The sequence below is a fragment of the Hylaeus volcanicus genome, chromosome 5, assembly GCF_026283585.1.
Source record: "Hylaeus volcanicus isolate JK05 chromosome 5, UHH_iyHylVolc1.0_haploid, whole genome shotgun sequence".
NCBI lineage: Eukaryota > Metazoa > Arthropoda > Insecta > Hymenoptera > Colletidae > Hylaeus > Hylaeus volcanicus.
Genome location: NC_071980.1, coordinates 19,190,556 through 19,478,913, shown reverse-complemented (window position 1 = coordinate 19,478,913; position 288,358 = coordinate 19,190,556). Strand labels below are relative to the sequence as shown.

General features: G+C 41.0%; 5 protein-coding genes and 1 pseudogene across 8 annotated transcripts in view; 3 read left to right on the top strand and 3 right to left on the bottom strand.

The window, feature by feature from the left end:
• The window catches only part of LOC128876184 (polypeptide N-acetylgalactosaminyltransferase 2), a 284,435-nt gene extending 281,966 nt beyond the window's left edge, over nt 1-2,469 (top strand). For all 4 annotated transcript variants that reach the window (XM_054122326.1, XM_054122325.1, XM_054122327.1 and 1 more), the window contains one exon: nt 1-2,469. This exon is cut by the window's left edge and continues 3,177 nt beyond it. The gene's annotated coding sequence lies outside the window, so the exon portion shown is untranslated.
• Nucleotides 2,470-2,608: 139 nt separating this feature from the next.
• LOC128876185 (KRR1 small subunit processome component homolog) lies at nt 2,609-4,321 on the bottom strand. The gene has a single exon (XM_054122330.1). The coding sequence runs from the start codon at nt 4,022-4,024 to the stop codon at nt 3,002-3,004; it is 1,023 nt and encodes a 340-aa protein (XP_053978305.1). The 5' UTR covers nt 4,025-4,321; the 3' UTR covers nt 2,609-3,001.
• A 744-nt stretch (nt 4,322-5,065) lies between these two features.
• Nucleotides 5,066-6,015, top strand: LOC128876182 (ejaculatory bulb-specific protein 3-like). Its single transcript, XM_054122324.1, has 2 exons — nt 5,066-5,292; nt 5,527-6,015. Exons 1-2 carry the CDS (start codon nt 5,103-5,105, stop codon nt 5,694-5,696), a joined length of 360 nt encoding a protein of 119 aa, XP_053978299.1. The 5' UTR covers nt 5,066-5,102; the 3' UTR covers nt 5,697-6,015.
• Nucleotides 6,016-7,836: 1,821 nt separating this feature from the next.
• LOC128876565 (POU domain, class 2, transcription factor 1-like) lies at nt 7,837-65,761 on the bottom strand. Its single transcript, XM_054123034.1, has 7 exons — nt 65,636-65,761; nt 48,552-48,608; nt 22,891-23,027; nt 20,737-21,084; nt 15,627-15,943; nt 14,518-14,814; nt 7,837-13,836 (listed from the first exon to the last, which is right to left on the bottom strand). The coding sequence occupies exons 1-7, from the start codon at nt 65,706-65,708 to the stop codon at nt 13,584-13,586; spliced, it is 1,482 nt and encodes a 493-aa protein (XP_053979009.1). The 5' UTR covers nt 65,709-65,761; the 3' UTR covers nt 7,837-13,583.
• A 31,391-nt stretch (nt 65,762-97,152) lies between these two features.
• On the bottom strand, nt 97,153-208,245 carry LOC128877478 (uncharacterized). Its single transcript, XM_054124802.1, has 4 exons — nt 206,674-208,245; nt 160,539-160,571; nt 97,249-97,464; nt 97,153-97,187 (listed from the first exon to the last, which is right to left on the bottom strand). Exons 1-4 carry the CDS (start codon nt 207,224-207,226, stop codon nt 97,153-97,155), a joined length of 837 nt encoding a protein of 278 aa, XP_053980777.1. The 5' UTR covers nt 207,227-208,245.
• On the top strand, nt 208,131-268,929 carry LOC128877477 (uncharacterized; annotated as a pseudogene).
• Nucleotides 268,930-288,358: the final 19,429 nt, after the last annotated feature.

Genomic DNA, 288,358 nt, shown 5'->3' with positions numbered 1-288,358 from the left:
TGTGCGACTAAATGCAGCAATACGTAGCGAAGAACGATCTTTTGGACACCAACAGTTTCCCGACGACAGTGATTCAATGCTGTCATTTCGCATTGATACTACATACGTATATAGATATAGCATTTTGTATGATAATATTATACGAACGCGCTCTAATTGCTTCTGCATTCGCAGCTCTGTAAATGTAAGGAATTGATCGAAGGATTGTTTTTACTCGGAAGTCGGATCGTCTGTGTTGTACTATAGTGATTGAGACCACGCGCAATCCAGAAATACAGATTCGACGTGGAATTATTAAGAATTTACGTTGCCAGAATTGGAGCGCTGTACATATATAATCGGCGACAGTCGTGATGCAGATATAAGTGGTATATTTATTTACATTAAACATTTTCACGGGCCCTTGGATTATAAGGTGCTCCTCGATTTTGGAGAACACTGGGACGTAGAAATTTTACACCTCATCTGCCCCACGATTACCGTCGCAGTCTTTGTATAAGTTTTTTAACTTAGATTCTATACCTCGATTATTGTGAAACGGTTTAGGAAAATATTCAATTTTATTTGAACCTTTCGACCTACATTTTTTTAAACAATTATTGCGCACGACGACACATTCATTTAATACTTAAGTTTTATTTAACTCCTCGAAAGTCTCCCAAAGCTATGGACAACGCATGAGAAGAGCATGTAGAACGAAAAGAAATAAATACACGCGTATGAGCTACAGTTGCGTCAAAATCGATTGGTCGTTCAAGATCACTTCTCATGGTATGAATTAAAACCCAAACACGATTCCTACTCTTACACCATGTCTGTAGGTTTGCTCGAAATGATGAAAGATGGCGGTGACAACATCTCATAGTGGGGTAGCTCCTCCTTCACCTTGAGTAACCAATCGATTCCGACACGATCACTACGGTTTCTTTCGCTATCTAACCGCGCGACTTACGAACCTGTAAAACATCTGTTACGAAGCTGTAAATACTTTTACGTATTCGATTTTAATCGTCGAACGGCGAAAGTTAGACAAACAGAGCGCAAGGCGGAGCCGGGTTATTCTGGGCCCATGGTAATTCTTTACCCACATTCCAAACATAAGCTCACTAATCGAATTCTTATCTCAATACCTCATCCTACATTTTTCAACCATTTAATACGATTCTCTTTAAAAAAAAAAAAGAAAAGTAGTATCAGCGACTAACGATTGAGATTAAGTGAAAACACGATTACGAAATACGTTAACTTCAACGCGAATACTTTGCTGTTCACTGCTTTCGTCGCGCGCTTCGCGAGTCACGAGACATTAATCGCATAATGACTGTAAATAATGTGTCTACGATATAAGCATAAGGTAACGAAACGTCGTACTTCCATGAATCTGTAAGCTGTAAGATAACGAGCGATTCAAACCTAACATTAAGGTAGCAAAGTAATCCAGTCGGTGTGCGAGGCGTGTCCGAGAGACGAGACGAATTTTCCGCTCGACGCGAATAAAATAAGAAATGCACTGTACATTAAAACGAACATTTCCAGTCTCTCTCGTACGACGCGTTCGACTATTTGTTAATTTTCTATTCGTTAAGACGAGGCCTCGTGTTCGAAAACGCCATGTTCTTAAGATGAGGCACGTATATACGTGATTCAAACATGGAGTCCAAAAATTTACGGTATTTCACTATATTGGAATCAACTCTCTATAACCAAATGTGACTTTAAGGTACTTTGTACCGTAATTTTTCGAAGCCTGATTTCACCTTCTTTTTAGTATGCCTCGGTGCCTGTAAAGCAATAGCATGGCCACCCTACAAAGCAATCAATCAGTTGATACAAATAAAAAAACTTATTTAGTTTATAGAGAGTTAAGAAAATGGCACAACTTCGAAAGTCTGAGATGTGTAAAATATATTTGTAAATTTTCGGACACCACATTTGAATCGCCCTGTATAGCAGAGTTTCTCAAACTTCTCTCCATATACCCCTGCAATAAAGAACAATATTTGGCGCACTCCCTGGACTAGTACCACATTTGTTTTATATATATATTTTTTAAAACTACCTTTAAAAAAGATGTATTTCTTTCTTAAATGTTTTAATTGAATTTGTATAATTTTATACTTCTTAATTTAAACTTTTTGTATATTCTTTACTAAAGCAATCCATAACAAATAATATAAAAAAACAAATGAGTGCACGCACATAGGTATTTTTAATACTACTTAATGTATTAATGTTCTTCATTAAATAGTATTAAAAAATCCCTATTATTTTCCCTATTACTTGGTCCCAGAAGAAAATCAATAAAGTTAATAACGAAGATAAATAACGAATAAAAAATGTCATTCAAATGGATGTTTATAATAGAAGTAAAATACTACAAGAATGTTCTGTATGCTGATGTATACATATATATTACTGAGAGTTTGCAAACCCCCATTTGAGGAACACTGCTGTGTAACATGTTACACAGGCATTGTAATCTTAAGAAACGTGTTTTGAAAACGAAGCAAAGTGATATTAAATATTGACATTAAACATTTTCCGTTTAATGCCAATTATTTTCAACTTATTTTCAACAAGGGATTATATTAATACATTGCAAACTTGGTATGAAGAACTGATTGTTTATTGTTTTTTTTTTTATGTTGAACTATACTGAAATTGTAATGAATTTACAATTTCCATTAATAAAACGATCCTAAGAAATACACGGACGTTCGTTTTGGAGTCCAAATACCTATCTTCAAAGCGAACACATTGAATTTCTATCCATTTATCTATATTTACAGATTTATGTTAAGAATGCAATATTATAGTACTTATAGGAACAATGTTTTCTAATAAAACAATGGAATTACCCCATCCACTTATATGCCAGCTTTCTCCACAAAAATATCCATAAACAAACAAATAGCTTACTTTATTAAAAAACATGTATAAAGATTTTAGTCACCAAGTCTGTTTTGGCACAAATGATGGTCTTATGATTTGAAACCAAGTTCTAGGATTTTGTACTCCTTTTCTTCAGTCCTTTCTTAACCTTCTTTTTAAATTCATTTAAATTTATATCATTTTTCTGTTCTTTGCTTTCTTTAGGTTTTTCTTCTGGTGGTATAAAGGCCTGTGCCCTGCGCTCCTGCCTCTTCTTCTCAGCCTCTTCGTGCTTGATATCTTGTTCCCTCTTCCTCTTAGCCCTCTTTTGTTCCTCCTTCAGGAAGTATTCACCTGATGCTATCATTTTGTCTATCTTACTCTCCTGCTGCGGTGGTGGGAATGGAGTATATGGTTTCTTCTCCTTCTTCTTCCTAGGTTGTTTCCGTTTGCTGATGTTCTTGCTGTTAAATTTGGGAAGGAACCTCTCCCAATTTTCATTCTTCAATTTTGGATCCTTTGCCAGCTCTCTCTTGATCATTAATGCTTTAACATTATAAATTGGATGTATGTTCTTCATAGTATCTTCAACTATACGTCTAACTTGTTGAAGTCCTTTATAAGGACCCAATGCAGCCACTGTTTGTCCTTGCACAAGTACATAACAATTTGTAAGCAGTTCTATAGACTTCAAGGTACATCCATTGGGACCAATGAGCCGCTGACGCCGTTTGACAAACTTTTCCTTATTTCTAACTAATGAAGATATTTTTATAATATCTGAACCAATGTCATCTTGCAGTACTCTGGTAGCTTGTTCGAATGGAACTGATCGAGACAGGAGCTTAATCATATCGCGTGCTTTGACGATAATGTAAGGATCCCATGTTTTCCTTGTGGTTTTCACTGTCATGCTACCTTCAATGAGATCCAATTCTGCTTTGACAGCATACTCGTTTAAAGCTTTCTGAATCAGTGGCCAGTGTTCTTTTAGATATTGTTCTCTGTATTTCGGGAATAAGGTCGCGAACGAACTTTCTTCCAACAGACGATGGGGATTGTCCTTGGGCTCGAAGGCTGGGATTTTCATCGACCACGCATTATCCACGGGTCCAGTTTTCTTTGGCCCGTCTTCTTTATCAGAATCACTCATCTTTCACGCTTGATCTCTTTACTTTTCGATCATTACACTTAATACTTAAGTCACGAAAGACACGTGTAGAGAAATGTTTGTTAGGTTATGCTCACGTCGCGAAAGTGGAATTACTGTACCTTGATTCGATGGTAGCGTTGTTCGTCAATGTTTGAAGTTAAACTTTCACAAACTGTTTCACGATAATTGCACGTGGATCATTAAGAGTTTTAAGTTCAAATGTATGTTACATTATTGATTATTACACACAACGAACGAAGTAGAGTACAGCTTACCATAGAGTACAGTGGTACACGAATCGAGAACTCTGGAGCCATCTAACGTTATCGTGTCAAGCTAAATCTTATCGACGTGAATGGAATAAGATTGAAGCGCCGTTAGTATTAAAAAAAGGAATTAATAAGAGCGACAGTTTTTGAATTCAAAAAATGCACAATGCACAATGAAATATTTTCTCAGGTTCTTTTAATACGTAAAGAAACTCCTAAAGCTAATAATATTAATGAAGTACAAAATATTTCCTCAGATTTTAAGCTCAAAAATATTTAACAGATTATAATTGATTATATATTAATAATAAAATCGAATTATAAAATGCAAATATGGAAACATGTGTCTCATGTAACATAGGAAAGCTACAAAGGCATCCAGATACATATTTTACAGGTGTATACATATTAATATGAGCGTGGTATACATTGTTGCTACGTATAAATAATTTTCGTAACACAATTTCGTTGGATATTTAAACATAGAGAATGCAATCTCGGAATAACTAGCGTTATTTAAAATGCATTTATAAAACACGTAAAATAAATTTAATTTAAAATTCACGACAATATCATCATGAATAAAAGAAATGGTTATCGTTTCAGTAGAACATTCCATGTTCGCGTGCTCTAATTTTTCCAGATTAGTTTTTTATCGTCTTGTCAATGTAGTAGACAGTAACTCAAGATACATATTTATTCATAGGCATTGTCATGCGCGTATGTTTGCATAACATTTGCACCAAACGGCGTATATAAATGGTCCCCAGAATTCGTTTGAAAGGATTCGATTTGTGAAAGTAAACACCATGCGTTGCTACATTGTGCTGCTGACGCTCTCTGTTCTGGCGTGTACGTACGCTCAGGACCGTTATTCAGATAGATATGATAACATCGACATATTAAGCCTTCTGGGGAACGAGCAACAGCGAAATGAATACTACAACTGCTTGATGGGAATGGGACCTTGTGTGACCGAAGCACAGAATTACTTTAAAGGTATGTTTGATACTAAATGTCTGATATGAATATTGCGTATATAAAATAAAAGTGCAATAACAGTTTCAACAAAACTTTTGTCAATTTTCATAAAAATATGTCAATCTGTCTAGAAAATATAAACGCCCCTGTAATGCTTTTGAATTTCTCTGCCAAAATAATAACAATGACTCCTATACTCAACGTTTTGTAACTTTTACTACTTTATTAATGTGACTTCCATTTTTTGTTCAGGAATTTTTCCCGAAATGATCACAACGAATTGCAGAAAATGCACCCCCAGGCAGAATGTATACCTCCTTATGGTTCAAAACTGGTATCAGAGAAATCAACCGGAAAGATGGACCGCTTTGGTGAATAGAATGAACTCCATCCAACAACAGAGCCAGCCGTCAGGCACATAAACAATAAACTCTGACAATACTTACGTTTTAATGGATGTAAACCATCATAGCATCAACATCAGGCATTACTTGCCAATTTTTATAAAATTTGCTAGCACACTGATCATCCATCTCCATATGCGATGACAAAAGTTCTCTTCATTCTATCTAAAAATTGATTGCCATTAGATCTAATCGTTACTTTCACAGATTTTCTGATGCATATTTGTTATTCGTAAAACATCTAAGATATGTAAATAAATCTTAACAGGAATTAAATTTTACATAAAGACTTTAAATAAAGTTTAGTGTCATATTCTCTGACGAGGATGAAAGTAAATCTTGTCTTCTTTCATTTTCAATTATGTTGTATCCATCATTATTATTTTCCACGTTTCCTTTCCTCATTTTCAGTTAATTAAGAATCTTGTCTTTTCAATAACAAAATAAGCTTGCCAACGTGGTTGTGATGAACCTAAACGTCGTCTTTCACGTTTATCCAGTTCCAAGGAATTGGTATTTGCTTTCTTACCTCATTATTCCTAATGAAACTACAATTTAAACATTTTTAAAAGGGCAATACAAGACATGAGTATTTTGTCGATATAGAACAATACTTACCGATGATTCCAGAACGGCTCGAGACAGGGCACCGAATAATCGACACGGGGGTATCTATGACGCAGTTTATTATACAATTACAATATTCTTACTAATCATATTTGTGGTAATGATCGTAGTAATAGTGTATCCTAGATAACATGAACTATTCCAGATTGATATGACTTTATTTATACACCGCCACATGCACACACGCGCGCACGCAATCCCTCTCACTTGCTCCCTCGCGCTCCAGCATCCGGTTCGATACCCAAACGAAGGATCGACGCCGAACATCGAGGGGCGGACGTCAGAAATCGTCGCAATTAATTATTCCTAATCGTAACACCGTGAAATCGGTTCATCGGCCGCTGATGAACCCTTAAAAAGATCGCGGTTTTCCCGAAATCTCTAATTCTTGGTACAAAATAATTTAGACGACTTTGTCATAGAACGAGGTCATCCCCCCTCGTCGTAGCGACTCTCTTATCAATAATTATTCATCGTTTACTCTTTTAAGAACTGTCATACCGTGCTCTCATTTTTCGCCCCCCCACTTTCTCTTCTGCTAATCACCGTCTTCGTACTTTTTTTTTTTTATAATAGTTTATCGTTAAGGGTATTCCATTCTTAATGTAGTTAAACGTTATTCCTACGCGTCGAATCGAACGACGTCCGTCGTTATTTACCAGTTACACATCGAATCGTTAGTAGGCTCCTATAGTAACGCTAGACTCCTCTCAGAAGACAATTATACGTTTCTACTGATTGATTAGTCGACTAAACTCGGTACACCCAGTTGGGTTTCGCTTGCGCTCTCGTCGCCATCTTTAAATGTGGCCGTTGGGCATCTTCTTGTGACGGGGTTTCTGCGTCATTCGCAGACGTATTTACAGAAAGAACGCGATCGGGACGGTAGGAGCATAATATCGCGTGTTTCGGCATCGCGAGGAATGGCTGGTGGAAAAATTAAAACAAGGAAACGTTAACTATTGAATGTTCGAAGAATTTGGTTAACACGTTCGACGCAGTACAGGAGTGAAAGTTTGCAAAAGAAGTTAAAAAATTCGTGTAATTGATCTGCATTGCTCTTGTAACCGTCTAATCAATGACTTTTTATATTTCATTCTTACATGATTTTCAAGCTATTTGATTGGTACCTTGTCATTGTATAAAGTAACAATTTCGTTTCAATATTTATACCAAGCATAAAGGAAATGTGATATGCAATGTCTACAGAATATAACAAAATCGCAGTATTTGAACTTTCTGGTGGCGTCACTGTTATAATCAATCCTGAAAATGTTTATTACAAAAGGAATGATAAAGTAATTGCTCCCCAATTCAGGTTCTAGGTAAACGTGTGCATTAATTAATGAAATTTTACCGTTTAAAAGAATACAGTTGGCTAGGCTTCACCCTAACAACTTGAAGATTAAACATGTATACCAATAATTCATAATCCAAAATATTCGATACATTCAAGAAATGAAGCATTCAAAAAGGGAAACAAAGGATCATCGGTGCACGAAAAAAAATCAAATGAACCAAAATGACTAAAGTCTGTCTAGCACTTTTATTTTTAATTAATAAAAGTTAAAATATAATGAAATAATAATAATATAATAATAATTAATAATAATAATAATAATAATAATAATAATAATAATAATAATAATAATCACTGTAATTAATGTGTCTATTCGCACGCGGAATGCGCCGGCTCGTCGAGGCTCGCAAGAAAAAAAAAATGAACCAATGACACGTCGATCAGAGGGAGGGGGTTAGGGGGCGAGTTATCGATTCTAATTTTTCTCATTTTATCTACAACGTTACACACCTCCGACGAACGAGAAGAAAACAAAAAAAAGAAAAACGAAATGAAAGGGAAGATTAGGAAAACGCAGAATTGTCCCTTTATCGCTATCACTCACTCTCGCTTCGTTTTCAAATCATGTTCTCCGCTCTAACGATTTCTCTCGCATCTATCGTCTCCCACCCGTTCACCATTAAATTTATAAAACGTCTAACGCACTCGAAACGGGTGCTCTAGGAACTCTTTCTTGTATATCGTATTTCTTTTCGTCGTCAAATTTCTCTCTCGCGTTTTCTCTCACTCTCTCACTTGATCACATTCGCACTTTTGTTTCACTACAGCTTGGTCCACGACTCTGGAAGTTAATGGTTAGAAATCAAACGATGTACGTTGCATGAGAGGACGATGGACTGGATTCAGTTGGCGGCAGTAGGATCGGGAAACTCGAGGGAGAGGGGATGATAACGCTTGTGGGTGATTAAGAACGAAAGGACGCGCGTGATCGATACGAGATCTCGTCTCGTACGCGTTTACATACATACATACATACATACATGTATTATATTATATATAATCGCGCGAGCAGAATATATTAAAATATCGCAAAATATATTGTAATATATCATGTCGCGTCGACGTCACTCCCGTAGAAAATTACATATAATATAATATCAATAATATATATATATATATATATATATATACATACGTTGGCAGATGTGCATACACTTGTGATTAACGTTCGACGCCATATATATGTGTATATACAATTTAAAAAACGAATTTCGCAACAAATATACACGGCTGAGATGCGCTGACGTTGTCGATAACGAGATCGAAGGGCTGGAAAGCCAAATGGAGCATTTTTACACATTATAAAAAAATACATTATGAGCGAAATTAGCATGGAAGAATTGAATAATAATAATAATAAACTATTATTTAATGTACGTGTAAGTTTCGACTGTTTCTGTTTTAATCATATTCAAAACTTATGAATGTTACCATCAAACCTACTAAATAAACATGTAAGAAAAGAATTTGCGAAATTATTACACAAAATGATGTAACTATATCTTGTAATATATTTCTCATGATACCTTTAGTAAATTCTTTTTTATGTATTAATTCAAAAAATTTAATTGTAGCATTTATCATCCTGCAGTTCGTCCATAAACATTCTCAAATATTAAAAATCCCTTTTGTTTTCAATAATACATTTTTGTTTACTTGATAAATACAATTGTGAAATAAATATATATCTACTAGCTTGTTTGAAATTTCAAAATTATCATCCTTTACTGTGAATATTAGTAAAAATTTAGCTGTCTCTGAGTCTCAAAATGAAAAAGCGATTATTCGTTCGGCATCCCCAACCCTTCGACTTCCATATCTCGACACGTCTGCAACGCTCACTGATTCCTACGATTAAGGGTACTTAATAATAACTGACGTCATAATAAGAAACGAATCGCTACGATGAATAAATCCGCCGCGGTTTCCGCTAATCGCCGCTCCCTATCGATTCTCCCATATTATTTACACCGCGTTTACTTTATACATTTATGTATAGTATGTATATTTATACATGCATATGTATAACCCGACGCACGTGCTCACATCTCGCGCTTCTTCTTCCGTGTACGCGCATACGCACATGTATATATATAATATAATATATTTATAGGTATATCCACGACTTAGCATACGGCGATTACGATATAATTTTTATGTGTACGGCCCTTAGTGAACGTCTCTTCTCTGTCATTCGACGTTTCTCGTCCAAAAATCATAGCCCTAATCATAATTAGTCACCGGGTGTTCACCAACCTCGAGGCAGTCGATTTTTGCGCGCCGGAACGAGAGTTCTCACCTCGAGCGCGCGTCTTCGGCCTCTCGATATCAAAAATTCACAATGAGAAACGAATGTGTCATTAAAAAATAGCGGGGAGGGCGCGAACTCTCGAACCACGAGCGCGTTCAATCGACTCGAGTAAACGTATACGCGCCAATATGTATGTATAATTATTTGGGTGTAGCGGGTGTACACTGGGTGAACAGTGAAACTTGATAGAATTTTTTCTTGATAATCGGAATCAAAGTGACTCTCAAGCTTCTAAAGTCAACTTGATTTTCTAACAATGCACAGCGACTACAATAGAATTGGAACTCTGTTCTAACAATGTTTCTGTAACATTCGAGGTAATGAAACGAAAATGTTAGTTTTGGAATGGATATACCTTCATACTTTTTCTCTCAGAATTAATTTCTCTGTCACAAAAAAAATAGCCACCCGTTAAAGACAGAAGAAGTTGACCTTGAAAACTTGAAGAAGATAAGTTACAAAAAATGTACTATACATAGTTTCTAAGTCTCTCTGAACCGAAGTTTCAGAAATAGAAGTGATTTGATTATTTCCAATAGTTGCAGAAATGATTAAGATGATAAAATTCTGTTCACCCGGTACGTACCATAGGCATATGCACATACAGGTATCTACAAGACCCTCGTGTCGGACCAATGACATCCGCCAAGAATACGAACGCTAACTCGTTCACCTAAACGAAATCACTTCTGAACACTATGAGCGTGACTATGCGACTCAACCACGCATTGAAATCACCCGAACATCGTATCACTATTGCATTCGCGATTTTACTTCGCGAAAACTACCCACGCTATTAATCTGAAAATTTGCACCTGCGATTCAAGGTGTTCCACAAGTATACGTCGAAATTTTGAGTCATCTAACTTAAAAATTGGCAGAGATAAAATTGTTGGAAGTTTATTGTTACCGAGTTAGCATGTTAGTCGCGCAGCGTTTGACTCGTAATGTTTACGGTCTAAGTTTTGTTCATTTCTTTTGTATTAACGTTTCTAGGTGACGATACTTTTATTTGGAACCGATAAATGAGAATTTTTGGGAAGATCGCGATTTTGAGTTGATGCCTAGAAAAAACTCAGCTGTGTATTCCTCTGCTATATTGAGTTATAATTGCTCGTAGAATCATTTCTTATATTAAACAAAGAGTGTGGATCAATTGTTTGTTTTTTAATTCACTAAGATTCTCAGATCTTCGAACGTCAAGCGATCATGGATTAGGAAGAACGAGTCAACCGTCGCATTCTTGTAAATTTCACCAAATTTACGCTCGTACAATTTAAATATATACAGACTCGGGGCACGGATATGTATGACGCTGCGACAGACACGCAAACGTATGCGTAATTATGTACAAAACGTATTGTCGGACCTCGCCGCATTTTTTCACCACCGACGAGGCAGCGTTGCTTGTATTTTGAAAATCGGAAGCTCGTCCGCAACATTCAATCTCGAAAAGAAAACTGGATGATTCGATAATCCCAAGAGTCTCTGGCAAAATGTAACCGTCAATTTCCACCCAAAATGTCAAACAAAAATGTTAAATATCGGAGTACTCAACATAGACGTTTCGTGTTCTTCGTGGCAGTGAATGGTCAAGCTTCGATAAATTCGCCCGCGTGTTTCTACCAAAAATCAACCAGTACAATCTCGCAGTGACCTTCTGTCAGAAATAAACAAAATTTCATTTGAATAATACGTAACGTTTATTGGATCGAATAGTTCAATCTTCATATGGTCCTTGCGAAATATTTAATTCGATAATTCGAACAACGAACAAAAAAAAAACAGCGTTATCCTTCATTCATCGTCCCAAATTTTGTTTGGACGCAAACTCTGCCCATCTCAGCTTCAGCAGAGGGCGAGCTCTCGATCTTGAAATAGCGAACGCTTCCTCGCAAGTCGTACGTAAACCCTGCTTACCACGGAGAGAGTCGAGTAACCTCGAAGAGTCCAACATCCTCTCGATCGCGACACGATGAATATTCTCGTCGGTCGCGTTGGCTCGAGGTGTTCGTGCTTCCCTGCGACTCGTTCGAACACGAACGCGAACGGTTAAGAATTCTTATCCGTACTCCCTTCAAAGTTCCTTCCTCAACGATTTCGAAGTTCGCGGTCACCAACGCCGAGGAGGATTACTCGAGATCGCTTTGGGTCGTTTAAAATTTAATACGGTTCGATGTGGAAGTCGTTTCGACGGGCAAAAGGAGAAGCAAAACGACTCGGGAGGGAAACCAGTCGATAATTACATGTGTATCGTCGAACGGTTCCCCTCTTGATAAATATTTCATGATAATTCAAATGATAACTCGGGGAAGCCGATCGAGGGCCTTGTTTTATGGCGGACCGTGGCCGGCTGCATTCGTGTTGTTAATTGCTCCTTGTAGGTAAACGGTGTACAACGTGTACGCGAGAACAAAGCCTCCAAAGTCTCTTTTAGCTACAAAGTCAACTCAGGAACTCCACCGTTGTTGGAAACGTTCGTAAACGGAAGACGCTTGAAACGAAGTTAGCCGCTTCGGTCTCAAAACGGAGCTTCGATCCCTGTAATTATACCACACGATAGTAATACTTATAAGGGGACTCGCAATACGATAATCGACAAGGTTAATGGGGATCACTCGCAACAATTATAATTGTGCCAAACGATTACAATAACAAGGACAGTGAGTCGCTGTACCTTGATGTTTCTCATGTAATTCAAATCGCTCAAGGTCTCTTTCAACGACTTCCAACGATCTCGTTAGCAATCTTTTCTTCTCCGTTGATACAACGGAAAGAACCAATCATTCAACGATCGGTGCAAATATTAAATTCAAAGGAAACAGAAAGTTGCGAACTTGGGAACTAGAGCCTCGAACCGGCGGCCGACTTTGAAAGCTTCGTTTCGAGTGCACGAGAAGACGACTCGCGACGTCCTACGATTCAAGTCAACGTTAACAACCGAAGAAACGCATAATACTGAGAAAAAACCGTGAAACTTAACGAAATACCGACAATCTATGTTCTCTAGACGCGTCTTTGGGCCGCAGTTCGCGATACCGAATTTCCTAAGTCGAAACAAGCAATTGTCTAAAAGTCTTTCGTCGACGTTCAGCATCCCCGCGTGCTTCGTATACTCCGAGGTTACGCCTCGCTCCGAACAACGCAGAAGACAGCCCACGATATCGTTCCTTCAGCGTTCTCTCTCATCGAGGACCGATCGGTGCCTCGTTCCATCGTCAAGTCCTTTCGAAGCGAGACCTCGTCGCCAGGATATGTGTGTCGTATCGTATCGCGATCGTGCCGTTAGGTACGGCGTCTTCGTCGTCTCTTCCACTCCCAAAAAGCTGACTATTGCTTTATCCCCTTCCGCGACGATCATCCGCGTTCGTCCGTTTCGCGCCAAATTCCATTCGGCGGATTCGATGATCCCGATCCCCTCGAATCGTTGACGCTGTGTGACCACCAGTGACACGTCATTGCCATCCGCAGACAGACCACCTGGCGGTGATTAGTGATAGAACTCAGGTAGATTGCACAAACGTCGTTGCTGCTGTTGCTGCTGATGCGGTTGCTGGTGATGATGCTGATGAAATAGAGCCTCCCCGGGATGGGTCGGCTGCTGGTGTCACTCGTGGGACTTGCCGCTCAACGGATGGTAGTTTCCACCTGCCGATGCCACCAGGGCCAAAGGTAACGGCGAGCCGAGGGGCGCGGGGTGAGAATGGGGGTGGCCCATCCCCGAGGAATGCGTCGTCAATGCAAGAGGACTGCCAGACATCGAACTCGCCAGGGATGCGAACACCGACGGGGCAGGAGACGCCATCGTCGGGCTGCCCATCGCCGCTGTCGGCGGATTGATCCTCTTCTCTTTCTGCCGTCTGCAAGAGGAAAACCGCCTTCGTTAAGTTTTTGGATGAAAACTTGTATCGTTAAATTCGATGCGATTGGAGAGGCGATTTTAGGAGTCCCGCGAGTCTTTGCTTTGTGCGTTTCAGAAATGGTTGAGTGAAATATTAAATCATCCCCTAAGTAAAGCTTACGTTTATTTTAATTATAGACGTATGAACGATCCCATTTCTGTAACCTTTTTTGAGTTGATAGATTCATCTAGTGATGATTTTACGTGTTCAATAATGTTGAATTTTGTCTAGTTGGAAAATATTGTAGTGGTCAAAATAGATGGTAATCACTTGGTGCTAGGTCCAAAATGTATGGTGGTGTGATAAAAAATTCTATTTATATATTTTTTTGTATTGTTATCCTTGTTATGTGTAGTCTAGAAATAGATGTCTTTTTACGTAAGAGACGACGTAGACAACCCAGTTCTAATAGATAAGGTTAGATTATTCGAGACATGCGAGCAAGAATTACGGAACGTTTTCCATGCAATGTAACGGTTACCTTCGCTCACTCAAATTCCATCTTTCACGATTCATTCATTTCATTTTTCAAGAAGATTCAAAGACTCGCGGAGCAACCCAATGCTTCCCAGCTTTGCTGTTCGACAAAGCCGAAGAAGCCAAGAGGAGGGAGCACAAGTGCGGAGATTTGAAGCTCACCTATTGCAAAACCACACCCGAACGACTTCCTTCTCCATCGCCAGGCTGTCGGCCAATATGGTGATTTCCTCCGAGGTGGGTTTCGGGTTTTGCACGAACGCCTTCTCCAGCGCCACTCTGACGCTGGTCTCTATCGAGGTCCTCTTCTTCCGCCGCCTGCCGATGGCTTCCGGCGTGGTGAGTGGGTTTGAAAGGGAATTTGGGTTATTCAGGGAATTATCGGCGTCCTCCAGCCATTTCTGCAGAAGGGGCTTCAGTTTGCACATGTTCTTGAAGGAAAGGTTCAGCGCCTCGAACCTGTGGAATAAAAAAGAGGCATTGAAAACGATAAACTTTAAACTGCGTCGCTTCTAGACGTAGAAACTAACCAACAGGGTCGAATTGCAATTTTTTAGGCTGCTAAGATACTGAGAGTATAACGAGACATACAGTCCGCTAACTATTCGTATCCTCGAGCTATATTGTACACATTTGTCTAAATTAAATGGTAAGCTTAATATTTCCAAATAAATGTTTCGTTATGAATATGTACATGAATAAACTTTACGCGTGTATATACTTGTAATAACAAATTGATACGGAAACATCAAACCTATCATTTAATTTGAACAAACTTTTTTAATAAACATAGAGGATACGAATACTTATGGGACTGACTGTTCACACTATGCCTCTCTTTTTACTATTAGGTTGTCTGGAAAGTTCATGCCGATTTTTTAGGGGTGGTGCAGGTCTGAATATATCGGAAAGGTTGAAAATAAATAACATGTACACATCCCTTCATTAAATTTACCAGATAAACACACGTAAAATAAAAATTTTCAACGTTTCAATACAAAAACATACATTAAGAAAATTCTTTCTCATTTTTCAATTTATTAAACTCAACACAACTAAACTCACATTTATAGTGAAGATGACTCTAAACTTCGACTCTAAAACAAAGGGTCGAAACGTAGAAATAAAATAAATAAAGTATGTGTATTCATCGTTCTTAAACTTGTACACATACTTGTCTACGAAAGTAAATCTGGAGACCCTTCATCTTCAACAGACTTTAAATAACAATTCGACTCTGCCCAATAGTTCCAAGTGGCCAAGTAGCTTACCTGGAGATCGTCGTCTGGGAGAAGTCGTTGCCGTAGAGTTTCCCCATAGCGAGGCCAACGTCGCCTTGAGTGAATCCAAGCTTGATCCGCCTCTGCTTGAAGGTCTTGGCGAACTGCTCGAGTTCCTCGAGGTCCGTCGTCTCTTCTGGCGAAGGTTCCAGTCTGGTGGGCGGTTGTTTCACTGCTGGCGGCGTGCCAGGAGGCGGTGGCGACCTTTGTTGCGCTAAACTTCGACCGACGAGACCTCCACCGCCCTGAAGAGCCTGCTGCTTCTGCAGGGCTTGCAATTGCTGAGCTGCCTGTGCCACTGCTTGCACCTGATAACAGAGAAAACTCCGTGTCATCCTCGTCGAGCGTTCTCTCGTTTTATGATCAACTGTTGCTTGGAAACGTCTGAGATCCAAGGTCTTTAGACGGAAAGAAAACATTTCGTTTCGCCTCAGACGTAACGCAAGCGAAGGATGAACAATCCCTATCGTAGGACAGTACCTGCATGGACTGTGAGCGCGGATGACTGGGTCTTGAGGCGTAGCCACCGCTCTGCAACAGCCCCTGCAAGACGTTCACGACCATTGATACGTTGACAACGGTCTCGTTCATTTTTTACAACGCTACAGGTCATACTTTTCGAGGTTTCTCACGTTTCGCCAGCTCTGCAGCTTCGAAGGACATGGTCTGCTCGCAAGGATGGAGCATCACGTATTTTCAAACACTTGTAAACTAATGGCAAGTAAGGTAATGCGGTTAAACAATTTTGGTTTATAGAAAACGCTTATAGAGAGCGCTTCGGAGGAGTCTAAGGACTAAGATCGAAGCGCGTTCTCGGGTCTATTTCAAGTCTGCAGCACTGGCGAATAGTCTAAAACAAAAGGACACGGTTGACATGTGGAATCCTCGAATAGTAACAACCGCAAGAACCTGGACCATGCAGTATCGAAGATCTCAAGACTTATTGTAATGCACAAGTGATATAATTTCGATGTTAAGTTTATCTCAAGATCTGCCACGGTGTATCGAACTTGATGATTTCAAAGGGTGATATAACGGGAGAATTGAGAGATTTTCATTGGAGGCATCGAAGAGTGACACGTGTTGCGCCCGTGGACAGGTATGGAATTGCTCGAGGGGCGCCCCGACCGATCGATTATCTTCACCCTTTTCTTAACCAGATGCTCGATTAGGAGAATAAGGGGCTCGTGCAAAACGCTCGGTGCCCGCAGAGGAAAAGGGTTTTCGGGACGGGTCGCGTGTCGTTCTCGGGCCACGAGAACTTATTTACGTTTATTGTTGCCCGCGAAGACACCCTGCGCGTGGCTGTTTTGAATACGGCCACGTGCCGGAGCAGGTTGCGAAGAATTATGGATCACCTGTGCACCCTTTCCTATTCAAACGATCTACAGCAAAGAAATCTATTTCAATGTTCCCTACGATGCTTGTTTTCAAACCTAGACATAGTTTACGCAAATGTAGTGTTAATTGCAGTGGTCTAAGTGGTGTAATGTAAGTTGTGTCAATTAAATTTAAAGTAATGATAAATTAAGGAAGAGATGTTTGTGTTATACAGTCAGTCCCATAAGTATATCCTCTATATCTATTGAAGAAATTTGTTTAATTTAAATGATAGTCTTCATGTTTCCAAATCAATTTTCCATTATAAGTATGTACATGAATAAACTTCACATATGTACATATTTACAATTACAAATTTATTTAGAAACATGAAGCATTCATTTAAATTAAACAAGCTTCAATAATTATAGAGGGTACGAATACTTATGGGACTGACTGTAAACGTTTTTATCTTTAGAAATTGTTGCAATTTACCATCTCTCCATACCTGAAGAGGTCTCAACCCCTACCGAAAAAATTATCATTATTACTATTCTTACAATTTTTAATACAAATCACCGACTCTAATATTCCCTGTATTTACCTAATTCACGAAAACTGTAATTTCATAGCGATTGAAAGGTTAACGATTCGACAGTCCTCTAACCTTGAACCAACTCACTCTGGACATTCATATCTAATACTCAATTCCTAGTAACGCAAACTGATCGAACAATTTAAAATCGAAGCTAAAAGAATAAAATATTTCAAGTGTCCCACAACGAAACCCCTTGAAAGGTACAAAGCCATTTTATTACGAAAGCACCCCTTTACCGCAAGGTCCTTTGAAGTTGAGACGTCACCGTCGCGTGACGAAATTAAATATCTGTTATGCAAGCCTCGGAAACTCTTATGTCACGCGTGTAACGTTTTGAAAAGGGTTCGTGGGGGCAGGTTGCGACTCACTCGAGAAAGGGTTGCGCGACGCAGAGGTCGTGTGCCCTAATCCCCGATGGAGCGTTCTGAAAAGAACCAAGAGGGTGTTTCCCGGAGGAAAAGCTGAAGAAACCGAGAACAGGGGGAGGGTATCGAGGGTAGAGATACACGAAGGTAAGAAAGAAACAGCCCAGGCCACGTGTGAGGGAACAAAAGGTGCCCCCGTGGCAAGGTGCCTGAAGGATCCCTCCTCGTTGCACCTTTCAAACGACACACGGAGAACCCCAGCTTCGATGCTCGCAGATACGTGCGTACAGTTGGACACGAGAGCCGCCATTAAATCTGCTCAAGTTCGAAGTCGTTTTGTTAGTTTTTCCAGAAGGTTGAGACGGCGAATGCACGCGCTCCTCGCGATGGAATCTATAGAAACTTTTTGGTAAACGCGCAGACCTGGGGCCCATTCAGCAGCCCGCTGGTATGGTGAAAGCTTGGAGGAAGGGACGGGGGGTGGAGGCTGGAATCGTATCCAGGAAGGAGGATCGTTTTTCATCCCCGGATATATCGTGAATCGAATTTTTCCCATTTCGATCCGCTGGATCACGTGGAAACGAAACGATTTGGAGGATTGTGCAAGCCTATTTGCGTGATGAACGATGGATACCTGCGTTCTGGAGATCTATTAGGATCCACAGAGGTGATGATTTAATGTAGGATCAGTCGTACACGGTGCAACGATAGTGTTGTGCTGATAGACAATAGTTCCTTGTAATTTGGAATTGTAGCTGGAAGTAACGAATGGGCTCGATGCCAGCATGAGCTAGTTAAGACTTCCCTCGTAAGTCTAAAGCATTTTGTGTACATATACCGCTAGAGAATCGCTGATGTTGGTTTTTGTTAGAGTTGTTAACAATAGGACGTAGCGCTTAGAAGTTAAAATCGAATAGATCATAACTTCTTAACTAAGGTACTTCTAGAGGTGTACTTCTAGGTGTGAGTCGAGACGTATTGCCAGTCAATACTTTTACAATTGTTGCACTTAACCTTTTTGGTATTTCTACTGTGGAATAATTTCTCAACAGTCCTCTCAACAATAATTGTGGTCTGTCCATTTTACAATTGTAGGGTGGACGTACCAAAGGGATTGGATGTCTGAACTAGCAAGATGAGGATTTTTTAACCCATTCGCTGCCATGCAAATTTAAAGCGCCCTGGGCCCTAAGATTTAATACAGATGATATTAAATTTGTCGTTTTAAAAAGAAAATTTACGATCTTCTTTTGCAATAATTCCTGAGGTTATAAACTTATCTCTTGAGTAATTGCAATCAATTTTAACTTATAGTTGGCAATGAATGGGTTAACAATTTTGAGACACCCAACACAAACATATTACAAGGAAACAAATAACACTGCTCTTTTCTACAATTCTTCGACCATGACACCTACAATTATGAATGTCCTACCTACTCTGTTCACTCGTTTAACAAACACTCCGATCAGTAGTTTGTACAAAGGAATGTAATTTATACAAAGAAATCCTCTGATCCCTAGACCTCTGTAAATTATATCGTCGTAATTCTCTGAGATCTAACAACTCAAAATACTATTTGAAACCCCAATGGACAGCAACGTTATTCGAAAAACAGCCAATGTCCGCCCTTATCGACTGTTTCGCGCGCAGCACGTCCTCCGAAGACACGTCAGCTAGAGAAAACGCGAGAACAAGTAGAAACTCCTGTCCCCTTTGTGACATCGTCCTGGCAGTTATCTGGTCGTCAAATCGAGCGAGCCGTCTCCGAAGAATAAGATGTCTGCTTCTTTTGGGCGGCCGATCAGATACCGGGAGGAACGTCGTCTTTGGATTCTCGCTGATCCAACCCACCCCACCTCGTCGCGACTCGAATCGAATTCGTATCGAGTAGGTAATTCGGTGGAGTACCCGAGCGCTGGGAGAACAATGACAGGAATTCGAGTGCACGGGGAGCGTTTGTTGAGAATAATTCCTTTTCCAGCGATACGGAACGCGTCAGAGTCTTTTGTGTCTTACGCGAAAGAGAAGATTCCGTCGCTGGGTATTCCATTCGAACGACACTCGAGGACTTCTCAGTTTAATGCTATTTCTGGCAAGTGTGACTCGATCCTCGATTGGAATGAAATAGACGTTCGTTCGGAAACTGAAGTAGTGGGATCATGTCGAGTGCTTCTAAAGAACGCAATCGCTTGAAGCACGTCTTGTTAATAAAATCAATCTATTTGTTATGATTGGAAGTACCAGTACCAACGTAAGTGGCGCAAGAAAATATACTGATTTTTCGACAATTACATGCTAAACTCAGATGAATTCTCACAAAGTTTCATTTTGAAAATGGATTAATGTATTAGCAGGGTGCACAACATTACTTGTTCGTTTTAAAACAGGAACTTGAATGAAAGATTTTTTTCCCAGAGATGTATTAATTCATTATGAGACCAGACACTTGAGACTCAACCCATTTACTAAATAAATAACAGTAATTTGATCGTTCGCTATCCAGAAGGAACAATGCATTACATCAGAGATCACTGCTTCTTAAATGAACAAATAAAAAAATAAAAAAGAATCATACTATTAAGAACGTCTATATTTAATATTCAAGTCCACATCTCTGCATCAATTCAACCAATCGAAACACCACTTCAGAATCTCAAACAACACCCTACCAATTCGAAATCATTTTAACAAGACCTCCATCTCTTCCTAAGAGAAGAAGAATAAGACTTCTTTCTCCAGAAGAGTTTTCAACCCAACAGAACCTTCTTTTCAAACTAGCCTAGAGTACTGAAACGATAAAAAATGTTTCACGAACCTGATTCTGCAGGAAGAACTGTGCCTGACCTGCCGCGGCGGGATTGGCCTGCTGAAACATGGCCAACTGCTGCAAGTGTTGCTGCAGCGATTGTTGCTGCGGCTGGAGCATCGAGGCCAGAGCTTGGATCTCTTGGGGCCCCAGAGCGCCCAACGAGCCGTGCATCAGCAACTGCTGGCCAACCAGTTGTGCAGCCAACGCCGCTTGCGAGCTGTTGCTGTTCTGCTGGCTGGCCGTGTGTTGCTGTTGCTGGTGGCTACCTGTTATTTGGCTGCTCACCCCGGAACTGGGCGACGAGGCGCTGCCGCTGGTACCGCTGCTGCTGTTGCGATGCGACACGTCTGTGACCTGTGGAGCAGATTTAACTGTGTTGGTCCATGTTTGAGTTGATTCGGAGACCGGAAAAATTACTGACACGGTTCACTGGGAATGTTTGTAAAGGGGTTTGCTAAAGGGGATGCAGGATTTTGTTTTTTCTTTGAATGTAAATTTTGTGGAATGTACTTAATAAACTAATGTAATAAATACATGCTAAGCATAACCAAAAGGTGTGTATCTAAAACGAAATAACAATATTATTATATTAATTGTAGAATATATTCAACATAGATTATGTATGCGAACCGTTCACTGCACAAATCGATTACCTCCACCAGTCACATAAAAATTGTAACATTACTGAGGATTATTTCTTCGCTATCTTTCTTATTAATTTTATATACCGTTACATGAAAACTACATCTGTATTTATACATTCTACAATATTCATTTGAATTTATATTATAAAGGGAATTTTAAAACAGAATGTACATTATTTCGTCGCTTTTCTTTACTATTTGTTTTATGAAGTTAATTGATTTCTGCCATGAACGGCTCATATATTACATATTTTTCGTATGTTTCCTACATTTCTATATAAATACATAAATTTCGTAATCTAGTTATAGTAATTTATATTTGTATTAATATGTCAACCACAACTACACGACCCCTTGAAAAATCCTTTTTAATACAAATTTGAATCAGTAGCAGTTGAAGTGTGAAGACTCAAACTAAGTACTTTTCCTCATTAGCGAATGTCTTAACTAATGACCTTATAATTAATTTTACAGTTTCATCAAGTTGTTCTCTTCGTCTATGTACTAATGGATTAATATTGTGTGCTTTTTAGTGTCGCTGATGTAAGTTTAGCAGACTTTTCCAGATGTACTCTCGGCGATTACATCCATTCGCGGGGATTTAGGAAAAAAAATCAATTTCCATAGAATCTGGGATACAAGCGTCACGCTATAACGTGGGACCAGGAACACGAAGAATCGAAGGAACTACGCGAGGGCCACCCTCCCTAATATTACAGAGTAAACGGCGCCGAACAAAGCCGTGTTTACACTCGGCCAGGTCAGGATATTGGTCACTACGGTCCATCCTATGCTTTTGTGTTTTATAAAATCCCCACACCCCTCCCCCGTCTCTTCCTGTCGTTCATCTCACTAGTGGCTTCCTTTATTTATTTGCCAAATATTGAACAGCAGTGCTTTTCCTGTGCTCCGAGAGCAAATGTAAAAAAAACTGAATCCTAATACGGAAATTGGGGTGAAAATTCCACCGGAAGTTGGCTCGAACATTACCTGAGACATGCTTGTCGAATAAAAGATGGAGGCAATCGTACGAAGGACTTGTTTCGTGGATATACGATAAATAAATTAAAAATGATAATATTATTGTAGGTAACATCAATATATGCCTCACTTGGTAGTTTCAAAGATGTTTTTACGTGTCTCCACCAGAAAAAGATAGTAATGTAGATTATATGACCTATGATTACATCAGTGTTTTTCAAACTGTGACGCACAGACACTAAGGGATGTATACGCAATACTGTTATGATGATTTACGCGTATTTTTTGCCTAACACAAATTTATTTAGAATTCTTGTATTCCTGAAAGATAAGTTACATTCACATATTATAGAGAGTAGATCCGAATAAAAATCAATGATTTTATAAATCTATAAAAATAAATCTAAAAATCTAAAATAGAAAACAAGAAAATTCTTCTACGCGATAGTAATAAAATTTGAAGGAACTTCCATTTAAACTCGAGGCAATTACACAAGGAATAATTCGTCAGGGGTCGGTATAAAATTCCACTAACCAGATTGAGGGCTTCCCTGTCCGAGTCCATGGAGTCATGGTCAAGGTTCGCCTCGGTGGCATCGTGGATGTCACTGGCGATGCTTCTGTCATCCCCGCTGAGTTCTGGCCCATCCACCTCGCCATGGAGATCCGCGTCTGCAAAAATCAAAATCACGAAACGACTCAATCACAGTTTCCTAAAAATCCCAATCGCGAGACTCGAAATTTGAAAGCTTCGAAGGATAAATAGTTCGATAATGGAAATTGTGCTAGAGCTCGTACAGTCATTGTTATTCTGAGGCCTGTATTTCTGATGGTGGTGGTAACGCGTGGGGGTGGAAGTAGGCGTGCTGGTCGCATGGAGTCGCATATCCGCAAAAATCATCCTCGGGTCCTCGAGGAAGACCATCTTAGCCTCGTTCGTTCGCGAGGATCCCCGTGGCCCGTCGCTCGTGGTCACATCGGGGTGGTTTCCAAGGTCCAGCACGGCGGTCAGGAACCGATAGAAACTACCCTCGAGGATCGACGAACTTCCGGAGGCCCCTCGAGCTCTCGTCTCGCATCGCGAGGGAACGAGCACGGGCACTGTTCGCAGTTTTACTTTCGTTTCGAAAGACGCGGATGAATCCAATGAAAGAAAAGAAACAACGATGAAAAGATCAATTTACTCTACGTGGAACACGTGGGCGTATTCTCAATCGTCCAGTCACGAATGTGATGGAAAGAAATAGATTCTATTTGATAATAGAATGTCGATTTTATCAATGATAAAATGGAGCAAGGAACGCCTACGCATTTCGGCTGATTCTTTTACTCCTCAGAGTGGTTGAAATACAGTATAAAGAATAGAAATTTGTGTAAAAATTAATTCCCTTTTTCTGGATTATGTAAGTGTAAATTAGTTTAGTTTCTTTTCGAGAATCGCAACGGATTGTAATGAAATTAAAGAAAACTTGATAAAGAGATTGATAAATTGGAACTATATTTAAGGATGCCAATGTTGTTCATTTACTCTCTAGAATCGTGAATGAATCCAACAAGAAACAGAAATCAATATCAACGATGGATTCGATCAAAGAACAGATATAAATCAATATAAATCGATCCAAGAAATAATTCACTTTCTGTGGAACACGAGGAAGCAGATCTGTTTACTACCATTTCAAAGATCACGAATACATCGAATAAACTTTACGTAAAACTAATAAAGCCACTTTCCGCAGAACACGCGGAAATGTTCTTACTTTCGATCCGAGAAGCACCGTCGAATCCACGCAAGAGAAAATTTAAAAAAGAAATTAATAAATCCACTCTTTGCAGAACACGAGGACGCAGGTTTCCCTGCTTTCGTTCGGAGGATCCAAATAAAAGAAAGGAAAAATCGACAAGAGAGATTAATTCACTGGAGAACACGAGGATGCAAATGTCTAACGCTCATGAATAATTAGAGCCGCGCACTCTCGGAGTCGAATATTCAAAGGGAGCAACTTTCGAGGAAAGAGGCACTCTGGGAGCTCGAGAGGTCGCGCGGAACCAGCGGTCCTCGTCGAAGGACGGATACAGAACGAATGTCAGAATGACGCAACGAAATTGTGCCCCTAAGCACGAGACGGCCCTCCCCACCATCCCGCCGTGGAGAGGAAGGGCCGTGACGATTGGTCGCGGGCACACGAAGTTCGCGCGCTATTGGCCATCGAAGGGAACCCTTTGGCCCTTTGCGTGCGCCCCCCCCCCCTCCTCTCTCTCTGGGCCGCGAAACAACCCTTCGTGCATCCATCATCGTATCTTATGACTGGCCTCCCTCGCCACCCTTTCCTTCGTCTTTCGCCGATGCTGTTCCGTACCCCCTCCGCCCTAAAAAGGGGTACGGATAATGGCACGGAACCGATTCGTTGGGTTCGAGAAAACGAGCTTACGCGTCGCTGTTACGCCATTCGAGCCACAACGGTTTTTAATAATAATTACTTCGATACGCCTGGGCGGGATAGCCCTTTTTGGATCGGGGGATTTGCGGAATGGCGGCTGGCGTACCAAACTTTTACGAATGAAACTTCTCGACGTTGGTATAGGAGCGAGGTTTCTAGATTTTTTATTTTGGATGGGATGATCGTACCGGCTGGTTCTGTCGTTGGATTACTGCGTTTTTAATAAAAATAATATTTGAAATGTTATAAGGACTTGAGAGATGTGTTGGTAGATAATGATTCCTCCTGGTAATTCGAAAGGGGTTGTTTTTTGGTAAATAAATGCTTTCAATGTGGTTACGATTATCTTTTCATTAAAGCTATATGGTATCTAGACAAAATTATATACTAAAATTGTATACAAATTCTAAATTGAAACCTTATGGTTCATACAATACGATAATTAAATCAGAAATGTAATTAATATAATATGGAGCAGCACAGAATATTATAAACGTGACTATTAGATACCATAAACGTTATAATATAAACGCGAGGAAAGAACAGGATAATATACAAATATATATTATGACTACAAGCTTGAAATTGTTTTATTCTATTACATTAATAACCAAATACTAATAAGTATTCATAGCATCATTCTTCTTCATTAAATTTTCTTATATTCGGATTCTATTGCATTTAATTATTCTTCTCAAAATTTTAACAAATGACCCAAGATCTCCTCGCAATTTTCGCACCTGAAGTGTGAAGTACCAAACCGCGGAGGGCGCGAGAATGGGCAAGGGTCAGCGACCTACGTCGAGGAAGAAAGGAAGTTCCTCGGCCACTCGGACTCGAACTTTCCCATCGAGACGCGGCAAACGGGACAAAAGCGTTGAACGAAGATAAACGCTCGCGAAACGCTCGTAAAAAGGCCGTGTCGCAGGTGAGGTTACTGTGGGACTGATCGTAGGGACCGAAAAAAAATTTCAAAATCCTGTGAATCCTGTGAATTCGACGCAACGTTCTCCCAGCATGCCCCGATTTTCGCTCCTCCGCATCTGTGCCTCCCCTTCGTACCTGACGTGGATTCCCCCGAAAACGCCGGAAAAAAAAGCGTAGAAAGAGACGCGACAGGTCAGGTAGAACAGCCTCAGGACAACGACGGGGCAGCATCGGTATTGGTGGATTCCCTATAAAATTTCAGTTGCGCCATCGCGTCGTTCGCTGCACGATTACACCCTGTGTGTGCCTTCCACCCCTCGTACGCGGCTAAAAAGCAGGTACCCGCGCACTCACACACGACGGTTTCCCCTGAATTTGCATCGTCGTTCCCCTCTTTCCATCGAAAATTACGCTTTTTTCAGCCGTGAGAAGCTCCTAGGTCGCCTCTGCCACAGAAGAAACCCCCGAGGGAGGGGAGAAAGGATTTTTGGGGCGAATTCCGTCGGTTCCTGTTTTTCCACCCTTTTCGCCGGGCGCACTCACACGCGAAACACTCGCGTTCGACGAAGAAATAACGTTTATCGTCGCAAACCGCCAGGTGCGAGCACCTCGACCAACGACCTAACTTAGATAAGGCCAACGTCAACCGTTTTTTCGCTCGTTTTCCTCCCAGCTATCGCGACCCGCGCGATTGGTGCGTTCACGTCTCGAGTCGGGAGAGATTTTCCTGGTGTGGCTCGTCGGTTTGAAAAAAAAAGTGCAACGGACGTCTGGTGACGCTTCCGATGGAACGAAGATGAAACTCTCCAGACGAGGAGGGATGATACCGCCGGATGAAACGTTTAGATCAACGGTTTTTTAACGGACTTTGGCGGAAAGAATGTTCGCGAACGGAGGTCGGGTACGTGTTGTATCGCGGGGAACGGTTTGCAACTTTGTGGCTTCGTTTTTTAAATTTTACGGAGGTTTGTATTCGATAGGCAGGAGTTTTCTGGTATTTTTAGAATGTATGTGTACAATTTTAATGTATATGTTAATGTGTACATAGGTAAAATTGTGTATGAGTTCAGGTAATCACGTGTCTATTAGTAGGTACACGAATTTGTTCAAGAGAAATGTCCGTTCGATGAATTTAAACCATCTCAAAAGTGATTTTGCCCTGAGCAAGTAAAAATCTAAACAACCAACACAAACACACAATTTTCCATCCGTATTCTCAAGTCTTGCACTTTCTGACTCGTGATACCTCGTAACATTAATAGATACAAAAGACCATTGAAGAAAGTCAGATTTTGCTCATTTGCAACACTTCTGCTTGCTTTCGAGCCCCAAGAATTATGTTTTATTAATATTTAATAATAAGTCGATCCCCACGGATCAGAAGACGAGAAATCAAAACTAATTCATCAGCCTGTCGGCGTCGAGGACAATTAAATCATCTCCCATTCGATCCAGCTGCAAAACAGGCCAGGATCCCGGTCATCCGGAACAAGATCGTATCTCACGGCGCATCTTCGTCGTCTCTTTGTCCCGCATCTGCATACACCGACGCGGCTAGGTGCCATTATAAATGGTCCGCGCACAATGCCGCTGCCCATGCAATTTCCAACCATTCAAGCCCCGTTTAACGTTTGCACGAGTGACACGGTAACCGTCTATCCATCACCCACCCACATTTCCACGCTGATCGGCCCTGCACACGCACACGCAACAGGGACCATTCTGCGACACGAGGGCCCTTGCAGCTGGACGTTGCAGTCTCTCCTCTTCGTCCGCGACACTTCGTAACCGTTCTCTCTCGCTCTTCTTTCGCAGGTCGAGGGAAAACTGGGCGATGACCTGACCTTCCCAAAGGCCAGCCCCAGAATCCGAGGAAACGTCGTGCGTGTCACGTACGTATGTCAGGTGATAAAACGGGACAACGGGACACCTGAGCTGGCCACCGCGACGTTTGGTCTTTTGGGGACGACGAACCTCGGGGACTTGGTCCACGAACGGAGGGTTGAATTTGTGGGGCTCTTACAGCTACTCGTGGTTTGAGATAGTTCTAGTCTTCGAGTTACTTGGTACTCTTCTTTGAGGATCGTGGACTTGTTCTATATTAGTTTCTGCAACTTTTGGAAATGAAATTGGTAGGCTCCGTGGAGCAAAGGGTAGGGGAACTTGACGGTATAAAGGGTGGCTCGAGATGGTTGAGTTGAGATGCTTGAATGAGATACGTAGAAAATTTACTTGTTTTCTTAATGGATGTTGAAGGTTCGACTGTATAGTGGTCTCCTTCAGATACCAAGAATTACTTCAAGTTGCCTCACGTTATTGTTTCGAGCGTGATGTGATTACTATCTTAATTTCAGAATCTTTTACTTTTTCTTTACTGATTAGAGTTTTATAGATTCTCAGGAAGCAAAACAAAATATGTAACCATCAAGACTGTTATAACTAATGCTTGTAGTACTAAAGTAAACTTCTCGAGACACCTAGCCAGACGACACATCCTTTTATCGTTCATATTTAACGAGTATGTTAATGTTTGATGTTAAATACAACACTCCTTTACTTTAAATTGAAGTACGAGAATGCGATCGCTTCTTTCAAATAAAGAATCTCTTAGTCCCTGCCTCGCAGGATGACTAACCAGCCTTCCTTAAATTCCAATCAGTAGCAACTCAGGTGCAAGGATCGTCACGCGGTTAAAATGGCCTCGGTCCATTGACGTGTCGATGAATATTTCTATCTAAATCAACGGAATGTGGCGCGTGAATAGCCATCGGCAGCTTTCTCCGCGACGCAACAATCTCCAACGAAGAAGCTCCATTTTCTGGATGAATTCTGCCGTGCAACAAAAGCCCTACCGCCATTTCATCCTTCTCACTCTCGCACCTCTTCTCTCGGCCCTCCTTGTTCCGGTTGCGTGGGATCAGCCGATGTTTTTGTTCGTTTCGGCGAGAATAGCCACCGACGACGATGGGCCGCGTTGCCCTTTTCTCGCGATCTACATAAAATATCGATTCCATCGGCTTTCAAGGAAAATATCGACGAGTCACGAATGCCCGCGTGCTCCTCATCCCTCTCGATCCTTCGTTCATCGCTATTTATCTCTCCGTCGCGCCTTAGCATTCGTGAAACCGGCTCTTCTCGGTTTAACGAACGGCACCACAAAGGAGAAATCGTTATTTTCACGGCTACGGCCGATTTCGCGGTTGCATCCCTCGTTCCCTTTACACTCCCTCCCCCTCCCTCCCTCAGCTCCGCCCTCGAGTTGCCCCTCGTCGGTTCGCGGTCTTTCCTTTTGCTCAATTTACTCGCCGCTCGCTCATCCTACGCTCTGTCTTCTCTCCGCTTCTTATTTTCCAACGTCTTTGCCCGCGCTCGCTCGCTTCCTGCCGATCGATCTCGTAATTCGCAATACAGTCTTCTGGACGGTGGACAAAGTAATGGTCCTCGCGATTACGGTTGTTCCTCGTCTCCGCGAATTACGAGAAACGACGAAGAACGTCCTCACAGCGTCTTCAATTCCGATGGAAACTTTGCTGAAGCGTATGCTTCTTTCCTTTTTTAATTGAGTTAAGGGGGATGAAATTTTCTTCCAAGGATTAGGTCCTCTCGTGCTGCTTTGCAGCTTCTTGGATCGAACAATGAAAGAGGGATGATTTGTGTGAAAAAAAGTCGTGATTTTGCACTGATATCGCTATGATAATGAATAATAACATAAAATGGGTAATTGTAGAAGTATCTTTAAGTGATGATGTGAAGAATGTTTTCAAAGGAGTCTTTGATTTTGTTATTGATTCTTTTTGTAATTTTCCTTTTCGCAGACTTCGTACCACATATGATAGTTCTGAAGACATGAAGAAGTAAACTGTGATCATTCCATAACCCTCGCCCTTTTAGCTTGCTTGACATACTTCTGTATCTTTCCCTTTAGCTAACAAAGTAGTTAAACAAAAATAACAATTAAATTGAATATAGTGCACCTTCATATACAAACAATAATATCCTTCCTGTATACATACAGAAGTCTACTAGAAATCACATTGCACTACTTAGATTTACAAATTCCTGAAACCTCGCCGTCTTTCTTAACAAAAAAGAATAATAGCAACATCTGTCTCAACACTTTTCCGACTGGTAGCCTATTAATCGGCTTGTTTGCTAAGGTAACCATTACTTTATCATCTATGACTGAGATAACATTTAATGCTTCCACTATTATATGAATATCATCTACGTTTCTAGTAGAAAAAATAAATATTGCGTAATACTGATGTTATAAAAATGAGGAATATTACTGAATTTTAATATATGTCCAAGTGCTACCAGTCAGTAAATTGTTAACAATCTCTAATGTTAAATTCAAAGAATTGAATCATGTTCTTACAAAAATTTTAATGTCCACCTTCCGTGTACCCAACACGTCCGCGCAGAAGTGAAACGTTTCGTCTAAATTCTGTTCTGAGTTTACCTGAGTCTCAGGCGACTGAGTTCTCCGTAAGATCGCATTAAGACTCTTCCCTGCGCGTTTTCTCGGTGTATCAAGGCGGCAGAATGATCTAAACAGCATCTGCCTCCGCGTCGTTTCTTCGTCGCTATTCTTACGTAAGGGAACGACAATGCCTTCAACCCCCGTTCGTACGGGGGAGGAATGTCTGAGCCATTATTCCGGTCCGTGTGCACCGCCTGTCAACCGACTTACGATTTTATTAGGGCCTTGCGTCATTCGATTATGCTTTCTGGGTCCGTTTTCATGCGTGGAAGGGCCCGGGCGGACGTCATCGGGAAAACGATGGATCGGAGTCCTACCGCGAACGCTTGCTTTCGAATATTTGATGCAGAGCACTCGAGGACGGGGTACATTCTACCCTTTGCACCGCGTAGGTACACGTCTCTGATTCATTCTACCGAAATGACGAGTCAGATTCGTGGTAGGACACGAGTGTGTCGTGGATTTGTGAGTCCAAGTTTGCATCTACGAGTTGTTCTATGTCTGATAATGAATATTTTTGTGGAGTCTCTATATTAATGTAGAGATTTCGATTATATTTTAGATCTGCTCTAGTCTTCTGCATGTTTTGTTTTTTCAAGGTCTGTGTAAGCGTTGAGGCTTCTGTGAGAGGATTGATTATACAAGATTCCTATGTGTACTTTTACCAGCTTTCAAGATACTACTACTGACTCGCATAATAATTAACGTTACTACCATGATGAAATTCATGAAAACTCCATCATCTGGAGACCACCCCAAAGGCAAAATCCTCCCAGAGGTAGCTCCAAAAATTTGTTCTCCAGATCTTTCCACCCAGAAGCCAGAATTTTAGGTCTTCTTGGACCGTTAACGGGAGAGAAAAAAAGGCAAAAGTATTGTCCTTGGGGCAGGATCGAAAGCAGCTAAGGCGAATCTGACTATAGCCGTGGATGCTGTCGAAAGGGGAAGACACGAGGGGGATAGATCCACGAGCCAATAGAATAACAGTTTCCTCCGGCGTGTTTTGAAGCAGCGGTGGCGGGAAGGGTGACGAGAGAAGGGGTGGACTGGTTTTCGAGCAGCGTGTGGGGTGAGCCTAAAACCGTTAGGTTGGTCGCGTGCTACCAGAGGCACGTGGCCTTCCTCCCATCACCTTCTCGCTCTTTCTATCGCGTCTACGCACGCGCACGCTTCGCGCGTGTACCTTCGCCACGATCTTCTGTACGCATGGGTTCGGAGCCGTTTACGACCCGCAATCTTGCTACCACTTTGCGATCTTTAGCGATGTTCAAGGCCACAAGGAAAATTCATCAGACATATTTTTTATTTCATTTGTTATGGCTCGTACAAGCTTCGGAAACGCGATGCTTTCGACTCTCCTTGTTGGGGCCTCTTCAGCTAATTACATATATTATAGTAGTAATAGTTCGGGGTTATCATGCATAGAGGAAGAGAAGCTAATGAATGTTCGATAAAAAATTGTCAGATAATTGTTAATATTGGCATGCTAACTATGTTCAATGAAATTTAAGTTGGCAGTTGAAAGGAACCTAATAAAGGGGTGCGAAGTAGTTATCCTAGCAAAGCTTCTATGGACTGTGATAAGTATAACAATTTTATGAAATAAACGTGGACAAATGATATCTGCTTTTATTTTAATTTTATATTTTACTCAACATCTCTATTGCAGTGATGCGTAAAACAGACGAGGTTCTATGCTAAAGTGTTTTCTTTGCCCAACATAAATTCATGTCCAACATTCTTCTTTCGATTGAATTCTAAAATATAAACTAATAACTTCGTGCACAAAATAAAGAATGTAAGAAGATGGTCAGTCTTGGTACCAGCTTGCAGTCTTCAGCCATGACACGTTGAGATTCTTCCTTGGGTTACATTCTAGGTAGGAATAAATAGATTCACTCAACTGGTGTTTTGTGCTGGTTCTTTTACAAGACTGCACACGGATTAACATGTTTGGCCTTTTCGAGACTGTTGACCACGGTTAATACTCGTCTAGTGCTCGATAAGGACAGTACAGCTCATGGCTAATTGGACTTGCTCGCATCTTTGTTAATCCTTTTTTATGTTGGAATTGGGATAAATGCAATTTTATGAAGGAAAAATGTATTACGCACATCAAACTATTACTCCTTTCGTTGTATAACTTAATGATAACATAGCTTGTAAATCTTATCATTCATTACTCTTACATTTCATATATACTAGACTAACTAATAATCTTGTTAGTCTTGGATACTTTGGACTTGGACTCTTGGATTCTTTCTGTCATCCATACAAAAAGGATACAATTTCCGTAAATAAATAACAAAGAGCAGAGCAAGAAACGAAACAAGCCATCGCAGCCTCAGCATTCAAGACTGTCTCGATTCGATGCAGTCAATGATTGGTATTTGTGATATCTAAGGAATCGACGAAGTATCAGTTTTATCGACTATCAAAGAACTTCGAGCGAATTGAAACACGGTGCTTCGCGCCGAAAGTTTCAAAGAACACACTCGACAGGTGTTTCCGATTCTACCCATAACGAACGACAAGGACAAGCACAATTTCACAAAAATTATGGAAAAGTTGAGTTGCTCAACAGAACGAAGATTACACTAATTTCTACAACAATAACGTCAATGTTCCTAGGCCCACATCAGCGGGATACAAAGCATCTGTCAAAGGCTCTCTTTCCACACTCAAACCGAAATTTCCTATCGCAAGGGATTACGTAAAATTATGTGGAAAAGAGTCCCCTAATTAGACGGAACATTATGGCGTCCAATTTATTCCGCCCCAGGCATAACAAAGGAAAAAGCCCTTGGTCAGAGGCTATCGATCTCGGGAATTCGATGATCGTTCTAACCCGAAATTAAGCGCCAGGTAAGCGACAAGATTCTCTCTGGACACACATGGTGCCATTAGCCGCGGTTGCACCGGTGAAAACGAGATATTCCAGGACGGCGTGGGTCGGGACAGATGCAGGATCGGCAAATAGTCGTGTGGATAACAGTCCCCTCCTGGCCCGTCGTGATCGTCATCGTCGCCATCGACGTTTACCGTTATAATGAAACCGTACGTACGCGAGAAACCCTTTGGCACGTGCTTCTGGAACAAACATGGGAGTCTGTTCACGGATGCATATACGTGTAGGTCCGCGCGGTGCATAACGGTGCAGGAAGGTGCAGCCTGGAGTTGCAGATGGCTCGAGACTACGAAGAAACCCGCGATCGACTTTCGGGGCAAACAAAGGTGGATCGACGGAAGCGACATTACCATTTTCCAAATTTCACGGGTACCGCTTCGAGCAAAATTTATAATAACTCTGCTCTGGTAGAATCGTTTCTACTGATGTCGCATTTTTCGAATACCGATACAATTTCTTGGCTTGCTTTTTACGCAGATGGGTAAGTGGAAGTATTAGTAGAAGTATTTACGATTATATCAATTTGTAAATAAAATTGTAAAGTCATCGAATTGTAAAATCATAGAAGGGTTAATCTCTGTTGCCTATATATTTCACAATTTACCTACATTTTTAGAAAATAATATCATAATTATGTTCACGCGCGTGTTACTTAGTTACACTGGTGAAATTTTATTAATTCTTCCCGGATATTTGGAAGATCATCATCTTACATCTAAGGAACCTGCAATACAATCGTCGTATAAAAAGCTGCTCTTTGAAAACCCTGCCAAGTTCAGATTTCAAGTCTGTTATTTCTGAAGAGGACCGTCAAATAAAATATTCAATTTGCTAGTCGAGGCTACGTATATATTTCATTTATAATTGAATAGTACATCTAATAGTATATCTTAATGAAGGTCAGGAAGTAACTGGAAGAGGGATGCAATGAGGGGGAGGGAATGTAAGCGGAGTAACCGCGAAGAAGGGTCACGAAGTTCTCGATAAGCTACGAAAAGCAATTAAGTGCTCGAAAACTCCATCGCGTTCGTCGAGTCGATGAGAAAAATGGTCATGGAAGAGGAGCGAAGACACGTTCACCGTAAATTTCCGATAAGGAAATGAGACTATGCATATAAAAGAGGGGGTTTCCGCGAGAGAGTTCCACATTGGCACTGCGGGTCCATTTGCTCCCGGCACCCCTGCTGTTAGCTGGCAGTGATGTATGGTATGGCGGACCTGGACGCTGACCACTATCGACAATCTTCTACGTTTCTTCGTTTTCGACTTCGTTCTAGCCGATTCCCAACCCCCTACCCAATACTTCTTTCATTTTTTGAGATAATAGTTTAATTTTGCACTATACATTCGATGGAAGAGGAATTTTTCTTTTAGTTGCCTTACCTGATTACTTATACATACATTAAATTAATTTAAATATTACATGCTCAATAATCTCTGAAAAAGTTTGCTTTTGTACCAAAAAAACTATTACTTTCGATCGCATATTTTGGAATTAGATACTGTATTAAAGTGTGACAGTATATTTGTACGTTAAAATCAATTTACAGATAAAAATTGCTTTGGTTTGTGTGTATTCAATTGCAATAAATTAATTCACTCTGCAATTTATAATCTGCATACCTACATCAATGGTTACATAATAGACTGATGTATAATATCTCATGATAAAAATAATTCGTGTGCTACGCTAATTTATAATATTAGGGTTTCATTAAACATTACAAGTACACATGAAATATTTTAGTAATCTATTAGAGACCTACCAAGCGTATCGAATATTATAAAACCGCATTGAATTTCCCCACCCATACTATAGAACATATTCCCAATGCTATTACCTAATTCCTCGTCGAATATTCGCAAACAAATCGACCAACTTTCCTAACAGCTTTCCCAGAAATGTTTTCTTTTTTTACTATTCTATGTCCTAACCGGTCACGAACTCTCGCAACGACCACGCACAGGGGGTGGGAGTTAAGAAAGTGACCGCCGCCAGGAAGGGAAACAGGGAGTGAGGGATGGAAGTGGCGAGATTATTTGAATATCCCATATTTAAGATTCGTCCAGCGTAGTTCGAAGCAGTGATTGCCGACTTGGCAAACTGGTCACGTGGCCGGCACGTCATACACGTCAAACCAACCCCCCTCCAGATGGAAACCGCCCCTATTGCGCCTAAGGCCGCCTGCCGGTCCTGCGAACGCTTTACATTCTATTTTCACGCTGTACTGACCCCGATGTATGCGACTTTCTTAACATATTCGCCAGATATTGGCTCCTGGCATGTGATCGATATATTCATTCCCGAAGCGGGGACCCTGATTTTCGATAGGACTTAACACGTTGACGACAGAGGAACGATTGCATTAGTTTCATTGCATTGAGATTCATTTTGTTCGTTCTTGGTCGTTGACAGGAATTTGTTAAGAAATTAGTATTTCTGAAGAGTTGTAAGAACGAAAGATTTTTCTTTATATTTAGATTATTGTGTTAGCCTTGTGCAAGCAAAACACTTGAAACAATGGGAATTAGCAGTGGGATAGTCAAATTGCAGAGATTAAACTGAGGCTATAATGAAGTGAAAGTAACATCTTTTTCGTTCTCTCTAGATATTTATATATTCAATAGGAAGAAAGAAACATCGTTTGTATAAAATAAAATGGAACCATATAAAAAGAAAATGTCCGAAGAATCACCACGGTCAACACCCAAGGGCCTAATTTAATTTATGCCTTGACTCACGCCCCCACAGCTCGAATTGCAAGTGGTTAAACTGTGAATTAGTCCGTCGACAACGCAGTTAGCGGCTCGACCAACCCTCCGCTGGTCATGCAAAGCTTCCCTTCGAAGGTTATGACGAGCACCTGACGCAGTAAATGGCATTGGCTTCTCTTTTATGCGTGTCACCGCCCCCACAGTGTTTTCACGGGACGACGAGCACCCCTGGATTTTTCCTGGGGCTCCTCTCGCGAGGCCAGCGAAGGGGAGGACACCTAACGGAGTTAAATAACGCTACATTAGCGTCCTTCGACGATACAAGGGCTGTCCGAGTGTGAAATACCCTCAGGCTTATCAGGCAGCCGCAGAGCTTTTTTTATTAGCTTTTGGCCGATCTTTCTTCAACCATAGCTCTCCTTTCGGCCCAACGCTTCTGCGGAAAGGAAACTCTGCGGGATATGGACAACCATACTTTCCGGGAGGACACGTTTAATCGAGTTTGGGATTCGAGGTCGATCAATGTGCATCTGCGTACCTCTGGCATCCTTTACAGCCTTCGATATTCTATGTCGGTCGACGAAAGAAAATGCAGTTAAGTCTTTACCGAATAAGTGTCGTGCTTTTATATTAGGATTAAACTGAACAATTTAGTTGACTGCTAGGTTACTTAATTATTTCAAATAGTTCTCCTCAAATTTTCCGAAATCTTTTTTCCTTTATATTTCGATTATATTAAATTGCATTAGTTCTACAATTTCGTTTCTTTCAAGAATAACATAAGCTAATTAATTTTTATTTACCTGATTATGACCAGGTAGAACACGTTTTATATGCAAACATGGTAATTCACTCTTCCGTTTCTAATTGACCGAAATAAAAGAAGTATACAAAAGTGTCTTTTTTAATTTACTTCGCCCTCAGCACCGTTGAAGATTTACATATCGAGTCAATTAGTAACTGCGACCACTAGCCAGCTGAAGCAAACAAAGAGGAACAAAATTACCGATAAATTTCATCACATTCCAGGACGATTCAGGTGGAGTCCTGTAATAGATTTAATTACTCCCTTGGAGGAGCCGTACCTTTGCCATTCGCTACCACGCAACTCCGTGGTAGCGGTGAGCACGTAACGGCGCCGTTTACCTGGCCGCGTCGTCCTTTGTCCTTTTGCCACAATTACCGTCGTCTAGACGCGGCCTCCGTTTCTACGAGAAATGACAATTACATAGCGCCAGGGATCGTCTTGTCGACTGTTTCTTCCCTCCAAACGACCAGCTCCTTTCTACTGAGGAACGCCTCTGCCGAAAGCTCTTTTTCCTCCCCTATCGTTCCATAACTAGATACTAGCAGATAGGGAAAGAAGAAGAAATTTGTATATTTTCCAATATGCTAATTGCGTATGAAACCTCTAGGAAAGCTGAATATTTATTCTGAAAGCCGAGACGTCCATTTTTAGTGATCTTTGACGCGTTGACTGTAAGAGACTCACTTTCCTTCCCTATCGTTCTCAAAGTAGATACTAGCAGATAGGGAAAGGAGAAGGAACTTTTATATTTTCCCATAGGTTAGTTGCATATTAATTTTCTAGGAAAGCTGAATATGTATTCTGAGAGCCTAGAAATCAATTTCAATTGATCCTTGACGCGTTGACATGAGAAAGCTTTAATTCCTCCCTTTTTTCTTGTGCTTCTATCGGCCTTATTTTATTCTCTACACAGAATGAGACTCGTGCATCATACATTTCCATAACAATAACGTGGATGTTCCTATATCCACATCAGCAGGATTTCAAAACTCTGTCAAAAACCCTCCTTCCTCCGCCAACAAGATAGCAAAACTTTGATATTTTCGAATAGGCTAATTGCACATAAAGCCTCCAAGTACGTCCCGAAGCGATCCCATTGAGAGAATATCCGCTCCATTGTTCTCGGAATGGAAGCTCGAGGGATCAACGAGTTCATAGTGTTCTTCCACAGTTATGATCTTTGACTGCGAAGGGCGTATATCCGTCTCCGAATATTAGGCTCAGTGAAATGTTCAAAATCCAATTTTTACAAAATATTATATTATAGAGAATGACAAGAGTAAACTAAAAATCGTCACGCAGTCAAGGGGTTAAAGAACTTTCGCCCAGATTGAAAAAGCTAACGACCCGTAGATGCTCGCGAAAGATGGTCTACGAGCCGAAAGAAGTCGAGTTCTTTCTTCCTCCCTCTACTGTGAACCCTATGAGTGGTGGCACGCTCTTTCTTGGCGTGTGCAGGAGAGATCCTCTCTGTTCATTGTTGTATACTGGTGCTCTCGCCCTTTTGCCCACCCTTTCACAGCTCTGGCTTAATGGCTGACGCGGCTATCGGGTTTCTGCAGAAACGCGAAAGATCAGCGAGGAAGACCACGAAGAGATGATGCAACTGACTTTCCTCCTTCCTCATCCAGAAGCATCTTTCGCTGGTATATTTTATTTTACACGATCCTATATCGAAAAATAAAGGAAGTAACCGAAAGTGGACAAATTTGGCATCTATGTAACTCATGGTATTGTAAGAGGGTGACATAATATAAACGAGACTGATTTTTATCAATTTGTGGGATGAACATTTTCGCAAGGATTATTTTCATGTACGGTATTTGTTAGTTTATATGCTGTTTTTAAACTATGGTGCAAAAATTGATACTTTTACACACAAGTGGATGGCTCAATTATAAAAAAATACATCGGTCAGTTTCCGAAGATCCATCGCTAAATTTGTTCACAATATGCAACTTACTCAGTTTATCGTACGTAGGAACTAAAATAAAGCTTGAAACTTCCACATGAAGAATTCAAACATTGATAGAATATTATGATGCACTCAATGTCAGTTTTTAAAGAAACTAAACCTGTCCATTTTTCTTAACGAAATGTTTGTATGGTTTATACGAGCCAAAAGCGATGAAATATGTGAATCGTCGTGATCGAGGCTAAAGGGAGGGTGCAAGGATAAAAAAGTCCTGGGATCTGACTACTCATCAGCCTGTTGCGGGGCCACCCTCTCGGAACCGGTGTGGGCTGGTGTATAAAAAATCAGGAGGGTTGGACCCTTAGAACGCGGCGTTTCGTCGATGGCAGATAACTGGTCGCTAATTGATTATAATAAGTGATCAGGAAACGGGACCGGAAGCGGGGTGGAAGTCGGCTCGACGTGACTAGGGGTTGTCGAATGCCGTTCAAAAGATTGCGCGATTGGACAGTTTCCTGATGTGACGAAACAAGACTTCTTTGGATAAAAAGTTATATGTAAAGAAACGCATTTTTTATTATCCGATATTAAAATATTTGGCGACTATGAGATCACAGGTAACCTAACTTGGGTTTTCATGGATAATTAGGTCTGTGGTGTACTGCAGTCTTACTTTTCGTACTTAGAATCACGTGGTGTTTATGTGAATTAACTTTCTGTTATAGTAGGAGATAATGCAAATTGTTTATAGCTAGTAGAACTATTTTTGAAACGGAGGTAGTAAGATTCTTGATTAGACACCGATTAATGGTGATTGCAGAAGAAGGTGAATGGGGAGGAGAATAATTAGAAAAAGTACAGTTGTTAAATGATATTTTTTTATACTACATTATTGTACTACATTACAATAAAGAATTGTTAATTCTTTAAAGAGCATACTTTCTTAAACATTTACTTTTTGTTTATACAAAAATGTATTCATCTTCTTCAAAGACGAATAAATAAGCAAGCAAAATGATAAATTAAAATACCCTGCATCTTCTTGAAAACAAAAATCACAATCATTGTGAGTTTGTTAAGAAACATTTTATTCAAAAGAAGATTGTTTTCTACATTTTTTCGTTCATTCAACACCAGCGTACTGTGTCTAATTACTTCCTTTTTCATTCATCTACATCTGTTCCCAGCATATGTCTAATTATCCATAATTATTATCATCATCTCAAATATCATTGAATCGATCTAGCAGGTAAATCGGTTTCAAAGGCGCCAAGAAAATAAAAATAAAATTGCAGACGACACGAATTGACCACGAGGGAGAGCGAGATAGGAGAAAACAAAGGGAACGAGGGGAAGCACGAGACACACGGGTACCGACAGCGGGGGCGTTCGACAATTTATCGTCTTCATTCGGCCACGTCCATATTTATTGCGTCGTTACGAACAATATGGCGCCTATTAAGCGAAATACGGGCCCCACCGTGGACGCGGAATCGAATTAATACCGGGCTTGCGCCGTGGCCGCCGCCGTGTCCGATAATAAGCTTAATAAATATTGATTGTTTAATTAATGTATAATCGACGCGTGGGACACACCGCGCACTATCGGCAGTCCATTGGACCGCCCACTCGCTGCCACGAATTTATTAGCGAGTTCGCTTCCAGCGCGGTTCAGAGGCCGAGCACACGTTTTTACGCTGAACTTTCGACGTTTTTAATTGCCTGCCGGAACCAGGGCCCTTCCTCGATCCAGCCAAACACGCGTGGGCGCGTGCTTTCTTTCTTTCCTTCGATTGGTGGACAGTTATAAATTTCCTGTCTCAACGAACCCCAGTTTTACTCGGTATCAGGGCCAGCACAAAGAAATTAATAAATATTAGGCGAAGAAATTAATTCTGTGCATTTATAGGTATTCGATCGTTTACAAGTGTAGCTTAGGTACAAATATTTACTCGCCATTTTTCTACATCGAAGTATCAACCTTTATATTTAGTAACGAAACACCCAGATTTTTTCGATATGTAGTTTTACAGCTATAGGTACGTGGGAAAAGTGGTATGTTTTTTTCTTTATAATTAAGTGGTTTACCTTAGAAAACCACAGAATTAATTTCGACACCTACGACATAAAATATGAATGTACATTATTCTCTCTCATTTGAAAGATTTTCTTTCAATTATTAATTCTGTTTATTTAACGAAGAGACCTCGAAACTCGGAATGGAAAACGTTTGATGCTCGCCCAGCCCGATTATAAATCGTAATTATTATAAAGCAAGCCGTCGACGTAATCTTGAACTAATTACAGTTCCCGAAGCAATTGTAGAAGAACATTGAAGATAACGTTCGTCGTCTGTGGGAACGTCCGTCCCATTAATGGAATCACCAATTGCAGACTTATTGGTTTAATTGCTAATTGCTAGTCTCTTTATCTCTCATCCCCACTCCAAGCGTCGCGAAACGAGGAACAATGGCGCCGACACCCACCACTCGATGGATGCCATTTTCATAAACGATTCCTCCCCCCATCGTCGTCGCGTATCTTCGGGGCGAGTGGACCGGCTTCAATTTTCGTGGGCGAGGGAATTAATCTCTCTCGATCGAAAAGGCTCGATATCTCGTCGTCCTCCCGCCGAAGACGTCTTCCCTTTCTTTCAGGAGCGGCGCGCAAGAAAGAAGAACGGAAGTCGTCCAAGGGGAGGCCCCGTGAGAAATATGTCGAAGAAAGAAAACGTCTTCGAGCGAGTTCCCCTCGTTCGTTGCTCGATTCTCCTTTTCTTGGGCCGCTCGAGTTCCCCGTCGTTCCGAGAAACGGTCACTATACTCGTTTTCATTTCCCCTTACGCGATTTGCGGACCGAGGCGCGCAACTAGCTCGCGTGCAAACCGGAGGACGCGGTTTCGTTCACTCTGCTTGCTGCAGAGAGCCCCAGTCTCTATAGAAAAATGTAACCCTTGCAAATTAAAGATTCTGTTTTACATAGGAGAAACAAGTGTCTTTGATTTTTTGATGAATTTTTAAGGTGTGTAAGATTGATGGGGATGAATTCCATTTGCGCTATTCATGAGTTTCCCCTAACGAGATCGGTTAATTATCGATGCTACTATCACTAAGAGAATCAGGCTTGACCTGCTCAAAAAGTTTCATCTACATTGAAAAAAAAATGACACCTCTAATAATAACTAGTACAATAATGAAAAGTGTATATGTATTCCAAAATCTGTCAAGGATGAAGGTTCCTTGATATCTATACCAATAGCAATCATAGAAACTTATTATGAAAAGTAATACGTGAAAACATGTATCTGTTCGATTTTGCTACGATTTTGTTAAACATTCTAATATTATTGTATAATTTATGTATTTGGTTTTAAAGTCTCTATTATAGTATCCTATGATGTTCTTGGTACTATTATTTATTTAAAATCTGCAAAAATGTCAACTTCGCAATCGCCGAAAGAATTCGACCATTCGAGATCGTTAAATGAACGATGGAAAGAGAAGGAGGGATGACCAGAGGGGCGGAAATGCAAAGGGGGAAAACCACGGTCAGCACTCGTGGCGCATCAGCATATTCCGTTTACGGGACGCTCGTTCGGCGGAGGTCGACGATAAAAATCTGAAAATCCTGTGGAAAGCCGCGCCACGGAATTTGAATTTGCTCTGGTCCTGCCAGGACTACGGGGCGTGAATCCCTCGGAAGCAGGAGGGGCGACGGGGGCTCGTCAGCATTCGAAACGAGTCCGCGTTGTCACCCTCGATCCGAATAACAAAGTGAGGCTGCTCCTGGTGGAAACGCTCGTTAACAGGCTGCGAACGCTCCTGTTCCCGTTCACGTAAACCCTTTTTACCAGCTGGTCGCTCGAGCAGGCTGATTGACGTTCTGGGAAACGAACTTCGATGAAAATTAGCAAGGAAAATGGTTTCAGTGATTCCTGACGCAGATGAACAATATTTTGTGAGATAGTTGTAATATAAATAAGCTTTGTTCTCTATTTGAAATATAAATAATGGACTGAAAGGTTTTTGTGAAACACACTAGATGTTAACTAGACTTCAACGCTATAAAAATATTCAACTAAATAGGGAACATGAATGAATTAGGTTGTGGATAATTCATTCGTGTATATCCACCCTCTTTTCTCTTTTAAAATTTGTATACTTCTAAATTGTCGACCTTTGTCAAAATATACCTAAATAATTTCTTTTAATACTTGGTCCAGTATTTTTATATTCTAGAGGACTAGAAGCATCGTTAATCAGAAAGTATAGTACCGTATATATTTGGAACTTGCATAATCCTTTCTTGGGAATGATATAGATGTAAATATGGAGCATTAATTCAAACACACACGAATTAAAAAATTCATGGATACCTAAACACAGCCTTATTCTAAATTTCACCCCATTTCCATCTCCTTTTTCCACAGATACGTCACGCAACTATTACCTAGATTCTCTAAAGTTCACTGTCGACCATCATGGCGTGGAGAGTTGTTTGCGCAAGCAGCAGATTAGCGCGAACGTATACGTAATGCAGCTCTTCGTTTCTCGTTTCTCGTATTCGAGCGGACGCAAGATCGACGTTTAAGCTTAACGGGAATCGAACGATACGAGGTAAGGCTTTTTGCGACTAAGCGAGCGGCTTCTCCAGGGACGGCGCTACAAGAACCGGACGTTCTGGATTGCCAGGCGTGAATGGAAGTCCTCGGGGGAGGGTTCGGGGGAACCGTTTCGGCATTCAATAGCGGTTTTCCACGGTCACACTCGGGTCCTCCCGTCGATTTAAATAACAAAATCACCAGGAAGACGTATTATCGTCCCGCGGCCGTGCGACCGTGGCTACTTCGTGCGAGTTTATCGCGCGAGTCGTTTGCATTCCAAGCGAAACCGATTCCCCGTTTGCGACGTTCAACATTTCCATCCACGTCGATCTCGTCCTTCGTCGGGATTCCGAATCTCTTTCCCAGGTATCGTCGAGCAAAAACCACCCAAGTTGCTCCAATTCGTGGAGACGGGTACGCGTTCGCGACGGTTCAGCGCGATTTGCGTGCTCGTTTGCACTGGCGCAGAAATTACGCTTGTGCCTGACAATTCTGTCGATTCTCCCTTGGAATAAAGTTTTATGAATCTGGAATACTAGCTTCGAAACACCAATTACATAATATTATACTTCAAACGAATATTCGCAGCACTAGAATCTAAATACACAAAATAACCGTAAGTCCTTCTGCGAATGCATAAAAGTCAAATCTCCAACGCTTCTCATAATTCAATAAAGTAGGTCTCTCGCGACGGTATCAAACGAAACAATAGCGATATCGACGAGGCCTGATAGCCATCGACAGGTGAAGGAGAGTTCAACCGTAATTTACACACCGCCGACACGGAGAATCGAACCCAAACGGATCTCGGATAGATATCAATGGCCGACACCAGGTCCGTCTTCGCCAGAGCATAGGAGCGCACGATTTTTCGCTTATCGTTCCCCTGGCTCGTCGTTAACCGAGCTAAAAGAAAAAAAAGCAGGACAAAGAACGAAGAAAATCTCGTCGAGAGTTCGCATTACAAAGTATGATAAGGGACTTGGCCGTTCTCCGTTCGAGAGATCTCCATGAAACGAGCGTTAAAAGAATCTCTGGTCTGACCATATCGGTCGAACAGGTGTGCCTGTACGTCGCAGGAATAAACGATTAGCGATTCGATTAGCATCCGTGGATCATATCGATCGCGGCTGCTTGCATTCCAAACGACGCGGACCCTCGTTCTTTCAGAAACGATTTCGTAACCGGCATCGACGATTTACGAACCGCGTCCGCGACGCGTCACGGCGCGATCGCGCCTGCACGACTCGAGTTAATTACCGGCAATTCGTTACCGAGTGCGCAGGGAGTTAATTAACGACGGATATCTTGGCGTCGCGCGCCCGCCCAACGTTGGCACTGGCGCGGAAAATTTGTTCCTCTCGTTCCACCTTGCGATCGGGGGCGGGCGCAATTCTGGTCCGATGTCAGGTGATGGATAACGTAGAAATTTATTTTGGGGCGTTTGTATTCGATTGAACGGCTGAATTTTTACTTGTTCGTCGTGGAACGTTCTTAGAGCATGGTTCTAGGGTACAGAATTGGATGGAGATTTAATCTATTGAAATTAACTTTGTGGTTTTTGTACTTTTTAAGTTGTAAGAAAGGTATCGTAATCGAGGAAATTTCTCTGACCACGTTTTCATCGTTCTCTTTTGAATGTGATATTTTATAGAGTAGGTATCAAAGAATTAGCCCTTTGCACTCTGCACTATCTCGTTGCAGAATTGCATTACATAAGATAGTCTAACTTTGGAAACGTGTCTTTCTATTATTAGACTTGATTATAAATTTTTATAGCTTTCTTGAAGCGTTGACATGATTGCAAATATAAATCCTTTATGTTATAGATATCCTTTATGTCACTAACAAAATTTGATAGACTCACGATGGTCACTTCATAGGGCACATCCGAGTGCAAAGGGTTAAATGATGAATTTTTAAAATTGTTCACAACTTTTTTCAAGAATGCTCTAACAGTCACGCTTTCCTTGGAGTAATATTCGACAATAACAATTATTACACACCACAAATATCCACACTGTCCGTACCTCCTTCCTTCGACAACCTGTCACCCCTTGCTGTGCACCCCTTTCCCTATGGACCTCTGCCACCTGTTCGAAAAGGCACGAACATCGCGTTGCGCGACTTCTTGTACCTGCGGTTCCATGGCCCCACAGGCCGACGAAGGCGAAATCGGCGAAAAGGCCAAAGGGAAAAGAGGATCGAGCTATCGAAGGAAAAGGGGAGCGAAAAGGATAGAAAAGATCGAGGCGGTGGAAAGGAAACGAAATGGAGCGGGTGGCGGTGGTGGCGCTAGGCGATCGGAAGTGTGTCAAATTACAGAGGTCCGTGATATTAACGACTCCTAATGACATGCCCCCTTCCCCCTCCCCCATTCGTGGGCCCGTTCTCCCACCTGACTCGAATCCCCACCGATTCATCGCCTGATTTTCTCCTACCGGCTTCCCTCGAACTCACCAAGGTTGGACCCCTTCTCGTCAGTCCTTGGTGGGGCCCAACCGCCGCTGCATCGGGCCCGATTCACGGAATCGGCATTAAAAACACAATTACTAATTGACGGAGGCTAATAGCAATAAGACAAACAATGGGGCTAAATGCTATAAAGTAAAACACAGGTCTACGATGATATTTCGTCTCCTTCGCGCTTTGGGCCCTATTCAGGGGTTCTCTCCTCCCCTTTCAGCGTCGATCGTTCGCTCCTTCTCGGTTTCGCCCCCTAGCTCACGGTCATAGGGACAAATACACGTCTAACTCGTGGCAACGTTCGTCGGAGGATCCTCGGAGTCTTTCTCGAGTTACGACCGGTTCAGGATTTCCGAGACTCCGGTCCCATCGTCGATTTTTTGCGTCCACCCGAGCTTTGTTAGCATCCCGTCGATCGCGATGCTCATTTTTCATCCTGGGGACGCGATTTAGACGCTCGAGATCGAGCAATCGTGAACCGGACATTTTTGGATAGCCTGTTGAATTTTCGTGCGCGATATAAAAGTTTTCGAGTCGTTGGTTTGAGATGGGAATTGATTTAAAAAATGCAACTCATGTTTCAGATGGTATGATACATAATTTGGGTACATGTATAGGACTAAATACGATTGTTATAAGCGGAAGCGTTATGAGGGTTGAAACGTGGGTGTAAATTCATTGTGAACCGAATATGTTCTGAATTTTTTAATAAAAATTATCCACACTCGAGATATTGATGATATCGTTAGCAATAGGTAGTTTTAAGTTGATTGAATCTTATAAACAACTATTGTGAAGTAAATTGAGAAAATTGTTCACAGCTTGTACATGGTGCTTTCATATATGAATACTCATAGCTCTGATAGGTAAAATAAAATTTACTAAAAGCATTGTCAAAATTACGATTCAACGCCTTGAAAATTATTCCAACCTGAAGACTGACGTTTTACAAGTACCTAGTTCCTCAAGATCGCTCGTATATGCTACAAATTGAAAGCCAAAATTGAGAGCGAGAGATTCCCTATTGGAGTATCATGAAGATGACATCAGGAAGAAGAGAGACCAGACCAGAGATCTCTTCTAAACTTAACATCAATGATGGAGTGTCGAACGTGTCGCTGATCCACTAGTTAAAGTCCATCGTGTCCATCATTACACAGTCTCCAGGATCCTCGTTACACTTTGCGACACGTGACAGTCCCCAGAAGTGCGTTAGCACTTTCCAGACAACGGGAACGGTCAGCAGAATAACACACACACACTCGCACACAGAAGGTAGGTTGTTCTCACGCGAGCCTAAATTATCAGAATCCTCCACGACCTGTCGCTCTTCCGTCTGCTGTCGCGTGAGAAGTCTCAAAAGTCTCGAGACCAACCTCGGCCGTCGATTCTTACTCCGCCAGGTGATAAAATCCACTGAAATTTTTCTCGATTGGCGGGTACGGAGGTTTTTGGCGAAAAAACATGGCGCAGCCTCGGGGTTCGACGACGTCGAGGGAGGACTGCATACCCTTTTACGACTCCGACGGAAAGTCTCTCGAGTCTGGACTTAGCGAGCGGATGATGCCTCGGCTCGAAAGGCTGGTTATACGCGGAGAATTCTTCGAGGCAAATGACAAACCGCCACCGACCCCAGTGTCGGCGGCGTTCGTCGAGAGTAATTGGTTTTATGACATATTTTACGTGGAAAGAGATTAGCGGAAGGGGGACCCTTTCGGGCGACCTTCTGCTCGGGCGTACTTTGGGTTGGAATGCTTTGGCGTCTTCTCGTGCGAATTTTTTCTGTGGGAAGCTTCTGCATCGAGGTTGCAAATGATGAGTTATATTGGTTGGCGAAGGTAAAGTTAAGTGGGGAGTTTAGGGGTAAAGGTTTGACGAAGAGGCTACTGTGCAGAGTGGTTCGTTACGTTTTGGAGCTCATGCAGTTTAGAAGATGTTTCTTGAATTTGTTGGACTGATGACACAGGTTAGGAAGGAAAAACTCGCACCTTTTAGATCATAAATAGAATTGGCACCACTTATTTATGATAGAGATTTGAATTAAATCAAAGAAAATGTAATTTATTACGATAAGATGATTTAGCAGCCATATTCGTAACGTATTTTTATATTCTATGAACTGTTAAATGGTGCAATTACTATGGCTACCACTCTCCCCACCTTGGTTAGAATGTCCTAACCGAGCCATTTAATTAAAGCATAAGTCCAAAATCTTGTATACCCTGTTATGAAACTAAAATAATAAATTCTAAAATAAGTTACTATTGAATTACTGAATATTCATATATATGTCTCATTTTATATTAAATAAATGTCAGGAGTACCCATGGATATAAAAGTTAATGTGACAGTCAACATGTTAACGATCAATGGTACACTATACTAATACTCTGACATACATCAACAATAAAATAAGCCTAAAATACTTTAATTTTGACAGGACCACGTCATTACTCCCGTGCAACGTCCATCGATCGACTCGAGCAGAGAACAAACTCCATCCCCACCCGATTAATAAGATCCTCCTCGTCCAGCAGCACTTCTTTGCGGTCTGAAAATTTCTCAATCAGTCCGCTCCTTTCCCGGCGATTTTCTGCGTTCGCGTCACAACGCGGTCTCATCGTTGCAATTAAAGGTTGCCCCGTTGCACCGGGGGCAAAAAAAGAGGCTAAGAAATAACGACGCGGATTTATAATGCCGATACTTCGCCTTTCGCTCAGTCCGCCGCGTGTCGTATTATTCGTTTGTGAAATTTATGTTCCTGCCATCGGCGAAGGTTAAGCCCTTCGGTGCGTTAATCGTATCGCGGCTGTTGGACAGAGACAGACGGAGAGAAAGAGGTCGATTCAAAGAGAGCCAGGGAAAGGGAGAAGGAGCGAGGAAGAAAGGAACGAACGACAGACGGACGATGAAACTCTGTGCAAACTCACCTTGTATGGATTCTGGCGAGGCTGGCTCCTTATCGATTCGGCCGAGCGCGTCGCTGGCTGCAACAAAAAGCGCAACGGGGCCTCGTTAGTGACGTCGCGTTGTAAAATCGACCGGGAAACTCGGTCTTTCTCTTGTAAAAATGATCAACGAGACTGCGAAAAGAATTTCCCTCGGTATGACCCTCGCGAAAACTATAAAGGTGATCAAATTGACCACATGCACTTCAAACTCTTTCTTAAAATCACTCAATTGTTGTATCGAGGATTTATTCGCTGTAATTTTTAGGAGACAATTTTTTAATAGACAAATTAGTATATTTAGAAATTCATTGCTTCCTCTATCCCTAGATAAAAAGATATAGTTGAACACGTGACAGATATGCATAGGTGTCGATGGTTTTAGTGTTAACAGATAATCAAATTGCATCAAGATAAAATCGTCTTTGGTAATTAACTTTGACGACACGACCACGAGGGTTGCTACATTTTAATTTTAATATTTTACTATCTGACACCTTTCTACTGAATTATTCACAAGTAGAAGACTGGAGAAATACAGTTTAACTGTTTATTATTACAATCCCTAATTTTCCACAATTGCGAACAATATTTCCCAGTAATTCATCGTCCGAAATTCCCCTCCCCCTCGAAGCCAGCAAATATATACAACGAGCTCGCGCGCCCCCGTGATTTCCTAAAGCTCGGTGCCCTGATCCTGATTAAATAGAAGGGGCACCCGAGAAACGTTCGCGTAGATATCGCGGATACACCCCGAGCCGTTATCAATCAGCTCGAATTATGCTAAAACGCGAGCAATCATCGTGACACATGGCGAAACGCCGCCCTCCCAGCGTGCAATCGCGATTCCCAGAAATGGGGCGAATTCGGATCGATATTCAAATAATCTATTTGAACCCTTGGGCGTCCGAGTGCTCGTGGAAAGAAGATGGTGGTAATTCGGTGCGAGAATGACCACTATACGTCACACGGGGGGGCGAGGACCCGTCCAGCGTGGCCGAGGGCGGCGGCCACCTACTACCCCCTGGGGGGTCGCAACTCACCCCTGAAACGACTGTATTCAGATAATCCCACCTTTTCTTTCCTTTCGTTCGCTTTTCATGAGCGCACACACGCGCAAACGACATTTCAATACTACCGACAGATAAACCACCGCAAATGCGACTGGATCCGTTCTCTGCCGTGGAAAATAACGGAGACTCTAACGATGACATATCAACGAAACGGGGATGGGGGTGATGTGCTGATTTTCGTGCTTCAGAGGCTCCTTGAGAGACGATAGAGAATGTGCTGAATCTCGTGACAAATGTCAGTAGCAACTTTTTAAGTGTTGCATTCTGATATATTTGAGTAGTTTATGTATATTTTCATTTATTTATTAAGGTTGTGTAGCTGGAAATTGGCTACATCGTATAATACGCATATTTAAGTAGGGTTAAGAATGTTATTCTAGAGATCTTCATTTAATTTCTAAGTTTAACTATGAATGGGGGTAATAATATTATTCCAGAGATACTCGTGTTAAAGTAAGCACCACGTATATTTTTAGTATTTCTGAAGGAGTTCTATCCTTTCTTATTTAATTTCTATGTTTATAAGGCGACCATTGCGTTCAGAGTGCAAAATGTAGCAAAGTGATCGATTAAGTTCCCACCCAGAGTCTCAAATAATTATAGTATTTTCGGTATAAATTGAATAAAAATAAAAATTTGAATTACAGACTGCTATAGTACCACGTCTCCAACGATTACCCATCCGAGTAACTATAAGTGAATATGAATAAACATGGAGCAAATATTTTCTGCGATCGCGGGGAGCAGATACGCGATCGTGGCGACCGTGATTCTCGGAATAAGTTGCAAAAGCGTATTGAATAAACGGGCAACTAAAAAAGGAAACGGTGCCGAGAATGCGAGTATCCGAGCGACGTCTAAGCAATTGTTGCGCACCTCTGAAAAACAGACAATGCGGGATCCTTGATGCGCCGGTTTTCATTATTAAACGAAGGACTGCCGTCAGAAACTGGCACACGCTTACATTAAATATGAACACCGACCTCGTTCGTGCATCCAGTCGCGGATCGACTTTTTCCGACGAGAAACATTAGTCACAAGCGTACAATAACGCCGCGAGCGATATCCCTTGCCGTTTCGAGAGAGAAAAAGAAAAAAGGTCGATTAAATCGCGGCTGGTATGATCGATAAATACCGAGCGCACAACTAGAGGCTTCGATCAGTGTCACCCGAATCGTTAAGATGATAATGCGATCGGCAGGAGAGGCTTAGAATTAACCTGAAAATATTTTTTCTCAGGGAATAAAATCAATAAAATACGTTAAACGATCGATCTCTCATGAATTCTCTAAATCAGCTGAGGAAAATGTCATTTACATAGAAATGTTTCATTTTATTTGTTTGAGGAGATTTTGATATGTCAATCTTTTCGAATATTCGCTTCTTTTAATAATTAAATGCATGCGCAATTATTATAATTACTACAAAAGTGACAAATTTAGATTACTCTTGTTAGATTAGAGAGATGGAATTAAAAATGGATGGGAAAGTGAAAACCAAATTGTGCATGTGTAATTGTATTACATTTTAGAAATGGAACAATAAATGTGAATGCAATAATTCATCTGACACCAGAAAAAGGCAGAACGATAATATCACGATTATTCGATGCTAGAAAGTCTGACAGAGGAACGGTCAGATCGCTTTCAAGAAAAAACAAACTTCGATAAATACGACCTGTCCTGTTCCCGTGGAAAGTCTCCAGAGGAACGTAAAAGACCGCGCTTCTTTCGTATTCACAGTTCCCGTCGCCAACTGGCCACTAAACACGTCGTCCTGTTTCCATCCTTTCGGTAAATCGTTCAGGGATGCATAAATACTCGGTTTAGCGTTTCCTGAAGGTTCAAACCCTCTTCTTCAACATCGAAAAACTTGCAAATATATGCCTTGGTAGGTTCATTTAAACCTCTTTCAAATCCGTCGTGAAGAATAATACACATAATAATGAATATTATTATATGTATTATTTATTCTATGAATATATCTTGGTATTCTCTTAAATTCACTGAAATTTAAAAAGAACCTATAGTAGTGCAGTGTCTCCAGAAGATCTAACAATCTGATATATCGAAAACATACAAATAATCATTACTAAGACTACCGTATTGCTTATTAAATAAAAAATCACCAACGATTTATATATCCTCATACTTTCATTAAAATCTCAAATCGTACTGTCTTGAAATGCAAATATCGCCGTGAAAAGTCTGCGAATTAACATTTCTCTAACAATAAACATTTCCAATAGACTCATCTGACGTATCAGAATCATAGAAATCGCAACCGTTAACGAAGCGTCTAGCGTCAAGAAAAATCCAACACTCAGACAAGGTGAAGATCAATCCTCTAGTCTGCGTTGCTTCGACTGGATGACGAGGTTCTAGCGGAACTGTCATGGATCCTCTTCGACAGCCACTGAAAGTCGGTGGAGCTCACCTGACCGCAGCGCTGACGAGTAACTGTACAGGTGTCTCGTGTACGTAATCGGGTGAATGAGGAATACGTGCACGATAGATGCCACTTGCGAGTCGCACACGGCTGACCTTTATGAATACTAAGGGAGACGGGGTTGCTGGGACGGACACGCGATTCTAGCTTGTCAGAAGGCGATCGTGTCGAATTAATAAGTGACTGGTTCCCCAATTGCGGCGTGGAAGACTGAGCGATTGATGACGTCCACCAAGAACACGATAATCTCGATGCTGCTGAGAAATATCAACTTACTGGACGGTCGTGTTTGTTAGAGGTAGATCGATCGGTATTAGAATGGGTTCGTTGTTATTTATTCAATAGGAATCTCCTTTACAGCTGAAGGTAACTAGAAAATGGCTTTGGTAGATGGATTAGAAAAGAAAAGGTAAGTGTTTAGATCCGACTACTCAACGATATTATTATGAAAACAATTAATGTAAGAAGAATAGGTTATTTAAATTAGATCAGTATTTTATATAGAGACTTGCAAGAAACTCTCTAGGTTCTTTAAGATATCTGAAAATTAGAATGTTTTAATTGCATATGAAACTGTGCTCCAATTGTTCCAGTTCAACACATGAACCAAGACTGCAGTGTTTTACTTTGCAAGTCGCAATGATTTTTAACTCGACAAAGAAAAAAGCGACCTCGTCGAATGGAAAAAGAACTATGGCACATTATCCTCGAGATCTTACATTTTTAAACAGAACAGAGGTCAGGTGTTACCTTTTCGATGATTCATGCTCGACGAGTTGGCAAACAATCCTTTCCGCAGTGCGTTGTAATGACTCTGTCACTTATGGATGTGAAACCTCTTATAAAATCACAAATTTCGTTACTTCAAATGGAGTGAAGAAGTATGAAAACATTTATAAATCAGTTTCTATTTGTTACTAGTGCAAAATTTTCAGCACGTGAAGTTACTAGCTGGTAGCTCGGTTATTAGGAACTTATTAGAAAATATGTAAATAAAGTTACGGATCTATTAATAAAGATCACCTATGTTTTTATATTTAGTCTGTGTTGCATTAGAGAATATAAATAATATAAAACGCCATTGAATTTTCTTTTCATTAATGTATCCACCGTGTGCTCTTAACATTTCTATTAGCAGTCTTGATAGATAAGCTGTTAATCAAGCTAACCAGTAATGTCTTCGTTGTATCTGAAGTAATATTACTCTTTACTTTTTAACATCTCATCACAAATGTTTTCCAATTGTTGTTGTTTCTACATGATTCCATAGTTCCTCTACGAGACATAGCATTCCACTAAAAAATTTAATATTATTAAATGTTACCAAGTACTCAGTCGAAACAGAATGTGGTAACAAACAATTTTCTAGCAATAATTCACGGTGTAACTATTCATTGAACGTGAAAAGTGTCCACATATTTCTGAACGAGGGTTTGGGTATTTAATTAAAGGAATACCTCAGCCTCAGCAGTCCCAAGAAGAATGTACGACAAATTCCGACGAAATAAGAACCATATGTAACAAATCCTTCTCTGAAATTGATCACAAAATTTTCCAAATGAAACATTCAACCCTTCTATTTATTTATGGTTCCAACTCAACCCTAAGAAGCAAAGGACTCGGTTTTACTTGAAGAACTCTATAATTATAAATGTTTGCCAAGTTTCGGCAATTTCGTTCCAAAGCGAGTGGCGACGATTCGAGTGGACACGAGTGGCTCCGAAAAAATCGGATCGATGCGGCTTCCGGTCCGCGTTCTTCCGTGGTCGGTGGCCGGCGGGTTTCAGCGGGAAACGAGATTTTAATATTTAAACCACGCCACGATACAATAAGTGTAATAAGCATAGAGGCGACCGTTGGCCAGCGCACAAGAGACGGTTGAAATATTAATGCTGACATTTCGTTGCTTTGCGGTAGTTTAACCGCACCCCCGAACCCCCCTCTAGGCCGCGTACGCTGCTTTGAAGGCTGCGGTTTCCGGGGAACGATATTGCACTCGGCCATTCCCGTCGCGATATACTCTAATCGCGCTGAATTCGCAGCGAGCATACGCGTTTCCCGGGCTTTTCCATTTTTTTTTCACCCCGCCAACGTTGCTCGCGCCGCTTCCTCTTTCCTCGAACGAGAAAGATTCTCTCCCTTTGGTCGAAGGAGCACCATGAATACGAGATGCCGGGCATCCGGATACATCTAGTTTGCGTGGAGAACCCGCCGTCTCATCAATTTTTAAGGATCGCCTTGTGATACGTATGCACCACCCTTGACCAGCCGATATGGAAACCGCGTTTCCTTCGCGAAAGCGTCGGTTATGTGGGGGTGGAAATCGTGCCACCGTAACCGGCGCGAATGGCGATGAGAAATTGACTGGGACTGTGCACTCGTCGAACTGATTTAGCGTGTCCTTTCTTGGATTTGACGAGTTCTCTGGGTGGAATGGGTGGACAGTTTGGAGAGTAATCAGGGTTGATGAAGGGGCTTCAACCCTTAAGTGTTTACGTCATGGTTCAGAGGTAACGTAGGAAGTGACGGTGACTTCGATGATCTACCCTACCACGCATTACAAGGGTGCCTTATAGAGGTCATCCTGATGAACTATGTTTAAGACTCTTCTAGAGTTTAACCCATTCACTGCCAGACAAATTTAGAGCGGCTTGCTCTAGGTGCCGTGATGTATAATTAACATGTTATAACCGTATCGTTTAAGTTATTTTTATAATATAAAGTGATATTAAATATGTCTTTTACACTATATTAAATTTTCATTCATCCTTTTTAATCATTCATAAATCAAATGGCAATCAAAATATTCGCTGACCAATTATAATCAATCTAAACGAATTTGTTCTGAGTGTGTTTAGATATTTTACCCCCTTCTGAAGAATGCCAGATTGGAAAGTATTAACATATAAATTTTTGTTTTTTAAATTAACCACAGTTTTCTTAAAGATTCCAAGGTTCCCTCTCGACCCTATGCAAGTGTCTTTTACACTTGGGAATGTAAACAAATGTGTTTCATTACTTTAGTTTCCTCCCTGTATTAGACATCTGAAAACTACTCATAATTCTTCTTCTTATTACAGGGCAAACCTCTTCAGGATGCTGATATTAGGGTAACCGAAAAGTATTGTCATTTTTTTTACGTTAAATTCAAATTATTCTTAGTAAGTTTCTATTTTTAGTCAACTAGTCAACTAGTGTGCAAATTTTCAATGCCAGGTCGATAAAAATCAATGAGTTGATGAATAATAAATACGTATTGAGATTCGCAGAGACAACATTACTATCCAGTCCATACATACGCTGAGTAACGACTACTCGAACCCATCCGTATTTCGGTATGGTTGTCGTAAAACATAAGGGCTGTAAACGGTGTAATCCACCGCCTCCCATTTATTACTTGCAATATCACAAGATAGAACAGACACTTTGGAAAAAATTCCTGAAGATATATTCCTAAAAAAATCTGTTAAAGTACGTTCTACGCAATTACAACCATCTCAATCTTCAAGTGTTTGGATCTTTTGCAAAACTCTCAGAGAAAACTATCATTACATCACTTTCCTATCTGAAGTAGCATCTTGTCAAACTTCCATAAACATAATAAACACGAATTTACAATTATACAAACTTTATAGATAAAAATGAAAGAGTTCTACATCTTGCGAATTGCAATCCCCTGAAAAAAGCAAAGAAATAACACTCGAATAAACAAACAGAATCCCTAAACGATTAATCAACCCCCAAAACTCCCGTGTTCATATTATTATTAAGATTCTGAATTCTAAAATTAACAATTCAAATACCATCCCGAATAACGAACGAGCAGTGGATCTACCAGTGGTTAATGTTTATCCAGATAAAAGTATCGCGTTATCCCGGTTGGAAACTTCTGGTGGAAGGAGAAACGCGGAGACTGTGCAGGTCGGATGGAGACGGGACGCGGGGGGAAGAAATGCAGCCCCTAGAAACAGCGTTCTTGCACGTGAGCAGAGACTTTTTCCAATTACAAACGGCGCCATTCGCGACCCGGCTGGCGGCGATTATTTTTAAAACAAGAATATTCCCGTCCGCCCCGGGACATAATGAGGGGGAGGAGGACCGGGAGGCACAGTCGGAGGGCGCGATAATGGCGGCCGTTATGAAGAAATCAACCCACCCCTGTCTCACCGCCTCCTCCTGGCCCGCCGCGCCGCTTCTCTGCCCACTTGATCTTCCGTCTCCATGGCGACCGCCTTGTCCAACGCACCCCTGCTCCTACGGGGTAGTTGCGAGCATTCTCTCTTATTATGAGGCTCGCTCCACCCGCGAAAAGGTTGCAACCTCGCTTCCTCCAATGACTTTCGACGCTATCGCGGGAGGTAACATGCGAGAGAAAAGATCATTCGCGCCGTGTCGCCATTAGCTAGATAGTGTTCGAAGGGTGGGAACGCTGGGGGTAGTTTTAAGTAATCGAGATATGAGGTAGAAATGTTTAATAGTAGTGTTATAATAGCTAGGTTCACTGGACAGGAAATGGTTGAGTTAGAAAGACTTACTGCGAGGATTTTGCAGTCCTAACTTAAACTAGAATTTCCAAGAAAGCTAAATAGTGTTCTAGAGGTGGAAACGCTGGGGGTAGTTTTAAGTAATCGAGATATGAAATAGGAATTTGTAAAATGGTTGTTATAATAACTATGTTCCCTGGACAGGAAATGGTTGAGTCCGAATGATTCACTGCTAGGATTTTGCAGACCTAGCTCAAAGCAGAATTCCCAAGGAAGCTCTTTCTCGACCAGCCACTACCCCAGCAACGAAGAGCACCCCAGTCTCCACCGCGAGCACAATAATTTCGTCGCGTAAAGACCTAACCGGATAGTTTCCTCTGGATTTCCAGGAATCCGCGATGTTTCATCGATGCTCCTCTCGTCCTCGCAACCCTCGTCCTAGCTCCCGAATTCCACGAAGCGTAACAGGGATAATACGGGCGCAAAAACGGGCTGGAGGCTGCATTTCATCCAATTAGATGTTCTCGTTGCGTCGAGAAGGCGTCGTATCGATCGATCATCGACCCCAGGACCGATAATCGCTCTCGAAACGCTTAATCCCTCAGTGAAACTGATGGATTCTGAGATAATTGCTCACGACGATCGTTCTCTGTGATTCGAGGGGTCCTTCCATATACCGCTGGATACACGAGGGGGTGTCGTAGCAAAAAAAAAAACGGACAGACATCGATAGACACGCTAGTAGGAGAGAGTAACAGAAAAAAAAAGAAACGATCGCGTCGGAGAGAAATTATTTGAAATTGATGAGGACTGGGAGGAAGGGTTGGGGTCGCGTGGCGAGCATCCGATGCATAAAGGAGCTTCGGGACCCCCTTTTTTATTGGTTTCCATTCTGTGACACGCGCCGTGACCTCGCAACCCCTTCCTCTGGAGATCTTCCGAGTCCCCGCCTTGGCCCGTGGGCAATTCGAAAATGGCGTCGTTATTTACGGCGAGTTAATTCGACGCGATTTGTGGGGAGGCTCGACCAGTTGGATGGGGGCGACAATAACGTTAGGGTTGTGTGGGGATGCTTGCGACACTTTTCTGTTTCGAAGATACGCAAGACCTGAAATAAGTGAGAGGAGGATGTGCTGAGAGTTTAATTTTGACCTAAATAAGAATTTATTTCACTTTGCAAATATTATAATATGAACTTTACTTCCAATATTTTTTTCATTCTTTTGCATACTCTGTACACTTTGAAGTTTCTTGTATAATTAGAAGTACATGTCGATTTTCGTTGTACAGGGCTGAATATATCGAAATGCTCGAAAACAAGTAACATGCACACATTTTTTGAAAGTGAAAGTGGCACAAAATGGTACATATATTATTTGATAAATATATGTCAAAATTCAAATATGCCTTTGAATTCTTCTTCAAAATTGGCACAAACTTTCTAGACAACCCGATATAAAAATCCACAGTCTAGTTATAATAGTACCATATAAACGCGAGTCAAAAAGGCCCAAACACATTCTGATTTCTTTCCATACCATTCGAAACAGAGTCTACGTCATATGTATACACCAGTAATATTTAATCACATAAAAATACACAAATCTCGCTAATTATTCACCTAAAATCGCCCCTCACCATCTTGACGTCCTAAAAGCAGTGACATCGCACAGAAACATTGAAGAACCGCCGGAAAGGTTTCCGATCGTAAATCGCGTCGCTTCACGCAACAGAAGGACGATCGTCGAATCGTGAGCGTCGTAGGTCGAAACGGCGCGCGGTGTCGCCGTCTAGTTTCGCACGTACCTTATTACGGTATTTTCGTTCGAATTACCGTGAAACTGTGCAGACACGTACGCCTGGTCGTAGCGCGAGGACGTTTCGTTGCACGTAGAGGAGAACGAGGAGCCATTAACGGCCTCGCAGGGACGCGGACGCGGACGTTTCGCCCAAGGTGGTGGTTTTCCAGGCGACTCGCGCCCTGGCGGGGTGGAAGCGTCGCTGAAGGAAGGGAAGCAAGACGGAGGCCAGGGGAGAAGCGTAAGTGCTTCACGCAGCGAGGTAATGGAGTCGACTTATTCGTCAGAGAAACGCCTCGGTCGGGAGCAATCGAGACGGAGACTGCCTCGAAGAAGGAATGGAACAGGCTCCCAGTGATTCTTAACCACTAAGAATATTCAACGACGTGGATGGTGAATTTTTATTTATCACTGATTTTCGAAGGGGGTGTTACATGGCAAGAGAAAACAGTTTCTGTATTCGACGAGGTTATTGTGACAAATGTTCTCTCAAATTGTTATACATAGTCCCAAAAGTATTCGTATCCTCTGTATCTATTCAAGAAATTTATCTATTATATATTAAAGTACAGGTTTGATATTTTCAAATAAATGTTTTCTTAGAAATATGTACACGAAATGTATATTTATAATGAAAAATTGATTTGGAAACATTAAACCTGCCATTTAATTTAGACAAATTTCTTCAATAGAGGGTAGGAATACTTATGGGAGTGTCTGTATATATTAATAGAGGGTGTTTATATTTTATCTTTCAAGAGCAAGCATAAGATTCGTTATCTCGTGAATTTAATTTAATTTTCGAGCAGACATACATGAGACGAATTTAATCAACACTCAGGTAAACAATTGGTGGCTGATTTTTTAAAGTCGTCATATCCCCTTGCAATGTTTTACAATTACAAGAAATGATAAGACTGGAAAGAAATTGATGAATAAAGTGATTGGAATCGAATAAATGGAAATGAAAGTTAAGAATCGGGCTGTTATGCTATAATTGACCTCTACTTCGATCAAGCCTATTGCTGAGCTAAACCAACAGGAATAAAACTTCCATCGAAGATGTAGGCGGGATTATAACAGGAAATGTTGCACGTAAGGTGACAAGTAAAGACGGCAAGAATGGAAAAAAACAGCAATGGATCCTGGAGGACTTGATAAGAAAGCGATTCGATTGGCTAGATGTGCGATGCGAAGGCTTTGGATGCGATCAAATTTTAATTCTCTCGTTCAGTCTGACGGACTCCAGGAGAATTCTAGGAGAAATAACCAATATAGTCAACTGATGCTCCGATGATTGAACTTCCTTTTCGATTATTGCATTCATGCTTCTCCAAACCTCCTGGATGCTTCGGATTTCAGAAATGGTAACGTTCGACCAGGAAACGAAAGACTTTCAGTTCATATTGTATTACGGTCTATGAATTTTTTTTTTTACAAAAGTACATCTACCTTTCAAAGATTTATTTGCCTTTTCACGTACGCATTCGTTACTTGTAAGCATTTCAAAAGATGTTTTTATCTTTCCATCTTCTTTAATAAGGAAAAATTACATGTAATCTCGGTTTCGCAGTCTCCAGTTGTCCCAAGATTATCGTTAAACCTTTTTCTGCCAATTTTGTTTAATACTTCATATTTTCTGTTGATTGATTTATGTTCACTGCCTCTCTCCAAGCATTGTACGATACAAATTTCACAAGATATCCACGGTACACAGTTTAAAAAAATTCCCAAAGCCCATTTTTGGAAGGTGTCACGCGCTTTAGGTCCAGACAAAGAGAGTGCTCCGGTTTATCCAGGTCGTTCGATTAATTAATCGAGTTTCCAACGTGTACCAGCATCGACTGTCGGTGGAAATGAAATATTCATCGAATGCAAATGAGCCGGGCGCCTGTATAATTCGTTAAAAAATAATAACGACAGAAATTCGCGTTAATTGGCACAATAGCCACGCCGACATGCCAGCCCTCGGACTCCGTAGTCCTGACAATTAAGCACGACCATGCTCCAGGGATCCTGTGCACTCGCCTGTGTTCGCGGCCCCCGACGCTTACGCTCATAATTACGCGGTAATTAGAGAGGTTTGTCGGCAATCAACATCTTGAATATCACCGCTTCGTCGCGCTCTATCGGCCGGTATCGCCACTCCGCTTTGATCCGCTCGAACGCGGCCACGTTCAGGCCTCTGGGACAGCTCGGTGTTCACCGCAGCATGGTTTATCGTTGGATTCTAATTTTATGACCGACGTACCAGCGACGAAATGGAAATTTAATCGATCGTATTATGCGCCAGGTGCCTCCATCGGCGATCCGTCCAGCCAGTCATGAATATTGGCCAATCCTAAACGCGAGCGACAACTGCTCCATTTCTTGGGCTCGACTCTCCCGCTTGCTATTCTGAATTCGATGAATTTTAATTAAATTGAAACGGATTTGAAAACATTCGGAGTTATTATAGAGAGTAAATTTCTTTAACAACACTGTAATAGTATGATAAGAGTAGTGATATATAGAAATGAAAATTAAAAGTGCATTCATATAGCACTTCTTCGTTCGGGGGTGTCAAAGCATGCTGTAGCTAAATTTTTAATTTTTAACCGACTTCAAAAAGAAGGAGTTTATTCAATTCGACATGTATATTTTTTTTTTATCTAACTTGCTTCACTGTAGTGCTCAACTCGCCATATATTAGGGTGCTAATTGTTCTCCATGCCAACCAATTTATACGACTAATAATTACTATATCCAATTTCCCAGTCAACCTTTACGCCATTACACAGTGAATATTTCTTCTCCTCGAGCTACGTTAAAAATTCGAAATCGATGTTTCCACGCCATCTCCAAGCAAATTCGTTTTCCAGCGTCGCAAGTTTCACCCCGTTTCCGACTCCAGCCCTTCTGGAGATGTAATTTCTCGACGCAAAAAGTTTGTAATGACGGGAAATCTAATATACAATATATCGCTCGGAGCCAGCCTGGCCGTCTGTGCGAGCAGCTTTCCTGTAATTAAGTTATAACTAAGGACACGGGCGAGAGAAGAAAGAAAGGCGAGGATACGGTTTGAACGGGGTGGTGCGGGGGTTGCCGGGGATCTTCGCAAGAGTGGAAAACAATAAGAGGTCTCCGCTAATCCAGACGATATATTATATCCAACGAGAGTGCTTCTGGCACTGAAGGAACCGAGGAAGCTGTATACAGGGTGTTACCTTCCACGTTAGCATCAAGAACACTTACATTCTCTTCACAGATACCAAATAATTCGAACTAGAAACTTTCTTCCTAAAGGATGAATATTTTTATTGGCAAAAGGTTTCTTTAAACAATGTTAATACATAATTATTAGCTAGATACACTAATGCAGTTCTTTAGTTCAAATTGATTGTAATTACTCAAGGAATAAGTTTATAGCCTTTTGAGTCAAGAATTATTACAAAAGAAGATCGTATATGTTCTTTTTAAAACAATAAATTTAATATCACTTTTTATTATCAAAATAATCACCTAGATTACAGATCTGTATTAAATCTTGGTGCCCAAGGCAAAACGCTTTAAATTTTCCTGACAGTGTATAGTAGACAGTCTATCAACAGTTAGGTTCTGCAACATTTCATTTAAACTTGTTCTTCGAGAAGCTATCATCTAATTTCATGATATTAATATATAAAGTATAATATATTATTAACCCAAGTTAAAAAAAACATATAAAATTGTTTCTACAAAGTTATATCCTTCAATTAAATTTCCTACTAGAATAATGCTAACAAGTACACTGTTAAACAAAATAATATTCCAGCCCCATCGTATTAGCAATCTCAATGAAATAAAAATTTTCTTTTTGCTTCACCCAGACTGGTGAAATTAAACTCACCCTATGAACCATAAACTCTCCAAGAATCTATCGACGCGCTCCATGAAGAGAACTACGCATCCTCTTATTTTACTTCACTTTACTCCCCACGAAACGGTCCAAGTAATTTTAACAATTTTCCCATGCCGCGATAAATTAATACTAGGACTTCAGAAAAACGACGTTCAGCAGCAGCCTGAATTTTTCCTTTTCGTTTCGCTAGAAATTTGTAATAAACTCGGCGAGGATCAGCTCGTGCGCGCCACGGAGAGGAGGCTACGTGTTCGCTTAACGAGGAATTCAAGTCATAACGCTTAATTAAGGTACTGTCCGAAGTAAGGCCCGTATTCAGGGGCAGGGAAGAAGGGAGGGAAGGTATGAGGGCCATTGGGCCCCGGATCGTGACCAACCCAGAAGCAGGAACGCGGTCAGATCGGCTGATAACGATCTGATAAGGTGCCCTCCCAAGATTACGAGCCGAGTTTCGTTCGAGGCTCCACGCGCTAGGGGGAGCCAGTTTTTCTGCGGGCCAGTTTAATTAGATTTTCCGTGGGATTTATCGACACTTGCCCTCTAACTTCCTTTTCTGTATCCTCTAAACTTGCCGAGACAATGTACAAATTTAATATGCTTGTTACTTTCAGAGCATCGGGTCGTTTTGTATGTCTCTCGATATAACGAACTTTTTGATGTAAACAGAACCGTAAGAAATTGTATGTGTGTGTCTTCTTAACAAAAAGTTGCTTACTATATGGATTATCAATATTTTCTACGTTTGAACAGACAGTTTTTCATCAGAAACGATTACAATTTTATTTGTCATAATCTGGTGACGTGTGTTTAGCTACAATTTTAATTAAAGGAAGCCAGTATACATTTTATTTCAAGTTTACTCAAGAAAAGAACTTATTATTAACATACTTTGATTCAATATTAATTAACCCATTCACTGCCAGGCAAATTTAAACCGTTTTAATCTAGATTATTATTTTGATAATAAAAAATGATGCTAAATTTGTTGTTTTAATAATAAAAAGAAAATTAACGATCTCCTTTTGACTCAATATAATTCGTGACTCAAAAGGCTATAAACTTATCCCTTGATTAATTGCAATCAATTTGAACTACGAGACATCTCGTAATTTGGAGTGAATAGGTTAAACAAAGACTATATATGTATATATCATTTCAATTTTGGTTAAAGAAATATTTTATTAATCACGTAGGTACTCCAATCCAACTTTATCAATTTTCCTAGAAAAGACTGGCTCAGTATTTTTGCAGCGTTCTAATACATCCAAAGATATGACAACCATAATGCCTACAGTTCCCCCATTTATTTGTGGGACACTGGGACGCCCGTTTTCGTAATCACCCCCGGTCGTGAAAGATCGATGAACGCCGCGAGAAATCCGCCGATAATGCAAAGCGTGACTGACATTCGACTTGCCGCGATCTAATCCTATTAAACTATCATTATAAGCCGCAGGACGGAAACACCGCAAGTGCTCGCCGATATTTCATGAAAATTTATGAATTAGTAGTCCAATTAGCATACGAGATCGCGACCCTCCCGTGTTCCCGTACCCTACAAAGTTGATTAAGATGGAGCTTCTCGAGTCACCCCCGTCCGCGTACCTCTCGTGAAAAAGATCGCGCAAACGAGAATGGGATAACGGCGAACAAGGGGGAGGGTGGGTGAGAATGCCGGGAACAAAAAAAATGGATACAAGCAGATCACGAATAGGGATGACAGAGCGTAGTTCGAGTGCGCCTGGAGATAATCTGAAGCGTATGGGGTGAGCAGAGACTGAAGCTAGTACAAACGAAGAGGGTGGGGACTTTAAAATGGCGAGGGACATCCCTCCCCGACCTAAAAGCAACCCCAATCGTTGAACGCTAGTCTAATCACAGAAAGAGGGTTGGTTTTGGATCTCATACCCTACTAGAGGATGTATTGACTCTTCTTGGCAATATCGAGGCCATCTTCTTGTATCTCTTACTGGTGAAACGCGTAAATATAATTATAAATGCAAGAAAAATAGGAACATTTAAGGAATACATTTGTTTAATGATTAAAATTAATTAATTCTTTGGAGATTGGATCAATCAATGTTATTCCAGAAATCCTCTATTGGGATGGTATTCATATTTATATTAAAGGTAAAAATATTCTAGTTCAATGTAATAATAAAAAGAAGTATTTCTTAAAAGATAGCATTGTACCTTTCTATCGTTAATTTTAATAACATAGTGATAATAATAATAATGATAATAATAACGAATGAATCAAAATATGTTAGAAATTAATTTAAAAGTGTTCTTTGTGATGTGACACGTGTAAACAAATGTAAAAGGATGTATAAATTGTCCTGTAATTAACGGTACGAATTACCATGGAAGAAACTGAGCGTATAATTCTCGATTAATGATAAAGGAACTGGTAGACGGTACGATGAGGGTAGAGGCAATGAAAACATACTAAAATTCAGGAAGCAAGGTCGCAATTAATTCAAGTCGACATGTTGTCTGATGCGGGACACATGGTGCTCTTTTATACAAATTCTTAAAGTCTACGTGACGCATGCTGGTATCATCACTCACTAAAATTACTAATTGAAAGGTTCCAGTAGGGTATATGATAATTCAGTGAAGATAAAATCGAATCTACATTGTAGAAAAACATTTTTCAGATAATGCTTGTTAACGAACCGATATGACTGTTTTTAAAATAAATTGTATGGATAATGAAACGAATATTTCTTTTCTCTGCATCATTACTTCGCGTAGACGCTTTCAAAAAATGAATTGTGTTTTGAATATAAAGAATTCCTTATATTATACGTGTGTGTAAGGAGTATTAGAATCATTTGTCTGACCACTTTTAAACAATTTCTATTCTATCTGTAAATGCGACTAACGTACACGTGGACGTCTCAAATATCAAGCAGACTTTTTCAAACATTCCTGAAGTTTTTTTGACTTCCTGTTGTTCCTTGTTCTTATTTACATTTTATCTACTGTTTACTTATTTTATGGAATTCAATTGTGATGTATTGAAAATGACTGGGAAAATTCAGTCGAAATAAAAATTAATTGATGTTGATCATTCTTTGAGTGTTCATCTTAAAATTTTATTTAGAATAAACAAACAACGCAACAATGAAACATCACAACAGGAGCAATATTCATAAGGAACTCAATAAATAAATTGAAATATTCAATAATATTAAAGTAAATGCACTAAGACGAATCGATATGAATCATTACTATTTGTTGATAAGTATTGTGATATTTACCACTCACTTAGTCGAAAATGTTACACGAACCAAAGCTTGCAATGGCTACGCAACTTAAGAAATTAGTGGCCTATAAACAATGTTTCATCCCCCCAATAAAAAATAATTCCGCTTACGTATCCGAAACGTCGGGTTCGCGTCGACGTGCATCTTCCTCTTGATCCCGAAGTGACAGATCCCGACAACCATTAGTAGGCCTTTGAAGCAGTCCCTTCAGCAATTCTAGCGCGCCTCAACGTCCTTCCCTCGGTATCAAGCTTCCCTCAACAACGATGCACCCACGCTTCGTGGTCATCAACCAGAAACTCTTGGAACACTTCCACGATAGAAAAACGTGCTCTGTGACGTAAAGCTACCACGGTCTTCTACAATTTTGACTTCGTAAATGAACAATCCGTTAAGAAACACGACGGGAAACTTCGAGCGCGACGTTCACCGTCCCACCAAAGAAATCGACGAAGGAAAAACCGTATCGCGGCTTGTTTGGATTTCGAAAAACCGAGGGTGCCCCAAGTTGGCATGCCGGGGGCAACTTGTCTACTGGTGAGCTGTCCGTTCGCGTTGGTCAGCGCTGCCCCTCTTCTCAGCTGGCCCGTGGGGGTGCACCCCCGCAAACCCTCCGCAAGGCCAGAGCGAGCAGAGAAAGCGAGAGAGACCAAGTGGCGAGAGACAGAGTCTCTACGTGCTTCTCCGAGGCTCTCTTCTCTCTTCACGTTCGACAGAGGGTACATACATTATCCGCCCCTGATCCTCGATCCCGGACGATCGACGTTTCGGTAGGCACCGCACTGAATTATAGAAACGTTTTCTCCCCCGTGCATCCCCTTTCCACGCGGCCTTTTAATTTCGCGGCTCCTCGCGAGATTCTGGCCCAGAGGTCCGATGGAAGTTCTTCGTGGGAAGGTTGAAGACTCATGGATCCGGAGGTGGAAATTAGTCTGTTTTGCAGCCCTTAGACGCAATTAAGTCAGTTAAGACTAATAATGAGTTACGACTAATTATTTAGTCTTGAAGTCTCAGGTTTTGGGTTTTTTCGAAACATGTGGAGTTGAACTATAGTTGATAATATAGTAAAATGAGAAAGTAGCGACGTATTGCTGTTTTATTTGCTGGTGCCATTTGTTTTCTTAATTCTACCCTCGTACTTGAATTTGATCAGGGTTGAATTAAATAGAAATAATGCGATCCGATTCTTATTTGTAGAGTTAAGCAAGCATTTGAATGATTGAAGAAAACGACACATTGCAAATGTATGAATTCATACAATGAATCACCTATTTTTTAAATTCTAGAGAAAGGTTAGCCTTCTGTATCATGCTTCCCCCAACAGTGATACATCTACGCCTCGTGGTCGTCAACCAAAAACTCACTTCCACAATATAGAAATTTCCACTACGATATACAGAGTTATAATTAAGAAACGTGGAAATGTATCAAGTGTCCGAATATTAATGCAACTCGGGAATAATACATTATCTAGTAAATTGCTTCTTATGTTCCAATTCGATATATTAAATAGATAAAATGTACTCTTCTGTTAAACAGAATATACATTCTAACATATCACCCAATCTGTATTATCTAGATTATGGCCAGGTGTACATTGTAATAACAAATAAAGTATCATAGTGTCCAAATATTAATACGAGTCGCTGTAGACTACTTGCATCCTTGTGAGGTTTTCCAATATATCCAATGATCTATAAAATATCTAGCGTCAAATTTTTCGTTCAGAACTGCACAATTATGCAAATACTAAAAAAAATATTTTTCAAACATCATTTATGGATCAGTGAAACCCCAAGAAATTCTCCAAGGTTAAGGTACCGAAAAACCCAGTTCACTACCACATCAAGAAGATACGGGAATGGCGATCCTGCGGAGGAATACAATGAATCCAAGCCAATCGAAGCAGTTCTCAGCCCTTTCGTTGGGTGTGAAACGAAGGGCACGCCTAAGAAGAGCCAAGAACAACCCCGCCGCGGCTCATCGGAATTTCGGAATGCCTCGTCGGGTAGAGGAGTCATTAAGTCGTAAAACTAGAGAGTAACCATCGAAAAGGAAGGAAAAAAAAGCATATTTGCGTCCCCGGCAGGACCCCGATGCTGGGCAGGCGCTGTAAATTTTTTTGTCCCTCTCTCGGAGACTCGCAGATTGTACAAGACGCGTCGAAAATTCCAAATGGACTTTCCGTGTTTTGCAAAAATCTTCATTTTCCAGCGGTTCGGGACTGTAAATCTTCGTGGAAAGCTGGAGAAGGTTTTAGGGTGCTAAGGGACACGGGATAAACGGCGCGTTTAATGACAACGACTGTATTGTGTTACCAGAAAAAGAGAATATTATTATCATCATCTGGAGATCATCTTATGTTGGGGTGGAGCAAAATGTCATATTGTGAAATGAATTGTTAATCTCGCAATATTCACTTTTATTTTATATTTGGGGCTGAAATATGTGAAAATATACTTGCTCCTTTTTACATTACTGCTTTAATTAAATTAGTTTTAAAATCCCACGGCAAAATGAATTTCAGTTACCTATAACTCTTTTAAAAATGGGATAGATTCTTCAGATTTGAAAACATAGTTATTGAATCATGGGTAAATAATCAATAAAATAATTACTTAATCTACAAGTGGAACGACCAATATGCAAAATATGAAAAAAGGAATATAATACACAACAGTTAAATGATTCAACCCATTCACTGCCAACTACGAGATGTCTCGTAGTTCTAATCGTAGTTCGTAGACTTAATTTTTTTCTTGGAACAATATATTTAATATCACTTTTTATTATCAAAATAATAACGTATATTACTGACACATCTGTATTAAGTCTTGGTTCCCAAGGCAAAACGTTTGAATTTGCCTGGCAGTAAATGAGTTAAAGAATATTCTTTTTGATTTATGGTTGACGCCATTACCTTGTTCGTATTCTAAAGACGATTTCAAAACATTTAATAACTGCTGAGCCCATATATTCGAATCCAGACACAGGCACATCATTCCACAATTCATTTACTATTTTTGCATGCTGCATTACCCTCTCAAAGCCATGATAACATTCTATAAAACACTTAGTGTAAAACGATTGAACGTTATTGGCTACGCATTGTTCCACCATCGAGGCGGAGGAACGAAGCTCCTGGATCGCAATATGCGCAGGCCTCTCGATCCCTAACGTCTGCGTTTAATCTATGCTCGCCCCAGCCGCCTGCTGGTGATCATTATTGTAAATGTTGATTGGCCAATTGCGTTGGAATTGCCCTTCCCACGGTCCTCGGTATATAAATACGCGCGTTCCTCAGAAAAACACTGGCCGGCATAGCCGACGCTCAATTCTTTTTACGCCCGGATCGATCCGCGAATTATCTAATTCGGTTAATTAGACCATTGGCTTAATGATCGTTACCAACTGGCTGATAAAAGCGGCCTCGAAGTCGTTAATGCGTGCTCCAGTAGGCGAGTTTTTTTTTCTCGTCGAGTTTCCCCGACGAGCACAATCCACGAGATTCTATTCGGTTCCTTAAACGTCTTAGAATGTTTAGAAATATCCCTGTGTTTCAGCAGGCGCGTTCCGACTCAACAATTGCAGTAAAAAGTATATAGTCGACTATAGTGGACAATAGTGGACTTGTTATTTTAGGTCGCATGTAGGATAATTGATATATAGACCAGGTTTTACTAAAGTAAAATTGGGAGACAAAAGGAATAAAATAAAGATAAAAAGGAGAAATTCTTATGTTGTTATTTTCTTAACCCTCTTCTCCTATTGTGGGACAGATCCGACCTTGTCACCTAAAAACGCATTTATCCCGTTCAAATAGGGGTATTACTCGCTAAAGAAACCTTCATTTCTAGAACCAAATTAATTTTTATTTATAACCTTTGGGTGATTCAGTCTTCACAGTTGCAAAAACCTAATGATGGAACTAATATGTCGGTCGCTTTTGACTCGACCGTAGGAGAGGAGGGTTAAACATGTTTTGTGTCCAACATTGCGTTCAATTATCCTCCTTGTTTCATTTCTTATCATTTCCTGGAGCATAGTATTAGATACCTACAATTTTCTCAACACAAGGAATCTTCTTTCTCTGTTTCCCATGCAGATCAGAGGCTCACATTGGATTCCACGCGAACATCGAAGAGCAATCAAAGAGCCTCCCTTAGAAATGCCACCCGAGCCACCCAAAGTCACCCAAATGAGGAAACCACCCGCATCTCCCAACCCTCCCCCTTTTCAACACCCCCCCCCCCCCCCCCCGTTTTCACGTCGCACAATATCATATCACGCGAGCAGCGCCACGTTCTCATCGACGAGAGAATCGACACAAATTTCCAGTGAATTTCTGGAAAGTAGCTAGCGAGTTTCCGCGTGAAAGGCCAGGCTCCGGGACTCCACCCGCGCTTTTCAGAGCGGGGGTGAAATCAACGGGGCAAGGGTCCGTTGGGCGCCCCTATTTTGCAACCCCAGCCCCCTCCCTCGTTCGCCGACAGTGCATTTGACCAGAGCATTGTCCGACGGAACGGTCCATTGTCGGATTGAATCATTCTGGTCGAGGGTTGGGAATATTCAGGGATGGCCGATGGTCAGTGGCCATTATTGTTACCTTCGCTGCGCGCATGGAAGTCTGCCACTTCGACCGCCGTTAGTCCTCGAGGAGGGGAGACTGGACACACTCGAAAATCTGGAGCGTGGACACTTGGACCGTTCATTCATCCGACCTATGGCTCGTGCCCCGCTCCCTTCTCGACCTCGTGAATTATTGGCTTTAATTGTGCTCACGGTAATGGCCAGGCTGGGACAAATTTCCGGGCGGGAAGCTACCGGATTGTTCGAGCGAACAGAAACTGGACAGTCGCGTGACCTATGGCGAGTTTTCGTGACAGAAACAGTGCACGCGTGGATCTTTGTCGGATTTACCACTCGGGGGCACTCGTACAGCGATTTTCGGGAATATCTCAGGCTTGCTTGTTGGAGATTTCAACGCCTTTGGTAGAAACACTGGAAATAATAGTCTCGATTTATTATCTTTTGTTAAATAAAATTTCAATGCAAGGTGGGTTCGTAAAAGGACCTGGTTTTCATTTGTAATTAACATAAGACAATTTAATAATCGATTTAGCAGTTTTAATGCTAGTTGAAAATTTTTTTTTTCAGAAAAGTGCCTTGGTTAAATAATGACGATAAATGTTAGAAAGTAAAAATGTGACTCACACACAGATTGAGTAGTTCATACGTTCCACTTTTAACCCTTTGCACCCGAAACCATTTTGTTGCAGAATGTGCTAAAAGGAATCACGTTATATTAAATAATGTAGCATAAAAAGCCTTTGAAAATGCGCTCGAGAGAATTTACCTTGTCTAAACGGTTTCGCAAAAGAAATATTAGAATTTTGTTCTTTTATAAAACAGAAGCGAAACGTGGAAGACCCCCTTTATAATCACATAATATATTTTGTAATTAAACTCTCATATCTCCAAAAGAACATACATAAATCGATTGGTCGACTAATATAGTCTATATTTTTATAAAAGGATCCCATCACTCTGTAATATTTATTCCAAAAAAACATCAACAGCCTGAAGTCACCAGTTAGGGATACGAATATTTCCATGACTACTGTATATATTTTTTCTGGTCCGAGGTACATAGACAAAGTTTTCAGAGCAAATTATCAGAATCTCCTTTTCTCGTCAGTACTTAATTTTGATCAGAGAGAGGTACCCGCAGGTACGAATACATTTTCTACCAGGGCTCTCGCATTGTCCCGCATCCTGTAGGGGTCAAGCGTAGCATGGGGTGCAGAGGACCATGTTATTGTATAACGGCAATGCTCGTGTGTCGCTCGTGTCCTGCCTGCTGGAGGTCAGTGGGGTCAGAGGGCATATTTTCGACGATTCGTACGGGGCGGTTTATACCCTTATTATGACATAAGGATGTGAAGGGTCACGTTCGTGTTTTCCATGAAACGAGAGAAACAAGATGAACGGAGGAATAAATAAAGGGCGCAGGAGCGCAGCTGTCGTCCAGTTATCAACCGAAACGTAATGATTCCAATATCCATGTCCCTCCCAAAATATCGATAATATCTTCTATGAAAAGCAAGGCAATTTGATATTGTTAAAAATTTGAATTTCCTTAAATGATTGCACAGAAATGGAAGTAGAGACAATTTTAGACGAAAAAGGTAGCGGAGTTAAGTGGATGAAAATGATTCTAGAGGGAAGAGAATAGGAGAAATAAATAAAAGAATATAATTTTAAGTTACGACTTCGCATTAGAAATTCAAGATTTGTTGGCAAAGATTGTGAAGTAGAAATAAGAATACCAATTGTTAAGTAATTGATAATCGAGGAGAATTCAGAAAAGAAACTTTCAACTATAATAAGGTTAATGTAATTAAGTGTATCGTTTGCATGCACTAACCCCTTCTGTATCGAAATGATAATGAAGTGAAAAAAGTACTACTGTTAAATCTCATCGTTCCCCCACAATGAAGCAAAAATAATTAAGAGATGATAATGATATCGCCAACATCTGAGAAACGACTGTTGATGAATGGATCTTCTCTTTCAGCGACTGAGGCAGAGTGGTCGAGAGATAACGGGACGACGTAGTTGCAGAATCCATCATCGTTCGGCGTACTCGACTACAAAAGCGCCTTAATGAGCCCATAACCGTAACACTACCTGAGGGAAGGTCGACGCCGATTTTGATCTTTCATTCTGAAACGATGCAGCCGGTCGATCGGCGCATCGAAGCCTCCTTGGACATGCTAATGCGAGGGGACGTCCGTAGGAACCTCTAAGACTCTCATTACTGTCTTGCCCACGTTCCTAATACGTGCCCGAGGCCCGCATCAATTCTACGCGTCATTCGGGAAATTTTTCCCTCTGCCCCATTGAATCCTGCAAAAAGTGCATTTACATGTCTATGCGTTTGGCGAAGGTGGGAGGTGACCCGGTCAGGTAGAGCGATATTAGGTGATTTTTAATATTCAACGAAGCGGCGCTTTGAAGCCTAAAATGTTTCCTGGCGCTTTGTGGGGTCCGGGCCCGTGCAAATCGGAAAAGAACACCGCCCCAAGAGTTAATCACTATTGTGCAACAGTTTCATCGCCTCTATGGGAATGTCATTAATTTTCCTGGAAGATTCAGACAGCAGAGGGAGGGAATATTAGGAGATTTCTGCAAACTTGTGTATTTACTTGTGCAGACTTGGGGTACAATGTGAACATTTATAAGTGTAGGCTTGTTGGATCGATGTAGAAGGTGTTCCTGGGTTATTATCAATTTTTTGTTTATAGTAGGCTACTGTTTAGGGTTTTAGTCTGGTGAACAGAGCAGTGGTCTTGCTAAAGCAGGAATATAAGGGTTTTCTAGGACAAAAATAGAATGAGGAGAACAACGTAGAGGAAAACTGATGAGGACACAACAAAATGAACCGATATGAGACGAGGCTCGAAATGAGACGATTTTTGCTGGAATTTCTAAGAGATTTTATTCATATTTACAGTTTATTCATAGGACGTTTAAAACACCTTTTTCCCGCGGATCTCGTAATGGTCTGATCCTGTTGCTGTTGTCTTTAAAAAAAAAAATGATAGTCGAACAATCGAATGTAAAAAAAATATATCACCTTATGGAGAATAACAAAACGAACATTTTTAATATGTATAATTTATTCATACAACGTTCAGTTTCGGAGATAAAAATTGAAAATTTAGAAGACCTTTTCGTGGAAATTCAATTTTTGCAACGAACTTCTAACTTTTCAATTTCTATTTTCGAAACGAAGCATCCTATCAATAAACTGTAAACATAAAAAAGTTTCGTCTCAACGTTCTCTGTAACCTAATATTTTTAATATCGGCATATTGTATATACGCCCTTCGCAATCGAAGGGTTAAAAGAAACTGAACAGAAAATTGAAGAAAACTGAGCACAGCTGAACACAACCGAACAAACACGAAGACGAATATAAGATAATGAAAGTGAAAGATTTTCGAATACCTAAAAGGAACTGTCATGCAGCTTTCCAGAAAACGGTCTCCTAAAATACTCACTCTCGTGATCCAAAGCCAACATTGGTTCGCCAATTCGAGTTTCAAGTTTCCGTTCGCGCGAGATCAGTTGGCCAGTCGACGTGACACGGAAAACTAAAAGGCAAAGACTTCCGAAACGTGTCGATATTTCCGGAACAGGGAAACCTGGGCTAGCTCGGCCGCAATTAACAGCGAAGCGTCGAACGAAGAAACCCGATAGGCAGTCCATAACCGCATTCCATATGCCCCGGGTCCGAGGGTTGGCGGCCACCGCCAGGTCCGCGACCCAGGAAGTAGGTAGTAATTTCGGGCACAGGGCCCAACCGAAATTAGCAGGCAAAGAGCCGAGAGATGATTTTCCAAAATAACACGTCCCGATACAATGGGGAGGCAATTTCCCGAGCACCAGCTGCTGCCACCTATCTGATTTATCATCTCGCCTCCTCGTACCTCTCCTCCCCCACCTCTCTATCCTCGACATCGAGGAGGAGCGTTTTTCGTCGATCGATGGATCTATTCCTTGAGGAAACTTTTTTTTAATGCAAAGAGCCTTTTTTCCAAATCAAATTCTTTTTTTTATTCCAGAAACCTCCGAGAGACGAATCAAGATCTATGATTCGTATTTCTGCGTTTTTACTGATTGGAAGGTACTTGGAAGGATAACAATGTTCCGAGGTCTCTAGATCTAAGTAATTGCATGTTTCGAGGACTCAGTAGTTACGTAAATAACGAAGAGTAAACCACAAAACTTTCGTTACTAGTTTAACATGTCTACTATTATGTATAAATGCATTGATATGTCACACTTATTTATTATGTGATATAAAAAATGTTTAAAAAATCCTTTTTTCTTGCGAGCATACGATAATAGCCCTTTAATTACCTCTCAAAATAAAAAAAAGGTTAACACCTTAATATTTAATTACCGTTTTGGTGGATACAGTAATCCTGCACTGCAGTGGAAGAATGGTCGATGAACCAGTCATTAAACAGATCTAGAGTCATCTAGACCCAGGCCTTTCTAGTGGATTTTATGACCGCCTTTAATGGTCTCTGAATTCTTCAGAGATAAACACGCATTAGTATGACAATAAAGTCTCTTGACGAATTATATCTCGGTAAAAATGATCGGATCTCTCTCCTACCTCAAGTCTCAACGCAAGTCTTCTTTCTCCTGAAGTGAAAATTCTAGCCAACAATCGTATCCAAGTTGCGTTCCTTTCATCGATGTCAAATATAAAAGGACTGCATAGTCATTGAAATTACGATTCCAAACGTCAAGTTACGTCGAGGCCTCGACAAGACAACTATCACTAGCACCTGAAAAGAATGTTTCCGCAATAGCTCAGTTTACTGTAGTATGAACAGAGCTATTTTAATCAAGTGTAACTTTCAGAAGCATACTCAGCTGCCAATCAATCATCGACCTAGTCTAGCATTGCTTAAGCTAGCATCACCTGCAAAGTTGTAACATCCTACATGACAATTCCAACGAAACCGTTTTAGCCAAACAATGCGTACGAACAATTAGCATTCGTTGCGCGCGGTATTCGCACCAATTGTGTTTGGACTATCAATTATCCGCGCGAATCGCGTTGTTCGTTGTTTCGCTTGGGACAATAAGAGCAAGTCCGGTCCGTGGAACGCGGGATTGTTTGGCCGTTAGCTCTCTGGAATGCGACTGGGAGAGCAGATGGGGGTCGAGCGGGGGTTGTTCAATCGGTTATTGATTGGAAATGTAAGCCGGAGCAATCCGATGGGGTGGCTCGTGAAGGGGAGGAGGGAGAGTACAGGAACGAGCCGACAGATGGCCGCTGGTCAGCGGGACCGCGTGACAGAAGTTTGCCGATTGGGGAAACAACTTCGCGCTCATCGAGGTTATTAGATTTTCAAAGAGAACGTGGACAACCCTTTCCTCCGACACCTGTCGCTCTCAAGGGACATGTTGTTCGTAAGTGTCACCTGGAATCATCGAAATCGAACCTGAAGGCTCTCTTTTCCTCCCCTCTCAAGAATAGAACAAATGAGCCATTCACTGCACTAATCCATTATCTCCACTTTTTGAGAAATCTTAAATTTAAGTGTCAGAACATGTGGTATAGTCGTAACTTTTTATATTTATGATAACTTTCCTGTATGATAAAGAGACCCTTTCACACTCTCAGTCACATCTTAACCTGATGCTATAACTCGAGAGATGAACCTTGGTCGCCACTAGGTTCGACGCAGTAAATCAACCAGCAATAATGTTTGTTTAGCTTGAATTTTTTTGAAACTCCAAGTGACAATAAAATGATTGTCGATGAGGTAGGGGTGATTCTCAAATCTCAAATTAGAGATCTCATCTTCGAAGTCTCTCTAAGTTTAGCATTCGTGGGAGTAGAATGCCAAGGTACCATCTCGAGTTGCTAGTAGATACTACAAGAAAGTCCTCGAGTGGAAAAGGTTAACATCATTAAACGATACAATTTGTATGGCCCTTGAATAATAAATATTTTATTTCAGAGGCCGTTTTGATCGCATTTCTCAACATTATGTTTCATGGAGTTAATCGATTTGCGCAATGAACGGCTCAAATGTCACCGCTTTCACTCCGCTCGATCCTCTCTCCGTGATAAACCTCTCGTTTCTCAAATCTCTCAACCTCGCAATTCTCAAACTTAATATTGACTTCCAAGAGTAAAACTCTCGAGCGGACACCAACAATAAGCATCACTCCGGAATAATCAAGCCGCAGATCCCTTAGACCCTGGTAGACGCATATCGCGATCCGATCTGAGAATTCCCCAACTAAAATCGACCATCTGTCGATTCGGAGTTCGACTCTCGCGATGACGGCGGAGGTAGCGATTCCCGCTAATCGGTATCAGCTCTCGTCGACGCTGCGAGAGGTAGGTGGTGCAAAGGTCGTTCGACTAGGTGCTTAACGCGGTTGTAGGCGGAATATCGATGCTGCCGATCGTTCCCCCGAGCGGTGCCTCTGCGTTTTCCCGGTTTGAATGCTCGAGGAACGAGTCGGGCTCTCCCTTTCTCCTCGACCTCATCCTTCGCAGGCATGGAGCCGCGCCAGCATCAGCGCCGCCGCCTGCGTTGCTGCTACGATAGTCAGCGGGGCTCCCTCGCATCCCCCGGGCAATCTTTTCAATTTAAAGTCAAGTATTATGGCTTAAATTGCATTATGGTTTCCTTCCCCACGAAGAAGGTAGGACATGGAGAGGAGCAACGAAGGGCGGCTCCTTGTAAGCAAGACTCAATCACGCCGCTTAACCTCCGACCCCAGAGCCCAGACCCGGGGCACACACGCTCACCACCACCGACAAACGCGATACGTTGAATTCATCTCGACATGGACGTCGGCCACGAGGTCCAGGGACCCTCGCACACGCGCGCATCCTGGACCACGGCCCATCACGCGCCGCACGGACCGGTTGATCGTGAAATTAACCACGAAGGAGCCGCGTATTTGGTGTTTATCATACTGCTATTGCTGTAGAAAGAAGGAAAATTCCTCCGATTCTCGATAAGTTGAAGTTTAGTCAAGAACGTGCAAGAGAGAGGTTATATGCAAGGTACGGAACGCTTTCGAGTAGAAAAGCTTTTGGTGGACTGTCTTGGGACTATTATGAGTCATGTTAGTAAACTAGATGTGGGTCTAATCTAGATTTTGGGCAAATTATAGTAGGAGTGATCCGCTTGGTAAGATAACGCTGGTCTTCCTGCATTACGACCTTGCTTCCCTTAACACTAAACCTACCATAACCGGTTAAATGACCGTTTTCAAACTTGTGTATACAGTTCTCATATAGAATATATGTATAATATAAATTATATACGATTGTTTCATGCAATTTAGTACCACGTGAAATATTTCTGGATTTCTGCATTCAATTAAAAAAAGTGTTTTGAAGATTAGTCATTTGTTCCATCGCAGTAGAAATAGGTAGAAACCTCGGTAGGTTTAGTGTTAAAAAGTGCTATATGTCTCAAGACTCTTTTCATCGTCTGGTCTCATTTTTGTCATGCTGAGAGTACAGCACCACTGAGAGCACAAAATCTTCAAAATTCTCTGTCAACTAGCTTATTAAGTAATACTCAAATTTATCTCTTGTTATTGAAACATCATTCCTGTCTTATCAGCTCCATTGTTCCGATAAGAACAGAAACGAAAAATGTTTACCTGTAAAATATTCCACTACCTCTCTAAACACCAGTCGATCGTCAAACACTGACCCCTACGGATTCTATTCTCGTACAGAAAGGCTGTCTCACAGTTTCCACTGAGCTGCCCTGACAGGTGTATACGTTTCTCGAATCCTCATTCCTAATCATACCTGTGCCGTTATTACAGACATTCACTCCGCGTTCGCGACTAGGTATGCAGTCTGCATAGCTTCTATCGATAAATTGCGCACATAAATATTAAACAATCACCTCGTGATACAATCCTGTCGTAGGAAAATTGCCACAGCATCCTACGACACGTACCGTAATTGTATTCATTACCGTGTATGTAACATCTTCGATGATGAGGGAAGTGATATACAGAAAAATAAACCTTTGTTGAGACATCATTTGCAACAGTTTGCTAAGCGTTTGGAATATTCTTTTATCAGCGAATCTCGAGGTGTCACTAGGTGTAAGAGACGTTTCGTTAACGATGCTTTTATTTATAAATGAAGTAAGCGAGTAGTGCGAGTAGTATGCGAAATATACAGCTACTATATAGAGCTGAAGTTATGTAAAACAAAGTAATGTTAAGAAGAATGTGAATAATTGTGCTATGATGTATGTATTTAGCGAAATAACTAAATTGACAGTTACGAACTTAAATAAACAATGCTAGCTAGTTTCATGATTTCGATCAATTTATCTACAGCATTGGTAACAATAAAGAAAAAGTAAAAAATAACTACATCTAGAGACACATCTCCGATACATGTATGTTCGGAATATTTATTTCTAATTATAGTGAGGTCGAAGAATCTCTTGCAACTTTGTGTAAACGAGTAAACGTCACGAGCGTGACGTCGATTAATTTATTCACTGGATACAGGGATAGGAGTAGTGGCAGTGCAGTACCAGAATGAAGTACTTAGGATGAAGTACAGTGTAATAAGGGTGAGCTGTTCCAAGTGGTTGCCGATCATCTTCTTCAGATACTTGAGCTGTGATGCTAAGTTTCCAAAAGCTGACCTGATTTTCTCTAATCACTGATTTCCTAGGATTACACAAAGATCTAAACATTCAACCTCACAGTCGCCATTGACACATGCATTTTTTGAAACCCAATATTTAATCATAAGCACCAGGGTACCAACGCGAAGATAAGTAGATGCAGCATTCCAATGCATCATTCCAAAGCACAGATCTGTCAACTTTCTTCGATAGAACATCTCGATTCAATTTTGGTATTACATTCCTCTGGTAAAGAATCTTCCACATTGCCACCTTGCACGTAGAACGCAATTCTTCTGCACGGTTGTCAGCTGATGACACCAAGCGTGCAAGAGCTTTCCCTAGGAACGCTTTTAATTAGCTGAAGCCTTTTAAAAATAACTGATTTTCACTATTCGCAGACCTCCGAAGACAACAGAGGACCTTGCATCTCTACGAAGGAATCTTCTACAATTCCATACTTCTCCTTCACGAAGTCCTCTGGTGCCACCAGGCGTAAGAGAGCCTTCTCTAACGAAGCTCTTAATTGGAAACGAGAAAAAAAAGGAGCATCCCCGTCAGCTCGTGAGACGTAGATTTTTCCTACACGATCGCGTTATTACAGTCCGCTGGAAGCCGTCCGGCGTACGCAATAAATAAATGCCCGACCGAGGAGCGTAATAGTACCATCACGCATGCGATATCTCGATCTCGCCGCGAAAAACAGAATCGAGACCCTCGCACGCGTACACGCGCGCGTGTATCCGCGAGTCGCGAGCGTGGAGTTTCGCAAGCCGTGTCAGGAACCACACGCGCGCACGTTTCACACGAATGAATGAAACGAACCCAGCCCAACGCGGACCTTGAACTTGGTTCGACGGTGAAAAAAGACACGACGCCCCACGTACTACCTTCCCGTGGCTGTAATAACGCGTTCCGCGCTGTCCATAAGGCATGTAACAGATACTCGCGGACGAGGTTGGTGGTGCGAGTAGGCCCTCTTGCTTTTCCCTTTTCCCGTATTACGTTATCGGTTACTCGCGAGCCGAGCCTGTTCAGCGCGCGCGAGCGCGTTTGTACCTTCGTCGCTGCAACCCGATAACTATCGATAATTTTCATAGATCATCGACGGGGGATACCCTGATCGAGGAACAATTCGGTTAATTGTGTGGTAACGAGCCAGGAAAATGCAGGCTTGGTAAAGGACTGGGCCTAGAGATGATAATTCGAAATAGGCAAAGAAGGATCGAGGTAGTTCTAGTGGAGAAAGTTTAGCAGATTTGAGCTTTGGATTGGTGACTGATCTTCGCGTTGGTAGACTGCTGTTTGTTAATATAAACTTCAGCAGTGAAGGAATTTGGACACAAACGTCTTTACGATGTACAGGATTGGAGTTGAAGCATTTCAAGTATACGACCTGGATGAATAGGAAAATAAAAGGAAGACTAGGATTTCTTCAATGGTACCCAAAGCTAGGAGGTTATAGGCGTTACAGAGCCCCTGGAACTTCTTAGGTAACATTCAACATCAACCTAACACCTGACCCTTATAATATTAACAAATTTGACTGTACTATGCGGATCTAAGTTTCTACAAACACCCTGAAGACTTTCCATCCCAGAAGCTTCTCCATATCCATGATCCAGACCGTTCTTCCCCCTCTCATCGCCTCTCCAGAACAATGACTGCTCAAACTATGCCCTTAGCCAAGGGACCAAGTACTCTTCTATATCTAGACTTGAATTCTAAAAACGAGCGAAATGGGTAACCAAGGTACCTTCGGCCAAATTTGCAAATCGATCTAAAATTTTAACGGGTACCTATTCGCAATCACGACCTCAACCGTAATTGAACGCTGGTACATCAGAGGAATACAATCGGTCGGAAGACGTCGTCGTTTACCATCAATTTCGCGTCGAGACGCAGCCCCCTGATAGTTCACGGAGGCGAGAGTCCAGGTTCGCGGCGAGGACCGTGATCGCCGGACGTGGAGGCATCCTTATCGTCCACGTTCTTAGCGGGCAATCCTTAAGTAATATATTTCTCGGGGGTAATTGCAGGCAGCGATTTCGTGCGGCTCGTTCGAGATCCGCCAGATACGTTGTTGGACTGTACCCGCGGAACCGTGTATTGCACGTGCAGAGAGATAGATAGAGAGAGAGAGAGAGAGAGAGAAAGGGTGAGAGTGCCAGGTAGAGAGGTGTACGTACGGTAGGTTACACGCGTAGGTAGGTATTTACGTGCCTATCCGATGTAGGTAGACACTTGCCTCTCGGGAGGAGCGAGAGGAGATCTCGACGCACCTTGCCGTCCTCCTCCAGGGACGAGGAAAAGAGGAAGAAGGTATTATCGGTGGTGCGAGGGATGGAAAAAAGGACAGGATGAGAGAAAACGAGAGGGGAAAAGGGCAGGGAGCAAGAGAGCCAGCACTGATAGAGCGTAACTGACTTCTTGGCCGGTGCATATTACCGGGCTGTTAGAGGGCGGAGCTGGCTGATGAGTTAGCAACGTATTGACTTTATAATAATCACGTTAGCCGGTCCACCGCGATCCCTTGGTATTACGCGGTGGTTCGCGCGGATTCATATACTGGGTGATACTCGCTGTTCCGCGACTGTGGTGGAGTTCGTGGAAAATGAGGAATACGACTGTTGTGACGTGAGGTACGGGTTGGGTATCGTGGTGATGCTGTATCGAGATCCAGCGAAACGTGGACCACTTGATAACGATTGTCCAAAGAAATGTCTATGCTCAATATTAGGGAATAGGGTTTAAGCTCTTGTTTGTTTGCTTTTTTATTGTATAAGAGTACGTAATCTGTTTTACATTTATTATTGCACCTATTGCTACCTAAGTCCAGTCTAGAGTTGTGAATTAATGCCAAATTTTAATATGCGCCCTTGTGGTATTTAACACATTGAACGACACGTCATCCATATATGGGTGACAGTTATTTTTACTGAAGAACTAGAAATACTTGAATCTCAGTGAAATTACAAAAATAAGTACCATGATAAATGTTTGATTATGTAGTCTCCAATAGTCTGTAAATAAAATTTAATTGAAGGGTTAAAAATAGCGTTTTAACCGAATCTCGCCTCCTTAGGACAATAGCCAGCGCCTTATACGTACATCCTTCCATATCCACTCGATAAAGTCATTAAACGAATAAATAAATAAAATTGTGGTAAAGATCCGATGGGAGTTTGTCGATGAAATCATTTGGCCCGTAATGGGTCCCCACTTGGTTCAGCACTGCCGTTTAAGGTGTACACCGCGGGCGTTTTTTCGGTACGTCATAAATCTTCAACGGACTCTTCGGACGTTACCGAGCTGCTGAGAAATCGCGACTCTATAAATCAACGCCGGGAAGAAATCGAATCCGGGAATACCTGAGACGTCGTTGAGGCCCCATCATGTCAACGCCGTCTGGCTCGCCTGAGTTATCGCGAAATCGTTCCTCGATTCGTGTGAAACCGAACCGAGGGTTTCAAGACTCGGCGATCAGCATTTTTGACATTGTAGATCCATGTTGGAGAAAACGTAGACTGACACAAGTATACTATATCTTCTCTAGGGGAGGGAAAACTTCTAGAATTGGAAGACTGCACAGATAGATTTCTCGTAGCATATTTTCGTGTACAGTCGAGTTCGTGAATGGTCTAAGGGTCAAGTTCCAAACCAAGAAGTCATTGAAAATTCACTTCCACCAAATGCCAATAGTGGTCAATATATTGTACGATGTATTTTAAATGTTTCGATGAGGGAGCTAGGTTCTCTTAAGTGACAATTGGAAGGAGCATGAGAGAATTAATTTAATTTCCTGAAAATTGTTTCAGTCTAACCTTCTTATTCAAATGGCAAAGTGATTAAGTAGCTCAGAAGGAAACAAGTTCATTGACACCTCGCTAATAGAGTCTTCACGTCAACTAGGCTCAATTAAAATATAAAATTTGTTTTTCAGACCGACGACTTGATTCAAACATTGCGTTACTGTTATCTAGGAGTGTTATTTAACGTGTTGAGTTACTCTTTCACATGACAGATCATGTGAAATCTCTCTTATTAGCTAATAGATATAGTTGCATGCCTGTCCTAGATTCACAGCCTAGCTGACATGTATCACTTCACACTTCTTAAGAGAAAACTGTAGGAAAATGGCAAATGACATCTTCTTAACCCTTTGCGCCCGAAAGGTGATGACTCTTGGTCACCACGAGGTTCGACGCAGTAAATCAACCAGCAATAATGTTAAATTTCATTGGAACTCGAAGAGTCAATAAAATGATTATCAAAGGGCCAAGGGTGACATGATTTTCTAATCTCAAATTAGATGAATGGTTAATTTACCGTATTTTCTAATTCGAGATTTCTAGAATTTACTACTTTCGTGAACTACATCGTACCTCCTTTTGAAACACATCCGTCAGCTACAGGTAAGTCGGTAATCTAGATATTGCAGATGCTTGAGAATCATTTCCCTTTCTCCTCTCAATCGCTGAATACTATACGCGTGATTCACAGCGCAACCAAAAAAATAAAATGCTCTTCTACTTCTCCACTCCCCTGCTCCTTAATTAGTAGTTCGGTTGATACTCTACGAGTTCTCTTTGGACACCGACAGGAGCGAAAGCGCGGTATGACGCGGAGGTCGGTTACGTATTCGCGCGCATCCGCCAGGATGAAAGGAAGCCTAAATAGAGCAACGGAGTTGCAAGCGCGATTTATCCGTTCAGCGTTTTCCTTTCTTTGGGCTAAGTGGGACGACTTGGCAATTTTTCCAGGCTTTCGCGCGTTAATTGCAGACCTCGCGCGGCCCTCTTCGGTCACCGACGGTAAAATCGCGCCACCTTGCTGAAATAGAGTCATTACGCATGCATACCGACGATACCGACGGAATAACGGCGGTGTTAAACGAGACAAGAAAATAATTGATCCTCCGCCTGAGACTTTTTACCGGCTCATTATTAATACCCCCTTCGCGACGGCGATCTTAATAGCTTGGCTGGATAACGCGGGTTTCTTCAGGAGAGCTAATCTGCATCCATGGAGTACCTGTCGTCGCGAGTATGAGCCCACCGCGACATATACGATTTTCCCTGAAGGGCGATGCAATCTTCTGTTAGTCATCAGAAACGCTGTCTAGGTATCTGCATCATGGATGAGGGGGCTAATTAGCAAATGAACAAAAGGAAACCTTTCGATTGTAAAAGTCATTCGAATTTTTTATAAGCTGGCACATTTCATGAAGAATTATAAATCTAGTTAAATACAGGGTGGATCAATAACTATTAACGCCTCAGATGTCTTCGAAATTATAAGTTTCACAGAAATATTTGGTAAAATAAAATTGCACGAAGGGGCCATCCGGTGGCGCTAATAGTTTTCTTGCAGGTGGAGGTACTTTGGACATTTGAAGGCCACCTCCATTTTTTTTAAATGAATCGGTACGTTTCGGCTTCCTTATCAAGATAGAGGATTTTAAAACCAGTTCAATGACCTAGTACATAAGTATAAATGAATTGCTTCTAAGCGAATCATATATTAATAGATGTTCTCTTCGTATTTCTTTCGCCAGACTAGGTTAAAGGAATTGTTAGCAAGTCGCCACTGTGATCACCATTTTAAATTGAGACTGATATAAAAGAAGATTCCATTGAATTATGACATACTTCTATTCGTCGTTTCATTAGAAGTTGAATAAACCTTTAGAACCTCTCCAGACATTTAATATTGGACAGTCGACGTAGCAACGCATTTGTGAGAATTGTTTGATTTAACCAAACCACATTTCAATAGTCCACGTATTATGTATCCACAGAGACGAGAGAAAAATGAGAGACAACGTAACAACAGCTTCCCTCACTTTAGTTCAGAAGCAGGCCTATGCTCTGTATCCCAAACACGAGTATTATTACAATGAACATATTCTCTACTTTTTATCTGTGCATTTTACCACCAACCTGTTTCTTCACGGTTCAACGATTCGAAACACGCAGCAACCGTTCCTGTACCAACTATAGAATTCTCTCTGAAGAGAAATCTTCTATTACGCTTAAGTCCCACTGCATCATTTATATCATTTTCTTTTCAATATACAAACGAATTATTCGTTGAACACATTGATCTAAAAATTTGTCAGAAAAGTTCTCAGGTTCTGATCTGTTAACCTAAGATTAATTATAGATCCCACGAGGTGCTATACTTTCATGGACGAAAATTGAGTGCTAGAGAAAGGGTTTGAGATTACATCGGTTGGACGACAAAGTTGCAAATTGCTTTTGTATCGCCCGGTACACTCGCGGCTGGGGCCCCCGTAACGGTCAGCGGCGTAGTGCTGACCCCCAATCTCACCTCAATTTGCCTACACGCCGCCATTTGCGTCAGCGAGAACGCCGAGCGGCCTATCTAAAATTATGATCTCAAAAAATACCCACGGTTGGTGTGGCGAGCTGTACGCTGCGAGCTCGAGTCGGCCAGCGCACGTCCCGCCGGCGTAATCGATTAATTATGGTAAATCGCGCGTTATTATAAATTTTAGAGGTAATTGGTACCCTTTTTAGACGCGGGCCTCGCGAATCGACGAACGAACCTTCGGAAACCGATTTTGCATGCTTGACGATTGGTACTCAATTCCCAGGGTGATCCTTTAATTATTTATTTAGGTCTGTTGACAATTTGTGGTACATTTTTTTATTTTACCTTCACATATGCAGTTTTATTTTCATTTTTTTAGAGTTATCCTGTAGTTATATTACTATTCGATAAAATTATCGATTTTATGGTCTTACTACTTGGAGTTAGGCATTCATTTTTATGGAGGAAGTGTTTTGCTTGTTTACAAAATTAATGGTGAATTTTCGATGTTCCAGAAATGCAATTAACTTTGTAATAAAGATTGGACATTTCTGAATTGTGGAAGGTACGAAACGCGTAGAGAGATTAAAAGAAAATATAACTACCTTCATTTAACTTATTGAAGTTGATGTTAATTAACATTAACATTAACTTACATTAATATGGATAAAATACCATAAAACATTTCTCTCGTGTTACTCTAACTGTATAAAGAAACTTAGCCTTGCAATTATAGAATATTTGTCAACGATGAAAGTAATTGGCGAAAATGCACGTGTAATCATTCCTGACGATTGACGCAGACTTTCCAAGGAATTATTAATTTTTCATACGGAATTGCAGCCTCGACTTCTTCCGGAAGAACGCGAACAATGCGGCTGGGGTTTCTTCGAATTGTCCACAGAGAGAATGCGATCGACTATAGGAGGAGGAAATTGCAGTTCACCTGCGAGCGATGAAAGAGATTGAATCCGTTTGTCGAAAAACTGGGTCGTGTTTCTTTTTCGATATACTTTTTAGTTTGTTCACGGAATGCTTTAGGAAAACATGAATTACGAGGGAAACGAACGTTCGTTTGCCTCTGATACCGAATGCATTCAGACTTATGATCATGGATAGTTCGATTGATCGATTGACTTTTGTTATTTTCATGATTCATTTTATGAATATTTCTTAAGGGAGTACTGCACTGCAAAAATTTAAAAAATCAATTCCGTCTCCGTTTAATAAATGAATTGAAAAACTGTTTCTTGAATTTCAACTTCATGAAACAGTTTGATTAAAAACAATTACGTCGGCTTGCTGTACCTCCAATTTAATCTATTTTTCTATACAAAAAATTGAATATTAAACTTCTATTTATAGAAATTCCTTTACAAATCACCTATTCCTTAAAAATTAGCCCAACAACATTTTTCTCTAATTTGCCTATTCCTTTCTTGATTAAGCGTTAAATATCCTCGATGTCAACTAATAACGCCATTGACAAGATCTTAGACCCGCCGACCAATCATCAACGTGTTTTAACCGAAGCTGGCTGCTTTAGTGCAGGCTTATTAACTCTTCAATTAACTCACCGGTTCCTGAACACCGAGCTCGCGGACTGTCGAAACCCGCTATCGTTTATAGGCCGATGCTAATTTGTGGCGAGCAGCTGCTTTCGTCGAACGAATCCACGCGACCGCCTCGAGCTTTTTGCGCTCGCTTCCAAACGACGTCTTTCCTGCTTATTAAAGGGGGTCATCAATTATCGGCGCGTATCTCATTTTTTCCCCACGCCGTTGATCGACGATCGCGCGTGAAAAATAATCGAGAACGACCCGCGTAAACGCATGATTTATTGGGTGACACTATTCGGGGTGGGCTTGCTCGTATTCATAGTCGAAACTTAAGCTATCGTATTTGTTTTGCAGTATCATTTAAGAGAGGTAAAGCGTGAGCACTATTCTTCTAAATTAAAGAAAATGTGAACGAAATCGGTTTTGCAATTGGAATTGGTTGCTCTACGCCGAAATAAAAATAATTGTTGGGGGGATAAACTGACTATAAGACAAAAATTAAGTTTTACGTTTATCATAATCATTTGTTTGAGATGCATAAATTACACGAGTACATTGATTATGTTCTCATACTTTTAACTTTAAGGTTTGTATTTAAATTTTGCAAACTCTTCATATCGCTTATTATTTAATAATTTCATTATCTTAATTAAAACTCTTTACCTTATATTATTATTTCACCCTTTTATTTCGCATTGATCCACAAATAAAAATGACACAAAACATAATCCACTTTCGGCAACCAGTCGAACGACCCCCACTTATTCAGGAAGTGTGCTCCATAGCAAAGGTAACAGGAAATTATTTGAAAAATGACTCGTGTAACATACGTTTCAATAACTGCTCGAGTCACGGTTGCAATACTATTTTTAATTGATCCTTCGAGCGTTCTCGCCGCGCAAGAACGCGGATATACGCCCGAAGAGGGTTTTCAACAGTTTGAAACAATTCCTGCAGCCATAAAACTCGGGCGCGGGTTCGGTCCCTATAAATCTGTGCGCTTAACTGCGCGACGATAAATCACGCAACTTATATGAGAACGCGACTATACGCGGATCGTAGACTGCGAAACTCGTCGCGTAGATCTCTCCCTTCGATTCGTTGGAAATTCCCGCGCAAGTAATCGACCCACGAGGACGGGCTTCTTGGTGCGACAGCGACGCCATCGGGGGATATTTCCGTGCTGGCAAGACGCGGCCAGTTAAATCAGAATTCAATTTGAACGACGTTCGAGCAGGGAGATCCCCGTAGAAGATACGAAATATTCATGGCGAGAATACTTTATCGTTGTTATTCTTAGACCGCGGCATACGGTCCTCCATAAGTATGGAGCAAGTGCAAACGTTTCGTTCGTTTTCGCACCGCCCCCAAGTCGACGAAGAAATGTTTTTTGAAATTGGCTAAAAAGGAAAGCATCTCCTCGACTTTCCAGAGCGATCTGTGCATAGATTTTTAATCTAATTTAGAGTTTCTTTGTTCATTTGATGTTCGTCCTTCGCAGAAACAATTAATTTCAGATGAAGCGATTACGTGCACGACATAAAAAAGTTTTGTGCGATATTAAAGACATGTTTTTGTGTAGAAATATTCAAACTTTGTAGTTAACACATAGTACATTCAGAAAAATTGTTTAATTAGAAAGGAATTTTTTATTGTACGAATAATACATCCGCGTGGTACGTCATACAGTTTGAACGAGTCTCTTCAAATCAAATATGATATTTAAATTTAATTTCCTAAATTACATCTAACATTTAAATATTTACTACACTCTGGAGAGTCCAAAAAGTCCATGTTTTTTAACAAAATTATGAATTATGCGTTGAATGCAAAACATAATTTTATCTCCACTTTCGAAATGTAGATACAGATTATTAGTATCGAATTAATTAAGAAAAATGATCGATGTGCGTCAAACGTTGCATTTTGTACGATTTCGACACAGATAATAACGCGGTTGAAGCTGTAAGAAATATTTGTGTCGTTTGTGGGAAAGGTATTGTGGATGAAGAAACTCGTCGAGTAAAATTTCGTAACAGGTATACATCGATGGAAAATCAATTCCCTGAGTCTAACAATGGATTGTGCGTGTTAGATCGAGCTGGAGATGCATTAATAACAATTTGCAGCGATACGTTGGGTACATGTACAGACAGAATTTTTGCTCTCGTCCGATACATTGATAGGCACAATTTACATTGGTCGATCATGGTTCTTTACCACTAACAAGCCTAGGGAATTGCTTTGATGAATAATGTATTATTAAACTATCGCACATAATAGCATGAGAAAAGACCTTCCCCAAATAGAAGCTCTTGTTTCCATTAGTCATAGGGTAAAACACTTACTATATTTTTATTCTATGAGAAATGAGCAAATATTTGTTTACATTTTATTCATTGTTCGAAATTTGTATTTAGGAAAGAATTTTGCTCGTCTCTGATATTTGACGACTTCAAGAGTGAATTGTTTGTAGAAGTGGCTTCAAAGTCCGCGAGCATCCTTAGCCCTTCGCGAGAGGAGCATTGACACGCCGCGACGCAGCTCGCCCTGATCGATTTAGCGCCAAATGTCGCCGTGTTTTACACGCGGCAATAATGGTCGAAATCTATGTAGCCAATATTTCAAGCCACCCTTTCTCGCGTCCCTTGCCAACGTATATGAAACCTTCCTATACACCGACGACGCGTAGCCTCGGTTATTGGCTCGCATATGGGCGCTGCTCGATATTTCAAACTGCACGGTAAAATGGAGATACCAACTGCCCCGTACAAACTACAATTTATTCCGTATGAAACCAGCAGAAAAATTACGCGAAAGTCGTCTAAACGTTATACAAAGTGCGATGCAACTCCCATCTCGTGATCAGTCGTAAACATTGTATTACTCGTACCTGTAAAACATCAGTCTAACCTCAGCGTCCTGCATGAAACTTTCTATAGTTTCTTCTTAACCTGTTAACTCATTTCCACCTTCAAAAAATACTTCAACTTCCTAAGGATTTAACGAAAGTGTAGGACCTTCTATTATAATATTAATGTAACTGTTAATAATTAATGTAACTATTGTCAAAAATTAATTTTTAGTTATTTCAGCTAACAGATATAACGATATAGAAAAATTTCTCACGATTACTGTGTTCGATGAATACTTATTCTGAACCGTGATTCTTATTAATATTTAATCGAAGACTAAATGCTAGTACATGCATTGTAAATATTCAATTAATTCGGAGATGTACATATTTAATGCATTTTAAAGTTTCAGATTATTATACCAATGTTTTTCGAGAAAGTAATATTTCCGTACATGAAAAGTTGAGAATAAAATTTAAATAAGTAATCGTTAGAAATTTGTCAATATTTTAATATCTGTTGATTAGACCAACTAAATATTAATTTCTGACAATAGTTAAATTAATTATTAACAATATTTATTATTTAAACAATGATGGGGAATAGGAGTTTGCTATAATATTTATGTTTCGCGAATTATTTCCTCGATGGATCCAACGAGCCTCGAATCGACCTGTCACGCGGTTGTTCGCCCTTCCCCTTCTCTACTTCGATAGCGAGCCGCGACCCTTGACACAGGTATACAAGGGGTGAGAGCTCATTCTTCGACGATCCATCGGTCGATATGGATCTCGCGATCGCGTGTCCGCGTCTCGCGTTCCTCCTACCTTTGTTTGTGTAGTTTCCCGTAGTTATCGTCGCTTGGTATTGGTTGTGGGTATCTTAGTTTGGTTTGGGTAGTTTTAAGGCATGTATCTAGCTAGTTTTAAGGCATGTACGTACGAGAGTCTGTCCTCTGCCAAGAAATTATTAATCAACTTGTTTTGTTTGTTCGTAAGTCCATATTGGGCTCGTAACATCGTGCTCCATTTCGGTCAGTATTGCTTCATGTGGTAAGTGTAGTGGCCAACTGTGTAACTGGAGAGAAAGGTCGGTTGCCGTCCTCCTGGTGGATCTGTATTCGAGAGAAAGACAATCGGCTCCTCCGGATCGGTCCTCTACTTCCTGCATCACGTTTAGTGTAGTCCCAGGCTCCCGACGTAATGCAGTAAGTCCAAAGCGCAGTGAGACGGGTACAAGTCGTGTCCTATAGTGGCTCCCAACGGGATGCAGGGTGTGGTTCGGAGGCGTCGGTCGTCTTCCTCTCGAGTCCAGATCCATCAAGAGGAAACGGGACTGACTCAGTAAGTCCAGTTTCATGGTCGCGTCGTGTCGCGATTTAGCTTCACCCCTCTTAGTTCAAATAATTATTTGGCAGAGTCAGACTTGGACTTTGGAAATCAAAGGGACTTTGTTTTCTTTGATTTCCACGGTTTCGTACTTTTAGTATTAAGCTCGTCGACTCTATGTAAGGGTATGCATCTATGTATGTATACTCTATGTAGAGGGAGATCGAAGGAACTTTGATTCCTTCTATCTCCGGGTCTCCAGCCGCAGCAACCTCCACGTGGTGAGACCTGGTAATCGGTATTATTCGTAACGAACAATCCTTCGTCGCGAATAATATCGAGAGCTAATGGCTGCGAACTTGTAAAGTTTAAAGTGTAAAGCGTAAAGTGAGACTAGTTTTAGATTAACAGGGACAACATCAACAGCCGAGGCTGGTACTAGTGGTCCGTAAAAGAACGAAGTATCCAGTATATTAGTTTCCAGAAAAATTCATTTTTATAAATTATGTATTAACATTGATACATTTTTATTGCAAAATGTTAGTCAATTATCACGACAATTTGTATTTTTAAATTACAGATCAAACTACAACATACGTATTTTCTGAAATGTTGTTTTCTTGCATTATAAAATTATCCTATTTGTAATGTACTTACATTCTGTGCGAAATGGAACCCTTAAACCCGTATAATCTAAGAGATTTTTCGAGATTAAGATCGAGATCGTAGAAATCTCGTCTTGTCTCGTGCGCATCTCTAGTAACGAGGCTTCGAATTGCGAAATAGTAAAAGACTTTTCGATTTCATCTTACTAGAGGAACCAATCCTGAAAGTTTCCAGTCCCTATACCATTCCGGTATTTTCTTTTTCTGTTTACTAAACGGATAACTATAAACAAATAGCTTTCTACATAGAGAAATCGATATGTACCAATATGATTTCGATAAACCTTGATCATCATTTGGACAACCATAGTTGTACTCGATCCATATCTGCACGATAACATTCTCAAAGTTTCTAAGTAAACCAGCGTCAGTTTCCGAGAAATACGAGTAGCTGAAATCGTCGGCTCGCGTTTTTACTTCGTGTAATACCATCCATTATAAAAGTAAGCAGAATTTGATTAACATGCAAACGAGCCACGCCGCGGTTACGTTTTTGTGCATATTTCTTGCTTCGATGTCCGTCCAGCCGTAACACGTAGTCACGCAAAATAATTCGCTCGGGTTGGCCGAATAAACGGAATTTAAATACCTCGGAGGGAAGAGGCAGTTCCCGAGGAAAAGAATGATAGTCCCTAGGGAGAGATACATCCGAGAGGAACGGGCAAGAAAGGATCCTTCCGTAACCGGGCCGCGTAATTTACACGCGACGAGACTACGTTACACAGTTCACCGACTTCGAAGATTACTTTTTAAGAGCCGCTTGTCCGCAATCCTTCTTCTTTCGTTTCTCGTTCGCTCGTCTGTCGCGCGCGACCCGTTATATCCCTACGTGTATGTTATATACATCGCTACGTCGAGCAAACAACCGACAATTAATTGATTCGGGTCGCTTCACGTCGAATCGATCACTTTTAGTCTTCGATGCCAGCCATTCTCATCAAATCGACCTGTGTTGCAGTCTATCTAAGCACGGGAGGTTTAAATCATCGACCTGATGTTTTAACACGATTCAATTGTAAAAATGGTTTTTCGACAGGACAGTATTTATGATTGAAACAGATAAAATTGATATCCATATGTTTAACAATTGTAAAAATAAAAATTTTTTTGCGAAGATAGGTTTTGATGAAAGTTGACGAAAAGTACCAGCTTTAAGAGTCTCTATTTTCCTAACAGTATCGAAATGAGTAAACTGATGACTTGAACCCTTGCTTTTTTTACGTGAAATGAAACAGTTTCATTATCAAGACACTGGAGTTTATTAGTATAGCTTCTAAGAGTTTCGTCATCATGCATCCATCAAACAAGAAAAATTACATTCACCTCAAATAGGACAAATACCAAAATATTCACACGAGTATAAGAAGCACGTAGAAGATATTAATAGTACACTCCCTCCCTCCTCCCTCGAAACAGTTTTAATTGATCCTGTGATTAATCGTTCGACCTTCGACTATATATCCTGGACGGTCGTGGATCTATTAAAGGCCTGACGCAGCCTCCCGAGCCGAAAGGATCATCGCATGGACACATGTCCGCGGGAGCCAGTGGGTCCGCAACATCGTAGGGTGCTATCCCTCCTCATTCTTCAAAAATCGACCAGTGCATATGTCGACGCAAGAAACATAATGTTATCAAGCTGTCCAGAAGAGAGGCCATCGTCGGAGAAGGACAAAATCCTTGGGGGACCGTGTGCCCGCTCTCGCCCGCTTCGTCCTTATTGATATACCGAATAAACACACTTGGCAGCTAGGCAGGATAGCTTTACGAGGCAAATAGACTTGGAAGGACCGCGCTTTCCTATGCGTATCCTTTCTTAAAGTGGAAACGACCGTCGTAACTACTTTCTTCCACGATTTTTGTCCTTTGAGGGACGATTAGAAATATTCATCCAGTGTCGAGTAGTGATTTTTATATATTCATGATATACACAAACTGTACTAGTTAAATGTACTGTTAAATGTATTGTGAAAATGAAAACAAGTTTTCAACTAAAAATTCCAGATAATTATTTTATTGACTTACATATATGCCTTGCATCCATTTCACTATTGTTTGATTTTTCATAGCACAGAGATTATATTTTATCGTAATGTACATCAATAACTCCCTGAAACGATATATCTGTAAAGGAGATCCGGGAACAATAAATATTAATCTATCTATCTATCAACTTATATTTAGAGACCCACTTTAACCTTCCAGATCGTAATACTCATGACGTAATATTTTTCCTCGACGTGCTGCAAGTGACCAACGATAAGAGAAACAAATTGTTATGTCCTTCCAATGGCTCTCCGCGGCTATCATTATTCCAATATTTGGATTCCGCGCCCCCGAACAAATGCCTGCTTAACCTTTGCAACACTATATCGCCCGTTCTATTCATCGCAGGAAACTTTGAGGATCTAATATCTATTCTTGAAAAATGACTCTTGCAAAATTTTGCGTAGCCTCAAAACTGCAGAAATATAAACTTTACACCTTGTTTCTTATCTCTGAAGTCTCTATGAAATAATTTCTGTTGGAATATTTACTATAATTCAACCTTTAATTTTACTACATAAATAAATGTATTGAGAATATATGTACAATGTATGTATACTGCAGAATAAGAAGCGAGAAAATTTAGAATATGGCGTGCTCTCTCAAGAGCTATTGAGAATCGTTGCTAGCAAGAAATACTAGCCAAAAGGCTAGAAATACTTTCTAACTTTTATTAACAATGTTTATCTGTTAGTCTCGATTAGTTAGCTCATTCGTGACATTTAGAAATAAAATCATTACTTTCAATTAATAAAATTAGCATTTTATTCCTTTATTATACCCCCATTTCCAATCATTTCTGGCAAATGAAATACGTCAAATTCGCACGAAAATGTGGTAAGATTTTCACTTTCAATTATTGCATTTTTCAAATCGCTGGGGACCAACCTATTCAACATTTGACCCCTATCGATCGTCGGAGCGTTAGCGCATCTCGTTCAGTCGTCGGCTCGACGGTAAATAAAGATGGGTAGTTTTTCCCATCAGCGTATACACACGCAACCCAGCGTGTGTGCTCTTGGTCCAGACGGTTTTAAATTCCGCGAGTCAAAGCGATGTTTGACATGGAAATGCCCCGAACGATGCATTAAACATGCCGGCGCGGAGTGCTTCCTGTCTTTTCCACGGAAAAGAGCAGGAGACCAGCCTCCATCCCTTCGTCGACCGTATTGCCAGTCGAAAGAGGCCCGATCAGGCCCCCCTCGCGCTATTGTTCGAGCAATGTTTATTTAAGCAAACGAAAGGAGCCGTTCCACGAACCGAATCCGCCTTCCTGGACGTTCCAGCTTCCGTCTCGAATCGATAGTCGATGCCATGCCGCGCTCTTCGCGCCACGACGGCGAATTTTCACATAATACTCGCCGAAATTAACAGTCTCGTAATTTAATTTTAATTTATTTCCTTGCCAATCGTTTTTTACTTTCTATTAAATATACGAGTGAAAATGAACGGGGTTCGACGAGCGTTAAATACGGTGGTGTTTTGTTCTAGATCTAGGGCGAATGAATATCATTTACATCCATTATCTATTTTTCTCGTAAAAATATCAATTTATGTTTTGGTAGAAAACCATTGACAATAAAATAAATTTAAATTACAGGATCAATTATAAGAATAAGAGTGAAAAGGGAACTGTAAAAATTGATAAGAACTTGCTTAGAACTTAAAAGCTAAGTTACTCACACTTACCGAAAATGAATAATTCATTATTTATCATAGAGGTATAAATTTGAAATGCTTGACACCGATATTTCTCGTGTGTTGGAGATAGACTCGCACGTGATCATGCGTTGATTAAACGTTAAAAATAACAATGTGATCAAAAATAAATGATTATTAATTACCCAATAAAGATAAATTGCTGATTGTAGTAATAAAATCAATGTAGATATAATATCAGGAGATATTTGAACGTGTCAGACCGAAAATAAACCACAAACTATTTCAAAGGTATTCTAATTTTTATGAAAACCTCTTTACTCAACTTTGCATGGGTAATTTTGTAAATTAATTATACGAAACAGGTTTGGAAAACTGAAACTTTGTTGACTGCTCGCTACGATTTTCCAAAGATACCGCATGCGTCAAACGATGACTTCCGGACGGCTTTCCAACTAACGACGTTCAATTACCCTTCTAATCGCTCGATAGATTGTTGGAAACGCTGATTCAAGTCTGATCGTATTTTTAGAAACGAGTCACGAGTCACGAATCGAAATCACGGCACGATAAAAAGTGAGATTTCGAGGAGCGATTATCTCTGATAGCATCTTGACAGCGTTTTTGGATTCGTCTTTGATTGATTTACGATTGGAACGAAGAATTCTTCAACTCATCGAACATTAGGTTACTGCCTCGTCAACATTCGGGATTATTCTAAATATTAAGGCACATCGAAGCTACAATATGTTAAGGTTATAAAACAGGTAAAAATCTATGCTCTAAAAATTGTAAAGCTGTCTCCACAAATTATAACGCCTAAAATATCTACTATAACGCGTTAACAAAATTCAGACAGGGTAGTTAGATATCACTAAATATATCTACAAAAGATCTAACTTATTTTCTTTAAACACTCCGTTAAAAGAAATTCTGATAAATTCCTTAAATAATGGCCTTTATAATATCACTCTTGAGATATAGTAATTCAGTATTAATGTCGCCTCGGAACTATAGCTTGATGATTCCTCGCGCAAATTATAAATCAAGAGGATACATTGAAATTCACGGTGCGACAACCACGCGCAAAAACGGTAATTGTCATCGGTTGCCATTACCAGTTTAAGAAGAAAACAGCAAAATTGACGAGCGTCGCGAATCAGAGAATCGTGATTGGCGGAGTCACGTTTTGTCGAGGGTCGGAAGCACGCACCTGCGAGGGGCAATTTCACCGGACCTTCCCGTAAAAGGAACTCCCCTCATTGTCCGGCAAATGACATCAAGCTTATTGCATTATTTAAAGAGGCCTCGCCTTAAGGCCGTTTTAAGCTACCGACCCTCACTTTTCCACACTGTTTACACTGCCCTCGCGTCGAGGACCTTTCGCCAAACTTGCAATCTCCGCGTGCACCGTGAATAAATTTATAACATCTGCAAGCAAGGAGAACAGAAAAATGTTTCCTCTTGCTTAAGTGTCTTTTATAATATCAGATGATCCTAGAATGCCAGGGAAATTATTCATTACAATTTTTTCTATTAATTTACGTCGAGGTTTCAAAGCTAGTTTTGGGCCTCTTTTAGAGTAATCTGGTATTAAAATAATTTGTTGGTATTTTCTAATATTTACCCAACACTTAGGTATTTGAAAAGTGAGTACTGAGTTAAACATCACGAATGTTTCTGTTTCAGGACCATTCAAGAAAATTTCATCACTTCAGAGTAATCTGGCATCGAAATAATTTCTTTGGCCATTTTCTAATCTTCTCCCAGCATTTAGATATTTCAAAAGCGAGTACTCATTTAAACATCACGAGTGTTTTTGTTTCAGGACCATTCTTGTTACTGCTAACAAAAAATATCATTTCTTCAGAGTAATCTGGTATCAAAATAATTTTTTTGGCTATTTTCTAATATTCTCCCACCGCTTAGATATTTCAAAAGTGAGTACTGATTTAAACATCACGAGTGTTCCTCTTTCAGGACCATTCTTTTTACTGTTTACAAAAATTTGTATCCGGGATGATAATAAAAATTATAACTAAATTTGGTACTCACCAGGCGAAATTCCAAGTTTAACGTGGAGGTTGCTAGGGCTTCTATGATCAGGCGTGGTCACGGGGGCGGCTGTGGGTGGTGACAGGTGGGGGTGTGCCGGTGTTCCGCCACCTGTCGTCGTCGTGGTAGTCGTGGTGGCGCAGGGATTCAGAGGTGAGGTCCTCTTGAAGGATTCGGTCCGCCACGCGACCTCGTTATCGCCTATCCAAACTTTACCTGTGGAAAAAAATGAGCATGGTTAATCAAGGAATAACACCAGCATCTCTGAATTTTATTTATTCTGATTCTACCCATCTTAGTTTTTATCCGACCTCCGTAACTCGATCCTAATTTAGGAAATTGTTGACGCAATGAATTCGTATAATAAAATAAAACTATGACACTGGATACTTTATTTTATTCTAAATTCCTCTGTTCACCTATAGACCCGTATTTATGAATTTATAAACATTTCTTAGACCCTTAAGAAATTCCCTAACCCAGAGTAAGTGTTTGAGGAACGAAAGTACACGACGAGAAATTATTCCTACAGGCGCAGCGTTATCGAGGCTGGATCAAATTGCAAAAGAAGTCCCCGAAACAAATTCCCCGTCCCTCTTGTGTATTAATATAACGCGCGTTGGGGTCTTTGTGTCTGCGCAGAAAATAGCTTCTCCCCCTTCGCGAGCTTGCGTAATTAGCAACCCTCCGAATCCCCTATTCCTGCCAGTTTTCCCGGCTTTCCCTCGTTTCCCTTAATTTCTGGGAACAATGCCTGCCTCTGGATGTTGCTCCACGCTGCAGTGTCTAATTACAACGGGGCACAGACCGTTTCCGAACCCGTCACCCTCTTCTACAGGGTGTATCGAATTCTTCTGAACCCGAGACGCGAAAATCATTTACTAATAGAAAGAATAAAACAATGCTTTTGAAAAAGTTACAACAGTGCATAGAAAAGGAAATCTTGTAATTTGACCACGAGGATTGCTTCCTACCCTTTCTTGCTCCAACAAGATACAACTCACAAACTCACGCTTACTTTCATTTTACTCGCAGAAAATAAAGTTAACCCCCTGTGGGCTTGTGTCACATGCTAATATACCAACATTTTACCGAATAATTTTAGTTTTTTTCACAAATTGACGAATATATGTCTTAATTATATGTAGTATCCGCGCCTTCCATACCCAACAATAAAGAGTCAAAACGAGAACACGAAACGTAGGGTACGGGATTGGTCGCGTAAGTAAAGCGGTCGACTGTGGATCCGAGATCGTGGGTTGAAATCTCCGTGCTTTATTTTTCGTTTAGACTCCTACATATATAATATATAAAATAACCAATAACAAATGTAGAACAAATATTCGGCCCATAGTTAAATAGAAAGATGGAATAAAGTCCATCATCCCCCGGGTCCCACGGTCGAATCTCGGGAAATTCGCGTTTCCCAGACACCCCGTACGTGGCGACGGAAACATGCGATCACGGTATCACCCCCGCGTGCGTGAGACGTGAGTCAGCCTCGGTATTATTTGCTTGATGAATGATTTAGTCGGAGAGACTTAGCCCAGGCTCGATCCCGTCTCTCTCCGATCGGCATCTCGCACCCCGTCTCCTCTCTCGTTCGTTAACGAGGGCGGAGGAAGAAGAAACGCCGGCGACGGAGACGGGAGAACGGTCGAGGAAGTTCACAGAGCGAAGGGAAACAAAGAGAGGGTGGATACCGGAGACTTTCGCGGCAGGAGGCTGAGGAAGCGAGAGGAAACGTTTACAGAGAGATGCACAAGCGAGAGGGGAGGCAGCGGGGCCGAAGAAAGTGTAGCTGGCGCTAACTAAGGGCGTCGGCTAATCAATATCATCAGAGAATGGCCGCTGACCTCCTCCGTCCGAGCGGTGCGGTGGACCCTCCATTGTACCGTATGCCAACTTCGACCAGGCTTCGCGTGGCTGAAGAAACGACTCCATCTTAGTTTACGTGCGGATACCTTCTTCCTCTTGGCTGGAGCAGTCTCGTTGCGGTGCTTATCAGATTGTCCTTCGGCGTGGGTTAATTATTCCTAACTTTGCGACGTCGATGAATAGATGCTGCGTCGTTTGGGAGGTTCGAGACGATTTATGGTAGGGCTGCTTGGTATGTTTCTACGATGAAATTTTCTTTTAGAGGTGTTAAACGTGTCACGTTATTTCATCTTTCATCGGATATGAATTATTTTTTGCTCGAGACCTCGCTGATCATATTTAGAAGCATACATCGTGAAGCTTCATGGATTTGTATTAGAGTTGCTTGTCATGGTGTTTCTTAACTCTTTCTTTTAATGATATTGGGTTCTTTATTCTGGACAATATTAAATCATCCTATAAGTTCGTGTCATAAGTTATGTTTATATTTAATACAAAAGTACAGAAATTGTATAGAAGCAATATAATGACTTTGATAAAAATGTGAGAAAAGAATGTAAAAATACAGGGTGGTTACATTTCTTGTGGGATGTCTTATTACCTCTTCTCTGACTGTTCAAACTTTGGAAATACCCACCTCCCCCTCCCGTCCTCAGTAGCTTTCTATTTTTTAATCGCGATATTTCAAGTGTATCTTAAAATAAATCGTAAGGCCGTCACGCGTGCACGCTCGGCAAGCAACGAGGAACGAATTTCAGCGAAAAATGATTATTCAGAATTAGTTGGAATTCTTCGACGCCTACCATATCTATAATTCCTCTCTAATTAATAGTAACGGCCATAAACGCCGGGTAATTGGACGGTTCTCTTCGCTCCGCGGTCATCTGAGCGAACGAGAGTAACGATCACTCGCGGTATCTCTGAATATTAATTATTACTGACGTTGTTGAGCAATAATTGATCACCCCTGGCAATTATTTATCGTTGAGCAACGCGTTCGCCATAGGTACTCGTTCACCCGTGAAACTACGTTTACTATCGAGCACTCGAATCGGCTTCGATTATCGTGCAATCGTTACGTGAAATAAATACGCTGCTCTGAAAGTCTGAAAAATATACTTTCTTTTGAATAATTTGGCTGTACTCATAGGACAAATGAGAAAATCAATCTGGCTCTGAAATTTCAATTTATATTGATTGATTCTATAGAAGCTGTGGATCGTTTTCGATCCTCGCAATTAGATCCTTTTCTGCGTCATAAGTGATCAGAAAAAATACACCCTCGATCATAAATATGTGGACACGTACTATCTTCAATGAATAATTAATATACACCGTAAATTAGTACTGTACAACTTTTGTTGCTAAATTCTATATTGGATGTGTATTTAACAACATTTAATAATAATAAATGTTTTGAGTGCCAAATTCAATTTTATAATGAAACTATGGCATCGTTTAGATAAAAAAATTCAGAAAGAATGTTCAATACATCAAAAATATTTATGACATAAATATTACAAAATAAATGAGACAATATTACTTCGTATACAATGATGAGATTAATAGTATCCAAGTTTGGTAAAATAAATTTCAGCATTATCTAGTTATCCCTATAGTTTTTTTATCATTACTATTAATAAAATATATTCGCTAATGTAACATAAATATCTCGAAACATAAATGATATAATTGATATTAATATATTCGGAACTTTTTATGAGTCAATTGTTTTTCTATTAAGGAAGTAAGGATGTCTATATACTTCTGAGTGGGGGTGTATATAGCAACGCATATAAAATTGAATAATTTCTATTCTTGATAATAGCCAGAGTTGTGTACTATTGATAACTATTAATTCTAATTTTCTCTGGATTACAGTAACTATTTACATCTCGAAAATTAATAAGTGTCGCGATATTAAAGCTGGTCCAGATTACATTTTCGAGGGGGTCCACCAGCCCAGAGGCTTGTCTCCAGGCCACAATTCCAGATCCACGGCATGGAACGACGGTTCCTTTAATCTCGCGGTGTTTGCATGCTTCCCCGGCTCCTTTCTGCCAGACAAACGGAACCACCCCTAGTGGGGAGACGGAATCGACGTGCCCTCGCGTGCACATCCCGGAAAATTCAATTACCTTTCGCCTCGCGAGAATCGCGTCACGCGCCCGGTTGTTCGCGATCGCCTATTGGTAAAATGAGTCCTCCAATTACGGAAATTTGCCGAACCACATTTGTACCTCCACTTATCTCAATCTAAACATATCCTACTAGTATACATATTCACTTATTGAATAAAATTCACTTTCCTTCAATTTTTCTTTTCATTGAGAAGTTCATCAAACATATTTGATACATTCTTTTTAACTGCCGCTTTCACTGAAACAATAAGACTGTATCTATGTCTACGGTCGATAGAGTGAATCTTTGTTTATGGAGATTGGTGGTCATTAGGTGTATGGAACGCTGAAGAAAATCCGCTACTGGTGTGGAAAGTCGATGTGTAAACACGAGATCAAACGGCGCCATTACCCGCGAGAGTGAAAGCGTTTCCGGTCTCGCGGATTTTAGTATCCTAGCGCAATATGGCGGATGTCTGACTCCTCCACAATTGGATCTTAAATGCTACGACATTATTTACCATTGCATTTATATATTCTTATATTTCTTATTGGATTTATGTTTGTGTGAAATACGTCTAAATTCTTTGAATAAATAGGGACGTTTACTTTTTTGTACTTATATAAAACGAAGTAACAATTTTACTATATTAAGCAGAAGTATAAGTGACATAAACTTTTAGGACGACCTAATATATTCAACATACATTATTGTATATATTTTGTATGATTTTCATATTACTGTAGCCCATAAATGCACACAATTCACAGTCTAGTCAGATATAGTCAAACCCACAAATATTCGTACCCTCTATTGAAGAAGTTTGATTAAATTAAATAATAAGTTTGATATTACCAAATGAATTTTTCATTATACTATAAATATGTGTACAAACAAGCTTATACATGTATATATTTATATATACATCAACGTATTTACACAAACATCCACTTGTAAACATCAAACTTACCATTCAATTTAAACAAATTTCTTCAATAGACATAGAGGGTACGAATATCTATAGGATTGGCTTTATTTCCAGCTTGGAATTCTTCAAACAATCGACGATCTACCACATTTAATCTCTCCTCCAACTACACGTTCGTAGACCTAAATTCGAAAGACAAACGCGTTCGCAAGGGTGCAAGACTGCACCAGTTACAGTCCCACGGAAATACCCTCATTTCTATTATATAGAAAGTCCCTGGAATGAACTCTCGAGATCTCAGCGAGCCAGGACTGGTTCGCATAAACAGAGCCATCCATTTGGCGATCGGTCCCGCGCCCCCTTGAGTCGGCCTGCGTCGAGGGTGGTTTGCACCCTCCGCGTTCTCCTCGCTCATTCGTTCGAGCAGGCGCGAACTCCATTCACGGGTTTATCACTGTCCAGATAACAACGATTTACCTATGGGCGCCCTAGGTCCAGCACCGTCGAGGGTCCAACCAGGACAGTGAAAAAAGAGAGGGAAGAAAGGAGAGCGCAGGGGCGTTCGCGAGGACTGCGGGAGGGCGGCCAAGCCACCTTGCATTCAGAAGTATTTCACTTTAACGGCCCTCCGGGGGATTGGCTGACCCTGGTCGCGGAGACCCTTCACCGTTTCAGCATAATGGACCTCTACATTACTTATTCGTCCTGGCCAATGTCCTGCCAGAAGCGTCCAAAGACGACGCTCGTTTCCACGTCCTTCCATTTCCGTGCGCGATTAATCGCCTGGACCCGCAGGAATGTACGCCCAGGCCTGGACGAGCTTTATTTGAAATGAAAATGAGGGCTAATTGGTTGGAATGGTTACTCCTGAATTTTATTTTCAACCGTGTTGCTCGAAGTGAGTTTTGGATTAATTACTTCCAATAAGCAAGTATACTTATTGTTTGAAGTAATTATTATTTCAAATAATTGAGTTATTTTAGTTTTTGAATAGAGGATTGTGTCGAATGAACATTTAAGTGATAGTTATTATGGTACAATATCATTTTGTTACTATCTGAAGTAACCATTATTTTAAGTAATTAAGATTTTTTCACTGTTTGCAGTAGAGAAGTTTAAGAAATGTATGCAGTCAGTTCTATAAGTATTCGTACTTCCTACGTCCATTGAAGATGTTTGTCTAAATTAAATGATAGATGTGATGTTTCCAAATAAATTTGTTATTATAAATATATACATGTGTAAAGTTTATTCATGTACATATTTATAATGAGACATTGCGACAAATTTCTTTAATAGACATAGAGGGTACGGATACTTATAAGACTGACTGTATATATAATTTTTTTTAAGAAAAATAACTTATAATTGAATCTATATAAAGTTGACGATACGGACAGTCGATAGTAAACTGATAAAGATTAAATAGATAACACGAATACAATATATTAATTTCCTGAAAAAGAAGTTAAGCCATTTCATGTACCTCAAGTGGAAATGATAAATTAAATTATAGCAATTAACTTTTAAAGAAGGCAGAAAAAAGAACACATCATAGTTCTAATACAATAATTCACACATCCTCGGCAAGGTTTATTATTTCACTCGATCCATAAACAAGAAGAGTATTGCTTCCACTAAGTACTCATAAAATCAGCAATTGCCATTTCGTGGTTCTCTTGACGAACTATTGGGTTGTCTGGAAAGTCCATGCCGATTTTTGATAGGTAATGCAGGGCTGAATATGTCGAAATGGTTGAAAACAAACAACATATACATACGTATATGTACATCCCTTAAAAGGTGGAAAGTTTGTGGAACAAAATGGTACCTATGTAATTCAATAAATATATGTTACAATTCAAACGCGCCTTTGAAGTTTTCTTAAAAATTGGCACGAACTTTCTGGACAACCTAATAATTAAAATTCCCTGAAAAATATTATCCGAACATACTTCGTAATAAATGCAACAGTCCACCAGATGACCGAAAAGTCTCCAAGTTCGCCAGAACATCCAGGACACTCCGAATGGAGGTGAAGTCGTTTTCGACCTCCTCTATCGAGCATTTCCCGACTAATTCGAGTCCCCCATCCTCGATCCGAAATTCCCAGCTAATGGCACCTAACGCCAGGTGACCAAGGCGCCGTCACGTGCCATGTAATTTCCCTGAACGCATCCTGAAAGCGTCCGTTCGAGCTGAAATTTTCGCTCGACGTCGCGACGCCCGACAGCCTCGAGCAATCTGCTTTCCCGCGGTACTCGAAGGAATTGAAAATTCCTGCTCGTCCAAGGGTTGAAGAGGTCGACGAGGGGCGGCAAGGGCGGCGGTGGGGGGGGGGCGGCGTGGAGGACGAAGAAAACTCCAAGGAGGAAGGAAGCGGACGCGGATAAAGCGTTCGATATAAGATTAATAGTGGAGGCCGCTGACCGAGCCTGTACACGTCGACGAGGGCTGCTGGGGGCTATATACGATGGTGATTCCTCTTTGAAGGTGGAATCGTGGGCAGTGGCCAAATTGAATCCTGCTTAGGACAGGCTACCGTGGGACAGGCCCTGCCCTCGAGCACTTTCTCCAATAAATAAATTGCTGGACGTTGGTCCGGATTCGCGCGGCTCTTCGAATTAAAAATGTCTCCTTTTCCCTCAGGATTCCTTTGTGCTACGACAACGGAGCAACTTTTCAACGATTCGGCTCTGTCGTTGTCTTCCCTGTAGCTAATTGTTTTGGTGAACCTTAACATTATAATGAAAGAATAGATCATCATAGTACCATCGAGTATCTAATATAAATTAAAATTGAAAATGTAATATACATCCCATAAATATCCGCACCCTCTATGTCTATTAAAGAAATTTGTCTACATTAAATGATAGGTTTGATGTTTGTAAATATATATTATAAATATGCACACGAATAAACTTCACGCATGTATGTATTTATAATGACAAATTTATTTAAAAACATCAAATCTATCATTTAATTTAGACAGATATCTCCAATAGAATTAGAGGAATCGAATACCATGGGACTGACTGCATAACTCAATACACACTTCGAATTCTAAGTTTCCAATATCACTTCTAACAATTATCTCCTTCTATTCATTCGTATTTCCTTTAATCAATTCTATCAAACTATTACGCGAGCAAACACGAGTACAATGTCCTCCTATAATTATCATATCACACCCGTGAACAAACTCTAGGAACCAGATGTGCGTCGAAATACTTTTATCGTTTACAGGAATTCGCGTCAATTGACGTCATTGACGTGTGAAAAAAATTCCTACGGCTATCGTTCGATAATCAAATTTCTAATCCACCTGTCGACGGTGGCTCGAGATAATTTCGTCGGACACGTGCCGACGGATCCGAGACCCACTCGATAAGGAACCCCACGAAAATGCATCGAGGGCGCGAAGATAACAGAACTACACGCTTTCCACGGTGTCCCTGTCCAATGAACGCGTGTACACTGTACACACGGCTCGTCTTGAGTGCAACGAATGTGAACGACCTTTAATCGGACGACGCTTCCTTCGATGCAGGGACGATGATATCTCCACCGAAACGCAGCGATATCTTCGACACGAATCCAGTCTATTCTGTCGTAATTTCAATAATTGAGCGTCTTGAGCGACGATGAACGAGTTCGCCACGTAGACAGGACGTTCGAGCGTCTATGGTTATTCGAATGGTTTGTTATTAGAAGACTTCATTATCAAAAGGACACGTCCTTGTGAAGGTTCACTTTCGAGAAAATGTACAATACTTGGGAATTTTTTCGCGACGATAGTAAATGTCTAATTTAAATGTGTAGTGTATATATTTAAAATACATACTTCGAGCAATATTTCTGCCAATTTACATTAAAATACGATCATCTATGAAAAAAGTATGACCTATGTAAAAAGTATGACCGTCCTCGTAACATGCTACTGGAATTTCTGAGTCGCGTGGAGGAGTGGATATCTCTGACCCTAATGATCAGAATTGAGTAGAACAAGAATTGTTTAGAAACTACATGAATGTCATTATGACTGTGCCCAGAGACTTATACAAATTTTGTTTTGCTTAGGAACAAGACAATTTTAAAAAAGAAAAGTGAAAATGTAGATTTCACAGAAAAACATCATGTAGCATTTCACGATGAAGATTGTACTCTCTACATAAATTAACATACATTTCTAAAAATTGACAGAAACATGGTTCAAAGTATGGACTTTTAATATGTGTACTGTACATTTGAATTGAATTCTTGTTAAAAAAAAACATCCAAAATATTAGCATTTATTGCAGCGATGTTCTCTGTTAAGGGTTGCGAAAGTTTCGCCACAAGAACCATTTCACTCGTTAGCAATTACTATGACAGAGCATCTAATTTTCGAAGAAGATAAACACCGTCACGTAGATGCTCGAAACGCCTAATCGTCGATCGAGATCGAGATGAGCTGACGCAAAACCCGAGGAAAGAACATGGAACGATTATCGTCCTGAAGCTGTTATCGTTATCCCAGCCATCTGGTTTCACAAAACAACGACGAAACCGGTTCGAGGCACGCGTTTATCGCGTTTTAATTGCCTTTTCATTCAAATGGAATTATTATCGACGAGCGAAACGAATCGACCGTCGAGCGTCTACCAGCGAAAGAGCGAGAGAGAGAAAGTGAAAACGACAGCTGAAAAGAAAAAGCTAACGCCAGCGATATAAATCGCTGGGGGAATTTATTTTGTCGATAACGATGTAAGTTAATTGCATCAAGGTAATTAAATTACGCCAAGGATTCATTAGGATGACGCATTATAGTGGAAAATTTATGCTGTTTACTCTGAAACTAATAAAGTGGCTTTATCTAGAAAAGGAAACCGATAATCGCGCGTTGTTACTCTTACCGTGGCAGATAGTGATACTAATGCGCGGCCATGTTTATGGGTTCATTGGGGGAAAAGGAAATGATTCTAACGCGCTCTGAAACGTGTAATATTGCATGTATCAATCGTCACGTTGCGCGTTTAGAGTTTAAAAATGCTGGCCTGATAATGTTAATCGGAATCAAAGTCCGCGATACCTTCAAGTGCGTCATCATTCGTGAAAAAAGATTTGCGTGGTTTATCTATCGAGTTTTCCGAACAGAAATCGTTAAACAAACGAAAGAAATACGTAATGCGCAAGTATAATTCCTCCACTTCCCTAATCTTTGTAATTACGAGTCTCGATGTATTTATTTATCTTGAATTTGTTTGAATTTATTTTTTTTTAAAGAACAAGATTCAGCGAAAAGAAACTGTTATTTGTACAATCTAATCATTGATTCTTCAATATTACGATAATTATATCAACTTCGAAGCTTTCGAGGGTGGAAAGAAAATTTTTATCAAAATTCATCCACTCTATTTGACCAACACTTGTTATCAAGCAATAAAAAAATATTGATAGAGATTTACTGGATCAATAAAATGTCTACTCACTCCATTCTGGATTAATCATAAAATAAATTCTAATTACGAACTTAAAACCCGAGCATTCCGATCGTTTCACTCGATTCAACTCGCTCTGTTGGTCGTAGATAGGATGTTTTTTCATCGATTTTGGAAGGTGATCTTCCTATTCTTGGAAAGGTGAAGACCGTAGACAGGTACGGCGGATGATGTAAGCGTCGTCGAGACAACATCGTAATTGTATCCAGTCAGTCGTGAAGTGCGTGGATTAGCGTTATCGTGTCGCGGAGAAATTACCTTCTAATCGTTTACGAGCTGGGCTCGTTCGTTTTGAATCAAAAGTTGGAAGGGACTCCCAAATCCAAGCACTTTCATTGTTCAAGAACCTCCTCCGTCAATGTTGAAACATCAAAGTTAAAAATTTCTAGTAGACCCTCGCTCAAAAATTAACAAAATTTAGGTATGATTCTTAGAGTGATCAGGATAGTTCCACCCATTAAAGTATCCTTATTTAAAAGAGAGTAATGGATTTGTCTACGTGTATTTACAGGGTTAATTCTTAGATGTTACGGTATCCACACAGACTTTCCGCGTTTCTCCCTCTTCCTTTGAATCGCTGAACCTATTTCTTGCTGGTTGCCCTTGTCAGAGCAGCGATCGATAAAGCCAACCCCCTCCCTCAGGCGCTGGCTACCTTAACACTCGACCACCCTATGTACACTTTTCCGTAGGTTCACGAAAACGCATCCAACTGCGATATGCACTTTTCTCTCCCCCGACGTCTCCTAATCACCATTTTCCTCCACGGTAGTGTTTTCCAAAGTAGGGGGTGCGACCCATGAAGGGAACATCTCAGAGTCCAAGTGAGGGGAGCGTGGTGGAAAATGTGAATAACTAAAACATTTGTTGCATAATTGCATAATTGGTCAACTGCAAAGGTATTTTTGTGATTTTTAAATATAGATTGCACTCATCCATTACATGTATAAATGTGTTACTTAAACTTTCAGAATATTCTTGTTTTATATCAATATTCTGAACATGATTCATAGTAAATATTATTTAGTTTACAGTTAGAGACTGCTACTTGTACCTAAAATATTATGTAAAAAATGTAATATTTATTCCCTCATTTGCACGTGGCAGTCTAAAATACATACTCTTATCGAATTATTTCGTCAACTAACATTTTATATTCCTATATTTCTAATTTTGAACAACATGCCCTTTGCATGAGCACTCACGATAGACGATATACAATTTAATATTCTTATTTCCAATAACATTTATAATTCAAATCCTTGTTTTAATTTGAAACATTATTCCTCGGCATACGGTCAGACGACAGCAAGAAAACTCCCTGGAAAGGGTTGAATGGAACGAGAGGAGTCGCGAATCGAGCGAGGAATTATTCAAACGCTCGAGACGGATTGAATCGCGCACGATGATCGCCATTATGTAAATGCCAGCCTACCTGCGCCGAGCCAATAAAAAACGTGAATAATAAAAAGGTACGGCGAACAGGGGTAGGACGAGGGGATCAAGGAGAACGGCAAGGGTTGTGAGCGCAAGCGCGAAACCGCCCTCCGCGGAGGGGTTGCTAGAAACCACCCTTCGACATAACTCCTTTCGGCCGACACCTAGCCAATCTGCATGTAACTCGCGGCTCCGACGCCATTTTGGGACAAGTTTAAAGCGAAAAGGGGAGGTACCTCGCAACCCTTGTCGAAGCCTCCCTTGGATCTCTGCGATAAAGGTAATATTTTACTTCTTGTTTATCAGTGAGAGGTGCTCTGCAGCGTTGCCTATGACAGATTCTTCGCGTTCGATCGCGTCAGTGTTCTATTTCTCGACTACATGGAACGTTTTCGAGCTTAATGTTCGACGTTTCTGGTCGAAACGGAGTCGACACCCGATGCGAACGATGAATTTTTTTCACGAGCTACACGATACATGGATCGAGCAGGATCCTCTTGTGGGTACAGCTGAATGTTTATGCCTGCGGGTCACAGTCGATGTACCGTGTCGAGCAACCCTACAGGGCACGGCGCGAGCACAAAAGTGGAATTCCAGAATGCGAGCGCCCTTTGGGCGTTACGGTCTAGCTGGCTCTCGAAGGGAGACAATTAAAGCAGCGAGCTGTAACTTGTATGTTAAAAATACTGTAATGGAATGGTAAAATATCAGAGGTGGTTAACCCCTTTCTTCTTCCTCGATACGCGGGCAAACTTTTGCACCCTCTTTATCAGTCTATGGCTAATGAATATTTACAGCACTTATTTTTCTACTCAATCATCCAATAGCTCTCTAAATTCATCCATTTAATACTTAGCTCGAACACTAGCTTCAAAAATACCGAAAGAACCAAGAAGAAATACATACTCTGCAACTCCGTTCATTTTTTGAATACCGTCCCAATACTTAAAACCTAATATTCCAGAGATTACGCACTGCCCACAGAAAGTATAAAACAAGGAAATTTGACTTTCTAATCCCCAGGAAAACGAGGACCCCCTCGAGATCAAAGATCCTCTCGAGGCAGATCTGCTCAGAAGAGTCCGCGCCAGCGTCAGCGGCGTCGCAGCTTCAAAGGGGTGGAAAACACGACGGGGTGAGGTCGTAGAGGGGAGGGGCGGTAACGAGGGAAAGGGGAGGATCGGTCGGGTAGACGATTTTAAAATCACAATGGCAGACACACGTTCACGGGTGTCTAAGCCATCCGCCTCGCTCTCCTCACCCCAAAAAGCCGGCTGGCTCCGTCTGTTCGTTCCCCGTCGAAGCATCTGCGTCCATTCCGTCGTCTAAACGCTTCTTCCTGTGTACGCACACGCACACACACGCGTGGCAAGCGTGACGCCACACGAACAGGGTGGAAGGCTTGTGGAAAGGTGCGTGACATAAACCCAGCACGCGTTTCGATGCCACCGCGTCTCTGTCGAAGGATTCCGCAGGAATACAACCCCTGCACCTCTCGTGCCCGGGTACCAGAGGGAAGGGGAGAGACCACCCCTTCCTCAAACATTTTAAACTTTTTTTTTTCCACCGCACGAGCACCCCTCACCTCGCGCGAGGCTACACTTTAACGACGCACGACTCTCGATCCGAGAAGGGTCGCGATTGGGGTGGCTGCTGCGTCTGCCGTTACGCGATTTTTTATTTTTCAGCGGGTTAGGTCTAGAGGGACCGACTGGTGGGCATGATCGACGATTTTTGGTCGACGGGTGTCGCGATCGACTCTGGTTTTTCGAGTACGAAGCGTTAGATTTGAATCGATTGAAAGTCGCCCCTTCGAGTAGGGACAGTTGTGCTAAATTGTTCCGATTTTGCTGTATACTGTTTATTACAGCATTTACACTTTCGGATTCATCTTCAAATTTATTGGTGTTAGAATTGAAATCAAAACTTTAATTTCACGAGTTTGAGTGATTGTAATATTCTTTTGAGTTTGAGGAAAAGTGGTTCTTACTAACTTATCCTCGTAAGGTTCTTTATTGATATACTTTTTTTTTTAATTATATGAATAAGAGTGAAAGCATCAAACGTTACAACTTCTTGCCACTTAGAATTCACCGCTTAGCAATGGTTAATTATACCAAGTTGTTCTAAATTTATTTAACCTCTTTCTTACACCATTATGTAAGAATCCCTACAAGATGAGCATGGAAAATATTTGGATACATTGCATTGCATTTAGATATCTTCATACAGTTTCACAAATTAAACCATAATCCGATTTCCTTAGGTAGAATAAAATTTGTGTAACACATGCATACATTTTGTTACCATATAACAAAATTTATTCTAATAAAGAATGTTGAAGCTTCGTTTTTAGAATTTTCACCAAATATGAATCGAAAATACGTGCAACTAAACGTAACGGTTTGCTTCAATGTGATATTTACTAATAGTACGACTTTTCTTCCGCTATCAACTAAGCAAAGTGCTAGGTAATCTGCGGCGATTGCCTCTAATGTTCTTATCTGAAGCGATAAAATGACGAAATAGGTATAATCGTGCTGAAACGACGTACATGCATCCAACGTGTGGAGACTAGCTATCCTTCGGCACGCCGACTGCCACGTCATTCGTTTGTGAATGAGACTATTTCCGTTGGCACGGTGTCATTCAAATCAGCATGACGGTACACATTTCCATTCACACCGCGGGGAATTAAAATAGAAATACTCGAATCAACGTGTACCGTTTTAAATGAAAATCAATATTATTAGGAATGAATCTTGTCGAACGAATCTCGATGATATTGAATGCAGTCGCGAGTCATTTGTTATTCATATTCGATCGTTCGTTTGTGGTCAGTTTCGATACTGTGGGAAATTATTTCAATGTGGCATAATCTACGTTACAGAGAAAAAAATAAATATAATTTTATTTGAGAATAGTAAATGACTTGGTAAAAATATGTCGAGGATTGAATATTAATCCGATATTGTTTTGAGGTATAGGGAGTTATGTTATGTAATTATTTAATGGACAAAATATTCGAATATTTAAGTATTCGAAAATAATAAGAAGAATTGTTTGAGGGATGTTTGAGAAGAAATTTACTACCAGTTACTGAAATGAGAATGATATAATGTATCCACAAATAAACATATTGAAACTATAATTTTAATTTACTTGTATCACTGCTATTGCAGTACCATGAAAGAAGATTAGGAATTTCTTTCCAAGTGTATGGAAAAATTACTCAGCGTATTTGAATAGCACAACCCTAACATACAACCATTCTCTGCCTCAAAACGCACCCCTTCTCCATATACGTAAAGTATTAATTTCCATCTAACAACAAAATTTCTCGTTCGACTGGAAGAAAATACGTTTCAGTTTTGCTCCAAGCACCAATGCAAAGTTTTACTCCTGAACCACCCCACTGACTCGTTACAAATATTCATTTAATTAAGAATTTTTCCCAGTTCCGTGGGGCGCGATCAATGAGGGGTTCCGTCGATTAATTACGATAGTTCTCGATGTTCAGGCCGGTCGATTCGTATTCATCGCTAAGGCAGCCTCAGAATGTGCAGCGACGAGATCGAATTCGCGATGCATTTATGCGTTCGTCGCGGATGCAACGTGGGAACTGCCGATAAGGCGGGCGGCGGACGGCTTATTAAATTCGCTGGCTTCCCGGCCAATCGCTGGCAATCATCTCGTGCCTCCCAGTTTCTCTTTTTCACTTAGTACTTAATTAATCTCCCGGTGGCTTCGCGCTAGCACCTCGTTACTTTTCCGTGGACGTTTCCTCGCTGCGGCGCGCTCTTATCCATCTCCCGGCCAAGACGTATTCATCATTCCCCGCGTCGAAGTTAACCGTTCGCAATCCTCCCCGCGTGTCAATAAAATATTAACTACGCGCAACACTAACGGAAGATAGATTTCTGCATCGCTGCTGGCTCGTTTGCGAGGCCCTGCTCACGTGTTTGGACAGTCTAATTCGCGCCGGTGCTCTGATAACGCTCATCCCACGCCTGAGATGGGCAAACATCATTTGAATAATAGCACGCAGGATGGAAATACCGGAATTATTCTATTAAATCGTTACCGAAATAGGTTGCCAAGAATCACACGTGTCATTTGAAATGAAATGTAATTTATTGCGTAATTTTGATTGTAGTTTTTATCTAAAAAATAATGAATTCAAGACTATTTATCTGTTTTTATTTTGTACTTTTATTTAGACGGAATCATGTCCTTTCATGACAATAAATATCAACGTTAAATTGGTAAAACATATACTAATTTTATAATTTATTATTAATCGCTTGGGAGACGAATTTTATTTCACGTTTTAACAAAGAATTAGAATTAAACAAGAAATGATTGAACCTGCAAGACTATTACGTATCCCCTTAAGGAAAGTTTTACTTTTTGGCAGTTCGTTTAGTAAATTATTGAACATTAAAAAATTGAAAGTAGGTATAAGTTATCGTTAATATAGCTTGTAATGGTTAATCGTGTAATTTGTTGATCTCAATCAGAGTATATTTAACTAAGTAAGTCGTAAACTTTTCATATCTACGCATCCTTATAAAACAATTGCTTTACATGGGTTGTTTGAACCATTTTCTTTTCAAATTATTAAAATTTCACACTTTTCCTAACGATTCCATTTAGTTCTATTGTCAATTATAGCCTAGCGCGGAAGTTAATTGTAATAACACGTTCTTAATTACTGCTCGCCTTGTATGCATTAATATTTATCGTTGTTTGAATTATGTATCTCTTCTTATCTATTATTAAATTAAATTTAATTAAATAATTTGAAACGGAATTAAATGGAATAATCTATAGAACGGTGTATTTAGTTCACGATGAAGTCGAGCGAGACGATGCATTAAGATGAATTTTATTTTTACACAGAGCATTTCCTTCCTCTCCTTTTTCCTTGTAATATATTCTCTTTGATTTTAAGTATCTAGAAGTACAGTTCATTTTTAAGACTAGTAAGGAAGCGATTATTGCCTCTCTAATGGTTAAAAAATTGAAATGGACAACGTTACAAGTTCGAAAAAATTCAGATCAAAGCAATTGAAAGTGATTAAAATATGCTTGATGAGATCATTCCACATTTCTTACTTTACACTGCCAACGTGAGAACACTGCATTGATTTTCATTTATTCAAATGAGAAGATTTCCTAAATATGTTACAATAAATATTAATTTAAGGTAAAAAATCCACAAATTTAAAAATATCAAGTTTTAATTAAAAATCTAATCTTTGCAATCAAACTATGCTGAGGTTTTGATATACTTGGACATACAACACTCGAACGATTTACTGAAGCAGTGAATGGGCCGAAATGGTATTGTTAGAAAGCGGTTCGTAGCGAAATGCTAATTCAAGAGAAAATTACCTTTGATCATTTGATTACAGAATATTTTAATATTTTGTTCGGCGATTGAAATCGAGAGAAAGTGCGTTTCGCGAATGAGTCTGAAATTGTTCGAACCTGAAACGAATCGCCAATATTACCAGGTACAGGTTTCCACAGATTGAGACTGCGCGCGTTTTTGCACCAAACCTTTCCTGTTTCGTTTCCCCAACACAGTCGAATCGCCACCGACATAAAAATGTTTCGCGTGCACGCCATGGGAATCGATGCGTAACTATACGCAAACAATGATGGGCTGCTCGTTAAAACGATCGTATGTCTTTATTTAGATTAATTGCGAGCCCCGTCGATTCGGTTGCGCTGAAATAAGACCTGCTCGAGCACGCGTCAATTTCTTATTTTGTTTTTTTATTCGCTAATCTGCTGTTTATAATATGTAATAGGAAACTCGACTCTGGTACAGTATTTCTCAAATTTCATTATCTAATGGACACCGTTGTTTTAATGAAGGAGACCTTGTAGAGTGGAACCGAGTACTTAGTTTTTAAATTTAATTTTAATGTATTTATGTTTTAACCCTTTGCACTCGTTGGAAATTTAACGCCTATTCATATATTTTTCTGTAACTCTGCATATACACACCATATTTTGGTTTGCTTTCTTGTGCAATTTCAGTAAGAAAACTTCAAGGAAACGTGCATATTTAAAAATTTTGCCCTGACTTCCGAATGCAAAGGGTCAATAGTTTCTTTTTAGTACATGAAATTCTTTATTTTAATAAAGAATTGTTGCATCCTGAAATGCTCTCTGATTGGAATGATCACTCATCATACTCGATACCTTTAACGTGCAAAATGTATTTTGTCCCATGAGGCTGCACATAGGCTGGGAAAGGTGGTCCGTGGAAGAAAAGATTAAGAATCACAGATACGCTATCTCTCGGCGAAAATGACGTTTTCAGGTAAGCCTTGTATCGACGTTTAAGCCAAGGTACTCGACGTTATCAGATCTCGAACGCAGGTCCGTTGTTTGAGGGGTGCTCAAACGTGGCAGAAAATCATTTTCTATTCAGTGAACGATGCGTCTCCGGTATCTCTGCGCGCGATCATAAATATAGTTCGCGCCATCTTATTTCACCTGCCTCTCTCTCGCAGGTTAATTAAGGTGTTCGCGGCAACGCTCGCGCTTGCCGGCGAGCATTATGCATTACTATTTCGCATCGTCTGGCCTGGATGCGTCGTTTTCCCCGTAGAAAACGAACGCGCCAGGGAATTTCTCTCGGCGAGCACGAGAGACCCGCGTATTCATATTCAAATGAAAGCGTTAATAACTTTTTTGCTTTGCATTCCTTGCTCACGGAGTGCGTTATGATATTCACGGGAGAGTAATTATTTCCGTCTCGTACGGTACGTTGACATGAAACACGCAGGCGGAGATTTATGACCGGCTATTTGAATAAATCGTGCAAAAGCATGGGAGGACGCGTTGCTGGTTAATGCGAGATAATCCTTCGGTTTTCCACTTCGTCTCCTTCGATGATTGGAAGCTACTTCCTCGTGTTTCTATCATCTCTGGAATTGCTTTACGCAGGTACGCTTGGATTCGATTTAATTGGAAAATTGTTGAATATAATTTTCAAATCCTGAAGCATTATTATAAATTGTTCATTGCACGTACTTTCGAGTAATTTGGGAAACCATGAGGATCTTTGTGAGCAGATATTTTGTGTCGTAGATTCGTCCGAAATTGCTCTAAAAGAAAATTTAATTTGGATCGTATGTGTCTGTGAAACAAGATAAACAAGTTATGTTGTTTAAAGCATTGTGTTCAAGCACTGCGATTTCAAGCCTTGTTATGCGGGCCCCTCTTTGGAATGCAAATATTATGTTAAGAAATGGGAAGAAGACTTATGTAATTACATAAGGAAACTATGGTAGAGAGAGTGATTATGAAATGATGATTAAATGTTTACGTTGAAATATGTGAGACTGTGTTGGAATTACTTCTATGATTAAATCTTGTCGAATCGTATAGATGTGAAATAAAATAGAAATGTTCGTTATTGATGAATGGTTAAACGTTTAAAATGAAAGTTTTATTGTAGGATGCATAATACGGTCGAAAATATTGAATATGAAATGCTTGAATATTTTATGTATATTTTAGAAAAGACAAAAAATTTAAATCTATAAAAGAAAAATTGTTCTATATATTTAGTACGGAGCACAATTTCAAAGACTCAGAAGTCCCAAAAATCTTGAACGCTATAAATTATATTTAATATGACCAACTAGCACCTTCAAGGCACTTCCTAGTAAAGTTTCCAAAAATTAAGTGTTCCTTATCCCGCACAAAAACGTTTCCCAAACTAACATCCACGCTACCAAATCTCATTTGTCAATTTCATGAACGCAATTTTCCAACAATGAAAATTCGAATTAAGCAACATTGTATGTTACGTTCGTCGCTGTATGAGCGTCAGTGGACTACACAGGATTAACAGATCGATCTTCGACATAGCTTGCGATAGGAATCGATCGCGTAACCCGGTGCTCAGGGAGCAGCCTTCGTGAAGGAGCCAGGAACGAACCCCGGCCGAAGAAAGAAGGAATCGAAAGAAGAAGAGGAGTCCGTACGATAAATAAAAGAAAAAAAAAACATGTAAGGGGGGAACGAAGAGATCCTTAAAGCAAACTGCCCGCCTCGTAGCTCGGCTCAGCGGGGCCTGGAGGGGTGAATTCGTCGCCCGATAACCCGATTGGCTGGCCTCGCCGCCAATGCAACCGCGCTCTCCGCGAATGCAATCGGCTGATGCACTTCTGTCGACTGCGTGCGCGAGTGCGTGCTTGCAATGCACCCAGTGCATGCGTAATGCATCGAGTCCGCGAGCGCGTATCAAAGACGGGCAGAATTTCATTCGAATAACGAAGGCTTTTCTAAAATGGGCTTTAGGATTTCGTTTTTCAACAGCAGAAGTATCAATGCACTTTGGACTTCTTTTTAAAATTACTGGATTATTGACATCGCTTTTGCTGTAATTTATGGTTGAAATGATTGAATTAGGACTGAGAAGAAGTTACTAGAAAAGCTAAAAATCAATTATGGAAAGAACCATCAAGATACATAGGTAGAAAGAGTCCATTGATTGAATGAAACAATTTAGCAAGTATTCATCCCTTAAGCATTTATCCCTTACATTTTTAACCTAACTTCAGGCCCACGAAATAACACTACCTTTACCACGTCGCTATTCGACAGCTAACACTAAACATTCCGAGGTAGTTCCTCGGTGATTTAACTAAAAGTTTTAGAGATATTTATTGTATAAGGAATCAATTCTTTGTTAAAATTATTTATTTATAATGGTCGCATGAACAGCAGGGTCATTAGCAATCATGGAGTCAATTTCATTAATAAATTATTTAGATCCTTCTTCCTCTAGTTATAAAGATACGTTTGTATTTATGGTAAATAAATGTTGACCTCGATAATTTCAGTGTTAACCCTTTGTACTCAACGACAGTTTCAATACAGAGTACAATACTTCTCTTACCATGATTCGTGTCGTGGAAATAAAATATCTTATTACTACTTCACAGTGTACCAGTTTACACCTTAGAACCTATTTATCAATATCGCTACGAACGCTTCGATATTCAACGAAATCTAAGACAAACAAAGACTGTCGCTTCTAAGTCTCCCCGCGAGTGCAAAGGGTTAAAAATACCCCTTGAACATAGCCACATACATGCTACCAAATTTCCTATCCAAACATCAATTTTTCCGATTCTACGCATCTACACAAGCTAACCACAGCATCCACCTCGAATGTGTGGGTGCACGTACATCCATTGCTCAGGATGAATCTCTATGAGCGTAAACTCCTACCACCGAGTGCGTCGGTCTGACATGCGTTCGTATAAATGAGTTTGTCGCGTTCGAGGGAGTACACGCTCGCGTGTGTGTCGGTCACGTAGGTGCACGTGGGTAAGTACGTGTTCGTGGAGATGGGCTGGTGTGCGAGAAACCCCGTAGGACAGCGACAAAAACTGGTAGCCCCGCGGACCGGTCGCCCGTATCGCCATTGCGGGCTGCTCCTCTCCCGACTCTGAGACTTCTCTTGATCGTTCTGTTGCGATTCTGCAACAGAAGAGGGGGAGGCAATGCCGGACAGATCGAGGGAGGACTTTTCTCACGGGCGAGACGGGGAGAAAGAAGCGGAGGAACGCGCAAGAGACGTCAGGCGTCTCTGCTTGGGCATTCGGTGCGCGTCTTGGTCGATTTTTTCTGGCTCGATTCGGAATCGCTCGGGTTTGCCTCATTTCGTGGCTTGTTTGGCGGGGACTTAGACGGGCTTTGACCAGACGAAGCTGTGAGAAGATCTATTTGTAACGGTTTATCTGCTCGTCGAGTTGGAGCGTGTATTTGGTTCTTTGAGATCGGTGGAGTTCTAATGCGTTCTTTGTTGTGTACTTTGTTTTTACAGTCTAGAAAGTTTTGTGGATTGTCCAGATACTTTGATTAAGGGTATAGAAAACTAGAATTGTGTATCAATATTGAATTATCGTTTGAAAAAGTGCATAAGACTCTTAAACAACTATGACTATTAAAGAAATTTGTCTAAATTAAATGATATGTTTGATATTTCATGTTACATAAATATATGCATATGTAAGGTTTATTTGTGTACATATCTAAAGTGAAACATTTATTTGGGAACATCAAACTTTATAAATTATATTCTATAATTATATAAATGAGAAATTACATAAAGACATTACGTAAGTAACTATAAATATATTCATGAATCAACCTTGTACATGTGCATAATTATAATGAATTATTATATATGAAAAATGAATTTGGAAACATCAAACTCATTGTTTAATTTAGACAAATTCCTTCAATAAACATAAAGCGCACAAATACTTAAAACACTGACTGTTCATGACATTTTAAAGTTCCAACTATTCCAAGCAACGTATCATGCTGCAACCTGTCGGATCTCTAGCATTCCTGCCGCTCCGTGTTTTAATTAATATTCTCGAAACGCGATTAAGAGCGAGCTTGACGATTGAAATCGGACTCGTGGTCGACATTCGGTCATGTTACGTCGGTTAATTACTGGCAGTGTTGCGAGTTGCCATCACGCGAGCTTCTTTGTCGTCCTGGCGAGCGTCAGAAGGTAATTGGCGTGACGTCGCGTTATGTCACGGAAAATAAACGCTCCTCATCTACGCCCCCGCCAATTTCCTTTCTCGCTTTGTCACCTGGCCAACGAATTGCGTCTTGCACCCGATATTTGTATCTCTTTAGTGGTTGGTAGTAAAGACTTGTGTAAAATTTGATTTCTCTTGAGAGAAGCTTTAAAATGCGACGAATCTTCTAATATTAATCAAACGCTTGATAAATTATTTAATTCTTGAGTTGAATAGAAAACATAATTCATTTTGAAGTCCTAGAAAGGACTTGAGTTAAAGTTACGTATTTTTTGGAAGAAGCACGTTAATATTTTATAAATATGATAAATTATTTAATTTATACATGAATAAGTCGGAGAGATTTAAAATTTGGTTATTGAACCGAGGACCATGTTTCTGTTTGGAGATTTTTTAAAGAGCTTGAGTAAACATTATCACTGCTAGGAAGAAGCAAATTGAAGTCTTTGTCGCTCATTTTGGACTTAAGCCCTTTCAACATAGCATAAAAGGTTTATGATACGTTCGACCGGAGGAAACAATGGAAACGATGTGAAAGTAGGAATACAGGTCGCCAAGACGGAAGAGGCCGCGAGTTCCGAGAATTCCGACTTCGTTCCTTATCAGACATTCCTTCGCGTGAATACCGATAAAACCTCCCAAAACGTTGGCCCCGAAATGGTCCTCTTCCGCGTGGTTTTTAAAATTTCATGGTGCACCTGGCGGTGCTGAGAAAATTGAAATTTAAGACTGCGATCACTGAATAATCTTTGCCAGGTGAATTCATTTTTAATGAAATAATAGTTAATTGAAATAATAGTTGACCAGAATAATATAAAAATATCATTAAATATACATTACTTTGAATGAACAAAATATAATAAAATTGAATAATAATATAAATAACTTGAATCGATATCATCAATAATATTATGCGAATGAGAATACAGAAATTATAAACAGGAGTATAATTAATTCAAAGAATATTATTATTAAATACAATTTTGCGAAATAAAAATTATTTCCAAGGTACAGAAGTGTAACGAAAAGTCCTTGAATTATTATAATCGATAATTGTTTATCCATAAAAGTATGCAAATTATAAACAGAGGCATAATCGATACATCAGATTTTACTATGAGCTTGAACTCCACGAACAATATTACGTGATTATATTAAGTGAACAGATATTATTATGTTTATGAGCATGTTTATCATAAACTACCCACTGAATAATCATGTATAACGATTAACCAATAAATAAAGCTGTATAAGAAAAATTACCTCACTGCTTTATAGCTGCAGACGTTACAGGTAATTTTTTAAGCAGACAGTTGTGTGCGACGATTATAAAAGTATTCACGCGGTAATCGTTGGCCATCTCCGGTACCTGACGATCTCGAGGCCGACTTTAACTCTCAAAGGGCCCGTGTAACCTGTAATCCGTATCGACGTGTACGATGGCGACCGATAAAGGCCCCAACGTACCGGTGTGCGTGCATGCGCGTCGACAGCCAGGGCCACGATAACGACGTGTCGAGGGCGCGCCTCGGTTTAACATGTTTTAACGGTCAATAAGATTATCACTGAGTAATGTCGAATAAATCAAACACCGGTGCGCGAGCAAACTCTCGCGTATCGATAACCTCGATGAACGAGACGTAGACGAGGAAAGAACCGCGCGCGCGAGACGTTAATACGTTGGCCCCGATTGTTTGCTCCGATTTCGAAACCTCTTTAACATGCCACTGAAGAAATTTCGTCGCGATGGATTTGTGATCTCTGCAAGCCCTGATTCAGGAGAATTGTTCATTCGAGCGAATGTTATAGATTTTAATTATCTGCATCAGATTGTCAGACTGAAATTCTTAAACAGGTGTGTAAATTGTCAGAGAGTTCCGGCTGCTTCTGGTACGGAGCGTGTCGATGAAATCGTTGGTCAGAGCCGACTTGCTACCCACGCCGCAGAAAATTGAAGGCAGATTAAAACGACGGTTCCGTCAATTAGTTCAGCAAGAATTTCACGGTTTAATTTTGTTGCTCGGTGGCACGCGATTCATCCTGACGTTAATACAGACGTTAAGCAGAAGCTTCGACTTCTACGCATCTTGTTGTAGATTTCCTACTTGAGAATTTCGACAATCGATTCCTGAGAGAATATTATATACTTATATATTGGTTGACAAAGTACACATCACAATATGCATTGACAAACAGATCCATTGACAGGTTGGGAAGATTAGACAGAATTCCCTGATATCTAACTAAATTCCTACTGCTAATTGCATAATAAACGCTTAACTTTGTATTAAAAATCAAACTTTTCGGTTTCGAAGACTGACAATTCTACTGTTTTTAAGAAAGATTCAAAGCTACATTTGAATTTTCACATATATTTCTTTCAATACCATTTTGTTCCACAACTTTTCCGACCTTTAAGGGATGTATATATGTTATTTGTTTTCAACCATCCCGATATATTCAGACCTGTACCACCTACCAAAAATCGGCATGGACTTTCCAGACAACCCAAAACATAACTCAAGAACAAATAATCATAAATGCTCTAAAAAATCCACACAAGTATTCAACCCATACACAAATATATCCACAAAGTTTGAAGTCGATAGGTCCCGTATCTTCTTTCAAATTAATTCACAAAAACAGCCCAAATTTGCGGTCTCCATACCGGACCATCCCCCGAACGTGCTTATCGGATCGCGGCGATCGTCAGTCGCGATCGAGGGATCCTCGATTCTCGAATTTCAATCAAATTGCTAATTCCACCGTTTGTGGCCTCGCGTGGCCGCAATCGGTCGGATATCAATCAATTTTTAAAGCAGACATGTCCCGAATCTCTTTTTCCTCTTTGTCATGACGCCAGATGAGTATCGCGACTCTTTTTACCTTCCTATTCTACGTTGGCAGTGCCTTCCATGGGGATATCGATTAATCGAAGGGTGGTTTCACTGGCTGAAAGTTCTGTTCGATGATCGCACAGTGGCCACGTCGGAACAAAAGGATTTGGAAGGAGAGGGATCTCTGGGGAGGTTGGCGCTCCTACCTGACCGAATAGCGGATAATTCTTGTTTCAATCCGCGAACCGTGTTTTGGGAGACCTTTGCTTTGTTTCCTCTTGGTCTTTCTCGTAACTTGTTTTCGCTGTTTGATTCATGTGTTCTTCTTTATAGTAACAGAATGGAGGTTTTTCGCTTGCAGTGAAACTCAAAATTTAAGAAGTTTAGAGGTTATTTAGGGGTTGAAAGTTCAGTGGCAGATTTATTCGGTAGAATTTATGTATTAATATTCATAGATAAAATTTTGGAGAATCAAATTCTATGGTTCGTTCAATACTTTAGAAACTCTATTAAATTATTGTAGGATATATTAAAAATTAAAATTCTTTATAATAACAGAAAGGAGGTACTTTGTTTGCAGTGAAACTCAAAATTTAAGACTACAAATGTTTAGAGGCTAAAAATTTTTAGATTTTATGTATTAATATTTATAGAAATAATTTTGGAGAATCAAATTCTATGGTTATCAAAGCACTCAATACATTAGAAACTCTAAAAAATGATTGTAAATTTAAGATGTATTAAAAATAATGTTATATGAAATTCTAAATGTGGTCTTTATTTTTAATAACATATTTGGACTCCTGAATTTTCAATACATTACATCCAAAAATTGTTTCATGTCGTATATTACGTGAACAGCATAATGAAACAAAAATCACACTACGTACCACTACGTGTAAGTTATATTTACTTTATTTAGACTTCGTAACGTGAAATTAAATAATTGAATTCCTCTTCGAGTAAGATATGAATGCTTTTGATAATAAAAACACAGAAGAACGAATACTATTTGTGCACCTATTGCAAAAGGATCTCCTACGATCTTAAATAACCTCCACATTCTACTCAAATTTTAGTTTACAGAAGACTAAAGGTTTGTCATTCGTGAGCATTGAATTCTCAATTCTAGCACAACCATTTCTCAATCCGAAGATGTCACGTTTCCCCAAACAACCATCGTGATTTATCAGCCCCGAGAAGCATGAGAATTTTCGTTAGAATCCTGGCAGAAGCTCGTATCTGGCTGTTCTTAAATCGTGGAGCGACCCCCTTTTGCCCTGATCGTGGCCCCCCGCTCGGCGAAAACGCGTAAAAAGTGTGTGAAAAAGCGTTATTTCGGGGTGAAACTCGACGCTGCGCGCAGACGTTTTTTTCGGTTAAAAAGAAGGCCCATTTCCAGAGTGAAAAAGAAAGAGAGAGAAAGAGAGACGTGTATAGACAGTGGCGGGCAGGTAAATTTTTTCCCGATTTTTGGGAGATCATCACGAACCCTGCCCGCGGAGGGATGAAATCAAAGGGGGATGATGCATATCCTGCATATTCACCGAATTTCTGTAAAACCTAGGGAACGAGAAGAGAAAAGGTACGAGGAGCGGTGGAGAAGAAGCCATTCATGCTTAAAAAAAAAAACGTTTCAGGAGGAGGGGGATGGAGATGGTAGCTAAGGAGGGTTGCAACGGGTGAAATCGTCTGTTTTTTGAACGCAAATCCGCCTAGGGCCTTTAGAATTCCCGATTTCTGGGTCATGGGAAGGTAACAGGAGGATGAATGCTTTGCCCCGATCTTGGAAACTGATTTTTTTTTTATTCATCGACCCTTTTCAGCGCAGAGGCGCTCGTCGATACGCGGCTCTTCCAGTTTTTCGTTGCACAACCTTCCTCAACTGTCTAGCGTGCTCGATTTCTACCCTCGGGACGCGAAAAGGGGTTCCTTTCTCGAGAAACAGGGCGGAAATGGTTAATTTGAAAATGAAATTGCTGGAATACGCGACCCAGTAGCCTCTATTCAGGTTGCAGCATGTAGGAATGAGAATTTTGGAAAATATGTTTAGGACACCTGCTAGGTCCCCCACTCTGTTCAAAGTGAACTCATATTTGAGCCACTCATTACACAAATCAAATAACATTACGCAAATGAAATAATGTACATTGTTTTTTACAATTCTCTTTATAATATAAATTTAAAAAAGTATTGAAAAAAGCTCTTTCCTTTCGGAAACGTTATTATAAATATAAAAAGTTACGACTACACCAAGTGCTTTGACATTTAAATTAAAGAGTTTTCAAAAAGTGGAGTTAATCGATTTGTGAACGACTCATTCGTAACTAATTGGAAGTCTCGTTTGCCAAACATCTCTAATTCTCTAAATTACGAATGAAAACCACCGTCTCGATACAAATGAATTCTTCCCTCGCCCTTGCCACGTAAACAGTGCTAAATTCACTAAATTCTCGTGGAGCTAATAAAAAAACTAACCAAACCCATACTAGATAGCAGCACACAATTTACCAAGGTCTATTAAACTATTAAACCCCCAATCCACCATATAGAATCGATCGAAACGGGATCAGGATGAAGCTTTCCTACCATTGGAATGGAATCGACAGCAAGGAGAAATTCCACCTCCGCCAGAACGCTTAATCCTCACCGTAAGCGCAACAGTTACGCACGAAACCGAGAAAAGACGAGACCAAGGAGCAAGAGTACCAGGAAGGAAAGGAAAATCTCTCGGATCGTTGATCCTGGCTTAGGACCGCGGCGTTTCACGTAATCGCGGGGGAGGGAAATCGTGAATTAGGGGTGGTTTATTTTTCTTCCTCGGCATAGTGTGCGTGTGCCCGCACACCGATTCTGGGCCGGGGGATGACGAGTGAATGACAGGACAATGAGCCTGGTCTGATGCACGCGAACGCTTTATGACGATTCAATATAAGTTCTGGGAGGGATCCGTTCGGTTGCACTCCCTCAATGCATCGGGTCCTCGAATCTCGAATTTCTCGACAGAGATCTCCATAAAGGGAGCGATTCATTTACATTCCTACTGCGGGGGAAAATGATCGCTTATGATTCCTGGTCGCGGCTGCTTTGAGACGGCGAAGCTGTCTGATTAGCCAACTCCGGAAACTCGATGGGAAACGAGCCTCCGTGGACATCCGCGGTGATCCTGCGGTCCTTCGATGGGGGTTAATTATACAGGGTGTGCGTTTGAACTGTCGGGGAAAGACTGAGATGGCCAATGAAATTCACAAGGAGGAATGGATGTTGGGATATTAGGTTGTAGTGGATATGGTAGTTGAATTCGTGGGCTTATCATTCAGGTGATCTCTCAAGTGCTCCTTCTTGAATAGTATTTGATTGATATTTATTATGTATTAATATAGAATCTAGTAATTGGAAACTGTTTAAAGGATACAGGATCATTCTACAAATAAATATTCATTCTACTTTCAAATCTTATTAGATAAACTCCTTAGACTGAAATAAATCATACGGTAACCAAAACCTATCTCAGATCTAATCCAGACCTAATAAAGTGATCAACAAATTTCTGTGAAAATAGCTCATACCTGTCCAAATAATAACAAGATTCTCATTTTAATGCTGACAAGCTCACTATTTACCATTTATTCTAAACTACTTTTCTTCGTTCTAATCCAGACCTAATCAAACGATGAACTTTCTGTGAAAATAGCTCATACCTGTCCAAATAAAAGTAAGATTCCCATTTTAATTCTGGAAAACGCACTATTTACCATTTATTCTAAATTACTTTACTTCGTTGGGGAGTCGTTCAATTCCAAAATTGACGTGTGGGAAGATCCTTGCGTGCGGATATGAAAAACGAGCACCCGAATGATAATGAGAGAACATTCTCCCCGACGGCGTCTAAAAAATCAGCACGTGCGCGCGCTCGACGTAAATGTGACTTTTCAAAATTCAGTTAGGGTGAATTCGCAACGAACAATGCTGCACACTGTGCAGCTGTCCCATCATTACCAGCTTCGTCACCATAACTCTTACCGTTCGCCTGGGAGATACTCAGCGTACGCTCGAACGGAATAAAATGGCCACGATACGCGACGATGTCTTCCGTTTCGAATTCGAATCCCTGAATCATTTCACAGTCCCGGCGAACCGATAAATTTCCACGCGTAACAAGCCTCTGAACTGATCGTCCACGAATGCTCTTCCGTCATGCGTTCGAATGTCCTTTTAACCTGAATACATTGTGACGGTAAATAATTTTCCGTTTATCGCTGATAGTCACCGTATCTTCGTACTTCTGCGATTTATGCAGAAGTTTCGTATATATTGGAGACGCGTCACGTTTATTCTGGAAACGAGGAGACAGCATTCTCTATTGTTCATCTAGTTGGAGCAGTTATGTGCAGGGTATTTTTAGATCCGATTTTCTAACGGTTTTATACTAGGTTTCGACTTAGAAAGTTGTTGTGGAATTGAATTTTCAAGATAATTCGACTGAAATGTTTGATGAAGAGATTTATTGTTATTGTTAAGAGAGACTGCACCGAATAATTAATTCGAAAAAATTGCCAAATCCTCCTAGTAAAACAGTACAAGTTATCTATAATTATATTTTGTAAATGTCTATGTTCTTCATCTAATAGTTACTTTAATTTATGATATACATTGCAACTGTTGAGTTGGTATGCTGAAGAGAGCCTTCATCTTAGGTCAATAAAACATTATATTCGTACAACATTCATATAAATAAAAATCATTCGTATAATCCAGTATCCTTTCAACCCAAACACTTTACCCAATTAATCACCCACAGAATCAACTACACTTCTCACAAGATACATTTCTACAATTTCCAGTCATCTATTACAAAAGAATTGAATCAGGACTATTGACTCCACACTCCTGACGTCGATGCCTCGATAAATTAACGACTTCCACAAACTTTCCACGTATGATGGGGTTCTTAACAAGATTAGATGGAACGCCCTTCAAGTTAAATAACGTTCTCATAGAAACTCATAGAAGCTACCCTCTGCAAGCAGCGGAAGACTTTCTAAGATTTACTATCATTCACCGCGAAGATGTTGCCGATCGTTTGGTACGATAACGAATCGAGGTGTCCTTCGTCGAACCGAACGTTCCCCGCACGAGGGAAACGTTCAGCGTCGACGAAATCAATTCCAAGCCAATTTGCAGAGTCTTTGAGCGCGACTTGGGTGGCGCCTTAAAAGTGCGTAAATAAATAGATTCGGACGTGGGCGTAGCGCGAGGATGAGGACCGAGGGTGAAGCTGTGGAAACGAGACAATAAGCCCGGAGGGTCCTCGGCGAGAACTCAAAGAGTGCCCATGCTGCGACACTCGTCCGGTAATCTAATAAAGGGGTTGCCTCCACTTTCCTCGCCCCCTCCTGCCGTGGCTACGTCGGCCGCGCTCGCATTCCTCTTATTTCTTCGTCTTTTCCCGAACGTACGGCAACGTTCTCCGCGATGATTCGAAGGTAAATATTACCCCAAAAGATTTCGACGAGCGCCAGAAAATGGGCAATTTTTGCTTCTTAAAGCTGCCCGCTCGAAACGCAGAAACATTTTTTGTGCGAACTTGGAAGGAAAACCTTTGTGGAAATTGAGATTAGATTATGATTAGAGTTTCTTGTTCGGTTAATCGATAATGTAGCAACTAATTTGTTGATATTTCGCTGTTATGTGTGGATTCTAGACGATTTTAACCCGTTGACTGCCACGCTAATACTATTGAAAATTTCTGTAAGAAAATTAAATTTTGCTTACAGCCTATTGGAAATTTATTTAAACTTATTTTCTTTGACACTTGATTTTCAGACTTAATTTGTTTATCTCTTTAGTGAAAAGCACTGTCATCCATATATGGGTGACATGACGAGGGTGGTTTGAAAATATTTCTGCTATAATTATAAGTACAAGGTTTAAGTAAAATATTGAACTCTAAATTTGTGATATTAACGTTGAAAGCTATATGCATAATACAAAATGAGAAAAAAACGAATCGAAGAATGTGATCAACGGACGATATTTTAGTTCGACACGTGGACACCATAGGCGGCACCACCTAATGCTGTACGCATTTTTCTTTAGCCTGTATCTCCGAATAGTAAGCCTAAAGACTAAACATTCACGTAAGACTTTATTTCTGATTTGTGTTCTAGATTCATCCCTCAATATTTAGATCCAATTACTACGAAATTCAAGTATAAATTATTTGATAAGCACATCGAATAATTAAGAAATAATTCTATTCTACAATTCTCGAAAAATAAAACCCATAAAGTAAAGACTAATGAGACCATGGATCGAAGATGGCAACCGAGCTCAAGTTTGTCCATCGTCTCCGCCAATATCGCACGTGCTGCCTTCCCTCGGAATGTCTCTTTTGGCAGCCAATTCCTGTGATCATTGGCGTTTCGAACGTGTTGCGCGAGCCTCCTGACATTCTCCGACTGCAAGGGTTGCCAGAGAACTGCGAGACACCCACCCCTTTCCTAACAGACTATGCCAACCCCCGGTACTCGCTCGCGGTGTGTAATTGAATTTAGTTTTGCCGCCAACGCGAGGTCTCATTCTCGTCTTATCCTCGTCTTCCTTTCTGATCCTTAGAGTCGTTTCTTTAATCGCTAGTCTCTAGAGCAAGGGGCTTCCAATCGTGACTACAGCACTTTTCGAGCACAGTTGGAAACTTGTTCATTACTCTGGAATTATTTTCTTTCTTAGTTTTGTGTTAAGATTCTAAATCTCCTTTTTTGTAATTGGGTCCAAGGAGGGGTGTTTGATAGATCAGTCGAAATCAACTAAACAATAAAGGATTAAAACATGTGGAGGGGTTGAAAAAGTGCAGACCTGTTTACAGTGTATACAACGCTAACTATGAGAAACAATTTTTGCTGAATGTCTATATTTACTTATAATAGAAACAAGAATGCCGTTATCTCGTATTATTTTTAAATCAGTGATTCCAACTTTCTGAATAGTGAATTCTGCAAGTGAAAATTTCAATAACTCCCTTATTTCTAGAGATTGTAGAAACTATCACTCCATGTAAAAAGAAACATGTGGCTTTCTAACATCGTTCTATTAACAACCTCTTATAAAGATCTTTATACAATCAGTCCCATAAATAATCGTACCTTCTATGTTCACTGAAGAAGTTTGTCTTTCATTATGAATGTATATATGTGTAAAGTATATTCATCTATATATTTATAATGGAACATTGATTTGAAAACATCAAACCTATCATTTAATTTAAACAAATTTGTTTAATAGACATAGAGGGTACGAACACTCATGTGACTGACTGTATTATGCTCCACTAACCACATACATACATGAAAGAACTCGTCGTCGTCGTCGACGTTGACGTTGAATATTACAAAATTCCCGTGCACGAAAATTCTCTGAAAGACGGTCCATCGCCGACTCGGCCATAATAGCCGGACCGCATTTTCCACGATAAATTTTATTGCGTTTCAATTCGCTCGGCGAACCGAAGAAATTTTCGCAAGGTGCACGGAATACACGTACGTGGGAGAGCCGTAGAGAGAAAAAAAAAGCAGGGCAGAGGAGGAAGAGGTCTTTCAGAAACGGCAGCTATTTACGAGACTGAATGGAGGAGAGTCCTCGAAGGGGGCAAAAGGCGCTCCCCCCCCCCCCTCGGCCCTCATTCCGCCCGCGAACACCGCTATATCGACCGCGCACGGCTCCATTCGGCCATTCCGCATTTTAAAGGGAAAATTTCGGTTTACTCGGCCCCGACTTTTTTTCTTTTCCAGATTATTCGATGGGGCTCGCGGACAAGCAGCTCAGATGGAAAATAACGCGACCTTTTGCTCTTGGCAGCTCTCCCTGGGATCGTCAATCCACGCGGGGTCCTCGTTCTCTCTCGATTCTTCCCTCATTTCCGCTCGAAATTTTCGTTTATCTCGGAGCTCCGAGGAATTCTACTTGTCGGAGACGTGGACTGTCTGCGTTATGAAACTATCGTTCGCGTATTCGTGGTCTGCGACGGTGTTCCTCCAAGTGGCGACGCTGGTGAATTCGTCAAGACCAAGAGGGGGCGAATGAATCACATCCCTAAATGGGAAATTGAACTTAGGGATGATCAATGACAAAACTATCGTTCTGGAGTGTATTGTTCAATTTTAGAATAGAAATTCTAGTCGTCATGGACTGTTTTGATTATTCATCTAACATCATGTTGTCTGTGATCTTCATTATTTCTCAAGCTATTTACCAGGGAGGGTGAACATCATTTCTTCATGAAGCAGAGTACTTCATGCACAGTCAACGTCTGAATATCTTTTCAATTCACAAACGAATCAGTGATTCTTTAGTCCGAATTTTTCTCTGCTTTTTATTCAAAAATAATGATTTTTATTTATAATTAACACATTCACGACCGGCAGATACTTTACGTTTCTAACACCTAGTACTGGTGAAAATAATAAAATTATAAAATGTGTTTGAAAATATCAATGATGTAAATATGTATTGTATAAAATAAAGATTTTCATCATTTTTTCATAACCAAGAATAGAATTTAAAGTAACGTGTATTAAGCGAAATACACGCTATTTCAGATTCTATAATCAGTAAACGAAGAAAATTCTAATTCTTTAAACTGCAAGTTCCTCATCCCTGGACTAACCTGATAGTCTACATATTTCCACCTTAAACACTTATCAATCGAAATCGCATACCTACAAGATAATCTACCATTTCTCTCTTAACTAATTGTATTAAATACCTGAGACGCGAACTTTCTCTGGAAAATTAGCTCTAGATTCGTCTACGCCAAATGACTTACCTGAAACACAAAAGAAAAACTGAGTTAGTGACGAAAGAACATTTCACAATAATATACTTGACAATATTTTCAAAACGAAAGCAGAGAACGAAACGAAAAGGTTAATATTGTATATAATAGAATATTATATATATTCGAATAGCGATAGAATGGTGGAGTCATCGAACAAGGAAGGTTAGCATCACGGAGGACCAGCGAGGTAACGTTCGAGAATCGAAGGACGAAACGACGGAGGGACTAAACAAACGAGTCCTCTTCATCAAGCAGCGAATTCCGACGTTGTTTGCTCCCGCCAAAGTTCGTGCTGAGGAGGGCGCGTATCCGCGGCCAAGAGGAGGAACTCGAAGGGAGAAGGACTGGCAAAGGTCCCGCACGTGACGTCCTTTCCTGCCTCGTCCTTCTCCACCTTCCGGCACCGCCTGGGCCGCTGTTTGTTTTAATTATTTTATCACACGCCCGAGAGAAATCGGGGAACCCCTTGCAAACTTCCGTCCGCTCGTCACGATGGACGCAAAGGAATTTTGGGTTTTCTACTTGTTGGCAGAACGACGCGCCCTACGAAGGTTACTTAAGATTTAACAGGTTGATTGCCACGTCACTGACACATTCGACTCATCGCGAAACCAGGATGTTAGTTCCTGAGCTGAGATAAATGAAATATTATAATCGAGTCTGGTTTACTGTCTATAGCCTTGTAGGAGGGTTCAGAATTTGTCTTGTAGAGGAGTATTTAATATATTGTTGTTATGTTTTTATATCAGGTTGATTTTCTCCTAGGGGAATAAGTCATTTTAGAGATCCTGTTGATCTCACTTGGTGGAAAATGTGTTTTATACATGGCACAGGAAAATCCACCTCCATTTGAATACATAGACAATTAAAACGTCAATAATGAATGGTTTATTAAGTATAATACGAGTTTAAACTTATATTTTCTTCTTCTTTATGCTACCGAATATTTTCTTATATAGCTTCTACGTACTCCGATAAATGAAACATATTTAATTGAAATCGAAGGAAAGGAAATAAACAGAAAAGTGTTATGCCAAATCCTATGCTATGCACAGTATCAATTGTCATTAAGGAGAATGGATGTATCGCTTCGTTAAAAATGGAAGAAAATGATAGTGAAAGTCGACTAGCAAAATAAGGTCTTCCTGTGACTTCACTTTTTCTCACAATTGCAACTCTGCTATATGTTAATGAAACACCATTCCTTCTCAGCTATTTCCTTTGAATCAGTTAGCTGCAAACTATGTTGCTGATTTCCTGTGTTAGGTGCAAATTACTGTGGTTCGCATTTTAATTTCGACGAGGAAAGTAACAGAACCAAAGAGACCAGTAAGTGAAAACATATCGATGATTATAGTTTTCGAAATTATATAGTGTAAATATGGTTGCTTGGTTGGCAAGTGACGATAGATTGGTTCAATTATTCAAAGATCGATGGTTCCATTACCTGCTCCACCGCTCCCCTAATCTGTCACGGTAGCAGACGTGTTTGGCGCGGAAAGTTCTTGTTCTAATTAGCGTGTGGCCACCAGCCAACCAGCGACGTAACGGCGTTGCACAACGCAATTGCGCATCGTGCTTGCACACTTTCCGTGTGCGTCAAACGAGAAAACCGGGGAAGGTGTTAATTATCCACGGATAATTACCGCTCCGCGGCTCCTGCGATTCTGAAACCAGGAAATTAAGAGTTTCCCACTTTTCCGTGCGCCGCTGTCTCCTTTTATCGCTCGACAGTCTTGTGGATCACGTATAATAAATCGCTGCTAACCGATTCGACCTTGGAAATTAATTTCAAGCGTTCTCTATCATTTTTCGTTCGGGGGTGGGATGATTAAATCAGAATGACGATTAGAAAATTTCTTGTGCAACGTAGATTAGCGAGATCTTTACTCTTTCGGCGTTCGTGGATTGTTTTATTTATCTAGTTTATTAATCTACTGAATTAAATTACTCTAAAATTTAGAAAATTTAGAAAATGGCATCGTTTTCGTCAGAAATATATAGATTTTCCATTTTATTTCCTTTTCATCCCTCGAAGTATTGGATTATTAACACGTTACCTTATCGAATGCTTGCAAATATATTTCAACCCTCTATGGGTAGAACTTTTTTTCTGTAGACAACTTGCGAGGCATTTACTTTGATATTTCAGGTTGATGGTGATACCAACCGTCATAAATATATTTATTTGGTAAAATGTCGATATATTAGTATGAAATCTAAAAGTTACACGGGCTTATAGATGACTAAATTCCTGCAATGTTAAGGAACAGTTCCTGACATGCATCTGAAGATCATCCACTTCAGCCTATACCGTAAATAATTTAATAAACGACATTTGGACTACACACACAAATCAAAATAAAATGGTATCGATTACCAAACAAAATGAACGACGTAATTCGCTTTCATTTCTATAGACTTTGAACTGACCCCAGTGTATGTACTCCGAACGTTAATTAAATTGCTCGCAATACAACCCGAAGCATGGCATTGAAACACAAGTAGTAACTCGAGGAACAAAGAGACACGGTCGGCCGCACAATTCTCGCGAGGGCAAAGGCAAATAGTCGCTCGGAAAATCATTAATAATCCATCCGTGAATTTTTGCAGGCAGCAGTCGTGCGTCGAGCTGCGGGACATCGTCTGATTTACTTTCGCCAATCGACGTCGGCGTATTTCCTCCCGAAGTAATGCTTCCCGTACGGGGACGCGGCATCGCGATCTACCGATAAATAAAACACGCGATCATGCCCCACTACGGTGGATCCAGGAGACGTCGTCGATCTAGGGGCGACTCTGCCCACCCACGTGCAGCAATTCGTCCTACTACACTCACGTGAACACGCCTACGGAACCCTATCTTCGTGGTGATCACTGCCAGCTGATGTCTGGGGCGACAGTCAAAGTTTGTTCATTGGAAAGTCTTGGATCGATTGGTTCTATTTCCTTTAAATTGCTGTTTGCACTTTGACGATAACAGCAGGAGGCAACTTCTAGAGGTTGCTGAGGATTTAGGAGAAATGTTCCTAGGTGGAATTAAGAGGTAGTGATCGGGGTGCTGGATTAAGTTTGGTTTATCCAGTGATCTGGATCTTGCAACACTTGAAGTAATGACCAACTGGGAATTTTTGGAGGCACAGGTTCTTGCTGTACTTAGGACTATTGAAGTAAATAGCGAGGAAGAATAAAAGTAATGTCATGGAAGAGTGGCTATCGGTTTGCTTTATATAGAAATCTGCGAGTCAATAAAACAAACAGCTAAGGCATAAAATCCCTAAAAGCATCCCATCGTCAATTTCAAGTAGTTAAACAATACAAAATCTCAGCCTAAATCAGAAACTTCTAACAGAAACGATTTCCAAGAATAACTAATAATGAAGTCCCTATCACCTTACAACACAACCATCAAACCCTGTCATCCCTCTACAATCTGAACTTCCTCAAACAATACCAAACATCTCCCAACTTCATCCCCACCAGTCCTCCCACCGAAAACCACACACTCGAGGATCTTCTCTACTTCTTCGAGCTGTACAACTCGTCCACTTCGCTATTCCTCGGGTCAACAATTCTCGCGCGCATCTTTCGCGAGGATCGCCTCGTGCAACACCGGTGGTCGATGGGAACGCCAGGCGGATTCCATCATCGCGTCGTAACCGTGCAACGAATTCTCCTGAAAGGAAATTGTTTGGGGGCGAATGTATATAGAACAGCTGGCAACGATACCCCGGTTTCCCGGACAGTAAACCGAACTCGTAAGAAACACCGTCGCGAGAGCGAACGAAGTCGAGGATCAGCTCGCATTCGGGGAAACGGACGATAAAGCGAAGCGGATCGGGACGCCCGCGGAAGAGGATGGATCACGGGCGGAAGGGACGAGAGGAAAAGATCCGTATGGGTGCTTCTCGCCCTGCTTTACGGTTGGCCAATCGCGGCGTCATATCTCCGCAGGACCATCCATCAACCCACGGGAGAGAGCAACCTCTGTTCTCGACCTCGTCTGTCCTCCTACGAGTGTCATAACCTCCGCGAGCGGCATGACCTCTCGTCGACGCCTTCACTCGTGGAAGCTGCGCTAGCACGTTACGACTCGTGCTCGAAATAGCCCCGGCTCTGCTCTACCCATCGACGTGTTTCACGATATTTGTCGAGGACACGTTAGATTCGACGCAACTGCCGCCTTGGAGAACCCTGTCGCACCTCTGGCACTCTGGGTGAGATTTCTTGATTCCGCGGTGGTTCGAAGAGTGTAGCAAATAGAGCTGCTTAGGTGGAATTCTGCGAGAATGGTGGCTACATTTCGAGAACAATTGAGGCCTGGGGGATTGGAGAAGTGGGGATGGAAGGAAGGCAGGTGAAGGATTGGGAATCCGCAATGTTTAAGGTGTTTGGAGAAATTTGGTTAGTTGTAGGATACAGATATTGCTGTTTGATATTGTATATGGTGGAGATGATAGGTGCTAAGTATAGATATGCTTAGATTTAAACTTTGACAGAGAAGACATTATTACTGGAAAATTAGAGTACTAAGAAGTTTAGAAGAAGAAGTATGTAGTTAAACACACGTGTTTAGGTAAATGGTTTACGCTATCGCCTGGGCGCACGGTGAACCTAACGAGTGTTACTCGATATCCTGTATAAGAGATGAGACTATGGGATGACAAGAACTAACGGCGACCCGAGACCCGGGATCTTGTCAAACTTGTTCAGGCTGTCATTATACGTATATACGTGTCCTGTCGGCGACACTGTTCCTTTTTTACCCGTTCCTTCGTAATCAAACGTAAACCTTGCGGCGACGTTCTTCTTTTACCTTCGAGCAACCTCAGAGATTCTCTAACAGCGACTCGACAGACTACACGCTCTTCGCTAACGAGCCCAATATCACTTGCTCAAACATCGTAAAAGTGATCAGAGCTCCATACGGATTGCCACACATCCGATTTGTCAAATGATAAAAATGCAGAATAAAAGGAGCGCGTTCGGTTGATTCGACCTAGAAATTAGCTCCTCCCTCCCAGGGGGAGTGATTATGCATCCGAGGAGCGTTGCAAACATCGTTGATACTAATTAATCCCTGAATGCTTTGAAAAACGTAATTATTCCCTGGCTAGTAACGAACATTGACGTTGCGTTAGGCCCCTATCGGACAATTCTTAATGAGACGCGCGCTGATCACCTTTTATGCCTGGAATGGCGCATAACGAATACTCGGAACGAGCCTCGCGGTCTATCGAAGGATACGACCGTTGAGATTTTTAAATTGTGTTCCTTGCAAAAACAAGTCGGATGAACAGACGAAGTTATGAGAAAGATTATGGTTGGAGACTAATCTTTTCAGGCTTGTCTCTTGCTAGGGAAGAGAAGGTCTCGATGCAGGTACCGAAGCGCGAGTCGTGGTTCGGTGGTGCCAAGGGTCCGTAATATATGGCTCTTAAATCATCAGGGAAGAGCAGATACGACTGCTCCTCCTAACCAGGGTAACCACTCCGTAAACATATCAATCGGTGCAGTCTGCATGACGTTGCGAGTCTGCACGAGCGTTTGCATACACACCATCATCGAAATTCCATTATACGTACGCCCAAGGAATTTACTTACGCATTTTCTTCGTAAATCACCGATAACGTGGACGCACGTAACATGCTGAGACGTTAAAATCAACAATGTAGCAGGGAAATGTAATTTATGGGTGGTGAGATTCTGAACGTCATTCTGGAGCATTCTTCCAAACTCCTTGCAGTGGCTCGTGTATTGTGAAAGGATAGAAGTATTAAGATTTTAAGAAATGTGCTGTTATAGTGTCACTGGCTATCACGAATTATTTCAAGTAGGTACAAAGGTACAGTCATTGATAATTAATTAGGGAACTGCTTGGAAAAATTAGCTTGGAATTGACGAACCACTCTAGATTTAAAGATAACCTATCACGTACCATTTACAATCTTATATCAGGGTATCTTACAACTTCTTGCAGGGCATTGGTCACAGTGGCCGCTGGTCTATAAGAACTAAAGCATCTCTAACAAATTTCGAATAAGTGTTTAAGTATAACCATAGATCAATTAGAAAACTCTCATTTAGGACATAACAATTACATTACTGTTTCCTTAGACCAACCATTCTGCATCTAGAAACAGCCCCTTGCACTACAATTACAACTTCAAAAAAAATCCATGTCGCGAAACGAGACCGTCCATATAAAGTATAACACTTGTAACACTCCTCAGTCGAACAATGTCCATAAAGTGTATACGAATCGGAAAACGAAAAACGATCGAAGAGTCTAGGAAGGTGCAAACGTCGAAACGATTCTCGAGAGGTGTGCAGAACGACGCGGAGGAGCAGCGAACAATGAAAAGACAGACAACGAGCGAACCAGGACGCACGCAATAGCGATGTTGCGCCAGTGGATCTACGATGAACCGATGATTGTGATGCGCCGCGATCGCGTGCATTCGGTTAATTCCCCGCGGCCATAAATAAACGAGTAAAAATCATTTGTAGCGATTTCCAATTCCCATCGCGTTAGGGCGAAATATCAATCGCCGTCGATCTTGACCACAAATCGTCCGACTCGCGTTCTCGTTGGCTGCGTTTATCGGAGCCTCCTCGCACGATTCCATGCTCGCGGGTCAAGAAACCGCTTGGATCATCATCGAAGAGCACCAACGACTATTTAAGAAATAAAAGTAAATTGAAACTATCGTAAATGAGTCTTTGTTAGAATTGGGCTTTCGCTGAACGTGTTTATCGTACAGGCTGGGCATGTACGATTATACATTTCTTTCAATTAACGATTTACTTACGGGAATGCCAAGGTGCCATTTTGTAAAATATTCTCTGACAGAGGAATTCTAAATATTTTGTGATTTATGTATTTACCTAATCATTTTAGTGTTTTTATCAATTTGAATGGGAGTATCTGGAAAAACCACCTGAGGTGGTTGGGGTTGTATATTGTATATTGCATACGTAGACGTAAATATACAACAAGGCTGTCAACATGTTAAGGAGCTATTGTAAACTCTAGACTATACAGGTCAGGCTTCGTAGGTCGTCCAGGATCTAAGAAGGCAAACGAGTAAATGCCACCAACGTCACAGAAAGAAGCTAATCATATATCACAGTGACAGGAAACTCCTGCTTCCCATTCGGAACTCTCGTTAACTCCCTCGCTACCGCTACCAACTATCGTCAAATTGACCACCTATAGCCTTCTTCTAAATCTCGTTTCTGAATCTCGATGCTAGCGTCCACATCGCCGACTCATCTTTTAACAAGGATTGTCCGTGCTTCTATTCCATGAAAACGATCGGGAATCGGGAATAACAGCGGACGTGAAAGGTCCTGATAATTTTGTATCCAAGAACGAACCCCATTCCCGACGATTATCACGGTAATCAGACGGTACTGACAGGCCCGTGAGTGGTAGCAACGCGGCTTTGCGAGCGGATGAAGTTGTAGCCAGCGAACGGGTAACAATGAGTGCAGTGATAATGCGTCTCGGACGGTGAATGGATGAAGAAGACGTGAAAAGAAGCGGACGGGCACGGGAGAGACGAGGATGCGCGAGGTTGCCCAAGGAGATCATTAGTCCACCTGGCCGTGGCCCCAGGTAACGCTTAACCGCTTGACAAGCGTTGCGGGCCGTTATCGGTTTGTCCCTAATTATGCACACGTGACCACCAAGCCTCGTGGGTATCCTCGGATCGTTTCTTTTTTTTCTCGCGCGCGGCTGGGATGAAGAGCGGTGTTTAAAATTAATCGCATTGTCTTCGTCGACGTGTTCGATCAACCGACGCGTACGAAGACACCGACGAACGAGGCTGTGGCAGCTGCAATGTCGATGCCACCTGTGCTTCCTGTTGCAGCATTTTTTTCTCTTCCTCGAGGAGAGACGCTTGGGGGTATTAATCCTCCTAGGTGAATATTTTCAGCACGTTGGAGTTGTCTGTGTTAGCCAAATGCCAGGTCTTATGAACTACTCTGAAAGCATTCTTCGGAATATCCTTTAGAAATTATCCACGCTCCGGTACCATTCGAATGATGCTTGTAGATCACACAATTGCACACGCAACTGCAGAGGGTGTTTTGTGACTTCTAAGGCCGAACGCACACGGGTGCAACCGATTTGAAATTAATGTTGCAAACCGTTTACGCTCTTTGTTTTACCTACTCCGCTATCTTTGTTTTACTTAGATCCACAGTCGCATGCAACTAGTTTCAGAGTGGTTTGAAACTGATCAGTTGCGCCCGTGTGCGATCGGCCTAAAGTGTCTGGAATCTGGAGTGTCCCTACCGCAGTTATGCTATAGCCTTCGACAGTCTCTTGTCTTTAGTCTTTTGTTCTAAACTAAACGAATGATAGAAGTAGCTAAACAACCTCTTGAATCCAGATATTTCCAAAATATTGAGCCAATTCTAGAAGCTTTAATGTTGAAATAACTCAGAAGCTTTGAGCATTCTTCCAAGCTATTACACGGAAGCTATACATAAAGGACTCAGCCAATCGCCAGTTAGAAGGTTCATAGAGGGCTACGAATCCTCAAAATACGATCATCGAGACGCGAAGGTCGATGCCCATGCCAAGAGACCACTTCAGATACTTCCTTTTTTTCTTCATCAACATTGCCGACATTTCTTCATATTTTAAAACTACGCAGGCCTTCGAGGGCTGAAAGGGCGTTCCGGGCTTAGAAAAAGAACAACGACCGAAACGATTCCGCGTACCAGCGCTGAAATGGCGGGAGACGGCGAAAAAACGAAATAGTGCCAAAATGGCGGAACGTGGAACGAACATAGGGGCGCCCGTGACGAGCCATGAATGTTTAGGCGGCACGATTAAAACGTCTCCCATCGTGGACCTCTGAGAATCGTATCGCGGAACGAATGCCGATCGATCCACGACCACACCGGGAATGCGGGGGCATAGCGTTTGATTTATGCCGCAAGCCACTTTTACGTGCGCGCGTGCGTACCTCGTCAGACCAATCGAACGTGAAAATGGACCTGGAAGAAGATTGAAAGGCTCGTTCATAACCTACCGTGACCTGTGACGTTTCTTTAACTGTTTTTCGATATGCAATTACATTAGAATGTAAGAAGTTCTATAGATAGGTCTGAAAAGTATCGATACTTTAAAATCTAGGATCTCCTAGGTTAGTGTATGTTCTGTCCACAAGCTGCAAGCGACTAAACTGTCTACAGGTATAAAAAAAGGGGGATTATTGGCAATATAAGCAACGATTAAAGACAAGCACCAGCAGGTGCTAAAACGGAAGACAAAGAACATCTACACAGAGCAGGGAACCATTAACTCAGATGTCTTTGAACCGATCACCTGTTTCATACCTTTCACTCTCCGCCTAATTTCACACCCTTTACATTAACTTCCATCTATCATTTAAGAACAAAGGTCTATCATCCACTACAAACAAGTAAAAAAGGCTGTAAAACTACACGACCCTCTGATGCACACAAGAACCCCCAGAACTCGATGAAAGGATATCAAAAAAAATTCTCAACACGTTAAACCCGAGTTGAAAACATGTTAACTCCAAAAGTGATTATCAACGATGCGCAGGAGAAGAAGAAGAGGCGATCCCTGAAAGCGTGCACCGCGCAGCGTGCACGCAGACACCGGGACGCCTCGGAATCGGCTTAATCGTGATTAATATCGCGGGCTCATACCGCATGTCGGTAATTATCTACACGTGTTTTACCGAGTCGGCCGATCGACGATCGCAGGAGTCTTTGGCCCGTACGTGTGGGAACACGATCCAGGCCACGCTTATTTGCTACCATCGATGTCTCTCTCTCTCTCCCTCCGCCCACGCGGTTCTTTCTTCGCGATCTCTCGTTCGGCTACCCGCTGCATCTTCCTCCCGGCCGCCGTCGATAGCGGATTCATTCCTGGACGACGAATCCCTCGATGCTTATCGCAGGCGATCATCGTTGGATGGAGGAACGAGTCATCCTCTGACGAAGAATGGCGTCATTGGCTTCAGTGAAAGCTTAACCTAGGAGTGTATCGATAATTTTCTATGAATAGGGTGTGAGAACTGGAGAAAAGAAGCTGTAATGCTGATACTTCAAATGTATTCGAAGTAGATTCGAAGAAGAAGAAATCCTGGAATCTAGAGGAATCGCAAGTCGCGAGGGGTTGGATATTGTATGAAGCCTACATGAGGCTTGTCGATAAGCAAAAATTAATTAACAGTGGACGTTGGTCAGGATTGATCTTTGTGACTCTGGAATGCTCGAGCTTCTCAACTCGGTACCGAAGATCAAGGAGCACTTGACTGATAAAAATCATGGTCAGTGCTCGACTTGGCTAAATAGTTTAGTTCAGTCGGTGTAGTAAAATACTCATAAGTAGACTGCGGATCTTTACGCATTTATAGGAAATTTGAATGTACAAGAAACTACAAAATGGAAACGATAAGGAAGAACATAAGAAAGATTGGAAGTAAAGTTCATGTTATAATATTTGCAGAATAAAATAAATTCCTATTTAGGTTCAATTTTTGTAGGCATATAAACAAAGATTTTATTTTGCATAAATATCCGTAGTCTACTCATAAGTCTCATAACAGTGACTATAATCTGTCAATTGTGAAGTCTACCAGTCCAAGTAGTATTTGACTGCGGAAATATCACGTTTGCTCAACTAAGCAGTAATAAACTCCACAATAAAAAAAAAAAAAAAACTGATAAACCTACATGCAAGCATGCATAACTTGTCTTCTATTCCTTGTCTAAACGTTTACAGCATCTAATCGTAACAAGCTCATCATCCGATGGATCCCTTTGACATCTCTGAGAACCCCTGGTCGCAGCAGGGATCAGCTGAACAACAGCTCTTCCATTTTTCCACAGTTCATTAATGACGGAACGACCCGTGGCTTGGCAAATAAGACCGCGTAATAAGTACCCTCGCGCGTCGTAATTAGAACGATATTAAGAACGCAACCGCGGCCGTAACAACGGCCTAATCGATTCGCGTTACACCAGGATGCGTTCTACCCGCTCCACCGCTGCGGCTCGCGCCTCGCACACAAAGTCTATCCGACTGTCGCGCACGCGAAGGAGCAGAATCCGTAGATGCGACCGTAGATCTCGAGGGGGTTTGCAGAGACGTATAAAAATAATCGAGGGTGGGAGGCAAGAGCTCGAAGCGCGTATTACCATATAGCAGCGTGACTCCGAGCGTCCGCGGGCCTCATCTGAATAAATATCGTATTATAATTAAAGGAATCGTTCGACCCATAAATCAATGAGGTCGGTTTATATATCAGGCCTCCTCACCTATATAATGTGTACCGGTGGAGTACCCCAGCGGGCCCTGCACACGCCGTGGGGGGTCTCCCTATGCTAATGGCGCCCTCTCACGAAGCGCTAGAGCTGAAACCGTGGATAGAGGATACGCCAGGGCTCGTACGTCCCTGACCTGAACGCTCCTTCTCCCGATGAACGTGCATCCCTCCGTTGCATTGCACGGGCCTATCCCCGAGCCTCTGATCTTCGCCGCCCCGCGACCGCTTATCAATTTGTTAGCGAGCGCTGTTTGTTAAATCAAATCAAGGGCTCGCACGCCGTGCCGATAAATAATCCTGCTTAATATGTGCCTCGAATTCAACACTCCCTCCTGCGCCATGTACACGTTATATACACCCACGTGTACGCCGGTGAAGAGGGGGCGGACGGCGGGGGCCACGGGAGTGAGAGTACACGCGTTTCCATCCACGTGGTTTATTGATCCATCGATCGATCGCCAGGGATCGCCGAGCAGGGGCCCACGGTGCTCTGTCGGCGGAGCGGCTTGTCAGTGCCCCGATCGAGCTATCGACTCGGAGTGATTGAGCCTGATTTGCGGGTAGACCGCCGGCTGATTTATGGCGAACTAGGATGGGTGGGGATCCTTTGATACCGCGAAGGATCTGGGTGATCCGTGAGAGGAGGAGCTGGCGAGAAGTTGATTGGGGGAAGCGTAGACAATAGACGTTTTGCAACACGCCACGGCAATTGGGTATCTACTGGATAGCGCAATTGGTGGATCATGAAAAGGAATTCAGTTATCATCTTTGGATCTGGAAATATCTAGACTTGCGGTTGGATTTTTGGAAGGAGATTGTTAATGAACCAGAAGTTGCATTCTATAAACTTTCTTCCATTTTATGATTGAATAGCAAGGCATATTACTTCCCCAAATTGATCTGCAGAGAACTGCTCAATGAGGACCAGCTACTTCCATCAGAACTGTACAAAATATGAAGACCCTTTTCGAGTATTAAGCTTCGAGAGAACCCGAATCTAAATAGCTGTCGAGTAGCTCGACCAATGCAGCTGTATCAAAGGGTCCAAACTTCAATCTTGGATCCACTGGATGCCTAATGAATCAAAACCTCAAATATTCTCGCCAGATCATCCGCGTGTCCCTAAACCAGAGCTGTAATGTAATGATTACTTTTGTATTCATTACAATTTCGAATAATTACTTTTGAATTAGAAAGTAGTTACTTAAATAATTTTTGATTATTTTGTTTGTAGTAATTATGCAATACTTTATTCGTAATTACTGAGTAATTCAATCACTTTTTAATAATTACTTATAACTACTTAAAATGTAATTAAAAGTAATTAAAACAGAAGTTACATTTACCTTTTAATTACTTGTAGGTATTTTTAACTACTTTAGATTTGAGACAGCTTTTAATTACATTCCGGACAGTTATAAGTAATTATCAAAAAGTAATTGAATTACTGATTAAGTTATTGCAAATACCATTACACGCGACAGAGTAATTGTAATGGCAATTATTTAATTAATTGATCAAAGTAATCGTTGCGTAACGATAATTAGAATTTACAACTCTGCCCTAAATTCGTGACTATCATGGTCCGTATGCATGAGGGGCGTTGCTCAGCTGCGTTTTAAATCTCATTGACAGAGGTTCGCTTGTGTGCCCGTCCCTGGCGTTTATTATGACGAGTCTGGACGTAGCGTGGACGCACGGTAGTTTATTTGGTCGGCGACGGGGCACGGATTTGCGGGCCCGGGCACGAATTAACGGCGCGGCCGCGATTAACAAAGGGCGATACAAATTAGATTAAATCGCCGTAGGGGGCGGCATCACGGTGGAGAAAGGCGAATGATGATACCGCTTGATAAATAGACGAACGTCATGCGATGCCTAAACGGAGTCTGCATCCCTACCCACCCTCTGTAGGTACCACGCCACGACCGACGATCTTGCACCTTGCCAGCGATGGCGAACGACCTTTGTCTCTACCAACTAAGAGCCTGTAAAAAGGTGTCGATGGCAATAGACTTCGCCAGAAATAAAACAAATTCAGCACCAACTGGACCCAAAAGCAAAAAACCTTACAACTGCTCAAGACCAGAGTTTAAACGAGGACTCCAAGTACATGCCTCAAGGAAATGAAAAAATGAAGAGGTTTGGTTTTTCTATACTCTTTCTTGGTCAGCCAATAGAGGGTTCGTTAGAGAAAGAACCCTTAGAGCTACTGGTACTAATAATCAGTTATTAGGCGCCGTTTGTCGTTCTACAAATAAACTGGTGATAAGCGAAAGCTTCTAGACCGTTTTACGAGCGAGCGATACATGTTTACCACGACTCAATGCTCATCCTCTTTGCTAAAAAAACCTCGTTTCTTACGCAAAAAGAATCGCAAGAATACGGTGATGATTGGAGTCTAATTACGAAATGCTTGTCGATTAAAATATCGATGAATGTTAATTACTTGGGCTGGAAAGTGTGTAGAATAATCCCTTTCTGTACGTATGTTAAATAATTGTTGGACAGACACACATAACAACTATGAAAACTGAAATGACCCTCACAGGAGGGTCTAACATAACAAATATAGTTCATATTTTTAATATGTAGAGAAATTTATTTAAAATTGTATTAATTATATGTATCATTCATACTGTCACGTAGGCGCCGGATATATCCGACGATCATACACATAGGTTGCCACATGGATGTCGGATATATCCGGCGATCGTGCACACAGGTCGCCTCGTGGATGCTGAATATATTCAGCGATAGTAGTGAAAGGGTTAAACACATTGGTTCCGACATCCTTCTCTGTACTGAATCACTAGGTTAGTCATCCAACGTAACTATTCCATATTGTTTCGAAGTGTATCATTCTATCCAAAACTGTAACACCCAGAATCAGTATCTGAAAGCCTATAATTTTGTGAATGGAACTCACAAAGAGAATTTTCTGTATTAGTGCATATTGATTGATCTTAGCTACCACGAATCCAGCGATCCCCGAGGTCGTCCACCTTCCTCCTAAGAAATGGTCGCGCGCCGCAGAACGTAGGAACGATCTCTCCCTCTCGCATGCCCGCTAATTCGTACACACGACACGCGCAATAAAGCGTGGTGCAACGAGGTGGGTGGATTGCGTAATGCCGCTGAAATAATGGCGGGATGTGATGCACCGGCAGGCATACGTTCCGAAGGCACGCGGGACGTGGATTAAAAATCGGGGCCCGAGTTTAACGGCGGATCGCACGAACGGGGCAGATACACAAATCAGGCCGTAAAGCCGATCAATAAAACGGCAGGCCGCCGAACCGCGCGCATTATAACCGGTAATTATCCGTAATTAAATATTGGCCAGCCGCCAGGCCGCTGTGGCCAGTTTGACCAAACGTTTCGAGGGGTGTGTTCGCCGGACTTCTACCCGCGTCTGCTTTTCTCTTCCTCGTCTTGCTCTTTTTTCCTTCTCCCTGTGTCCAGACTTTTATTTGTTATCCTCTCTGCGTTGCCATGCGAGTCTTTACGGGAAAGTATCTCGAATCTCGGTGCGCTGCGTTCGGGTATACAGGAGGATTAAAATCGCTTACAGAATTCTGGATACGGATTGGAAGAAAAATTCAAGAGAAAGCGACCTCAACATTGGTGGCGACTGCAGTTGGATTAGGAGCTTATTAGGATCTAAGACTTCTGTACCTTTAAACGTTAGGCACTGATCTTACACCAATTATAGCGACTAAAAGGTTGTAGGTTTTAATGTTTCGATACTCTAGAGCTCTCTGGAATCCACCCTAATCCTAAGAAGGACTCCAGCAGTACTAGAAACCAGAGTTGCACGGGAATCAAGTATAATGTATAATCTGCATGTTGCGTATTTCGTCGCAACTTTCATTTACAATTTATTCCTCATAGTATGTCCACGTAATCATTTGTGGTGGCTTCCTTCTAAACATTTTCAACTCGTCGATCACCTTTCCTCAGGAACACGTCAGCATGAACAGTCTTGCTACTTCCATCGGTGCACATTCGAGTGCTACTATTTGTTGTATAACATTACCGAAGCACCAGTCACCGAAGATCTTCCCTCCAAGTATAGTATCAGGAAACGAAGACTGCAATCCTTTTGTAACATTTCATCGATAGCTAATCGTGGGCAAGTTCTGCTGTCTACTTATCCTTTTATGGCCAGCTAGACGCGTGTTACAATTAGACAATGAAATAATTTTAACACATTGTTGACCAGTCACGTGTTAATTCATGTTTTCATGCCCAAACGTTGTTGACCGGTCAAGATGAACTCGTGTTTGCACTTGCCTTATCTATTTCAATTCATGAAACCCAGGACGATATAGAATATTGTAAAAGCTTTGCTCATCGTGTTACGTATGTAAAATATTTCATTTCAATTTATTATGTTGGTGAAGTACAAATGAAGTTTATAGGAGTTTATTTAGATTGTTTTAAGTTCACAATCAATTACGAAGTAATAGTGACACGAAGTGTAAATACCGGGTCGACAATGTATAAAGAAAATAAGCACGAACGTCAGCGCCATTGAAGCTGAAGAGAGTGTCCTCCGCGCTAGGCAAGTTTGAGAATCCCTGATCCAATAAATAGTCGGCAGGCTCCGTATCCGCGTGGAGGTGGAGCGGTATCTTTCCGAGATGAAACGAAGAGGTGGGGGATAGAGAGATGCGTGGAGGTGGCAAGAAGCGCGAGGTAAAGGGGCGAGAAACTCTGGTTCGATCGCCTATTGCATTATTACCGCGTTATATCGAGACGCGTAACCCCCTCTACGGCTTCGATCCGCCTCATCTGACGTGGTGGTACATTTAAAAGTCTCGCTGTTGAAACATGAAAGTTTGGCACGGTCGGCTCCCTTTGGCGGGGTCGAAGCATGCAGATCCGACACGAAATATCATTAATAGTCGTTTGCCGCATGACCAAGCCCAGTAATCGTCCCTTCTGCGGTTCGGATCGGATCGCCAGAAAACCGCAACACGACGACGATACCGGCCGATGCGGCAGCACCCCTTTATGCTCGTAATTTATGTTCATCAACTCCTCCTTGCTAACTGTGAACGCTTACACCGCGCATTGCATGGGGTTCAGTTCTCCGGGGTGTTGATTGTAAGGGAGAGAAAGCGATACCAGAAGAATTAGACATTTTCGTATCTTGTGGACATCGGTAATTTCTGGTCACTCGAGTCCTTTGAACTCTTGAATAAGTAATTGCATCGCTGATTATGTCTTTCGTATCCTGCTGACTTCTGCATCGATAATACCAGGTGTCTTCTTTTCTCCGTGGATATCACTCGTTTCTGACGACTTGAATCCTTTACGCTTTTGAGTCAATAATTCACGGGGTCTTTTGTATCTTCTGGACTCTTATCACTAATTCCTAATGTCTTACGTCCTGTGAACTTTTGCATCACAAATTCCTGGTGCATCTTATGCCTCGTAAGGTACGTATCTATTTGGACACGAATGTATCGAACAAATCCCCGCGCATGTTTCCTCTCGGTTTTACGCCTGAGTTTCCCAATGTTCCCCAGAGTGCATTGTCTCGCGATCAATGGAAATCAGGCAGCAACTAACGGTGGAAATGATCTACGGCCAGGCCCTAGCACGATCATTCCGCGAACCTCGTAATTGCAGTTCCCTTTCGCGTATCGCCGACACGGAGTCAAAAGAGGCCGCTCGCGAAAGCAGCCGCGCCGAGTAAGGGACGATAGGAGAAAACAAACCGTCGAGCCGACAAAAATCAATGGAATTGAAACTCTTTAGGATTGACGAGCGTTTCCAGGCGCGGGGGCAGTCGGCCAGGTTCTCCTCTCGGTTTCCAACGACTCGTAAATACCGCAACGAGGGAGCAAGCAAAGCAACTAGCGCGACTTTTGACGCCGCTGAGCTCGCATCCAGAGCTGGTAACGACCCGCGCATAGCCTTCTCGCTTTCGTCTTCGTTTCGCGGCGCTTTTGGCTCGTCCTTCCAGGCTGGATCGACGCACACCTGGCGCACACCGAACGGGAGGCAGCCAGTCCCACGCACAATGTCCACCGCGCGCGAAGAGCTCTCGCGACGGTGTCATTGTTCGTTTGATTGCTCCTGGCCAGCTCCTGGCCGCTCACACAGGGCCCGCCTTTTATTAGTCGTCGATTAGCCTCGCCGTACGAGGTCCCAGCGCGAGGGGAACCGCCAACCCCGCCACGAGTTCGTCGAGCCTTTCGATTAAAAATTCGGAACTACGTCCGCTCGACGAATCGTCCGAAAGAAAGGGTGGAGGATGACGTTTGTCACCGGAATTCGTCGAAGGGAAGATGAGTAATTGGTTATTTATGATACGTGATGTGAACATTGGTAGCCCTAATATGCGAAGACTTTGGTAGAGTTGGAGGGTGTTTGATGATAGGGTGGTAATTGTTTAGACTCTAAACTTTAGAGGATATTGTATGTTAAAGAGATTCCTTGTAGAGTTCCTAGTGGAACTAGCTGTAATTTATAATAGTAAGAATCTAGCCACTGGGTGTTTCCAGTATGTCAAGGTTTGGAAGTATTCGGAAATTAAAAGTCAAAGAATGTTAACTGCTTAGAGGACACAACAGATATCTGCTGAAACTAGTTGCAATCTGTTAATTGTGAAAACCTGGGCTCCAGGGTCTCTTGTATCTTAAACTGTGACGCTTGAAAATTAATATAACATTGGCAAAATATTAATCGTCGAACTGAAACTATTTAGAAGTTACAAAATCTTGATTCTCAGGATTTTCAATCACCCTAAAGCTCAAAGATGTCTCCTGTTACATTGCATTTATTATGCATTAGTCCATGATTACTACTCTTCGCCCGACTTAGAATATTCTTCGACCAGCGACCAATTTAATCGCATGAGCGTTCAGACGTTCCCGGAGCGACGGAGGTCCGATAACAATAATAAAATGTGCCAGCGGAAAAGAGCAGCGTCCATTAGTTACGTTGAAAGATCCCCCGATGGAACGGACGATCCTGCTCTAAATATCCTCGTCGTGGCTGGCCACTGCAGCGTCATCGTCGTTCGTCTCGAGCACAAAGACAACGCCGCCATGACGGACGGTCGGGCAGAAAAAGCGGCTATGCTAAATAATAGTCCTGCCGGCGGTTCGTTGCTCGGCTCTCGCATAGTTCATTCATGAATCCGGATTCAGTGTTCCTTTAGTGGCGAGGAGGCCTGCAAACCACAGGCCGTTGCATCGACAATTTCCGTGGAGATATCGAGGAGATTCGAAGCCTGAAAAACGCCACGCAGAAGATATTCTGCTTGACGATCTGCGCTTTGCATCCCCTTGAGTAGATCGTCAATTCTAATAAAGGCACTTTGGTAGAGGCAATGTCGAGTAATTCTAAGGATTCCTTAGCTCACTGTGGAAGGCATGGTTATTTACTATGTCGAAAATTGTTCACATTATTCTGCTGTTTATCGCCAGAAGACACAAAAGTGGCTTACAGGTATGTAGCAAATTTAATAAAATTTCTCTGAGCACCTCTGAGGACACGAATGTGATGATAGAGATGGGATCAACTGATTGGACTGCCATGTAATTCTACAGCCTAGTTAAATGACAAATTTGATACTGTTTAACACGTTGCCTGCTAGACTAATAATTGTGAAAATGCCTACGAGGGTAAAATTTTATTTTTATACCATTAGATATTATAGAATGTAACATTTGGAGTAGTACTTCTTTTTAGAACCACCCCTAATTTTGTCAGACCTCCCTAGATTCATTTTCTTTACCATCTCACCTTCAAAGTTTATTTATTTATTTGCTTGGTGAAAATTCTTCTTATCCTTTACTTACTGACGGGACTTATACATTCAATTTTGTCATCATTTTGTATTAATTAAACGCTTTGAAACCTATTGTGACTTTCAACTCCACTTCTATAAAGTTCCTTTTTAATTGTTGGATGGCAGCACAAGCTTTCTTTTCCTTTGGAAGATTGTTAGAGACAACTCTATAAAGACAACTCTATAAAACCAAGATGAACGCCTAGATTTAAAAAACTTTTGAGAAATTCAGTAAATAAAGGGGTAAACATATGAAACCATAAGAAGATGTCAAAGACACCAAACTAATTCCAGGGATCTTGCTTAACCCCTTGAGTTACACTTCAAACCCCTGTACCACATCTACCGACCAATGAAAGTATCATCGATGAATTCTCCAGGCACCATCGTCCAATTTAGCTACCTAAAATATAGAAATTATATTTTGCAGACTAAAGATCATCCTCGTCGATAAAAGGAAAAGGACCTGCCGCAGTCTACGAACACAGAAGCACTTTCTATGCACGTACTCGTCCCTTCGACGAACGACAAACGTAGCTGCCGGATGTGGATACCTGGTCCTCGGTCCCTCGTCACAGAAACTTGAACGAAACCCACGAATTTGCGTAGGGCATCGGGAATCATTATGACGAGATTGCAAGACGAACTGCAGCAGAGGCTCCCTCGCTTTTTTCTGCGTTTCTTTCGGAAGGGCCTTCCAAAGGGTTCTTTAATGGGGCCAAAGGACTGCCTGAATGACACTGTCGTCGTCCGAGTCCTGCTGCTGAAATGATGCCCGACGATGTTCCAGGGTACGCCAGGTAGTCCCAGACGCGTCGCGATACACGCTTTTGACATTAGGTGACGAAGGTGATATTGGGCCCGCCGCCCCTAGATCCTGAGGATAAGGGGAATACAGACGTTCCTCGTTTCCGTGCAAGTGTTAACAAGATCCAGAAACTGTCCCTCGTTCCGATAGATTTCTCCGACCTTCTAAAAGTCCGCTTCATTTGAGTTCTTTAAGGTCGACTCGAGATTCTTTGAGTTCGGATGGACCTATTCAAGGGTCCTCGTGAAACTATGCTTCCAAGCGTGAACAGAAGCGGATTCCTCTGACGCGATTACGATAACGCCGCAGCGTTTTTCTTGGTAGAAATTTATTCGACGGTTCTTCGATTATCTAAACGCCGAGCGATCCGCCAGCTTCCAGACCAGTTGAACCCCGTTGACCATTCCCAGAATAGTCAAAGGACTCGCGGGATGCTGCAAGACGACTCGACGGTTTTTCTTGCTCGGCTATCAAACGAGTTTGACGTGGACACCGGGGTCGGTGTGTTAGTCGAGGAAAGAAAGAGCCCGCTAACGGGATAAACGAGCGATCGTGGCAACCGTACCGTACAGTTCGATACGTAACGGAGAAAAGTGGTGTGCGCATCGTTGCCGCGGGCAGGAAGAGATCGCACGCAACGGGTATGAAAAGTTTCTTAGAAACGTTCCAGCGATCGTGCATATAAAATTCGAGAAATGTCTGTCGGGCAACTGGGTCTCCCGATTCGCGGAACGGGTGCTCGGGGAAGCAGTAAAATCCTTGCTACGCGACGCGAGAGATGCGTTCGCGAATGGAGCATCGAGGCAGCTGGAGAGCCAGCGTTCAGGTGAAAAATGTAACTTAAGCAGAAGCGTGGAAAGTCGAAGATTCGTGGATTCAGAGTGCAAGGTTTTCCTATCTTTTATGTGCCTTGCTGTTATTAATCATTTGCAGGTCAGATTTGTTAAATTCAGAACAGTTTTGTCGAATTTTAGTCGATATTAAATGGCAAAGGGTTAACGAAGAGAAAAGACGGTGACACAATTTTATATGTACGGATATACATTGACTTCTGTTCTGCATTATATGTTGGGAGTACCTTATCACAAAGTCATGGATATGAGGACTTGTATATATGAGACATCACTAAATTTTTTTATTAAATTCTTAAACACCGTTCTGATTTGTATCCCAGAAGTGTTTCATCAGAATACGTTTAGTTTCAATCTCTTGAAGGCGTCTTTGATTGAGAAATCAAAACAAATAAAACGTATTAATACAATTTGCCACAATGTATGGAATATTCGCGCAAGAACCAAGGTGGAGCATCGTCGACAGTTCACCGCCAACCGAAAAATTTCACCTTCTACCCCCAACCATCTGCCAGCGCGCCATTTCCTGCTCGGAGAGTGCCTCCCGTAATCATTATTATTCGCAGCCAAATAGCCGGTGGCTCTCTCGGCACTGATTGGCCTTCCTATCTCGAAAATACCAATTCTGCCGAGCCATACTGGCGCATTAAAGCTCGTTCAGCGAACTCGGGGTTAACAGACCGTGTTGGTATTGTTCGACAAATCGGCAGAAAGAATGGTTTCCAAGGGGTACAAGAATGATAACAGGTAGAGGCTTGATACTGTTTAAAACGAGCAAGACAATGGAAAGTTTACAAAGACATCTAAAGAACATGAACTGGATAGTTGCTCTCTGTGCAATGAAAGGAAGTTGTGCAATTAGTTGCTTCAACTACATTTCATATATGATCCGTTCATGGTACAAATCCATTAACTCCATAAAACAAAAAGTTGAGAAATGCGATCAAAATGGCCTCTGAAATAAATGATTAATTATTCAAGAAAATTTTGGCGTCTAATGGTGTTTGTCTTTATTATTCAGGAAAGTTATTATAAGTATAAAAAGTTGTGACTATACCGAGTGCTTTGACACTTAAATTTAAGATTTTTCAAAAAGTGGAGTTAATCGATTTGTGCATTGAACGGATCATACAGTAGAGTAACATTGTGGATAAAAGAAAACTAATAGCTCTACAAGTTTAAGAAAATACTTGAAGGCTCCAGTGGTGAAACTGATACACGATTGGACTATCGCTTAGGCTAAAGTCTAGCAAACGAGTGTTAACACGTGTAAGACTATAGGAAAATGAGAAGGGCGTCGAGCTGACTTCAACGATTTAAATTAACTTATTGAGCTATACCTCCAACAGCTAAAGGAGAGCAAATTGCATAGCTACCCCTTCTGCACGAATAAAAAGCAGTGACATCGATGGATGCGCTCCCTCTTCAATCTACTTAATGCAACTATATTTCAAGATAGCAGAGGCCAGCTGTGTCGATACAAGAGAACTAAACTGACACTGTTTGTGAACAGTAAGGATTTATCAAAATCACTCATGGTAGCTTTAGAAGTTTAAAAAGACCGAGGCAGCGATGATTAAACCATCGTCTAAGCGTACAACCTAGCAAACAAGTGTCATCTCTCACTGTTAACACATGTAAGCCATCAGACAGATGAAAAGGACGTCGAACTGACTCCAAGGATCTTATCCGAGCAACTTCCGCCAATTACCAGCTACCTCGTGTAGAAAGGTAAGAGAGAGGAGGGTGTCGGGAGGACGCACGGCGAATGCAAAGCATCGGCAAGGTCGCGATTCAGGAACGAGCCAGAGTTGCTGCTCCGTCACCTTCGCAGGTAGTCGAAAGCGTCCGAAGGAAAGAGGATATTCGAGTCGAACGGAGAGAAAGAGACGAGCAGGAAGGCGGACAGCAGCCACCGCTCGGAGGGTGGGGAAGAGGAACAGAGACGACCAAGAGGAGAGTAAAGGCCCCGGGCGAGGTCACCCACCGCCCCCGCCCCCTTCGCTCCCTCGCACACCCTGATTACCCGCAGCCGGGGGCGGGACACACTGTAATGAGCATCGAAGAGGTGCTCAACCTTCGACTCGTTGAATTTTCCTCAGTCATTCGGAGGAAATGGAAGGAGATCGGCCATAGAGGAACTTCCGTGCACTCGACAACTGCGCCGCGGGCCCTTTACGTTCCCTTCCCCCCTCGTTACAGAGGAATTACTTCTTCGATTCTGTAGGGAGGTCATACGCGTAACGATTTAGTGTACGATTAGATGTACTTTGAGTTGCTGTGTGACGGTAGGCTGCCATTCAACATGGCTGCCGGTGCGCGACAGGTTGCGGTACCTTGTAACCGAGGATGATGGGACTAGATGAGCAATTTGTTTGTATAGGAAGTAATTAAATAGAATCGATGGAAGTTTAACTCTCCGTAAATAAAATTGTAGACGTTTTTGAAACACTGATACATTTTTGTTAGTTTTCAAGATAGAACGCTTCGAAATTTACTGATTTTCAGTGGAAAAGTCTCGATTTAAGTGAAAAGTCATAAAAGCGGTCCTACGCGGTCACTTAAACTAAGACTTTTCCCGCTGAAAATCAAAAAATTTCGAAGCGTTCTATCTTGAAAACTAATAAAAATCGGGTACATCATCGTATCTTTTAAATTAATAATATAAAAAAATGTCGTTTACGCCACAATATAGAGCCTATTGTATCCTGCAATTTACATATAATCAATTTTTTCTTATCATCAATAGTTATTGAGATATGGGTCTGTCAAACTTTAACATTGACACCCTGTATTTCCAATTTCATTTCCAACGAACATCCTTCCTATCCATACCACGAATGAGTCGAGTAGAAAGGGTTAACGCTATGCAAGCAACAGCTTCAACCAGAGCGAAGGATAAACTTGTCGAAAACCGAGTTTCTCGACCGACTCCCGGCAGTAATCGTTCTGTCGTCGCATCTCGGGGAACGGAAGAGAGATCATCCTAAAGACAGATCGGCCGTAATACGACCTCGATCAAAAGGAGCCCGCTGAGAAGGTCGCGGGGAGCATGAGCGAAAAGACGACGTAGAGGGGACAGGCTGAATACAAGAGTAGCCTGGTTGCCTGTCGGCGAAGACACCCGGATGATCGAGCGATGTTATTTTAAGTTTTCCGTGGGGGATCTCCCATCTTGTCCTAATCGGCTGTCAGCCACCCCCGTGTCTGGGGTCGCAGGCCACCCCCAGGACACGACGTGTCGACGCGTCTCTTTCTCGCGCGTATAGGAGACCCCACGTGTTAAAAAGAGACCATCATCGAACCGACTCAACCGGACCCCCCGCGGACGAGATTCGCCCCTTTTGTACGAGGAGATTCGCGCGCTGGAGGAATCCCATCCCCCTCGAGGGGTTGTCGGATTCAAAACGCTTTACACTCTCATAACTGGGACCTGTTGATTCCGACTAGGTTGAAAATCACCGCCAACCCTCCGGCGCACTCGAGAATGTTTTACCACGTGCTTCGTCATCGCCTCGGAGCGATTGCTATTGCCACAGGACCCTCGGCCACCTCGGAACGTTTTCGCGGAATTTTCATGGCTGGTAACTCCTTTGCAAGGATTAGAACCCTGATGGTGTTGTACTGAACTGTTGGAGTAAGAAATAACCTAAGGAGGAAACGTAACACTGCTGAGGGGTAGGGTTAAAGAGACCTTAGGAGGTCCATTCTTGGTAGACGAGAGGGTTACTTGTTTCGCACTCCTGTGCTTTCTAAGCGAAAGAATCCTCCTAATTCCTTATACCGATAAAGCTACTGCTAGAGTAACCATCAAGTGGATACTTTCCTAAGTGGACACCACTTAGCATGGAACTGAGTATCTGAAACGATCTACCACGTGCGCAGATTGTTTAGATTAAGCCACTCTACGAGAGCTTCCATATAGATTAAGCGTCCATCATGAGTGGTTATAACCTAAATAGTTTTAGGCTGAAAGGCTACTGTACGACGACACGTTAATATTACGTCGTTCGCAGGGAAAGAGTTCACTCCAAAACACAAGAAGGACCACCGACAATTTCAATGTCCACATCCAAAAGTTTCGCGTCGATACCAAGGTACCCCAGGTACCCCACCATGAAAAAAAAACGGTTCCATATAATTCTTTAACGACCAGGACTCTCTCCCGTCATGTTCTAAGAATAGCCTACGTAATGGCCAACGTTTCCCTCTACCTTGCTACCCGCGTAAACGTGTTTATGATCCGGCAAGTGAAAGAATTGGTCTTGGCTAGGGGAAGAGGTTCCAGGAACGTGAACCCCCACTCCATCTCGTTGCTACTTTCATTGAACGTCGTGGCACTCTGACTCTGAGCATCAGAGCTGCCCAAGGCGGTAAGAGGTGGGACATTCTCGTCAACAGGGCAACAGGAGGAAGCTCTCCCAAGTTAGTTCTTCCGCTTGACAGACCGTAGCCTTCTTGTAAATCCGAGGGGAAGTTTCTGGAAAACTCCGCCATGTTTAACGCAAGGAAACCCTATCATTTCGCTTGCAAGTTGCATAATGCAACTTACATTTTCGTAAGAAGGATGCTCCGTCTAGAGTTAGGTAGTCCTGTTCAATAATTCTGGCTACTACAGTTGAATTTCACTTAAGTCTGAAGTGAACCTTCTTCGATAATCCTGGTCATTATCCTATTAAGCACGATGCGCTACTATAGTGACTTTCGCGGATGTCATCTTTCTGAACAGGGCGCCTCTAAATGTATATGTATCATATCTTTAAGAAAATTTAATCATCGAGAACTTCATTGCAAAGTACTCGTACAAAAAACAGCATCCCGTCACACATTGCAGTGCTATATCATTTACGCATAATTCGCATTGAACTCTGGCGTATAGAGAAACAGCAGTGCCTAAGAGGTTATATCTGAACTTCATCTGAACTTGTTAAAAAATTCTAGCAACTACAGCTGCATTTCAGTCGAGAGTGAATTCATCTAGATGAATTCTGTTCAGGTCTCCATAGTGATTTCGATGCTGTTCGTTTGTCTACATGTTTTTAACCTTCAAGCATTGAGAGTCAGTTGAAACAGACTTGATGTCACTCGTGAAAGAGGATACTGGACATTGGTTGTCGAGATTGCAATGCAATTTACTGATCTAAGCTATGAAATTAAAATACTAAGATCATGAATATTAAAATCATGTACTACAAAGGCAAACGTACATCATAACGACGTTTCCGCTCTCCCTACCAAAGTAACGTCTCATTCACAATCACATAAAGATGTCTCCAGCGGCCACCAAAGAAGCATAAATCTACCTACGACCCGCAGGCACCTGGTTCAAGAGTTTAACGTCTCTCTAACCGCGGACAGTCCCGTGAAGATTTCATAAACTTAATCGAGCCACTCGTGGCCAAACATCGCGAACATTACTGCTGCTTAACGTTCATTCGAGAAAATTAGTTATCAACGCGTAACGCTCTAGCCGGGGTCGTCGCTAAATTTGCTACATTAGCGTCAACCCCGTCGGCGGAGGAGATAAGATCCAAGCGTAAAGCCGCGTCCACCGATAAGTAGTCCCGCGACGACCCGGTAAACCGACGAATAAAATGCATAATAAAAATGATCGCTGCTCTAGCGGCGATACCGCGGCGACTCTTCGAATTCCACCGCGTCCACCAGAACGGATCGTGAAGATGAAGTCGCTCCAGGAAAGTTGGGATGACCTCGTGCAGGGTCTCCGCGGCTCGTTTGATGGATCTCCTCCGTCCTTCTCTCGGGTCCTGGACCAGTGGCGTCCACGTATTACCACCGGATACCCGTTTACGCCGTCGAGTTTGGTGGCACATATTATATACCTGCGGAAAGGAGGCAGAAACGTGGACGAAACCGAGCAGAAAAAGGCGAGATCCAAAAGAGCGAGTGAAAGAGAGAGAAAGGGAGAGAGAGAGCGAAGGAGAAAGAGATGGGCGGCTTTCTCGTCGCTGGCGTGCTTATTGCGTGATATTAGCCACGGTGGCTGCCGGGGTAATCATAATCTAGAAAGAGGGACAAAACATAGGGCCCCGAATCGCATAACGCTGAATTTTACGACTTCTGCCGCGGGAGGACGGACGACCGGATGCAACGCGACTTTTTACCACCCTCTAACGTCCCCTGGCTTGATGTCAACAAGAAGATGCCACCGACCATCGGACATCCACACCGACGTTGAAGAACTTGGGAAACCAATCTCTCGAACCAGGTCGGATTAGCTGTTAAACACTTGTAGGAAGCAGGAGATTCTGGGAAAGTGGAAACTTGGGTCCTGAACGGTTTCTTCGAGACGCTGCTATCCTCGACAAGACGAGGTTTCTCTTGGAGGTCCAGGTCTGGCAGACCGTGCTACTGATTCCCGTGATAAATTAATTTTCTAAGACTTAGTTGAGATATACTTATAACGTTGAGTGTTATTTTATTCACTTGGACAGAGAAAATGATATAATTCTATATAAGGTTCCTCTTGGAAGTTCTAGTCTGATTAACCATGCTTCCTATTCTGTGATAAATTAATTTTTTTAAAGTTCACTGAAAGATACTTATATCGTTAACATTGAGTGTTGTTCACTTGGACAGAGAAAATTCTGTAATTAATCATTTCTCAATGAAAAACGTTATAGTCAATTAGAGTAATGATAATACTTGAAGATATGGCTTCTGTTAAAACTTTTAGCCACGAAGGTATCGGATTAAGAGCATTAATTGCGAAAAAATCTAGAGCATCGTCTAAGGAAATTTTAATGAAATCAGCTTGGCAGTCGACGTATTAAGGTGGGATCTGTTAAATAAACCATACTGATGAGTCCAATTAGCAGATGTGGGACGATCTCACAATCAGTAATATCACCGTTTATACCAACGGCGATACTATTACTGAATCGCGAACTAGAAAAATAAGTAAATTTCTTAATAACGAGGATAATAATATCTTTAAAAGATTCATTGCTTCCTACCAAGTCCGCGGATGGCAAAGCAAGAAATATCGTGAATAGCGCCCAAGTCTAACGTTTCCTTGAATCAGCCGTGCCATTACTCTCGTATATGCAAACGAGTTAACTGTCTATAAATAAATAATGACTAATCGAATCGTATCAGCGGATCAATCGCACGGATCGTTCAGCTCGAGAGCGTAAGAACGCGATTCGCTGTCGGCGTTTTCTATCTGAAACGATCGTTCCGAGAATCCGATCTGATTTACGCGTTTGCATAAACCCCGTTACGGTTTCCAGGTAATAAAGAGAAACAGGGAAAACGAATCGGAGGGTCCACAAAAAACCGGGATCGCGACCGTTTCTCCGCTGTTACGTCGCGCAGGTTTCGCAATCCGGTCGATACGAAACGGTGAACTATGTTTCGATTAGGAAAATATTCGACTTGGTTAGACAGAAACAATGTATGTACGTTCTAATACAAATTTCTAGATAGGAATGAAAGACTCGGATGAAATTTTCGAATAACGAATCAAAGATGAAGAAAACTGCTTGTTCTTCCTGTGTTCAATAATAATTCCAATCTGAATTCATAAAATAATATTGAATTATGTATTGGATTGTCTAGAAAGTTCGTGCCAATTATTAAGAAAAATTCAAAGCCACATTTGAATTTTTACATATATTTATTCAATATTATTTTATTCCACAATTTTTCCACCCTTTGAGGGATGTATATATGTTATTTGTTTCCAGACAACCCTATATATTGAAATTTCATTGAATTAAACCGATTCAATGAAGTTTCATTGAATCAACCGAATAACTGTTCGATTGAATAAACATACTGTTCTTATTCGTTACCTATTACTCGAATAAAATATTCTCTATCAATGTGGCTAGGAACACGAAAAACGATTTATTCGCAACGTTTAATCAATTAAATATTTACTCAAGCTGTTATTCGCCTATAGTAAAACTTATTTTCACGATATAATTCTCATTGTGATTTTTATTGAATTAATAATAAATTAAAACAAGAAAGTGTTTACTTTTCATTCATTATTCGAAAGTTTTATCTAACTGAGCATTCTGTCCATTCAGCTAAAAAATAGAATTAAACAAACGCTTGCCTCGGTCTATATTTTGGTAATAAATTTGATTTTCATCCTACGAGCAATCATTTACGGAATTTGAGGCAGTGGAAGGTGAAGGAATTCTCGTCGACTGGCGGGAGGTCTCCCAAGTCGATTCTTTCGCTAGCTGAACCTTAACAGAATGGAAACGGAGCTCGGAATCGCGAACCCTGCGCGTAATAGACGCAGAGAGCATTTTTTTCACGGAAGACACTGAACAGAAGGTTCCGCGGATATTTCTCCAGAGGCGTAAGTACGGTCTTGTAATTTCCGAGAGATTGAGATCGTGAGTCACTCACCGTAAGGTCGGTCCGCAACGGGCTCGCACGAGTCTGCAACAGAAAAGCAAAACCAAATCTTTGATAAGGAACGCATTCTCCGTTGGCGTGCGCCGAATTCTTCGTTTCACTATTGCTAGCTATTAAACAGCGGGATTCCTCGAACAAGGATAATACTACGTTCGTTAACAGCGAATTCTATTCAGGATTCCCTTCTTTGACTGTTTTACAGATACGCAACATTCTTATCTATGTATATACAGATACAGATTTCAAGGAATTTGAATTGTTTTAATTTTAATTTCAATTGTATAATATTTTACAGTTAATAGGTGTACATGTCTGTGCATGGGTGTGCTGCTTAAAAGTGTAATTGAACGATAGTTGATGTTTAATCATTCCAATTAATTGCAAGTGTTTTTAGTACTTATGTAGGAAGAAGAATAAATTAGTTAAAAAATCTTACAAATAGAAGGTATCGTCAAAAGAGTGGGTGTGCGGAATGCCACGTGAAATGTAATTTCATAGACAGAATGGTGAAAATTTTAATAATCCTTCCCATATATTTGGAAGATTAGACAAGTCTACTATATTATTTCCAGACTACCTTTTAGTAAATAAAAGTTGGATAAAAAGTAATTAGATTAGTTACTTTACATTTGGAAAGTATGGCATGATTTATTTTTAATGATTATTTATACTTTTGCTAATATCTCTGAAAGTGTAAAAAAAATTGACAAATTTGTCTCTCTCTGAGAGACAATACCTATAATTACGCAGCCGTCCGAATGGTTTATTCGCGACAATTGAACAACGACCATGATCCTCCGAGCAGGTAATAACTTTGTAATCATCTGAATCGGAACGACACTCGCGCAACCGAGACGATTATCTTTTTCGATTTGCATACGGCGGATGTTGCCGCGATAATTTAACCGCGAAGGAGGTGGTATTGTCGGCTAATAAAGGCCTTCGACTCTCGCGTCTCTGTTAAGTAATATCGCTGCCCGCTAAATTGCGAGCAATTTGCGCTTCCATGGGGACAATTGCGCGCTGAAGGATTTCATCGATCAAGGTGTAACATCTTTATTCAATTCTTGGTAATCGAGTCGCTACGGTGAACTCTCTTCTGGAGTTCAAGTTCCAACTTTGCGTATTTATTACTATGTTTATTTATATTCATATTTATTTCCGATGAATTTATTTTACACCATTCGATAGATTTATTTCACTCGATTCCATAAAATTATTTCATTCGATACAGTGCTCCGTTTTACTCAACATGTTTACTTCCTCTGTTCAATACAAGACAATTTCAAAACAATTTCTTTTCATTTCATTCCATGGAATACATTAGCCTCGTTTTATTGTTTATTCATGGAATGATTCATCAGAAAATCATGAAATTTGGTATGACAACTTCCAAATCATAGGCATTAAAATAGCATCACCAGCTGAACAGGAACCAAATCACCCAACAGTCTTGAGCAAATTTTATTCCGAATGAAGAATACAAATTCCACATTTATTCGATAAATTAAAAACAAATGAATCATCTTTAGGATTGTTCTTCTCCCACTGCTCATTCTTGTTAGAATACGAGTGGCTAAAGGATTCGTATCTTTTATTCTCACAAATCTAGACGTTTTAATCTTTATTCGAAGTAATATTTGCCTCACTCCGTTACCGGTCTCCTTCGCGTCGTTGAGATTTCCAGGCGTGGCACTCCGAGCGAATCGAAAGCGCACGGATCTAATTGAGAATCCAAGTGTCGAAATGCTCGGGAGCAGGTGGCAAAAACCAGGAAGTTTTAATGCCACATCCATGGGCAGCAGATGCCAGGCCGTCAAGATCGGCTTAGCGGGAGCTGGTAAATGTCTCACTCAAGGCGATCGCACGACTCTAATAGAACCCGCTAGGTAGGTCATCGGATGTCATAAACGCTCGACGAAGTTTCCTCGGCGATGCAGCGCGTGTTAATAGCCTCATTAGATATCACGGCGCAGTGACGTATGTAACCAACCGTGGACCACCGACCCCAAAACTTCCTATGGTAATCGTACAAGCACTGGTTCTATCCTTCGTTTGAATAAAGTATTGTCACTGACCTAAATCAGACCTGACCAGTGTTTAATTACAAATCTGCTATTTTAAAGGAGAGATACCGGACATACCGAACTTCTAACAGCTCAAATTGGTAAGAGTAGATTGAATCAGTTGGTACAAAATATTCTAAATTGGAGCTTCACAGCTGCATTCAATATTGTAACTATCAATTAATAATCTCGCATTAAGAAAAAACATATCGAGATCTCGTGTGCGTTCTATTCAACCGATTACTAAACTTACAAACAAACTGAAGAATTCTCCAAAAGAAGCTTCAGGATTTCATCTTTCAATAAAACACAAATATCATAGATAGTATAACTGTACGTACTTTTATCTTAAAAAACAACCTCCTAAAACCCTTTATCATATCTTTAACTCATTCATCAGTTGCTAACAGAAATACCATGCTGTACGATTATACACGTTCTAATTTCCTCTATGCGTTACCTATTTTGAAATTTTTCTTGAAATCTTCAGTCTTAACGAATAATGGAACTCGTAGCTCCGGAGGAATAGAAACATTTTCAAGGCAATTGAAAGGCTCGCTGCATGTTATTTGGAGACGTCTGAGTCGCTTTTGTCGTCGTCGATGCCGTCGACGACAGGTCCGTCGAAATACCAGATGCAGAATGTTTTGTCCTGTCGAATCTAATCTCTGCTGTCGATCGCGGTGCCAGCAGGACGACCCGCCTGTTGTCCATTATTATACGCTTCTTGCGCGGATGACTGGCTCCGCCGTACCACTGTCCGGCACTTTCAGGATTCGACAAGAGTTCACGAGGAAAACAATAAAATTCTTTACGGAAACGCCTTCGAAGACTTCGAGTCTCCCTACTCGTATCTCATTTAATTCGTTAACGCGTACGCTTTCATCTTCACTCGAAACAAAAATAATAATCTTCTGACTAGTCTGTTTTTAAAACACGAGTTTCAGGATCATGTGGATTAAGTAAATTCAAAAACAAGATTTTGTTATTAAATTTTCGAGTTTGGAGCGTTTAATGATTAACTCTCTATGGATCTCTATCTAATGAGGCTATTACTCTCCATGAATCTTCAGGTCACATGCTAATACATCGACATTTACGTTGATAATTTTAGTTTCTTTTTTTTTACAACATGATGTAGATGTCTTAATTATACAGTGCCTCTGATAACTATACTGCGGATTATATACAATTACGACGTGCAATAATATAGAAAGTATACGTAAAATGTACATAAGATATGTTGAAAATATTCTACAATTACTATAATGATATTGTTATTTCATTTTGCATAAGTGCACATACCTTTTAGTTACTTTTTGGTATGTTTATTATATCAGTTTATATCGTAAATACATAAAATCCACTGATAACCAATAATAATATTGATGATCGTTGGCAGCACCATCAATCTGACATATCAGAGTAAATGCCTTGCCAGTTGTCTCCAGAAAAATCAAATTCAGTCCATAGAGGGTTAAACTCTAAAGTCGCCGTACCAATTTTTCCTGTACAAAAGTGAGAATCAATTAAACCGTATACACAAACACGACAGGTCATAAAAGCATCGTAATTAGATCTGCTTTAGGTAAATGAGAATAATTTATCGAAACTGGGTGTAGGACTATTATTTCCATTTCAACAAAAGACAATTGGCCAACTAGAGAACGTCCGATTCGAAATCCAGCACTCCTTATACATTTCTCAGCGGGCAATCACGCTGCAGCGGCGTCGTATTCTAATATTTCCCGTGAACCGCGCCGCGACGCGCCATCACGAATTCTAATTCATTCGCCGGTCGTCCTGGGCCCTGGAGGTGCCAATGGGGTCGCACGCGATAGTCGATAAATATTAAACGACTTTCCACCTGCCCGGTCGTGGCTCGGCTGCGTTTCGAGCGGCTGGGAGGGGAGAGGGACTTCCGAGAGGGAGATGACTGAATGTTAATTAGCGAGGCGTGACAAGTGTTAAGTAATCCGTCCATCTAGCGGCCCGGCGAGGGGGGAGGAGCCCGCCTAACGCTTCAGCAATTAACGCGATACCGCCGCCACACGCGCCATCGAACCCGTGTTAAGGCGCTCGCAATTAACGACCGATTTAACTGTTAACCCCGCTCGGACTGGAAAGTGAAACGGAACTTCGTGCCCCCTCGTGTCCCCGGAAGTAGCTGACTTCGCTTTCGCGGGCCCTAACTGTACATCTTCGGCCGATCCATCACTCGATGACAACTCTATTCGTCTACTGCGTTCGAAAACGAATTTCTACCAGACGAAGCGATCTGTTACTTCTACATTCTAAAGTATTGATGGTTTTCGACTACTGCATGCTTCTGGGCATCGACTGTAGATTTAAATGTTTAAAGAATTTCTGTATAGATCACGTTTTGTATTAAAATTCCACTGTCTTTTATTCAAGTCTCCTTGACATGTATCTTGAGTAATTACAGATCCTGATTGTATTTTATAATTATTATAGGCTATACCTTCCGTTTGGGACGTAAGGAGGTGCTGAAGAAGAATGGTAAGGGTTGTAAAGAGATTGCAACGCTCAGATTCTCGATTTTTTGTTATTAGTTGTAATTTGTTGTTAAAATTAATGGACTGAATTCATTCGTGCGAGGAACGGGTTGACGATCATTGCTATATGGAGATGTTCAGCGAAATAATGCTGACGTTGTATCGATCCGAGCAATGGATCGGTAACTTTCGGTGCACCGTGGTCATTCACCGGACCAACATGACTGGGCACTTCGAACCGACGGATCCGAAGTATCGGTTAGGCAAGAGTTGATCGTCGTGCGATGAGTTTTGTCACCGTCATTCAAGGCTATACCTTAAGGTTTCTTTAACTGTTTTTAAACAGCCGAATGTGTCGTATTCTACTATTTCAGTGTCTAACAACTAAAATAATTCTTCCAAAGAGAAATTCTGAATCCTTATTTGGAGTTTAAACCCATGCATCTATCCAAATATTTTCGACACAGCCACGTAAACCAAATTCCTAGACATACCAAATTTTTCACGACTTACCGGGCCCATCAGAAATTTTCGAGCATAGAGTTACGTGCCAAAGAGCCTGCGTGCCAAAAAAGCACCTTCCCATAGGATAACAATAACCACCCAATTTATAATTAATCCTCTAAAACCTCAAGTAATTTGACTTCCAAGTAACTATCGTAGAAGAGTCATTTACAAGCGGACATCTTAGTTACGAATACTCGCAAGTAACAAAAGCGTTATTAATTCAAAAGGTATCCGCAAACGCGATGCCCGTTTAGCGTAACAAACGGAGTGACAGGAGGCGATTCGTAACGAAGAATGATGCACGATGCTCTCGATTCGACGGACGTCTTTTATTTTTTACAGGTACATAGGAGAGACCCAGACCGAAAGAGAGAGGCTTCTTGATGCGTGTCAAAAGTTAGATTCAAATCCCCCCGAGGGGATCGAGTGGCCGACCGACGGGCGGTCGAATCGCCGAATCACAAGTCAACTGGATCTCCGAACCTCGTCGGATAGATGTATCAGTGTAATTAACAACAAACAATGGCCGTGAGAGACGCGCACGCTCGATATCGTGTATTAATCGATTAGCCAGCTCGTCGGGGCCCGGAGATATGCGCCTGGACTGGTTGTTAATCATCACCGCGGGTGCGTTTGTACTTCTGACGTTCTTTTTACGTCATGAGGGAGAGAGACCGATACGAGGCAACCGCCGTACGATTCACCTTAAGGTTCTTCAGGGTCTCTAACCACCTTTGTGACGCGTTGTTTCACCGCGCGTATCAGGGCCACCGTGACTACGGACCTTCTACTGTACATTGTAGTTTCTCTCGTGACCGATCGCGTTTCGATTAATTTTTTGCGTTGTCGCTGGTCGCTGTCGTGCTCCTGGAACGGGACTAGACGTCTGGCTGGTCATGTTTAACGCTGGAGCAATCTTCGAGAGATGTCAGCGAGCACAGTCGCGTCCCTAGTTAAGGACACTTTGGAATGGGACCAGTTCGAGAGAAATCAGTCGACATAGACCGAAGGTCCTTTTTTGGCGTCGGCGGTCAGAACTAAACTTCGATTGCTGGCTTACTGTTTCGAGAAGTCTGTTTAACTGTACAGCAATAGATGATTCGAATTATAAAGAGATGTGTCTTCTGTTTCTAATATTGATCAGTTAAAATCCAAACCGAAGCCCTACTACTGCTACTTCAGCCTATTCAAACCTATTCAAGTCTTCAGCAAGAAAGTGTTTCACCACTTGTATCAGTGATATCACAGTGTATCAACCCCTTGATGGTTTTTGACACATTCGAGCCTTTGTGAAGCTTGTGAGCCTTGATGAATCTGAGCCAATTATTCTGAATATTTACGCTCATAGTAATCTAGAAATCCTCTTGTATCTCAAACTGAGGATCACTCCAGCGATGTAGCACATTAAGAGTGAGCAATAACGCCAACAGTATTCGTTTATGGCAACAGTGTTAAGAACGACTTCCATTGCACTCATCGAAGGATAAATTCAACCCACTAGCGAGGTACCACTACAATAGCCAATAACTTAGCAGATACACAAACCTCCAGTTGTTGATGACTTAATTGGCAGATCACGTTCGATCAACAATTGCTCTTTCAATCGTATTATCGATTGTTTGTATTCCTGAAAGGGCCAAAGGCTTTCCGTGTGAAATTTCGTTTCCGTGCCCCTCGGCGGTGCGCGAAACATTCGAATCATTAGCGATTATCGATGACCATCAATGTGGAACAGCTCGCGAGCCATCATCAATTAAAGTTAAATAATAGCTCGCGTTGTCCATCCGTTAACTCGTCGAGCCCACTTCCGGGATCTTACTTCCATCGACTGGTTCTATTCGATTTAATTCATTATCGAAACGACGCGGCGTGACGCAGCGCAGACCAAAGAAAACCTATTTCATAATTTCACCAAGAAAGATCTGTGGTCGATCCACTTCATCGATTCGGAAAAATGATTACCTGTCAGGAGAAATCGAGAATTCGCATCGTCGAGCCTTTAAAACGTATTCATTTCTTGTCCTAGTCGTAACTTGTCGTCCGCAGTCAATTACGAGTCTGATAATTGTTTTGTAGGGTTTAATGAGTATCGTTACATCTGCGCTCCTGTCAACGCGAGCTACTGATTCGAGAGCATGAAGCCTTTCTATGCATTTGTCTTTCACGTGATCACACATCCAGGTAGCAAAGCTTTAAATTCCATAATGGGAAACGACTTCTCGTTTTATTTTCACACGAAGAATTAACCTTGACAAATTGTATCTCACGTGTTTTTTAAAGACTTTACATATTTTTTTTTTTTTAATGGGAAAATAACGACCTCTCCTCAAAAATGTTCTATATTTTATCTAGTAATAGTGTAAGCCTTCATTTCAATGGCTACTTTTGTACACAAAAATGAGAACTTCTGGTACAAATTTTTGTAGCTTCCTCAAGGTAAGCTACACTTTCCCTTGAGGTAAGCATCTACTTTCAATTTTTTCGATATTCACAAATACATTTTCAATGATACGAAACGACGCTGAATTCTAATACGTTGTAGCAATCTTCGAGAGATGATTTCGATTTAGTCTGCCAAATTAGCGCCGATCCCACGGCAATCAACGAACCGTAATACGCCGGCAAAAAACCAGCAATCTTCACCGATCGATAAACACGCTTCGGGAACAAGCAGATACGCACGCGTATCCGCTACAGCTAGCAAAATCACACGCGACAACGTGCCGAGGTCTTCGACACCTTGCGATTCCGTTCACGGTCCGCTTTACAGCGCGAATCAACAAGACGACGGTCGATCGGTCACGTACGATTCTACGATTAGTTACGCGAGTTCCGAGAGTTCCGTTCCAGCGGGACAAACAACACGGATCCCCGTTCACGCAACCGGCAACATTTCGCCTGTACAGCAATAATAAGCCCAACAACTTCGGTATGATCCCCGAGACACGCGTAAGCGCCGAGACGCGAGCAGCGTGGGCGTAAGAGATGATTGCAAATTTGTTTAAATACTATATTTAATAATGAAGTGAAAAATATAGGGCTAGATGATAATCTGATTGGACTACAAAATTCCTAGGGTATTAAATTCAGCGGAACCTTCATCTTTGTTGTCGTGTACCTATAAGGATAAGCAACGGTTTGATTGGTCTATAGGATTCCTGAAGCTTTTGGTTCACTTGGGTCTGCATCTTTGTCATCCGGAAGCTGTAGGCCTAGGTGATCTAGGAAAATCTCTGGAGTTAAACCTTGACGCTTGTCATCCTACAGACCTAGATTCACCTATATCTTCACCTTTGTCGTCCTTGGTTAATGAAGATAGTCTAGTCACCATCCTTGTTGACACATCACAAATGTGCTAGCTAGGTCTCAATCAATTAAACAAATAGAAACTGTCGTCGGATAAACTCCACTATTGATTCACTCGGTAGGAAACGAATAATGGCTCAGGTGGGTCGGAATGAGTCGACGCGCCGTTTAATCAGGCCCCGAGCTCGTTGTGGATATTTAGTAATCAAGAGATCGTAACTTCTTTTCCGGCGCAGTGAAAGGCCTGTATGCACCGCGGCGTCGCTGACGATCGCTAATTGCCAGGATGGTCTCCAAGACAATTTTATATCCGCGTTGCGCATACGCCTGGACTAAATCACCTTTCGTCTTTGTATACTCACGGTTCCATTGTCGGTCGTCTCGTTCGCTCTCCGATGAAAGTATGAGAAGCGATTTAATCACGGGGGATCATCCTACTATGGTCGAGGGGCATGATTTCATTCGCTGTGAAGCACTCCGTTAATTTATCGCGCCTGGAGTCCAGGCCCTGGACCAGCCTTCTTTTGAAGACGGAGTTTGGGTAAAGCCTGAAAGATCTACACTTGATATTCAACTAAGAACGATCTCCAAAGCCTATCTATATACATACACATGGAAGATCTTCACTTGATACTCGTCTAAGGATGATCTCCAGAACCTACCTTTCATAGGTACAGCCTACCTATACCTGAAGAATTGTATGACAAACTCCAAGTTTCGAATAAATTTGGCACATGGTTCCAGGCCTACTTGTGACATCTTCCTCGTTAAATTATCTGCCCTGAACGATCTACACCTAGTACTCATGAAAGGACCATCTCCGGAGAGTACATAGGTAGAGCCTACGTACATCTGAAGGATTGTATGACAGATTCCGAATTTTCGAATAAATTTGACCAAAGGTCCCAGTCCTACTTCTGACATATTCTTTGCGAAATAAATTCATTTTTACCTACCCTGAAAGACCAACATCCTACCTAGTGCCACCCTGAAGCACCATATGGACCGATCCAAGCCCCAAACAAGTTCGGCGAGTCCTATTCTCATTTACGATCCGAAGTTGCACGTTTCCCCCAAAAACTCTTAAAGAACCCATCCGAGGGCCATCGTCAGCGCTCTGGAACACCTGTCCGTCCGAAAAATTGTCTCCTGGACACGCAAGGGACTTTTTACCGGCGAAATCGCGCGACATTCGTCTCGGGTAGCGTGAAATCGCGAGGAAAGCAGCCTCCGAGTTGGCCTGCGGCCTTAAGGGCAGAGGCGAGCAGAACTATCAGGCCCGCCCCCGGCCAACAATCCGTCACCGTGCTGTCTTGGGCCGAGTGGCGAGTACGGGGCCCCGGACGTCACGGAAGCTCAGCTTCGAGCGGGGCCCCGGAGTGAGTCACTTGGCCCGGTGGAAGGAGTACGTGGGACGGAAGATGGGACTTAATGTATGCGTGGTACGTGTGCGCGCACGAAGGAAAGAGAGCCTGGTGAAAGAGTGAGAGGGGACGTTCACCGGGACGAACGAAAAGGAAGGAAAGGGGGCAGCTATAGGGGCCCGCTGGTCGGAAGGGAGGAGACCGAGCGGAGATGAGGCCCCGGTAGTAAAGTCAACGGTTGCCGCCCCGGCAAAAAACTCAAATTGATCAAAATGAGAGTTACGTGGGTAAAAAAGTAAGCGACCGCGGTGGTAGGCACGCATTTCGTGCCAGGAGAGAGTTTAGGTAGCGACGGCTACGAGAACGCGACCGGACGATAGGCCCAGGCGTAAACTTCTAACGATCACCGGTCGTGGGAGAGAAATCTCTCCTCGGGAATCGTTGCTTTTTGCGGCCAGGTGGCCTGAAATCAGCACGAGGAGTGGCAACGAGTACTTGGCGAAGTTTGCTGCATTTTGTATGACAAAATGATGCCTGAGCACTTCGGCGGTTTAGGTACTCGGGATTTGTTGGAATAATTACTATAACTCAACCTTTTATTTTACTACAAAAATGAATGTACTGAGAATATATGTACAATGTACGTATCTGCAGAATAACGAAAGGGAAAGTTTAGGATTTGGCCTGCCCTCTCAAGTGCCAGAGGAGACCCTTCCTATAGTTTCCTAGATTTTTCTTATAACGTTCGTCCGATTGTCTTAACCAGCTCCTCGTAGAGAAAAGATCTCAGCTTATTCGTGACATTTTAATAATAAAATCAAAACTTTTAAGTAATGAATTTAGTATTTTATTATTTCGTTATACCCCATTTCCAATGGAATTCTTTGATACTTCTCTAGTGTCCTTTAAATCCTTGGGCTATGGACACATGGCACTTTTAAGTCACCTTACTATTGCCTCGAGCATTCAACACACCGCTTCCTAAGTGGTTTACCTTGACGACTATCATTTTGTCTCCCAAAAATGTAACGCAGAGAAGCTTCGATAGACCTCTTGGTCCTCCTATCTACCTCTCAGAACACACCACGTGCATAGCACTCAGACAGCGAACATCAAAAGTATTGTTCGAGAAACAGTCCATGCGAGACTTTCCGTAGACTTGCACCACATACATAATACTCTACTTCCCTCAGATGACTATAACAGACGGAAAAGCGCAATTTGCAGCATTTTCAGGTGGGGCATTTCAATCGGCGCACCGATTCGATAAATACAGGGCACGATTGAAGGAACGCCAGCGCGGAATCGCCAGTCTCCCCGTACCCACAAACAACGCGGATACGCTCGCATATCTCCGTTCCTCGGTAAGTAGATTATTAACATACCTAAGTGATGCAAATTACTCGAAACGATCCGGGTGTTCGTCCCTGCAAGACCGCGGATTCCCAGGATTTAATTTTCCGTCTATTATGCGAGGAACGTCTGTACGTTCTAACTGCGATGAAAACGAATTTGCGGAAAAACCAGGCTGCTTAGTTACGAGCGTTTCATGGTAATACGCTAGTTAAATATTCCAGCGTGCTATCATATGTTCTCGCAGTGGATTTAGAATAATTGTATATGAAAATCCACGACTGTTCGCGGAAATAAACTTCTGGATCCGTCTGGAAGCTTCCGACTTCGGTTTTATAGATTGCTAGCGATAAATAGAGAACGTGGCGAGGATAAAACGGTTCTAGCACGGTGAATTACGCGATTTTTACGAGCAGGATGATGCTTTATACCTGGAATAGAATTTTGGAGCTACTCCAAGGAATCATTGATAGTAAATCGTGCAATATTTACTTTAACGAATGAATTACTAAGTGATTTTTTTGCTCCTGCAAAATTGGTGATGTTGGAATTTAATACATACAAAATAAGTAAAAATATTTTTTATTCAACTAATAGAAACAGAACTTAAGAAAATATTCAATTTAGGTAAACTTCTCCTACTACTGGATATGTCGATGCAGGAAGATGTTGGTTGACACTTGTTGGTTGACAAACATGTGACCAATTACTTATTTGAAGAGTCACTTTTGAGTAATCAAATAGTACAGTCGTATCTTTCATAAACCATAGTAAATATTATTCATTCTCACTATGTCACGTCACACCACACGCCACCATTACAATACGTTACGCAATTTTAAGATCAATCATTTCTCCCAAACTCTAAAACAAGAAAAGAAACTATAAAACGTAATCTAACCAAAGCGAAACTCGGTCACGGCTCTAATATTCCTGCATTCACCGATTCGCCACTTATCACAAAAATTGCTCCAGAACTGTGATCTCACAGCCATTCAAATACTCGAACGATCCCCATTGTTTCGCTATTCGCGAGTACAATGGAATCATTCGCATACGTAGTTAGACGATGAATCACGCTCACCGAGCGTTGCTGAACGGTCCGAATAAATGCAAACATTCCTATAAAATTGAAAGCACGACCATAGGTCGAGTGTAGCGGTGCCGCGAAGGCTCGACGAAATGAAGTCGTCGAATTGATTGAGAAGTCACGCCGAGACACGCGCAACTGGACCTTAAAATATGGCCACTTACGGGACACGGGGTTAATTACCTCTGTCTTACCGAACGACCGGTACAGTAATGTATTAGCGCGTTTAGGCACGGCCAGTTAATCCCAAGGAACTGCTCAACGCACCGTTAAACACGCTTGACTCGTTAAGTCGCCTAATACGAGAGCCAGCGTACGAACGATATTATCCTAAAGATGATCGCCGACCAGCGGACAGAGTTGTGTTTTAGCTACTCTAATCGCTGACTTCTTTGCGCTCAGCTTTCGAATATACAGGGTGTTTCGTAACGCGTGGATAGAGAGGATCGTCGAGGAAGAAAAGGTTTTAGATCCAAAGAGGGATTCGAAATTCAAGGATGAACTCTGGGCACAAGGATTTGAATTATGGATCTTTTCCTTGAGTTATGGGATCTTCTGTGTTTCATAGATTTATCTTGTCGTGTATATTATATACTTTTAAAGCAATATTTATAGAATATTATTTATATTCTAGGGGTAGTAGTTTCAATCTACTGTACTCCTTGAAGGTGGCCAATGCCTGAATGTTTACTTGCACAATAGGTCAACTACCATTGCAAGTGTGAAATATCAATGTAAATATGTAGTGTATAAAATAAAAAGATTTTCATAATTTTGTCATAACTAGGAATAAAATTTGAAGCAACGTGAATTCGCGTCAGTGGTCGCGAATGTATTAAAACGAATGAAGCACTACAATAGTTCTTCGAATTTCGCAAGAAAGTATATCAGGCTGTACACTTCGAAGTGCAAAAGAATTTTAACCAACCACGCTGCTTTTTAAGGAAGATTCATTATGGTGACTTGATCACATCAAGAGATGTCCTGGTACTAATATCGCTAATATGTTTCTCCAGTACACCAACATGCTTCCTTTGATCTTGCAAGCAAGACAGAGGACTGTACCAATTTGTAAGAGAAGAATTCAGCCTATAAACTGACATCAAATTCCATTTTCGCTCCAGTGATTACGAAAAGACGAAACAAACGCCCTATGTCTTTTAAACTCCGTCTGCGATAGTCTCAACAAAAATTAGGAAATAACCCGCATAAATTGCCGTAGACACCACCAGGTGAACGCTACGTGCCTACGTCCCTATGGCACTGCAGTCATTAACTATCTCTTATTGCGAATTAATCTCTCGACCCTGATAGCCCCAGATACGATCGTCTGCGCTACCGTAAACCGTGGAAACTGCGGTTAGCTTCGACGGTAATGCGAGGAAATTTATGCAGGAAATTTTTTTCCGGTATCAGAACTCTAAACGATGCAATTAATCCAATTAGGGTACAAAATTCTCGCGTCTAGCCTCGCCAGGGTTCGCTTATTCCACGACCGACCGGGAGAAAAATTGCTCGTCGTTCCGTACGAAGAAAGGATCGCGAAACGAAATGAAATCGCGTCCTTAGTCACGCGTGCGGGTTTTTAATCGTCGGCGGGGATCGTGCAGGAAGCATAACTCGATTCGCCTTTTCGTTGGCATTTGCATGCGCGGAAATAATTCCCATGATTCGCCGGAAACGTATCAGATAAGGGCCCGCGGCTATATCCCGGTCGCATTAACGGGCTAATTAAAGCGGCGTAAACAATGGCGGAGAACTCGGGGGAATCAGCATCGGCCACAATCAGAAAACTCCTGACTGTACGTATGGAAGCGGCATAATCCGCACCGTGTGCCGCATTATGCGCCGCCGTACGCAAAGGTAATGCACGAACACGACCGCCTAATCAGCTGCCATCTACATCGCTAGACTTATGTTTATGGATGATACATGTGCTTACAAGAACATCATCCGCAATAACGATTATGAAACAGAACTATTTCGGTGCTGTCTCGTTGATCTACCTCGGTTACAAGGATGTACTACGGCGTTTAAGCCGGTTGGATACGCGTTGCTGCTCGTTAATGGAGGGCTGTGCTCGAATCCAATCGTATTATACTGCAAATAATTTTTCGGGATTGCGATGTATAACGTGCCTAACCCTTTCAGACCTGGCGTCCATAATTGAGGACACAAAGTTTAAAAATTACCGACACTATTATTTAGAGCAAATGTTTTCATTTGTGCACATGAAGACCAGTTTTCCTCCAAAACTACACTAGTAGGATTTATTTTTTATTTTTTATATGAGATTAAAAGTAATTCAGGCCTGAAAGGGTACGATAGCAAGTGAATCTTGTCTCTCCAAACAGAAATTGTTTTTTTTATTATTTATTGTGGATGTGTTTGTAAAAAAACATGGGCTTTTACCAAGTTTCTTTGCTAGAGGTTACAGGAAAGATTAGATCAGAATATAGAGTATGAAACCGAATAATTTCGATGGTTTTCTGTTTTAATGATTTACAAGAGGCTTGTTTCAAACAACTTGTTCATAGGTTCGAAAAAAAACTAAACAAAATCATTAATAGTCAAAGAATTATTACAAAAGTAATCCAACTTTCTAATAAAAAGTTCAAAATCTTAATGTAAAGAGGCGCATAGCTCGTCCAGAAATTTTAAAATTAATTAACCCTTTGCTGTATCAAGTGAGACTCGCCGAAATAAACAAATCATAACCACCTCGGATTAATCTCTATTCTTCAACCATAATGTTCAAAAAATGACCTTTAAGTAGACACACTGTTAGACTTCTGGCAAATCCAGTTGTATGAATTGTATCTCCAAGAATGTTCATGCCTTCGCGATAAGTTAAACTACATTGGTAGATTATTGCCCACTTTCAAAGCGTAATTTATACATGACGATGCGTATTTATTGATTTGATCGTGAGTCACTTCACACCTATATCGATTAGTATCTGCAATACGTAGGCATTATCTGTTAATATTTCTTGCACATTGTACTATAATTATTTATCATTGTATCAAAGAGTAACATGCGCCAAGTGCTTAGATAAACAAATATAGAACATTAAAAATAACTTTTGGAAACGTTGATTACGAAACAGAATTATTTCACAGCTATCTCGATGATGTAATCAAGTTCTTTGAAAGTTAATTCACAGGTGGCTAACTCGAATAATATCTGATTACTTACTGTGTAAGTATGTCTTCCTTTTTTTATGATAGAATTGATTCAATTTAATAAGCGTTTCTCCTTCGTTCCATGTCAAAATTTGGATTAAAACGTTGAATAAATGAAACAAATTATATGAAACAAAATTTGCAAATTTAATTTAATTTCTGCCAGTACCAAAATTGTCCAAGCATGAAATTAACCAATTAAATCGATGAGTTGATATTGAGCTCATATCGACGACGATGCAGATTAATTTTTTGTGTTTAACATTAGATTAAGATTCGATACGCGAAAACGAAGTAGATATAAAGCACCGCTTGCGCAAAAAAGTCGACGTTAAATGTAACCGCGAACTTTTCGGAACGAGGATGATCCAATACCTGTGGACAGCTCAATAACTTATCAGGCGGAACGATAGTCGATACGGAGTTGATTAAATGGTATTATCCGATATTACGACTTCCTGCTTAATCGAAAGATACAAAATATATTAAACGCGCTGGAAGTTCGGCTCAGTCTACCATCCAATTCCAGATTCGAAACTGGTACAATTTTAAGGTACGATCATCTTCCCATTATTACATTTTGTATCATCACATTTATACAGACTAATCTTGAAAAGAAACCTAAAAGTCATATCCATTCTAACATTTTCTCAAATATTCGTCTCATTTTTATGTAAATTAATAATTTCCTTCCTCAATTCCGATGTAACTTTGCAGGCATGCAGGCTACAAATCAAATTTAAAAGACGAATAACTATCCATACAAATTTCAATCTTTTAATGCTATAATTGCTGAATAAACTACTGGGTGTACGAGCAAGCCATTTAATCAAATTCTATGTAATTTTTTGAGAAATAACACGTTGCACGCATTAGGGATACAAATTAATAAGGTAAATGTTCGTTCGTTGGTGTCGTCCCCTTTCCAACCCTGAAGAGTTTCATCGAAATAGAGTGTACATACAGGAGGGGGACACTTTGCGGATGTTCCTTGTACGTACGCGAGGAGTACACGTAAGCGGAACACGACGGTGTTGTGAAGTGTAGGTTAATGCACGAACACGGCCGCATAATCAACGACCATCTAAATCATTAGACTGATGTTTATGCACGATACGGGGCACCTACATGCATACAAGATATAATAACAGAGGCGTCATTTGTTCGTGTACACAGTTTCCATTGTACTCCTTGCGTTGTATTACGTAAAAGAAAAAGAGAAGAAAAAAAATATGGACCACCGTGATCGACGGTGATGTTTGTCGTTAATTGATAAGCACAGCCTCGCGCAGGGCCGTCGATTAGCATTCGAAATCTTGATAAGGGCACCGACAAGGGTGCAAAGCTCGATCGCGCATCGGTGCGCATTCGTTCCCTTGCAAATTCCAGGAGGCGGTTTTTAGCAGCTGCCTCATCAAGATCGTTGCATAAACGCGACTTGGAGATGATTTATTAACAACATGGTCTTCGTGGAATCCGTGGCGCCGCGAAGAGGAAATAGAAATTCGAAGACGAAAGGAAAAAGTAGAGCTGAGAAAAAACGATCAACGCCGCATATCGACATTCTTTCGAAGATATTTGAAGCGTTAGATAGTGGAATCCTTCCTAGCACTATGGCCTTGGAAAATGTTATAACTCGTCTCGGAGACTTTCGCAACGTTAACGCATAGACCGGAAGATTTGTTTTCTTAGAATGGCGTAAAAGCCGCGATAGAGATGGGATTTTCATAGTTATTTGGATTAGTTGAGGATATAAAAAAGAATGCAACTATTTTCAAGGGATGATTTTTTAAACCAACGAGAAATGGTTCTGTGTTTTATCTACAGGTGGTAAACGTTGAACGAAAAATTTCAATGCAAACCTTATAAATCTCACTAATCCAAGCTTTACTTCTAATTACTTGAGTCAGCGTTTCTAAAACAATTTTACCCACGAAATATGTACTTTTCATCTTGCGATATATTTACAGGACGATTCATTTGAGGGACATTTGATTTTTAAAATGAACTTTCTATTTGAGAAAAAATGAAAATGAATGTATGCGTTGAGGCACAACTTATCTATTTTACATTTTCAATTACTAATTACGATCCCTCACGAAGCAGTTGTTAATGTAGCGCATAAAACAGTTTAGAAAACGTTGATTCGAGTAATCGCACGCGGAGGATCTCGCCTCGGATTGAAGAATCCTGAGTATGTGCTAATTGATTGAAGTTAACCCTCACGTGTACGAGACTGAACGTAAAACGAAATTATACACCTTTCGCATCACATTATCGACTATTTCTCTTGAGACCAGACGCGGTGCCATTAAAAATTAACTCCAAGGGTTTATCGACGAAGAAATTCTATTGCGAAATACCTAGCACTCGTTTCGACTGCATCCGTCAACCTTCTTTGAAATTACGTTTTGAATTAATAAAGAAACTTTTCATCGTTTCATTTATTTTCTTATGAATTTTACTATAGAATTATGGCATAGGTATCTTCTTTAAAGAATGTACGGTAATTGAAAAAAGAAATAGTTGGTCATATATATAACCTAGGTTTGTGTTTAACTCTAGTTCTATGCTTATACTTTTATGTATAACAATTGCTTATTTACTTCAACGAACATTTACACGCAAAATATTTCAATCCTTCAATTAAAAATTTCTCGAACTATCTCAACAAATAATTCTCCCCTACGACATACTCCCACTAAAGAAATACTTGTCAATTGTCTTTATCAAACTTTCTACCATGTTCCACGAAAACCAACTTCCACACAGATTCACGAGACAAATTCGACCGCCAGATCCGAATCACGTTGGACGTCCAAGTTGTTGACTTTGATAAACCTCGATATCAATCTCGTACTTCATTTCCATTCTAGTGCTCGTTGCACGTTGAGCGAGAAACAAAAGAGGGAATTAGTCACGGGAAAAAAAGAGACAGGAAAGAAAGGCGAAGAAATGAAATAAAGGCAGAGAATCGGGGGGCCCGTGTGCGCGCGCGACTGATTATTCATGATTTGGGGAATGCTCGACGCGCTGATGGTCTCGTCGGATTAGCATACCTCGCATAAACTGTGAAATAATAACATGGCTATGCACGCACGCACGCACTCTGCTCACGCAACCACCGCGCTCGGGAGGAAGAGAGAAGGAGAGGACGTGTCGGTTAAAGTGAAGAAAAAAAAAAGAGGGAACCGTGTATACGGGGTGGATGAAGAAACGGCAGGACGACGACGGTATCCTCTCTAAGCCGACGCATTAACATCGTATGCTTTATCGAAACCGCTCATCGCGGAGCATCCGGATTTAAATTACGCCTCGCTTACGCTTATGTTTATTTAACCAGTTATTAAAATTACATTAAGAGCCGTTCCCTAATTATGTCGCTCGGGGAACGTCCTCGAGCCCGCCCCCCTCTGATAGGAGCGACCTGCAATTCCGGAAGGAATCGTCCACGTACGAGAGAAAGAGACACGGTTACGCACTCGCGACCCGTCTTTCGAAGGATCGAGCCTGTCACGGAACGATTCTGAGGACAGATTAAGCCCCGCGGGTCGACGAACCCGGGTATTCGCTTCTATCCTTTTTTAATATTAACTTTTCTGGTAGGATGGGTCTTTTAGAAATCGAGAGAGGAGACCTAGAGCAGTTACTTCTTGGAGATCCAGTTGTTCTTTTAGAAAGGATTAGGAGGTTAGAATGAAAACATTTTTTTTTGTATGATAAATACAAACGGTGACTCTGTGTTTCATCTTAGGTCTGATAGTCATATCAAGCAGGTATGGATCTCTCAGAGATAGGGAGAAGCTCTTTATAAGGGGTTGCATTTAATTGTAAACACAACCTTAAAATAATGTAATATAAAAAGAATCTTCAAAATAACCCTGACTTCTAGAAGAACATGAATCTAATGTAAAAATAGATTCAATTCCAATCGTAGCTTGATGAGATTGATGTCTTCCAAAGTACACTAATCAAGGACCACTTTCCTCATTAAAATTGATTACTCCTTCAGTCTTTACGATGCCTCCCTCAACACAGTACAATTTTATTAAAAATCATCATCGAACCCAAGCCTCGAACTCTCTCGAAGGAACGCCAGCCGTAACTGGGTTAATTTTCGCCTGGCCCCCATTTGTTCGCCGGTCACGAACATCCCGTGAACAATTATCGCGACAATTTATGCACGCGGAAAACGTTCGCTAAACGCTGGTACGTGCACCGACGTGATTGCATCGCGCAGTGGCCGGGGTAACAGGCTACAAATTGCAAGCAAATCTCGCATTAAGCCCGTACAAAGCAATCTTCGGGGGGGGGGGCCCCCACGAAATACGTTGCACCGTCATCGAGCGGTCGAATGACGGTGCAACAGAAGGACGGCATGGCGAACAGTGACAACGGAGAAGACGGCGTCTATGGGTCTCGTTTACCATCATCATTACCATTACACCGGCTCCATGACGGCGTTACGTGCTTTAATTTGAATACATGAGGCAGGAAGCGGCGCGAAGAGCGCCAGGCATTAGCCACGCGCGTTTCTCTTGCACGCTCGCATTAGCTTTACTTGAAACGATCCACGTTCGCCACTGTCGCCATTTCCAACGGTTTGCTGACTCACATAATGCCGCGAAATTCGAAACGACCACCGACGCGGCGCTTTTTGCGGATTACGTAACGCTTGGGATATTTTGTAGCCGTGTTCGCGGCGATCTACGGTAATCGCGCGTTCAGGCGATGACGATCGCCACCGCCACGGAAACCGGCGAAATTTCATTCGAATAATGAATGACAAACAGAATCAACGCGCCGGGGATTCAATTCGGTGCTCGATGGAGAATGATTGAAAGATGATGTCTTTCTAAGCATTTTATTCAGGGGCCGCCGTTGAGATTTATTGGCCCCTTCGGTGGTTATAGTTTATTCGTTTCTATTATGTGACGATGAAGATGCGAAGAATGTTACGATAAAGCAAAAGAATTTTAGTTTGGAATGAGGTTCGGAAGAAAACGAGACTTTTCTATAACGTAATGAAGAAAATGTACGTTGTGGGCGTAATTTCATTAAAGTAATAAATGACAAATAAAGACAACACATAGAGATTCAATTCCAACCGTTACTTGGTTGTAGAATGATTGATGTCTTCCTAATCATTTTATTCAAGAAACGTTTCCATCACTATGATATATGATCCTCTTAAGTGTTTACAATTTGTTCCATGCTACAATGTAATAAAGAAAATGAAAGGAAAGTTGCAATAATATTATCAGAAGAATTTCCTTTGAATTCAGCAAAATATAAGAGAACAGAAATTTCTTTTAAATTACTAACAGTGGATATACAATTTCTGATCCTTAAACTGCTAATGCATACTTGAGTTTGAAACGATGAAAATTATGTAAATTAGATGGTTCCTCGAATACATATTTACATCGGGTTCTAATTGGCTTGAATTAAGTTTTTGAGAATAATTATGACGTGATGCAATTAGTGGATGTAAATGGTTAAAGAATTTAGACATAATGCTAGAGTATGAGAAAGCACCTGGGATAAATATATCCACAAACGTACAATTATTTCCTGCCTTGCTGTTGTTTGTTTAAACTCAGATCAAAATACTAAAACGTTCTGAAGACATTTAGGAATTAAGTAACACTAGAGCTGTTAATAAATATCAATTCCTTTCATACAAACAAATTCAGAAAGATACTCTTCTTTTTAGCTCTTCGGCACGAGTTTCCTCATTAAAACTACACCTACGACAATGCAAACATATTAAACATGCTATTAGCTCATCCTATAAATTCACATCACTTATTCTTCTGCTACTCAAATTAAAATATGAAACACACCCTTAAATGTTATAAGAAGATGCAATCTCCCTCGTTTTGCACTATTTTCCTACTTTGCAAACATAGTCGTTATACAGTCACTATAAAATTTCTCTAGTTTGTTTATTAAATATTAGCTCACGATCAGTCTGCAGCACGAACTTATGGAATGACCTAATACTATATTCTCGAAATGATTTGAAGTCAATATAATTGGCCTTAATCCTATTTGAAGAGCACTAATTAAAAACTGTGGCGAAAGCATTACTAATAATCGAATTATTTTGCAAAGAAGTCGGACATACCTACACGAACGAAACGAAGCGACTTGCTCGGTAGTTCTGGTGTTAATTTGAAATGGTCCCACGGGTCAGTGACGCAATTAAAAACGCCCCAGCGCCGCGATAGATGGTTAAGAAACGATTAATATAAGCGCGCCGCTTTTCTACATTGTTAATCCCCTAATTAACTCGCATGATGCGGAGGAACGTTGCGCGATGGTACCGCGGGGAAATCCCGCGGGGGCCCCGCCGCAGCGCGACGTTCTTCGGGCCCTGTTTCGATTGGAATCGCTCATTAACGCGTGCGATCTGAATCCACCTTTTGCACGAAACGATATAATTAAATCTGCATCAGCGTCGGTGCCCATCAGCCAGCCAGGGAGTTGAAAGAGGCGAGAGAATAATAAACCGGCCCATATATAATAAACCGTTCGAGCTCGGATATTATCTCGAGACCCCGAACAAACACACGACACGCACACAACCGCGCACGGAGACGGATGTTGCCTCTTTTAAATATCGTTTCGCGCCGTGCGACCGGAATGACGATCATTACCGTCCATTTAAGAGACCAACGATTAATCGGCCGATCGCGACGCGGGATTTCTATTCGCCGTTTCGAAACGCAGGTCCCATTATGGCGTGCCAGCTGTCGTCCGACAATTTGTTGCCCGTAGCGAGATGCAGTTCGGATGATTTGCATGCGCACGTGTCGAGACCGGGTATCTACTGGACAAAAGTGGCTGTATGGAGAATGTAGTGTCGAATTTGATGTTTGATTTATAATTCGTTATAATTCGTTTGATTTATAATTTGATTTTTAATTCGTATTAGATTCTTCAAAGAAGATGGTAGTTTTTAAGGTCGATCTCGTAGAGTGACAACATTTTGAGAGGAATTATTATTGGTGTTTTCAGGGCTTGTCGTAACAAATTTTTTTTTTTATTGCATAGTATTTTCAGATTTTTAATTTTCATGTAATTGCCAGGTACATAGTATTTTCAATCTTCAATTTCGAATGACTTGTTGGGTAGTTCTTTTCTATTTTCAATGAATTATTCCATAGTCCTTTTCAACTTTTAATTTTCAATCCATAATCAATTATTACATAGCAATTCATATTTAGAAATTTACAAATAGTAACGTAAGGACAAGAAAAAGATTAATCATCCCCTTAATAACAGCCCCAACGCGCTTAGTTAGCACTATTTAAACAATTAAAGCCTCTACGAATTTCTCTAAGCCACAAGACCGATAATCGCACAAAAACCTAGCTATTTTTTAGCCAGCAAACCAGCGAGCCGTTATCTCACGATCGGCTGGCTACCGTTGCGAGAGATTTTAATTGAATTGCATGGTAAATGTGACGGCTGTTTCCCGATACCTCATTCTCGTCAAGATAAATAACCGCGGACAACAATCGTAATAGTGGTAATTATTTTATATCAGCAAACACGCTTCTGATCTCTTTGCGGTACGCTCTGAATTGGTTTCATTTCTGGTTGCGAGCATATCAATTGGTATTGAAACCCTGACCATAAATATGTATCAACGAAGTGCTCTTTAACATCTACTGTGTTAACAAAGGACGATGGCATTTCTCTTGCACTATAAGAACACTATCCAACAAATTAAAACCTTTCAAACTACAGTATCCACTCAACAATATTTATCGAATAAACAGAAAAGAGCTCCATCACCTTCGAATTTGAAAAAACATGAATTAAGCCAAAATGAGTTGTCGTCTGACAACTAAGAACGCAGTTCAATCTGCCTCGACAATATTTCTTAAATAACAAGAAAACAGCTCCATCACTTTCTAATTTGATAAAACATGAATTAAGCCAAAATGAGTTGTCGCCGAAAAACTAAGAACGCAGTTTAATCTGCCTTTAAATAAAAAATAGATGAAAGTTTTACCAAGAAAGTAAATCAACCACGAATCCTATTTGGACTTTCCAACTGATTTTTGTGTTTGCCTAACTGTAGGGTCTAGGACTCCTTCTAATCGACGTCAGTTCGTCCAGCTGTTTTCCGAATTACGCAACTCCGCGAAATCAATGAACGCCGGGGAAACTTCCAGGAACGTTTCGCTCATGCGAGCGCGACCTTCGTTTTCCATAAAGATCACGAGCAAATTCCGCGCGATTTCGCAACACTTTCGGAATCCACCGATTCCAGTTTCCTGTGCGTCTTCGCGCTGGCTCGTCCTTCCATTCCACGTCGATGATCCTGAATCGGGGATCTGCTTCCCGCGGGAATCCGTCGACGACGATCGCGCGACTGATTCACGCGTTTGTCGAGCTTCGAATGCCGCTAACGGGATGTAACGCGACGAGAATATCAGAGTCATCAGCGAGCGTGAGAAACTTTTAGCGTCCGTTTTCCTTCCTGCACACGACACGCGTCGAGGATCGATTAACGTCGCGAGCTTTTAGACTATTACCCGATGGAAAAGCACGAGGGAAAGCCAATTCAAGGTAATTAAGGACTGTGGGTGTTGCATTGGGCTTGACAACATTCATAAATGAAGTAGAATCACTTAAATTGTGATGAATGATAGTTTCATACGTACGGATTTGTCGATTACCGGAGAGATTTTTGTCAGGATCGATTCCTTGGATAAAATGGAATCGAAAAGTCCTGTACCATTTTGCAATATGAAACTTCGTTACGAAGATAGAAGCGATTAAAGTTTGTTTATGTGATTCTCGGCGAACGCTTTTCTTATTTCAGTCAGCTGACCAGCTGCTACGCATGCGCGCACTCTCACCTGAAAAGCACGTGTCTGTGGGTTCGCACGCCGCAAAAACTTCAAGTGTGAGTATCTCGATAACGATAACTCGGATTGTGAAGCGGGAAAGGAAGTTTTTATTCGTATTGGCACGAAGAATAGGTCTTGATGGAAGCTGCCACATTTTAGGTGGCACCTAGTACACAGGCACACATCTTTTCGTAAGTGTTAATATATCTAAACTCAACACCAAGCACCATATATTATATGAGCACTAATAAGGGGACCAATTTAACGAGGGACTATTGGTATTGGTGAAATATACCTGTTGATATTTCTTGTGGTACTATTTACGAATGAAAAGATATGAAGAGAAGCTGTAGTCGAGTCAGTTTGAGAAGATGAGACAAACGCAACAGTGTGGCTGATTCAATAAACGACTTCGATACTACAAGAATAACTTTGAATAATCGATTCTCCATAACAATGTTCTTCAAGTTGATTAGACATCCAAGGCAATATATCATTGTAATTAGACAACGTGCTTACTCACTGTGTACAATTATAAGAAACAAAGTACACTGAAAAAAAGTAGCATCAAAGCTCGAACGAAGGTGAATTATCATTCCCACCGTAAATTGTTATTTAAATTACTAGACTCATCCGCGGCTTTCTATAATTCACCATCAGCCGACATAGAACGAACAGACTAATCAAAACTACATTTGTCTTTGCGCAATGATACCTATACAACGCGAGGGAGCCGTCGCAATCGGTCTATTGAATAACGACGGACGCCAGGCCTTATTCTGATTCACGTCGTACCTGTTTCCATCTTCCATAAGCTAATTGGACGTTAGATTGGTCGCCGCGGACGCGAATCATCATAGCATTTCAATAAAGCCGGTTTTAAGCCTCCGTCGCTCATCCACTTTGTAGGCTATTGAAAACGCTAGGAAGTTGCTCGCACAAAGGTTGATGAGTTTGGGATGGAGACCAGAATTCTTTTTCTAAGATCATTACTTAGAGATTTCAAGACGATCATCATTTTTCTTCTCGATGGTACAATGTGTGTATTTTGCTGTGCGCTTCGTGGCGAATTCGTCATCGTTCGCGAGATAGCGCCACGAAAATTGACCAATAATACAAAGCTTGCCAGATCTAATTCTTACTACATTTTAGATTGAAACTAATGACTGGACTTGGGAATTGTTATCAATGTTGATGACAACATCTCGCGCACGACGTAGCGCATCAGTACTATGTACGTTATGTATTTGCTTCGTTGGATTCAACTTAAGAAACATTTCCATGTGTCGTGATGTGTGCGATATTCGGCAACAATTGTGGTTCTCAAAGGAGGACAAAATTATTATTTAAATGAGAGTTTTATATAAGAAACAAATGATAATAAAGTATTCTCGCATTATTGAAATAAATATCCACTCGGGTACTCTGTAGAAATACGTTCTTTCAATTGAAAAGAATAAAAGAGACTCCTTAATAATAAACGAACCCATTCATCTCATTCAGTGTTCATTGGATCAGGTTTAGATTCTTCATTCTCAAAAGCACAATCTTTCGTGATGGAGGATTGCACCTAATGATTTATAATTAAATGCCGACAAACATGCTTTAGAGGACCAGTTACTTTCAACCAGAGATGTGAAAATTGTAATGTAATGTAAAGTAATGCATTAACCATTACAAAAAAAAAAAAAAAAAAAAAATGGGTAATGGGAGAATGGCCTATTACAAATTAAAAAAGTAATGTGTAATGGATGACCATTCCATAACAAATTGAAAAATAATACTAGTATTTTTCTAATAATGCGTTACAAAAGTATCGCAATATTTACTATAATAACTCTGCTTTCAACCTCGCATGTTTGTCACATGATCGTCAGGAGGTCCAACACTTATGGGAGCACTCGCGACAATTGAAACGGAGATCCTCAATGGCAACGCGGTAGAGGATCGCGCTAAGTAGCAGTCGCCGTTTACCTCGTCGAAAGAAATAATTCACTCGAGTCCAAGGAGCAGGATCGCAAGGATTACGCGCGCAATGTCCTTTTAGCCGGACGCATGGCTGCGCGGCCTAGCCTGCCAATCCGCGACGGCGCTGAATTAGCATACGCGAGCGCCAAATACGGCGAGCCGCTCACCTGCGCCCGGCTGCCGACAAATGCGATGAATATGGTGATTTCCATCATTTATCCGGCTCGCTAGGCGCAAACGTTCCCGGTCCTTGAAGCGAGATGCGCCGCGAGCGCGCGCGCCGCATACTGAACGGACCGGTATCATTGAGAAATATTTAGCGATTTCCATTTACGCGCGAACGTACCAGGGAAAAAACCGGCGAAAGAACGCACAGAAAGAGAAACTGGGATAACGATGATTCAATTCGTACGCGGAGATTAATAAATCCTGAACGAGACGATAGCAAAACGTCGTTCGCGGAATACGGGAGTCCTTCGGGATGGAACGACAAGGTTGGCGATATTACTTGGATTTATTCGTTTTTGGTGATTGAAAGAAGTAAGTTATTTATGTACGATAAGGTGCGAATGGTATGGAAAATAATTTTTAGAGAGGAGATAATTTTTAGAGTGGAAGATGCGGGAAAGTTAGCGCGAACTGAGTTAAATGTTTCTTTTTTTTTTTTATTTACCTTACACCTGGTACACTTTGTAAAAACATTATCAATGATTTAGCAGATTTGTTAATTTTAATGCCAGTGCAAAGGAACGTTACTAAACATCGACTGTACATATATGAAACACGACCATTTTTAACAGTATTTATCTTTTAAAACCCTGTAAAGAAGTTTCGTATGAATCTAAGATAGGCAAATATCATGTCATGTCTGAAAACCTTCACTAATCCAATACCATTGCCGCAACGAAAATACACGGAGAAATAACATTATCCCTCATTATCTTATTTCCATCAAAAAATGTCAAAATACCACACACTTTTTAACATTACCATACCACAACCCTTTCCCCAATAAACATTGATTAACGCCAAAGTGTCGTTAGATGCCAGCAGATAGCGTGCACCCAACATACAATGAGAAACACGAAAGTGTCTAGTTCCTATCATTATCCGCGACGCTGTTACGCGCGCGGCACCGCTTTGAAGTGCGGCCGGCCAGTTTTTAAATCGACGTGGTCGTTGGCAGCTAGACGAGTGTCTCGCGCCTAAGAAAAAGACCAGTGATGGGAATTGCTGCACGTCATTCCGTCATGGAAAAGCTTCGTCAAAAGAGGGACCGTTGTAAACACGTATGGCCAGAATGCACCGCGTTCTATTTTAGAAGCAAAACGCCACGCTATGAAACGAATTACCGCGGTAATGCCCCGTCGTTGAATATGGAACGGGGCGGGAAAACGAGCCGACTGGGTGAAAAATTAGCATTAAAATGCTGGAAAACGTTCTTTAAAAATATCAGCGCGATCATCAACGAGATCAACGCGGATGAATATTCATGACGCGTTCCGCGGCTATCGAAGCCGCGAGACGTGCAACTCTCACGAGCGACCGCGTCAGGAGATAGGACTCTGTGAAAAGCTCGCTCGAATCGCGTGTGAGAAAAACACGCGTTGCCTCTGGCGGCCACCCTAACGCTCGGTGAATAGAAGAGGAATAGAGGGACGGAGATGGGATCCCCTAAGAACACTCAGCTAATGGTACGGTAAGGGTACAAGCATGAACCGTGACACGCGATTCTGCGCAAATCAGACATAAGCAAATACAAAGAAACATAATACGATAACATGAAAGCAAGAAACCATTTCACCTCTGGACAAGTTGTAATTTTAGCAAAACTTCGGAGTGTTTGTGACTAAAAGGAAGCTTCGACAAGCACTCAAACTACCAAGCGGGTCAGTTTGACGCATAAACTTCAAATTATTTCTTGTTGTCAGCCAATTAACACGTTGACTGCCAGGCAAATATTCTTGAAACTTTCTGCTAAGATTAAATATTATAAACTATTGGAGATTACATTATAACTACATAGTAACTTTAGTAAAATTTATAAATTTCATTAAATTCATTTCCTTTGATAGTTGACTTTCAGAATGAATTTTTTTTAGCTGTTCAGTGAAGAGCACTGTGGGTGACATGGCGGTCAACGTGATAAGAATGGTTTTACAACAATTTTTGGGGGACAGACATGCGTTGACCTCGGTAAATAAGGTAAGTAATAAGAAAACTCAGAAATAATCATAGGAAATAGTTCATGCAAAAGTGTGTATGAGATAATATAAAAGTTTCAAACAAATATAGACGTAAAGATGAATACAAATACCAAATGTCAAGCGCAAAATGTCAAGTGTAGTTACTAAGGTGACAGAAAGAAGAAAGTAAAATAACAATAAAAGGTGCAGCTAGTTAAGCTACCAAGAGCGCAAGAAAAATATATGCTTATCTCTTTGCAGTACGTTGGTCAGCTCGCGTGACCACCCACGAAATATCCATTCCAGCACAGTGGTTAGCTTCAGTGACCACTTGCTTTGATATTTAACCACCTTTTCCCGTCAGAAAAAAAAACTGCAAAATGTATCTCGAGCACATATAATGTTCTCAGTACTCGGGAATATAAATAACCTTTGGACTATGCTCGAACGACTACCAATCGTAAGTTACCGTGATGTACGCAGAGAGATCCTAACAACGATTCTCGAGGGACCCCACACGATGCTCCGATCCCAGATGAAAGATCTTCAGGGTCACGCACCGTCTATACCCGACAGATAATCCCGGAACTAGTTAACCGAGGACTCCGAGAGAGATTGAGGATTCCGAGGTTGGTAAATGAGTTGTTGATGACATTCTATACCGAAAGTTTTCACCAAATGTCAACGTCACCGGTCTGTCGTCAATGTCTCTAATCCATTACCCGAGGAAGGCGTGTCTGCGCGCTTGATGGTCTCTTCGATAGGCGGATTGAAACGAATCGCGAAGATGACGTTCATCATCGCGTCACACGATTTTTATTATTGTAGGAATCTCTACGAAAAATAAAGTACGGAAATTTGGACCAACGATCTTCGGATCCACAGTCGGCCGCTTTTCCTACACGACCAATCCTGCACCCTACGATTCGTGTTCATGTTTGATTCATTAATCTTAGGTATGGAGGAAGCGATATTACAATGCTATCTTCAAGTATGGTAGCAGAGTGTTTGCACGCGGTAAAATCAGCTCTGGTGCACCTCAAGGTAGCATCACGCGGCTCTGCCTTTTAATATACTTTTAATATACATTCCTTGATGTTAGTTACGCCTTTGGTCTACCGCATGGTCTGTCACGTGGGGGTTTTTCACAATTTGCAGGAATTTAGTTTCTATCCATCCTCGTTCTCCAAGAAAGTCAAATACGGTAGCAGAGTCTCCAAACGCAGTAGAATTAGCTCTGGAGATTGTGAAGATCAGCTTTATCGATAAAGAAACATGGTTTAACTTTGAACGAAATAGAACTTAGCTTTACGATTCAATGGATTCTCCATTATCCATCAAGTTTATTCGCATGAAATTAAAATGGAATCTTTATAGCGTGTCATCTGAGACCACCTAGGCAATGCACATAACCCAATAATTTTACTAGCACCTTCCACAACCTTTATCCTCGTCGATAGCTCATATTTTGTCAGCGGAACTTGACCACACAAATGCTCTTAAACCGAAACTTTACCTTATTCTTGGGTACGGGGGACGCGATTCCACACTTTTACGATGGTCATTCAAATATAAACCGGAATTTTTTTACACAGCTTTATTGAGGATAAATAAAACTACAAATAGATTGCCTTATTTTTCTACGTATGTTCCTTCGACAAAAATATATGTTCTCCATCAGATAGGGAATCAGATGGAAAATAGAATTTAGCTCTCAGTTGTCCCAGTTGTCAGTTGCGCACGGTACAGTTAAACTTGTGAATCGCTTTTAAGGAGAAGGAGAGGCTTATATCGCGACCTGTAACGAAATATGGGTCCATCGCGATACTTGGCGATTTTGGAGGCAAGCAACGGCTCTAAACAAGAACATAGTTATGGATAGCGATAAGAGTCGGTCTCGGGGTACGGCCGCAATCGGAGCAGTTTTCCGGAGTGTGGGAAAGGTGGAGGTATGCAGGGAGATGTTAGGCAGATGAAGCGGTAAATGAAAGACGCTGGGTAGAGCCAATTTAACGATGTCTGGCAGAAATGAGGAAGGAAATATAGCGTGGGTGCACGGCGAAGCGCGAGTACGTGCCATTATAGGTTTCATTACGAGAAGTGCATTTCCTTTTCCGATCCGCAAGGTCGTGCGTGCACCTCTTCGCACGCCGATGCCTGCGCTTCGACGCATTCGTCATCGCGGCGAGAGAGATCGTATCGATCCGAGTCGTGGGACAGGATAACGATGCGACTCGTAATTTGCATGTCCCGACCGATGCCACAGGTAACGAAGAGTTATGGACGCGGCCAGGCGCAGCTTTTCGAAGGAAAAACACTCGAGGCTCGAGGAGATTGCGATCGGTTGTGGAACGTTTGACGTCTCGTGATATGCCTAACCGACGCGATCCCACAATGATTCGAGGTGGCAGGTGCTTGGACACGCGCTAGAAGACACTAGGTAAAAGAGCTATGGGTTTTGGATGGGTCTTTGTAACTCTGAAGAGAAGAGTCCCAGATTAGTGGGTAGTTTGTGTGAGGCAATGTGGAACTTAGCGAGTATAATAGAATCGTAATTACTAGTTACGTTGGACAGATGGTACTGTGAGAAACAGGTAAGTTGGTGTGAGAATTCGACCTTGGACCTTTACGAAGAGTAAAAGGAATATGTTGGTATTATTATTTGACGTTATTTTATCCTCGTGTCTCAGATATTCTCATAGGTAACTAAGCCTTGTCGTTAACATCCTAATTGTATCGATTGTTAGAGGATAGTTAGAGTATCCCACAGAGTAGATCGCTATCTCTCGTGGGAATTAACAATAAACATTTCAAATCGTATCTTTCATTGATGAAACTGTGAAAACCTTCGCGAGATTCCTGCGACTTTCACAATCTGGATTTCTGTAGTCTGTCAGAAGCTTTCAGACATAAGCGGTCCTTTTTTAAAAACAATCTTACACGTGTGTATTTAAAGACTCGCCAGTAGCAACGTGTGTAGAATTAAGATTAAATAGAAAGTGGTACTTTGGCCACGCCAAAGATGTCTAAGTCACTTGATATTGCTCCTAGAGATATACCTGAACTCGCAGATCTAAAAGAAACCAGCTCAATTAACAATATCAGACCTGATTTATTTTTTCTTTTTCGTTTCAATGTAATTTAATTAAGGTTAACTTGGGCTAAAATAAGTATGGATGGAATTTTAACAAAAATTCTAATAGTGTAATTTTTGAAGCAAACTAGTCTTTTCCATTCGTCCTAAACGATAGCGTCATAAATTTTTTAATTTTTTGTCCCTAATTATAGAAGCCATGGTTAAATCTATCAGAACTTTAAAATCTAAATTGTCTTTTTGAAGCTAGTATTGCACCTCTAGAAACCCATCAGCTCCGAACGCGTACAGAGTCACGATCAAGTACAAATTGGATACCCATAAAATCGCAAGTCATTTGGTATTGCGCTCAGAGACACGCCTAAACGCAATCCTGAAGTAGGCCCAGCCAATGGACCGGGTGTCCACGCACGTGCAGAGACGAGGAAGCGTGAAAACCCGAGGCACGTGGCCAGAAACCCTTCGGCTGAATGTTTAAAGAAAGACGCAGGAAAGTCGGTCGCGTGTCGCCGCTCTGCGGTGATTTGTCGACGGTTCTGAGATCGCGTCTTGGCGTGGCTGCACGTGCACGTACGCACGCACACGTACGCAGCACGCGAAAAGGTGGCCCTACGAGCTAGGGCAAAAGGGTTAGCGCAGTATACCTGGCCGCGTCGGGTCTCCACCGCTGAAAGAAGTACAGAAGAAGATAAAGGAGAGATAAAAAAAGAAAAGGTGGTAGGCGGAGAAGGAGAAAAGAGAACCGCCACGTGACCCCTGCGCGGTCCTCCATACCTTATTGGAATCCTTCTGGCCCAACCTGACCTATCCAAGGTGAGATTTATCCGGCGGCTTTACCTGCCACCAGCTATATAGGTACCTTCCTTACTGTCTGCGTCTACCTACAGGGAATCCCCGCATTCCCATTCTCATTCCCCATTCCCGTCAACCGGCCCTCCCACCCATTGCGGGTCATGTATCCTAGGCCTTCTCGAGCGTGCCCTGGCCATGTAACAGGTGAGATTTTTGGAGCGTCGGGCATCCAGAGTTCCTCCTTCCAGGATGTCCTAGCAAGACACCACTTGTGTTGTAGTACTAATTGTTTTGGATTATTTCAAGTTCAGCGTTAGTGGCTAAAGGGTGGAGTGTGACGTTTGGGATTGAATCTTTCAGAACTGATAATTAGACATGTGTACTTGGTATTTTGAAGTGAGTCATTTTGTGGTGTGTAGGATACACTGAGTTGCTTTGAAGCTATTTTCGCGAGATATCATCTACATTTGGTACTGTTTAGTTTGAACCATTCCTTAATAGCTCAGATTAACTATTTGAGGGGTTCAATTATAAAATAAAAATAAAATTCAAGCTGTACAGAAGAGCAGACTTGTATACATTTCTAATTCTATTTATTGTCCTTTCAGCATTAATTCATAGTATTGCCACATGAATGAAAACTTTCAATAAAATAATCAATCTAAACAAAATGTGGGATAGTTTTTGATCTCTCAACTTTAAAGAGTTAACGTTTCCAATTAACTCAGAGTCACCTCAAAATTGAACTTTGAGGCTATTCTCACAGAACATATTTCGTATTCTGGCACTAAACATACGTAACAATAAAAAAATTACTCAGATCATCGTTCGCAATCCAGAAAATGGCCAGTAATAAACAAAACTCATGTACTTATTACAAATCTAGTAATACTTCAAGCTATTCCCACAGATATCTTCTCCCCAGTCAACACTCATCAACTGCCTCTGATTAGCATTTTATTTGCTCCATAGACTGCCAATAGCTCAGTGGTCGTTCAAAATCCACAACAGAATAACTTACGCGAAAAAAGTGAAAAGACCCTAGCGAACCGTCTGGCACTTAATCTCGCATTGTTTCGTTTTCGCGACACGTCCCACGACGAGTTTCAATTTCCAAATGCAAATCTGCCACTGTTCGTCGCTCATTACCAATGAAACTTGCCACCTACGAGTCACGTGCCCACGAGCTTGTCCGGAGAAACCAACATGTGTGTCCAAGCATAATGGGCGGGAGGATTCGGTGGACTAGCCCGGAGCGTTTCGAGCAGGTTCCGGCCGGCCTTAATTCGAAAGCCGAGTAGGCTATAATCGGAAACCCGCTGGACAATGCAAGTGTGAAGACACCGCGCGGTCCTGCTGTGATGTAACAGAAAAACGGCAATGCCACTTCCGGTTTGGCCCTAAACCCATCAGATTTTTCGCTAGAAGCATCTACTTAATGTATAACCGAGGGGAAGTGTTGCTGTTTGATATGTTTTGTAGAAGTTTCTATGTTTGGACGTGTGTATTTGATGTGGTTGTTTGCTTTGAATCTCAGAAGAGCTATTCAGATCTTAGTTTTTGCATATGATGGCGTATACGTCTTAATTATGTAACACCTCTGATAACCAATAACAATATTGATAACGGTTGGCAGCACCATCAACCTAAAATATCAAAGTAAATGCCTTGCAAGTTGTCTGTAGATAAAAAATTCGGTCCATAGAGGGTTAAATTATATTTGACATTATAATAGTATATGGAAATAGTAAGAAAATTAATGTACAAATTTGATTTTAATATTATTGTACACGTAATCATAAAGAGAGGAATCACTATATTGCAATCTATAATGTCGAATATATTTGTACAAACTGCCTATCAGACAATAAATTTTGAACACCTACATGTCATTCCGTTTTTCAAAAAAACTCTGCATCCGTGAATGTATGTGTAACTGTGTATGTATGCGTACATTTTGGACTCTGTTTTGTTTTAATTATGTCTCACAAGGAAATACCGGTGACTCTTACACTCTGGTTTTCATGAAACTTTCTACACTCGTTTGCGGGACCTTCCTATGAATTACACTATCTTCAGTTTGTGCCACTTTTACGTTTAAAGGGAGAAACTACCGCTTTTGTCCAAGCCGGCCCGTTTACTTATGCGCTTATAGGGTGATATAAAGGCCAACTCTGTTATTTACGTGAATTGCTCATTCGATATTCATATCTTCAGTCAACGAGAGGGGCAATGGAGTCGTGGAGTATCACGCAAACAATTAGTTAAATGAATTATGCAAATGACGGAGTTAACCTTTATATCTCCTATAGACCTTCGATAATAAAGTTATTGCCTCGGTAGAAGACAGAAGAATCATCGTCCCGCAATACGAATAGGAACCTACAATGAATGTCGTGATCAAGTTAAGAATTAGTTCCTTATAAAATGTCGTGTGTTACGTTTTTAATTTTGATCAATTGAAAGTGTATTTGCTTTTAATTTATGTAAATATGGATATTATGTAAGTAGTTTCTCTCTTGAAAGTGGTATAGACTGAAGATGGTGTAATTCATAGAAAGGTCCCACAAACAAGTGCACAAAGTTTCATCAAAATCGGAGTATAACAGTCATCGGTGTTTCCTTGTCAGTCGTTTACAAGGCGATTCGAATGCGCGATAATTATCAGTGAAAATCAACGCGCAATTAAGTTAATTCGATTATATTAATAAGCAGAAGTTTCCACGAGTAAATACGGTCAGTGAGAAAAATCCACGTACACTGTCCTTACAGTTCTTCCTAAACAAACACTCCTCTACATATCCTTCTGAATGCTATAAGCTACCATTCCAGCAAAAATAAGTAACCAACAAATGAATGAATCTCCAATGGAAACTTGACAAAAATTATATATCAGAAAAGACGAAACGAAGCAGCTCTGTTGTAAGCAACATAACTTTGGTTGTAAATAAAGTCAGCTGAAACCGCGTGTGGATCATCGTCGCTATCACTCGCGATGATATCTCGATTCGATTCGAAACAAAAACACCGAAAAAAACGTATAAATGCTTGATCGTTCCGAGAAAAGAGCAAACCTCTGTTTACTTTCGCAATCTCGATTCAATTAGCCCGTGGAATTCTCGCGAGCGCGCGTCGAATCGCTCGTATCCGTTAGGAGTTAGACACTTCCTCGGATTTTTAGCGCAATATCGCCACGTACACTCCCGGAAATACCCAAATAGGTTGGCGCATTATTCATTCGAGTTTGCGTTAGCCTACGAAATTTACACGAACGTGAAACGCGTGTTGGCCGAGCCGGGACGCTGGTTTCCGGTCGTCGTCGTTTTTCTCGTTCCACCTCTCGACGGAACACATCGTCCTTTTATCTCCAGGCTGAGCCAAGCCTTCATTTCTCAAGTGACGCGCAAGATTGCCGATCGATAAAAGACCGTTTCACTCGGCTCGATAGCGACGCGAATCGCAAAAATAAATATATATTATTCAAGCAAGAATAATCCAGCACGGTAGTGTTAACGAACGAACACTTTTTATACATAGATGCTGGGAACCTCATCCACGTGCTCGAAATCAGGTTGAATTTGCACGTTTCCTTAATAATACTCGTATGCGGTAGGAGACAGGTGTCTTCGTTGCAGGAAATCATTCTGAATTAAACTATAAGCATCTTGAGGCGTGGCAGCACCGAAGGATTAGGATTCTGAATGTTGTCCTGTGTATAATTTTATTTGGAGCATTTTGTGCAGGTAGCTGTAGAATTTTATATTTATTATAGTCTGTAGAAACTGTTAAAACAAGTATTATTGAAATAAATCTGTTGGAAACATATTGCTCTAAATAAAAGGATCGAAGCTGTCGTGATACCATGAAGATTTAATGACGGATTTAAAGGGTAGTATGTCTGGATAAGGATGAACGAAATACTGTATGTTTAGTACAGCAATGTTAATATCAAATGTCCACTGTGTACAATATAAGTTGTCTAAATATTAAATACCGAACTCTAAGGATTAAACCATTTTGAACAATGTAATTTCAGAATTACCTTCTCAAGTGATTCTATGTATTACTCTCAAGTCCTACTTCTCAGAGAAATATCCAGCACATTGATCATTTCTACACGCTATAGAAGTTAAACAATCCGCAGAGATATTACTTTAATTTCTACTAAATTAAACTCATGCTCTACTAAATACTTTAAGTGGAACATTGAATCCCTTGACGCGCGTGCATTGTAGATTTCAGAAATTCGACGGCTAAGCAGAATTCTCGTAATATAAAGGTACGAAAGCTTTCGCGAAAGCGAATAGTCTTCGTAAAAAGGAGCCAAGAAAGTTTTAAGCGAACGAAGAAAGGAGAAAACTCCTAAAGTCTCGAAGCATTTTAATATTTTCTGCTCCTAAACTGTTAGAACACATAACACTTTAAGAAATGGCTACCCAAGTTGCAGGTAAAAATAATCGATTCTTTCTTTTTCCACTTTTTGAAGATTCGGGACTTGGAAGCATCATCTCGGGAAGACTATAACGAAATTAGAAAAATTGAAACCATTCTCCATGAAACCATCGAAAGTTGTCATACGTATAAAATATTATCTTCGCTACAACAATTAGATATCTATAAGAATTTTGTTTACTGCTTCCTTTGTTACGGAGATAATATTTTTATGAGAATAACAATTATGACGTCAATCGTGGACATAATCTATTTATACGCATCCTATGCGAGGATATATTGTGTACATGAACAAAGTCAACTATATATATATTTTTAAAATCATTCAGCTTGACAAAACATAAATTAATATACCCACAACGTTTCAAACTAACATGTCCAATGCTTTTCTCAATAAAAAATCTCGAAAATCATAAAATTATTAAATCTGGCCTCAACATTTTTCAGAAGCTCCTATTTCAACAAATCTTGGAAACAAACTGTATTCGCATTGCGAACATTAAAAGATGCCAAAGTGTAAGGAATATAATCAACAATTTTCAGTAAAAATTTCAAGCTATTCGCGCTTACAGTTTCCTTGCAGAAAATTCTAGGAAGAACAACTTTTTTTGCGGATGAAGATGCCCCTTTAGGGAAGAAGGAAGGAAAGTCCTGCAGGATCTCCAAGTTTGTTCGAGGGAAACGACTTCGTGGAAGTGTCGTCGACGCACGAAACTCGAAGATCATCGAAGATCATGGTCGCAGGTACGAGAAAGAGCAGGTGTATAGCGAGTACTCTCTCGAATCGGAGTCGCCTAATTTTCCGCACGCGAGTGATCCGACGGCGAGAGAGCTTCGACTCCCTTTCCTGCGAGATCTCGCTAACGAACGGTCGATTGCACCCCTCCTTCTAATAATTGCGCCTCGTTAAAAAGGGATTCTACTACCAAACGCAAATGGAATTGATGCTTCGACCGTCGAGATTATTCATTTATTTATACGCGGAATAGTTCTCGTGGAAGGAACGGTACAAAATACAGTTATGGTCGGTGATAGATTGTGATTAAGAGTGAGGTGAGTCAGAGATTAAACAAAAACTTAGAATCGTTAAAGGAAAAGAAGAGGTGAAATGAGATGTTGCTACTTTGTGTCTTGGAAACATTGCACGAACAGAGTAGAAGTATTTGAACGGTCTAAAAATATTTAATATGTACTTGAAGATTAGGTTGGTGGACCGATTAATTGCGAGCCCACGTCGATTCAGCTGCGCTGAAATAAGACCTGCACGAGCACGCGTCAATTTTTTATTCTGTTTTTTATTCGCTAATCTGTTGTTATAAAAAAGCCACATGAATGTTGCAATGAACATGAGTTAAAGGCCGAAAGAGTCACTCCTTCGTCCACTCGAACACTACTAATTAAAAAAAAAAGACATGCAACATTAGAATTGGGAGCCAAGTAATTTCAAAAGACCTGATTCATGATCCCTGTCGTCGATCGAGACGGAAGCGCCATCATAGATTGATTAAACTACAGATTAGCGACGGTTCAGCGACGATAAGCGACGGATCATCGACTAAACTGTTAAAGGGCAGAAAAAACTGGTATCGAAGCGACGTGCTTTACTCGCCGTAGAATATTATCATAATTAATTGCACGTGGCCGTAGCAGGGCAGTATATAATTAGCAGAAATCGTGAGATTATCGATCCGATCGACGATCATTATCTCGTCTCGAGTTCTACGGCTCTACGGGTCGGTGGGACGAGAACATTTATCGGTTCTCTCGAGAAAAAGAACCGAGTATCTTTCAGCGGCTAGTTTCAAACAAGAGCGCGCCTGACCGGGCCATGTCGTGTGGCTATTCGAACAAAGGAGAGTTTACAAAGCCAGAAAAAAGAGCGATTCTAGGTAAAACAAAGGCGAAAGATCGGCACGTACCGGGACACGTCGCGGATGAAATCAATATGGAGAGCGTAGCCAAGAAAATTATTGTTATCGAGCCACGTCCCAGGGACCGTCCAGTGTGCGAAACGTCATTTCCAACAACGGCTAACCGACGCGCGATAGAGATTGCGTCGGGCATAGAATCTAATTATGTGATAAACATTGTTGCGCGATACACCTGCTCGTAAATAACATAGAATCAAACACGTATCACGTTACACCGTAATACACTAGGGCCCCGGCGAAGAAACAGGTCCCTGGGCCCCGCAATCGGCCATCTCCGATATGAGCCTGCCCCGTCCTGCGCGTGTTCCTTGCCAGGATTAATTATATTCTCCCATACTGAACATATATTAACACGACGAAAAGGAGGCACCACTCCGCGTGGCGAGGCTCAAAAGTTCCCAATCCAACCGTCAAAGTGTAAATTCAAGAGCGTTCGTGATCTGTGCAATATTTTACTCCTTTCTGCTCATCGATCAATTATGGAGACGTTATTCTGAAAATTAGTGTAATCTTGAGATATCCTTTTGTAGATATACACTTGATGTATTGGACGTGAGAGAAAGGTAATTATCGGGTGACGTTTTTTAGAGCGTTTCGTTAGAAATGTTTGAACCCTTTCAGACCTGAATTACTTTTTTTTTTTTTCTTGTACTAATGTAATTCAATGTTTAGGGTTAACTTGGACTGAAATTAGTATGGAAGAAATAAAAAAGAAATGGTAGTGTAGTTTTCGAGGAAAACCGATCTTTTTCATGTGCACAAATAAGAGCATTCGACCTAAGCAATAGTTTAGGATCTGGTAATTTTGTGTCCTGAATTGTGGACGCCAGGTGTGAAAGGGTTAGGCCATTTGTGAAACATGAAAATTTTGAAAATTATGAAATTTTATATACCGGCAAAGAGTGATGTAGTTTGCGAGGAATTTACATACCGTAAGATTATGATAGTTTACGAAAATAGGGATGTAAAATAATAAATTGATGACCGAAGATATGAATATCTAATGAGCGTTTTATGTAAATAACAGAGTTGACCTTTGTATCTTCTGTAGACCTCCGATAAAAAAGTATTGCCCCTGTAGATCTGTAACTTCCCTTCGACAAAGTTCAACGCAGTTCAACAAAGTGGATGCCTGGTTGTTGCGTGAATTGTCTGATGGAATACGAGGGGGGTAACGGATCGCGCAATATCACGCAAATAATTAGGTGAATGAATTATGCAAATGACAGAGTTGACCTTTATATCTCCTGTGGACCTCCGATAAAAAAGTTATTGCCTCGGTAGAAGATAGATAGAAGAATCATTGTTCCGGAATACGAATAGGAACCTGCATCGAATGTGTTTTGTGGAACCTGGTGTTGTTTACTTCTTGCGTTTTTAAAAGGCAACCGTGTGTTGCATTTAATTTCGATTAAGTTGCAAGTAGATATGTTTTTAATTTATGTTAGTATGGGAATGTAAATATAAAAAAGATTGAAAGTAAAGATCCGCAGTCTAGTTGTAAGGCATTTGTGAAACATGGACATTTTGAAAATTATTAAATTTCATATAGTGTGTGCAGCAAAAGGTGGTCAAAATAATTACTTGGATAACTCAAGCGCAAACTGGGGCAATTTCTTTAGTTTTACGATTCAGTCAAAGTTGCTGGCCTTATACAAGAAACAAGAAATGAAGAACAAATATTAAATCTGCAGTAGGTTATCAAGATTTCCTTTCTCTTCGTCGATTTAAAACTTTGTGCCCTGAGGATTGAATTTCAATTTTGGAAACAAGTAATGATTGCTCGGATCTAAATCTGTGCAATATTTTATTGTTGCCTACGCAACACAAACCCGAGTCGGAGCCTTAAAAGTTTCCAAAACCAAACAAAAGAACAAATTGCAAATACACGATCCTGTTTCCAATACGAAACCTTTAACAGCCACAAATTCTTTTAATTTGAAACTGAAAATAAATGAAAACTGAAAATACAAATTGCGATGGAAGTCGCGGGAAAAATGATGCTACTGTCGACAGGTGAATGAAAAGCTGGAAAAATTGGTGATTGAAAGTTCCTAAATGAAAACCACTACGTTAACGTTGCGCAAGAGGCGACATTATCTGGAGCACTCTACGATTTCACTTCGAAAAATGGATTTTTCGTCGTATCGCATCGAAAATAACCGCGCGATCACGCGCTTACGTGGAATATTTATTCAAACAAGCCTTAGAGCTAAGACCTTATCGACAGATACGATATCGGCCAACTTTTTCTTCGCTTGGACTACACGGCCGTTTTATTTGCCGTTGTATTTTTGAATATTAGTGCAATTACGTAGACACGATGCGCGTCGATAGCAAGTCCACGACCACGGTAATTGCACGCCGATTAATCGTAATGTACGGCTTTATCGATGATACGAAATCGATGATAATTTTTCCGTATTTACTTTCCACGGATTGTCGCCGATTATCGCGCAACTACTCGAAGATCGATTACTATTTTAACGCGTATCATCATGAAGAATTTGCCTCGCAACGATGACTATTAGCAAAAAGAAAACGACAAGTATATTATAGGTATTGAATATTATGTGCAAGTCAGGGATACTTTTCGAGAGATTTAATCCAATTGCTTCGTGTTTACATTGGTGGACTACGGAGTAGAGATTTCAATAGTTATATTATAATGAAAATATACTCTGAAGCACACTTACTTACGAAACGTTTTCATCTTTACGAGAGCGCCTTGGAATTTGAAAAATATGTTGGTGTAGCGGTAGAGCAATGATATTAGAGAAAACTCGGAAAATATGGGTGAGGCTATCTTAATATAAGAATAATGTTGACACAGTTATTCAAATAAAAACTATCGTGTAAGCAAATAAGGCTCAATATTTATTTATGCATTCCATATGCGCAATTTACTTTGGCATTCCACCTCGCTATGCAAATAATTAAAATGAATGGAATGCATTTTTTAGACAAAAAAAGTATTGAAATGACTCTCAATTTGTATAAAAATTTCCTTTCATGAAGGTATTTTCTCATGCAAAAGTCTCAATAAAATGCCAAATTTTTGTACAAATCGAGAATTTCAATCATAAATATTTCGATTAATAATGTCGAAGTATACAAAAACTGAAATTGGTTTCAATCTATCCATCGTTTAAAGACAATAGTAAAACATATCACGCACGTAAAATGCATAAAACTTAATTATAATCCCTACAGATCTTGATGATAACTCGAAAGTCGCGAGTCGAAACGTGATAGTGTTCGTTTCGAAGCTATCAAACGAATCGAAACATTAATTATTATTTTACACTTACTTACAACTTTATCGATGCGATTATTGGTACTTTTTTTTCACTGCCACGAAGCGCATTACGAGCTTATCAGGCTATTCCGTAGCGTTGTTTGCATTGCATTTTATTGAAACTAATAAAGACCCGGCTGTTTAGAATCAGATAATGGCGTCGCGGTATCGTTTTAATTACGGTCATTCTTATTTTCGCGGTATCGCGGCTCGCGACGCCCCAGCACACATTATATACCGCGATAATAAACACGACAGATAACTCGACGCATCGACAAGATATAAATACAATAATATTTAGTTTTTACGGAACAATCAGCGATTTATCGGGGAGAAATCGCACCAGTCGCGTTTTTCCAACCTGCCGTGCCGTGCTCGTTGCTACATCGATGCGTCGGATTGACGGGGATTCGACTAATGCATGCTTTTCATACGTTCACTGCGTGGCTGTCCACGTGTCCGCCATCCCAGCCATGATCCAGGTGAATTAAAAATTTGTTTAAAACCGTCTGATACGCGTCGCGACATTATTAACCCTCTTTGGCGCGAATTATATTCGCCTTTTGGAGAAAATTCCACGGTAGGACCATTTATAATATTAATTCTGGAATATAGGTCGAAAGGTAAAGTTTAATTAACACAAATTTTCATGTTTATCCACTCTGGAGTGAGAAATTGCAAAGTGGTTGTTGCAAACAGAGTGTAGGGCATATTATTGCTTCAGAAAAACAATTGTTATATATTGATGATAGGATGAAATGAAAATTTTGTTTTAAATTACAATGTTTCACTCGCGCGCTTGTTTTCTTGAATTTTTTTTTATATAGAAACCGAGGAACGTATAAATACAAAATTCACTAGTTACTCATATTTATATATAATTCAAGTAACTATACGAATTTTGCAATCCATCTATGTTTTAGCTAGAATAACTATGAGAACTTGTTTCCTATTTGAATGTCCTATACTTCTTACGTCTGAAATTTAATATCGCATAAGATCTTAACAACCATATTTGTTCTATGGACCCCCATCGTCTTATCTATCAAAAATCTAATCCGAAAACTAAGCTCTAAAAATCACTAAGAAAATCCACTGTCGAATATGACTCGAACAATTAATAAATCTCAAATTACTGACACACTTTGATCGACTGAAACGCAGATACGATAGGGACTGATTTTTTAGATAAGCCGCGATCATGAAGAGCGGCGCTCAATTAACGCACAACCGCTATTCCTTTCCACTGGATACCCCTCTTATCAGACCAGTTACCGATAACAGCCTAACACGTACCGATTCGATAGAAAATGAATTTGTCACTAGCATGGTGATTACAAAAACACGATGAAATCATTTTTCAAGACTAATTTTTGGGGAAAAGTGGGGTTCGTGTTACTTCACGAATTCTACATGAGACAGCACAATTTCTGGACAATCTATTTTGTGAAAAATACACAAAAAAATGTAAATCGATTATTTTGCCTACATTCTTTTCAGTAAATTAAAAAAAAACTTGTAGAATAATGAATAGATTGATCAAAGATTGATGACTTTTTAACATTGTGCGATCCTGGTTCGTAAGAATAAATTTGTACAATTTATTGTAAGCTTGAAAATTTGTTCATAACCTTCAGTTTTCCTAAAAAAGTTGATTACATGAGATTGTATTCTGCATGTGGTTCGTACAAAAATTGCATAAACTTGTTCTCCAACTTATAAAATAATCTTCTAATCTAAAAACAGAATATTTAATAAAAAAGAGAGAAAGTTTAAAATCCAAAGGGAGCTCGAGCTTCCCCTTTTTTGTGCCACTATAAACATTCCATTTAATTATTTCCAACAAACTGCATAATTCCCCCACGTTTATTACAGAAGCACAAAATTAATAACCCCCCTCAGAAGATTACCACCTGCCGGTTCCACAATCACAATAAATCGCTTTTTTGTCTATGCTAGGCTAATTCCCATTCTCCCAAGTACACATGTTTTTCGCGCGAGTTTGCAAAACGGAACGATGCGCGAATTTATCCACGAGGAATCCCCTTATCGCGACGCGGATCGCGAGCAGCGAGGATGGCGTAGCGAAACGAACGTCTTTTAAAAGGGAACTCGGGGCTTCCCATCGTAAAACGCGTGACTGCAATTGGCATACGTTTTGCGTACGGAACGCAACGTCGAAAGATCCGACTCGTTTCAGGTACATAGGTATAACCGCGTTCTCGCGATCACGGGGTTGCATGCGTTTAGCACAATGGAACGAGTGCACAATGCAACCATTTTGGGACAACAAAAGCCACGGCAAGGTTGCGCGGGGGTGTCGAATGCGCCAAGGGAGGGCCTCGCCATTGACAGCTGACGGATCGAACGCACTCGCCACGTTTCTCCCCCGAAAAACGCACGGGATATATCGTTTCGTGTTTCCTAGCGAACCGGCATGACGCACGTTCGTTTGTTTCTCGATCTCCGGTTTCGTTACTGAGCCAACTTTTCGGGAAACACGGACAGAGAACGTTTAAAAGGTTGGTAATCGCGCGCTCCAACCCCCTGCGAGTTAATGTATTCTTGGGAAAGTAGTGCGACGCTGCTCCGAAAATGGAGTTCCGGACTCCTCTGACTTGTTTACATAAAGTAATCGGGGAAATATGTAACAGTGGGTTGCGTGAATTTTTGCTAGGGGTTTGAGCAGTGTTCCGTTCCATAGAAATTATTATTGATACGGGTTAGTGGAGGAATTTCCGGTTTGAAGTCATAGAAAAGTAATTTTCCATATTGGAGTAACTTTAAGTTACAGTTTTCTGCTCCAGAGAAACTATCATTGTTACTAGAGGTTAATGCGTGCATTGCCACTGGAAAAGCTATTGTTTTTTTAAATTGGAGTGACTTCTGCTGAGTTTCTGAAGACAGTACACTGCTCCAAAAATGAAATCTTCGACTTTCCGTAACTTGTTTACATAAAATGCTCGCGTGAATTTCTAGCAGTGATCTGAGACAGTGTCCTGTTTCACAGAAATTATAATTCGTACCGGTTAATACGTAGATTGTCGTACGAAAGTCTTGGAACAGTTTTCCACATTCGAAGTGACTTCTATCGAGGTTTTGTATTTTGTTCTCTTAATCGCGAATTGATGTATTCTTGGAAGGACGTTGTCTCTGACATTTCTCCGAAAATGGAGCGTCGACTTGTCTGGCTTGTTTACATGAAGAAGTCGTGGAAGTACGTGACAGTAATTCACCTTGGCTGAGACAATGTTCGGATCCAAAGAAATTATTGACGGGGAACGTAAACGCGTACATTAACGCTCGAAATTCACAGAATAGCTACTTTTTTTGGCAGTGGGGTGACTGGCGTTGTATCGGAAAGGCAATATCTCTAACGCTTCTCCGATAATGGCGTCGTTGACTAGCTCAACTTGTTTACATAAAGGAGTCGCGGAAGTGCAGGATAGAATTTTACATGGATTTAGAGTAGTTGTCCGAGACAATGTTCAATACCATAAGAAAGTCTAAATCCTCAACCTAATCTCCATTACAATGGATTTAAGTACGTAATCCAACCTGATGGTCATTACAAGTTACCTATTGTCATTCTTCAAAGAGATTATGACTGTATTTGGAAATTATTAGGTGTAGGAATTGATTCCATGTCTTTACATTCGCTCATTTATGGCTGTAGTTTAAATAGAAACATTTACTCGCGGATGAAACACAGCTAACTTCGACATTTTCTTTTTACATACTCTCTTGAGACACGTGAGTAAAGGAAGATCAAAAGACACAGAATTAATTTTTCCACCTAATACATCTTTGAACACTCCAAAAAAAAAAACGGACTAAGCATCGAAAATACGAGAAATACTATTCAAGTTCCGTTATCACCTTCTGCACTACATCGAGTCATCGAGCGACAAATCCGCGTCGCTCTTCCAAAAACTTCAACCAGCTTATCGCCAAATCCAAGTCATACATCAATAAACAATAAAGCCGAGTTCCAAGACTCGAAGCGACTTAGTTTCAATTCCTCGATCCGCGCGCTACGTCATCCTAACTAATTATCCGCGCTAGTTGCGCAAATACCGTCGATTCCGCGAGAAATCCGAACGAACGCGTCCGTGACGATAAGGAGATAATTTGCATGCGAGACTCACCGTTCTCGGTGCCGCGAAGAGGTCCCGAAGGGCTGCCACCGGTGGAGACTCCTTCGTCCTCGCTGCTGCTGCTGCTACCCTCGCTGGGGCTGTAGCTTCTCCTGCTACCGGCGCCCCGTGCGATCTTCTGCACACCCGTGCCGTTGTTGTTGTCGTGCATCCTGCTCTGGAGCCTCTCGTGGATAGTCCTTACGCGCGAGTGCAGCCTCTGCTGCTGAAGAGAACCGACCGAAAAGTCCAGCGGTTGATCGATCTCCGATTGGATCTGCGACGACTGTCTTTGCACCTGTCCACACACGGAACCGGCTACCAGACTTTGCTGGCCGATGGGCGACACTTGCTGTTGCTCCTGATGGACACTGCTGGGCGGACTCCACCATTGGTGTCCACCCTGGATGGATCTCCATGCCTCGATCGTATTATTGTTCGTCGGGCTGGTCTGTTTCTGTTTGTGCTGCTGCATCTGCTGTTGAGACTGATGCTGCTGCTGGGCCATCGCAACCTCCACCAGGTTGTTGTTCTCCAGCAGATGCATGCTGGGGGTCTGCGTCATCGGCGACGGCAAAACGAAAGGGGAGGCCCCCACCGAGGGTGGGCTGGGCTCCTGGCGTTGTCGTTGACTGGAATGATGATGCTGCTGTCTATGTTGCTGATGTTGTTGTTGTTGTTGTTGTGACTGCTGTTGGTGATGATGATGCGAGCTCGATGGCACGACAACCGGAGGCGGAATCTGCCGGACGGTACGCGTTGCCTCGGCGACCCACCGGCGCACCGCCTCGCTGTCGAGGCCCGCCAGCCCTGCGGACTTGGTTTTCGACTGACCTCCGGGCGATGATAAACCCTTGTCGGATATCAGGCCGGGTAGCGCGAGGACCCCGGTGCCCGCCACCGCGACCCTGGGTCCCGAAACGCCCCCGTAAGCAGCCAACGCCGCGAGATCCAACGTGGTCGACTGCTGGGTTCCTTTATCACTAACGAATCCTCGTTGCCGGAAGTTCCTCACCGACCACGAGTCGACTTCACGGCGTGTCTATCGCTCCGACATCCGCGAAACGTCCTTACTTAGAATCGATCCTGTTCCTACTATCCTCGGGTATCCACGGTATATTACAACACTACACTGATAACGCGCACAGATACCTCCGGACACGAGTGTATCCCAGTCAAGCACGGTCACCTAGGCACTGGTAACTACCCCTCGAGTTCGTTAACACCGCGGTTATCGTCGCTGCTATCGCGATGGTTGCGGCTCTCTTCACCTGTCATTCAACCACACGGGAGCCACGATCGTCACCCAGTCCCGCGAGTATTCAAAATCCCCGTCAGTGATCCTCTCTCACGGATGTCATCGACGCAGCGTCACCCATCGGTGAACTCGCGAACAGTCTCCGTGATCACCGTCACGGCGCGCGCGAACATGTTTCGAACGACGGAACTGTCAAAGTCGGGGCATCCCCATGGAGAACTGTCACGGTACGCACTCACTCTCGTATCACACGGGGTACCACCGAACGACACGTGCGGTGACCGTATCGTCGCGTCATAAGTCGACACTGGAGCGTGGTCGTGTCGCCAAACCGCGGGCGAAAATCGTGATCGTGTAAACGTGCGAAAAACGGAGTAGAGCGATGCGAATATCGTTATCGCATGCACACGAGCATCCGCGACGAGCTACGACGGTGGCAGCTACGGCTGCGGCGGCTGGTACGGTGGTCAGATGCTGTCGCGTGCATGTGTGCAGCTACACTAGAGGGCCCACGTACGCCCGGTCGGCCGCCTACCGGCCACGGGGAACGCGGACGGCGTACGCGGACCGTAGAACTCGAAGTGGGGGTGTTCGTTGTGGAACGACTGAGATAGCACTATACGCGCAGCTTATCGCGACCGCGAAGGATCGACAAGGAAAACGGCAGCGGAACGGAAAGCGGCGGACGAACGCCTGGACGCTTCCGCTGGAGGGGGATAAAGCGTCGGTGGGGAACGGAGCCTCCAATCGCGAAGGAACGCGGATCGCGCGCGGCTCCGCCCGGCGAGGAAAGGCGAGTTCTCTTGGTCGCGAGCGCGAGCGCGCCTTTTTACCTCGCGTGTACCACCGGCTACTAACCGCTGCGACCGAACCACCGACCGAGGGAGAGAAGGTGAGTTTGCATTTGCATATGCGAGAAAAGCGACCAATCCCGTGCCCCGTTGCCCCCTCTGTCAACGTCGCGACGACGATTAAGGGCTCCGAATGAATCTCAATAAGCGGCGCGGTAACGCTTTAAACTGGTGTAAACAAGAGGCGCGACCATGGCAATTAGCGCGTATCGTGCCGAGGGCACTTTTGGAGCGCGAAGAGTGTTTTCAAATTTTCTATACAGATGACATAATTGATTATTCGCGAAGGCGTTTGTACGATTTTTGGAATTATAGTATTTGAGGAGTGGATTCATATAGAACGGAGCTTTTTAAGGCGTACTAGTTAACACTAAACCTACCGATTTTATTTGTATCTATTTCTACTGTACCGGACAAAATCCTTAAAGACACTTCAAATGAATGCAAACACGTTTCACGTGGTATAAAATTGAATAATGCGCGAAACAATTGTGCATAATTTATAGATTTATTATAAAAACTATATACAAATGAATTCCAAACGTATTTTAAGTGGTACTGAATTGGATAATGCGAGAAAGAATTGAATATAATTTATAGAGTGTATATGAGAACTATATGCAAATGTTTGAACACGATCATTTAATCGTGGTAGATTTAGTGTTAATGACGTGTAGGTTATGGTAAAACGAATGATTAATAGGTGAATTAAAGTTTCCTCACGAATTTTAATGTATAACGCTATCGACTTAACAATAACGATACTTAATTTTAAATAAAATTAAAGGAAAAGGAACCGAAACCTGTCTGGTCGTTTTGAAGCAAAGATTTCTTGATGGGTTAATCAGTTCAAGAATTCCAACGTATAACATTCTCGGTATACGAGACATTTTGATGGAAATCTAAAAACGTAATGCCCGTAGTTAGAATAGTGAAAAAGTTTAAAAATATTCACATATGACTTAACACATTTACGCCAATGTTGCTATTTGTTTTTCTCGCCATGGGGCGGCGCGGTAATACACACAATCTGATAGACACGCGAGCGTGAACCACCGGTAGTACACGCCGGCGTGAACGTGTAAAAAGAAAAACAATTTAGGAATTTCACATTTACATTAATCATGTTCAACTGTTTTCGCGAAACAAATCACTGATCCAAGATCAAAGCGAAATATTAGATCAAATTATAAATATGACATTTGTTGACACTATAAAATAAAGTTCCAAAGATTGTGACAAGTACACGTTCGCATGAAGAATAAATATTAAACATTACTACTTTTCGGAGAAGCTTACCTTGTCATAAGTTTCTAGACTCAAAAGCACTACAGTCGCACTTTGTGGATCGAAATGATCAAAGTAGAATGTACTTTACTTTTTTCGAGCGGTTTTCAAACACTGTAAACGTAGTTCGTAACAATGAGAGGAAAACGACTGTAATGGCCAACCAGGAATTAGTTAAAGAAGTGTCCGCAAGAAGCTTCTCGCGTTGAGCCACCTAACCGAATCCTTTACTGTACTTTTGCGTGTGTTATACGTGATCCACGTTGTTGCAAACATAACTGTGCTCTCCCTACTAAATTGCATCGAACGTTTTCTAATGTGTCGTTGTGCAATTTTAATTGTTCCAACGATACAATAATTTTTTGTTTAAATTGTTCAACGCTCCTTATGTCATCGCTGTACGCAATCGACTTAACATGATCCCACAAATAAAAATCTAAAGGTGACAGATCCGGAGATCGCGGTGGCCAAGGTATTTTGGCCGATCCAGCAGTGATAATTTTCATTTAAATGGCACATTCTTCGCCATTATAGTGTAGTGGTACTCCATCTTATAGAAAAATTAAATTTCTTTGAATTAGTACTCAACAAATTTTCAAACCTATTTTTTTTCGAAAATAAAGAGTCATACGAACAAATTTTATTCCACATTTTCGATTCAATTTTTCATGTAGAACCACCCCCTCTTGTACCACCAGTTATGGGACATCCTGTATATCAAAGTGAAGCGAGAAAATATAGGGTTTTCTAACCGAAGCCTTAGAATTTTCAATGATATTATGTCAATAAACAAAATTATTGAATTTTGAAGAAAGAACCAACGATCTCTCTATCCACAAAAATGTACTGCTTGGTCCGGTTTGTCTTCATTTTTCATTTTCATTCGCATTACCTCGAATATAATGCACTTTTTCAAAACCCTTTATCCAAGAATCTTGGACGCCATTCTTCCCAAACCCCCGCAGCGTATGAAACCTTTAAATATTTCTACCCCCACGATCCACACGGACGCCATTTCTTCAAATACGCGACTCACCTATCATATTTCCATACGCATTCACATACTAGCCCACCACTCCCCAGCATTTGAATGCGGCATGCGCAGTGCCGTTGCAAAAAAAAAAATTGAGGCGCTTTAAACTGGGCCTTTATTGGTCGTAGGATCCGCGCAGTATCCCCGCCCGCGCTTTCTCCCTCTCGTACACAAGCATCCCTGCCATTCTTCCTCTTTTTATCGCGCTATCATATTTCCATATAGCCAGCGACCACCACCACCACCGCCCACGCTACCACCACCATCGCCACTACCACCACCACTCGATACCCCGGTTCAGGGCAGATTTGAATCCGGCATGCGCAGTTCCGCGCGCAAAAAGGGCGCTTTAAAGAGGTTCTTATTGGCCATGGGGAACGCCACCCCCCACTCCTTATCGCGTGTACCGGCTACCTAACCTTGCGAACGGGGGGGAACCACCCTTTCTCTTATCGCGTTTCCACCCCTCTTCGGTGCACCCGTCTTACTCGTGCCGCCACCTTTTTTTTTCTTGCGTTTCACTTCATCCCCCGTCTTCCCCGACGACCCCACCAGTCGTCGCGCGACTCCCACGTCGGGACTAGGAAACGCGAGCATCCCTTCTTCACCCCCTCGCGAACCTACCAACCCCCCGCGCATACACGCACACACATACCGGAGACGAGGATGAATAGCGTCGAGGGATGAAGACGAAAACGGGACGAGTCGCGGCTGGTGGGAGGGCAGAGTCGAGGGAGATGGAGCGGAGAGCGAGCCGGTATTGATTTTAATGACGCCCCTACCGACGCGAATTCACGAAAGAGGCGCGAATAATATCTACGCGCTCTGATTCCGAGAGTCGGGCTCCAGCAGAAGGTTTACGGGCACGCGTGTGCGGCTATTCCGCGAATTCTTGCTTCAACGGTGCCGTTCTGCACGATTCTTTTGTTCGTTGTATTATTAACCGCTGAGTCTGCGTGATAATCGTGATTTTGGATTTTATGATAGCACGTAAACAGAGAGGATTTAGAATATTCACTTCGTCGGTATTGTCTTCCTGAGAAATATGTTTCTAAATTAATTATTTTGGTCCTTTTACATTATTATTAGCCCTGTTAGGGTGTTTGTATCCCTTTTCATCCCTTATCGTTTGTCCTCCCGAGTAATATGTTTAATTAATTATTTCTTTTTGTATTATTATTAGCTCTACTAGGGTCCCTGTATCCCTTTCTACCCCTTTTCATCTCTTTTCCTTTCATTGGTGTTCCTAGTCATTCCAGGCATTGTCATGTTTACATGTGTTTATTTCGAAAATCCAAGCATCTGCTGTAATTATCATTTTTGTTTGGACAAATTTCGTTCGAAAATTGGCACAGATTTATGATCCCACGTTGAATCCATTAGCTTCTACATATCTTTGACGGTAAATTGGCAGGTTCTAGTAACGGTGTCATAAAAACTCGTAGAATGAGTGCAGCCAAATAGAGAGATTCTGAAATGCACCAAAGAGTCCCTCCGTAAACTAGTCAATAAATGATTAAATTTCGCAATGATATAGTAGGCCAACATTGTCAGGATGTTCCTAGATATTATTATTCGATATCAGTGTGACTATGCAACTAAGATTCTAAAGAGAGCCCTCATTACTGTAAATAATAATTACACTTACACGCGTTAAATTCGAGGAACCTGTACAAAATGAAACGAACGGATTCTTGGACGGGTAAAGCACATATTTGAATACGACGTTCGATTGCAGGTGGATAAAGGGTTGGATAAAAAAAAAAGTGGTCTGTCCGTATTTATGTACGACACGCGTGCCAGAGGGTAAAGGCACTTGCTGAAAATCGAGAGCTCGAGTGGCGTTACGAAAGGGTGTTCAAACACCATAGACGGGACCCTAATCTGAATAAAGTGCACCCTTTCGCCCCGAACCCTCGTTCTTTTTTTATTCATCGCGTGCAGGTATTTGCATGACCCGACTTTCGATCGCAGGTGCCTGGGCTCCCCTTTCTCTCCCTGTTGAACGGGACGAACCTTCGGGCAAGGGGTAACCTCGCGTATGGAAATACGTAGGTGCCCTGCGTGATGGTGTACCATTTGCTCCCTCGAGGTCGGTCATAGATCCTTAACGCTGGATCGTCATATGTTGATTCAGTAAAAAGGTGCACCCGAGTGTGAACCCCCGGTTACAGGTGAAATCATTTCTGCCCCGTTTAATCCCTCTTTGGGTGCTTCGTGACCGACAATTTGCGCTCGTAAAATTATGCCTCGCATCCGTGTATTAAATGGTTCCCTGGAAAGCAACGCGAACGTTTCCTTAATGTAAATACGACGAAGGGTTTTCACCTTCTAATTAATTCACAATGTCCGGTGCACCCGTAATAAGTCGTTTATTGTTGTTAAACGTTTTCAGGGTCATCTTTGGAAACAGGAAATGGAATAGTCGGTACAGTGGTTTCTCGATTTTTTGGAGGGAGAACTCTTCAAATGGAAATCGAACTGTGTCTTGAATATATGCAGACACAAAATTTGAGTTATGGTTAATATAGTTTATTTTAACCCATTCAAGCGAATTTAAAGAGTTATTGAGCGCCAAGATTTAATGCAGATGTGTGATCTAAATTATTATCTTGATAATAAAAAGTGGTATTAAATTTATTGTTTTAAAGAGAAAATTTACGATCTATTGTGCAATAATTCGTGACTCAAAGAGCTATAAACTCACCCTTGAGTAATTCCAATCAATTTGAACTACGAGACATCTCGTAGTTGGCAGTGGATGGGTTAAAATTAAATTCAGGAATTAATAGTTGGTAGAAAACACACTGACCAAAAAATGATTAAGAGAAGGAATAGATACAAAATTGAAGAAATATTTGATGGGGTGGTATTGTCATGAAAATTCTAAAGGAGTTCATTTAATCTATGAGTAGAATTTCCGTTAGAATTTAATTCAAAGTATTGATAGAATTCGAAAATGAGTAAGTTTAGTCTAAAGTAGAAGATTTCAGTCCCACTATCCTCATTTCTAATTGCTTCCACTTCATGGCGCGCCCAATTTTGTTCGCGTTTCCCCCTGATTTTCGATTTCATCTATTATTATTAGGTCTACGGTGGAATTTTTGGTCAAGACACCCGGTAGAGCAGCGGGAAGTCGGTGCCTCCTGACCCCGTGACCCTCTCGCAAAACCCAGCGACCTGTCTGTACGCTGTATACGTGAATTGCAGGCTACCATTCGGCCACCTGCGGCTTCTGACATCTCAAGCAGCGTCGGTAGTGACCGACCGAACACTTCTCTTTGCACGCGTGAACACACTCTTTGACAAAGGTGTATTATCCCTCGCCCTCGGCTTTCCTGAGAACCTGTTTGGAAGCGACCAGTCCGCGACGCTTTTGTCCCCTGTGCAACAAGTCACAACAACGTCAAAATTGAAAAGATTGAAACAAACCACGCGAACAACGTCCACTTTAATTAATATAATCCTTTGTCGTGTTACACGTGTTGCATATCATAAGATGAAGTAGGTAATTCGGGTCTATTTTCTTGGTTCTTAATCTCGTTTATCTTCAATCGAATTTGTTGTGATGGAAATACTTTTCCTCGGGAATATTTATGATTGCAGCTCATTGAGGAAAAAAGTTACAAGTGGGCCGAATCAAATGATTAAACAATTTTAATTACTTGCGAATGAATTTGATTTATTTACAGTGCTCTTAAATATTTTTGGATTCAAATGTTCAGTGTAAAATATATTAGGAAACATCACGCAGAGCTTAATAAACATGCATGTGTGAGTGTATATTATATGCCATAGAAGCACTTACTTTAAAATATCATGCAAGTACTAAATAAGTGACTTACCAATAACGTCGAAGGGGTTGATTTGAGTATTCTTCAGTATACTCTCATGTGTCAACTTTCAATTAAAAATATACATTAACAAATTTCTTCGCGAAGAACTGAACCCACCCAATTACCATAGAAAGAAATGTATTAGATCACCCCACAAGTTCGTGCTGCAGACTGAGCCAATATTAAATAAAAAAAAAAACTATAGAAATTGTATAGTATAATTTTATAGTATATACTATAACACATAAGGGTATGTTTCATATATTATATTGAATTGCAGAAGAATAAGTGGCGTGGACTTATGGAACGACCTAATATATATATATACACCGTGAATATCAATGATTGAAAAAAGTAAAGTGTTCGCAGGTGTCACCAAATTTTTCAACAGCCTTCCATCTGGTCTCTGACCCATATTTTCCGCGCCCTCGTTGCTCGACTCCACCACGCGAGGGAACCGTTTCTTTTCCACAAAGTTTCCAAAAGAATTCCTGAATGGTGAAATTCGAACGAAGCGAAACCCTGCGATTCAAACGCACCTTCTTCGAGGCTGTTACCGTTATGGCAATTTCAATTTTTTTTAGAAAAAAAACGCGACATACGAGATTCTCAACACGCGCCCCCTGCGAAAATCGCTTCGCCCCCCCAGGAGCAGCTCCTTTCGGCTCCTTTACGGATTGCCACCCTCCAGGAATAATAAAGACCTCCCATTAAGCGCCAAATTAGAGGTTTTGATTCTATAGAGCGCGCGTGTACGCAGAAGAAAAGTTTATTTCTATCCGGGAACGTTTTAACCACCACTCGTCGATACGTCGGAGGTCTCTAGGGGCCAGGTGCGCCAAAACATCATTTTCCATCGATGATTTGTTGGGACGCAAAGATCGGGCCAACCTCGATAGGCTTTCCCAGCAACGTGTGACTCAAATCTCTCTTCAAGCCCTCTGAAATCCCTACGCTGTGTATACGTAATAAGTATTAAAAAAAATTGAACGGTGCAGTAGCTGTTCCTTAGGATGCTTGAACACTTTCGAGATTGGTTGACATCGAGTGCATGAGTTTTTTCAATACCGTGTAACGTTTTCCAGCAACGTGTAAATCAAATCAGCCTTTATATTTTCTGAAAGTTCGACACTTTACCTTACAGGTATGACATGTAAAAAAAACAATTAAATTATCGAGTAGTTGTATCCTAGGAACCTCGACATTTTTTTAACCACGAGTTTCCTTGTCCTCTTCGACATCAAGTGCACAGGATCCTGTAACGTTTCTACATTTTTTTTGTGGAACAATTTCGTCGTGAAATAGGATTTTTTGTTACGCTCGATAGAAATCCCCCCCCTCCCCCGTCTTCCACGTTGTTTTCTTTTTTGAATTGCTCGCCCACTTGCGGAAACTCTAGACGCATTCGCCGTCGATTGTTCTCCCCACTTTTTCGCACGGAAGAAGTTCCTAAGAGCCCGTGGTGAACTTTACTGGCCTGCTATTTTCGCCAAAAGAGAGGTTGTTTTTCTTTCTTTCACTCTCTCGCTCCCTCTCATTTTCCTCTGGCCTTTCTAATTCAGGTCGAGGGGTTCGCAGCGGCGGCATAACGTTCAATGAAGCGGTAATTTAAAAAAAAAAAGAACCTAAGAAGAAGTGGCGAAGGAGAAGAAAAAAAAATAGACAAAATGGACAGGACGGGAATATAACGTGGACCATCGGGCTGTTTTACAGTTTCCCGACCCGAATTCTACCCTCGGTCCGTTCTCCTGTTTACGGTACCTTCGTTTATGGTGCACTGGGATCTCCAAGTACCCCTGCAGCGCTAGCGGGCTCAGGTAGCGCGGTATCAATCGATGCGTGTCACTTATTAGTCCGCTAATTGCTTTACAGGCCTAAAAAGCTTGCCAGAAACGCAAATTCTTTTTCCACGTTTTTACGACTCCTGTACTTATATTCTTTTTTTCGACGGGCCTCTGCCACCGACCTTTTTAGTAGCTGTAATCCTCTTCGAAAGTTGTCCTTCGTACCTTCGTAAAATCATCGTGGATTATTGGCTGATATTGAGCCGAGGAAAAGTATCTTGAATGGGATCATAAAACTGTGCGGCAGTCTAGAAATTCTCTTGAAGTTTCCAAAAAATGAGGAGTTAGGTGAAACGTTTATCGAAGCAGGATAAATTATTTTTGATTGGATAGTAGGGTCGTTTTGGAATGATAGCAATGAGCGAGAAAATTCTATTTTGTATCTCAGGAGATTACGACTTGAAGATAAAGAAACTCTGGGGTATACTGCATAAATTATGTTGGGTAGTGCTACATCTTTTTATTTAGGTTTTGTATATGTCTAACAATTTTTATTACAAATTTAATTAGTTACCTTTATTTCAATACTTTACGCCAATTATTTTCATTATCAACTAGACTTAACACGTGTGAAACCTGAATCAATTTGCCAAATTCCTAAAGAACATTCAATTACCTAAGAGTCTAAGCATACAATTTTCTTTCCTTGCGCTATTGCGCTACGCACTCCGAATACCCGAAACACGATTGGGGTAAATTAGTTTCACAAATCCTTGGATACTCTCCACGTTAAAAGGAGCACCGCCAACGGTCAAGAAATAGGAGTTTTCGTATAGTCATCCAGGTATCGCCAGCGCTCTGTTTCCATCAGGTAAAATTCGAAGGGCGGTTTTTGAGAAATCATTAATTCAAGGGGCGTGAAATCGAAAGCTTAATTTCGAGGCACCAGGTATTCTTATATACATACATATATACATCCCGCTGAATGTTCAGCCCGCGAGGATAATAATGAGGTTTCGGTTTTTAGAAACTGCGTAAAGGTGTGTACACGCCTGTGGATCAAAGAGAGCCGACTCGCAGCCTCCCCTATCGTCTTTCGCAATTTCAAGGCCTCTTTCGGACACCTCCGACCGACTTCCATTTTCCGGATGGCTCCCTTCTCATATCACCCAGACTTGACCACCCTTCCTCGACCTCCGGATACCTTCCTTCCACGCAGGGACGATAAACAGTGCCGTTTCCACGATCGCGGAACGAGCCAACATGGGGATGCGCAATTTTTATCTCACGCGTTGTTTCAACGATTTTCGAGAGTTCAACTCCTATTTCTTACAATTCATGCAATGAGCAAATTTATAGGTATGTATAGGTAGTTTACCATAGAACATTGTTATGAAAACTTTTTATGTCTTACGGAATGAAAGTATCTTAGAACTACGTGTCAGCTGTTCTTTTATCATCGTGGAAGGATAGATTAATCAGGTGTATTATATTTTTTGGCATATGTATGAACGATGCAGGATTAAGATACTTATTATATATATATAATCCGATATATATATAATAAGTATCTTATCTTATATATATCCTATTATATATATATATATATATATATATATATATATATATATATATATATAATCCGGCGATCTGACGGTTACATTAACGTAAATTTGATATTCTAATGTCAATAATTTCTCAATTTACACTATACCTTTACAACTTATCCAAAAGTGATTACAGAGAAATCTTAGAAGATCACGTTTAAATTCCAGGCAAGAAATAATGAAGCGTTATAAAAGAAAAGAAAAAAAGAAAAATACCTTGTCAAATTTCACTAAATCAAACTCAAATTACCTGTTTTCACAAAAGAGACCAAACAAACACCCAAAATACCGAAATTACCAAATGTAGGTATCACAATATCGAAAAGTGTGCTTGCGCAACCAAATAGAATACCTTGTTCGTATAATTCATCGTGTTCCGTCCTACAAAATAACGAGTCTAAATATTTTTGGACGCGAAAGCATGCTTGCGCAAACGGTTTTGCGCGCGCGCACACACTGAAAGAAATCACGAACGACACCAAGTTGCGTACACACTTTCCGCGTCAGTGGAGAGCAGCTCCGTTTCGCGGAAGTTTTGAATTAAAAGAAACGGAACTCTCAATTCCCAGCGGAGTCGGACGGTCGTGGGCTCGCACACATAGTGGCACGCGTAATAGAGACCGAGCAAAGTTGGTAATTTTCCTGGCGTTACGCGTGTGAGGGAGCGTAAACGTGTGATTACAAAATAAGCGGTTCCTTTTGTGGTAATTAGCGGATCAAGGGTAGCCGCGGACGAATTCGGAGGAATGACGTTACGTTGCTGCGACTAACGAGCACTTTGTACGATGGACTCGATAATCGCATGATCGATAACATTGTTCAAGATATAGGAGGATGTTTGCACACTTCTAAATATTTGTTTTACAAAAATCTTGATTAAAGTACTGACAAAATCAATTTAATATGATCACTGGTCAAATTGGGGAATTCTTAATTTCTTAGATTGATATTTTGTTTATTATTAAAGCAATTTAGGTCGAGGTCATTCGCCTAGATTGGTAGTTTCTACAGCTTTTGGAAGACGATAAAAAATATCTGAACTGGATATTTATAACTCGTTTTAGTTAGATGCCTGTATGGCAACTCTTAGACGTCAACAGGACCCATCGACATCCCCTTTATGTTTGAGGGGTCCTGGTTATTGCACGTTATTTCTTCCACCTGGTATTGAGGCGAATTCCATAATGTGGTGGGGCTAATTACGCGCCTCTTAGACAGTACTCACTGTAGTCATTCACTTATATTTAATTTCGCTCCAAATCACTTAAAATATTAGAAGATCGAAACTTTTACTTACAGCCTCATCTCAAATTCAAAGCTTCCTCTATACCATCATTATTTTACCCTCAAACTAGAATAGTATAAATTGTTTCATTATAAACCAATCATTTAATTTAATATTTTACAACCATATCATTCTCACCAATATAATTAAGAGGAACGCGGTTATCTTCCAGCTTTTGCAATGAGGTTCCTGAAAGAATCATCCAGAACCGTGTAGATTAATCCCCCTAACGACGAGCGACCACCAGAAGATCGTCTCCGCGAGGCTCCAAGAGATTAGCGATTAGGCAACAAAAGGCGCATTCTTAGCATTCGCGATATTTCGCGGACACGAGCACGGAGTGACCTCTGGCTCGTTGACTGCTCGCGATTTGCCAATTGTCTAATACTCCCTCCATCTTGGAATTCCATCCGCGTCTCCTTCCACCGACGGTCGCTCTTTTTCTTCCAGCGCCTCGGCCCTTTTATTCCACGGAATATTCACCGGATTAAGGTAATTGCTAGCTCACAGCGGCGCACGACGTAGCGCCGACTCCGCGCGCATTCGCGTGGGCGAATAGGCGCGTGCGTACACGCGTGCACTCGTGTCCGTGCAGGCGTGAGACCCGATCGACGTTAATGCCGACTTATGTAACTCTGTTTAGCAGGCCAAAGGACGATGGAAGCACGCGATTGTCGTCGCCGACCGTGTCGAAAAAGTTCATTCATTTATTTCGTTTGAAAGTAAACGAAACATTATTTTGGGAACGTTGGCGTAGATATGGCAATCGAGCTCCATGGAAATGACAGAATTCATTGACAGCAGATTTGATCTACACCAGTTTTTATCGACACCAACATTAACCGCGATATACATTTTCTCCGTTTAATTGTGAAGAGTATGTAATTTTAGGATTTATGTATAATAGTATATTGTATGTAATTTTGACCACGCAGGGAATGTATATCGCGGTCAATGTTTATATCGATATAAACTGGTGTCTGTGGATTCTGTGTCGGTCACTTCCATGGGACCCATGGTCTTTGAGACCTATGCAGGCATAATTAAATTTGTCAGTTATGCAACAGTTTCATCGTTTGGACCATTGTTGTCAGAGAAAATCGGAAATTCTAGAGTATCTAATCCTAAAACTATTGAAATCAATATATAGTACACATTCAAAGTGGACCAAGCAAATGTGACAATCCATAACTTCGAAAAAATCTTGAAAATCTTGAAATCAATACTTGAAATCAATACGTAGTACACATTCAAAGTGGACCAAGCAAATGTGACAATCCATAACTTCGTTATCAGTACATTTAGACAAAAATGTCAAAGGGATTATACAAACAGTTCAAAGAGTACTACATTCGTCTCATAGCATATTTTTTTTAATGAGTGCAATGATGCATGTGCATTCGAATGAAAGAATCATTATACGTTCCTCAGTGTACTATCGAAAATCAAGGAGGTTCTACTGCGCGCGAAAACTGAACTTGTTGACGCACAGAGAGCTGCTGCACTTGTTTAAACAGCGACCTTGAGTCGCGAATCGTTGATGACACGTAATTCGCGAACAGAAACGAACGTCTTCGCGAAGTGCCACGCGATAGAGTGGCATAGAGATAGAGTAAAGAAATCATTATTCGCATAAATTGTGGACGGCTTTCGATTACTTCATCGAGACTTCATTGCATCGGAGATAAGGCTCATTAAAATTAATCAGTTACGCGAATCACAATACAGCGATGTGTATGTATTAGTTGAACCGTTATCTTATTAGGTTATTTATCAGACATATTTTGATAATTGACTCTCGACCATTACTATTATGTATTGATAATAATAAGATTGCAAATTGAATATAATTATTGTTGCTGTACAAAAGTGCTAGAGTGAAGCGTAGGGGCATATGCGAGGGTGTGCAATAACGAGTTAAAGACGGGAAGAAGTGCACGTGTGAAGTTGAGAGAACGTGGAATCCAATTCATTGAAATAGACACATTGCGTGCATTATTGTGCAGCGAGATAAAAGCCTCTTGTATAACGAAGGCTTTTTGTTTACTCATTTCAAATGTGAGATTGCTGTTATAATATTATTCAAACTTAATTCACCGTCTGGAAGTACTCGTTGCAAATGTACATTTCCTTGAATAGGGTTTGCAGTAAAATCCTAACAATAATTCAGCAGTTCTCATGTCGATGATCATCGTTATAGAAGAAGAAACTCTCTTCTCGCCAAAAAGTTGCATTTTCATAATAACAATGCTATTAATTATTGATTTATGTGATTTATGTGATATTAAGTCGTGACCAGTTGTGAAATAACTTTCATCCAGAAATCCTGATCCGTGAAATCTGAATTTTATCTAAGGATATTCTCATCAGTTCTTTAGTACAGTCAGCTGATCTCCAACGCTCCGACTTCACCCTCATCGCCTTCTCTCTCATCCGTGTCCTCTCCTTTTCTAAACCTTCTTTGTCAACCGAAGTCCTTAACCTATCCCACCTCTTAACTGCCGTTTAATCCGGTCATTGCTCCAATTTGTTTCCCTCGTTCTTTCACTGGACGTAGGTTATTGGCCTATTTCACCTTCTTTCATGCCACCTGTCATCGACCCTCTCGAATCTCAATGATCATTGATCACTCTACCGCGAGACGTCAAGGGATGTTGAGATTAATAAGTAGCTAGCAAACTTAATCGTTACGAAATAATTATTGGTTTATGGTCTGAATGGATGATTATATTCCAAGAAGTACGAATGATTAACTCTTCGAAGATTTTCACTTAAATCAGGTGCAAGTGTATATTTAATTTCACGTATTTGAAGTGTGGAATCCTCAGAAAGTTTCATCTTAAATTATTGGAAGACTCTCTCATAAGGCTCATCCTATTTAAAGCAAGCCATTGGTTTAGTAATTATTAGTTAGTGGCTAAATCTTTACTTATACTCACCTGTACTCACATTACCTAATCTCTAGATACTAGCTCAAGATGGCAGAGTAGTTAGGTAACTTGTTTCTCACAAGTTTCATAAAGAAAATGACTTTATACACGAGTACACGAGACAAACATAAACAGCTCCTAATAATAAGACAAAGCTTCTTAAATAAGCCTTCAATAATTCAAAATAAACCGTGCTTTTTGAAGAGACCACCCGTCTCCATTATTAGAGTATCTTCCAAACCTCCATACATCTGATCGGTCACTACTAAACTCGTGTTTGCTGTTTCAATTTATGGAGGGCGATATATAGAGTATTAAAATATTAAAAATTATAAAAGTTTTACTCATCGTGTTATGTATGTAAAGTATTTCATTTCAATTCATAATGTTAATAAAATATAAATAAAATTTATTGGAATTTATTTAGATTGATTTACTTTCACATTCAATTACGAAATAATCGCTTATAATAAAAGTCGCTTCTGTGTAAAATTGCCGGTCAACTGTGTGATAAAATAATCCAGTCGTTATCAAAAAACCGTCACCAACAATTTCTCCATAATGCTCCAATAGACTCCGAGCACGGAATCCACTTGTTACCTATTGGAATCAGCGCTCAGCCTAAAAAATTGCCAATATCTCTGGCAGATCGTGTTGTTACAATCAGTGGCAAATCGAAATGGACGTTTCTCGCGATATTTGCTGACAGGATATACTGTTTCGCCGGTGGTAATAGAGGCAGCAAGTGGCAGCGTAGCGCCGGCAGTGCTAGCGGCTCATGGGGTCGAGGTCTAAGCCGGCGGTGTTGGGTTTCACAGCGATATCAAGCGTAATATAGCACGCGCCTCAATTCAATCCAGCTGCCAGCCGCTGTCACACTTAACGAGTTGCACTTTAACGACCGGAAGGATTAATTCCTGTGCCAAAACTCGTTTCGCGACGTTCGGGAATCAGGTGTCCCCCTTGTCTCACGATTACCGCGCTTATGCAAATGAAGACGCGACCACTCCGAACACGCTCGTTGGAGATCCATTTCTGGAGGACAAGCCTTTCAAATTACTTGGCACTCGTGGCTCGAACCTGGATTTCGTTTACTTTGTCGGTTGAACTGTTTAGATTGAGGCCCGGTTTTAATGACAGCATTTTAACGTTGCGTTTGTGTATCGCGTGTACTCCCCATCCTTGTGCAATGAAGACGTTAAGGGAAAATATAAGCTAGATATACACGACGCAGGAATAATACATTATATAGTAAATTGTTTGTTATGTTATAAATTCGATATGTTAAATAAACAAAATTTACATTTCTGTTAAACAGAATATAAGTTCTAACATATCACACAACAAAAAATGTATCATCTGAATTATGATCGGGTGTACATTGCAATAATGAAAAAGTACTATAGTGTCCGAATATTAATACGAGTCACTCTAGTTTAATGAGTGTATTCAAGTCACTGAAAAATGTTTTAACTAACGATCCAATTTGAACTTTAAAAATTGAAATTGAGCAACGACGAAATATGAAAGACGAAGAAACCCTTGTTATTGATGTCGAGCCCTTCTGTTAGATTCCGAGGGAAAAGAATTAACTGTCAACACTGTTTTTTTTTTATAGAAACTCTTAAAAGTTTTTATTTGTACAACTACGTCCGCAATGTGTCGGTGGATACTGAATTCTGTCTGGTTCTTGGGTTTTTCCGGATTTTTGTATCGTTCGGAGGATGAGTGATGTTAAGGACAGCGGTCAAAGGGGAGTATGACTAAGGAAGAGTAGCACAGGATGTGTGAGGAACTAGAAACCGAGATTAGAGGATGTTTGGTTAAGGGTATGTCTATGATCTTTGTTATAGTTGTGATTAATTGCGTTGGTCATCCAACAATCACTCAACATCTTGCCTCAGACTTAATAAACAAATATGACAGTAAAAATCAATCAATCTAAGAAACACAGTAACCACCCACAGAAAATCCAGGAATTGAAAGTACATACGCTGAAAATACCAGTGGCGCCTCTAAACGAAGATAGAAGCAGCAGTTGAATCTTCCCTGACTCGCAAACTTTTGAGCACATTATCCTGCATATTATCCTACATATTATCCTACATATTCATCTGGTATGCGAGCTCGTATTCGTGCCGTAGAGACGTTAAATAAACGAAGGAACAAAATGATTAAGCTCGCTTCGGTTGGCAAGTTGGAAGGCCAGCGTGCACTTACCTCCTCGCCAACAATGTAGAGGTAATTAAACCGGTAATCCCGCCTCGGTTCTTATTCGTCATGGTAACGACGTTCGTGGAAGAGATGCTAAGTGGCTGCGAAGTAGAAGAAGCGATCCCTGCCACGAAGTCCATTGCGTGCATATACGCGGGTCTGAAAGGGTCGGAGGGGAACGAGGGAGGAGACGTTGGATGGCGCGACCGCTGAAGAAGGGAGGGAAGATTCGTCGAGTCGGTCGGTGGCACGATAATGCCAGCCGACCGCGGTGGAATCGCATGGTAGCGTTACGCAGTTGCGTCGCGTGAGCGTGTACGCACTAGTGGGCGGTAAACATCAAAGACACGTTGGCTAGTTGAGCCACTTAACGTCCTCGAGTTTTCACATTAGCGAGGCAAAAGACCAGGCTTCGAGGAGGGGGCCAGATGAAGGCGTCTTCGAGAAACCGCGATACGTTCGCGAAAGTTTTCATGATAATAGGATGCACGGTTAACAGGCATGAGAAAAGGGTTGGATGGCGAAGGTTACGTTCTGGGAAACGGTAGCGTTCCTGCTGGCTCGTATACGTTTATTCCTTTTGCGCTGGATGCTTTGCATAGCTCGCGTTGATCCTCGTGCTAGTCCGTACATACTTGGGCATTTTTTAATAATGGGGGAACGATGGGAGAACACCTTTTCTTAAGAATCCGGTAATCAGTTGCTTGTTGAATGCAAATCTGACGATAGAAATAGCGTTATAAAATATGAATTCACTGAAATTTTATTGCAATTTTTTGAAAACCATTCTAAAATATTAGGTTGTCCAGAAAGTTCGTGCCAATTTCTAAGAAACATTCAAAAACACGTTTGAATTTTAATATATATTTATTGAATTTTGAATTTTGTTCCATAACCTTTCCACCTTTTAAGGGATGTATGCATGTTATTTGTTGTCAACCACTTCGATATATTCAGAACCGTACCACCCACCAAAAATCGACATGGACTTTTCGGACAACCCAATATATTAGATCAGTAATAATTTAATTCAGCACTGCAAGATCCATCAACTGTTATTGTTAGAAGGAAGGCGAAAGATATAGTTTGGACAAACACTGAGATATCTTGAAAATTACCATGTCAAAGTACCTTTAAATCAGTGTCCACGTATCATACCAAAACCAGCCTCAAAAGAAATTCTACCAAGATCCTTCGCATCTTTTTGAAGATCGTTTCTTTATAGTATTTTAATTATATTACACCATAAGTTACGATTATTCTACGTTACTCTTCCAATACTAAAGGTTCTAGTTCCTCCACTAGACCAGTTCTGGCACGTATGTTCTAAAAGACAAATTTCGTAGCTCGACAACGAATATAACGCGTCCACGGCATACACGTTGCTCGCGATTTCCATGAAACGAGATCCACGACGAAAAGGAACGCAGCGATCATGGATGGCCCTTGAGCCTCGCGTGTCGCGTACGCATTAAGAGCGAGATATAAAACGTCGTTGTCGAGATACGACCGATTCCCCGACGATCGCGAACGTTCCAAGTGAAATAGGAATCAGATTCTCCTCGAAGCCGCTGGGGGTGGTGTCGCCTTCGCGCACAATATGTTTATTGCCAGCTGGAAACTCGAATGTCTAGAAAAAACACGGACGTTTATTAGTCTTTACGATACGCATTAATAAAATAGTACACGTTGCGGATGAATATTTTTTCGTGTCTCTTTTCTAACATGCAAAAATGTATTTACTGTCGTTGGGAATCTGTGGCGATTCATGGTAATAAGGGGCGATGTGTAAAATTTATTACAATACTTTTCAGGAAATATTTGTTTTCAGCATTAAATGCAAAGTATGAAGAAAGAGGGATTTTTTTAAATACCTACTTGAGTAATACGACAAGGTTATTTAATTTCTAATTTCGACATTTGCTAAACATTTTTTTATCCCGCGTTTACTAAAAATTAGAATTTTAATTACAGAACGAAATTAGACTTAATGTTAATCGAATAAAAACTCACCCGTGCAACTGTTCCGAACAAACAAAAGTCTCGAATAAATCATTACGGCGTTGTTTTGTTCGTCGACTATTATTCGAATAAAATTTTTCTCATCTTTGGTAATAACTTATCCGGGAACCAACGAACCTTGCCGCCCCGTGTACACAAATAGAGTAGAAAAAAATATCGAAACGCGATAAATCAACGGGGGTTAAATACTCCGTGAAAGAAGAATGATGGTTCGCGCCCTCTTTCTCCCCTCCGCGTAAGATCATCGAATCCAAACGAATCGCGATCTTACCGATTGGTCACGGATCCTTGAACAACGCTTATGCAAATAATGATCCCCCAGGCTGTCGGGCAGGCAAAAAAATCTGGTCCTTTATTCGACGCAGAGCGTCACCGCATGAGAAACAGTTTTTTTTTTCGTTTCACCCTCCTTCCCTTCTCTCTCTGTGTTTCGGCAGCGAGAGCTGACAGTTGGCCAGTCGCATTTGGCTCGTAATTTCCAAAAAGCGAAGCAAGACGGGGCCGACAGTGCTCGATTCTCTCGAGTTTGGCAATTGAAATTACCGTGGGGTGGCTTCTCGTACACCGAGGCCCTCTTTCACCTTATCGTTCTTTTCCCTTCGTTATCTCGATAGAGAGCCTTTCATCTGCCTCCCTTTGTCGAGACGCGAAAAACGTAGAACGCGGATAATTGTTCTACTCGTTTATCCGTCGCTTTGTCCCGCTGTTTTCATCGGTAACTTCGTTTCGTGCGTATCGAACGCACGTCCAAACGGTAAATCGCCCTTTCCCTGCGATTGGATTGGTTAAATTTAGAAAATCTCATGAAGATTCCGTGGAGAGACAAGTATTATTACAAGGAGATCGTAGGAAGGCAATTTTTGATAGAGACGCTCCCTGGACTTTTGTTAATTTTAGAAATTGAAGTTTGGATTGAGAGATCTGACATATTGTATAGTACGCTTTGAAATGAGTATGGCACGAATTAGTTGGAGGTACGGTGATAGGTAGGAGAGAGAAATCAAGATAACACATTTTTTGGGGGAGTTCTTCTATGTAGGTTATGGTATTATAGATTGAAAATCTCGAATTTGTTGAGAATTATGGAAAATACATGGCATAGAATTGTATAATAGTAGACTGATTCGATAAAAAAATTCATGTTAGATTTTAGATAATATGTATGAGAATATTCATATGCAATATTATTTTCTTGATAGAAATTTTGAAAACGTGGCTTGGTTTTGGATACACATATATTTAAAATTGTATAGGATTGTATTAAATCTATAAAATTGTATAAAATATGAATTTGTATAAAATTATATACAATGGTGTAAAATCAAGTTGTTCTACGATTCTGTAGAATTGTATAGAATAATAATGTATAAAATCACACCGAATAGTCAAAACTTGTGTTAAACTGCAACTGCATTGAGTCGTGTAAAATGCTGTAAGTTCCCATAAAATTGCACAACATTCTATAAAACTGTACACAAATCTGTATAAGATTACACTGTTAAGCGACCAATTCGGAAAACAGCGACGAAACGAGATCAGGTTGCAAATCAAACGAACGTCCAGCATGGGTCGAGGAAGTCGTTGAAGTAGGAAAAATTCCTCGTCGTGGGTGTAATGTGCGAGCCACGACCGCGTTCACGCGGCTCTATGAATGGCAAATAAGGGCCCGGCAGCATCCCTTTCCACGGGGCTCTCGTCTAACTATCGAGGAAGGTATCTGAATACAATGAGCTGGACCCAAGCACAATGCATTCCTTAATGGTATTGCGACTTCTCTCGCGACCTCTGCGCAGAAGTCTTCTCAGCTCGACGCCGACGTACAGCGGCGACTCGTTCCTACCATAACCGCGGTTGTCGTTTTATTAGATAATTAGTTGACGAGATGCGTGGGCGGATCGCGCGGCACGCTTTGCGTAATGCATCCGAGCGGGTGGATCGATCAATTGGAGTTTTAGCATGTATGTACACGCGTGCGCGATTAACTTCTTGTGGGATGCATTGTGCTCAGCTAGTATCGATTAATGAAGCTTGATCGAGGTTGTAGGCTTTTATACGGTTGACGTCTATCCTTGAGGTTTAAACACTATTTTGGAATAATTGCAATACTGTTGTATTTTGTTCTAATCTTCTTGGGTTCTTGAAATTCCCAGGTTGAATGCTGTTGGTAAAATAGTAGATCTAGATTTTAATGCTAATTATTGTGGATAAAGATAATTGTTTTGGTTAAACATAAGGTTCCTTCTTGTTGGTTATGTAGATATATACATATTAATAAATAGGCAGCCCTTCCTTGGTCTATGAGACTAAAATTGAATACCATAATATTAAGAAAAATACTAATTGAATATGACTCATTCCAACGATGGTTATAATAGATCAGGATCTCATTCCAATTTAAACAACTCAGTTACGAACGATTCCACAACCAGCATCCATTCTTTTTACCAATTTACCTTCGGTAAATTGTAATCTATTGATAATTCAAAAGATATCATTAACAGGAGAATTACAGAGGGCACCCATACGGGTTAGTATATTTTTCCTAGTTCGTTGCTTCCATCAGCGTAAATTGGTCTATTAATTTCCTCGAATACGTCCCCCCGCGTCAGGATTGGGGACCGTTTTCGTCGTTCGATTCTCTTTTTCCGATAACTTCTGTCGCCCCCGTATGATTAATACTCAAATTAGGAAAAAAATCGCCTGGCCAGTCGGTAAACTGTCGTAGAGGGTGGGGGTTCGGTGCAGCCGTGTCCACGGGGTTTGGACGGTGGTAGAGGGTGGCAAACTTTCGCCCATAAAGACTCGGCTGTCGATTCATCTTTTCTATATATATATTTCACGTCAAAATATTGCAATAAATCATCCGATCTGCGACGAATAAGTGACGAGAGGGTGTGAGGGAGGGGAAACGTCGATAAAAATACGCGATTCTGCAGTAAGTTAAGAATCAGATGAACGCAAGAAAACAGAAGGAATATTAATCGTTGCGTTGCTAACGCACTGAGAAAACCATTTCTGGTATTTATAGAGTCTTTAATTATTCGAGGGTCATAGACGCAACGATTTGTCATAGGATGAGATGCAATTATGGGTGTATCGACTTGTGAAAGGTCTAATCGAAAAGTCTTTGATAAGGAGAAAAACAATTTAAGTGTGTTTATGAATTGGAAACCTTCGATAGAATAATCTAATCGAGGTTCGATTAAAGCAATGCTCTGAAATCATCGTAGAACCATCCCCATGTTTATTAGAAACAGATGGTCTAAATTATAAGTGTTCATATTCTGTCTTACCCTAAAATATTTATTTCTAATTTTTAAACGAATCTCCTGCAAGACATCGACACTATCCTCCAGTGTGACAGAATTTGTTTCCGTGTCAACACTTCTGTTAAATTTTAAATCGTACAGAAAATCCTTGCAACCGATTTCTAAATGATCTCCACGCTGTTCAGAATAAATCAACCATGCCTGCACGACTTTTTCTTAAGTCTGTGTCCGCTACTCAATGAACCCAGAAATAAACAATTCATGATTTCGTTAAGCCCACATTCAGTTACTGAGATAATTGAACATTCGTGACATGGCATTGCAAAAGACGAAGTTCCTTTCATTCCTGGCCCTATTATAGCGTCATCAAACTTTCTTTCTATGTCCCCAACTTCCTCTTTCCGTACCTTTTACTGGAAATATTTTAGGAACTCGAGAGGTATAATTATCGCTGCGGCAAGCTCCCTATACTTCCTGTCCATGGGACCACGGAGGCATTCAGACTCTGCCTTTGCCTATATATTTTTAGAATCCTCGAAATACCTGAAATCTACTTCAACTAATCGTCCATCTTTGCGAAGAGAACTGAAGCTCCCCCCGCGGTGCGAAAAAATGTGCCGAAACATACTTTTTTTACTACTTTTTATACTACTTTTACTTCTTGAATTAGTATAGAATAAAATCATTCAAAAAGTTTTCTATTTTGATCACACTTTTAGTACTTCGAGAAACAACCAAAATTATACTGTAACAAGTGAGCTGACCCTTAAGCTTAGAAGCTGTTCTACTTCTCAGCAGCAGACACGTGTGATTAGAATTTGTTCTAACAGTAATCCTGAGGAAATGATCGACAGCTGATCAGCTACTGAAATGAAATTCCTTTTAAGGAGCTTCTCCTGTATCGGATGGAAAAGTTTGAGGTGTCGAGGAGAGGAGACGCTGTTCATCGAGCGAGATGGAGAAAAACTCGCGGAGCGAGGAAGGCCTGGCATTGGGAACGGGGGTCGTTGATGGAGAAAAGACGAGTCGGCGGGAGGACGACGGAGCAGGGGGCTATTAGCTGGCAGATTAGCAGTTAAAATTGAAATTTGCACGGACTGTTCGATGCGCGGCGGCAGCGTCTGAAGAGCCCGAAAGTGCTCGAGGCCGAAGATTGGAGAACCGAATCTGCCACGCATCGAGTTCGACGAGCCGCTCGTTCCTTCGTCCTCGTCGTTCTTGCCCCGTCCTCATTCTTCTCGGCTCACTTCAGGTATGAAATGAGCTATGGTTACGAGGCCCATATACCACGTCGAGGATGAGGGGTATTCATTTGCTCGGGCTGTTCGCGATGAGATGCGATTGTCTTGGCCGCGTTTGCATTCGGAGATCGCATTAACCAGCTGACGAGAGTGTTTCTCGCTAATGAATTCGAGCAAGCTTTCTGTCGTTAACGAACCTAATTTGCGGTGGATTTTCCTTGGTTACCGCAGCCGTGATATTCCCTTGATTAATAAAGTATTATATGGATACGTACCTTCGGCTCCTTTAATTAACCTTCTGGTAACTGCTGGCCTCCTGTAATTGATCCATTGGACAAGAACATAGAGAAAATATACAGACGTGGTTGAAAATTTTCCTGGTGTTGGTTCAGCAAGTATCAAACTTCAGCAATAAAAACACCTAAGCAAATTTCAAGAGTAAGCAAAATTTAACGCATTCACTGCCAATTACGAGATATTTCGTAGTTTGCGCTACAAGTTTAGATTGATTACAAACATGTAAACGCCCTAGAAGGGTCAACCGGGCGCGTGGGACCGTTTATCTCCGACCAGCAACTCGAATTTGCAAGTTATACCCGTCGAGGGTTTTATTAGCGTCGGCATACCACGAACCGTGACTAAAAGGGACTAACGCGATACTAGGTAGTCGATCGTGCAACGAGTTTAGCCACCGTTCTTTATTGCCAACGGTGCTTTTAATTGCGAGCTCCCTCGAAAATTGTCCCTCTCTCTTTTTCTACAGTGCGATCTGGCCTGCGAGGGTCGTTTTTTCTTTTACCCCGAACCGTGACGAAAAGGGGGCAACGCGAATCGGATATCGGCGTTTGGAAATCGATCGCGCGATGTTTAACGACTCGAACGTCGTTCCGGCATTAATCGTGAATAATACAAAGATGATTCCATTTGTGTTTCTTGACGACGTAGATTGAATATTTGACGTCAACGTGATAGGATGAATAAACTCGATTGTGCTGTTCATCAGCAAAGTCGTGAGGAATACTGGAATACGTATTGGAGCAAGCAGGGCAAGCTTATATAGGTTGAATTGTGATTTCACATTAACAGTAGCTCAAAAAGCCATAACAAAATCATCTTAGAAATCAACATATCATTGGTCGAATTGGAATTTCTGTACTACTTCAATAAAAACAAGATTTCCAACATTTAAAAAATGCCGATGGCATTGTAAAGTCGAAAAGTGTGACTTATACAAAATGTCTTTTTCATTATAATCAGTATCCCAAAGTAACCATTTTAAAAACGAAAATATATAATATTCCAACATTAAATGATTCGCTCAATATACAAGTTATCGACATTTCGTAACGTGACTGAATTCTGGAAACATCCCCAAAGAATTGCCAAGACTGTGAACCTCTTTCAGTCGTTGTTGGGTCGTATTCGTGCATGTGTCGGTGTTTTTAGGATGCCAAGTGAGGGCCTCTGGGTGTCGAGAATGAAAGCATTCTCTGGTATGTACATAATATGAAGAACGCATCCGTTGCACTGTGCGTGACTGTGCAAGGACACATGTGACGGTGTGATGCACGCTGCCGATGGCTCGGTCTCGGTTTCATTAATTGCTCACTGGCGAGATACGTTTAATGGCGATTTAAGTGACTCGAGGGGAAAGTAAATTGTAATCTGAGAAATGTACCGATGAACCATTCTCGTCCAAACTATTATAATTGCAAGACAGTGGATCGAATAGAATAATCATGTTTCTCGTGTACAATATTATTTATCAGTTCAAATATTTTAAACGTCTTAATGTACTTGTTACGAGGATCAATTTTTTTCTCAAACAAGGGATGATAAATTATATGTACACTCGTATACAAAGTTATTAGTGTCTAATTTTGATGGTTACCGGAATAATAACAATAATTATTATTTATTTATTTATCGTCGCATCAGTTTGTAAGCCATTAGCGCTGTGAATTACATGTTCAACATTTATATACATATGTGAGTCATAATATAATTCAAATAAATATACAATGACTTATGGTTAGAATAACTAATTGTTAGATTTAACAATAATTATAAATACTATTTAGGATCAAACATAGATCTATTTTAGAAGGTTGTAGTGTCTTGTTAATTCTTCTTTATATTTCTTTGAAAATTGTTGTCCTTTGTAAATAAGATATAATTTTTTATATGCATTTCTTGTCGTTTAAGTTGGTCTTCAGTTACCAGAATACTGTTTAAGAACCAGAAGAAATATCTTGGAAAAATGTACTATTTCTAGAGCAACTAGTGGCGAAGTACAGGGTTGTACACCCCCTAATTTCACCATATCTGTAAACTTGACAGGTACATATTCCTGAAACCGTTTGACTCTTCTTAAAAATATAAAATTTTACTCCCCCTACACAATCACCCATTTATTTCACCAAAAGGGCACATAAATTCCAAACAAAATCTCCTTCTTATCAATGAACCTAGAAACTGGAAATTCATCGCATTAACAGAACGTGGTAGTTCTAGTATCAGACGTTTAAACAGTATCAAGTCAGTATCCCTCTCGCCAGCGATCGTTAACGAAATTCGTATAAAAAAGATCCTCGAGGAATTCCATTTCCGTTCCCCGCTGGAAAGAGGCACGTTAAGGTCGAAAGATCGCGGTATCGTGTTCGCGGCAAACAACTTATCACGGGCTCGATATTGCCGCGCGAATCAGAACAGAACCAACGAGCGCAGCCCGCGAAACAATAGCTCGGAATCGGAGAGGGGATCGTCTTACGCGCGTACGTACGTTTCGTTGGTTGTGTGTCTCCGTGACCGAGGAAAGGCAGCGTCATTAGGAAGTCGACTTGACTAATTAAGCTTTAATTGAATGCAAAGCCGCGGAGTGGCGCGGCCAAAGGAAGAACGGAGACCGTTGGCGAGGATGAAGGAAGACGGCACCGAAGGAGGCGAACGAAGAGCGTGGAGGAACTGCATGCAACAGACGCAAACACGCGGGCACACACGGGCCTGGCGAGGAAACAAGACGAATGGCAATTTTCTTAATTAGCATGCTAATTGTCATAATTACGTAGCCGTATTATGGTAATGAGATGTGACAGGAAGAAACACACAGAGCCTCTTCCTTCGTGCCTATGTACGATTCGTTCGATACGACTCTGCTCGCCAGATACACAAACACTTCGCGAAATTGCCCGTGTGCGCACGCAAGCACGACTTGTAGGTGAACTTCCTGTGTCGTGTCTGGCAGCAGTGACGAGTATAGCTCCGTCGCTGATGCATTAGATACCGAAGATTGCCCGTTGCATCGGGACGCGTCGTTATCGATACCAACCGAGCCATTATACCGGGAACGAGCTGCTAAATTGAAAATTAGTCGCGAGTTATCGCTGGGAACGTGGGCTGATAAACAATCGAAGGGTCCCAGGTTAGGCGGGGTTCGATTAACACCGCGCGTTTCGAGTACGCGATCGAGGTGATTATCGCGCCACGCGTGTAGCTATTATCGCAAAGTTCCTTGAATTTACTTCCTTTGGTATCGACTAAATCTTTGTAATGGACGAGAAATTATTGCCAGTATAGAAGTTAGCGGAAGTTAGGAAGTTAGTGAGGGAGTTTGATTGGCTGTCAGTAAACGGTGATACCTTTACTCATTTTTTTTACGCATTTTCGTTATTGGCTGAATCCGTTGCATCTGCAAAGCTACCGCTTTATAAAGACGGCGAGCGAGACATGTCGAGATACATTGAGAGAGCAATAGTAATTATTGGCGTAGATGTATGTAAGAAAAATTAAAGAGATACTACAACTTGTCGTGAAAATTGACTACCATTGTGCAATAAAAATATATTAATGTTAATTTATTTATATCAATGAATTTTTCTGAAAACTAATTATACACTTTTGCACTTTACACTTTTGCACTTTTTATATCTAAAGATCATATTCCAAGTTCGCAGCCATTAGCTCGCTATTATTCGTGACTATAGTATTGTTCGTCACGAATAATACCGATTACCAGGTCTCACCACGTGGAGGTTGCTGCGACTGGAGACCCGGAAATAGAAGGAATCAAAGTTCCTTCGATCTCCCTCTACACAGATTATACATACGTAGATGCATACTCTACATAGAGTCGACGAGCTTAATACTAAGTACGAAACCGTGGAAATCAAAGAAAACAAACTCCCTTTGATTTCCAAAGTCTGAGTCTGACTCTGTCAAATAATTATTTGAACTAAATGGAAGCTAAATGGAAATCTTCGAAGAAATGGAAGGATCGTCGAAGAATGAGACTGCACCCTTCGTGTACCTGCGTCGAGGGTTGCGGCTCACTTGTACCTCTGAAAGTAGAGAAGGGGAAGGACAAACAACAACCACATGACATGTCGTAACATGTCGAGTCAAAGGCTTGTTAAATAATTTTTGTGAAAATAATTCGTGAAACATTAATATCACAGCAAAATCATATTCTCCATCATTGTTTAAATAATAAGTATTGTTAGTATTGTCACGACGTCGTATGTGTTGGCGATCGGCAATATAGTAAAACATTTTGTCGAGATCTCGACGAGATTTTGAAATAATCTTGATCTCGCCCAAATCTCGGCATGCTAAATCTCGATATCGATCTCGAATGTTACAAGTAATCTCGATCTCGAATCGCATCTCGAATTCGAGACGAGATCGAGATTTATCTCGTCTCGTGCGCATGACTATAGGTGATGTTCTGCGAAGGTAAAGTACGGCATTTACGCTGGAAGTTTGCAAGATTTGTGGCTGTTTGTAAGATTCTCAGCTAGAGTATTGAAATATTGAGTGAGTTTATTATAATAATAATACTTTATTTACGGGCCATCTGCCCTTGATATCAAGTACAATGTAATAACAATGACAACAAGAAAAACAAAACAAAAATGGAGGCGATCACGGTAACTTATAATGTAACGTGTTCAAACTAGATTGCGCATCTGCAAAATTGCAACAACTGACCTTTTAAATGCTAAAGGTGAGTCATGAAAAAAATCAACAGACATATTAAGGCTGTTAGCCATCGCACATATTCTTGTCACACAATTCTCTTTCGCAATTGAGGTACGATATGGATCAGTGTAAAAAATATCGCTGCTTCGAAGTTGCCTACTTGGAATATTAAATTTCAATAATTCCAGTATCCTGGGACAAATTGGTATTATGGTTGGAGTTGTACATTAGTTCCTTCCGTTCCAGTGTTTACTATTTGTTATATTCTTCTATGAGTACCGTGCACCAACCTAAGTTTGCAACAACCTTAGTTCTCGTTCACCCAATTTTTTCCGGCCAAGTGGAGTTGAAAGAATTGAAATGCGGTCGAAGGCGGTTTATACGGGGCGGCGAGGCGCACGTCGGCGTCTCTGTTTGCATCAAACGCGTCATATAAATGCGTATTGGCCTGTACACTTAATGGCGAGTGTCGCGTTGAATATACGGCCCACACAACGCGCAACGCCGGACACACTTGCCGCAATTTTATCGCTGGCATAGAAGCCACTGTGCATAAACGATCGGGCCGTTGCTCACTGACCTCGTACACCTGGCTGACCATCATGCCGGGCTCTGTCAAGTTTCCGCGCGCGTCTTCCTGCCCGTCCAGGATATTGCGATCCTGCGCCGAGAAAGGGACGCCGGCTAGCGTCGGTCACGAACCGTCGAAACGCGCTTATTAAACGCAGGCTAACCGATCGTCGGTGATAAATTGGAGAAAGGCAAACGAACCGTGTAACTCCGCGCGGACCTGTCAGCTTATATCCTCAAGTGATAAGGTGTGCGAGGGCTTAAGTCTGAAAAGTTGGTCGAAAGATGGCTGATTTTCAAAAATTATACGAGACTCATACTCGCAATCTACATTTTAACGCGTTGGCTGACAGATTACGATTCGTAAAAATTTCTACAAAGTTAAAATTTTGTCTTGAGGTTGTTGAAGGTTAGATAATTTTACACTTATCGTTGTATTTAATTGGCTAATCTCTGCAAATTCGCAGATTCCTATACAAATTTGTTCTTATTATCGCCTCGCTTTGGGAATTATCTTTTAGTTCCGTAATGGAAAGTCCTGTCATCCGTTTCTGGGTGACGTGGTGACCAACGTGTTAACCTGCGTGCGTGATATTGCGTTCGAATTTCCTACTTGAACAATGTGGTGTAACGTACATCGTAATCGGAAAGTATTCTATAAATGGCTGACTCCTAGATTTAACGTTGCTATTGTAAACTCCTCTTACACAATGTGCCCCAAATTGAAACCCCAACGAAGGTGTTTTGAGAAATTTGTAGGTTTAGTAAGCAAGTTAAATTCAAACAAGTACATTCTTAATAAGTTTTCATTTTGAATCAATTATGTAATCACCCCCGTTATCAACAGCCTTTTGCCATCTAGCGTGCAAATTTTCAGTGCCGAGTCAATAAAAATCAATGAGCTGATCGAGATTCGCAAAAACGACATTACTTTCCAGTCCACCTAATATTGTGTAACGACGCCAAGTTCCTATTTCTCTAACTACCGCCATAGCAAGTTTAATCACCTCTCAAACTATGCCACGTTCCTAAAAATTTCCTAAGAATCTCCACGATAGGATTCCAACTCATCGCTACAAACAACATAACAAAACCGCTACAGTAATCGAACAGAAGGGAAGAAAGGTATTCAATGGACAACATCCAGAAAGCTAAATTCGCGATGATAAAGGGAACGACGTCGTTGACTGCGAGAATAAATAGTCTCTGCCATGTCAGAATGTCACGTGTAGGCTGGTGGTACACGCGACACCCGCTCCTGCACGCTTTGGACGGCAGCAAGCGAGGCATTGTGCCTCCTGGTCCTTTTACGACGGTGAAATTGGCCGTGCGGAACTCGGAACCGATGGCAAAGAGGACACGGCTGTATTCGGGACCGGAACGATGGCGCAAGGCAGCTGACTTCGTTTCGCATTCCGCGGACGTACCAACCCCAAATTACCCTATTCTATCCTGGCCCGGCTGCACTCTGATTCTGCAAAGCGTTTCGTCGCCGTGGCTTCTTTAAAACCGTGCACGCCGCTTGGAAACGTGCCACCCACGCGAAAGCAGGGCTAAACAAATTTACAGGGATGGGGGAGGCACCCAGGCGCGGTTACAGCTTGCACCGCGTTGCAGGGACTATTATATCCAGTCGTCGATGGCGTTCTGCTCTGTGGAATTATTGTAAGTTGGAGTGAGAACTGACTGAAAGTTATTTTTGCATTATTTTCGCAATTATACTGTCAATCTATCTGTCGTACTGTACTGTCGTGTTATAATATCTTATACGTGAAACAATAGCTTCCTTTTTTGTGTATGTAGCAAGTAGAATGAAATATTAAACATTTAACCCTTTGCACTCGAGGTCTTTTTTTCTGGTATCTGCCAGCAACTCGAGATGTTCCTTAGCTCACCTGCACCTGTCACCTTTACCTCACCGACAATCATTTTATTGACACTTCGAGCTCCACAGAAATTAAACCTAAAGAAACATTAGATGTTGTAGATTTGCTGCGTGAAACCTAATGACGACCGAGAGTCACCTCTCGAGTGCAAAGGGTTAATATTGAAGATATAAAGTAGTTCCCTCGGTGAACATCTTTTTTCTTCAATAATATCAATTTAAATAATAATAAGGAACAATTTCTTTCTTGAAAAACAAAAATAAAGTCATGCAGAGGGTTAAGCCTAGTTCCACCAAACATACATTCGTCCAAACCGTATCCTCCTGTCCTCATCTATTCTTAATTCTTCAGTATCAGATCCATGAAATACACCTCCAACATTATTGCGAAAAATTGTTCCCCGTAAAAATCCTTTTTATCGTCCAATTTCTACCCGAATGTGTCGTTCAAGATAATTGGACACCCACGTAATCTCGATTGTTCATGATGAGTGTCAGTCGAGGTGGCAGAGGCCTACGCAATTCCATGATTAGGTACAAAGTACGTGTCGGGCAACGACGCCGCCAGGTGAATACACTCTGTTATACCTACGCGAGTAACCTGTCTTTCGTAGGAAGCCAACTAGAGATTTCGTTGCAGATAAATAAGCGTACATGGAAACTTAAACATCGGCTGCGCGTTTGCAAACGACGCGAGAAATTCTCAGAACGCCCTCTCGCATGCAAACACGCACCGTTCTAGTTATCCTACATACGAAAAGTGATCTCTAGCGAAGACCTATCACAGTGCCAGCCGAGCTTAAAATCCTATTGTTCGTAGGGCCACCTTTCTAATTAATACACTATTAGGAAAGACAATTAACTGATATTTATGACCGAAAGTTTTTAGTGTTTCATTGTTTTGCTAGTTAGGTATTCCGAGATAAGGTGGTGCTTTAGTGTGATGTTTACGTCTTTGAATAATTAGAGGCAGAACACGTGCTTATCTAGGATATCGTAGGAGTCGCGATATTAATTAATTTATGCTAATTTTTCGGTACTCTTGCGAAGCATTCAAATCACTTGGTGAACTGTAGAGCACTTGTGCTTTGTGATGGAAATAATTGCTGTAGAATACTTGAATACAAATTCTGTTAGCTTTCAATTTCTGTTAGCTTTCAATTTCTGTTATCCTGCGTACCAAATAAAAAATACTACCAGGGCCAATGTGGACTGAAGGATTGAGAACTTTATCTCAGAAACGCCCTGGATATTTTCAGCATCGTCTTCGAGATCCCTCGAACAGAAAATTTCTATTTCTTGATCGATCATGCGCGTTAACAAAATAGAAATGTAGAAATGGGTTCCAATGGAACTCCACTGTGAAACAGACTCGCTAGGTTTTTTTTTTGTTGTTGCTGCAATTAGCGATATAATTAAGCCAATTCGTTTAATTCGTGGGGATATTTACCGAAAGGAGGAGAAGGAGGCAATAATTTTGTTCCACGCATGGTCGGCACCGTTGCCACGCCGACAGAAAGGATAGCCAATTTGTGTTTAATTATTTAAATAAATGTATGCCGTGACGGGGGACGTTTGTTACCAGGCAAATGAGCGAAACGGTAACACGCGATGCCCGCCGACGATTCTTTGTGTAAGCAATGGTGCCGCTTGTAAAGCCGGCCTATTAGCATTGCTCATGATCCTACCGATAGTGAGAGGGTTTTCTTGGAAATCTTTGCTCCCCTTTCTGGACGTTTCAGTTTCCTTCGTCATATTTTGTATCAAATGAAATAAACGACCCTTCGTCGCACACTGCATACTAGGGCAAAATTAGGCCATAATGGATAATTACGAAATTCTTTGAATGAAGAATGTGTTGTGAATTATTTAGGTACCTCGAGTGAGACAATTTTACCAGTGACCATTGTTTCTTATATGAATAATAATTTGGTAATTGAGCATGGTCTTCTTTAGGTGATTATTAACCTTGATATGTTATTAGTATCTAATTAGTAATTGTATTGGCAATTAAACTATGGGATTGGATCGATTAGAAATAATAGTTAGTTGAATTAATTCTTTCATGTTCTGGTTTACAATAGCACCCTTCTAATACCAACAAATTCATAACACGATCTTCTTCTAATAAAGATAGACCGAAGGTATTAATGATAGTTCATTTTCTTTGGATCGTGTTTTAGTGTAAATTCTTCATCACCAGACTAATAAAATAATTCAAATAAAATATTTGACAATATGGTTCATTTTTTAAAGTATGAGAAAAATGATAAATAATGTCGTATAGATTTTGAAATACTTTTAACCATTTTTCCACCATCCAAAGAAGTTAATATGACTCAAATCAAGTCTGCAACCTGGAAATTAAGTCCTATCTTAAAAATATACCCCAACGATCGTTTTAAAAATGAAAAATGAAGTGTTAGCCTGGGTACTGTGTTATTACCGCAGATTGTATACATTTACGGCGTTCGCGAATATGCAGAACGTATGCTAAGCGCATGCAGAATACACGTACTTATGCAAAATGAAATACTAATATTATTGTATTAATGTATGAAGTATATTATTCATACCCCATAAATGCATAAAATCCGTAGTCTAGTTATTACTATAATAATGTTTATACAACTTCGCGTTAACTGCAGCAGAAAGCTATGATTGCCACGCATTCTCGCGGTCGTATTTTAGGATTATTCAAACCTCGCTGGAATTATATAGATTTCTACCGCATTCAGCGCCATTAACACGCCGTTAATCTGGTGTATCTACACGACTGATCTCCTAATGAGTTGAAATTTCAGAAACCGTGGAGGATGAACGGTACGTATGCACATTCCACTGCGAGTTTACTCGGATCGCCGAGTGCGACCATGCAGAAACGAATTCATTACAATTAAGTTGTAATAACGAAGAGTTCCTCCAATTGTGGATCTTTGGATTGGGTTAATCTCTCGCTCTTCACTGGCGCCGTTACGGTGACATAGCCAATATGCGCCACAATTCGATTCAAGTATTTTCGATTAGAACGAATGCTGGATTAACAAGAAAGAGAATGAGACTTAAATTTCAAGCATTTACATACCTTTATGGAGAAAAAGAACAGTTTCCATTTTCAGAAACGAAATGATATGAAAAACTCTTCGAGTTATTAGTTACCAGCGCTTACTCAAGGGAATGATTCACTATTAGAAACTGTTATTGCTGCTTAATGGAAGAAGTTAAAATGCAACGAGTTGAGAACACAGAAGCATACCTTCGAAATTGCAATAAAAAATTCTTGAAGGACAACCATATCTTAATAATGTCAAGTATTGAATTAAAATTGTTGTCAGAGTGCAAATGTTTAATTACGCTCCGTTATTCCCATTGGAGGCTACGATAAATTTGTCTAGAAAAATTATTTTCACTCGGTGACAAGGTCTCTCGCGCTTTTCGGAGAACCGTTCCACAACATGATTGCAAATTGCACCAGGCATCCAGTAGAAAGGGAAATCGTGATTACCGCGAATACACGATGCGTAAGTTTCTTGGAAGATTTACGTAAATCGTGGAACACGAACGTACAGAAACTAATTCGTGCAATTACAGAGGGTAAGCGTGACGAACTTCAACGTGAATACTCTCGAATATTAATCAAAATTCGAGTTATATGACTCGCAGAAAATTGAAGTACCGATGTACTTAAGCGCCATAAGTGGATGGATAGACTAGGTTAGGATAGAGTTTTCCACGATTAATTTGTATATGATACTGCCAATGACTCTAGAAATGAGCAATCAAGTAGAATGAAGTACTAAATATTTAATATTGAAGATATAAAGTGTTTCCCTCGTTGAGCATCCTTTTTTCTTCAATGGTATCAATTTAAATAATATTCGTTCAAACAATAAAAATAAATACAACTTTTATTCAGACAAAAATTCCAAATAACTCGTTAAATAAATATTAGAGATCCAGTTAGAAGCTGTAATACTTCACAATAAATGAAGATCGAACGCCTCAAATTACCAAATAAATCATCTAACATTGCTCTCATAGTATATTATTAAAATATAAGTCTGGGATTTCGACGAATATTCGTTCTGTTCAGCGATTGCAAATTTCACCAGTTTTTCAGCGAAAAGAAACCAACGATGCGGGCATTACTTTCGACAGGATCTGATAAGGTTCCCCGCGATCCTCTGATAAGCCACGAAAAAAGACCGCGCGGCACCGCGAGCGCGCGAGAAAGTTTTTACGGTCTGACAAACGACGGAATTCCAGTTGGTGTCACCTGAGAACGCATCCGGGGACACTAATGCTTCGATTGGTCTAAATGCGCGATTATGCGCGTGCCTCTGACCGGATCACGCGGCGTGGGCACGCATATCGGCGCGATTGTGTGCCGACGCGATCAATATGCGTAATAAACCGTCTGTGATCGATCTAGAAATGCCACCCGGCGTACGTATGATGCAAATGAAAGCTGAACGTAGTTTCCTAATGTCCGCGTCGCATGCCAAGCACGGACATTGTCGCGTACGGTAATCGGCGAAGGTATTTCTGAAGGTGGCATCGCGGTAAATACAACGCGTAGCTTAGGTGAATTTGTGAAATTCGCGCCATTGGTGGCGAAACCTCGTTCGAGGCGAAGGAGAATCGTCGCTTGAGAATTAACAGGCTAGTTCATGGAGACTTTAATTATGCAAGGTTCAGTGTATCTGGTCGAGGATGTAACATTTTCCTTTTTCAGAAATGCTTTCAGAGGGAAATATAAAAATAAAGCTAATAAGAAAAGATTTTGTTCAAGTTTTGGGGATGTATCTTGACAAGCAAAAATGAGGAAGAATTTTGTTCCACTATTTTGCTGCGGCAAAAGTAAGGCGAGATAATGGCATAATAATGAGACGAATAACCGTGCACACGTATTCCTTACATTATGTTGCTTATATGGCAAGGAAAATGATACCTTTAGAAGCTTTATGTGAAAAGAACTGAAGTACAAAAAAAGGAAATAAGAGAATCATATACGAAATGTACGAGGTATCACAATTTTTCTTAACTTACATAATTGATTGCCCTCAGGGGCTGTAGCATGCTAATATGCAGCTACAGTACGGGTTTGGCAATTCCGAGGTACTCGAGCTAGACGACAAGCCCAAAATTAAGGAGTTATGTAAGGTAAAGTGATGTTAAGAAGAATGGAAATAATTGTATTGTGATGTTTGGATTATAGATGATTATAGATTATAGATTATCGTGTCCAGCGATGTGATATTCGTCCGAACACTGCGAAACATTGATTATCATGCTCAAACTGTAAAATAACACGAAATGCGACAGTTTTCCTCAGTGCCCATCGATTTCGTTTGCTGGAACACTACATATTAATTTTTATGTTCATCCAGCGATGCGATATTCGTCCGAACACTGCGAAAGCACACTCAAACACTGTTGATTAGCATACTCAAACTCTAGAATAACACGAAATACGACAGTTTTCCTCAGGGCCCATAATGATGGCTAAAATCACTCAGTGATAACTGAAGTGACAGTTTCACACTTGAATGAACCAAGCTCAAGCTCATAATTGATTTTGCTTAAGTATTCTATCATTGCTTATGATGTACGCAAAACTATTCTAGAGGAAATATTCGAAACTCAAGAACTCTTAAGACGATAAACGTTAATAGTACTTGCGTTCGACCGCACGGAGCATGCATTGTCTTCTCCCCCTCTTTCTTGACGCAGTTTTTGTTGTTTTCATAATTCGTCGGTGGAGTTAATTTAAATTTAATTTACCGCGAAGGATATAATTAATATAATTCGTATAATTCTTCTCTATTAGATTAAGGATAGATAAGGCGGCGCGGCTCATGAATAAAAGTGTTCCTATAATTTCTGTTCATAAATACAAATTAGACGAGAAAACAAGAATGCTGCTCGTCTATATTCCATGCTCATTAAAATATCTTCGGCATCGTTCTTTTTTTTCATGCGTTGGCACGATTCCTGGGATAAGGTGATTATACCCTTAAACCGTATAAAACAAAGTATGACTTATACACTGTGTACTCCGCTCAAGTGGTAGTCATTTTGTTTCAACCTCTCGATGCATATCGTGCTGCCAGGTTTCATGAGAATAAGTAGAAGAACGGAAAGACTTATTAAGTGTGAAAGAGACGGAAGTCCACGGGTTTGGGAAGAAAATTATCGCCCTTCTCTGCAGGTTTCTTGCGTTACCTCGCGAAAGAGTGCCGCGCGTTGTTTCGTTCGGAGATGGGCAAAATTTTATTCAAATAACAGATGATGAATAGGAATACCTTGCAGTGATTTATTCTCAACGCTTGTTCAGCTGTTGTTCAAGTAGCCTCTATATTTTGAACTTTATTCCACTATTATATAATTTTATTTTGTCATTCAATTATATGACACATAATTTTATTTCATAATTTAATTGTACAACATATATTTCCATTTTCGATTCCAAGATATACAATCTCATATATATAATTAGAATCAGGTATAATAGACAGATTATTCCCATTTCTCAAGAAAGAATTCTCGAGAGAACTCAACCGGCAGCGTCATTGATAAACAAAGCAGCAATTATCCCTCCAGATAAATGTACAGTTTTCAATCAAAATTCTTCCAGACATTCTGCCGTTTTCCATATCTAATCGCGTACCGTGCGATACAACGTTCGAGCTGGAGATATACAATATCCACTTTGCTGAATTCACCAAGTAAATAATGAAACAAAGTATATTTGTGTGCAGCTCGTGGGTAGCATGATACGGAATAAAATTAGCGAATGTATACAATTTAATCTCGTCTCGACTTTCACGTCAATGGTGAAGAAAGAGAGAGAGAGAAAAAGAGGGACAAGCGTGTACGCACGCGCACCTGAGACCGCCAAGTACATAATCAGATGAAACGAGAAGAATCGCGCGAATACATGCGATGATTATTATTATTATCGTTAGTAGTTAACATCGCGCCGATTCTTCGTTGTTTCGCACCGTCATTAACCGCATGAACCGAACAAGACGAACGGTGTTTCTCGTTGCGAGTCCCGTCAGCGTGCGCGCGTCTGTGTGTCGCATAATGAATTATGCTTTTCCGGGCTCTACGCAAACACCCGTTTATTCGTCATTTGCATAATGCAATTTTGCGTCGCATCCATACTGAATTTAACAACAGTTTCAAAGTAGGTGTACTGGTGTCCGTGTTAATCGTCTTTGTGGGGCATACGGTGTTAACCTCGCGCTAAGGGCCACTAGGTGATAGTAAAAGGGTGCATTGGACACTCTTTAACCCCTCAATCGGATGGATTTTGTTTGATCTCTCAAAGAGGAAGTTATTTCTTTGTATATCTTGAATTGACGGAGGAGAAGGTGAGAATATACTATACAGTAGAGACTCCCGTATTCGTACCTCCATTATCCGAATCCTCTAATATACGGACGTTCTGTTATCCACACAGCGTGCCTTCTCACGTCGAAGCATTTGAGTCATTTGAAAAAGGACTTCTACGGTTCGAGGGACAACGGGAATGTAATTCTATGCAGTTGGTTACAATAAAAAATGTATGTGACTTGGCGGCTAAAAAGTAATGGGACCCTTAGATGTTAAAAAAAACTCAGTTTTGTTCATTTCTACTTGAATAAATAGTATTTAATGCGAAGGAAAGTAATTGTTTTATTATCCGAAAATTCCACTATCCGGCCACTTTTGTCTCTGTGTTAGTTCGGATACGGGAGTCTTTACTGTACTTATTTTTCCCTTCTACCTATGGTGTTATAAAATCGTCGTGGATCAGAAAATGAGACGGGAATCTATGGGGAATCTCATATGAAACGGGATGTATAAATGTAAATGTAGTTTGCTTCGAGGAATTTTTTATTTTTTATTCCTTGTCAAACAATTTAAAATCTCGTTTGGTTAATCTTTTGGACGAAGAATCATATATAAAAATTATGCCCACATCTGTCCTAATTGCGCTGTTCACCGTAATTGTACAAATTTCTACAGGCGCAAGAGCTATTTAGCCTCGTTTCTTCGCAAGTGTCATGGTTCAGCTCCACCGCGTTTTGAAAACAGTAATAAATAACGCAACAGAGGCTCCGTGAGATTAAGCCGTCTGTACACCAATTTTCCGCAGCCTTAGTAACGAGATGCCCGTGGATTATTCTCATTACGGCGATTAGGATGCTTAGATTCGCCACTATCCGTGTGAAGATCGCGAGGCGTTAGCTGGCGCACGCTAGGAGCGGCGATTAGTCGAGGAGAGGGCCAGGACGAGGGCTCGAAATCGCGGTCGACCACGTCGAGGCGTGATTCCGTGCGAGAAAGGTGAAATATCGACGCGCACGCGCGCATTGGCCAGCTTTCGCGGGCGGCTCGCGCCTCCGCGTAAAAGTCAATTTATTTATTTATTCCGACTCATGACTGGGAATATATTCCGCGGCGGCAGAGGAACGAGGAAAAAACTCTTTTCGATGCACTCTCATTTTTCCCGCCGCTTTCCCCGCACGGGAAAGTCAGCGGGTCCCCACTTTTCATCGATTTCTTTCTAGGGTTGCAATTTTCTGTTCATTTGCAGGCATTTTTCTTTCAAATCCTTCAGATGTCAATACTTAATACTTGTCACAGTGGAATATTAACACTTTACTAACCGATAGCATTTGGACATACAATTAAAATTAATATTTTTTATTTTCATGATATTAGTGTTGTACTATATTTATTTTATCCATTAGAATCGTTTTCAGATGAATATTTATATAAGATGTGATGATTCATATGGGGAGCATACAATGGTATTTCATATGCTCTCTAATGTAATAACAATTGGGCTTATGGACCAGCGATAGTTCAAAGCTATTATTCTGTTACTAATAAACAAAAAAATATAATAGAAATCCAGAAGCTCCAGGGTAGAGAAACTGACAGTAAAGCTTTGACACATGTCAGATTCCAGTAATCCTTAGTTCCTACGTCAACAAATGAAAATAATACAACTCTGAACTTCACAAGACTAAACTAAAAGCAGCTTAAAAAACTATATCAAGAAGTTTTCTTAAAACTCCTTCGTGACTTCATTTCATAATTACTCTCCAACAGGATATAGAACGACGATGTTAGAATCCCATGACTCGAATTTATTATAATGTTTAATTTCAATAGATGCGTGGTGCTCATCGAAAGTCGTTACTCGAAGGGTGAAGTACAAGGCGTTAAAGTACAAGGCGATAAAGTAACAAGCGTCGGAGCCTCAAATTGCGTTGATGGTTTCCTGTCGGCGCCAAAAATACACCTTCGTAGGGCCGGGCGAGCGATAGAGAGGGGTCGATTGCATCGATCGTGCGTGAATGCGTGATCGATCGTCGGGCCATCGATCGCAGTCGCCAAGCGATGATCGCTCCTCCCGGTTTTCAGCGAATTACGCCTTGAATGCATAATAATATATTTGCGCGCGCGGCTTCCAACGAAAGAACTCATTTCCATTCAGGCGCCGCGAAGACATTTAGGCGGATTTGCATGCACAACGTTCGGTTTCGTCGGGGACTAAAATAAACGCTCGGGGTATCTGACACTGCCCATGGAATCGCGAAACTTTCCGTCACAAATAAACTAACTGTACTTTTTTTTTCTATTCCTCAGTATTGTCGTAGATGTTACATTTTTATAAATAATTCTTCTATGGGACTTGTATATATCATTACTTACTTTCGCACGATTAACAAGCAACCTTTAGATTAAACTTTCATAAAGTTCCACCATTAAGTGGTCATGAAAGGATGAGACGAATTAAGTTGAATATATATTACTAGTATATCGTTATACTATGTTTTTAGAAAAAGTTTTACTTAATATATAAAAATACTTTAATGGGACACATTAATTTCTATTCATTGTATAGTAATCATTCCTAAGAAATCGAAACAAATCCTTCGTAGCAGAAAATTCACAATTACAATTTACTAAATTTTGTACACGTAATTTAACAAAAATCCTAGGTGGAGTACCCGCTCATTTTTATATACATAGATTTATATGGACATCGTTATTTTTATTGTAGATTGTCCAGTTATTTTTTAAATAGGTTACAAAGTAGTGAATCAAAATCGTTTGATTGTTTGCATCTGTCATAGTTCCTTTATTAAACTTACTCTGAAAATTCTCTGTTATTTCTGAAATAGATCAGAAAGTGGTGAATCAAAATCGTTTGAATGTTTGCACTTGTAGTTTTTAATGAACAACCTGAGTGCATAGAGCCAATAACACAACGTAGCTATCAAAGGCGTACAGCTTCAAAGGCGTTCCCAATCAACAAAGCATCGATCTTACCGTGTGGTCTTCTCAATGGTTGTTCTATGCTTTATCAAGATTGCTACAGGCCACCAGGTAGAAAATGTTTACTTCGCTAGCCTTATCATCATCCTTCTTAGCTTCTCTATCCCCCTCACTTAAAGGAGACATTATTATTTCCATCGCGGGTTTCCCATTTACTTTTTAAATGGATCACAAAGTAACATGTCGAGAACGTTCAAATACCAGCATTGAAGATCTTCTGCTCAATGAGCAATTTTAGTTAGATTCATAGAGTGGATAGCGCAGCATAGCTTTAATAAACCACTTCGAAAGCATCTTCAATTAACAAAGCAACTACTTATCTTAGCATTTAGTCCACTAATAATTTGTTCTATACTTCATCAAAGAAATCACAAAGCAAGTCTTCCCTTGGAAAATGTTTGTTTTTCTACTTTCCTACCATCCTTGCTCAACCCTCTGTACCTCCTGTACGGTGGTTTCTGATCACACATTTACTGTGGTTGGGCCATTTTTCACCTAAAAATGCATTTATCGCGTACAAATAGGGGTACTACTCATTAACAAAAGTGTTTTCTTAAAACCAAATTAATTTTTATTTATAACCTTTGGGCGATTTCTGTCTTACTGAATTTAGTCTTCTCAATTGTGCAAACTTCATACAAAATCCTAATAATGAAACTAATATTTCGGGGTCGTTTTTGACTCGTCGTAGAAGAGGAGGGTTAAAAGGAGATTACTGCTTTTATTCTAGAATTTTCATTCATTCCTCAAACGCATCACAAAACAGCAAGTTAAGAACGCTCGAATGCTAACATCCAGGGATGATCTTCAGCTCAGAGAGCAATCCGAGTTAGATTTCTCGAATCGATACTGCTATCGCCATACCTATCACGAGCCACTTCAAAAGGGTCCTCGAACGCGCAGTTTTAACAGGCCATAACTCAAGAAAAAACTCTCAATTCTTGGCGAGGATAAGGACAAGGGTAAGACGAGGCTCTACGAAACGGAGGCATCGTAAAAAGTAGAGGGATACCAGGACTAGGAAGCGGAGGAACCTGTAACGCGGCCTGGCTAGCCGGAGGCGTCGCGATACCAGCGTCGGAAGCCTCGACGAATAAAACCGTATTATTAGAGCTATCCCGAGCAGCGGGGAACCACCCGCAACCGGCTTCCAGAGACTCCGATTAATCGAGATCCACATCCTCGTATCTCTACCCCCCTCGCCCCTTTCCTTTCTCCTTCTTCTTCGCGGCACTATTTCCAAGGCTCCCATAAACATCCTAGAGAAACTTCTCTCGCGGCACCCGGATCTCTGTTATTAAACGCATATCAATCAGCTGCCGCGTGCGAGAGAGACGGAACTAGCTGGATTATCACGGCAGAAGGGAGCAGGGAGGGTTTGATGCGCTTTTAAATTCGCCCTGGTTGATTTATCGACCTCTTCCTTCGATTTCGTGCGCAGACAACGTCCTTGGACATCGAAATCGCTCCATTAATTCCGTTCGTGAGAGTATATGAGTCCAGTCTTGGACGTTGCCACGAAATACCCGCGAACGGTGTGTTTAGGGACGATGGAAAGATGAATGGGGAAACGGACAGTCTCATGTTTTCTCGAGGTGTGCTGTTTACATGTACAATGGTGACCAAAACGTACAGATTTGTACATGTTGTAATTGACCCGTTCATTGTAGAAATCGACTAATTCCATGAAACAAAAAGTTGAGAAACGCGATGAAATAATGTGCATTGGTTTTTAAAATTCCCTTTATTATATAAATTTAAGTCAATATTGTAGAATGTGTAAATGCAGATGTAGCTTTCATCTAACGGTGTATAAAATTAATAAGAAAGAATAACCAAAAAATAATCGTCAGTAATGTTACAATTGAGGGGTGTACATTAATAAGGAGGCAGCTAAGGAGACTTGGACTAAAATTAGTATGGAAAAAATATTTGGAAGGTTCTACAGTTTAAGGGAAACTAGTCTTCATCTGCACAAATAAGTACATTCACCCTAATCGATAGGGTATGTATGAGTCTCGTATGTCCTCAATTGTGGACGCCAGTTCTGAAAGGGTTAATAATTACTACTGATCGAATAAGTGATTTCCCATCAAAAGGCCACGAAAGAGTTTCCAAGTTATCTCTCGTAAAAACTATTCCTGATTTATCCATCAAAAAGCTCGTACCCTGACCATCCAACAACCATTTTCGTTACCAACGCAAGAGTTTAAGGTAAGAATTAATACTCGTTCGCCAATTGGTCGCGATTAGGTCGCGTTCACGTGGAATAGGGCGAGATTTCGGTGAGCGATCGAAGGCGAAGCGAAATAAGAGTCGGTTGACTGTAATTGCCCAATCGGTCGGGCGCCCCCTCTATCGTACACGTACATCTCGTCACGAAACACGACCGCGCGCGGTCAACGATCGCGTAGTAGAGTCGTTTGCATGAGCAACGCGGTAATTAAGCGCGGTCGCTAATTATCGCTTTTTACAGAGTTTCCGCGGGGCCCTCGGTGTCTACGGCGTGTTTGCCAAACCGATATCTCTCGTCGGGGAACGGCTGTCATCGGAAATTGTGGCTCGGGGGGTTCTTGAGACTAGCACAGTCTAATTGGCCCGTCGTTTCTGCATCGAATGCAGGCCAACCGCAATCTTCCGCGCGATTGTGTCGTTCGCGATCGATTGGCAGCGATTACTTAATCGATTAACGATTATCTTACTCGAGATGGTAATTGTTTCAACTTGTCGATCGTTGACGCTGAATGACGGAATTTGGAGTAATTGATAGCTAGGTAAATTGAACGAAGGTGAGAAATGCTTAATGAAAATTTATTAGGCCACATTTTCTGTATTTTTGTATACTTTTTTTTATTTTTGCTGGATGAAGATAAGGTATGCTTAACACGTTGATAGCTAGGTGAATATTTCTCGACGTTTTAATGAGAATCAAATTTTGTTTTGAGACAATTGAAACCTACTAATCGAACGTTTGTCGTAGTACTTATTTTTACAACGTTATCGAAATTCACGATTCCTAATCAGATTTATTGTCTTTGACATCTTAGCTTTAAAATTATGTTATTTAGGTTCGTAGTAAAGAGCCCTGTCCACATAAATGTCCACATTTTTGGATAGTTATATTTTTTAAACCTTGCCTTGAGCAATTGTTTAGTATTTTCGTATACGTAGATCAATAGAAGTGGCTTTGTTTCAAATATAGAAGAATATAGAACATTTAGATCTACCTACAGCTACTCATAAATCATGAACATGTACCCCTTCTAATCTACTTTAATCGTTCGCAGTTTTAAACATTTATATCACTTAATTTGAAGTTCAACAATCGCCTAGCACATTAAATACAAAATATTACTTCAATCTAACTTCCCGATTCAGATCTGAGCAACGGAAAATCGTATTCTACTAACATGACTGTCTGGTTTTTTATGGGTTCGTTACGTCCGTTGGATAACTGGTCTGTTTACGTGCTTATCTCGCTTCTGGAAATTACATTTGATGCTTAACCGCTCCGTTGTCACGTTTCGTGGGATATGACTCGGTCATATAACACCGAAGATAAGAAACCATTAATGGAAATTTATTCTGCAATAAATATTTTCTTCATTTCAGTAAAGTGTAACATATGGAGCTGTTGCATTTTTCAACGCAGTATAAACTTCCATGTAGCTTGGACAACGTGATAAAATCAACCTTACTCGACTGCCCATAATAGTTTATTAATTGGCGATTGATTTCAATCGATGCAGAGTAAGAGAACTAACATGAGTTTCGCATATTCGTGCCGTACATCACTTTTGTACCGTCACTTTTAACCCTTTACACTCGCGGCCATTTTTTCTGACATTTACCAGCAACTCGAGATGCTTTCTTAGCATTTTATTGCCACGAATGCTAAGATGATATTGACTTCGAAAATGAGATCTCTAATTTGAGATTTGAGAATCGGGCCACCTTTGCCTCAACGACAATCATTTTATTGGCATTTCGAGTTCCAAAGAAATTAAACCTAAAGAAAACCTAGTGGTGACTGATAGTCACCTCTCGAGTGTAAAGGGTTAATAGCATATTTGTTTATTACCGGAACCCTCTTAGTTTTGATATTTGAAATATCATCTTTGATCTACTCGATCAATGTACATTATAAAACAAAATAAATATATCTAATGACAAAAAGAGTTCAGAAAACGCTGCTGTAGAATATCCCGTAGAAATTTCAAACGAAGTGGTGTATCGGTGCACGAATTCCCGCCCAAGTATCTTGAGGAGGCGCCTGACGGTAGGTCGAAAAGGAATTTCGTGGTCCAACATCTGGCTCAGCGTCGCGGTAGGATGGATCCTTTAGGTGGTGCACGCGGCTGGTGTCCCAGCAGGGACAGAGAAAGGCGCGTCGTGTGGCAGGAATCGTTATCAGATTCGATCCAGCTTCCTGATAGTTAATTAACGAGTTCATTATGCACCCTTGCCCTCCGCCGGGGCCCCTCTTCTTTTCAGGGTACCGTGCAAGCCAGCGGAGGATCTGGCCGAAGTGAGGCATTACGGAGATCCTCGGTAGATAGCGACGGGCCCGGTGGGTGGCGCTATTTTATTGCATCACGACTCCAACAGGGACCGCAGTACTGCACCGGGCCCGGCGATGCACTTTCAGAAACTTTCAGAGACGATCGTGAATCTCCTCCGCCTTGCCTCTGCATTCATTCCGCGTCTCTGCGCGAGGCAGCCTCCATTAAGGAGGTCAGCGATGAGGATTCGCTGGTTTTTAGATTGGGAGAAATTAACGGGGCCTGCATAGAATTAAAAATTCAGCCGTTCGCAAATCGATTAACTCTACATTGTCAAAAATCTTCAATTTAAGTGTCAAAGCACTTGGTATAGTCATAACTTTTTGTATTTATAATAACTTTCCTGAAACTGTGATAATCATTGTTTTGAATAATTTAATTTTTTATTATTTTTCGAGCTTAGAAATGGAATTTCTAGGAAGCACAAATTAATATTTTCGACATCTATTTTTTTTCGTTTTTCATCGAGGTAAAAAAGCTGACCCTTGTTGTTTTTTCCCTCCTGGATAATCCATTTCTAAGCTTGAGAAATAACGAAAATTTATATTATTCAAAACGATTATCACAATTTTGTAGAGCAGAAGGAGCTCTTTCAAATTACATGATTTTCAATTGTATAAGAACAAAATGCTTTATAAGCATTTTCATGAATATGTCTAACACTGCAAGTGTTAATTCGTGAACCCATAAATGAGCCGTTCATTGCACAAATCGATTAACGCCATAAAACAAACAATTAAGAAATCCGATGACATGATATACATTGTCTTTTAAAATTCCATTCACAATATAAATTCAAATAAATATTGAAAAAATTTCTATCCTCTTCAGGAAAGTTATTATAAATATATAAAAAGTATACCAAGTGCTTTGACACTTAAATTTAAGATTTTTCCAAATGTGGAGTTAATCGATTTGTGCAGTGAACAGCTGAAAAACCCAAAAAGTAGATAACTTTTGTTACAAGACAAGATAAAATACACTCTTCCAGCTTCGGTTTTAATTTCAGCCACAATATCGCGCACCAAGGTCGTCCCAAAGATTATTCCATTTCAAAACGAGCCCTCCCCCCGTTCGTTGCAAACTACCGCTGTAAAATCTGTCAGCCGCAAGATTTACTCGACTATCCACGAAAGGGTAAAACGGCGCCATTAGCGCCCTGTTTGCGCATATTTAATAGCCCCGGAGAAACCGTTGGTAATCACTTTGCGTTAAAGACGCGCTAAAACCCGGCCGACCTCGAATTTCTAACATTCTCCACCGCCAGTGGTCCAAGCCTTGCTCTTCCTCCGGGCGACTTCTGATCTTCCGCCTCTATTTAATTTCCTGGAAAACGCCGTGGCGGTTTCTGGGTGCAGAGGCATCAATCACCCCGCCTGACATGGAAGCTGTAATTTGGCTAACCTGGTACGGAGCCCTTCTTTCGCCCTTTTACCGACGTCCTTCGCACCCTGCGTCCACCTTTACGACCTGCTGCCCCGAAACTTTCCGTCTCTACTAAGGAGAGACAGTAGCGATAAAAATGTAGAACAGATTGTTAGGGAAAGATGTGCTAGATTTGTACTACGTTTGTAAAGGTGTGTTGAGAACATTCTGTGTAAATTCAGAACAGATACTGGTCTAAGTAAGAGTTTCAATCTATTAAGCATTAGAATATTTTTAATTCGTTAGAAATTGATGTTTAACCCTTTGAGTGCCAGATTTTCATACATATCCAGGAAATGGCAGACAATTCTAAGCAAGGATACATGATTGTAAACAAAAATGTATATTTCGGTCAATTTTATTTTAAGGTTCATGAAATTTTTACACAATACTAAATGGAACTTGTTTCAATAATTCATGGATTGGATTATTTAGAAGCTGGACGATGTTGAAAAAGAAATTGTTCGATGGTACCTTTTTAACGTAGACAGGCAGAGTCTTGAGATTCCTATATTTATTAGGAAAGTATTTCTTAATAGAGAATCCAATCTGGTCCCTTTGAGGTAGATCCATTTGGAGAGTAGCTGGGGTAGATCTGAGTTTCTCTCTTCTTATACCTTCAAGGTTACCTGAAGATCATCAGGATGTGTTTATAAATGCCATCTACTCCAAACTCTAGTACCCAATGTCGGTATCAATACAACGACAAAGGTTGCTAAGATCTTGAAGTAACTTTGAAAGATTCACCCCCTTCACCAGGACATTAAGAGTATCCTTTTAAAATTGACATGACAAACTCTCACGAACGAAACCTAGACCTCAACTGAAAAACATAACAAATAAAAAATACAATAGTAATAGCAACAAGTAAAGTTTCGAGTTAGTAAACATTAACCACAAAGAATTCAGAGTCGTCGCCAGTTCGTACAGTCACAATCAGTTGCACGACGCGAAGCAAGTAGTTCGTGTAAATTTGTCCTCATTGTCCTTATGCTCTACGAATCTTTATCGAAAAAGGATCAGGTCAGAGGGAAGCTGGTACTCGCAATTAACCGAGGACCACACGTGTCCAGAGGTCGAGGCTCGAAATTGTTCCAAAGCCGTTCGGTCGGCGCAAATTTCTCCTGCGCAGGATTCCCGGTCAAGGAAGCGGCACAGTCAGGCTCGCGGTGATTATAGGGGTGGCGCTAGAGAACTCCGAATGATTTACATCCCGGCGCGGCGCGGCTCGACTCGGCCTAGTCCAGTTCTAAATCTCCCGTCCTAAATATCGCTGCTCGGGAACGGCTAGACGTGACCCGTCCCTCCTGGCAACATTCAAATATATCCATTCATAAATTCGTCAGCGTACACACGCAGATATTACCGACGCGCCTGGGGAACAGCGTCAGGATACCTCTTCTCACGCGCAGCGGGCCCTGAACAAAAGAGTTCACCCGTCGTCCTGTCGGAGCTTTGAAACTACTTATTCTAAATACGTATAGTGTGTTGAGAGTATTATTCGTTATTTATTCTAAATTGTGTTGCTTGATTGGCTGGGGAAATAATTCTAGGTTTCTTTCTTTGTTCCATGGCCTGGGGGATCAAAGTAATTTTCTGAAGTACTTTATTCATTTTTTATTTATTTTGTATCATGCCTTCAGATTTGTGGTATTGTTTGTGGACGAAGTAATGGGGATATTATAACTATGCATTATTGAGAATGAACGTGCTGCTTCGATATACATGCGGGAGCAATTAGAAAATTATTTTGCACTCGTCACGTGCATAGATATGGTAATCTTTTATGCTGAAAGTTACTTGTTATCGAATAGAATAGATTGAACGAATATAAAGCAGAGATTGAAACGCATATGACACAACCTATTTTTGAAGTGAAAGTATGAAGTCAACAAATGAAAAATTTGTTCTGAAATAAAAGGTGGATTTGACAAAGAATCTAGAAGAAACATCATATCATAAGAAAAAAGACTCACTACAGCCGTTGATTGGACTCACATTCACATTTTATTTCGAATTAAGACTGCTTGAGTACTCTCCACACAAGTGTCATTTATTTTCTCCAACGCTAACATTTCAGTTATCGTTATAAAAAGTCGTGACACCGTTAAGGCGGTATTTTGAGACACATCTAAAGCAGTTTCGAAGCATCGAAGCGTTACAAGTAGAAGCAAAAATAGAGCTATAAAAGGCACCTCGACCGTTTTGTCGACACGCAGGTCGAGACTGACCCAAATACTTCCCACCAAAGGCTAAGAGAGATCCCAGGGATGATGCCCGGAGTCGCGTTGGCGATCCTGGAAGAAAATGGTCACGCCATGACTTACGTAGCTCGTAAAAGCCGCTGGAGGTTCTACGAACACCTGGACCAAGTCGTGGAACGTTTCTTTTTTTTAGACGGTGCACGAGGTGGAACGGTTCGAGAAAGAAACGATTCAGTCAGGTAAATATTGTTTGAAATGGTGCACGATCCTAGTGGGCGCCGTGGAGATTTGCTTGGAGATAAGGAACTTCTGAGGATTGTGGTATATCAGATTCATTGAGGATTAAATTGAGAAGGAGGAATTTTGTATTTAAAAATTTTTCAATATTTCTTACAATTGCGGCCGAAAGTCACTTTATCCATACATGCACATGTATTTAAAAATACAAATATCATTTATTCCGAAGGATCAGCAATACTATAATCGTAATGTCGAGGAATTGAAGGTGCAGTAAATTACTTAACAAGAAATTATTCTTCAATAGATAACATCATAAATCCGAATATATCCGAATATTCCAGTTACAAAATTTCATAAAGTGGACTCGAATAAATATTCACCATGCATTCGTAACTCGAAGTTTGTATCCAAATAAGAATTGTTTCCATCTTTGACGAGAGATTATTCATCAGCTTCGTCGTAATTTACATGTGACGTACTAAAATTGTTTATTCTTCTATTGCGAATGAATTTCACGCCGCTGATAAGACAATCATGGAAAGTCTCCACGATTCAAGAGGGACTTCTCGAAAAGGCATGCAATCAGAGGTGTTCCGAGCGTCTCTCTCGTTAGCCGCGAACACGTCGCTTTATTAGGTGCAAATTGCATACGCGAGCATCGTCCCATCTCGTGTACGTGGCGTTTCACCTGGCGTTTCCGCTCCACGGCGAGGATTTAAATTCGTGAATCACGCGAATTAGAGATAACGGCGGGCGGCGCGGGTTACACGTGTAAATGGCCCGAGTCGCGTCAAGATACGTATCTCTATGCAAATTTCGCTTCTATCGATTTTAATCTGACCGCGAGTCGCGAACCGGTGCAGTCTCGAGTACGAACAATGGGAAAACGATTGTTGGAGCGCGAAATCGTCCCGCGTAACGATCCATAGATCACGAGGATTCTTCAGGATGTTAGGGAATCCCAGAAAATAATTTCAAAATGTTGATGTATTCGATGGCAATTAATTGTACAATTTTTCTATCAACCTTTCATACATTTAATTATTCTCCTAATCACATTAACGAAGCGAATGAATTGTTTGCAATATTAGTTGGTTTAATAGATAAAATTGATTAGGTTTGATAAGACTTATTTTCTGTTTCTTGAAATTAATTGGTTAGATGCAAAATGATAATCGATATAATACTTGCAGTTTATTACAATATTAGAATTTAATTATTAGAAAACCGTACCTTACACAACTGTTCTTAAATCATTTTTTATGAGTCAAGGCAGGCAGGAATTAAGGTAGACTGCAACTCTAGACTTGGCAAAAATGATTTTCGATTTCAATGAATTAAATAATTCTCCACAAAATCGACCCAAAATGCAAAGATCATCTACGATGTCAACATATCCTCCCTTCTAGCATTCTTTATCAGGACGATCATCGATCGATCAAAAATCCTTAGATCTTACAAAATTCCTAATCCAGCCTCGAATGAAGGAAATCATCGAAGAAAAGTGATGGGAATATGGAATCCATGGTCCATTTTTCTCTTCCCTTCTCCTTGCGTCGTTTGTATTTGTTGGTCGAGCATTGGAAGGGTTTGTTGCGCGCTGAAAGTTACCGATGATGCGTTATCTCGACACGTACCGCGTGATTTTATCCGCGCATCGGAGTTTCAAGCTCGGTAATAGCCCCGATCTGACCATCGGTATCGCGTTCGCCAGATTCGAGATATCACACTCGCTTGGACAGAGTCGCGATCGGATCGGTCATCGTCGACCGGCGAGATCGACTCGCACGGTCGCGTGTTCGCCGTGCAAACAATGCTTCGTGCTTCTCGAGTCCGTTCGTTCTGCTTTCGATTCCTTTGGACGGCTCGCAATAACGCACACGGACCTTGAAAGTGAACCGTTCACGGTCAATTCAGCGTGTTCGTCAATTAAATCGCCTCGGGAATGCTCGAAGGAAAAATGACAATCGATGGCACTTCGATTCGGACGCAAACTTATCGCCAGCTGAGAATCAGAGTGGTGCAAGTAGATGAAAAGTAAAGGATTGGCATACGTTATTAGGCTTACGTTATTAAATTCTGAGTACCTAGTGCACAAATTTCAGGATAGATAGATGCTTCACTTTATATTTGGAAAGCGATATCACAAGTTGGTAAATATGTAGGTTCGAAATAATAAATAGGATTTCTGTTTTACACTGTTTTCTTTCATATAGAATACCTTTGTATCTAATATTAGTTAAAATTATTTTGGATATCGCTTCTGGAGTATAAAGTGAAGAATCTATCTGTCCAGAAACTTGTGCAGGGCACTGTACATCAATATTTTGAATGTTTTCTATTTTCACACTCTTTTCTTTGTTTTCATAGAGTATATGTCTCTAATTTTTAACCATTTTGATTCCCATTCTATTCTTGATCTCTTTCTTTATATAGTAGACTCCCTCTTTCTCAATTTAAAATAGACAAATTATTATTATTAATCGATTGTATGCTTCGTCGCCGCCAGTTGCGTTCATGCTCGATGCAGTCGCGATTTTATGCACAGGTCTTCCTTCATCCAGAAGGTAGACCGACAGGAATTGGTTTCGAGAGCCACGTGGAAAATTAATCGAAAACAGTAGTCGCCGTCCAAAGGCGCGCCGACCATTTCTATTACCACGAGATCTAATAAAACACTCGAGAGAGGGTTTACCGATCGCGTCACCCCGTGAAATGATCGTTCTTGGCAATCATGGTCCTGGGTTTTATTAACCCTCGCAGTACCAAGAGGTGAAGAGAAGTCTGTCCACCGTATGGCAGTCCATCACTGTGTTAAGAATTCCTGCTTGCCGAAATAATTGCTTAAAAATTCTGAAGACTCGCCGTAGCGAGGGTTAATGCAACCCTAAACGTACCGTAATGAGTCATTCGAGTTGTTATAATCGCGAACACGATAATTTAATGAAACGAACGGTTCGTCGAATGGAATCAGATTCGATAAAAATTAAGGAGAACGATGATTGCTTACTTATTATTTCTTCGACTCTGGATAGCGAGTCCCGTCGACGATAACGACAGGGAGGGGACTTCGTATCCAGAAGTGTGATCGATCGGGTCGATCGAACGATCCCCCGAGGTATTTCCAATTTATTTATTACGCTTCCGTCGGTGAGTTACGCCAACAGGAAGACGCTGTCGCGTTATTATTGTGGGAACGCGGTCAGCTTGCGCTTTTTATCAGCAACGCATAATATCCGAAGCAACGATGAGAAACTGTTCTCCTCGATCGCTTAATAGGATCACGTGGTTGAATTTAGACCTTGTCATTGCACTGATAACTGTTTAGGAAACGTCTCTGTCGACGAATGCTTTTGCTGTTTATTTGTGAATGTTAATTTAACCTCTTCACGCCCTTGGCCACATGTGTGGACGTTTAGTTTTGTTATAATTATAATTATTGCAAATAATAAAAAGAAAAAAAATTGATGATAACAAATAAAAATGGTCCTTTAAGAGGTTCATTTTTGCTTTAATTGTTATTCAACGAGATTATGTCTCATGCTGAACAAAAATTACAGGAGAATACAGTTATAGGAAATGTTGCATTTTATAGTAGTAAAACTATTCCTTTATTTATTTTTCTTTTATTGAATACACATTTGGGATCGTTTTATTTACTCATGACTACTGGTACTTTTGAGAAATAGAATGACATTTTAATTATTTATTTCCTGGTCTAACTCCTCTCTAATATTCTGTTTTTCATTGTTTTATTACTTAATTGAGATATGTTCAATTGAGAATTGAAATTCGCATGTTTTATGGATAGGTATGTCTATTCTTTCTCTATAATGGTGGAGTACATTCTGTTTTGTGGCCTACTCTAATTCTGCCTATTTCTGTTCTTGTTTAACAAGATTATTTACTATATTAAACGAGTAAAAAACGCAGCATGTGTGCAGGAAACGTTTCGTTTTATATATGGGAAACCTTTAAATAGTTCAGCAAACATAGAGTGTCGCACTACAGAGCAAACACTTGATTTTCCCCACAAAATTTTGCTAAAATTAATGTTACACGATCTGTTCCACGAGAAATCCTCCAAGTTCGGTCTTCAAGTGCAAAAGGATCCCCTTCGTCCGTCCCGAAGCTTGTCAAAAACGAAGCAAGGACGTCCTCCACGTAGGCCGGTATCAAAAAACGCAAAAGAAAGGGTTGCGTCTGTTGGCTCGAATTGTATATTCCTATTCCAAAACCAATAATACCCTCCCGACGCGTACGTGGCGAGGTGGAACGGTAACGACCCATCCAGAGGGGACGAGGTGAGCCCTGGCTGCCGTGGTGATTCAGGACGATCCCCCGCTTATTAAGTGGAGGCGAGTCCAGGGACGTGGAGGCCGGTGTATTATGGTCCCGCGGAGTGCCGGATGAGAAGATGGAGATAGGTGGGTATACGCCAGCGCCGTGGCTCTCTCGAACGCTCCACAAACCGCTATTATTTATATTAAGTTTAATGCAACTACGTGACTGAATCCTCCTGCGAGGTTGCCCCGCGCGGCCGCCGGCCCCCTCTGTATCATTAGTATATGCCTATTATTGCATTACTCCGTGCCCCGAACCGATGTAGCCAACGTGCAGCCGCGGTATTACAAGCAGATGTGTGTATACCGGGTGGACGGTGACCCCTTGGCCACGCGAAAAATCGAATACTCTCGCATTTTCTCGCGATTAGGCTCGGTGAAACTGCTCGAATGAATCGCTGAAATGGCCGGAACAATTATTGCGTTGGGTTAGCAAAAGGGTGACGAACAAGGGTGGTTCTCAATTCGTCTGGTAACAGACGCATCTTTGTTTAAAATGGGGGTGGATAAAGGGGGCACATCGCGGAGACATTTTGTATAAATCGAATCTTTTGCATTTCTCGAAAGATATATTGGGTTGGCCGGAAAATCCATGTCGATTTTTGGTAGGTCTGATTATATCGAAGTGGTTGAAAACAAATAACATGCATACATCCCTTAAAAGGTGGTTGTGGAACAAAATGGCACCTGTGCAATTCAATATATATTAAATATGTATTAAAAATTCAAACGTGTGTTTTAATGTTTCTTAGAAATTGGTACAAACTTTCTGGAGAATATAATATATGTACATAATATAGAATGTTGTGTCAAAGTTTGGAAAAGATGTCTCTAGACTTGGTCGAGTTAAAGCATTGGGTATGGGACAGTGTTAACCAAAGCATCAACAATCTTGTCATAAGAATAATCTTGTTATCTGCAGTTAAACGTGGAAGTATCTGGATATTCTATAACATGAAATTTATATTATAATCCATACACTATCCTGCACGCACACACACAGCAAAAACATTTCTCAGATTGAGTTTAAAACCGAGGGTACAGATGAATATCAAATGAGATTATCAAGACTTCGTTATCAATCTATCCTCTTTTTCAATTCTAAAATTCATGAAGTTTCAACTGACCCTGCACATCTCTACATTACTTGTAACCCAGAGTCGACTAACTTAATAACGATTCTTGTATCACCGAGAAAAATAAAATTTCGAATTCGGCATACTTACCTAACCAGATGCCTGACGTCCATAGCAGATCAACGTTTCGTTCTAGCACTCGATAGTGCATGGTCTACCGGCAACAAACGTAATTCCTCTCTCATTGTAGTTGCTACACGTCTTGACTTAATAACAAGCTCTCTCCCTCGCGTGGAGAGGCCACCGTACTACCACTGGCTCCTCTTCCACGAGGACTTTTATCGTTTCCCTGACGTCCGCCTCGAAAAAGTACAGGCCGGTGAAATGATTTGTATACTCCTCGCGACAGTGACGACGCTGGCCCTCTGTAAGTATACGCCCGGGGAATGATTTGTATAGGTCCGGACCGCAGGCAGTTTCATCCCCCTCTCCGGGACGATTTCCAAAATCTCTGGAAGAGCGTTTGCGAAGGACGCCCGAGGAGCCTCCGCTAGGATTTCTCTATTCTCGCCCCTCGTCTCGGCTCGAGGAAGACCGTTCGTCATAATTGCCGACGATGCGTAACAACGTAACACGATAATTATGACGAGACAACGACGTGAAGCTACGCGGCTGCCCTAATCGTCCTCTCCTTTTCTCCAAGAAATTTGTTTGGGGAAACCATTTTTCACGGACGGACAGTAATAACAGCGCCGATCCCGATTGCGACCCGTGATTATATCCATCCAAAGCTGGGGCCTCCGCGTATCGTACCTCCTCTTTCCGTTCTTCGTCTCTTTCCTGCGCCGACCAGCTCGAAATGCTCCGTGGATTATTTTATTCCGAGGAATCCCAGCGATCTGGAGAGGATTGCAATTTAAAGGAGCTCCGGAGATCCCTTTACTCGCCAAAGGATGGTACGCGGACCACCGCTCCTCACGCGGATCTCGCTCGTATCAAAGGTTCTTTTGTATTTAACGCGGTCACTTCCATTCTAATATCCGTGAACAGTTTTGCCGAGCTGAAACTGTGTTTCTAGTCAATTCGAAGCTATGTAATCTAATAAGTAGTTCAGAAGTCTGGATGGAAATCGCGAATTTAGTCAAGTTACTAGAGCTTTAGAATTTTGTTTTTACTCGTATGATGGAATGATATACAATGTCGTTCAAAAGTTTGTGGATACTTGCTATTTTTAACGAATTCGTTGTATGTAATGTAGGTTATATTTGTTACGCGATTTTAATTGCAAAGTGCAAAAAGCATAATGAATAGGGTGCAGTATTTCATTGAATGTGGTGATTTGTTTACATTGCATTGTATTCTATTATGGATGAACCATTTGTACAACATTTATGAGAATTGATGGACATGGAGTGGAACAATATAAAAATTAATAGACAGGGTGCCAAGACTTGTAAGCATAGTTATAAAAGCACATAGTGAATACCTACATTTTTATTATTTGAAAAATATTTAATGAATTATTATATAAAATGGTGCGTATGTGATTCAATAAGTATGTATCAAAATTAAAATGTGCCTTTGAATTTTTCTTAAAAATTGCCACGAACTTTGAGAACCCAAAATTCTACTTTCCAACATTCCGCTCCAGTTGGCCGCTTTCTTACTGTTATTTACATCCTGATTTTACAGTCGAACGCAGAGGAGCTCTTCGGCGTGGCCACGTTGCCAATGCACCACGGATATATATATATATCTCTTCACCATCATTTATTCCTTTATCCCTCTCCGCCTACATCGGTAATTAAGTTACGTACATTATTTCTTCGTGGCGATTCGTTTCTGTCCCGACCAGCCTTCCCCTGGCCCCTCAGCCGCCGACGGGCGATAAGGGCACGTCGGTGGATGCGGTCGAAGTTAATGAATCGGAAGGAATAACGGCAATCAGCGAAATATAAATGAGGGACAGTGGAAGCGATCCTTGGCTTGCGCGTCACGCACGCACCGTGTCTCATACCGTGCCGCGAGAAATGGAGTTTAATTATGGGAGTCGCAGGTCGGAGACGACCGGCTGGAGAGGATCTCTATGGGGACCAGTTCGGGGTAGAGGAGACTGGCTTGGTAAACACGAAAGGGAGACAATTTTCGCGATTACGAAAGAGGAAAATTGCAGATACTGGAATGAGGCTTTTTAGGGGAGTGCGATAGAGAATTACACGTGCCATTCTTGCAAAGGAAGGATACAGAGGAAGGATACATTCTTCTATTTTAATGCTCTTTTATAGAATTATAATTGCAGTATAGTCCAACAATATAGCAAGTTTAATTATTGGGGGTTGAACCTCAACTATGTTGTGAAGTGGATGGGGGGTGGTTATTACGTAGTAAGCAAGCTTGAGGGTAGTAGTAGGAATATAACACGTGGAGATATTATTCAGTAGATTGGTTACCTTGATTACTACAAGAACCTCGATTATTGCACGAGCTTCAGCCCCGGTTTCCTGCAGTAATCGAGGTTCTACTGTTCGACCCCCTATTACTATGATATTATGTGAAACATTAGGTGCAGACATTCGTCACTGAAGACTGCTTCAAGCTAATCGTGTGGAGCATTAAATAAATTCTCTACAGATACACTATGCAATTAATTTTCATTCTATTCCGACCATTTCATTACTCAATCACATCTTTAATATTTCATGTTAATACAATAGCTTACATCGAAACAACGTCATCTTCCAAAAAGCTCTACGAATACTTTCCAAAAACCATAAAATCTCCTTTCACTTCACAATAAAAAGCAAATAAATTGCAAAAACAAAAATTCAGTACCCTCACCACTTTTACCAACACTTCCACAGTCTATACGCCCGTACCCATGTCCACGTCTTCGAAGCACAGAATTCTGAGCATTCTCCTACCAAACATCAAAGATATTACACGCTGCATCGTCGAATCCGTCTCCGTCGCGTGCAATCTGCTGCCACCCACGCGTCGCGACGCGTTCCGTCCGCCCTTCTAATTACGCGTCACAATGGGGCGAACCTATGGGACGGCTCGGGGGTGTGGGAGACGGCAGGGCAGTGCGGAAGACAAAAAGGAATCGGGCTGGTTCTTAGCCAGGCGAATGGCGGCGATTAATAAAAGCGGAAAAGTACGGCGCGAAACTACGAAGGATTTTCCAGTCACGTTCGCCACGGCCCGGGAGTTAATTTACGAAATAAATAATATCTTCTTCTTGCGCCGCTCGGCACGGACCGAGGGGCGAAGGGGGGGTTTGGGGAGGAGCGCGTCGGAGAAGACACGGCGCGAGGGTTGAACGCCAGGAAGAGGGGAGAGACTCATAAAGCTGCCTACGTGTCGAGCGTAATGAGAACCGGTGATTTTTCTTTCCGCGCTCGCGAATGTAAAAGAAAAATGAACGTGCTCCTCCCCTCCCCTTCTCGCCGCTGTCTCTGTGTACGTGCTCTTTACACGCATTCATTCGCGAGTGCGTGGTACGCGGACAAAAGGGCGTTTCTGAGGTACCTGCTACCAGGGTGCCATCTTTGACTACCCTTGCCTCCTGAAACCGAGAATGAAACCTCCTGATCTTTGGAGATTTTTCACGCAAGATGTATACAACGTAGGAAGTTCCAATTTGGATCTATCAATCTGTGCATCCTGAAGTATAGTTTGTGAAATTTTCATTAAGAAATATTGAAAAATTGCATTGCATTGGAACCATTGATCCTTCGACTATGTTTGGATGCCTGGCTGATCCAAAATTGGAACGGAAGAAATGTTTTCGTTTCATGAAGAGTGTTGTTTTCAGTATAAATTACAGAGAATTAAGTATCGATCTTTATCCTTCAACCTAAATCGGAAGACTGCAAATGTCATATTCAACAACTACATTAACATATCCAAAAACCTTGAGTCATAAATTGAAACATAGATTCAACCTTGAACGTTAGGGTACTCTGCTATTCTGCTTTGCTTGCTGCAACTCGCGTTACCAGAGTTTGAGTGACCTATAAATAATATTCCTGAGGAAAACGTTGTCCTCTAAGATCGAAAGAGCAATTTTCATCAAAGAGTGTAAGGTGCATCAGCCGGAAGAGCGAATCCCAAAAGAGATCCGTATAGGAACGGGCTTTCCGGCTACCTAATACCCGGGACATATACACGGAGCATCATTTTTATAGCGGCAATTTCATTTGAGCCGCGACTCATGCAGTGGTTTCTGATGAGCGAACTAAAACAACCCTCCCCCGCGTTCGCCCCTGGACAGCGTCGGCATCCAGCTTCCAAGCCTCCCTCGTTCCACCCCCGCGGCGACGCCATCTTTTCATTAAAACGGTTCATCTGTGAGCCGCGTCGAGGCGCTGCCCTTCCGCGGGGGCCAAAGGAACGAAAGAGAGAAAGAGAGAGAGAGAGACAGGGAAGAAACTGCGAAAGAGAACGCGAGGGAGGCAAACCAGGCGCGAGTTGTGCTAAGGGTGCAAGGGGTACGATGGACATCATTTTATCGAAATAATAGTCATTTTTAACGACCGCGTTTAAATTCAGCAACTCTACTGTTCTAATTGAAGGTGAAGAGTCCTTATACACTTTTAACAATCGTTCGTGAATTTGTTTTGGTGCTACCTTTTAAAAATAAAAATCTTATTACTGCACGATATTCAATTTTTTCCATTGTAAGAAAATAGGATAACACGTCAAGTTTGAACAGCTGTAAATATTTGTATGAGTTGACAGATGTACGTGGATCTTCGCACGTGCTCATCAAATAGTAGTGCCATCTTTCAAAAAATAACGGTGTGTAGGAAATAAAGCACCTTGAAGAATTATACTCGTGTCAGAAATTCATCCCCTTTACTGAATTAAATCCACATTCAAGAGTTTCACTTTTGTAACTTGCAACACTATGCCACAAGGAGTTAATTATTCATTCAATTACTTGGAGAAGTACCACATTGGAGATCCATCCTCATTCTTCTATGGTTAAGCAATTCTCTCGACTTGAGAGCCATTGACAATATAGAGGAGGCTCGAACGACTCGTGTACACATCGCAGACTACCAGTTCGTACGGTTTAAAGGCAAAAGTATGCGACACAACATGTATCTCTATGCCACTAATACACGCTCATGTCTCTCAATCCTATAGAAACAACGAAAAGTGTTAACGAGCCTTCATTGCCTTCATTCGGTATCCAAGGACTCCACCTATTTTTTTTCAGATTACACAGAATGGCTTTGAAGAGGGACTAGAAATTACGAAGTGAAATGTTAATAAAAAATAAAATCCAGTTCATAAATGATATACGTAGAATGCTTTTGGAAATGGATTTTCATTTATACAAAAATATATACCTCAACCCTTTACACTCAGATTTAATAAATTTTATCAGTGACACCACTGCAAACATAACGGATTTAATTTAGATTGATACATAAAGGATTTATGTTCGAAGTGGTATCAACGCTTCAGGAAAGCTATAAGAATTTATAATCAAGTCTAATAATACCAAAAAAGACACGTTTCCAAAGTTAGACTATTTTATGTAATACGAATCCTGCTCGCACATTTTGTAACGAGATGGTGCAGAATGCAAAGGGTTAATATGTATGTGTAACTCTATTCCTACCCAAAAGAATAACTCTAATTAAAGGAAATCATATTTGCAGGAGGCGTAGGACGTGTGATACGGGTGTCGAGTACCCTAGGAACGCTCCTGACGAGGAAAGACCACCGACACCCTGAGGAACGACCAGAAGAGGGGATGGCTTCGCTAAGTTTTCCTTCGTTTCATATCTCAACTCGACTCCCCCCTCGTCCGGAGGCTGTCTTTTACTCTCGCCTTTCTACTTCCTCTTCCTTTTCTTCGCGCTGGCCCACCACGAGCTCCTCTCCTCCATCTAGACCGGCTAGGCGTGCTCTGATTAATGCCCCCGCTAATAACGTCTTCTCCCCGGGGGAGAAACCCACCCACACCACCTGCCGACCCCGTCACGGTGGACCGTGCGGACTTATGCGGAATTAAAAACACATCTCGCAGCTAGGGCGAGTTATTGCGCCGGGCATTGTCCCCGGTTTTCCGCGTCGGTGCACGGTTTTTCGGTTTGGGCTCGGTGCCGCTCGTTTCTTCTTGGGAATTCAGGAACGAGCGCGTTTTCAGATGGAAAATCGGAGATTTCTCGACGCTAAGCTGATGAAAAACAGGTATGTAGTCTGCGTTGGGGATTGTCCGACGTTTAGAATTGAATCTTAGAGCCACTTGGAAGCTCTTTGTGTTCTGCGTAGTGGTCCATGTCAAGCCTGTTAAATTACAGTGATGATTGTTTCTCGAACTGTGATAATGTCTCACTTGTTGATATAGTTACTGGTACAAAAATATGTATAATAACGTAAGCGAATTAATTGATAGGATAAAAGCAATTGAGATTTATTTATTCTGCCTGAGAGGTTGTACTATGAATGGCTTCTTGTGCTTTAGGTCTATCTCTTTCCAAGACATTATTTCTAGGTAAGTTATTTTCTTCGCATAATTCATGGTATCAACTTGGACAATGATGGCTTGATAAGATTCTTGAATTTTATAATATAAAGGTATTCATAGTATGATAATTATTGCATCGAAATTCCTTCCAATTTTGTCCTTTCTTTAAAAAATTGATATTCAGGACAATCCTTAATATAAAACACAAAAAACAAAATAACACAAACTCTGAATGATAGAATATACATTCTAAAATCAATGTTTGATTGTAATTGCTAGAAACGATTGGCCAAAATATCGAGTCCTAGCAACACGCGACGCAGTTCCAAATAACTAGACGAATCGTCCGTAACGATATCAATTGTTGTAAACATTTTTCGAGAAAATGGACAAGGATTAATCGCCCTACGTCACCGATTTACGTCGCTCCTCGACGCAGCGGGTCGACAGTTTTATTTCCACGCGGGGTTCCAAGATATCTCGCGGCGACACAATGCCAGAGCTCCGTTTCTTCTCCTTTTTCCCCTCGTTTTTTAAGAAACCAACTCTTTCACGGAACACGTGGAATTCCTTGCAAAGTGCAGCAGGCAGCGAGACGGTCTGCAAGGTATCCCGAGCTGCGAGGCAAAATCCAGAGCCGAGTGGAGCAGAAAAGAACTGTCAGACTGTCGTCACCTCCGCGACGGTCTGTCGTTGATTAATGGCGGTAATATTCCACCGTATACGGTGACCCAGGCGTCGGTGACACCGAGCGCAAACCTCGTTATATAGAATACCTGTACAGGTGTGTTGCGCGAGATAGTGCACGGTATCCGGAACCGACGCAGCAAGAACCGATGGGGGGGGGGGGGGGGGCTTTCCATAGTGGAATTAGCGCAAATCGTCCACCTTCCTGGAAAAATCTTCAAAAGACCCGACTGGTACCGTTTCAGCTATTTATTTCGATAGTTGGTGAACTCAGATTTAGACAAAACCTGGAATAGGATCCATTTTGGCCATGGAAATTAATTTCTACTAAATGTTGATGCATGGACGTATTTTAGGAGAGCTTAAAGGACTGAACAGAAAAAGAGGATCTTCATTGAAAGAAGAGAGAATGAAAGATTTTCATTAAGGAAGTTGAAGCGTCTTGTTGTTCTACGACTTCAGAGTATACAGAAATGATGACCAAGAACTTTGAAGTTTAGTTAAATAATCAGGATAGTTGGTCAGTTTTGAAATAACTATGTAGACCTTCCAAGCATTATTTGCATCAGTGATTCGGAGCTTACTTAAAAATATTTACCTTAAAAGTCTTCTTCTGTAGACAGTACCCACTTTTCCACCAAATATCATCAACACACCATACAAATATCACACAACAAGATTTTATCGTGGTCATCCACATTTCTAACAACATCACCAAGTTGATAGAATGCTTCCCAGCCTAACAACAGAGGATCGCCATCTACCAGACACATTTATCTCGAACGAAACCTTACTCGACCATGTTTAGGTCCAATCCAAGACCTACGCCACCTCTCGATGCTACCCTCCAACTCCAATCGCTTTGTTAAGAGGCCCAAGCGCGAGTTTACCAGCCGATCCCAGGTAAATAGAACATCGTACCGACGACGAAGAGCTTCAATGTCCCCTGTGCGCGAGCTTAAACGGAAGAAACGACGTTTTGCCAGCAGATCGAGTCCAGGTTTTGCTCCGGTGAAAGAAACCGCGTCCAGACGCTTCTTAGCGATCGTACTTGCGCTACGCGTCCGCCGACCGACGCAAAAACCCTCCCAGAGAATTTATTTACGAGTTGATTTGGAAGTCCTCGACTCCGGAGGATCGGTGTTTTGCGCACCATCGCGGTATCGCGGACAGGGCATCGGTGATTTGTATTCGGTACGTGTTGTTCAACGACCAACTACCGACTACCGTTGAAAAACGTCTAACATCGCCTTTCGAGAGGAACATCTTGTTACGGGGAATAAATTATGAGCCTCGACGAGGACACGGCGAAACGTCCATTACGTGGACGAGGATTAACCGAACGCCAGTTATCAGCACCGAATCGGTAGCATCCTGAATGGACGATACGCTGTCGCTCGAGATGGATCGCGTCTTGGTGACTCGGATCCTCGCGACTGCTCGTTTTGTAAAAGGCGCGGACGTCATTCGGAGTAGTCAACCGTTTCTTCGACACCAGCTTCCAGGTTGAGGCTTCGATCTATTGGGTTGCAGATTGAATTAATGAATAATTAGGGGTATGTTTACTGGAGAGTCGTAGTTAACGATTAAAGTATGGTCTAGGTTAGTTTATTTATTATTCAGTTAGAGCATCGTTGGTACTTGTGTATTTGAATGGAGAAATGTAGAAGATTCGGTAGCTGAAGGATACTGATACAGATAGTACCTGGATTTCTTGGTCTAAACGTAGAATTTGTAGGCAAGTTAAGAAGTATTGATACAAATGTTCTACATAGGTGGTTATTTCATTGAAGTGTAATAACTAATAAATGACTAATCGAAGAAGCAAAGTTGTAGATAAGTTTAGTATCACTGATGCAAGCAGTACCTGGTATTTTCACATAAGTGATTAGGTCTGCGTTAGGTAATAACTAAATGACTAATCGAGGAAGTAGACTTTTAGGAAAATTTAGTAACACTGATGGAAGCAGTACCTGGTGATTTCACACAAGTGATTAGGTCTGGATTAGGTCTCTTCTATAAGTCGACTACATGAGATTGAGAAAGATGTAAGCAAGGGTAGCAACTCATATTGCCAACTTCTAAGTTTAGAAAAGCCTTCAGATTAATTTAGGTTAATTAACTAAACTTTCAGATTTAATCTCATATGCCTTTAATGAATATCTAAGTCAAGACTCTCTTGCTTTATACATAATTCATGTGATTACTTGAAATATTAATGTATTAGGTTGTCCCGAAAGTTTCTTTCGCGAGTTGCACTCAATTATTTTATGTGGTCGTGTTTATATAAATAGACAATCTAATTTCATAGATATTCATGTTGTAACAGTAATGGAGCAAAATGAATCGTGCACAATTCAGTAATGTAACACAAAACATAAACTATTGTGCGCGTATTAACTTATTAATAAAGCGAAAGAAACTTTTGGGACAACCTAATACTTCGGAAGTTTGGTACAGTTCGATACCATCAGGGGTACCCAATAAGTCTTGCAATCATGTCACCTCATCGACCACCGACCAGTCCACTCGGTGAGTTGCAGGGAAGGGACGGAACCGGAGGATCGGTTGCTTCGCGGCGAGGAAGGTGTTGCCAAGGACTATTCCCACGTCGTTAACCAACCAGGTCAATCCGCCTCCGCGGCGATCTCTCGCTTCTGGAAACGCACAGTCTACCACTTTTTTCCATGTTGCCCGAGGTGGCTACCGCGAACCTCCCTTTTGATCGTCTTGGGATACGCTTATTGCTCTTTTACCAGACTATCGGGACCCTCGCGAGTGTCTGGTTTCTTTCCTTTTTCTCGTCCTGTTCCTTGTCGCGTGTGTCGTTCGAGCGACGAGTTGCAAATTTGTCGGACAACACTGTTGCCCATCGCGTGACGACATGCAGGTAGCTCAGGTATGATTTTGAAAGATGGAGACAACCTTTTGCTCTAGCGAGGCAGATAATACGAAGTGACTCTTTCCATGAGATGGAATTTTGGGTAATGTGGAATGGTATGCAACGTGTATTGTATTATAATTTTTCCGGGTGATGCCACAAAGTTGTTTTTAACACTAAACCTACCGACATTTATTTGCATCTATTTCTACCGTGACCAGAAATATTTCACATGATGCTACATTCAATAATACGTGAAACAATTTTATATAATTTTTATGTTGTATATAAGAATTGTACACAAAAAATAGAACACGGTCATTCGACCTGTCGTGGTAGGTTTAGTGTTAAAAATGTGTCGTGTGACTGAAATTGGAGAATACGAAGTAAGTGGCACACGAAATACTTAAGAATGTTTATTATTAACATTTACAACTATGTGTTAATCTAAAGAGGCGTGTTTCGTGTGCATTCGCGTAGATAGTAGCCACAGTACTCGACGTAATAATCAAAGAAATAAAAGAATGCATCTAGGCAAGTACATCGTGTTGTGTGTACATATATATGTATCTCACAAAAAATGTACAAAGGGTTTTGACTATCTTGGATTCTTTAATATTTACTTCTGTTAAAAATAGGAATGCCAGAGAAAGAAATTATTCTAATTTCAAGAGGCAAATAATACAACAATTTCTTATAAAAATTCGGAACTGCAATTCCAATGGAATGTATGTGCAAATTGAAATTGATTGTTGCCAATCAAGAGAAACCAAGCAGTACGAAAACCAAGAAGTAGACTCAAAAGTCCTCATAAATAATTGCGCATAGTGAAACATTTTCAACGCCGACCTGAAACAGTTCTTTTTTTTTTTTTATCGGCATTGAATCGTGCTTATTGCAAACCTAATTATACCCGCGGTTGCCCTCTCGCAACGTTCGCTTCGTAGCAGCTGTAACGATACCGTATTCCTCGGTAAATTAATTATTAAAGAAGCAACGCACCGCGCGATCGCGGATCGTTATCGATGCGAGCTGGTAGCATAAATTTCCCCCTTGTCAAATAACGTTGGAAAGCGAGCGGAGAGGTTAGGCGAAGGCAGATACGGGGTGAAGGATCTCGTTGCCCGTGGAAAAGGATGATTCCAACATCGTGTTCAGGCAGGCGTGACAGCTCGTTAGCCATAATATTCGATTGGATCTCGATCGATTAGGTATCGGCATCGACATCGTACCCGGTTCTTAGATATATACTCTCCGGTTTCCATCTTCTTCTTCCTCCTCTTCACCCCTCCGATGCCTACCACTTGCGCAGCTCGATAAGTGTGGTATAGAGAACGTCTTCTCGATTATTTCATACCTTTATCGCGAAATAATGATAATAAGCTTCGGCTCGGGGAGATAGAAAGAGGAGGGATGAAGCACCCGGCAAATGGTGGAGGGGGCCTCGCAGAGGGGGCTCGGGAAGCGAAGAGATAGGCGATCGTCGGTGCAACAACAGATTGTAACGAACTCCGTTTAATTTCGGTAAAAAAGCTTTATTACGCCTACAAACCTTCTATCGGTGACCGTCGACGGGTCGAAATTGCATCTTCTTCCGACGATGGAATTCCTTTTCATAAAGAATCAACGTAAAACGCGATAACGTTCAATTACGAGCCGGTAAAAGTTCCCCTGTGGATATACGAACGCTTTTTTGCCATTTTTCCACGGATCATCCGCCGAGGGGGGCGAAACAGGTTTGCGAAAATAAATCAAAATGCGAGGATTTTCATCCTCCAAAAATGATGATGGTATACGTATGCAATAATAACCACCTTCGTAATTGTATAAAGGCTTTTCCGAAAGGGGCTTTAGAATTTTACTTCTTAACCCATTCACTGGCAACTACGAAATGTCTCGCAGTTCAAATTGATTGCAATTACTCGAGGGACAAGTTTATAGCTTTTTGAGTCACGAATTGTTGCAAAAGGAGATGGTAAATTTTCTTTGTAAAACAGCAAATTTAATATCACTTTTTATTATCAAAATAATAACCTAGTCTTTAAATTAAATTTGCTTGTAGATTCGACTCTTCATTTTAAATGAAGACATATTCACAATTAAACGTAAAGGATGATGTCGTTTAAGTATCCAGCATCGATATGAACATCATAATTTTTTTATATTTTCAATCACTTATACAAAATTCCACCTGAACAAAAAGATAAACGCTCTGTAAATATCAGCATTCACAATACTAAAGCTTCGTTTGGAAAACCTTTAAGAAAGTCCAACGCTGGTAAAATGTACCTATTATTCTACATTAGTCTTCACCCCAAGCATTTTATCTCAAGAATCACAGTAAACGTAAAAAATTTCTGTTCACGAATACGTTCCCCCAAGTGGCTTTTCATGACTGTATCTCTAAATTTATGTCTTCGCGAATCTACATAATTTATTTTCTCGTATCGTAATTAACTTCAACGAAACACGTGTTCCTGTTCTCATAGGCAAGAGGAATACATACTCGCTCAGTGATTAAGCCAGATTAGGTCTGCCCGATGTGAATATTTATACAACTAATCTGCATTTTAATTCATGTAATTTTCGCATCTTTTCTTTTTTAAGAGAAACTAGACAATTAGCAATTTAAAGATCACGGATTTTTAGATCCTCTCGTTTCGAGCCGTGTAAGTAATTAGGGAAAATGCCGGTTTGGTTGTATTCCATCGTAAAAGAAAAATTCCTCAGCGGATTCTTGTAAGATTCCTCGCGATGCACAATTTAATCTGCTTTAATCAATTTTGAAATGCCGGAGAGGTTTTACGAGATGTTCTTCTAACTATATGCTCGTTTCATTTTGTAGTACATTCGATAAATTTCGCGAGGTTTTTTATATGGCCTGGGTTAGGTATTTGTTAAACTTTACAGTGTCTAACATCTACTCTGAAGGCTTTAGGATATCTTGGACAGAAAATGAAATTACTAGAGTTTGGTAATCTATGATTTTCATACCGATGGAATGCTTCATTATATCAATCAACCGAAATGGCTAGGCAGCACAAACATAAACGCCATAAATAATAATTTCATTTAATTCCTCCTTCCTCCTAAAAACAGCAGAAAAGGGGAACTACAATGATTGCCTCTATTTCCTCCCCTTCAACAGTTGAAAGAATTTTCTTTTCTACGTAGATGCATACCATAAAGATGTGTCTATGCAATTTTTAATGGAACATTTAGCCTCTTTGATGGAATATCGCGCTTCTTTTCTCAGCTGCAACCTTTGTGCCACCGCGGAAGGGACGACGATTTTTCAGTTACTATCGCATCGAAGGAAACTTGCGATAAGACCGTGGGGTCGACGGTAACGCTCGTTCCAGTCGATCAATTAGCAATCATCGTCGAAGACAAGATCATTTCTCGACCGTTACCAATTGACCGTAAATTCGATTTCGCGTCCAGGCTCGTTACGCGATCGCTTCGATCCGATTAATGGACAATACCGGTGTCTAACGATGCGAAGACCGTTGCAGGAAAATACGATCCACTTCGTACTCGGTTGGATTCCGCGTGAAGCATAATTATACATCGAAACCTAGCGTTATCTCTTATCGGCGCCGACATCGACACACTGCACGCGTGACGTTAACGAACAAGTAACCAATCGATGGAGGGCGAGGGAGAGATCGATGGATCGAGATGACTCGCCTCTGACTCGTCTAAAAACCGTGCACCACGCCTCTCCTTGTTTTCGTTTAGCGCAATTGGAGCAGAGTTTAATGTGCCGTAATGGCAGACTCGAAGGGATTCCCCATCGAATTGGCCATTTTTGCCATTTTTTGGTAGTGTCGGCATCGAGTGCCTTTAATTGTTTTCAATGTATCATATTTCATGATTTTTCTTTATTATACTTGAATTATGGAAACTCCTTCATGTCTTTTGACAGAATTGTATGTAACTCTACAATGAGCAGGCTTTAATGCTTGGAAAAAATTATATAGTTGCACTTGGAGCATGCATAAGTATATGCAAGCCATTTAATATTGATAGAGCTACTACTGTTTTTTAGATTAACCCTTTAAGTACCAAAGAGCGATATATCGCTGCTCGAAGCTGCAAGTGCTATAATGTATGTCTGACATTTTTCGGATATGTATGAAAATTTCCTCTCGCACTGGTTAATTAACAAACGTGGCTTGAATTTGTACCCTTCAGATCAGGCTACCACTTTCTGACCTCGCAATATCAAACCAATCTTTAAGAATTTTTTACCGAGAAAGTTGAAATTTTAGTTGAATGTACACACATTGCAATAATATATTCTTTCAAATTTATATTGTAAATATTGAAAAATGGCTACTCATTGATCTGTCCACCGTAGGTCCTCCAAGTATATTTGTATTCTCAACATTCGCAAAGGAATCGACATCGAAGACGTTCTAGTTTTGTCAAACCAACAATTTGTGGAAAAATGGTCCGTGCACAACTGCCTATACTAATACGCTGATAAAATTTTTTTCATTCATCGATTTTGAGTTGATCCCTGCCCCTTGGAATTCTAAGTATGGCGAACACACACACAGCTGAAGTTGAAACTCTATTTCAATATCAAAAAATATTTTCACATTCTGTGATAAACAAGTGTAGATGCAATAACTCTCACACAAACAACATCGTTCGTTTCTCTATAAAAATATCCTTAAAACAGGCCACTGTACCAACCTTCCAAGTACTCATATACGTCTCTCAAACTGCCACAAGAGTACACAAATCCTTTGCCTTGACTTTTGGCTACTCGACAACCAGTTGCACGATTTCAACGAAATCAAAGAGTGTCCAGCTCTGTAAAGCACGAGCGTGAGAACAGAGTCACCTTCGGCTGTCATCGACGGAAAGGGCGAAGGTGGAGAACGTCGATTCGATCCGTCCAAAATGAACGAGCAGTAAAATGAATATTCCCCGTCGTTGCTCGAGGCGCGCAGCAGTAAAGGGCGATTTTTCCTCGCCCAGGCGACCCTGACACGGAATATTATACATGTAGAGACCGGTAGATTGACGCGATCTCTATTAACCTCGCGTCGCAGCTACTCTCGGCGTTCCTCGCGGCTGATAGGCTTCAATTCTCTCGTCTGCGGCTACTGGTCGCTACCGCCAGGAGACTCGACGTCATTACTCGCACGTGTAATCCATTCGATCCTCGTTACGACGTCCTCCGCTGCGTTAACGCCCGCCGCGCCGGGTTCAAATGTTCACCTTCGGCGAATGGATCCTTCGACTCGCGCGCCAATCGCCGGATTCTACCGTCCTTTTCACGGGACTGCGCGGAACCGCGCTTTGCCCAGATCATTTCGTTCACGACAAAGAAAGAGAAAGATTTCTGCCCTCATTGCAACACTGGTGGGGGTGAGCATGTGTCTTTTATTTCAATAATTGAGTATGTAGATTATAATAGCAGGTAAAGAAGACTTAAGTTGATACCGGGGAGAAGAGGAGTTAAAGTGATGTTCTCCAGTTCTCCAGGGACTTACCTAGAAATTGCAATGCTACTTGTTGTTAGAAAGTGATAGTTACGTAGGGTTGTTCCATTCTAGTTGAATATATATTAGATAGAGTGGAAGGTAATGTTGTTTAATCTACATTAAATTCTACTTTTTGGCCTTTTGTCATCTACTGTGCAAATTTTCAATGGCAGATCGATAAAAATCGATGAGCTGATGAGTGATAAAGAAGAATTTAAAATTGCAAAAACGGCATTACTTTCCAGTCTACCTGATTATATAATTGTATGTTTCTTTCGTGCGAAACGACCTGTAATACCCAATAACACAAGCAGTATCTACTTATGCGTGGATTGAACTAAAAATATTGATGCTTTTAACCCTTTCAGACCTGACGTCTATAATTGTAGACACAAAATTTAAAAGTTACCGACAATATAGTTTAGGACGAATTATTCACCTATGTACAGATGAAGCAAAAGATCAGTTATCCTCGAAAATTACACTATTAAATTCTTTTTTTATTTTTCCACACTAATATTAGTCCAAGTTAACCCTAAAAATTAAACTACATCAGTACGAGAAAAAAAGATTCAGATCTGAAAGGGTTAAATGATGTAATTTCTCTGGCCATTATTGATCAAGTGATCCTTATGTCCAAGTGACATATTTTGAATAATATACTCCTAGAGGACTGTACGAAACAAAATTTAGTCTAAATACATACAGGAATGTTATTTATTATAAACGTAGAGGGACATATGCAACATGGAGCATCCTGAGATAGAAAACCTACTTAAATTAATTAGAAGAAAACATTACTTTACAAAGATCCACATTAATGATGACACTTGGGTGGATAATCACAGAGAAGATCAATAAAAATAAATTGTATAACTGACGATGAAGATGGAGATTCTGTTATGTAGCATTCTAAATGACGAGTAAATGAAGGGAAATAAATAGGTCTTTGGGAATCGAAATACGAGACGCGAGGAGTGAAGAGGCTGCGTCAAGATTTAGGTACGAAATCAATTCCACGGGCCATGTTCCCGCTACTGGCTGGCGTTAAAGAAGAGCTCTAACCGGACGCATCCCTCTCGACCTTTTTACGTTGGTTTTTCTCCGACGGCGCGGCGAGAGCCGCGAGCCTCCAGGGAGATGCTACTTCCGAGCCAGGCGAAGCGTAATCCGGTACATAAAACAAGAAGGAGCTCCTAGCATTGAACTTTGCCCGCGGGAGCGGCTTGTCAGCGAGCCGGCCAGCCAGGTAGACGCGTGTGCGTGCACCTGCACAGACAAGAGTGCACGCCGCTCGGAATTCTTTTCAGAGACGGCCTCTCGTGGCTCTTGGTCCGCGGCGACGATGCACACGACGCTGAACAACAGACGCGATGCACTAAATCGCGAACAGCACATTTACAAAGGTGGTAAAACGTTCTACCACTTACAGGTCCACCTATGGAAGCTTATGGGTCACGTGTCCTATGGAGCCCCATAGGCTTGGACGATCAGAGTCTGGGAATGACGAAGCTTTCTTTGGAAATATGAACTTGGAGGAGATGGAACTTTGTCTTGGTAGAGCGAGGAAGGCTATCTGAACTGAACTTGTTGGGCTCTGATGCTTGGATTACGATTGAGTTGTTAGTCTTGGTCATCGAACCCAGATTTAAGGATTAGAGACCTTTGTGTCGTATTCTGGCGATCAAGCAGTGAGTAGAAGAAATATCAGATTCAAGAAGTATCGACACAGTTATGAGTAAATGTATGCAATGCACTCATTAAAAACCATGCACTGTACAATTATAATAATTAGAGAATTTTGTAACTAACTAGATTAGTCCTCTTCGAACAGTGTCTGAACCCTTCCAGATCTACGATATGCAGAATATATCAACAAAACTATGAGTGAATGTATGCAATGCACTCATTGGAGACCATGCACTGTACAATTATAATAATTACAGATTTTTGTAACTAACTGGATTAGCCCTCTTGGAACAGTGTCCGCGAACCCTTCCAGATCTAGGAGAAACGACGCCATTCCTAGAAAGTTGAACCTTTGAATCACAGTTGTCATCACCTAGACAACTTGGTATAACAATATACGAAATGCTATTCATTCTCGACATGTTACTTTCTGTTCCTTCGACCAGATGATTTATAACCGTGCCAAATGGCCTCAGGATAACTACCAAAGGAACAAAGTCTCACAGAATGTAGAAAACGCCACGATTCCTCGATGAACGTCGATTCGTTGCTCTGGGGACTAATGTTTACGCAAATAACTGAGTTTCAATGGTAACGACGGTTCTGTGTGCTGGTAATTTAATGGATCCATCTCTGGCCAGAAATTATAATCCAAAATGATACACTGCTGTCTTTCGACTATGTTTTTATCCTCATCGTTTACGTAATATCGCTCTAACGGGTTGCCAGAGGGCTAAGTGGACGGTACCCAAGCGCGTCTGTCACGCAATCTGATTCGAGAGGATCGGGAAATCTGCATAATCGTTGCACCTTCGTCAAACGGAAGAGATTCGTTACTGTGAAACGTGCGTGTTGCTTCACCCTTTATAATTATTCCGGCGATACTTTATTTCAGCCGCGTAAGTATTCGCGGAATTAATAAATTCGTTTATCTCGTTTCATCCCATGATTTATAAGAGTGTGAATAATCTGCATTTTTCTGCAGTTTTATAACGCGGGTATTAGCTTTAATTACTCTTATCTCTTGCAAGATTTATTTATTATCAAATTATTACGTTTTATTTTATTTTATTGCACCCATCTGAATTATTCTGTTGACTTTTCGCAGATATGTGCATGCATGAATTTTCATTCTAATTCTCTTGTAAGTTTACTCATTTTCATAATTTCAATTACTTTAATTACTGGTCACCGAGTAACTATATCACTCAAACAATTTATTGTCCCTTCCAGGGATACTTATAGTCGTCCTAAGACTTCTTTAAAGACCTTCCAGTAAATACTTCCATATTCCGCTCATAGCAAATGTTTCACTCGAGTTTGCGTAACTCGCGCGTTTCATCGCCAGGAAAAGCGAGCTGCCAAAGTATAAGCAACCACCGTGTTGGCACGATATTTGCGTGCAAAGGGGAAGCCAAAGAATCTAAAAGCCGATCGTAAAGTCGTCGATGCACGGACTGTCCATCTGGGAACGGCAACATTGAATCGATTAGTCGCAAGCTTGTATACCAAATAGCTGAGCGTCTCGAAAGCAGATCTATCATGGAGTTTACGGCCACACGGCACGAAAACTCGGGGATCACGTTTTTCGTTTCAAGACACGAAATCCTCCTCCACATAAATTTGAATCAGCTTAAGTGTGCTCTCGTCGCGTTACACGCTCGCTCATCTTGAGAACAGCGCTAAACAAACGAAAATTTGCATATGTGATGTAAATCAACCCGTAAGGGTAAGCATTCTGGTAGATTTGAGTTTTAATAATTCGGGGTTCGTGTTTCCATGAAATTATATTCATTTGTAGACATCATTTGAAAAAGTAAACATTTTGAAATTAATAAGCAACGATAATGGCGATTGAAATCAGTGACTGTCCAGAACATTTTCTTTGTTCTCCTTCTATTATTTAAAATATATGTATGATTTTTTTAAAACACCATTACGTATACTTTTTTTTCATGTAAATAAAAGAACGATAATAGAAGAATGTTTTTAATATCCACCGGCTTCAATTAACACTAAGTGCGTATAAACTTAATTGCTACTCTCTAATGTTAAGTAGACCCAACGTAGCTAATTCAATAAATTATTAAGCCGTTGTTACAAATGAATATCTAGGTGAACTCGATACGTGTAATATTAAATTGAATTAATTAACGAGCACCCAGCGATGGAACGGACATTAAAGTTCATGAGGGTGTATGGCAAATTAAAGTTCATTCGACTGCATAACACTTCCTCTTAGCACCACGTTAGCGCGATATTAATCGGGTGTTCATCTGGCGCATATAAACAGGATTTATCTTGATATCCTTCTTGGCTCGGTTAAGGGAATAATACGCTGTTATTGTAACACCATTGGCTACTCGAAACACGTATGCTCGGTCTAATCTCTAGCGAGATTGCGAATACATACGCGAGCGCGGTGTTGTTAGACGAAACCATCTTTATATCATAATATACGTTTAAATCTTGCGTTTCGAGCCTTCTGCGTTGGAAAGGTTGGAAACGTTGAACAGCCGCACGAAATCCATATGCAATACGGAGTATACAGCAACAGAAAACCCACTTAATCAAATTAATTAGTGAAAATCAGAATTACTCTCAAAAACGTGAACGAGTCCTATGAATAAAAGATAACGCGGTACCAACGCGAAAGATAATCATCGTATAAGTACAAATTAATAATGATATTTGATGGGTAAATATAAAGATAGACTAACAAGACGAAATTTAATTGAGGTAACACGATAAACAACTAAATGGACGTTATCGATTAAGGTAATTGAGTGTACTATACAGTATTTGGAAATTGATGATGAATCAGGAAGAAGAAATAAATACATGTTTGTGTAAGTAGTACATAATACATGTAGTAAGGAAATCGAATTTAATAAACAGTTCCTCGAATGAAACATAAAATAAAAAACTCTTGAATTCCTAAATGTGTCGAATTCCTGTGTCGACAGATCTTAAAAAATATAACTCGTTGAGATAATTATATCGATGTTTTGTACTTCCAGGATCTCTTCTTCCTGTGTCTTGGCATAGTAAAAAATGAGGAAACAGTAAAGTTTATACATGTTCTGGCCATAACACCTCGTCATTCCTAAAATTTCAAACTCGAAGGCACTTAATGCGTCTTAAGCTTTCGAATCGAATCATCGTAGCTCGTTGTATCGAGGCAGATCGATATCCCGGACGTTTATTTCTGACGGTTCCACCAGTTCAACACTCGATACCCGTCACGTTCTAGGATCTTCTCTGATATCGTTAATCCTCGAACAAAAGCGAGTCCCTCGATTCTCCCAGACGATTGCAAACGCTACGTGGTATTCGAGAGAATCGATTCCGAGATCGGTAAATTCAGAGCGATGTGTGACGTGCAAACAAATGGAAAATACGTATTTTAGATTTATTCATGAATCGTATCGTTATCATATTATGTAGGGGGTGATATGCATTCCTTACACCAGTAAGAGTAAATACGTTGACTGCCATATATAAGTGACAGTGCTTTTCACTAGGGAACTGAATAAATTCATTATAAAAGTAAAGTATTCAAGAAAATAAATCTGTATAGGATTCATGAATTTTAAACAGGTTTTCAAAAAATGAAAACTACCCTAAAAATTAGATTATATAATTATCAATTATATATTATTAATTCTCAAAATCATATTACATTATTAACCAAGTATTAGTATGGGATTCAACGTATTATTGTATAAGTATTTGTTAAAGGAGCTAATCTTACTGCAAATAGTAATGCTTGTATTATTTATTCAGACTAATAATATTATTCTAAATTCTTTCTATCAATAGTATTGCGCAAAATTATTTAGGATAATACTATTTTAAATAACAGTGCTTGATCTAACTGCTTACCTTGTTTATTTGAATTTCCATTTCCATCAATCACAATTTTTCAATTTTTTATTTAAGACAAATTCGAAAAAATTCAGACTATTTCGTAAGAAATAATACTCAAAATAATATTTTCAGCTGACTACCCACCGTGGCTACTTAATTTCCCCATTACCCGTGTAAACGTGACCCTCCCCTAGATACGTATCGATCGAGCCCACAGCTGGCCAGGATCTATGATTTACAATGGGACGATCGTAAAAGCGGTATCGGTGGTATACTCGCATCCGCGACATTCGTTTCAACCGAAGTTCGGTATCGTAAATCGACGGAAAGGCGAAACGAGCCGTCACCGCGTCCCGCAAGCCGCAGCGCTCAGGATTCGCGAATCGCTGTTTAAATCGGTGTGAACCGAAACGCGCGCACCTCGTCCCCGTATAAACGGTACTGCGACGTGGCAGGGGCAGAAATCGTGTGAGATCGGGGAGAACGATAAATCGCTCTCTTACCAATAAAGTTCGTTACCTCGGAACACGCAGGCACCGTGTAACGAAGGAGAAACGTCAAATTAAGTGAATTACGTGCATAATTACGATGCGTGCGTTTATCGCGCATCGACAAACATTCGTAATATGGGGTTGCCGCCTGCGGTCGCGATACCACGGTGAGACCAGCACGAACTCTCGGAATGCCACCTCTACTCCTCTACTCGCGAGCAAACCGTGGAACAACGAGGATCCAGGTGCCAGGTGCGTGTGAAATTCTTTTACTCGTGGCTACCGCCTTCAGTGAGGATTGTCGACCGAATTTTGACGCGACTCGGTTCGATGGGCCTGAATTCTTGGAATTGTTGGAACAGTTCGTCGAGATGATTGCTCAGTCTTGTGCTAACGATTCGGTACGTCACGTTAACGATTAGAGTTAACTTCAGAGGATACAAGACCCTAATTAACCCTACAATGCGCATTGATTGATAAATCGCATAGTTATTAGGTGTAGGAATTAATTATGTGCCTTTATGTTCAATCATTTATATCTCTAGTTGAAACAGATTAAACAGATTAGACGGATTCCCTGAACCTAATGTTTCTTCAATCTCATAATTTTTATAATTTTCTCTAATTTTAGAAAGGAATTACATATCTCATACGATAAAGAAAATTTTCAAAAATAATAAGATTAAAAGTTAACCAATGATCTAAGTGTCCTATTGTACAAATCAATTTTAAATTTGCTCAATTACAAATAATGGATTTACCTGGAGTAACATAACATGTTTTTATTCTAACTAAAACAAATAGGAATACTTGAAAATTAGAAAAAATACGCGTTAATAGAATTACTCTTAATTACGCTTTATCGCGTTTTCCAGTGTTGAAAAAAATATACTTTCAAAGATGCCGAGATCATTTTAATTGAGAGGATACAGGGGCATTTACTTCGCATTAAGGGCATTGACATGAAGTTTTATGAAGCAATTATACAAATTGGTTTCTGCGAAGGTAGAAGTGTAATGATTAAGTTGAATGATATAAATTCTATCTGTATGCGGTTTCGCTTTTTGCATAAATGCAGCGATGAACCTGCTAAATGCAAATCCATTTCCTTTTTTAATGGAACCGTATCATCTCTTCTCACATAAATTGATTTCGCTAGGTTTACGGAGGTTGGAAGCATCTTCGCTCCATTGCTTTCCTTTTTAACCGACTTCGAAAAGGAGGAGGTTACTCAATTCGATATGTATATAGTTTTTATTTTTTTTAATGTTTACTATGCAAGGACTTCTCGATCACGTTTATATTCATTCCTAAAGTAATTTGGATGTGTATTTATACATTTTTATTTATGCATTTAAACATATTACATATTACATAAGTATACACATATTATACATATTACTCATTTATACATATTATTATAATATATATTTTTTTTTACATTATCGATATAAATTAGTGAATATAAATGGTTCCTATAACATTCCTTGTGAAATTCATAATGGGTCAAAATGACCATGCTCCTTAAACCTAGCGTTAAATTTAAACAAATCTTGCGTACATCCTACCATCTGTGTTCGATTACAAAACCCAAAATCCTACCACCCATTTTAGAGAGCCCTTTATCACGTCTCGAGGATCTCTCGTTTCACGAATCCCCAAGTAGGATCGCTCGAGTTCGATTCGAAATTGGACGATTCGTCCCGGTTGGATCGAATTATGGCCGTGTGGGAAAGCCGTGGAATCGGTGTTTCTCTCTCGTTATTTCATAATGCGACTTATAGCGACGTGTCGTTCGTGCGGTCATGCGCATATCGATTGGGTTTCCATTTATAAACCCGAGTGTTTCCTGAGTTTCACCCGAGGCTGAACGGCCGTAGCCGCGGCTCGTTCGCTGCGCACGGCCAGGCGGAGCGATGAATATCTATGGGGTATGCAAAGTATTTCGTGTTCCCCATAACAAGCACCTCATTGACCCATTGCACGCTCGGTATTACTATTGTCTACACGCCGGTGCATGGTATCGGTTTACCTAGTGGGTGGCATCGGAATCTGAGACGGTTACGACTTTCCCCGCTCGAATGCCTCTGATCGATTCCCTTTGCGCGTTTTACACGGAAAAAGCTGGAATTTCGATTCATCTCGACGCCTCGACACGCGGCCCTTCTGCATACAGATACATCTCGATAACCGTCACGGAGAAAACGGATACTTGTTTCGGTCGAACTGCTTCTGTAACGGATGGGTGAATTATTATTTGCACGTGTTTGAAAGGCATTCTCAATTTGGGGGTTGAAAGTACCTTGGTGTATCAATATTTTCTCAATTAACACATTCGCGATCGGCAGATATTCTAGGTTTCTAATACCGAGTACTGACAAGAATAATAAAATTCTGAAACGGGACATTGCAAATTCGTATCCCTGGGGCGAAGATAAAAATTGGAAAATTTGTTTTGAAATATGGATGTTGAAAATATGTAGTGTATAAAATAAAAACGTTTTCATTATTTGTTTATAACCAGGAATAGAATTTGAAGTGACGCGAATTCACGTTAGGGGTTGCGAATGTGTTAAGAAGGTGTAGTGGATTCGTCGACACCATCAGAGACGAAAGAATTTCACAGAGGGAATGACTAAGATTTGATGTCATTACGAAATATTTGAAGTCAATGTTAAAGAGTGTATCAAAGGTAAATTTGAATGCGTGAAGTATTCTTTTTAATGAAAAAACAGTTTTAAATTATCCAAAATCTTATTCCAAAATCTTACCTTAAGAATTTGCGATTGCTTTTATGTTTAAGCACAGCATACATTAACCTATCGTTTAATGTATTTAGAAATTAATTTCTACCCGATGTAAATCCTCAAGATCTTCGGTGTAAAATCATCTACGAATAGTATCGCCAACAGTAGAACCAATCAGTGATTGCTCTTACGTCTAGCTAAAGCACACTTCGGTTTACCACGTGATAGTCTACTTAATCAAAATGAAAACCGTTACAACTATTCGATTAATCGACAGAAAATTTCTTTCTCGATCGACCGTGATTATCCTTGTAAATTCATCGAAGAACAGTATCAGCGATAGTCGAGGTCCGATCGATCGCGAGTAGTCTATCCGCGAACAACGCGTACCGGGTGCGGTCGTGCGATGATCCGAGTGTGTGTGAGTCGCGGGTGCGAGGATCTCGATTCAGGGCCCAGATAGGATCTCCCTTGGCCTCGGCCAATTACACCCGCCAGCCCGCGGAGGCATCGAAGGAGTCGAGAGTCTGCCTGCTCGGGTTAACGTTGGGGCCTTACGTTGTTCCTGCATACGTTTCAGCCTCCGACGGTGACCCACCTCCTCCCACCTCCTCTCTATCCTCCTTTTATCTCCGTCGACCACTCTCCTCGACTTCCCTCCCGCGACTCTTCCTCCTCCGCCGCTTCTTCTTCTTCTTCTCGATCGTCTTCGTCTTCTTCTTCTTCTCCTTCACGGAGGATCTTATCTACGCGTTACGTTACTCGTTCGCTCCTCGTGCAGGTCGTACGTGTACCTTAAGCAGACCGTTTACTCCCGCTGCGAAACGGTAAGCACCTCCTCGTTGACTGCAATAGCGATTTTAGATCTGGCGTGGTGCATGCGCCCTCGGGAGCCACGGCCGAGTTTCCCAGAGAGTCGCGCAGGCTGATGCATCTTGGAAACGTATAATGCGCCGAATGACAGCCGGACCCTATACCGCGGTATTGCCGTGCGTGGCCGACCAGATACGACCAAATAGAGAAGGAGGATTCGAGGGTCGAACCAACCCGCGATCGCCCGAGAAACGATGTTGAGGTGGACAGAGGGTGAATCGAAACTTGGGACAG

Bases quoted from the DNA above. Each gene is read 5' to 3' on its own strand.
- LOC128876185 (XM_054122330.1), bottom strand. From the start codon at position 4,024: ATGAGTGATTCTGATAAAGAAGACGGGCCAAAGAAAACTGGACCCGTG.
- LOC128876182 (XM_054122324.1), top strand. From the start codon at position 5,103: ATGCGTTGCTACATTGTGCTGCTGACGCTCTCTGTTCTGGCGTGTACG. The intron at 5,293-5,526 runs GTATGTTTGATA...TTTTTTGTTCAG, and splicing joins AGCACAGAATTACTTTAAAG to GAATTTTTCCCGAAATGATC.
- LOC128876565 (XM_054123034.1), bottom strand. From the start codon at position 65,708: ATGGTTGTCGGGATCTGTCACTTCGGGATCAAGAGGAAGATGCACGTC. The intron at 23,028-48,551 runs GTGAGTTTGCAC...TGATTTTTGCAG, and splicing joins CTCGCCAGAATCCATACAAG to ACGCGGATCTCCATGGCGAG. The intron at 21,085-22,890 runs GTTAGTGGAATT...TCTGCTCCACAG, and splicing joins ACAGGGAAGCCCTCAATCTG to GTCACAGACGTGTCGCATCG.
- LOC128877478 (XM_054124802.1), bottom strand. From the start codon at position 207,226: ATGACGCAGACCCCCAGCATGCATCTGCTGGAGAACAACAACCTGGTG. The intron at 97,465-160,538 runs GTGAGTGACTCA...TTTTTTCCACAG, and splicing joins CGTTGCGGACCGACCTTACG to GTAAAGTTTGGATAGGCGAT. The intron at 97,188-97,248 runs GTGAGTACCAAA...TTTTGTAAACAG, and splicing joins TAAACTTGGAATTTCGCCTG to TAAAAAGAATGGTCCTGAAA.